The 278,061-nt window shown below is 44.2% G+C and overlaps 3 protein-coding genes across 4 annotated transcripts in view; 1 reads left to right on the top strand and 2 right to left on the bottom strand.

Annotated features, from left to right (window-relative positions):
• Positions 1–34,819: 34,819 nt before the first annotated feature.
• On the bottom strand, positions 34,820–83,474 carry ZNF639 (zinc finger protein 639). The gene is made up of 4 exons (XM_078668009.1): positions 83,292–83,474; positions 68,506–68,574; positions 68,158–68,265; positions 34,820–38,681 (listed from the first exon to the last, which is right to left on the bottom strand). Exons 2-4 carry the CDS (start codon positions 68,561–68,563, stop codon positions 37,555–37,557), a joined length of 1,293 nt encoding a protein of 430 aa, XP_078524135.1. The 5' UTR covers positions 68,564–68,574; positions 83,292–83,474; the 3' UTR covers positions 34,820–37,554.
• On the top strand, positions 75,662–207,857 carry KCNMB3 (potassium calcium-activated channel subfamily M regulatory beta subunit 3). 2 transcript variants are annotated; one of them, XM_078668011.1, is made up of 4 exons: positions 75,662–75,757; positions 150,915–151,112; positions 200,131–200,329; positions 206,950–207,857. In XM_078668011.1, the coding sequence occupies exons 1-4, from the start codon at positions 75,687–75,689 to the stop codon at positions 207,343–207,345; spliced, it is 864 nt and encodes a 287-aa protein (XP_078524137.1). In that variant the 5' UTR covers positions 75,662–75,686; the 3' UTR covers positions 207,346–207,857. The 2 variants fall into 2 exon arrangements, with proteins under 2 accessions (XP_078524137.1, XP_078524136.1); XM_078668010.1 differs by lacking the exon at positions 75,662–75,757 and adding an exon at positions 121,579–121,769.
• A 68,479-nt stretch (positions 207,858–276,336) lies between these two features.
• Positions 276,337–278,061, bottom strand: part of PIK3CA (phosphatidylinositol-4,5-bisphosphate 3-kinase catalytic subunit alpha) — a 339,084-nt gene continuing 337,359 nt past the window's right edge. The window contains exon 20 of the mRNA XM_078665664.1: positions 276,337–276,636. Coding sequence (XP_078521790.1) covers positions 276,567–276,636 — 70 coding nt within the window. The 3' untranslated portion in view covers positions 276,337–276,566. The remainder of the gene's footprint in view (positions 276,637–278,061) is intronic.

Genomic DNA, 278,061 nt, shown 5'->3' with positions numbered 1-278,061 from the left:
TTAAAAATAGATTTCCACCTAAAAAATGTGCATTCATAATTATTAAAAGCGATTTATAGAATACATTAAAATTAATGTACTTATTAATTTTTAATACAATTTATTGTTACATTATTGTTTTGAAATAAAATAGACTACAGTATTTTATAATTAAATAAGAACTATGTACCATTTTTATAAATGATGTTTACCATACATTTATATTGAAATTTTTGACTATGTTAAATAATTTCATTCAATTTAACATTAATTCCTATTTGGTTTCATTTTAGGTCCTACCTCCATTATTTCTAAGAGGGGATGTTGCAGTATCATTGGTTGGCCGTTTGTATTGCTTGACATACTACTATTTTATTTTTAGTAGTACCTTTTCTCACAGAGTCTGATTCACAAACATAACTCACACTTTTGAGTAAGTTTACACTTTTGGGTAAGTTTACTACTTTTCAGTAGTCACAAACACTAAGTGTAAGTTACTTCTAAAAAAAACAGTAGTATGCCCAGCCCTACACATGGCCAGTCACTGGTACTGCAACACGAGGGCCAGAAGTCTGGTTGACGCAGACCAGGGCTGCAAGTAGGCCGGCCAATGATGTGGAAAAGGAAAAGGTTGACAGACTATAGACAAGACTAGATTCTACCTCCCTCAGTAGAGCACTGGACTTTTGAGAGATTGCTAGCAGTGAAAAGCTATGAGCCATCTAGTGTTTTTTTTGTCAATCTGTAGGTGCCCAGCAGCCCACTTCCAGACCAGATTACTGGTTCCTGAAGAATTTGTACAAAGACCATACATGAGGGGAGATCACCTCTTTAAATCTCTTTCCAGGGGGCATGTCCAAGAGGGTAGCCTGCTAGGAGCTCTTCGACGAGGGTCCCCAGTCCAGATACGCCCGCGGCCGGCACCGTTGTGCCCTGCTGAGAAGTGAGGATGGAAGCAGCCCTTTGAAAGAGCTCGGGCCTTCCCTGGAGCTCCTGGGAACGGTCCGAGATCCCTGGGCCTCATCCCGTCATGGATCGGTCAGTCTACATCCCTCAGCCCAAGACGGCTCTGCCATTTTGATAAGCGCAGGACCCGGGAGAGCAGCAGCATGCTGTGATGGGCCGAAGGAAACCGCAGCATCAATGCTGACTGGGCCCCCATCTACTCTAACAAGCTTGTGTGGTGAGCATCCGAGGGCCTGGGTAGACGGGAGCTGGACGGTGGGGTCTTGGCTAATGTGGCCCTCTTTACATCGCTGGGCACATGGAGGAGACTGGGGCCTAGGGCTTCTGGGGCATAGTGGAGGCCCCGCCATCCCCCACCTGGGCTGTAACAAAGGCCCCCGCAACCCCGTAGTTCGGGGGGCCCGAGCACCAAGGGGCCCCCTTAACAAAGTCTGCTGGCCAGATAGCTCCTGAGTAAGCGGACGGGGGCCCCTCCATGTACTTTGCAGGGGGCCCCCTCGAGTTTCGTTACCCCACTGCTCCCCACCGGAGCAGCTACAGTGTGCTGGGGGATAGCGTTACTGGGGGGCACTGTGGAGGCCTGGTATGATCTGCTAATATGCGGAACTGGACTACCTGTACGCCTGCAAGCCAGTGTAACTGAGGACTCCTCCAACGCCCTATAGTAGGCGCACACACCTTCACTCGCCCTACTGGAGGGGGGATTCTTCTGGTGATCCACAGCTGACCATAACACATCTGTTTGCCATATGTTCCTATCTCTGAGGATACCTGTGGCGCCACGCTGTTGAGGTCTGCAGTGGCCGACTTGGAACTCTGTGGTGTACAAAAAAGACTCCTGCAGAAGGTCAGGCCCCTAGGTGAGTGGGGAAACTTTTTAACACCTGTGGCCGCTGACGAGCCCACTTAGCACCCTGGCAGAGCTAGCCTTTACCCCACACGGGACACCCAGGTGCATTGTGCTCCCCCAAAACAGTATGGCAGCCCACAGAGCAAAGAAGGACCCCACGCTGAAAGAGTTGCTCACCAAGGCGCCTGCAAAAGAAGATAGACTCCTCTAAGAGTGCTGCCACCACCAAATACCAGACTACGGAGGAGGCGGTGGCTGGCATGGAGGACCTCCTGGCTCATGTCAATAGACCTATCATGGAGGCCCTCTTTGAAAAGAACTGAAAGGATATAGATACACTCTGGTATGGTGTGACTACAGACATCAAGGAGATTAAAAGGTAGGTGGTGGAATCAGGACAAGAAGTGGTGAATCTGTAAACAGGTTGAGAAACCCAGGAGGAAAACAAAGAGAATCATAGACAAGAACTGATGGACCTATATGAACAGAATATGGACCTGCAACTCCATGTAGAAAACCTTGAGAACCCATCGCACTGCTCCAGCATCCGCATCAAAGGGGCCCCTGTGCTAGCTGATGCAGGTGACTTGGAAGGCTATCTCATCTGATTATTCCGCCACGTGCTTCGGAACTGGCCAAGAAAGAGATTCTGCTGATCATACTCTTGTATATTTGACATTTTTAATGGGGATCCAACCGGAACAATAAAGCACTGACTTTTTGATTGCATTTGAACCATGCTCATAACTTGGAAACTGCACATCCAATCTTTATTGTTCTAACTTTGTTTGCTTCAGCGCAAAGAGTATTATATTTAAACACTTATAGCTGAAGAAACATATATTGTATTTTTATTGTTTTAGTCTTGTTTTGTCCAGTATATAATAAGCTACATTTCAAAACCAGTGTGGAGTCTTTTATGGTGTATTCATTGTGTTTCTGTGTGTGTGTGTGTTACACAAATACTTAACACATTGACTTTTGAGATAAGCCTGCCTGCTCTGTGGCAAGCTACCAGAGGGTGAGCACAGGTAAATCCTAGTAGTGTATCTAGCTTACCCTGACAAGAGTGGTGGGTTCTGCCTACCTTGGGTGTATGCCTTAGCCAACCAGAAACCCCGTTTCTAAAACTTTGTGGCTAGGGACCAGGGCCCATGCTGCTCAAGGGGGCCAAAGTGTGGCTGTATTAGGATCTCTCACCCATCACCTTACAATAACGCCACCTCTTCATGCCAGTTACCGCTTTTCTTCAGGAGCTGCAATAAAATAGAAATTGGGTCACCCTTTCAGACTGATCTTCGAGTGGGACAAAGAAATGCATGTGGTTCACACAGTGGATGGGGCCAATGCAGTCATTTGGCTGAAAGCACCTCCGGGAGACCCGGTCCCGGGGGAATGACGACAAACCCAGCCGAAACACAAAACGTCTAACAGAAGACAATGGCACCACGCTCCGCGGGACACCCTTATGGCTATGTTAGACAAAAGCGGATGAAGAGGCCGCCGTGTGCTCACCTGGCGTCTTGAGGACACCGCCCTGGACTCCACATCGACTGACTCTCGCAGACTGACTCCCAACCTATAAAAGTATCAAGCCCCCCAGGAATGCAGGGCCGGAACATGTGGGCGGGCTGGCCAACGCTGCAACCATAGCCATTTGTGATATAGAACCGGGCTGGTGGAGCTCCGACCATATCTGGATCGATTACACACTTTATAGCAGCCGTCACCGCAAGTCAGAATCACAAACTTTTGGAACTCCCATGAAGGGAGTGGTAGTTGTTCTCGTTGTTCTACCCATGTTTGTCCTTCTCTTTGATCAGGAGGTCCCACTGACTGATACTGCTGCCGCCTCAGGGAGGTCAGCCAACCGCTACTATCCAGATGAGTGGCCTGCTTCTGGGGTTACCAAAAGTCAAGGCCCTTTTCCTCCCACAGATGATTAAGATAATCTTCAATGTCAGAGTTTGTGCCTGCTTTCTGTCTTTTGTCTATTTTCCTGTAATTATGAGCCTCTGTTTATTTTGCCTGTTTTTATTTTGCTTTCTGTTTGTGCCCTTGTCTGTGTCCTCCATGCCCGTTTTTGCCGACCTCTTCCCCGCCGCTACTGCCCCCGTGGCCAGGGCCGGGCTGGGAACCAAAACCGTCCCCGGCAGGGAGGAGGTTGGGGGTGCGAGCGAGCTCTTTGCCGGGGACGGTTTTCGGCCGATTTTGTTACAGGGCTGATTTTGCAGCAATGCTGCATAAATGGCCCTGTAACAAAACCGGCCCCCACACTTGCGGCGCACCGGGGGATTGCCCGTTGCCCGCAACGGTCAGTCCCGGCCTGCCCGTGGCCCTTCCCCCCTGCCGGTTCCCGCTCCTGTCTCCCAGCTGAGTTTCCCTCCCCCTTCCCTATTTAATGGCGGCCGCTGCTCGGGTGTCTGAGCAAGACCTCTGACCTCCAGGTCAGAGACCTGCTCTCTCCCCCAGCAGCTACACTGTTGTGCCACTGCCCTGTGCAGGTAGGTGTTTGAGGCCCTCCTCCACCCGCAGGATCCTGCCTGCGCCTCATCCCTTGTGATCCAGTAGGAGAGCCTTGCTCTTCGTCTGGTCCGCTGCTGTCTGTCTTGTGTTTGTGCCTGTTTTCTGTCTTTTGTCTGTCTTTTTCCTGTAATTTTGTGCTTCTGTGTATTTTGCCTGTTGTTTTTGCCCTTGTCTGTGGCCTCCGTGCATGTTTTCGCAGTCCTCTTCACAACCGCTGCTGTCCCTTAGGCCCTTCCCCTCTGCCGGATCCCACTCCCGCTTCCCAGCTGCACTTCCCTCCCCTTCCCTATTGGCGGCCGTGCACCAAAGGCACTCCAAAGGCATGCCTGTCTGCTCCCCTCCTTGACCTGAAAGCGACCAGCACCAGGGACACTGGCTCTCTGACCATCTACCACTACAACTCTGCTGCCCTCCATGCACTCAACCCCGGAAGGAACAAGAACTGCCAGCTGTCTACACCGGCCACCACTCACGGCCAGTTCTCCTGCCAACACTGCCGACAAACATTCACCACCCTCCGCACCGCCACAGCCTCATGCCATAAGCCAGCAGTCCGAAGCCCTGAGATGCATCCTCGTCAACGTGCGCTCCCTGCACAGACACGTAGTAGAGATCTGGGACCTCCTCAACACCCTCTCGCCAGACATCGCCTTCTTCAAGGAAACATGGACCAACCCCACCTCCGCCCCCAACATCGCCACCGCAATCCCCGACGGATACATGATCCAGAGATAGGACCGCCCAACTGCCCAGGAGGAGGACTCACCATCACACACAAGAGCTTCCTCCGACTCACCACCTCTAGCACGAGCGACTCCCCGTCCACCACCGAACACCTCCATTTCCAGACAAGCCCCAGAATGACCTTACGAGGCACCCTCGCCTACAGACCTCCCAGATCTAGAACTACGTTCACCACTAGCATCGCGGACCTCATCGCGCCCCATGCCATCATCTCCATGGACTACATACACATTGGAGACCTCAACTTCCACCTCGACAACCTCAACAACCCCTAATCGGCCACCCTCCTGGACAACCTCGCCAACCTCGAACTGCAACAACTCATCACCACCCCTACCCACAAGGCAGGACACACCCTCGAACCCGGCTTCATAGGAGACAACAATGTCCACTTCAGCCACACCATGCAACCCATCTGGACGGACCACTACTGCGTTCACTTTCACATCGAAAAACCCACCGCACCCAAACCGGCACCCCGTCCACCACTAAGGAACTTGAGCAAGATCACCGAGGCGCACCTCAACTCCACCCTAAATCATGAAGCCCCCCCACCACGACCAACGCCAACTCTGTAGCCAAAGAACTTCACAGATGGATCACTAACTGCGCAGACGAGCTAGCCCCTCTCCGCAACCCTGACACACAGTGACCCAGGAAGGCCTCCTGGTTCACCACCGACCTCCAAGAAGCCAGACGCACCTGCAGATGTCTCGAGAAGAACTGGAGGAACAGCTAAACTTTGGAAGACCACTCCACTTACAAGAAAACCATGACAGAATACCACCAACTCATCAGATCCACAAAGAAGACCTTCATCCGTAACAAAATCCACGCCAACACCAGCAACTCCAAGGAACTCTTCAACATCATCCTTAATTCACTAATCCGCCCAGCATTGCCACGGACGTAACACCCTCCCAGAACCTCTGCAACAAACTCGCCTCTTACTTCTACCTGAAAATAAGATCCCTCTACGACAACTTCGACAAACAGACACAGGACACCGAACTCACTCCGCCCCCAGCAATGAAAATCAGCGTACCATCTCCTCCTGGATCCCAGTCACCACCGAAGACACTGCATCGACCATGAAAGGCATTCACTCAGGAGCCCCTACGGACCCCTGCCCTCCGCAAATCTTCCACAGAGCTGCTGCCACAATCGCACCAGAGCTACGATGCACCATCAAAGCAACCCTCAAAGCCAGCACATTCCCGGATGACTCGAGAAGCCCTCAGCAGATCCAACAGACTTCAAGAATTACCGACCCATCTCTCTGCTCCCCTTCTTGGGCAAAGTCACCGAAAAGATCGTCAATGTCCAACTAACTAAATTCATAGAAGAGATCTCCATCCTCGAACCCTCCCAATCCGGATTCCGCAACAACCACAGAACCGAGACCGCCCTACTCGCCGCCACAGATGATATTTGCACGCTCCTCGACCAAGGACACACTGGGCCCTGATCCTGCTCAATCTCACTGCAGCCTTCTACAGCGTCTCTCACCGCCAGACTCAACGACGCCAGCATACAGGGGACCGCCCTAGACTGGCTCCGCTCCTTCCTCACCGGCAAAACCCAAAGAATCAAACTTTCTCCCTTTCTCTCCGAACCCACAGAGATCAGCTGTGGAGTATTCCAAGGATCATCGCTCAGCCCCATGCTCTTTAACATCTACATGGCCCCCCTTGCCTCCATCGTCAGACAGCATGGAGTAAGCATAGTATCCTAGGCCGACGACACCCAGATCATCCTCTCCCTCACCAAGGACCCCCTCACCACCAGACTCAGCTTCCAGGAAGGAATGAAGGACGTTGTAACCTGGATGAGCAGCAGCTGCCTGAAGCTCAGCTTGGAGAACAAGAAGTCCTCATCCTCGGACCCGCCCCTTCTGCATGGGACAACACCTAGTGGCCCACCGCCCTCAGCAGCCCTCCCACACCCCCGGGCCATGCCCGGAACCTCTGCATCATACTCAAATCATCCCTCTCCATGACCCAACAGATCAACGTTGTCGCCTCCACCTGCTTCAACACCCTCTACATCCTTCGCAAGCCCTTCAAATGGATCCCCCCCTAGTCAAGAACAGCCGTCAACCACACACTCATAACCAGCAGATTAGACTATAAAAATGTCCTCTACGCCGGGATCAACAAATCTCTGCTCCACAAGCTCCAGACCATACAGAACATCGCACCAAGATTCGTCCTCAGCGTCCCCCGACACAAACACATCACCCCACACCTGCTAGACCTCCACTGGCTCCCCATCGAGAAGAGAATAGCTTTCAAGATACTCACCCACTCATACAAATGCATCCACAACAGTGGACCCCAATATCTCAACGAAAGAATCGCCTTCCACTTACCCAAGAGAAGCCTCCAATCTGCCTACCTCGCCTTCGCCGAAACCCCATGCATACGTAGAGCCAGAACAGGTAGAAGAGCCTTCTCCTACATCGCAGCAAAAACCTGGAATGAGGTCCCGATCAACATCAGACACGCACCCATTCAGCACATCTTCAGGAAGACCCTCAAGACCTGGCTCTTCGATTAACCGGAACTGCCACATCCCCCAGCACCTTGAGAGTGAGTAGTGCGCTTCCCAATTCGCTGATTGATTGATTGAGAGGCTGTAACTCTCCCGCCTTACGACAGGCTCTCCTGGCTTAATTAAAGTACTCCCAATGTGATATCGCTCTCCTTAAAGAGACACGCCTCATTAAACAGGACTGGGGAAGACTACGCTCCCACTGGTTTGATCAACAATACTTCTCCTCAGGCCCCAGCAAGAAGGCGGAAGTTGCAATACTCACACACAAGTAGAAATTCCAGAGAGGCTCCTTTTTGTTCATGTCACTGTGAACACCTATAAATCCCTCTTGATACACTGGACGACCCCAATGACCAAAGATCCTGGGCCTTGCCACAGCCACTGCCGACTCCAACATGGTGGTGGGGTGTGACTTCAATCTCATCCATGACAACTCCCTCGATAGATCGATGCAGAGAGTGGGTCAGTCGGGGGCTTTCAGAGGCAGTGGGCTGCAGTGGCTCGCTGATGTAGGCATAGAGGGTGCCTAGAGCACCAAGCATCTCATCTATAGGGGTTACACCTGCTTCTTAGTCACTCACCACACCTATACTCTAATCGACTATTTCCTAGTGCCCCCACGTGTACTTGCAGCCATGGAACAGACCAACGTTGAAGAGGCAGCCTTTTACGACCACTCCCCGATCACCCTAATGTTTATATACAGAGCTAAGCAAAAATTGGGTTTTGTAGGATACTTCATTAACAGACAATGCACAGATAGACAGTAGTTGTAACAGCGCAAACTTCCCTTAAATGCACTGAATAGGTACTCATAGCTAGAAAGTGTCTTTCTGTCATGTGTGACCCACTTCTGTCAGTCCTTCATTTGCAACCTACAGGTAATTGCATTCTAGGACTTGTAGTTTGTGTTTTTCCACTGAACAATGGTTTCACAACTTGATGTAGGCAAAGTGCTTTCTGCTCCAATCCCAGCACTGTTTGAGGGTGGCACACATGACATGGAGTCCCTTGACAGCTACAGGTGCCCTATGGACATCAGCATATGCTCGGTCCAATTTAGGTGTCTTCTGCAAAACGAAACATATTTGATCCATTTCCAAAGGATCCTTTGCACGTATGTATGTATGTATCGCTCAAATGACCATGGTATTTATGATTTTTCCAGTCAGGAGTCATATATTTTATCTGCACACACACGTGTAATTTTTTTCATATCTGCCAAAAGGGCAAGCTAGTCGGTCATTTGTGACACTAGGGACAGTAGACACAGCTGTTCTCCTTAGTGAGTCGTGACGGCGCGGGATTACCAGCTCAGTTTACCATACTCACCTGGGCCCATAACATACACACAATGAACCGGTAATCCTGCTTTACCTTCTGCCTATCAGAATTTTATTCACTTTAGGACTCATACCTGTACACCATGACTTACCAATTTCTTGTCACTCGTGCTCTAAGTCCTAAGGATCAAGGGAGTTAGAATAATAGGTAGAATATAACCGTTACCTTCATAAATAACCACAGACTCTGGAAAGTTTTAAACACTTTATCTATACAAAGTCTTATGAGTCAGATTCCATACAAGTGCAGTTAAAGCCTTTTCAAGTAAGAAAATAATAATCAAAGCAACGATTTTTGAGAATATTACGTGATTTCTTTTAGACATTGGTACATGGGAAGGGTGAGAAAAGGAAACAGTACAAAGACATACCACACCAATTATAATTACCTAGAATGGTGTGTTGACCAACCCTGACCACGGGCTGGGGCAAAGACAGGGCTCCTGACTAATCTGGTGCCAACGAGACAGGACAGGTGCAGATCAGGACAGGTGCAGATCAGGACAGGACAGGTGCAAATCAGGGCAGGTATCCTCAGCTAAGTGCAACGCCAGTGTCACACCCCTCTCTCTCTGCAGCTAACACTTGGACCCCGACTGGTTCATCGAATATTCTCCCTCAACAAATTCTTGATTCTTCTGACAGAGTGCTCGACCAGCACCCTGCTCTCGATTCTCCTTCAGAATACGTTGGGTCAGTGACAGGTCTGTGACAAGTCGGACAATCTAACTGACTAAGCCTACCTTAGTTATACCATTTCCAGGGTAGTGTACCACACCCCAGTGTTGCAAATTTGTGTATTCCCTTCATTTGATTGGTCAGAAAGGCGAGGAGAGGTCATCACACCATACCAGTACGAGATCATTTCCATTCAATAAATTTGATCAATGTTCCCGCCCATAATTTATTTTCCCATTAATTTTATTCCACCCAGCAATATTAGTTTCAATTTATACAATGTTATACTTAAAATTGCAAGTTGTCTTCCTCTTTGCAGGTCATAGGGGCGATTTCCCAGGCGCATCGCAGGCAAGACTGTTGTTGCCATTGGTTCAATGTCACTGCTCGAGGACTCTCAGCACTTTTGGTTCATGCGCAGTGCGGTTTCAATATGGCGTTACAAGTCACCCTTCAGGCCCAAATACGAGCTAATAATAAAGTCAAAGAGAGACACATTAGAATGCGGAAATAAATGAATGCACTGTATACCACTTATTTCTATTCTATCCCCATTACTTTATTTTAACTATAGCATTAATAGTTAAGCAAAACTAACAAAGTTTAGTTCAAGCAGTAGCAGGTGCATTAGTATGTGAGACATGAAGCGGCCATCTTTAATACTAGTGAGCAGCTGCAAAGATTTCCCACCAAAAGCAGATGTGGCAGACGCATGCGCAGAATAGTTCCCGTGTTTTCGGCGGCCATTTTAATGCATTTGAGTTACTATCAGTAAAAGCACATAGAAAAGCTTCCCCTAGATACTAGAAATGTTGTGTAATGCGATTGTTAATAATACAAAACATGTTGATTAATAAATTACATGTTATTTCGAGAGGATTGAATCCAAGCCATTTTCTTTACATATGAAACCTTGCTCCATCAGTCATAGGGAACTACTTTTGTGTCCCTTTAACTTTCCTGCAGACAATTGTGTTTTCATACATTGCTTTGCAATCCTCATCAGTTTGGGGCTGTCACACGGTAGAAGACACGAGGTACAACCTGGCTGGGCTCCTGATACAGTTACATTCTTTATTGGGACCCAGTGGTTTCAGAACATGGACGAACAACGGTTTTGAAGGGACTGTTAACAGTTGCTGAAGTTAATGTGTGTGTCAAAAGGACATGCACAATCCGCATAACAGCTAAAGCCCCCGCTACCCTCAGTTGGCTAGGTAACTAGGACTATCTCCCAGGGAGATAAAATCATCAAATTACATTGTTTGTTTTTATTTAATATATGAAAGTAATACTCTATAAAGTAAAGCTTTGACAATCAGTTTAGCCACGCGAATGAATAATTTTTTTCGTAATGTATTGTTTGCACTACCGACAAGCGAAACATGATATTTGGGTATTTTGCACCGTGGAGCACTTGAAATGCATTAGAGCGCTGTACACAAGCTAAAGATTGTTTTACATACTTTTGTTTAGACACAGGGGGGGGGGGCGGCATTTTTACAAGCCCCTTGCGACGATAGTGCGACACTTTTAATATGGGAAAAAGTGACGTGCCGGTGATGCAAGGGGTCTTGTTAATAAGTCCCAGGGAGATTAACAGCCTGATTCATCAAACCGAATTGCGCTCGCAAAGGGCCAGAATCTGAGAATCTGGCCCTTTGCGAGCGCAATTTTTGCATTTGGGATTCATCATCCCAAATGCAAAAATCAGTAATTGCTAATTCGCTAAATTGCGAGGAATTACATTTAAGGAATCTCTATTTGAGATTCCTTAAATGCAATTCATCAACCATTTTTAAATTGCGAAAATGCAATTTTGGGCCGCTATTTACCGAGAGGTCAGACCTCTCGGTAAATAGCAAAAATGTAGAAAAATGCTTTTAAAAGCATTTTTCTAAGTTGCATGTTGCACACACACATTTCCTTTGGACATGTGTGTGCGCAACACCTGTTTCAATTTGCATTTAAGGGGTGCTACAGGGTGTCCTTTGGACACCCCTGGCACCCTTTAAATCGCTATCTTATTTGCGATTAGCTAATTGCTAATCGCAAATAAGGAATACTCCCCATTCATTCCTATGGGCGTTTTGGCCCATAGGAATGAATGGGGAGTTTTTCCTTATTTGCGATTAGCAATTTGCTACTCGCAAATAAGGAATGTGTAGGAATCGCTATTTATTTAGCAATTCCTACATGAATACCGTTTTGCGAGTCCTTAATAGCGATTCGCTATGATTCGCTATTAGGGGCTCGCAAAACGGCCCCTTGATGAATCAGGCTGTAAGTGATTTGCCCAGAAATGAGAAGAACCTGCGACTTGAGCCTTGTTCCGCAATTCCAAAGTCTACCGCTCAGGCCGTTAGGCCACGTCTCCTTCATAACTTTTCAAGCGTTGTAATTACTCGTAATTCACGCCTAGTCTCTTGAGAGACTCTCTATACTGTTCTGCAGCTTGCAAATATCATTAAATGTACTAGGAAGACAGCTAAAGTTTTACCGCGCAGTGTAACAGAGAGTAAGGCTACTAGACTACTGCACTGTTTAACTGTATTTCATCAATGAAACAGGAGGTGGCGCTCAAGCATTGCAAGCTGTCCACAAAGGTATGCAAATTCTATTTACCGTTATTTACGCTTATTATTCATTCCGAGACATAGCTCTGTCACATAAATTTGACGCAAGCACCTTACCTGGCTGGCCTTTTTATGAAACAGCGCGAGAGTTGGTCGTATAAGGAGGGTCTTATTATAGGAAATGAGCATGGCTGTAGCAAGCCATCACATAAAGTGAAATACGACCCCCTGTGCAGCGTGTTCTGAAGCTTCTAGACAGACAATAATGCTAGCTAGGCCACGTGTGCAACTGAGCCTTTGTACGTAGAAGCTGCAAATAAGCCATTTGGCAATTAAATAACAAATCGAAAGATTTTCTTTCTACCCGAAATGAAGTACTGTGGAAGCATACATATTTAGTCAAAGTAAAAAGTTGTACGCAGGTGAACAAACATGTAGGCGGAGCCACACTCTCTTTGAAGGACACCGAAAAGCTCCTTTTCAGGCTGATCACAAAAGGTCCATTTATAGTTGTGCGATCAAGCCAGACCCAAAAAAAAAAACGTTAAAAAAAATACCAATAAGATTAGCAGGGGATCGCTCGATTCGATCAATATATGCGAGCTTGGTAAAAGAGAAACCCGACGACCTAGGAAAATATAGTAATAAATGGGAGGTATTACTACAGGGAGAAAGTGGCTGGTTTCAGGAGTCACTGGATCTAGGTCGGTCAATATTGTGTGCATCCTCCCTGCAATCCCAACACTATAAAACGATCTACTCACTGTATATTACACCTGCCAGGATTGCACAATGGGGAGATACTGAGGGAACGTCCTGTTCGAGATGTAATGCTGCAGAGGCAGATAGTTTACACATATTTGCTACATGTCCGCAACTCCACACGCTCCTTAAAGATATAGAAAGGTTTATGGATAACACAATAGGGATCCGGATAAAACTTACCCCATCCTGGATCTTACTAGGAGTAGGCAGGGCCGACGATGGGACACAGCAGGAATTTTTTTTGTGGCGATGGCGGTGTACAGATTAATGATAGCTAGGGCCTGGTTAGATAAGAACCCACCAACGCTACAGTGTTGGCTGGCCAACTTATTAGCAGCCTACAATATAGAGAAAAATATCTATGCCCGTAAAGGAAAAAGAGGGAGACTGATGGGTTTGAGGATTTGGGACCCTATCCTAAGATGGAAGGAGGGAATAGGTTGATGTAATAATTTGTCTGATATGTTGGGTTAGTATACTTATGCTTTACATTTGATATAAGATATTATTTGATTGTGAAACAATGTATAATGTGCAACGTACAACGTATAAAGTGTGATTAACTTTTGAAAAATAAAAAAATAAAAAAAATAAAAATAAAAAAAATACCAATTGACCGATTCACAGGACTGCAACGACAGTGAGTGTCTTTAAGCTGTGGTTGGCCGTTCTCTGTGAAACGGGACGGTGCCTTGTAATTGAAAAAATATTTTCCCAGGCATTGTTAATCGATACTTGGCCCAGTTAGCATGGGTGGAAACATCTATACTCGTTGCACCTGTTTTAGGTACATATGCAAACAATGCATTAAAGTACTTTGATCAACACCTTTCCGTCTTTGATGTTTGAAGGTATCTAATTTTCATTTAAGGTTCCAGCTTAGCTGTCGTGACAGTGATGGCGGATAGACCCTTATACACGTATTTTTCCTTCTTTCCATTCAATCAATCAATCAATCAATCATAGCATTTGTGAAGCGCCTACCTGTGAGCAGGGCCGGACTGGCTACCGGGCAGTTAGGAATGCTGCTGAGCTGGGGGCTCATTTCGTTAATGGGGACCTGCGTGAGCTAAACGAAATTCGTTTTGCTTTCTGTATTTCGAAGCTCACGCAGGTCTCCATGGACGAAATCAGACCCCAGTGTAGTAAAATCAGGCAGCAGCTCGGCAGCATTCCTAACAGCCCGGTAGCCAGTCCGGCCCTGCCTGTGAGGGTCTCAAGGCGCTAGGGGGTGCTGCTACTGTTCGAAGAGCCAGGTCTTGAGGAGTCTCCTGAAGGTTATGAGGTCTTCGGTCGGCCGTAGGCGGATGGGAAGGGTGTTCCACGTCTTGGCGGCGAGGTGGGAGAATGATCTGCCGCCGACGGTCGCTCTTCGGATGCGGGGGACGGTGGCGAGGGCGCGTTCTGCGGAGCGGAGCTGGCCATTGCCTTCCACCTCCTGGAACCGGAAACCATTTGAAACAAATCCACAGGGTGAATCAAAAGAGTGTTTTAGGAGACAGCCCTCCTACTCCAAAGGAGGAAGTAAACAAAGAGGTCAGATTGACACATTCTTTTTAGGAAAAGGCCTGATTCATTCAAAAAAATTGAATAGGCAACCATAGGTTTTCTCCCTTGTCTGGGTGCAGGCATCGGATTTTTTAAATTCACAAAGATTTCCAAGAGGACTCATGAAATCTGCACCAGTCATGTGTTCAAGGAAGACAGTTCTGTATGTGTAACTATACCCAATGCACAATTGTGAACACATAATTCTGCATTAGAGCAATTGCACCGTTTTTTTTCTTCATGGAGAAAAAGCTCTTCCATGCATCCCATTTTGTTTGTGCAGAGTCTCCACCCTTGGGCATCAAAAACATAGGTAGCATGAATCATGACATCACAGGGATGACATCACACAACCGCTGGACCAGATAACCTCCTCCTACTGCTCCCAAAATAAACACTTTCTAGACTTTTCCCTTTTCTATCCCTCCACTATCCTTTCCAATCCAGCTAACAGACTAACATGTCTCCCACTCAAATTAATTTCATATTTCCCTACACTAATTCCCCACTAATCTTGTTTGGATTCCAGAGTATCGCGCTACCCACAGAAAAGCGCTTCAACACCTCATCAGGGGTAGCAAGCGCTATATAAATGCAAACCCTTTCCTTCTGTTATACCTCTACTATCCTTTTTTCAATCCAAATAACAAACTCACATATCCACAGCTTAAATTAATTTCAAATTTCCCTATAGTAAGCAAGTAAAAATGTATTCGATCAATTATATGACCATAGCAAGATAAAAATCAATGAAAACATCACAGTTGCAGGGTATACTCAATTTCATCATACAAAGAGGAATAAAAAGGGGAAAAAGGCAATATATACATTTAAAACCTGTTAAAACACAGTCCCTATGATGTATTTACAAGCAGAGATGCATTAGTTACCATATTAATGATTACAATGAGATGCCTTTTTATAAGTACCTAAGGGGCCACAATTCATTATCACAATTTGTCAGCTCAACAGTTTTTCATAGCCTTTGCTCTCCTCCACCATGCATGTAGCAGGAATCTCGAAAGTGCAAAGACAAGCCATCTGGTCGACTCTGTATTTAAAATTCTCATTGCATCTCCCTATACTAATTCACCACTAATTTTTGGGTATCGGAGTAGCGTGCTACTCGCCAAAACAGTGCTCAACGCCTTGTTAGTGGTAGTAAGCGCTATATAAATACAATTACAATGTAATAGATACAAGTGAAAATCTGTTTGGGAAAATGTATTGCTCACAATCAGACACAGTCAGTCCGAGGTTAGGTAGTCTATTGTCCCATAGTGCCTTTAGGCAGCCACACTGAACACAGTTTGTTTGCCATGAGGTGCTCTTTCTTTCTGCTTGTAAACAGTTACAGGTGTGATATGGCCTTTTTCCTACAGAAACCCTTCTCCTGTTTTCACTCTACCTTAACCGTTCCACTCCCCTCTTCCTGTAAGCAGTCAGTCCTGCTGTACCTTTTCTTTCCCCTAAGATTTTCCTCTAGCCTTATTAACCTCCCTTCAGCCATCCACCCATTTGCCCCTTCACTCTTCTTCAGCCATTCCCACTTCTTAGGTCCGAGTCTTTCTTGCAAGCCCGTAGTTCAAGTCCCGGCATGGCCGATTCAGTTAATCTTACTGTTGATACTGATATGGTAAGGCGGAGGGTCGTCGCCCCACTGCTCTCAGAGCAGGGGAATAATAAAATTATATTAACATTATAATTTCATTTTTCATAGCTAGGCTAGGCTAGGGCGGGGCGGGGCTGGGTCACAGGGGGAGGAGTAGTTTGCACACTCCAGAGACGCATGGTTTGTCTGACCGTCTTGGGCCGGCCGAATAGTCATGCACACTTAGCATGTTCCCCACCAGGCTGTAATGCACAGCCTGGAGGGGAAAATGCACAGGCTCATAGTCCCCGTCTGAGCGCCGAACCATCATGCTGCTGTCATGGTGAAAGCAGCGTCGTGATTGGCTTAGGGGAGCCTGTGTGCTTCCTGCTTCTGGACTCGGAGTCAGGAAGAGTACTGGAGAGACGCTGGTGAAGAGACGGCAGAGGAGGTAAGTGTTTTTTTTTAATACTTTTGTTGTTTTCAAACCTCCCCCCGGCCTGCCCCACCACCCAGTTCCCTACCAGCTGCCACTGCATCAAGCACCTTCAACTTGAGTTAGAGTATTACCTGGGTTGCAGTGCTTTGAAACTGTAAAGCTATCATAGTAAGCACTACATAAAAACACGGTTTTACCAATCCCATGACCAAGTCATCCATCAACCGACATGGGGTCACGGTCTCGGGGTCTGTTATTTGTGGCACACTACCTGTGCTTCTGGGCTCAAGCAAATCTGGCCCCCTTGATTGCCAAATACCTGACAAGGTAGGAAATTGTATTTGGAGATCATTGAGCCACATGTTCCAGTGTCCCCTGTACTCCCATCTCCATCCAGAGGTCTTCCATTAACGCGCGTCCCTACTGAGAAGCTCCACTTTAGAGCACTTTGTGTTCTAAGTGTATTATTATGTGCCCTTGGTTGTAGACGGTCTCCAGAGTCCTAGGGAGTGGGGTGGACTTCACGTTTCCTGCATGCGCTCCCCTCCCACACTATAGGTGCTTTAGAAGATAAAGAAGGGATGGTGCATATTCTGTTGGTGGCTTCTTTTGTTCCTTGGTAGCCCTAGTTTTCCTGGTTGCCCCGGTTGCTCATTCTTTTTCCTGCATGCTTCACACATAGCATTGCTCTTCCTGCGGCTATTTTCTCCTCCAGTGGAACATAACCACTTTTGTTGGCTGGCCTAGAAGTTCAGCAGTTAGCCCTCCAGCAGATGGGTTGTTCCACAGAGGTGGCAGCTTGCACCTAGCAGATTCTATGGCCATTAACCCAGGTTTTCTTTGGGCGTCATTGGCAGCATTTCCCAGGAGATGCATATGTGAGGGGCAGTATATAGACAGCTATGATCCCTTTTTGGTCATGAAAGGTTCATTAATGCATATCCTTTACTTATCAGGGTGACTGCTCAAAGTAAAATGCACTTATCTGTCAGCCCAGCTTGTAATACTGGCAGTGGTTTCAGTACAACAAGGTGTACTTGTTTCCAAAACATAACAATTTCAGTTACAGATTATATGCAAATGCACGCAGAATCCTGAGAGCAAGATTGGTGATGGGTCACTTTCAGAATAAAATATAAACTAAAACATTTGCAATGTGAATTAAACATTTGGCCAAACAATTGTGCAACTTCAGTTACCATTTCTTTGAGGCATTATTTAGTAAAGCATTTTTGATTTAAATCACTATTTAAAAAATAAATAAAAAGGGTGTTAAAAGCGAGTTCCGGTCATGGGCAACATCAACGTAAACAAGGGGAAAAAACTTATAGAAAGCCACAAAAGTGCACCTGTAGCAGTACATCATAACAACGGTGCAGATTTACAACTTTCAGGAATTCAAAAGAGTTTACAGATATATGCCTGGAAACTTACTTCAGAAAATCTCCTAGCAAAACTCTTGTGAATTCAATTTTTGCAAGAGAAAATATACACGTTTATTTGCTCATGCAAACATCTGCTGAGTTCTTTCGGATTTACTTTCCTTACACTCACCTTTCCACAACCTGGAAAGTGTTTTTTCTGCCTTTGTCTGAACTGGGGTGGCGGAGTGAGCTAAAGAATGATGATAGATTAAACCCAGATCAGTTGACTGGGGGTGAGTGCTTCCAATGTTCAACACTCCGTCCATCATCCCCTTTGGTTTTGCTTTTTTTCTGCCTTTGTCAGGGTTACATTTCCAGCTTATTCCAATGTGGAAAGACACTGGAAAAGAGATGGTGAATAACCTCGAAAATATATAATTTTGCGGATGTGTACAGACTCACTGAGTACTCAAACGCGCGAACTATCCTCCCCACTTACTTTCAGCTCCTCCTTGTAGACATGTGGAAATGTGTCTGTCAGACTCCCTGCCATGGTGAAAGGGTGCAACCTACTACGGCGGTGCAAATTGGGCTATGTATAACCCTTCCACACTTGACTCTCAGGGCAGTGAGTGTGAGCAGTCAGAGGCTTCTCAGGGAGGGCAAGAGGTCTCAAATCAACAAACAACCAACAGGCACGTAAACATAATGCCCAATCCAGTGCTTAACTTTGAGAAAAAGCAAGTATTTTAGTCACACAACAAAACAGAGCTGATTCTAGTTTATGTTAATCGAACAAGGTTGTATCCCCAACTGTGTTGTACACCCTCCTTCTCCAGTTCTTTGTCCACTGAGGTTTTCCTAGGAACTACAATCCCTGTAGCTGGTGACAGAGGAATTAATTAAAGTAAACAAAATACAAATAAATGGAATGTTTGAATTAATCTAAGCCATTGGTAATTACTTGGGGTCACATCTCTGTTTATAGTTTGTTTTGCCACAAGGTTACCTGAGTTTAGTCCTAGTCATATGAAAATCAACCCTGACCCTGCTCCAATGGGAACTGCTATACCAGATCCTTTTGAATGAGAACACAAGAAACCCAAGACTGGTTTAGAATATTTGGGGCTCTGCAGTTGGGCGCAGCTTGGTTCCGGTGGCAGAGTGAGCACCGAACCCACTTCCAGGCATACCTGTCGCACGTAGGGCATCGCACTGCAATAAACAAACAAGCATTGGCATAGCCAATAGGTCTCGCTTGTGGGACCTTAAGTATTTTGTTTTGCAGCACAATATCCTTGTAACTAAATACTTATAAGGTCCCACAAGCAAGACCTATTGGCTATGCCAATGCTTGTGCTTTTTCTGTTGGGATGTAAATCTTGGCCATCTAAATACTCCAAATACTTCTCAAACTCTTCAGTTTCTATTGGTGGGTTGGTTGGATGTGCTAGAAGTATTGGTGGTAGAATTATAGCTGAACATACGTACATGAGCGTACAAACCATGTTAAATATTACATATTTATTTTAAGGTCCTGGGGTCATTGAACAATAGTGTGTTTTGACGAGTTAAGTACAAAATGCGTAAAGAAAGCGGTTTCTCTAGGAAATCTTTTGCTGTTGCAGGCTGTTTCTAACGTTCCTCTTAACCTTCAGAGAAAATGCAGAGTCCTTTGATGTGCATGCGTGCTCTATGGCGCTTTCGACTTCAGACCAGATAAAGAACAGATTAATAGACAAGTGTTGCTGTCGGGGCTTGCATGAATGTAGAAATACTTGTGGCGAGTTTGTTTATACATTTTTAACATTTCTTTATAAATAAGTTCCTCAAATGGATATTGCAAGCAGGTGATTGCCACATTATAATTCCAATGATACTCATAGCTATGCTTGTAGCAGTAGTTTTGTCACGTTGTGTATAGATAAAAAAAATTGGATGAGGTGGAACTCGACACGGATAGCAGCATCATCATAATCTAGTGGAGACAGCCTTGTTGAGGCGTTCTAACGGCGCTGCATGAGGTTAAGAGCCTCGCTGTAGTCTTGTTGAAATTGTTGCAGTGAGGGTTAAAGATGTGTGCCTAGACCATGCATGTGCATTAAAATGCAATATGGAATGGTCAATGTACGCGTGCAGTACTTCTTAAACAATAACAGTAACAATTTAGAGTGGCCTTGAGTGGCAGACTCTGTGACGTGCATGTCTTGTAGAGGGGGAGGAGGGAGGAGAAATGCTTGTAAAAAAAAAAAAAAATGTGTGCGCTGGGATAGGAAGGCAGAGAAGGGGAGGGGGGAGGAGAAATGCGAGACGGCGGGCAGGGGAGCGGCGAAAATGACTAGTTAGGGGAGGAGAAGCCGCAGAGCGCACGCTGGGCGAAGCCCTTTGATGTGCTGTGCGGTAAATGGAGGGAGGCTGATGCGCGTTCATGTTTGAGCACGTGGTTCACATAAACTGCATGAAAACGCCATGAAAACGCCATGAAAACGCCAGCAAAAAGCTGGTGGTTTCATGATGTTTTCGCCGCTTGAATTCTCGCTCCGCTCGATGCGCATGCGCGCATCGATAGGTCGCGAGACCTAAAAAGTGATGAGTGGGATGCTCGAATTAATATCAGCCACCATAATTACTAGGGATTGCATCCCAGGCATACCCACAATCAATGTTCCCTCTAACTTTTTTCCTCTGTGTGCGGCTGTGGAGGATCTCTGTGCGCTGCAACCATGGTTATGTGCGCCAGGAACCAAACCACGCGTGTCTGCGGAGCCAAATGGCACTCAAAACGTTTATTTCAAAAAGTGAAAAGATGGTGCATTTTCACACATACAGCGCCACAATAAGGGTCTTAAGGGTCTCTGTGTCATTCGTTTTTTGTGCCCGTCTGCCCTCTGTGCCACTCGTATTTGTGCCCCTTTTGCCTTCTGTTCCACTCGCTTTTTGTGCCTTTCTGCCCTCTGTTCCACTCGTTTTTTGTGCCTTTCTGCCCTCTGTTCCACTCGTTTTTTGTGCCCTTCTGCCCTCTGTTCCGCTCGTTTTCTGTGACTTTCTGCCCTCTGTTCCACTCGTTTTTTGTTCCTTTCTGCTCTCTGTGCCACTCGGTTTTTGTTCCTTTCAGCCCTCTGTACCACTCGTTTTTTGTGCCCTTCTGCCCTCTGTTCCACTCGTTTTTGTTTTGTGCCTTTCTGCCCTCTGTGGTACAAAAGGGGGTGGTGATGGACGGAGCATCTGAACCAATCAAACACTCCCACCCAGTCAAAAGATCTGGGTTTGATCCATCACCGTTCTTTAGCCCACTCTGCCACCCCAGTTCAGACATGGCTATATGCAAATCAGTCTGACCCTGTGCCTCATGGGAACAGTCCAGCCCGAACTGCCAAGCCATGCCTTCCCTGGACCGGAAACAAGCTTCCGAGGACCGGTTTCTAGCATTCCAGCCGTCTTCAGCCTGGCTTGCTTGAATCCAGTGGCAAAGTGAGCAAGGGACTCACGTCTGAGCATACCCTGCCATACTTATGGCAGCCAAAAGCAGTACAAAAGGGGGTGGTGATGGACGGAGCATCTGAACCAATCAAACACTCACACCCAGTCAAAAGATCTGGGTTTGATCCATCACCGTTCTTTAGCCCACTCTGCCACCCCAGTTCAGACATGGCTATATGCAAATCAGTCTGACCCTGTGCCTCATGGGAACAGTCCAGCCCGAACTGCCAAGCCATGCCTTCCCTGGACCGGAAACAAGCTTCCGAGGACCAGTTTCTGGCATTCCAGCCGTCTTCAGCCCGGCTTGCTTGAATCCAGTGGCAAAGTGAGCAAGGGACTCACGTCTGAGCATACCCTGCCACACTTATGGCGGCCAAAAGCGGTACAAAAGGGGGTGGTGATGGACGGAGCATCTGAACCAACCAAACACTCACACCCAGTCAAAAGATCTGGGTTTGATCCATCACCGTTCTTTAGCCCACTCTGCCACCCCAGTTCAGAAATGGCTATATGCAAATCAGTCTGACCCTGTGCCTCATAGGAACAGTCCAGCCCGAACTGCCAAGCCATGCCTTCCCTGGACCGGAAACAAGCTTTTGAGGACCGGTTTCTCGCATTCCAGCCGCCTTCAGCCCGGCTTGCTTGATTCCAGTGGCAAAGTGAGCAAGGGACTCATGTCTGAGCATACCCTGCCACACTTATGGCGGCCAAAAGCGGTACAAAAGGGGGTGGTGATGGACGGAGCATCTGAACCAATCAAACACTCACCCAGTCAAAAGATCTGGGTTTGATCCATCACCGTTCTTTAGCCCACTCTGCCACCTCAGTTCAGACATGGCTATATGCAAATCAGTCTGACCTTGTGCCTCATGGGAACAGTCCAGCCCGAACTGCCAAGCCATGCCTTCCCTGGACCGGAAACAAGATTCCGAAGACCGGTTTCTGGCATTCCAGCCGTCTTCAGCCCGGCTTGCTTGAATCCAGTGGCAAAGTGAGCAAGGGACTCACGTCTGAGCATACCCTGCCATACTTATGGCGGCCAAAAGCAGTACAAAAGGGGGTGGTGATGGGCGGAGCATCTGAACCAATCAAACACCCACACCCAGTCAAAAGATCTGGGTTTGATCCATCACCGTTCTTTAGCCCACTCTGCCACCCCAGTTCAGACATGGCTATATGCAAATCAGTCTGACCCTGTGCCTCATGGGAACAGTCCAGCCCGAACTGCCAAGCCATGCCTTCCCTGGACCAGAAACAAGCTTCCGAGAACCGGTTTCTCGCATTCCAGCCGCCTTCAGCCCGGCTTGCTTGATTCCAGTGGCAAAGTGAGCAAGGGACTCACGTCTGAGCATACCCTGCCACACTTATGGCGGCCAAAAGCGGTACAAAAGGGGGTGGTGATGGAAGGAGCATCTGAACCAATCAAACACTCACACCCAGTCAAAAGATCTGGGTTTGATCCATCACCGTTCTTTATCCCACTCTGCCACTTCAGTTCAGACATGGCTATATGCAAATCAGTCTGACCCTGGTGCTCATGGGAACAGTCCAGCCCGAACTGCCAAGCCATGCCTTCCCTGGACCGGAAACAAGCTTCCGAGGACCGGTTTCTGGCATTCCAGCCGTCTTCAGCCCGGCTTGCTGGAATCCAGTGGCAAAGTGAGTAAGGGACTCACGTCTGAGCATACCCTGCCACACTTATTGTTGCTATCTTTGGGGTAGTTCTCAGGTATAAACTGCAGAGAGAGCGGGGGACCCACTCAAGATACGGATCACTCCTGGCTTTCTTCTCTGATATCTTCCACTTTCTTTGAGTGCTCCACACATCTGTCAGAATGTAATCCACTAACTTGTTAATCTTGATACTAGGAGGAGTGACAAGGAATCTCAGTAAATCTCTGCTCGACAATAACGTTCCTTGGAACTCAAGCCAAATGCTGATTGTAATTCATTTATATAGCGCTTACTACCCCTGACGAGGCGTCAACGTGATTTTTTAGCAAGTAGCACACTATTCCTAACCCAAAAAGGATTAGTGGTGAGTTAGTATAGGGAAATATGAAATTAATTTGAGCGGTGGACATGTTAGTCTGTTATTTCGATATTGCAGAACAGGGGCAGAGAATTGACATGAAAGAAAAACACAGATTGCAACGGCTCTAAGATGGATGTATGATGTTACCACGCGATCAAAATGATCGCGGTACATCACAACGCAGCTTTTACAACGCAAGTCGTTACCACGACTTGCGCTGTAGGGTGCTGGACTTAGGAATAGTATAATTTACTATTCCAATTCCAGCCTACGTACAGTAGGGAAGGTGTTGGAATAGTAAATCTACTATTCCTTAGTCTAGAGCGCCCTCCAATGCAAGTCGTGGTAACGACTTGCGTTTTAAAATCTGTGTTGTGATGGCACTGCGGTGTTTTGACCGCGTTGTAAAGGTTGTTTACCCTCTATGATAGTCTTTCTCAGGAGATGGTCATCCAAGGCCCTCAAAGTCACCTGCTTGGAGAATGGTACAGTAATTAAACACAGCTCTATTCTGAAGTTCACAATTTTCTACAATATTGCAACCTTGGCCTATATCTCATACCTGCAGTTATCTCTACTATTAGCCCAGTGAAGCCGCCGGTTTGCTTAGATGTTTTGGTTCCCTCTGTGATTACAGTTTCATAAATAGATTACCTTACCCTGTTCTGAAAGCAGATTTAAGAAGATAAAGTTAAATAATTTCTGAACATGTAATTTTAACATCTTCATAAACAACCTTTACAATGGAAGTCCCTGTTTCTTTTAAAATGTGCAACTTTTCCTTTCTAATTATTAACCCATATACATTTTTCTTGGGTTGCTTTCTCCAGTTTATAATTCTTGACCTGAACAGTCTTATCTCTGATTAGAGGTTGGTAATTAGTGCTTTATCCTGTTTTTCACATTCTTTCTTTTACTGTATAGGTTCCTTGTCCCTTCTACAGAAAGCCAAGAACAACTTGAACTGTTAACAAGCTTCAATCCTCACAGAATCAGGCACAGATACTTTTGTCTTTTATTTCCATAGTTACAAATGTATTCTTTCCTGAATGTCGATTTTTTTTTATCCCAGCACGGGTACCTGGGTCTTTTCTCCTGGAAGGCTCAAGGAGGACCGAAGAACAGATGCCAACTGGAATGCAACAACTCTCAGGTAAGTGTTATGAGTAGGGATTTCTGTCTTACAGGTGTTCCGGGTCAGGAGTCAAAGGCGCAGTGTTGATTTTCGAAGAACTGATATTTGGCTGTGGTTTGGGCATGGCCTTCATACAAAGCTGTGCCTAACATGGCATCCAAGACCTATGCCAAAATCTCTGCATGCATGTGCATCATGCACATTGATTTAAAAGGTGTGCTTTTGATGTGTGGCCTCATGTGTGGATGGTGGGTGTATGACTAGAGGAGCCCAGTGCAGGTACACCAAGAACATGCTAAGTTTCTCCTTGACAGTCTCTCATCCAGGGCCAGCCACCACTTCACTGTCTGAGCACGAATGCAGGTTTCTAAGCATGAGGCACAGCCAAAGCTACTGCAGCAGAAATTGCAGACATCAGGTGATATATCCAAACCTTTGGGTTGGTCCTCCGTAGCCTCCTCTCCAGACACAGCCTTTGTGTGAAGTTAGTTTTTTTACAGTGGGTGGAAGGGGCTGTCTGCAAGCAGGAACACCCATAATATGGGCATAATGGAGTTTGAGTTATCTGCATCTGCCTTTTTTTTTTACTAGGCAGGATGCATGTCCCTATCAGGTTAGTTCCAACCCCTAAGGTGGGCTACCTGATGTGAACACAAAACTTAGAATGCCACCATCTTGGTTTTGGTGGAAGTAGACTAAACTTTTTGGAGGAAAAAAAACAACATCATTTCCATTTCATTAACTGGTATTGTTTTAGCACTTTGCCCACCTGGTATCCTAATAAAGGTCCATCACAAGACAAAGGTGTACATTAGGCAACAATCCGTCCTCTGAGACTCAAAGTAATAATTGTTAATAGTGTACTCCAAATCTCTTTTCACCATGGACACACTCAAGAACTATGAATATATTTTCATAAGTATTAAAACTAACGCTAGTGCACATAATATATATAGTGGTTACTATGAAAACAAATAACATGGTGGCAATACTTCGGCTAACAAACAGAAAAGTGAAAACTATGGCAACATTATAACAAAAACTCAGAATTTCTCTGCATCAGTACTCCAACCCCTCCCTTCCTCCCTATAAGCACCAAAAAGAGTCTGCGCGAGTTCCTTAAATGGCCTTGCTCTCACGCACTTACCTTACTGGAAAACAGAAGTATTGTTCCATGAGAAGAGTCTCTAATACAATTTACCCTCTGAAACAGATGACTATATGAGGTCTCTCACTGCTGGGTGGGAGGAGACTGCTGGAAAGTCCCCTTCTGTCTTGTAAGGCTTTCTTGGAGAAACCATCAAACATTTTCCTACTCGCCTCCTATAAAGGGATTTTGGTGTTAAGGAATAGTTTATTTTTAGTTCAGGTTTTTGTTAAACCGCTCTATAACCCAGTCTACTTGTGCTCTACTGTAGTAGGAAAGATCAACAAAGGGAGCCTCCCCCGCAAAAAGGGAAAAGATATGGACCTTATGGGAAAAATATTGAAATTAACAATGTAGAGAAGGAGAAGAGCAAGTGGTACCAGAATGGGAGATGGTAGTTCAGGTGATTGCAAATGTAAATGATATGCCATCCTCCTCCGCTCAAAGCCGCCTGATGTTGCCCTGTATCTGCATCACTGTAAAGATGTATCAGTGATTGTTTAATAAAAAAAGTTAAAAAAAACAAAGAGCCCCTCAGATAAATGTAAAAAAAAAAAAAAAGAGCTAGGTACCAAGAGATATGGCCAAACCAGTAGCTTTTTTACTTTCTCCAGAAATTCGTCCACTTATGGACCCTAAAAGGCATATTAAGCAAATACAGATCCACACAGCCAGGTAAGTGTGTTAGAATACTGGCGTTGAACTGCCTACAGACATTCTCTGCTACACTGAAGGTGCAGCATATGCCCACAATGGAAAGAACCATTGCACCTCCTTTCTGTACATGCCTGGTAAGTAGTTCCACCTCCTCCCATTGGAATAGGTCAGACTAGCAAAGCAGGGAGTTGCCAAATCTCAGTTCATTGCTACTCTTTCCTGCAGGATCAATCCTCTTGCTTTCCTTATACTAAGGTGGTTCCCACAGATACAGCTTTTAGAGGCTCCTTTGTGTGTTCAGTAAACTATCATGGACGGGATGTTACCCGTTTTAGATTTTATTTTTACCCTGGGAGAGAAAGTTCCTGGCTTTACAGAGGTTTTAATGTTCTCACAAGTATTTTTTAGGTCGAGCCTTGGCAGCACATGCGCTGCTCTGCGAGGAATCCTGTATTGAGATAGGGCCTTGAAGCCCCACCCACATTTTTTATTGGCTTGCGTCATTGTCCACTGTAAACTGTGGCTGTTCATTGGTCAATAGGCTTAGTAGTCCCTCCTTAGTACTGCCTTGTCTCATTTTGAAACCTCCCCATGGCGACACCCCCCGTTATGTGTGTTGTTACTCAGAAAGCTTTAATTGCAGCCTCCGAGCACAAATAGAGTTGTCCTGCTTGCTGTTGCAGGCAGGACATGCTCTCTCCTAACGCTTTTTTTATTTTATAGCACACATTTGCAATGCAATAGGTCTTGTAATTGCAAGAGTTTAAGCTTTTGGCATTGTAAATGGCAATGCCTTTTATTTATCTGTTCTAAAAACACATAAATACAAGGCATTGTCATTTACAATGCCAATAGATCAAACTCTCATAAATGTGAGATCTATTGTATTGCAAATGCTGGTTAGTATAGTGATCACATAGTAAGATACGGCTTTCTGAAACACAAAGTGGTGTGTAAATATTTCTTCACACACCCCTTTATTTGATATTGCTTCAATTGTTTCACATGATCCAACTCCTTCATGTAGCTGTGCCCTGCATCATGTACCCCATGCAGTTGATGTTCGCGTTAACTCCTCAAACGAGGTAAAAACAGAGAACGGTGTTGAGTTTGCACCTGTAGTGTAATCTCTAATTTAACCTTCGTAGAACTGCCTTAGGACTAACTCCTCAGAAACAATTCCTTTTAAAACATTCTTCCTATTTTTAGACTTGTGTAAATTTTGTCCAGGAGTCTTGCCTGCCAAGAAAGATCTCTCTGATTTTCTTGTGACTGTAGTGTAAAAATTATAATGAGCAGAGTTGTGCAGATCTAAATCTCATTCTGCATATAATCACATGTTTCATTTAATGAGGGCAGAGCCAAATTCTTTGATTTTTCTCAGCTTCAAGACTCATCTGACACCGATACCTCTTTCGATTGAGAGTAGAATCTAGACTTAATGAGATACGCGTTCGATGATTACCCTGTATTCTAGGTTATTCTTTCACAGATATTGCAGTTACTTTTCGATGTCGTTCTTGTATTCAAACAACTGTGTGAAGATGTCAAATGTTCAGGAGTCAATGCTCTTTTAGAAGTCAAGTATATCCCCAGCTATATCTTGATATTGCTGCAAGCCGTTCTTAACAGACGCCAGTACCAACAGTGACTGAACTAGCGAGAGGAGATAGGGCCGTTATCCGCCAAAATTATGCTAGTGGATGATGTAGGTTTGATTGCTGAAACCAAATGCAGAAACGTTTCCATTACGGGTAAGTCTTTAGCATGTCTTCCGCCTTGACTTGGTGAGAATACACCTGCAGTCCGGAGGAATATTGAGATCTTTGAATTGAGGAACCAAGGCACAGTTAATGGGCCAACTGTCAAAAGTTATTCCCCCATGATCCTGGATGTGGATGCCAACTTGCATAGAACTGGCATTTGCAGTTTTCATTTGTTGCTAAGAGATCTAGAACCAGTTTGCCCCAGCACAAAAAGATCATATTAAGTGCTGAATGATCAAACTCCCATTCGTGGAGGTGGTTTCCAGTTCTGCTTAGCACAGTGGTTCTCCAAGTGCGGCCCATCACACCTTGTCTTGTGGCCCGCAGGTCTTCCTCAGACCACCCAGTAAGCAGAGATTTGCAACAGAAGAAGTTGCTGCTTGAGTGCCATTTTCTTTGTTGCCGTTGTTAGCCAAGCAACATCCTTTTGCAATTCTGCAAGCTGAAGTGACTGTAGAAACAAAGTCCAGAAACAAAAAAACGATGTTGTAAGGATATGTTTTGTGCTATTTTGATCATGGGCTTTGCAAGGTAGCCCTGCTTAAATCTGAAAAGTGCTTAAGAAAGCATGGGAACGGTCATTGTGAGTATGAATGCCAGGGACAGTGAGTGAGTTGGGTTGGTAGCGGAAGTCAGTCAGGTAGCTAAAAATAACAAAATAAGCTGTCGCTAAAATGAGGTCTTAAAGCTACATGTAACTGTATATAAAATGTAACATAGGCACCTTAACAAGCATTGACAAAGCCAATAGGTCTCATTTAAGAGCCATATTGGTGTTGACAATGATTTTTAGCCATCGTGCATAAGCAGTATGGCTGAAAATGTTTTAAAAAAGGTACTATGACAAGGCAGTCACATCAATTTGTAGGCACATGCTAACATAGATGCTTTGTTCACCCTAAGTTGGCAGGGTATGCCCAGACGTGGGTCCCTTGCTCACTTTGCCACTGGATTCCAGGGAAGACTAGATTTGCAGTTCAGGCTGGACTGCTCCCATGAGGCACAGGGTCAGACTGATTTGCATATGGTCATGCCTGAACTGGGGTGGCGGAGTGAGCTAAAGAATGATGATGGATTAAACCCAGATCAGTTGACTGGGGGTGAGTGCTTGCAATGTTCAACACTCAGTCCATCATCCCCTTTGGTTTTGCTTTCTGTCTTCCGGCAGACATTCTATGTATGTGGCGATGTCTGACCACATATGGCGGTCCTTCCCGCCTCATATTGGCAGTGAATTGGCAGCCCGTACAATAGCATTAGCCACGAGTGACTGGTTGTCCATGACTAATTCCTCCCAGATAGAACAACTGGAATAGGTCTCAAGGCTTCTATTTAAAATCATAAAGAAAACCAACGGATTGCTTGTTTGCTATTGGAAGTTTAAAGAGTTTACCCACCTGATCCCTAAGGGTGTGAAAACCACCAGAAATCTTCTGGTGGGGAATCCAACTGTGATGTGGACCTTCTCTGTCATCACCTGAGGAGAACGAGTCGTTTCCGGGCAGCATGACACTTGGGACTTTCTTGGAGTGGCAGGAGCATTGCAGGAGGCCGACATATCAGACACGATTTTTACCTTGCAGATCCAAGAAAGTGTAGTAATCCTGTAACATGCCCCATAGGTCTAGTACTAGTGCTACATCGACATGACCCATGCTCTTAGGTTGGAGGCAGAGCGAAGTGGTGAAATTGCTCCACATATTGCTGACTGTTGTAAACATGCTCATATTAATCCATTTCATTCCTGAAGTTAAGTTATGCTTGATTGTCCGTCTTTGGTTCTTGTTGACGACTCTGGTGCTTTAGTCATCATTTGTATGGTCATCAAGATAGTTAACAAGGAGGACGTAGGCAACTAGAATGAAGTCGACAATGTGTCATCATCGAGGCCTTCGTAAACGCACTTGTAGACTAGGCTGTTGAAGGCTTGGTTATGGTAGACAATGCCGTCTTAGAGGAGGCTGTTGTATATGACCATCATAGACTGTTGTCATTTAGGCCATTATAGACGACTGGCGGAGACTAAATAGCTGTGGCCACTGTAGACAATGCAATTGTAAGTAAGGCCATTTGCGTTGGTGAGGCCCCTTGTAAATAAGGTCATCACAGATGAGGCAGCTGTAGAAGCAAAACAGTCAACATGGTTGTAGTAGTCGACGTCGTCCTCGTGATTGCGGTTAACCATTTTGACTGCATTAATGATGCTTCATTGGCAGGTTATGAGAATTTCGCCAATTTAGGGCTGAAGAGGGAGTTGTAGGGTCTGTCTCCGAGAAAGTTTTTTGCAATTTGCTCTCTGTGAGAAGGGCCTTATGAAGAGACTTGGTAAGTCGTTTATGCACGCCACGAGGAGACCCTTGGCGCGACCTCTCCCACGGACCTCTCCTGTGAGGTGAAAAAATCCTCACTGTCCTTATCAGAAATGATAGATTAAAGTTCCTGTAGCCACAATAGCCTCCTCTCTCTAAAAGTGAGAGTTTTTGAGTAAAAGTTTAGGCATATGTTGTAGACCTTTACCTTGTTTTCGGCTACTTGGACATATTAGGGTCAGAGACATGAACTATCTTGGATGATCCAAAAAGAATAGCTGGAAAAAATTAGCAGAGCTCGGAGAATCCCTTCACACAGCGTGCAGTAAAACATCTGAGGGACTTAGCCGCTGTTGGGAGTATATTTGAGGGTGCAGACACCTGACTGGTTATTTTTTTAAAAAGGACATAGATATGGTATTTAACTGACTTTTTCAATCTGTCATGATGGCCTAAGATTGTGATACATACTGGTTTATTATGGACGACGGGAAATGATTCAAGCGTGGGAATCTATGAAAGATCCAATACTGGAGAAAAAGGCATGCTTTCATCACCCATATCTGAAGAGGTCCATCTCATTTTCCTGAGCATTGGATTTCACTCCAGTGTAAAAAAAAAAAAATATATATATATGGGACAGGGAGCGCCATATATATATATATATATATATATATATATATATATATATATTCTCCAGTTGGAGCGCCAATCATATCCCGATTCTGCTAAAATGATAGCGTTTGACGAAGTGAATTCCAAATGGGACAGTTTTTTCAGGTAACACAAACTTGGATGTGAACTTGATAGTTTGGAGGTGGGAAAAAAATCAAGGAGGAGTCTATCCTGGTGCAAGGAGGAGTCTATCCTGGTGCATGGGGGAATCAGGAAGCCTGATCATTAGTTCTTCTTTACACACAGGAAGCTGACACACGCATTAGCATAGCCAATCGGTCTCTGCAACAGGAGTACTTAATTACAGAGAAGGCGAAAGGGACGTTGTGGCAGGGAAATCACCCAATTAGCCTGCAAGCTGCGAACAAAGGCTAGCAAATACTTTACAATAATTAAAATAATTTTGCATGCCATAACTGAGTATTTATTTTGGGACCACTATTAAATTATATTAAACTATGAATTTTTTTTTAGCTGGAAGTGTAAACAAAAAGCAGGAATAAAAACGCCCATGGGAGAGAGGAGGGAGCCATGGGGAGAAGGGAGGTGGGAGAAAAACTAACCACAGCGAAGGGAAACCCAAGCACCCTTCCCATTGGTAGGACAGAAAAGTTTTGAAACTGCTTTTCCCAACCACACAGATGTACAACTGACAAAACCACACCCGACATGCTTCGAACGCCAGCCAAGGAGGGACGGAAAACGGACGGAAAACAGACGGAAACAAAACACACACACACACACACACACACACACACACACACACACACACACACAACACAAACAGGCATAACTCAGAATCCAGGGGAGGGGTGTAGAATGGAAAGGTGAAGAAAGATGTACGCATTTTTGTTATACCATCCCTTCGTATCCCTGATCACCCTCACCTCTTAAAGTCTACAAATATCCGTACACAGTTTATTAGATTTTACCTAAACAGTACCTTTTGAAAAGCTTTTGGTTATACTTTTTTTGGCCTCACCTTAGCTGTTGTGGAAAACTTCCCCTTTTTTCCTACGCACACCAAAATAAACTTGGCTGTGAATAGGTCGTGCTGTACTGTGTTCGACTGCTAGTTTGTGAGAGCAGAGTGCTGTTGGTAGTATGAAACAACTACTCTGTGAGGGGATTGAGTAGTGAAGTAATGTGCGAGTGCTAGGGTGACTACCTCACTCCATGTCATTACAGAGCTGTTTTATAGTACTGGGGTTCACCAGCAAATAACTGTCAGCTGTGTTAGTTTTATTAGGTTCAGTGGTGCAAATCCAGATCATAACACCAAGAATGTAATAGGTTATCACACAAAAGAACGAGGCAGGAAACTGTGTCCCTATTGACATGAAGTGAGGTGGCCAGCCCAGTAGGTGCTACTAGTTGATGGTTGCTAGTGTTGTCCGAACTAAACCTCCCTTAACCAGAGCACACACATTTTACAATTGAAATGCATTTTAGAAACAACTCCGCTCTTGTTTTGGTTTATCAGCATGTATTTGTTTTTTTAAGCATTCCATGGATGAAAGTGACACAGCCATCTTCAGAGTAGTAAGTAGGCACTAGACGTGTACTTTGGCAGCGCAACCTTTCTTTCAATGGAAAGTAAAAACATATGATTGTGGTTTTAATTGATAGTCTATCAGTTTCACACTCTACAGATTCCAGTCTTTTAAAGAGAAAGTAGACCATCTGATAACTCTCAGCTCTACAAATGGCTCATAGGAAGAAAGCATCTTGTTAAATGAGGTCTGATGCAATCATGTATAGTATGAGCAATGTATTATTGAGGTTGATTCAAGTTGTTCATTCAACAGCTTAGAAGTGCCATGATATATAAAATTGAGGTGGAAATGCTAACCTCTATACTTAGGATGCCAGCATCATGTATTTTACACGCGGTTTTATTTTTACCCCATACATATAATTAGAACTGAAATCTGCATTCCCAGAATGCACTGTGCTTTGGTAGGAAAGAGTGGGACAGGCAGAAGAGGTCACTGTGACTTGAACGTATTTAGCTACTCTTTTGGCAATTTTAAGTGGCCGAGTATAGTGTGTTCTCTATTTTTTAAGACGACAAGCTGGATTATAAAACATTGAGGGAAACAAAAGTTAACCGACAAAGATTTATTTTCACAGCAAGTTATTTATTTTTTAATTAATTGATGTGTGGAAAGACTGGAAAATATTGTGATTTGCAGAACAAGATGAGCCTTACATTTGCTCGCAGGGCTTTTGTTTTAAGCAAGGAGATCTATAACCATGCCATATTGTTAACAAACAGGCAGTGCAGACCCATTTAGTGCTGTGAAGCTAAGCACGGACATGTGGAACGAAGGACGGACATTTAATGCGGCTTGGTAGATGGGGGCGGGTCAGTGTCGCTAAACACACAAACCATGGGCACAGAGACAGCGCCCTCTGTGAGGTCAGAGCACCTCCAAGGATTTGAACATGGGGTGTCCTGCTGCTCCACCTCCCACTAGAGTGCCTCTGATACCCATGAGGGGCTGAGAGCCCACCATTAAACCACACAGCCTGGAAGCAGGGCTTTCACTTTGTCAAGATTGCAGAGCCCTCATTGTTTAATAAACTGGATACTCTGCTGGCAAATTTCCCTGCCTCTTAGCAACAAATGCAGTAACAGCAGCGCTCCTGAGGAGGGCTTGTAAACCAAGAAAATAAAGGGGAATTGATACAGTGCTCAGAGAAAATAAAAAGCGGGACAGGTATAAGAAGAAAGAAACGGAACTCTGAACGAATGAAGACAACAATGCTCTGGAGGAGAACTCGTAAACCAAGAAAAAAGTTCCTAAATTGGTCATAAAATGAGGGATAGTGTACTTAACCCCTGCTCTCGGAGAGGGATAAACACAGGAAAAGGCATGAGCAATGCATGCCACGGACAAATGGTGAGAAAGAACAGGAGAGAAACGATGGACTAAGCCAATGGGAAACTGACCTAGAAAGGCTAACAAAATAACGTAGCAGTACTTCAAACCCAACACTAGACGGCACAAGAGCATTGAGCGCATGATCTCCACTACATGCTGTAAACCAAAGGTTTCCTTTTTCTACCCAATCTTCATTCTTACATTTGTTCTGTTAGAATAACAGGCTTCCTCCTCAAAACCTCAGATTTTGTTACACTAGTGCCAATGAATGGAATTTCACTGCGAGCTAGCTTTAATGGCCCAAGTACTAGCAAAATGGGATTGCCTTCATCAGAATTGCTTGAAGTCTGGACTTTACAATTATATATCCTACCTAATACACATTAGCTTACCAATGGCATTGAGAACCAATAACTTTTTCTTTGAATCTACTTCTCCTCCCTCCTGATGTCTGCAAATACGATAGACAATGACTGACGCATGGGACAGATTACGGTCAGGACTAGGAGTGGTTAGCCATTTTTTTGTGCACTTAGTACAATCTAGCAACAATAACAAATAATAGCGTATGCACAATGTTGTTTTAGGAGCACAGAAACCATGAATTTAATATTAAATACGTTCGACTTGCTTTTCATAAGAATTGTTTTTACATTTGAATACACTGTAGATAAACTACATAATTTATCTGTACTGAAGAATATTTCACTTCTGTACAACACAAAGCTATTTCTATTCCAAAAATGTCATACATATAAAACAGCTATTTTAAACTACAGCAACAAAGAAGTTAATTTGCAGATAAAATCCAAAGCCTGGGACTTTAATAGAGCATATGCAGTACATCAATTAAATAACACATTTCACAATATAAATTGAAAGCACATCTAAAGTCAGCTTTACACTTTGAGAATGTACATCGCAACATTTTTACAATGCAAGATAAGTATATTTGTTATATAGTGTCCATACACAAAGTAAAATGTCAGTTTTACATTTGGTAAAGCAATATACTATCTTCAGTCACTGCTATTGATCTGTACATAAAGAACGCCTTCTGGACACTTAGCATTTAATTTGGTTGTAATGTGAATGTGCCGTTAAATGATAATAAAATATTGGGTGGGGTGGGGGGGGCAAGACACTAGTCTTGAAAATGGGGCTAAGCAAGGATGGCTTGATATATGAAAAAGAATGACAATTAAAATAACGTGTGTTCATAGGTCCTGCAAACACAGTACAACTGATTGATTCTTCCCTTTTCTATTTAAGACTTTGGAAATCAGTTGTTTGAACATTTTTGAGAAGAATGTGTTTTTCCATTTGAAATCTGTGTGTGTATTTAAAACCACTACTACCTACAGTGTTCACCTATTGTCAGGCTGTGAGAAAACTTGCAGTGAATGCAGAATCGGGAGTAGGTTAAATGGAGAGAAACAACGTGGAAGCTGATGCCTCTTGTGTACCCAAGTGTCTCCTTTCATAAAGTTCTAAACTACAACAGAAACGTGACATATCAGCAAGACGTTGGTACAAAAAATAAAAATTAGATATGAAATTAAGTTGTCCCTGACTTAAGACACAAACAGGAGAAGAGCACAGTGCCTATACCTGGCAAATACATTTACACAAGAAATGTTTAAGCTCTTAAAAAAAAAAAAAAACATTGAGAAAAAAATAGTCTCAAATTTTGGAGTTACACAATGAAGAGTGGCAAGGTCATTTTACAATCTAGTTTCCAAAATCAGAATAAAATTAGCATAGCAGAAACTGAAGCAGCAGACTGTAAGAAGTGACAACTGCCAGTCCTGAAAGATGTTGGTTCATCATGCTTTAAATTGTCAAAAACATGGAGAACAACATGCTCGATAAAGAGTTGAACAGTAAGCATAATAGTCTTATTTGATCTCATCTGTTTAACACGGAAACCAATGTAATGCTGCCATTGGCCAGATGTATCTTACATGTGAAATTCCTCTGAAGGAAATTTGATCTTGATGGCACTTTGGGGATTAAAAAAAGGCACAAGCCTTCCATGGAGCACTGCCCAAACCACACACAATGCCCTTTAATGTTACCTCTTGTCAAGCTGAAGATTTTCCCCATTACAGAAGCAAAAAACACCTGCCACTACAACAAAAAAAATGTTGAAATCAGGATTTTGGTCTACATTGTCCATGACTAAATGAAACCTGAAACACTGATCAAAAGTGCACGCCAACCTAGTAATATTTCTAATTTTCAGTAGCAAGAAAAGTGACATTTGTGACACAGATGGTCTAATCATTTTTGGAGGCTACCAATAATGCAAAGTTTAGGGGATGATGTACTGTGTCTTGTTGCTTACCTTTATATTGTTAAAGAATTCCGATATACTTTTCATCCACAAATATTCATATTCTAATAAGAATTCCCCATTGCCCAAAGACTTGAACACTCTAGGAATATGTTGCTAATATAGGGCATTTACATTCAACTGTCAGCCTTTTTAAAATCTTTTACCTTCTAGAAAGACCCAGATTAAAAGATAATTCTGCCCAGGATAGGAGTGCTAATGATTTTGTTCACAGGAGTGTGTAGCTTGTTTACTGTCTATTTTCATCATAGTTGTTTAATAGGAGCCTATCCAATCACTAAATGCAAATGTTTTACTCGCACTACTCATTTTACCAACCCATGCAGTCTTGCTGAACGAAAAAACAACCTCTAATTTTCATCAGTTTTAGAAGTTTGCTTGTCCACATTAGATGCACTTTCATTATGGCAACTACGTAGAAATGAGGACAGACATCTATTAATTGATAAGGTAAACCAAACATGGCTAGCAATTAAGCACTGAAAAATCTTTTTCTTGATGATACTGAAATGGACTAAATAGTACACATGGCAGCTTAGTGGATGCACCACGCACAAAGCTTTCATAATTCTTCAACTTCCTCATCTGAGCTTTTCTTCAATACAGTATTATTAGCTACACATTCAATATACTCAAGCAAAATGGTCTGAGCAGAAACCTTGAATTACTACTGATTTTACAAATCATCAGTCTTTAAAAATAAAATCTTGCCTAGCATAACCCCTATTGACAGACAACACTTTTCTACGACAAGTACCAAAGTTAGCCATTTTTAGATGCATTATTAAAGCAGGCACGTTACTAAGAATTTATTCTTAAACAATATAGGCACAAAATGCAAGAGGAGTCATAAGTTCTGGATATTGTGGCTTGCCATGTGATTTCAGACAGTACAGCATGACAAGAAAAGTTTTGTTTTTAGTTGGAAGCTTAATGCCAACACATGCCACTTTGAGGAGGAAAAGTGTATATATATATATATATATATATATATATATATATATATATATATATATATACATACACATATATATATATATATACACATACATACATACATATATACATACACATATATATATATATATATATATACACACACATACATACATACATATATACATACATATACACACACACACATACATACATACACACACCAGTATATACTTAAAACTCTTTCAGGGCTTCTCATGAGTCTGAAGGTGGCTTTTCAATTCATCGTCCGAGTTAAATCTCAATAAGCATTCGTTACATTTGTAAGGTAAATTTGCGGCATGCCTGAAATCTAAATGAGTTTTCAGATCCTCGATCTGTCCAGTAGAGTACTCGCAGTACTGGCATAAAAAGACCCCTTCAGACAGATGAAGATTCAAATGCTTGGTGTACTCCAGCATGCCCGAGAAACCTTTACCACAATCATCGCAAACATGGGGAAAAAAACGTGTATGCTCAATGGCAACATGTCTGTTAACATTAGCATGAAGTCTGCTTCTAAAGCCACACACTTGGCAGACAAAAAAGTTATTGGATTTATCAAAGGTGATCTTATTCAAGAGGCTAAACTGTCCATTCTCTGAATTATTGTAGGTATCGCTTAGCTCTATTAATTTACAAGCATGCTCGTTAACCACGTGGCTGTGCAAGTCTTCTGGGTCATTGGTTTCATGCTCACAAAACTGACACAAGTACTGTTCGTCGCAGCTGTGCTCCTGGAAATGTAGATACAATTCACTGCTTGTGCAGAATTGTAGATCACACTGCTCACACCAGTAAAGAAAGTCATTGAAATGAACGTCTGCCACATGTTGACTCAGATTCTCAAAGACTGAAGTCTTGAAGTCACAATATTTGCAGCTGTAAGGATCTTCCTCATGTACTTTTGTGTGTTCAAGGAGTAAATCATCAGTGGAAAAGCTTTGTTTGCACACTTTGCAAACATTGGACTCTTCACACTTGTGCTTCAGGATCATGTGCTGCTTTAAGTCAGAAAAGTACTTGCTGTTAAACTCACACTGTTCACATTTGAACATGCCAAAGTTGTTGGCCCTCAACAGAGGCCATTTTTGTGGTAGAGTAATGTTGGAGGTCTGACTTTTCTCAACAATATTGTCACAGCTGCTATTTGGAGAGGTTTGGTCATCATCATCTTCTACCAAGTCTTCGTCATCATCTTCTTGAATGGGAGATGCAACGTCTTCATCTTCTCCAATCGTAACTTCAGCTGGCATCATCTCTGGACTAAGTGGATTGTCGAAAGTAACAGAGTCGCACAGCTCTTCACCGGGTCCATTACTGCATGGTTCATCTAAAAAAGAAAAAGGTTTAAAGAACAAATAAGGATTGATCCTTTGTACCTCCCAGAAACAAATTTATTTTGCTGTAGGACACTGATCCTCAGGAAGGTACATTAAATGTGTGTGTATATATATATATATATATATATATATATATATATATATATATATATATATATATATATATATATATCTTTAGTTTTCCATAATATATTTAGGTATTATACATTCACTTGTAAAACCACTTGAAAGTGTGAAAAGCGCTACTAGCGCAAGTCAAGATATGAAATGAAACAGGTATCAGATATCCAGTTATCAAAACTTTTATTGCACTTTAATTTAACATATGCTATTAAGTGCCAGAAGATAATAAATCAATTGCTACTTTAAAGTCTCATACGCGAGGACATAGCTACCATTTAACAAAATGTATTAAACATGCTGATGCAATAAAAATCCCATACATACATATACAAACACACACACACACACACACAGCACACATACAAATAAAGAGTTCATTGGGATGGCAAGAAGAGTAATGTAAAGAGACATCAACTTGAGAACTTAGAATTAACTGCAATGATGCATGTAAAATACTGGCAATGGTAGATCTTGTAGTATATAGTTTAGAATCAACTACGAGTACACAAGATAGTCAGATTAAGCCAGGAAAATGCTGACTGTGTAGAGGGGTATCCTATGTATACTGAGATAGTTTACTCTTTGCCAATTAATTAGTCAATCAGGTTTACGAGAATATTAACAGCATATTTCAAAAGGCAGGCGAGGTAGTAGGCTGGAGCCACCATGCTGCATCTGCTGGAGCAACACTTGGCTATCAACAACGGTGTAGGAAACTGGGTTTTTGTTACAGTAACCCCTCCCCCCCAATACACACTTTTAGACTGTATTTAATGCAACTTTGACTTAAGTGTACTGGGTTCCTGCTAACCAGACCCCCAGTACCAGTGTACTTTCCCAAAACTGTACAACTGTTATCCCAATTGGCAACGGATTCAGCACCCTCTAAAAGTCCCTCGTACATGGTACACCCGGTACCTAGGGTGCTGAATCCATTGCCAATTGAGATAACTGTTGTACAGGTCTGGTTTTGCCAATCATTACTGCAAGAAGTCTTTCAATGAACAAGTCACCCGTGGTAATCCTACTACACAGTTCTGATTTCCCATGACTCACTGCATTATCCATTGCAATTGGGTTGACAGACCAATACTGTTTGAAATTTGAAGCACTGATGCTACCCTCCTACTGGAAGTTTAAACTGGGAAAGCGCTACCCACCATCTGCTTCTCCCCTGATCGATCAAGATAATAGGGACCCGCTATGGTATACTAGCGAAGTAATGTAGGAGGCGGGAGTGACTGTGGTGGGGGTGGATAACTATTTTGGGAGGTAAGATTGTACCCATGACCGAGGTAGAGACTGTGTTCCAGACTTCTACACAACCCTTAGTGGACTGAAGTGCTGTTCCCAAATTCCCAAGTATCAAATCATGTTCTGAAGGATACATTTATATAACAGATATGGACTTGGTTTCCATGCTATACCCTTATTCAACATGCTTCGGTGAGTGATCAGTATTGGGTGGTGCAAGTTGGAAGCTACATGTTTTTCCAAATAGATTTGAGCCAAGTATACAAACTGAGTTTGTTAAGAATATTGGTTATTTGTGGTAGGTCTGTGCCACGGTTTTTGGCGTGGAGCAGGAAATCAGCAGCATAGAAGGAGATTTCATTTTTCACTGTCTACCTGTGTGATTCATATAAATGTAGCCATTTTGAGAGGTGTGGATGTCTTTATCTGTTGTGGTTATCCAATATTCATATAATTTGAGTGATACTCTCAAATGGAGTGATTATATTGTTTTGAATATTTAATAATCCTTCACGTTATTTTCTGATCTGCATGACAGGTGTGCTCCTTTGTTCAGGATAATGAACAATGCTAGAAGGCAACGAGTTACATCCACCTCTGTACGAGTGCGTGTTCGGTATTCAATGTGCTTAAGGCATCTTATAATCTACAATAATGTGGCATATCTTTCTTTGTCCTCCAATAGTCGGTTGATGTTTGTGGACATTTGCATCAAGTCTTGTTCTAAGTTGTGAATTATGGAAGCCAAAGTGTTTAATTCAGGTTCCATAGTTCTTCTAACTCCCACCACTGCTCTGATACAGTGACCTATAACTATATTGAAAGCTCCCCATTTTCCTAGCGCACTAGAAGCTGTGCCTTTGTTTTGAGAGAAAATTATTTTGCGTTAAGTGTCTAGATCCTCTCTGAATGCTCCATCTTTTCTCAAAGAAAATTACAAGCACCAAGTTGGTGTAGAATTGTATTGAAGGTTGCAACACAAGATCGTTAATATGGGGTTATGATCAGAAATAGTTCTACCCAGGTATTCAGAGTGTGTGATTTAGGTCTGAATTGAGGTGGGTCACAGCAACCTATCTAGTCCGACATGTCCGTTGTGAACTGGGAAGTAGTGCGCGCAATCTTGGGTTGTCAGGTGCAGGAGCCTCCAGGCATCTTTTAGATTCCAGTTTTTTGTGATCACTGTTCACGTCTGCGATAATTTTGTCCTGGTATCCCGGTCAATGATGCAGACATCAAGGATGTAGTCACAATCAACACCAATTATTAGTGGCACGTCTGGCAATCGCACTAGGTACAATATGTTTGACAAATATTGGCTTGTCTGTACTTGAGACCCCTGTTTGCATTTTAGAGTATAAATAACACATGGGTGGTGCAGCTAGAGTAGATCGGTTGGAACCTTACACTGCTATTCGCAAGGCTTACATTTAGTACAAGAAGTTGTCTATCCATATATTCCAGTTAGCAACCTTCAATGCTTTTGTTGTATTCAAGGATTGTTCTGCATAGTCAAATATGACATTTGTTCAGTTTGAGCAGTCTGGTAGGCAGCCTTGTTTTAATGGAACAGGCAAGTGCTCCTAGAGTTGGAGGATACAGCTAGATTGAAAGATCGCCACTTTCCTGAATACATTCCTTCGATGCCCAAAAAAAAAGACTTTCCCAATAGGAGATGTCGAGTCTGTAACCGAAGAGGTGTGCGGAAGGAGAATCGCACATACTTCCCAGAGTGTCCTTCTAAATGTGGGCTGCTCGTGCCCACATTTTAAATTGTACCACATGCAACGGAGTTAATGGGAGCCAACGTGAGCGTAAAAAATAAAACTGACTGGTCTGCTTCATTTGATATTTTTGGTTCAGATGTCACGGTTGACAATGTGATGCATTTAGTTAGAGCGCTTTTGTTTGTAATTATAGTTTTGTATCTAGTGCAAATTGGTTTGGGTTTTCTTTTTTAGTAAAAAAAAAATTTATGCGGTGTGCGTGAGATGGCGTTTGGCTGACAGTGTGCGTGAGCTGGTGCTTGGATGGCAGTGTGCAAGTAGTGACTTGCTGCTGGTCACTACACACACTGCTAGCCAAACGGTAGTCCACACACTGTCAGCCGGTGCAATTGCTGTCTCAGTAATGTGAGCATATGAAAGTGATTGGCCTTTGAATGGCGCGGTCTGTTGATGCGAGTGTTGTAATGTGCTGGGCCCGCAGCTGGCTGTGTGAATGGCCTTGTGTGCGTCACGTATGAAAGGTGTGTGAATGGCCTGTAAAGCGACTGGTGTCTTGTCACAGCTTTACAGCTCACGATCTGCAAGGCATTGGTTCAGGTTTTTGACCTTTCAATTATTAACAGTGCATTTCATGTTTGTGAAACCGTGATATTTACCAGCAGGCCATTTACAAAATGCATTAACCATTTAATGCCAGAGATTCTCCCCCCCCCCCCCCCCCCCCCCCATCACTGATGCCTTTGATCAGTTGACTCTAATGACACGCTGCGGTGGGGACTGAGATCATGCATAAACAGGAGAAGATGTGGCGTTACAGCCAAGAGCTGAAGTCTTTGGAATTGGGGAACCACGTTCTGGTCTCTGCGTCGGATCAACATCCTGTGATTCTTAGAAAACGACTTAATTAAGTCCCAAAAAACAAATATGAATGTAAACCCGTGAAATGTACCTGGTGCTCACATAAAAGTCCTTGAGTTTAGCTTGAGCTATATAAAACTGAAAAAATAAACAGAGTGGGAGAAAACATGGAACAAAACTTGAACAGAGGTTTGGCAAGGGCTGGAGGATAAAAAAAACTAGCAAAAAAACTGTGAAATCCTTGTACGCCCCGCCACCTTTGTAGTGGCCTCTAGTAGAGAAGCTGCTGTCCCTTTGGGTTGAGATGCCTACTGCTCTTTCCATTGTGGGAGGGGACTGGAATGATGTGATGGATGTTTTGTGTGATAGATGGTGCAGCGCTACTAGCATTCAGGAGGCGGCGGGGAGGGAAGGACCAGCCACTAGGTTGCGAGCCCTGGTCACGGGACTCGATTGGGTGGACACTTGTAGTTACAAGCATGGGGCGCGTAGGGACTTCACCTACCTTTCCACAGCGTGGGACTCCTTCTCTAGATTGGATTATATATTTGTTCCAAGAGTGATGGTGCATAGAGTGTTGACCGCGGAGATCCTGCCACGGGCGCTGTCTGACAATTCGCCGATTTATGTTGTGCTTGGCACTGGCTGCGCTCGGCAGCCGTTTCGGTGGCGCCCGTCGCCCTGGCAGTTGCTGCAGGACACCTACCGTGCCCACATGACCTGCGAAATTGACCATTTTTTATCTGCCAACGTGGGTTCGGTGGAGTCCCCGGCGACGCTTTGGGAGGCGATGAAGCCCAGAGACCTAGTGTGGCGCGAGGCGGAGCTGGAGGCTTTAGAGCGCAGGGGTCGGGAGGAGGATGGCAGGCCGGCAAGGCGGCAGCTGGCACTGGCACAACAACAATATGCTGCAGTGCTGCTCGATGAAGCCCGACAGGCTTGGCTGGCGACACGAAGTCTTATATACCAATGGAGCGACAAGTCCTGCAAAATGCTCCACCGCCTGTGTCAGGGCATCATGCATGCCCAGCCACTGCCTCGGATAGTGAGCCCGGATGGGGAGCCTATCCTTGAACCTATTGCGCTTGCTGGTAGCTTCGCTGTGTACTATGAGGCGCTATACGCGCCTCGGGAGTGCCTAGAGGCAGAGATCGTACAACGATTTATTGATGACCTCCCGCCAAAGACCATCTCAGATGAGGCTCGTGAGGTATTAGACCGCCCTCTGACGGACGATGAGCTGGCCACTGCGCTGGGCGAATTGAACCCGGGTAAGGCGCTGGGACCCAACGGGTTCCCAAGTGAATTTTTTTCAGTGCTTTGCGACGCAGCTGAGTCCACATCTCCGCCCGGTTATAGAAGAAGCGCGTGAGAGTGGTGCACTGCCCCCGGATTGGCGGCACGCAGAAGTAGTGGTGTTCTTGAAGCCAGGGCAACCTCCGGAGAGTCACGCGTCCTACCGCCCGATCTCGATGCTGAATACTGAGGCCAAGATACTGGCTAAGGCCCTTGTCAATAGACGTAAACCATACATCACGGATCTGGTTCATCCGGACCAGGTGGGCTTTATGCCACAGCGTGCTACTAGTCATAATATTAGACGTGCCCAGGTCGCGATATCAGCGTGGCGACGATTGGGGGAACAGGCGGCGCTGTTTTTAGCGGACATGGACAGGGCGTTCGACTCCTTGAGCTGGACATACTTGTTTGCCCTACTGGGACGCCTGAACCTAGGCCCTCGCTTTCAGGCGTATGTGCAGCTCCTCTACACAGGCCTCACGGCCGCGGTGCAGGTTGGGGGGGGTATCCCGTTCCTTCCAGATCGGGCGTGGGACAAGGCAGGGCTGCCCCCTCTCCCCATATCTTTTTGCGCTTGCAATGGAACCCCTCGCGGCCTGGGTGCGCATCGACGCCCAGCTCGAGGGCTTCCGATGGTCGGCGGACCTCACTGATAGAATAGCCCTCTACGCCGATGATGTGCTGTTTTTCCTCACGGACCTGGGGCGATCGGGACCCCGTCTCTCACGGATTTTACAAATATTTGGCGAAACCTCGGGTCTCTTTATGAATCCCGGGAAATCTACGCTCTGGATATTGGGAGGCCCGCAGCCAGTGGGGGATTGGGCGCGGGGGCTCCAGTTGGCCACGGACGGACTGAAGTACCTGGCAGTGTTCCTCTCTGAGGACGCGACCGTCGCCCGGGAGCGTAACATCGCACCGGTCTGGGAGCGCACTCGTGAAGACGTGGTCTAGGATGCCGCTCTCCATACAGGGCCGATCAACCATTTTTAAAATGGTGGTGCTTCCACGCCTGATTTACCAACTGCAAAACCATCCAGTTTTGGTCTCACTTGCCTGGTTCCGGCGCCTCAACTCGGCGCTGAGCGGGTTCTTGTGGGAGGGGGGTGTCGCACGGGTTGCCCTGCGGACTTGCTTCCGCTCGACCTACACTGGGGGCTTGGCTACCTCCGATGTCCTGTCGTACTATCAGGCATCCCATCTTATAGTGTTAAATGACTGGTGGTATGCGGACAGGAGCAACCCGGCATATGCGGTAGAAAGGGCCCTGATGGGCACTGCGTCCGTCCACACACTGTTCTACTCAGCACCTCTCAGGAAGTCTCTGCCTTCCATCACACAGGTGGTCTTGCTGGTATGGAGACAGGCTTTACGTAGGATGGGCTGGTGGGGTGTCCTCACCCAGGAAACCCCGTTGTGGCGCAATGGTCGGCTGCCCCAGATGGACAAGTTAACAGGCTTTCGGGGCTGGGATGCGATTGGCGTCTCTACCCTAGGGGATGTTATGTCCGGGTGCGTGCTTAAGTCCTTTGATGACATGCGGGAGGAATTCGGGATGCCACGTACCCAATTCTATAAATATCTCCAACTCCGGCACGCCCTAACGCCATACATTGCGGGATTGGAGAGCCTCCCGGAGTTCAGCCCGCTGGAGGCTAAAGTTTTTATGGGGGAGCTGCCCGACAAGAAACTGTCTCGCATATACCAAACCCTTGTACGACACTGCTCCACAGACCTACAACGCCTCAAGACCACATGGGAGCAGGATGTGGGGGAATTGGATGAGGAAGATTGGGTGGAGGCGCTGGAGGGCCCCAGGGGTGCTGCGATATCCACGCGCTTGCGGCTTGTCCAATTCCGCTACCTGCAACGCACATATTATACCAGACAGCGCTTGTGGAGGGCGGGCTTGGTGGCGTCTCCTGATTGTCTTAGGTGTGGATCGGAGGAGGGAACGTTGATGCATACAGTTTGGGACTGCGGGGCGCTACAGATATTCTGGAAGGGAGTGTTCCAATGTCTGGGTGAGGCTCTGGCCTGGGTGCTTCAGAGGGATCCTAAGCTGGCCCTGCTGCATGTCATGGCCGGAGTTGGGGGCAACAGATATAAGCGCCATCTACTGTTACTGGGTCTAACGCTAGCAAAGAGAGACATTGCACGATCACGGAAGGAGCCCCGGGCTCCGTCGCTTGTGGCCTGGAAAAATGGGAGGGACTTTTGCATGGGGCTAGAACAACCCATATATGTGGCATGGGGCTGCCCTCGGAAACATTTCAAAATCTGGAAGCGGTGGGCAGATTATCGTGGCTTGGAGCTGGATCCGCCACCTGAGGACGGTGCTAACCAGCCCTTCTGACAGCTTGTCAGGAATGACTATAATACTGGCACGCAGGTGCACTAGACACCAATTCTACTGTTTGTACATGATAGTGGTGGAGCAGGCAGCGGCGCGCGGGGTGGTTCTGCGGGTAAGGGGGGGGGGGGGGTTCCTGGATACACCCTCTGTTTGTATGTTCAGACTTAATATAAGAAATGACTGCATTTATGATTGTTACATTGATGATGGTGATTGTCTCTGGATTACAGAGGCATTGCGTAATATGTGTTTACTATGCAATCAATAAAATCTGTTTTAAAAAAAAAAAAAAAAAAACTGAAATCCTGCAACCACAATAAAAATAGGGAATAACAGGGAAGAAACAAATAAAAAGTACCTCAGTGCGAGCGGCAGAAGGATACTAATAAACCAAGCAATCAGTAACTGGTCCATGCGCCATTAAAGTTTCAAACTCACTAGAGAAAGTGAAACTGCACGTTGCGACCTTGAAGCAAGGAAATTAGAGTGACGAAGCCAACAAATGATAAATAATGTGTAAACTTTTTTTTTAAAGCCCCTTTTAGACCTTTTTGTGGAAGACAAAAAAAAAGTGTAGCACGCAACAGGTCAGGTGCGTTGTCTCAGAAGAGACCCGCTGAAGGGGATAAACAGAAGTCAGACTGGGAAGGATATGCAAAAATCATTCTAGTGAACATAAGATGGGTCTATAGTAGAACAAGGCAAAGGTTTATGGGGCAGAGTAGCCAGGGGGACAGTGATGCAAGGACAAAGACCACTCTAAACTGAAATAAAATAATAATCCAAAACATGAGGAGAAAGCAGGCAATTAAAAAGTAAATGGCCCTACTCTATCATAGCGATTGACCCACAGTGCGGCATCTACAGGAGCGGCATTTACAGCATGGCATAGGATTCCACCAAGGTCCAATGCTTCGCATATTATATGCAGACGACATCCTTTTGTTTTTCCGTGAGCCCGCTTCAAATCTTCCTCCCATTAGGAGATGTGGTGCGTTTTGGCGTCTTTTCTGGCCTAGTCATTTATTGGAAAAAATCAGAAATATTTCCCCTGACAGACGCCACTGTACCATTCACACTTGAGTTCCCACTGCGCCGGTACGACGAGCCACGCAGGTATCTCGAAATAATTATCCACCGCAGGGCCTCGGAGGTAGTGCGGCTCAACTATGGGCCGGCCATTGAGCGACTATCTGGACAAATAGATCGATGGATCGTGCTGCCCTTGTCAATAGCATGGTGCATTGCGATCATTAAAATGGTCGTGCTGCCCAGGTTTCTATACCTGGTTTTAAAACCTTAAGAGGGATGCTGACTCGACTAGTCTGGGCGAGGGACAGGTGGGTTGGAAAACTTACTCAACCCTTTTGGAGTCGGTACCCGACTTCTACCTGTATTATTTAGTTGCGCAGGCATATTATGACTACCTCTGGTACCATCCTGACGCACGCTTGCAGTTCCTGTGAGCACACACAGGCCCGCCCTTACCCACTATCCTTCCAAACGGGCTGAAGAGAACGCCGACTGGGATACATACCTTACAAACAACAGCATGGGCGTGGAAGCGCTTGCGCCGATATCTGGGGGCTGAGCGATTGCATTCCCCACATTTACCGATTCTCAATAATCCCTGGCTAGCACCCAGGACTAAAATACTGACACAGAGCGCTCACCCGCTGTCAAATACACAACCTGGGCGGCATGTTCAGAGTTGGTCAGCTACCTACACTGGCAGACTGGACAACAGACCAGGACATTTAACATGTTGGACCGCTTCCTTGTACATAGAACGAGAGTGGCTTTGGTGCCTGCGCTGCGCCCTGAGACAGAGGAACCTACAGACCCCTCCCCTATTCCACCACGAACAATGATTACTACGGCACCCGATGGCGCTCATTTAGTTTCTCGATTGTATCGCCAGGTGCAGGTACTCCGACCAATGATGGGTGGTGGAGCATGTGCGGTATGGGAGAGGGATCTAGCACAGCCTAAGACAGAGAAGATGTGGGCCTACTGTTACGAACAGACACGCTTAGTGTCCAATAATTATAAACAAACTCCTGCACTTCAAATACCTACACAGAATCTATGTCACCCGGTGTTGCTTGAAAAGATGGATCCTACAAAGACAGGCTGCTGTCAGAGATGTGCGATGGCGCATGCAGACTTCATGTCAAATGAATTAACTGCCCTGCGGTGCTGGCCTACTGGGAAGTGGTGTTTGGGCATTTTGAACAAATGGTTGAGGTTACACTCCCGCACACCTTCACTGTTGGCCCTGCTGGGGTACTTACTCCCGCTAGGCAAGGGGGAGAAGACGCTTCACCGCTATTTAGTTAGTGCTGGCTAAAAGGCAGGTGTTCCTGTCCTGGGGTGGAACAGTGGCGCCGCAAGCTGGGGCATGGCTCAGAGATTTGTTGTATTGTACCAGTGATGTGTATGCGTCCCTACTTCCGCCCAAAAAGTATTTGGCAGCCGCTCCGCTCCTATCTATTGCCCATCCAGAACTTACAGGTTGAACTGTATCAGATGATGAGGTGCTTGCTGGATTGGCTGACCGACCACACAGATCGGGAGGCCTAAAATATGTTTGTTACATGAGCCTGTATTGTTGTTCAGAATCACTGAGCACTGGATGCTATGTGTGGCCAGATGGTCTTGTCAACATTATTTGCCAAAAGGTGCTTCGAGTGAGTCACACAACGATAACGATGTAATTTTCTTTCTTAGTGTGATTTTTATGAAAATTTCAATAAAAACAAGTTACAAAAAAAAAAGTACGTGGTCGGTGGGGGGGGGGGGGGGGGGGGGGGGGGAGACATGTACCGGCAGCAAAATAAGAGAAACTGGAACAAGCTGCATAATACAATAATGAAAAAGTTTTTGACCCAAAAGTTTTTGACCCCAGTTGGGGGCTAGTTGATCATGTAAACGTCATTCATATTGAACAGTTCAATGAAATAGTTAGATTAAAGGATTATAACAGATTCTGCTGGGTCTGGTTTTTGCTGGGTTTCACCAAAATCGTAAACGACTGTATAACCGTTTAGTAATTGCAGTCAGACTATAAGCTGAAATGGTTTCAAGTAAAAAAAAGTAGGCGAGAACCTTAACAGTGGGCTCCGATTAGACCGGCCTATTGCAAGGTGTCTGTGTCAACAGCTAGATATTGGAGAGAAGCGAACACAAGCTACCCTCTAGCTCTAAGTTTACCAAAGGGGTCAAGTCAGTTTAGAATCACAATTTAGATCAGATGAGAGTGAAATAGGGAAGTAGATTCAATCCAAAAAATAAAAGCAGGTTTGGGTGGGTTGGGGAGGAGGAGGGGCTGTAAAGAGGGCGTTTCAGTACTACGGCTGCTCAAATTTAGCATCACAATGGAGGTAAAGATGCCCCTCAGACAAGAGCAGGCACAGGGCCACAGGACCTATCGCCATCTCTTCTTACCTCCAATAGACAGAAAATACCAATGGGTTGCTGTTAGACCTGTCTGGATTTTTTGCGCAGTCCCTCCTCATTATCCTTTATTTTGTCCCCTTTTTGCTCCTCATCCCCTTAGTATTTTTGTGTCTGCTACTTTTTATAGGTGTTGGCCATGGGGATAGGTGTTCTTTTTCCCCTCATGGTTTTTTTTCCCTCAGGCCCAGAGGCCTATTCTGTCAGGCTATGGCAGTAATTCACAAAATGGAGGGCTCTAACTGTTTTCAACTGCCACATTCTAGACTGCCCCATAGGATAACAATAGGCTTTCCAGAACGTTCTGGACCCTACTAGACCCTGGGTGGATTGTCTATAAAAGGGCAGGGGTCAGGAGGCCATTTTGTGCTGACCCAAGAGTGGAGGAGTGAGGCAGTGGTGAGAGGAGGTGGACGCACTGAGAGCAGCTAGTTTGTCTTGAAGGCCGACAGTCACTTCAGAGAGACGTTCCCCCTTCAGCCTCTGACCAATCCCTCCCCATACATCAATTGCTGAAAAGTAAAGCTACCAGCGTGTGAAGGAAGACCTTTTCAAGTCTGCACCCCAGTGAAAGCTGACAGGACACTCTTACTGAAGATCTCCCTAACTTCCCATGCCCAGCGCTGCACCTACCAGTGTGAAAGAACAGCTGTGAACCCCGTGACGTGGCTGGAGTTCCTTGTCGTGCCCGGGGGAAGTCGTGGGACTGTGGAGCCTTAGATGTCCTGAGGAGCGAAGGCGCTGCTTGCGCACAACCTTCCTGTGAAGCCGGTGAGGGAAGTGACTGTCTGTGGGACCCCGGGGGCACCAGCCGCGTTGATTGAAGTAAGAAAGCGCTTCCGCGCATGTCCCCAGCGAGATCACTACTGGAGGCAGGAGGGGCCTAGGTTCGGGCAGGCCCAGAAAAGCAGCGACTCCGAGGTGAGCAGCGACCTTCCTGTGAGCGGCCGCTAGAGGAGGCGGGAGAAGAGCGAGCGCTTCCGCGCATGCCCGGTGGGGAAGTGTATCGCCGGAGAAGAGCCGGCCGCGTCACCGGAGGAGCGCCGCGACGGAGCTCCAGTCAGCAGACCTCTCAAAGGAGGCAGAAGCGCCGCGACAGAGCTCCAGTCAGCAGACCCCTCAAAGGAGGCAGAAGCGCCGCAACGGTCGTTTTGGTGGGGAGCCTTGGGCTGGGATAGCCTTTCCTGTCTTCTCCCGCCCGCCCCGACTGCTACAAGACTCCATCAACACCGCGCGAAGAGGGAAAACACCCGCTAACTCACCTTCTATCTAAAAAGTAAGCCGGGTAGAGAGGGAGCGGGAGGCGGCAGCACCGGTTGTCTAGAAACACCGGAACAGCGGGACTAAGACCCAAATGATTAACTGACAAGTCCCAGAAAGCATAACACGTGGAATTGGGCTAGTGATCCGCCCAGCCCACGTGAAACTAACTGATAATTGACTCAGAGGAGAAAGGTGTGCAGGGGACAACAGGGTTCCCGAATAAAAACCCTTACAGCTTATTATTAATTGAGAAAGTAGATCCTCCACCAGAAAGGTGTAGCCTGTAAGTTAACCAGAGGGGGAGCCTTGTTAATTCTACTGTGTCTTCCCTTTTAGCCACATAACTGGTGGGTTATGCTGAGAAGATCTACATCCGGTAGAGGTCTGTTGAGTTGAGCAGATACCTAAGAGCTGTGGGGTAATGTACTTGCCTAGGAGTTGTTTAATGACATATTGAAACTGTAGACTGCACCTTCCTTTCTGTAACCATATAGTGGAGAAGTGTATTGTAACATGGACAACAACTGATCACAAATGTACCCTTGATTCTTATATTCTGACCGGGAAAAGTATTGAGTGTGATTTGAAAGCCATGAGCACTGTGTAAATTAATTGTGTATTGCTCCTATCTAAAAGCAGATTAAGAAAAGAACATTATTTTTATAAACAGTACGTATTTTCCCACAATTTTTAGTGTAGTGTTTTCTTTTGTGTGCTATTGCGTAGTTTTACTTTTGGGTGGTCTGCAACCTTAACACTGTGCCTCTGAAGTATATGTCTTGCCCTAGGCCAGGCTACCCCAGTTCCAACATTTGGTGCCTAGCGGTGGGATAACTGACTTGGTTGCAGCTACTCACTAGTAATTCAACGCAATACACTAAACCTACACCAGGAGTTTTCTCCTTGCGGCCCTCCTGATTTACATTTTTGTTTTTTCTAAATTTATTTCTGGTGGTGGGTGGAGGTTGACCCTAGGACACTTCCGGTTTCCTCCTGTGTGAAAAGTTTATACTCAAAAATGGAGATAAATGTGGAAGAGCTGGATAACTATACTGTGACCCAACTAAAGGACTGGTGTCAGCAGCAAGGTGTGTTTTTCAACAAGGGTGCCAAGAAAGGCGAGCTGCAGACCAGCATACGGGCATGGGTGGAGGCTCATTCCGGGGAGGTACCAGTGTCAGAAGGGAGTGACAGGGACACTGTCGTTGAGACTGCAATGCTGTACCAAGGGGAGGGGGGAAATCTACTGACAGGTTCCAAGACACCTCCCAGGGCGGGCAGCAGCGTCTCGGAGAAGGGTTTAACTGAAGCCGAGCTAGAAGATAGGAGGGAGGAGAGGAGAATGAGGCTGGAGTTAGCTAGGATGGATATGCAAAGGGAGGAAAGGAGGTTAGCTCATGAGCGAACCCTCAAAGAGATGGACCTACAGGTCCTAATACGAAGGCCTCCCACTCCAGACAATGGTGGCAGCGAAAAGAAAGTAGACACCAGGGAATCCAGACCCTACTTACCTAAAGATGTCATCGCTAGTTACACCTCAGGTGATGACATTGCCAAATGGTTAGCCGCCTATGAAGTTTCTTTAAGGGCTCACGGGATCCTAGAAACTCACTGGGGAGGTGGGCTGTACAAATACATGCCACCCGCTGGCAGAGACACTTTGCTGGCTCTGGAGCAGGATGAGCAAACCCACTACCCTGCCATGAAGGTGGCACTGGTGAAAAAGTTTGGACTTACCCCTGAAAGGTACAGACAAAAATTCAGGGGAAGTCACAAAATGAGTAACCAGAATTGGGTAGACTTTCTAGACTACGCCAAGAAAGCTTTAGAGGGTTGGGTCAAGGGCAGCGAGGTAAAAGATTATGAGGGGCTGTACAATCTATTTTTAAAAGAACACCTCCTCGAGAAATGTTTTCCCGAGTTGCGCCAACACCTGGTGGACAGCAAGCTGACCGATCCCCGGAAGCTTGCAGAGGAGGCAGACACTTGGGCAAGTACCCGGGTGTCCTCCAAGGGGACTGGAGGGGATTCTCAAAAAGCCGGACAGGGCGCCCCCCAGAAGAAAGAGGGAGGAGATAAAAAGAAGGAGTTCTCCAAAGGTCCCCAAAATAATTTCCAAGGTAAGGGAGCAGGTTTCACCCCTAGGGCAAACCCGCCCAGAAACCCTAATCCTGGCCAAAGCCAGCAGCCAAGGGTTCTCCACTGTTTTTAATGCGGTGGTGTTGGACATTATAAGGGAGATGTCAAATGCCCAAAGAGACCACCCCCTCCCACCGGAGGAAAGTCACCGGGAGTAGCTAGCGTAGCGCTCGGGGAGGAGTTGCCCTTAGATAAGGGGGGTGAGTGGGCGGGCGTCACCTTAGTGTCCCTGGGAGAGCGGGAGATGGTGCCAAAGATCCAGGTGCCCCCAAATACTATCAAGTATGGGCAATGGGTTACCATCAATGGCCAAAGAGGGGAGGCTCTGAGAGATACAGGAGCCAGTATGACTATGGTGAGAAGTCAACTGGTGTCTCCAGAGCAGGTTGTTCCTAATGTACTCCACCCCACCGCGATGGCTGACGGCAGAATGGGCCACTATCCAGTGGCTGAGGTTCCCTTTGAGTGGGAAGGGGTTGCAGGTTCACTGCGAGTTGCCGTAAGCCCTGCCGTGCCAGTTGATTGTCTGTTGGGGAATGACATGGAGCACAACACTTGGAGAGAGGTGGAATACCGGACGCATTCTGCGATGCTGGGTACACCTGACTGGGCCTGTGTAAGCACACGGTCTGCGACTGCCCGGAGAGGGAGTTCGCCTGGGTTGGAGCCTGGAACAATGGCCCAACCCGCTGCCAAAAAGGGTCAGAAACGGAGACAGGGACAGCCTGCTTCGGCTTCCACGCCCCATGAGACAGATCGGCCACCTGCAGTGGTAGGCCAGGAGTCCGTGGAGGGGGGAGTAGACTCTCTGGAGGATTTACCCATCCCTGCTGAATGGCATGTGGAGGGAGGTCCTACCAGAGAGGAATTCTGTAAGGGGCAGAGAGAGTGCCCTACCCTTGAGGGACTGAGGCGTCAGGCTGAAGCCCAGGCAGTAGGTGATGCTACGGGGCACTACCATATTTACTGGGAGGATGGCCTCCTCTACAGTGAACCAAAGGTACCTCTACCTGGCTCATCAAGGGCCTTGGTGGTCCCGCAGCAATACCGAGCCTTTCTGCTGGAATTGGCTCATGCGATACCACTGGCAGGACACTTAGGCCAGGACAAGACCTTTGCACGGCTTGTCCTCCACTTTTACTGGCCTCAGATGAAAGTGGCGTCCAACACATACTGTAGGACATGTGTATCCTGCCAGGCCAGTGGGAAGACAGGGGTGAAGCTAAAGGCTCCCCTGGAACCACTTCCTGTCGTTAGCACCCCCTTTGAAAGGGTGGGCATCGACATTGTAGGGCCATTGGATCCACCAACAACAGCTGGTCACAGGTTCATCCTGGTTCTGGTGGATCATGCCACACGGTACCCAGAGGCCATCCCTCTGAGGACTGTTACTGCACCTGTGGTAGCTAGGGCCCTGATGGGAATCTTTACTAGGGTAGGATTCCCGAAGGAGGTTGTGTCTGACAGGGGGACTAACTTCCTGTCTGCTTACATGCGGACCATGTGGAAGGAGTGTGGGGTGACCTACCGGTTCACCACTCCTTATCACCCCCAGTCCAATGGACTGGTTGAGAGATTCAATAAGACCCTGAAGGGCATGATAAGAAGTCTGCCAGAGAGCTTACGGAGGAAGTGGGACGTCCTCCTACCTTGCTTACTGTTTTCCTACAGAGAGGTGCCACAGAAAGGAGTGGGCTTCAGCCCGTTCGAATTGTTGTATGGGCACCCAGTGCGTGGGCCTCTCAGCCTGGTGAAGGAAGGATGGGAGAAGTCTCCCAGAAAACCTCCCCAGGATGTGGTGAGCTACATGTTGGCCTTCAGAAGCCAGATGGCCAAGTTGTGGAAGCAGGCTGCTGACAACTTGGAGGCCAGTCAGGCAGTCATGAAGGAATGGTATGATCAGAATGCTCACCCGGTGGAGTTGGAGCCTGGCCAGAAAGTCTGGGTGATGGAACCTGGAGAGCTAAGTGCCCTTCAGGATCGGTGGACAGGCCCCTTTGAGGTGTTGGAGAAAAAGGGTAAGGCCACTTACTTGGTGGATCTTAAGACCCCGAGGCAGCCCCTACGGGTGCTGCATGCCAATCGCCTCAAACCCCACCATGAGAGGCCAGAGGTCATCCTGATGATGGTGACTGATGGTGCTGAGGAAACAGACAGCGAGCCTCTCCCAGACCTCTTTTCATGTCAAGAGAAGGATGGGTCGGTGGAGGGAGTGATTCTCTCCCCGTCTCTCACTCCTGAGCAACGAGAGGACTGCCGACAGGTGTTGGGGCAGTACTCTTCACTGTTTTCCCTTGTTCCAGGAAGAACCCACCTGTGTACCCATGATGTGGACACAGGAGACAGCCCCCCAGTGAAATCCAAGACCTATAGGCTGTCGGACAAGGTGAAGGCTAGCATCCATGGCGAAGTTGCCAAGATGCTGGAGCTAGGAGTGATAGAACCGTCCAGCAGCCCTTGGTCCAGTCCGGTGGTGCTAGTCCCAAAAGCCGCCCCACCGGGCACCACACCCGAACTGAGGTTCTGTGTGGATTACCGAGGACTGAACTCAGTTACCAAAACTGATGCCCATCCCATCCCCAGGGCGGATGAGTTAATTGACCGACTAGGAGCTGCTCAATACCTCAGTACCTTTGACCTCACTTCAGGGTACTGGCAGATCTCCTTGACAGATGGAGCAAGGGAAAGGTCAGCCTTTTCCACGCCCGAGGGACACTTCCAGTTCTGTGTGATGCCCTTTGGTCTCAAGAACGCCCCTGCCACATTTCAGCGACTGGTGAACCAGGTCCTCTCTGGAATGGAGGGTTTCTCGGCTGCTTACCTGGATGACATTGCTGTCTTCAGTAGCAGTTGGGAGGACCACTTGCAACATTTGCAAGCAGTTCTCCAGGCGCTGAAACAAGCTGGATTGACCATCAAAGCCAGCAAATGCCAGATTGGGCAGGGGTCGGTTGTGTACCTTGGACACTTGGTGGGTAGGGGGTCAGTGCAGCCCCTGCAGGCAAAGATTGAGGCAATCATGGCCTGGGAACCCCCCAAGACACAGACTGAGGTCCGAGCTTTCCTGGGCCTCACAGGTTACTACCGTCGCTTTGTGAAGGGGTATGGCACTATTGTAGCGCCCCTCACAGAGCTCACCTCTAGGAAACAACCTCGACGGGTAGTTTGGACAAAGGCTTGTCAGCAAGCCTTTGAAAAGTTGAAGCAGGCAATGTGTGAAGCACCGGTCCTGAAGGCTCCCAATTTCTCCAAGGAGTTCATTGTGCAAACAGATGCATCCGAACATGGCATTGGGGCAGTGTTATCGCAACTAAATGAAGAGGGCCTGGATCAGCCTGTAGTCTTTCTATCCAGGAGACTGCTTCCCCGGGAACAGAAGTGGAGTGCAATTGAGAGGGAAGCTTTTGCGGTGGTGTGGGCTCTGAAGAAGCTGCGGCCATACCTCTTTGGCTCGCACTTTCTGGTTCAGACTGACCACCGCCCCCTTCGTTGGCTGATGCAAATGAAGGGGGAAAATCCCAAGCTGTTGAGGTGGTCCATCTCCCTACAGGGAATGGACTTCCGGGTGGAACATCGGCCTGGAGTGGACCACGCCAATGCAGACGGTCTCTCCAGGTATTTCCGCCTTAGTGAAGAGGACTCCCAAGGGGTTGGGTAGCTCTCCCCACTTTCAGCTGGGGGGGACGCGTGTTAGACCTGTCTGGATTTTTTGCGCAGTCCCTCCTCATTATCCTTTATTTTGTCCCCTTTTTGCTCCTCATCCCCTTAGTATTTTTGTGTCTGCTACTTTTTATAGGTGTTGGCCATGGGGATAGGTGTTCTTTTTCCCCTCATGGTTTTTTTCCCTCAGGCCCAGAGGCCTATTCTGTCAGGCTATGGCAGTAATTCACAAAATGGAGGGCTCTAACTGTTTTCAACTGCCACATTCTAGACTGCCCCATAGGATAACAATAGGCTTTCCAGAACGTTCTGGACCCTACTAGACCCTGGGTGGATTGTCTATAAAAGGGCAGGGGTCAGGAGGCCATTTTGTGCTGACCCAAGAGTGGAGGAGTGAGGCAGTGGTGAGAGGAGGTGGACGCACTGAGAGCAGCTAGTTTGTCTTGAAGGCCGACAGTCACTTCAGAGAGACGTTCCCCCTTCAGCCTCTGACCAATCCCTCCCCATACATCAATTGCTGAAAAGTAAAGCTACCAGCGTGTGAAGGAAGACCTTTTCAAGTCTGCACCCCAGTGAAAGCTGACAGGACACTCTTACTGAAGATCTCCCTAACTTCCCATGCCCAGCGCTGCACCTACCAGTGTGAAAGAACAGCTGTGAACCCCGTGACGTGGCTGGAGTTCCTTGTCGTGCCCGGGGGAAGTCGTGGGACTGTGGAGCCTTAGATGTCCTGAGGAGCGAAGGCGCTGCTTGCGCACAACCTTCCTGTGAAGCCGGTGAGGGAAGTGACTGTCTGTGGGACCCCGGGGGCACCAGCCGCGTTGATTGAAGTAAGAAAGCGCTTCCGCGCATGTCCCCAGCGAGATCACTACTGGAGGCAGGAGGGGCCTAGGTTCAGGCAGGCCCAGAAGAGCAGCGACTCCGAGGTGAGCAGCGACCTTCCTGTGAGCGGCCGCTAGAGGAGGCGGGAGAAGAGCGAGCGCTTCCGCGCATGCCCGGTGGGGAAGTGTATCGCCGGAGAAGAGCCGGCCGCGTCACCGGAGGAGCGCCGCGACGGAGCTCCAGTCAGCAGACCTCTCAAAGGAGGCAGAAGCGCCGCAACGGTCGTTTTGGTGGGGAGCCTTGGGCTGGGATAGCCTTTCCTGTCTTCTCCCGCCCGCCCCGACTGCTACAAGACTCCATCAACACCGCGCGAAGAGGGAAAACACCCGCTAACTCACCTTCTATCTGGGGGGCGCTAGAGGGCGCACAGGCGGAATGGCTGCCTAGGCTGGTAGCTCCCGTGCCTCGACGAGTGATCCTACACATATCCTGCGCCACAAGGTGTTGTTCCAAACTCAGAAGCCAGCAAAAGGTGCAGGAAGGCGACCTTTACACTCGACCCGAGTTTGACGCTGCTGAGACCCGTGGAGCCGGAGATATCGCCGCGTCTATCTGCACCGGAGATTGCATGGTCCTTGAGGGCGCCTGGACCCGGCTGCTGTGCACTACGACACACCGCGGCTGACCACGAGGGGCTGGGTCGCGTCCTCCGTCATCCGCCCGGAGCTGCGACTGTGCCTGGAGGAGGGGCCGGCGATTGGGGACAAGGTGCGGAGGTCTCTTCCTCCCGCACCCTTCTGCCGTCGAGGACTGCTGCCTCCGGCGCCTGGACCGCGGGTAAGCCGGCTCTCCCGCCGAGAGCGGGTTGAGCGCTGCAGCGCTTCTCGCGTGTCTGGGGGACGGGCGGATTTCTGGGCCTCACAGCGAGGGAGCGGAGGCCGCACAGAGACTTGACGCGGTGGTGGGACTCCTCACCCTTGCTCCCCGGGCAGAAGGCACCGCGAAGCCCAGATTGACCGGGAGACGCCCGGACTTCACCGGCTGCACCCGCTGTTACTACACGACCACTGGCCCGCCTCCTAGCTGCATGGAGGTTCGACCCAGCTCCCTCGTGGCTGCAGTTCACTGGGCACTCTGACCTCCACTGATCGCTGCACCCCACCATTGCAGAGAGGACACTGGGGGACCGGAGAAGGGCTAGAACACTGCGCCCCTCCCCCGACAACGGCTGCAACCTCTCCTTGAGGATCCTTCATAACTCTCAGTGTCTGGCAGAACTACCGGCTGACAATCTACTCACCGGCCTATACACCCTGCTCTTATACCCTACTGAAGGCGATAACATCAACTGGACACCACGACCATCATGGGGCGCCCGGATAACCGCCAAGCAAAATTGAGTTTTGACGGCGCCAAAAAAGGCGCCAAATCAGTGCCCGCTGGTCCCGGTCCTAGCGGAGCCCCCTCGAGGGCTGTTACACCCCCTTCAACTGACTTGGACCTTCACAGCCTATTTCAGGAGATGCGGCAAGGATTCGCTACTGTGGTTGAAAAGGTGGACGGGGTCACTGCACGACTGGACGCGCTGGTCCACAAAGTGGATCGCCATGAGGAGCGACTGACGGCCGTGGAACAACGTGTCTCTGATGGAGCGGATGTTTCCGCGACACACACGACGCAACTAGCCCGGATGGACAATCTGCTTCGCATTATAGCGGCTAAAAATGAGGACTTAGAAGCACGCAGCCGCCGGAGCAACATACGCATCACGAATGTGCCGGAATCCACGGATACAGGCAGAATGGAGCTGTACGTCGAGAAGATGCTAAAGGGATCAATCGGTGACGAAGCCTTTTCACCTCAATTCATTGTTGAACGAGCGCACCGGTCTTTAGCGCCTATGCCAAAACCTGGCCTGCCACCCCGGCCCATCATAGCTAAACTACTGAACTATCGAGACCGGGACACTGCATTGAGAGCAGCCCGCACTCAGCGCTCGCTGAATTACAATGGTATTGCGTTTTCCATCTATCCGGACTTTACCCCGATGGTGCAGGAGGAACGACGCAAATTTCTCCCAGTGAAAAAGAAGTTGCGTGAAGCACAGGTAGATTATGCCCTCCTGTATCCTGCAAAGCTACGGATCACGCATCAGGGCACACAGCGCTTCTTCACGAACCCGCAGAAGGCTGAGGACTTCTTAAAATCACTCAGGAGAGCACGCAGAGAAGAACGAGAAGTTGAGGCGGAGGTTTCTGACGAGGACTTGCCGCCGGCACAGAATGCTCCTTGAATACCCGTGCGGACTGTGTTGGTTCTTTTCTCTCAACTTACTGCGTGACGCCCATCCTCCTACCTGCGGACGCTGCGTTGAATACCTGCTTCGAACCTGCGAGGATGAAACACACCTGTGGTAATGTACATCGAGGCCCACTCTCTAGGCCCTATGCTCCGCCGAGGGTGGTACAGATGGGAGCTATGGGCCGAGAGGGTGCTGTGCACACTCTATGCCTAACCCCTACAGGGTGTTCCCCCTGAGACTGCTACTGTTTTTATTGTTGTTGTTGCAGAGACTAGGAGGGGATGGTTGGGGGGGGGAAGGTGGGGGGGGGTTCATCGGCTACCGGCATGATTGGGATGCTGGGGTGGGAGGGGGGGTTGGCAGTTTTAAGACGAGGCAACTATCACTGGGACTGGGTATGCAGATTGTGCGCCACATTATATTTCTAACTTGGCGGAATGCTTTTGAACTGCACCTATTGCATTGGTTGGTACTGTCGTTTTTGCTATTGAACTACTTATGGCTACTCTAAATGTTAACTCTCAATTGACGGCTATGTCTTGGAATGTTCGTGGTCTAAATAATGCCAAGAAGTGTCGTAGTGTACTAGCCTATCTGGATAGACATCATGTACAGGTTGCCATGATACAGGAAACCCACTTGCCGCCACGTACTAACCCTACTTTTGCGAGTAGATGGGCTGGAGACCGAGTTTTCTCCTCGTACTCCACTTATGCGAGAGGGGTAGCTATTATTGTAGCCCGCAATGTTCCGTTTTGTAAATGTGGGGAACTGATGGATGGGGAGGGGCGGTATGCATTAATGTGGGGCAGGCTGGGGAGGGATACTGTCACGTTTGCTGTTGCATATGCACCGAATACGGATGATCCTACCTTCTTCTCTGCACTCTGGGGCAAGATCATGGCTGTGGGATCGCGTCATGTCATCTGGGGAGGTGATTTCAACCTGGCGATAGTGCCTCACCTAGATAGGGCGGATGGGCTATGCACTTACAAACCTAGAGCACGCGAGGCGCTGGAGGGGGTGCTTACAGAGGGCGAGCTGCTTGATGCTTGGAGACACTTGCACCCATTCCAGAGGGAAGGCACACACTTCACGTCTCACACGGGAACGTGGGCACGCCTGGATTATATTCTTGTCACCAAAGAGATAGCATCAACATTAACAGGGGGGAGGCACTTACCCAGGACATACTCTGACCACAGTCCTGTCATGCTTCAACTCCACATGCCGGGATGGGATAACCCTAGACCACACTGGAGACTTCGCCCTAACATATTGCTTGACACTGTCTTCCGAACTGAACTAGCTGAAGAGATAGCCGATTTTTTCCCTAGAAATAGGGGCTCTGTAGATTCGGTGGAACATATATGGGAGGCCTTTAAGGTCACCATTAGGGGATACTGTATCTCTAAGAGTTGCGGAGTCTTGCGCGACATACTCCGCACCATTGGCACATTGGAGGGAGAGCTGAAGGACCTGGAATGCCGGATGGTGGAGGACGCCAACCCTACACTGCATGCACTTTTCAGGGAGACACTTTCTAGGTACGAGGAGGAGGTCTCCAGGGAAACCAATTTTCGTGGTAAACACTGGCAGGCCAGGAAATACTGCGAAGGGGATCGTCCTGGGAAGGTACTAGCAATGCTCACTCAGGCTCCTAAGGGTCGCAATGTTATCGTCGAACTCGAGGATGCATCCGGCACCACCATTAGGGACTCGGATGACATCCTCAACACGTTCACTGCACACTATCACGCATTATACACCTCTATCTCGAGCTCTGAAGCGTCCTATACCAGTTATTTAAAAGATGTTGCGCTCTGCTGGCTAAGCGATGGAGATAGAGCATTCCTGGCGGCACCTTTCGAAATTGACGAGATCCGTGATGCCATTATGTCCCTTCAGAATGGTAAAGCCCCTGGGCTGGATGGCATCCCTGCCGAGTTTTACAAAGCCTATATTGATATAATGGCTCCAGTGTTACGTGAGGTATACTCGGAATCCCTTAGTGATGGCATTCTTCCTGGCTCCATGCGTGAAGTGGTTATCACTTCTCTTCTGAAACCCGGTAAGGACCCCTGCTCCTGCGACTCTTATCGCCCCCTTTCTCTCTTGAACTGTGATGTAAAAATTCTTGCTAAGGTTCTGGCTACCCGGTTGTCCTTACTGATGACTCGAATCGTACTACCGGATCAATCTGGCTTCGTGGCTGGCCGGTCTACTTCACACAATCTCCGTACCCTGTTCTCTCTCCTGCGCACGGTTCATCCTGACATACCTATCGCAGCCGTCTTCCTGGATGCGACTAAAGCTTTCGACTCTGTCGAATGGTCCTACTTATTCTCGGTGTTGGCTAGTATGGGATTTCCGCCTTTGTTTCTATCTTGGGTTTGTCTGCTTTACACTCATCCCACGGCGAGAATATTGATCAACGGTCGCCTGTCGCAACCTATTGACATCACCAGAGGCACGCGCCAGGGCTGTCCACTTTCTCCCTTACTATTTGCCATAGCGGTTGAGCCTCTCGCCTGTCGCTTGCGTCAACTACATCGAGACGGGGCGATACAGTGCTTACAGCGACAAATCGACGTATCCCTTTATGCTGACGACATTACCATATATGTTAAACACCCCGAGATACACCTGAATCCCTTACTCAGGGAATTCATCTTGTTCGGCGGGATGTCAGGGGTGCACATTAACTGGTCTAAATCCCAACTCTTCCCCTTGACGGCTGCGGTGGAGGACTTTCCTCTTGACTACCCATTGGAGTGGTGCCGGACGGATCTCAGATACCTGGGAATCCGTATATCCCGGGATAGGGAGGAGACATTGCGATCTAATTATGGAGTGGCTATCACCAAGCTGACCTCCACTGTGGATCGTTGGATCACCCTGCCGCTTTCCATGGCTGGCAGAGCATCCCTTATCAAAATGGTTATTCTCCCCCGTTTTCTCTACCTCTTCCTTAACATTCCCTACTACCCGGGCGCCTTTTTCTTTAAGACACTGAAAATGGAGGTGTGTAGGCTTTTCTGGGGAGGCAAGCACCCCCGGCTTAAATGGTCCACGCTTACTCTACCCTATGATAAAGGGGGCTTTGACATCCCTGATTTTCTGGAGTATTATCTATGTGCGCAGGCGCACTACGCTTACCACTGGATGGCTCCCACGCCATTTATGCCACATATAGCGGTAGAAGACTGGATAGTACACCCCCTTCCACTAAGTGGACTACTCCATTGTCCGGAATCGTCCATCACCACGCCGAACACCTCGGTATCATGCACAATGGATGCATGGCGCCGGATAGCGAAACGTTTGTCCTGCCCCCTACCCTACTCGCCAAAACTGCCGCTTACCTACCACCCTAATCTCACCCTACTGTGGGAACGGGGTTTTCGTAACCTCTGTGCAAAGATCAATGTCTCCTGCTGGGGCGACTTATTTACCGACGGGAGCTTCAAGACGGCAGACCTTTTCTTCGCGGCACATGCCCGCACTCCCTTAGACTTGTTTTATTATGTGCGACTACGTGCGGGGTTGAGGGACATCTTACCTTCTTTTCCTAATGAACCAGAGGCTCTACCTCCCCTTCATTTCTTGCTATGTTCCCAAAACGGAACACATTTGGTCTCTGGCCTCTATCGCCAACTCAGGAGCGCGGCCGTGATGCCGGACTCTAGTGCACGGACGCGCTGGTCCGCTGAGCTGGCCACTGACATCACGGACGAACAATGGTTATACTGTTGTGCGCTCACCTCCCGTATATCTGCCAGCAGCAGATTGAAAATCATACATTACAAATTCCTACAGCGGATGTACTACACGCCAGTAAAAAAGCATAGATTTGGTCTGGCAGAGGATGATCGCTGCACGCGTTGTCATGCAGCTCATGCGGATATGTTGCATCTTGCCTGGGAGTGCCCTCAGGTGTCGCTGTACTGGCAGCAGGTGTCGGGTGCCCTCGAAGACATGACTGGTAACAGGGTGCCCATGGACCCATTGGTGACAATTCTCGGACATACGCCACAGGTCCCTAGTACATGCCGAAAATTCATTGACACTGCACTGCTACTGGCCAAACGGCGTGTGGCCTGTCGGTGGGGCCGGGGCAGGGCGCCCAAGTTCAAGGAATGGCTGGCGGATTTGACCCATTGTCAGGACCAATACACCACGTTTACTGAGCTGTTACCTATGTCCAGCCGACCTAAAAATATATGGGGTCCACTGGTGACATATCTTCTGACACGATCCACTGAGAGTGGCGCCTCTGACGATGCCCCTGGAGTCGACCGATAATGTGTCCTCCGGCCCTCACATCGCCCACTGATCCTGACCCCCTACATACTACTCATGTTGGGCAGTGTTAACCAGGACCTACTATCTTCGTGTTGGGATACACTGTTCAACATTTGGTACACCACTTGGCCCTGGGTGCTGGATCCCCTCTTCCTACAGGTGGCTGTCCCCCTTTTTTCCCTTTCACCGCTGGCCAGGCCGCCCTCCCTCTGACATCTTAACAGACACACCCACACCACTTTACCCTTCTGTACAACACTTACATTCCACGTCACTGCGCTTATCACTGTTGGAGGCTTCATAGGCCCGAGAATTGACTGTACCACAATGCTGCTGTTCTGTCATGAGAGTTTCTGATTTTTGATGATGCTTTATTGATTTCATGCCCACAGATTTCCGTAGATGATTGAATTGCCTCTGAGTTTCTTTATGGTTGGGGAGTTCTATTTGTTTTTTAATGTTACAATACTGACTGTTGCTTCTGAAACCACTGTTCTACTGCGGCCCATCCTTCAAGTGCCGAACAACACTGACTGTGCTGTACTCCTTGTTCATACGTACGCTACGCCTCCGGGCCTCAGGGATGCCGGCTACAAGGCTGTGTATTGTCACGTAATCTGCGCTGCCGGCCTCCGGGTTGTAGGCACGAACAGCTGTGTATTCTTTACCATCATACCCAATAAAGCAGTGTTGAACTCAAAAAAAAAAAAAAAAAAAAAAAACTCACCTTTTATCTAAAAAGTAAGCCGGGTAGAGAGGGAGCGGGAGGCGGCAGCACCGGTTGTCTAGAAACACCGGAACAGCGGGACTAAGACCCAAATGATTAACTGACAAGTCCCAGAAAGCATAACACGTGGAATTGGGCTAGTGATCCGCCCAGCCCACGTGAAACTAACTGCTAATTGACTCAGAGGAGAGAGGAGAAAGGTGTGCAGGGGACAACAGGGTTCCCGAATAAAAACCCTTACAGCTTATTATTAATTGAGAAAGTAGATCCTCCACCAGAAAGGTGTAGCCTGTAAGTTAACCAGAGGGGGAGCCTTGTTAATTCTACTGTGTCTTCCCTTTTAGCCACATAACTGGTGGGTTATGCTGAGAAGATCTACATCCGGTAGAGGTCTGTTGAGTTGAGCAGATACCTAAGAGCTGTGGGGTAATGTACTTGCCTATGAGTTGTTTAATGACATATTGAAACTGTAGACTGCACCTTCCTTTCTGTAACCATATAGTGGAGAAGTGTATTGTAACATGGACAACAACTGATCACAAATGTACCCTTGATTCTTATATTCTGACCGGGAAAAGTATTGAGTGTGATTTGAAAGCCATGAGCACTGTGTAAATTAATTGTGTATTGCTCCTATCTAAAAGCAGATTAAGAAAAGAACATTATTTTTATAAACAGTACGTATTTTCCCACAATTTTTAGTGTAGTGTTTTCTTTTGTGTGCTATTGCGTAGTTTTACTTTTGGGTGGTCTGCAACCTTAACACTGTGCCTCTGAAGTATATGTCTTGCCCTAGGCCAGGCTACCCCAGTTCCAACAGTTGCTATACAGCCCAAGTAATTACTAGTGGCTGAGATTAATTCAAGCATTCGATCCATCACTTTTTTGTATGTCGCCCTAGGTGAGACAAGTATGCAGACGTGGGTGACGTGCACACTGTATAACTGGAACCAGCCTACAGCTGGTTGATAAGCCCTAGGACCCGGTCCCAAGTGCTTGCATTCCGGTTCATGGCAGACCTGACCTGACAGTTCGGGCTGGACTGTTCCCATTGGAGCAGGGTCAAGACAGATTTGTACATGCCTGTGTCGAAACTGAAGTGGCATTGTGTGCAAAAAAACGATGGACTGGGATGTGGCCAGAGTCATTATCAGAGGGGGAACAGCCATTACAACGCGGTTTTTACCACGCATTGCCATTACATCCATGTGTTACAACGCATGCGATGTAATGTGTATTGACGGTGCCGGGTAGTGTAAAAGTAGTGTTGTAATGTATGTGTTTTATAACGTTTGTGTTTTTTTTGCAGTGTAGTGTAGTTTAGTAGTGTTTGTTTAGTGTAGTGTATTAGGGTAGTGTAGTAGTGTTTATGTAGTGTAGTGTTTTAGGGTAGTGTAGTAGTGTTTGTGTAGTGTAGTGTTTTAGGGTAGTGGTGTAGTGTTTTAGGGGTTACTGTAGTGTAGGGGTTTAGGGTAGTGTAGTAATGTTTGTGTAGTGTTTTAGGGTTTAGGGTAGTGTAGTATTGTAGTGTTAGTGTAGTGTTTATGGGGTTAGTTTAGTGTTTTGGGTAGTGTTTGTGTAGTATTATTGAGTTTAGGATAGTGTAGTGTTTTATGATTTAGGGTAGTGTAGTAGTGTTTGTAAAGTGTAGTGTTTTAGGGTTCTTTTGTTGAACTCTCTCCCTTCGGATTGAACCTAATTACCTAAAGTTCCGTAGGGATTTAAAAACTTGGTTATTCAATCAATAAACTATTTCGGCAGGCTCACCTCCCTTGTTGGTTTAGCGCCGGGAAACCTCCAGGTAGCTGCACGCTCAATAGAATTAAATATAATAATAATAATTTGTGTAGTGTACTGTTTTAGGGTTTAGGCTAATGTTGTAGTATTTGAGTAGTGTAGGGAATTAGGGTAGTGTTTCAGTGAGGTGTTGTGGGGTCGTGCAGGGTACTGTAGTGTTTTTGTAGGGAGAGGATGGGGCGGGGGAGGGTTGTGTAGGGGTAGGGTAGTCACTTACCTTGCACACTTTCACCACGAGTATAGTTTTACCACGCATGCCTTTGCGTTGCAATGGCATGCGTGGTAAAGGCATAGTTGTGGTAAAAATCTGCGCTGTATTGGCATGTCGTCTGACATCGCGCAGTAATACCCGGGGTGTAATGGCATGCGTGGTATTAGTATGCGAAGTAATGACATACATCCTTATCAGAGGCAGAGATTCATTCAAGTTGCAATAACCATCCCTTTGTTTAGTATACTTGTGTGTCATTTCTATTAAGTACACACCTAAAAGAGGCAACCAATGTTATCTTTTCATTTAGTGTATACTTGCAAACAATGTGGCCAAGTAGGGCTACTTCATTTAAAAAAAAAAAAATTTAAATCACTGGCTAGCAATTTTGTAACTGATCTCGTTTCACATTTTAAGCTAGCAAGTCATAAAGCATTTCAAATTCTCAAGAATTAGGAAATGAGAATATCTGTGCTATAATGATTTGTTCTTTTGGAGCAAGGTTGTGTTTTTGAGTACGCATAATAACGAACATCATTCAGTCGTGTTTTATCAACGTTTTGAAACAATTTTTCTGCAGCAAAAATACCACCCACACCCAACCATAAAAAAGCACGCCATCCACCACCCAACCAAGGCAACCGTATGAATGAACTGGACTGCAATTTTAAAGCAAAAACGTTTTAACAAAGAAAATCGACTAGGTTGTAGTTCGGAAACCTGGATTTTAGAACTAAATAATATTGCCAAGGCCAATTTATGGATGACTTTACAACAGAAATAGGTCTTGACATTTTGTGGAACCCAACGCAAGTGGAATGTTTTTCGGAATACTTCGGTTTTAAGAAGGTAAAAGGTACTGTGTCAGTTGTCCAATCCATGCATTATTAACGTCCAACCATACACAAGACATTTGAAGTCAGCAAGAACCAAGACCTCCTCAGTACTGCCCAGCTCTCCTTAGGGGTGCCATTGTTATTGAAATCTGTGTGCTGTACTCTGGGTCTGGGCAAATGTCACACACACTAATTATATTACAGAGAGGAACAAAAAAGGTGGCAATATTTCATTTTCGTTTCACAGAACCACAACTTTGTTCTTAAAATACTTTTTAGGTTAACCCACTTTCGACCCCATTAATATGTCCGTATGCAACACACTCCTTACCGTCACTTTCAGATATTTTGGGATCATTTTGCATTGAAGAGCACACGCTGTAACAGTGATCAAAGAAAATCCCATTGTTCTCAACATGCCTATTCACTGCCGAAGAACCTATAAAAATAGCACAAATGAAAGATTGATGACGACAGCTAGAAGTCAAACGATTTTTTTTTTTTTAAAAGGGAGGCAAGCGCTTATCAGATGAAAGTGAACAGTTTTATTTATTCATGATCAAGCTGAGGCATATTTCCGGTATTTAAATGCCACCTAGGGCTATAACAGGCAGAAACGAACACAGACATTTTAATTATCCCACATCTGCAAATGAACACCATCTCTCATCACACGGACCTGAGTAGCGCGATGGATAGGAAGTCTTCCTTTTCCTCTTCTTGGGATGTTCGCTCATGTCGCTGCAGCCTAAAGTGACAAAAGGTAGATATCAAGATCCCACGTTCGGTGAAACAAGGACAGATTTTCAGCTGTGCAACTTGCAGCTCTAGCAACTAAACAAGAACATCTCCCCCAGTACATGACAGTTTCAGCAATATTGGGCGAAACCTATCCCGACTGCAATTATAAAGTTATAATACAAGCTTTGTGGCTTTTGTACAGTGAAAACATCGAGCTTCATGGTTAACAGAATAGGTACAGGCTTCCTTTCTATCGAGCCCAAATGCATAATTGTAATCGTTTTTATTAAGTTTAATTAATATTGATACAGTTAAAAGAAAACAAAAGTAAGGAATCAACAGTATGCCCACATGGCCTTGAAAGAAGAGTCCTTTAAAATATCATGTATACATAGCACACAGTTTTTTATACCATTTATACAATTAGTTTTATCTATACACATTTTCATTCCTGCTATTTGTACTCCGCTCTAGGATTTTAATAACCTCTGAGAAAAAAAATCTCTATACAACTATATCTATAACCAGTTTTCTCTCATTCCCATGAGAACTGTCTGAAGTCAGCAGTTAGATCATTTTATTGGGTTATAAAGATGTTCCTATAAAGCCATAGCGGAATAATCTGACTAGGGTGTAATAGTATCTAGTATCTCTAAATATACTCAAAATACATCACCTTCTGTCTACGGTTCAAGGAAATTGTCTTTATGATCGAAGAGCAATACTGCCACTGGTTATCCGTTATGTCATATTGCCAATCTTAGCGAGGTTTAGTGTTTTCATTCTTTGGTGTATTGTATGTAAACAGGAGATGTGCTTGGGATCCGCCCTGGAATCAGGTACATCGTCATGTTAAAAAGACAGGTTCATGGGGGCCGTCAATAATACGCCGAAAGGCGCAGCGAACCCTCCAACAGAAAAATATATAGCTTTATGGGAGAGTCATAGCATGTTCACTTAGCTAGACCAATACTATCATCATGTTGTCTCTGAACATGCAAAAGTCAACTATCCTGCAGCTGTTGAGTCCCCAAAGCACGAAAGATCTGCAAACACTTCACCCAGCAACCAAGACATCCTCAGAAGAGGCAGATCCGCTTTCCTACAACCTGTAGGCATTTATTTAGAAAGTTTTATAGAGCGCGAACCAGACCCTTGCGGATATCAGAGCGCTTTACAAGCAGTGATGATAAATTATACAACAAAATAGAGACAATATCAAAGTCTCATGGAAGGACTCCATGACCGCAGAAACCCAACACTTAAAACCTCTGCACCAGTCGCCTCTGGGCTGTGGAGAAGAGGGGCAATGGTGTCCCTACATCTCCGAGCATTGGGAGGCCTGAGCTGACTATTGTGTGCATTTCCAGAGGTCTTGCACTCCTCTGTGAAAAGCCCATGGCTGCTCGACGACATTACCGTCTAGTAAAGCACCTTGGGGTTGCCATAGCAATCCCCTTGGCACTTATACGGGAACGCCTCCACTCTTTACACAATTAGATCTCTTTTTGATATTCATATAAAGAACCAGCTTCCTACACTGCCCACCTCATAACCAAGCTTAATTTGCCTCTAAATAACTGGACAGATCATAAAGTAAAAATGATTGATCCGCTCTTGCTTATTGCTAAGCAGACCTGATCATTTGCTATCATGAGAGTCTGCAGAGTGAAAATATAACAAGGGGAGCCTCTAAAAACTGTCACCTGCATCTATCTCCACTAATTCAGGAAAAGGACCGAATCTATTGCGAAAATGTATTTGTGTGGAAAACAGTGGGTGAATTGTAAACTGGAATTGACAATATACCCATCATTGTACCTAACTAAGGCAATGAGAGCATGAACGGTTGCTGCTAGGTTAACCCCTTCGTTTGACTAGATGAAGATTCAAGTTTGCCTTTTATGGACAACGCAGTGCATGCTGCATGTGGTTCTCTGGTTCAGACAGCTGTTAACACTTACCTCGTGCGAGTTGCAACTCAAGAATTGCTATTTCATTATGAAAACATTCTGAGAAACACTAAATTCAACCACTATCAGCACAGACTCCAAATATCTTAAATTCTAGAGCAGGAACATACTTAAAACAAGTTGGTCTATATACAAAATATTTCCTCATGGAATAAGAAGACGTGGTCAACTGTCGATAAATGTGCACATGATCTTCAGTTATTATAAATTTAAGAGAGTGCTTTGCTGCGGCACCCCGCGTTAGGTCTAAAAGCCAACTCACTTTGGTGACAATTAAAATACTCCATAAATTGAAGCTCAATTTACAGTCATGTAACAATGAGCAACTAAAAAGGTTTCTAGACGGGACTAGTAATTTCCAGTTCTCAACCCTTTTTGGTATTCAAAGCATTTAAGTGCAAATCATTAAGACTGAAATTAGCATCAGCAAAAAGAGAAAGAACCTATTCCATCCCATTTGTTGAGATACTGTAAAAATTGTGTAATAAAGGAGTCTGCAATCCTCGCATAAAAGTCAGTCGCTAAATTCTTTATTAATGGTGACATCCCTAGCTGACTTTAATAAAGAAAGGACGTAGCCACATTACTTATTATAAGTTGAGTTCGGATGTTATAATGCCCGATGCTAGAGCCAGCAGCAGAAGAAAGGCAGGACAGGACACAAAGCAAAATTAAAACTACTTAAAAAAAAAATTACAACGAAATGTGGCTTTTCCTTCTTCCGATTTGTTTTTTTCTAGATTAACATTGATATGCAGAAAGGAAATATTCATGGCAACATGTTTATTTTTCCACCCTCACTCCTTACGCGAGTCCCTTCTGGTTTCCATCCCAAAACCAGTCAGGGACCCCGCACGACTTGCCTCATAAATGTCAATCGTCATTCTTGGAGCGGACTTTAAAATAACGGGCAAGACCCTTGCAGCTCGATACGGCCAGCTGCTTCCAGGGCTGGTCCACTCTGACCAGAACAGATTTGTTTCTTGCCTCAGTACTTCGCAGTAACTGCCACGTCTCTTTCATATACAAGACCAGGTGCGTGGTAAGTTCTCCCAGGTGGCATGCCTTATCTTAGACTTGGAGAAGGCGTTTGATACCCTGTCCTGGTGTGATCTTTTTGCTGTGCTGGCTTGCCTAGGGATAGGGCCTCGGCTCCTGACCTGCACCAAACTATTATACTCCAATTTGGTCTACCGGGTGCGCCTATGTAGCGTGATATCTGCCCGGTTCTCGATTCATTGGGGGACACGACAGGGGTGTCCCCTATCCCCGTTTATTTGCGCTCGCAAAGGACCTAATCGCTGTGCACCTTCACAGAGAGGGCCAGGAATAGGGCATCCCTTTAACTGGAAGAACCCATGCAACATCACTATATGCTGACAACTTACCCCTCTATGTACACGACATCGCAGCTGATCTGACGCCCATCTCGAATTCACTCTTCGAGTTTGCTGCTGTGGCAGGGCTTTGTGTTAACTGGGAGAAATTTGTCATTTACCCGCTCCACCCTGGGCGGATCCTGCAAGAGGAATATCTTGGCACCTCTTGCCTTCATTGTCAGACTCAGGCCCTCCGTTACCAGGGGATCCTTTTCCACCACTCAACAGCCCACCTGTATGAGGGGAACCTCCGTAAAGCTCTAGGGAGCATCAGAGTCCAGATGCGCTTCTGGAGCACCCTACCTCTGGCTCATATAGGTAAGATAGCCCTGGTGAAAATGGTGGCCATTCCTTGCCTCCTCTACCACTTCACGAACATCCCGGTGGTGCCCCCCCCCCCCCCCCCAACTCCTTATTTAGAGAGCTGGAGACCCTTATCAGCCTAGTCTGGGGGTCGGGCAGCCGACGGGAGGCTCTATCCAAATTGCAGCTGCCGACCGACCCGGGAGGCCTCAGGAGCCATCCATTGAAGCGTACTTTGCGGGCCAATTACAGTGGCTGTCTTGTTGGACAGCAGGGCGCTATTTGGGGGAAGCCTATACAGAGAGAGGCCCCCAACCATTCCAGCTATTAGACGATAGTGCCTTCCGGGCTCTCACCCCGCATCTGCATGGATGCTACGGGTAGCAATGGTGCGGACGTACATGCCCAGGACCCACTGTCTCCTTCTGTACTCTGAGCTTCCTCTGGTCGACCTCCTTTGGGGTGAGACAATTATACTACGGGTTTGGGCTGCACACTCTCTCGTCGGTGTGGGCAATCTCGTGAAGAAGCGAGAGACTCTCCCCTTTGCCCAGCTGGTTGAAGAGAGGGGGCTGCCGCAGTGACAGTTCCTACTTCATCGACATCTTCTCGACCTCACTGAAGGGGAGCCCGAGACGCACCCAAACTTGCAAGCCATCCTAACAGTGGGACTAGGACACCACCTCATCAGCTGGCTGTACAAGGCCACACGAGTCTTGGCAGCTACCTCCTTTCTACCCATCAAATGGAAGGAGGAATTCGGACAAGCCCTGAACGAGAAAGAGTTCAGGGCCAGATGTGGTCTCCAGAAATGCATGCTTTAAAAACATACAATTCTTCATATTGCACAGGGCATACCCGAATACACCGCCATTTCCCAGACACACAGTTCGAATGTCCCCGCTGCCACACTATTGAGGCCACAATTATGCACATGTTGTGGTCATGCTCGACCCTACAGGCTTACTGGCGCGTAGTACATGACACTCCACGAGGTCACCGGGCTAACATATCTCTTCCTGGGAGGCATGCTCCCTTGGAATCCTTAGGAGACAGAAAATCCACAAAGTACAGTTGCAATTCGATGCCCAGGCGCTGGTGTTAGCAAAACGCACCAGAACAGTACACTGGCGCTCGCCACTGCCCCCAATTGAGGCCTGGAGGGGAGCCCTGCGCAAGTGGGGTGCAGCAGAAGATGCGCTCTGTTCAAAGGAGGTATGGCATCTCCGCCACAGACCACTCTCCCTGCAATGGGCTGGTCTTCTCCTATGCTCTCGACAGTTGGGAGAGGGAACCGCCTACGGTTCCCCTGGTCCCGCACAGGGAACCCAGATGACACCCCCCCACTTCCCCGTGAGTGGGCCCCAAACGCTGCGATGACGCCAACACCAGGTGCACCTGAGCATTCCCCTACAAATGAACTAGGCCACCCTACCACCATTAACACGCAGACCCGCCGCTCAGTCTCTTAACCCTATGAAAAATGACAATTCACCAGCTCACCACCATGCCCCCCTCTAACCTTTCGCTCTGTCGCCTCAGTTCATGTCCCCTGCATAGCTCCGACCATTGCAGAGACACAGCTCATGCACTGCACCCCAGTCAAACTATGCACATGAAGCCTTACACCGTGTTGACACCTCAGCTAGGTAGGACACCCATGGGTTAAGTTTGTACTTGTTTGACTAATGTTTCAAAAACTAATGTAATGCTATTTAACTGAACCCAATTGTCTGGCACGGCTGGTTTATTAACTTGTTAAATGCAAATAAACACTACTTAAAAAAAATATGTTTATTCCAAGCTCTACATAATTATAGGAAAGAAAGAATCTATTCATGTTCAACACATTCTAATGTACAGCTTTTATTTGGGTTTTTTAATCTGGCTTTAATTAAACTGCTTTTAATATATTTTTGAAGCAAATATCTGCTTTTTGTTGCGTTTATTTTTGTACAGAGATTCTAATTTTATTCTTGATATTTAAAAACAGCCACATTTCTTTCATATGAAAGAGCACCACACCAAGTGAGATGGGTTATGGTGTGACCAGCTATTTTAAGAAATATAGTACCCTTGCTGTGCATTATAAGGCTACTGCCAGTCACCTCAGAGTTCCTTGAACTTATAAAGGAACTCTGCTTTTGGCCTTGTTCCTGTTACAGCACTCCTCTGACTTGAAATATCTTTCTAATTTATGGCAAGGGTTACCTTATCCCATATATTAGCCCTAGGTTTAATTAGATTGTAAATGTATTAGTATTTTAGATTTATAAAGCACATAAAGCCACCAGGCATCAAAGCGATAACACCGGTCAAAAGCAAACAGAGGGAAGTGGCATCAAAAAGAATGAGAAAATAACCATGTTTTGAGATGCTTACAAAACAAAATAAGAATTCACACAACATATACACACACATATACACACACACACACACACACACACACACACACACACACACACACACACACACTTCCATTACCTAGCCACAGAAAATGCACGGCCTCCCCTTCTAACCTTCCAAAACCTGGGGTTGATCAACCTGCTGTGGATCTAAGCTGTTTATTTGGCAAATACCAGTTAAAGGTGGCTCTCAAATACCAAGAGCCCTGCTGGTGGAGAGTCTTGTGGACCATACATAGTACCGTGAAAGTCACCCACTTCCTAACTGGGAGCCAATGGAGTGACCGCAACCACTCATTGACCGAATGATGTTTTGGAACTTTCAGAATCAGTTGGAAGGCCCCATTTTGGATGATCTGAGGTTTATTAAAAAGGGAAAAGTGGTAGAAATGTAGGATTCTGGATACAATGGCTATCATATAATTTAGAGCCAATGATGAAGAACTGAAAGTTATATTTTTTCCAAAAAATTATGCGTTTGCAATAAAGCACAAGAAATGTCAGTGGATACATTTTGTTTCTTTCACAGTCGTTTGTGAGGCTGCATAGGAGCCAATTTTCCAACTGATATAAAAGAAAACATGAGTGAGTGAGGCAGTTTTCTCAAGCAGAGATACGATTCTGTATTTTGAAAGAACAATGACCGTAGAACAATCTTTATTTCGACACTTTTCTCAGTGAGGTTCAAGGACAGGGGTAGGAAAGAATAGGTGAAGCAGAGATCAGCTATTTACTGCACTGAATCTGCTCATAAGTTCCCTAAAGTAGGACTTCACATTTGACAGTTTCAATTGCAGCTTGCATAATCAAAACCAGATGGCACTATATTAAATATGTATGAATGAGTGAGTAGCCGAAGCATCTTTGCTCTTCCACACAAAAACATGATTATGCACAGTTTTAGCCTTTTTAGTCAGGGACAACAAAAAAATTCATCAATTATTTACAGATTTGATGGTCTGCTGTGAACCCCCTCCTGGCAAGCCTTCTTTTGCACATATTCAAAAGCTTCCGTTATATGCGCGTGCTAGGCAAACGTGAACTGGTCAATGAAGGTGCATGAGGGAAAACAAGCATGCCGCGGCTCTCAAGTCAGAGAGACAAGGAAGGGTCGTTGGTCTTACTGCCGGGTAAAGTATACAGAATTTGCCAATCACGATCATTTATGTGCATTTTTTTTTGTATGGGCTAAACGAAGAGAGATATAAATGCAATCGAACTATAAACTGCAATCTACAATTACTGTATGAGTCTTAGGCTCTAGCAACTTACATTATACCATTCACACCATCACTTGAAACATAGGAAGGTCAGGTCCGTAGGCCCCACATCTTTAAGGCATTTATTTTTGTTTGAACTGTGAGAAAATGTTTAATGTAATTAACATGTTTTAAGGTTTGTGATGTTTTTTCTATTATGCTGCAAAACTTAAAACATAACTTGTTAGCCTTAGATATGAAAATATGATACCACTTACCTGTGATATGCTGTACCTTTGAAATAGCTTGTATATTGGTATGAAAGTCATGGACATTTTGTGACACTGCTATCACCAGATGCAATATTCAAAGATCACACTTCACAGTCAACAATAACTAAATCCTTCAGTAGTACTTCTGAGAAAAATAGAATTCTTGGATGACACTAGAACAAACCATCAATACGGCCAATCTTAAAAGGACGAGGGTCTCCAATGATTACATTAAAATTTAATGAGCAGGTTTGGCTATTTGATCGACATTTTGCTTATTTTATAGACTAATTGATAAAAACACTTCTGCAGACATACTCCTATTTCTGGAACCTGGAGAGGTGGAAAGAGTCCTTACAACCAGACCCCACCTGCAGGATCAGCAGAATATGAGATCATGTAATCAATTAATTTGTTTGCTGCCCAAAATGCATGTGTTTCAATTTAAAAAATCTAATCAACTCGACTGTGTAGAACTTACTGTAGAGAAAAGATTCTTATAAAATTATGCAACAAGGTGGTATCCTTGCTTGGACGGACTGTATATGACTTTTACACGTACAACAATTGAAGTTTTTTTCAATTTTGCATTCAGAGCAATTTTAAGGCTGAAACAGAAAGGTGTCCTTTGATATTTATTAATCTGCGGCAGATGTTTGATTTGTGCATTATGTATTGTTCCATTTTCAATTTTCAAGAGCATTTCAATAAGTAGTGACCTCTGTGCCACTCTAAAGTGGGCATTTCGAATAATGAGCTTAAAAATGTCACTGCCCAATTATTTAGATTTCACCGATTTGGACTTTTAAAGGGAAATTATATTTAATGCAACCAAGTTTTGATAGATATAATAGCTCATTACAAAGATTGCATTCATTAATAGTTTTGACAAAAACTTTCGGAGGGATTACTGGCCAAGTGACTAAATATTCACAAAACAAAAATAATCAGGTACAGACCACTACCCAATAACAGTTTTCTGTTCGGTCCTTCAGTTTAACTGTGTTATTACTCTATTTATCTAAAAATATAAAAGGATATTAAAGGAAATCAAACCTTTCCTTTGAAGAATGCACCATCTAACAGCAGGCCCACGTCAGTGTTTGAAAACTACTATTGCCAAACATCACACCCACAAATATTACACTTACACTTAGGCACACGGTCATAATCCACCCATAAAAACAGGAAAGGGTATTCAAATCCTTTCATTTGCAAATCAACATCGCTTCAAAATGCAACTCGCGGGGGAAATGGAAAGGTGGTGGTCTTACCTCGTCTCCAGAACAGGAAGAACGAGGTACACACGATTTCCAAAACCCGCAGCACTTGGGTACGGTCAGATCCAGAACTAGCACATAGGGAGAACAGTGGGAGGTAAGGGGTTAGGGAGGGAGAATGGTAGGAGGTAAGGGAGCACAATGGGCAACCCAGATTTACCTTTCACAGTCTCAAAACCAAAAAGCTTTTTTTTTCATAATCCCAATACAATCTTATCAGAAGACTATGAGCAAAGGAATAATCTCTTTCAGGGACAAAGGGTGCAAGAGGTTCTGTGTTCCAACTTAATTTAGGTGCATTAATACAGCACGGACCTAGCTTTAGAGGCAGCAGAAATGCCTTGTTACATTGTGCACGTAACCATGTTGTTCATTTACAGAAGAACTAGGGAGATGATCATTTTTATAATAAAAGTTTGCAAGAGTGAGATTATATCCGGGTAACAGGGATTTCGAATTTCAAAAGCTTTAAATTGGTCGTGGTTTGTAGGGAAACACCATGCATGCGTTACGCCATGATCACTAATCTGAATGACAGGGTGAAATAAAAAAGGGCCATGAGGGCGGTGATACTTTCAGAAAAGGGTCAATATCCGTCTTAAATGCCTGAAGGTGGCATTCACAGGTCAAGTTCCAGAGCGAGGGGAGATAAGAAAGATTGGTACCTTGTTTTTTTGTTGCTGTTTTTGCGCATTTACAGAAGTAGTTGGTGCTAAGATTACAACCAGGAAAGGAGAGTTTTTGGGTAGAATATATTTGTACGTCAACAGATTTGTAAAGAAGGTTAGGTAGTTGAATCCGAAGTGAGGTGGATGGACGAGTAAACGTAGGTCACTGTATGCGCTGGAAAATATAGTAGTTAGTGTTTTTTTTCTCCATTACTTAGGAGATGAGCTGCAAAGAAGGCCACAAAGGGGAAAACAGTCCAGGTAGATGCCATTTGGTTGTAGCGTGTTTAGCAATTTCGCCACGTGTAGTTTGCCACTGTTACCAAGTAAGAATGTTTTTATTTTTTAGATCTAGTGTGCTGTGGAGAGACCTTAAACATTCACCGTTGAATGGAGCATAAACACTGGTACAGACATTTGACATAAGTTGCAGAGGTAGGACTATTAGTCATCCACACCATGGTGGATGTGAAGTCTTGAATGGCATGCAACACTAATTTAAGCTCTATATGTAGGTTTAACATCACATGACCAATAATACAAATTTGAAGAACTCTGTCCTGTACTTTACCAAGAACAGGGAACATTTGAAGGAATACGGTTCTACATTCTTAAGTATGCTGAACAGCAATGTAACAAACTGAGGATGGTGATGATGGAGAAGCCCATTGAGGAGGAGAGATTGTTTGACATCTGGGGCTACGAAGAGTACTGATGCAGCCTGTGACATTCATACATGGCATTGTGTACTAGTTGTAGTTGTGCAATCTAGTCACCACAATGGGGTAGAAGACCAAATAGCAGGCTTGAAGCGGAATGTAATGGTTATATTTCTGACACTCTAGTAGGAGTGCTTTTTATAGGACCTCACCCAGAAAAAGCAGACAGCTCAATTTGCAAGGCCATTCTCTACATTAGTTTTCTTCAGCAGGAAGCGAGGTGGCAAGTATGCAGCAGATATTCGGCAAGAGTGCCAGGGTCGAGTACAGAGGTAAATGTTTACAATGTCTAGATACAGGGATCCATGGTAAAATCACTTGACTGCACATATTTGAATATACTCAGTGGTCAAAACGCGGACTTTTGTTTGGAATGTTACAGCATGGACCATTTGTGACAAACAGAACACTTTAATTAAAGAGGGACTTCCTTACCTTATCTTGTATACAGAGTCCAAAACTGTTACCTGCACTGGAAGTGTTGTACTGCAGGTTGTTACACATTTGCTTCACTTTTTTTTTTTTTTAACAATACAGCTGTGTGCATTTACTCATCGTATAAATTGTGGTTTTTTTTCATTTAGATTTTTTTTAATCGATAGTTTACTTTATTTTTACATTTTAAATTTAAACTTTCAGCAGTTCAAATATTTTGCATGCTGGTGTATAGAGAAAGTAGGTTTAAACTGAATTAAATATTAAATAGTTTCTACATCTCATTGTACAAACAATGTGCTTTATACCTTTCACCCAAGTTCCATAGAGATACAGGTTTGCCTTGTTTTTATCTAGGTATGGAGGGCCAGCAGCATGGTATAGGTATGTGATCAACAAATAATGCTATGATGCCATTGTCAAGGACGCTGCTCTGTGAAGCCCGAGAAAACTAATAAAGTTGCTGCTAGTAATAAGGAGAAAGAAGTGCCAGAGGGTGTAACTCAGGGTGTGGGGGTCTTGGCTTATAGTATGAGCTTTTAAAATTAACCTTGTTGAGAATGGCTTCAAGGGTGCCAGTGATTAAGATGAGCAATGCTAATGACCTTCTTGACAGATAGGAAAGGGCAGGTGGTGGGAGGAGGCTGGCGCCATTAGAATGCCTTGAATTGCTTGTTGCTTTAATTGAACGGTTTGGCGATTGTTTCAGTCCATTGTGACAATGTTTTTGGGATTTTCTTAACCGCTTCCGCGCTACCGCGTTTTCCCGCTGGGCGCTGGAATTTCAAAAATGCGCGGTTTGTGACAAAGCCAGCTCGTCATCCGCGTAGCGCAGGTAACGCCCATGACAAGCTGGCTTTGTCATCCGCATCGAAGGGGTTAAGCACTACTAACCATCTCGTTTAGTGGTTTCTAAGCCCTATGGTAGGGACCAGTTCAACCCAATCTATATACTGTCTAATAGTCCTACTACAGAATTAACAGATGACAGAACCTTGGGTAGTAGGTTTGAACACCTCTTGAAAGGAACAGCCCGCCCAGTCAGACTTCTGTAGATCACACTGACACTACTACAACAACATATCTACCCAAATATCAGTGCATCTTCAAGTATTTTCTGAATTTGCTATGGTTGTTTTAACTCTCAGCTGGGTGGGAAAATAATTCCAGAGGGAGAAGCTCTGCTGTGGAAGAAAGTGGTGCCAAAACTTTTAAAGCTGACTCAATGGTGAACTAGCAATCCTCGCTTAGTTGACCCGAGGTCTTGAGTGGGGGACAGTACGGAGCAAATAATCTTGAAATGTATTTCGGTTGTCACAGGACCCCAGAGCGGGGAAAGGTGTTTTTGGGACACTAAGACCATTTCTTTGAAGATTCAGAAACGATCCTTAGTAGGATTAGAAGACGCGGTGATTCAGGACTGGGAGTAGGAGGTTGCTCTTAGACTTGCACACAACCTGGTAATACTTCTGCTTGACAAAGTCAGAATTGGCCATATCCGAATATCTCAGCACCCTGTACTCAGTCATGGTTCTATACATATACCAAACACATGCCTGTGTAACTAATATGCCCATGTGAGTCAAATATCTCCTTATAACCCAACACCTACATACTTTACTGTACGGTTCCATTTAGAGGAGTGGCTACATGCAGTTTCTCGTCTTCTGTATTTCTAGATGGTTATCCTCAGTTTACACTGGAAAAGGACCTGCATGTATCTGTATCCTCGCATACAGACTACATATACTATTGCAATCTACAGAGTTTCACTGCTTCTTAGGCTTGTTTCACCATCTGTAAATACCCCCAATTAAAAACACAAATGTATGTTCGCTGCATAGCTTTTATTTCATTTACAGTGCAATTAATATCACAATCAAATGCCACACCAATGTAATCTCACTCATCACCATAGTCCACCAAGTCTGTGGTTCTTAACTTTTTGACTTCTGTGAACCCCCCACCCACCAATTGGAACACGTACCTAAGCATTTCCAATGATTTGTACCGCAAAACAAAAAATACGAAAACAATCAAACAAATGAAGCAGCATGCTACTTCATAAAGAAATATGAATAACAAAATTAATGGGATGGCCACTTATCATCCATGCAGTATTCTGTTTCATGCAATTACACTGCTCCCATGAATCAGGCAGAAGATACCCAACTTAATTGCAAGCCTCTACGTCCAAAGTACTTCAGATTTACAGAACGTTTTATAAACTTAACATTTTACATTCTTCTTCTTCATTTATATACACTTCATTAATCTGTTAATATTTAATTTTCCAAACATTTGCGGGCCACCCGAGTAGGCTTTGCAGACCCTCTGAACCACAGGTTAAGAAACACTACACTTAGCTATTTCACTGGATTGATTTGCTCACCTTTAAATGTAATACTTAAATTTGCATATGTCCCTGCAAAAGTGATAAACTTTCATCTCTGCACAATAGCCTTACAGTATAGTTAATAATGCACTTAGTCCACGGGTCAGTGCAGAAAGCACTTAACCAAGGGGCCACTGCTAAACACACAGTCCTCTGTTTATTGTACAAGCACTAGTTCACAGGGCATTACTGCATTATCCAATTATACCAAAAATGGATGCGATGTTAAGAAAATATTTTTTTTTCTAGGCGATTCCTAGGCCAAGCTCATTAATATCACAACTACTAATAACTTTTACACTATGTAGTATTCGCTGCCAGGATTCAGCTAAGAACAATAGATTATTATTCATAGTGTTCTAGGTACACATGAAAAAAGGGTATCCCGACAGGAGCTGCAATATCACCCTAACCAGCCTTCCTCAGTTTATTCCCTGTCTGAACTAGGGGTACTCTCCAATACATCTACAGTCCACACACACGTATCCGTCATCAAGGGTGACCAATCGTGCCGCATTTGAAGGTTTGACCTGAAATTGTGGCTCCTAACCAACTGTTTGCAGAGAGGCACTGCAAAATTACAGTTGTCACGTATTTTGGCTCCCTGCTTTTTAGCCCCCTGAAAGTACAAGAATCAAATGTGGTACCTATCGACGGCTGGGAAAAATATACTGTAGCATAGGGGGTTTTGCATAAAGCAGTTTAAGGAGCACGTTCAGCTATTGAGTTGCAAATCCACCTACCTGGTCATTAACAGACCTGTATGTGTAAAAGAAAACTATGCTAGGAGCATTCACCGGGGTGAAATCCAGTCCGTTTATAATAACACAATTACTAACAGCTTTTACTTTGATTTGAAATACTCCCAATCTTGATAAAAAGGCAACAGATGATTACGTTCAAAACGTTACTGCACAAGAGCACACCATTTTCCAACATGAGATGACGAGATTAAGAACTGTCTCCTAGTTCCTTATTTCCAACCAGTCCACTAGACCCCAACTGGGGTGGCAGCCGAGTGCAGCATGCTACTTCATAAAGAAATATAAATAACAAAATGAATGGGATTAACTTAAGTGTTACTTTACCCCCTCCATGAGGAGGGGGTAAAGTAACACTTAATCTCCAGTCATGTTGGAAGAGGGTTTCAAATGAAACCCCTAATGCACCTCCTGCCTCAAAGTCTACTGCTTCTCAACAAATGTATTTTGATGTCTTCGCACACAGTGTATACCCCCTACTGTGCAAACTATCTCCCCAGGTGCAAACTGTCCAGCAATGGATAATGGAAAGTTGGTCATCCTCCCTTCATCACGCCTAACCAAGATAAACTTGCAAAGCAGTCATATATTTTGTGAGACTGACTCGTTTTAGCCAATCCTGGATTTTTTTGCTAAGAACAGTTTTCAAGATCGGCTTTATTTGGACAAAATTACGATAATATCACATTGCACAAAAAGATGTTTTAAAAACATGCATCTGATTAGCTGGATATAAATACAGTGTTCAACTGACAAGTGTCTCACACATCATGCATCAAAATGTCACACATTAGCAACCTGAAAGCGTGCCACTTTGCGTTAATCAATCCATCACAATACCTGATATAGGCGACGACATAGCCAACGGCTCGAGGGGAGACACCGTAGCGATGACTCCTTACCGACCACCCTCACCACCGCGGTCCCCTACTTACCGAAAGACAGGAGGTATCACAAGGTCACCGCCGAGGCCGATACTGACAACAAAATGGACGGCACAGCACGAGAGCCAGCTACGCGCGAAAGCCGTAGAGGGGCACAGAAGTGAACGGGAGACCAAAAGCAGCGTCGCGAGATTGACCCGGAAGCTTTTCTATAAAGCTACCCAGCAGCATCTCGCGGAAGCCATTTTGGGTGTGAAAGTTCCTTCCCCGCAGAGCGATGCTCTCGTTTGTCAACCTCAAACAGCCGCACCAGTCTCCCAACGTCCTGCGCGCGCCCCGCTTACGTACTGACATCACTGTGCAAGTGTGTTATTAGCGCGTCGAAGACAGTGCGGATGGATGGAGTTTGGACCAGCAGTTTCTCAAAGTGCCGCTGTTTTCTTACCTCACCAGGTGTTGCAGTGTTTGGTATACCAGAAATAACGTGTTATTCCCTATTACTGGATTACCTTCGGTGTTCGGTCCTCGGCGTGCTTCAATGTAGCCCTGCCTCGGCTTCCACAAACACACGCAGGAGAGCTGGGTTTATGTTGTAAACAGACACCATGACCTTCCAGAACGAGTCACAAAGCAGAGGCACCCCCCCCCCCTCATGGTCGCACCACCCGAATCCTAATAACTTCAGACCACACAAGTTTCTGTTTTATGGAAGAATTGAGGCCGCAGTTTATTAGGCATTTCCAACTTACAAGCGATCCTTTACACACAATTATTTTTGTCTGGCGTGCCTGTGTCCTTACCCCATCAACTCTGCACTGTGCCCTACATCCAGTGCAGCTATGTTCGCCAAGGTGACCTATCACCGTCCTTAACCCCATTTGCTTTGCACTGTGCCCTACATTCAGTGCAGCTATCTTTGCCCGGGTAACCCATCACCTGGGGACGCACCCTTTCCTTTCACTCCGGGCAAGCTTCTGCTTCCAGCCCGACCGGGTGACCTTTTATCTCCGGTTGACACGCACTCCTTGGGTAAGCGTCTGCTTTAACCCAACCTGATGGTTCTTTTGCTTCTGGTGTCCACTCACTCCCAGGTAACCATCGGGTTCCCACCCGGCCGGGTGACCTTTCACTTCTGGTGTCCACACATTTCCTTCCGGGTAAGCGTTTGTTCCCACCCCAGCCCGGTGCCTCTTCACTTCCGGTGTGTACCCTCTTTGTTACCTGGGCAAGGCGATGTGCTTCCCGCCCGCCAAACCTGGTTGACTGTTCCCCCCACCCATCTCTGCGAGGTGACCCGGTAACCGGTATACCAACTTCCTCCATGCCACAGGCTCTGCCCTCTGTTGCGTAATTAATTGTTTACTTCCAGGTTCACCTGAACCAGGGGGCTCGGGGAGCTTGCCAGTGACCCCCTGGGTCCTGACTGCCCCGTTTGCGGTCTGTGCCCGCTTCGCAACCTGCTTTTGTATTCCTCTTGGATCGCTTTGTACGTACCGCCTGCTGTCCCTTCTTCCGAACCAAAGGACCTCTTGCAAGTACACTATGCCTCTGCGACAAAACTAGCCACCTTGTCCAGCCCCCCCCCTGAAATCTTATTCCTCCGTGGGTGGGTGGGTGGGTCTTCTCCTGACAAAATTCCACGGAGAAAGAGGGCCTTGTGCCCGGTACCCACCTTTAAATATCCCTAACTCCCTGCCACATTCCTAACCCTAGATTTACAGCTGAGCTGGCCCAGCCCTATTATCTGGTAGGCCCGCTCTTTCTCCTTCCTTGTCTCCCTTCCTTATCTCCAGCCAATCCTCTATTGGTGCTCGGGCTCCGCTTCCTGGGGGCGGCCTCCACTAAGACCCCCGGTCCAGCCACTATCCCCCTCCCCCTGGAGAGTGGGGGGTGAACCAAGGGGCAAAGCCAGGGTTTAAGCATTCACTGGGTTGTTTGATGTCAGCTGACCACTTGTACTAAAAGCTTCAAAACAGAGTCATGTAAATATAATTAGGTCTAAATAAAACCAGGAAAGTTAACTGAGACCTTGAGTGTGAAACAAAAGTATGGGTACGGAAAGAAATTAACACGCGGGGAAGATAATGAAATGGAGAAACACAACGGCAGGGTCGGAAAAAAACAAGCGTTTGGCAATGCTAATTAGTGCTTAATTTGTGCAGGTTTAGCACTTTTTTGTTGACAGCGGCACTTGTTTCTGACAGTCACCACATGGGGGCGCTTTCTATTTTCAGAAGAGCACATCAGTCGGTCATTTGGAGTTTCAATATACTCTAGTTGTCAGCATTAGTAGTGTGTGCAAGCTGCAGTGACCTCCCTTGAATTAACTTGGGCCCATGCACTTCTTGTTTTTTTACAAATTAAACACTGGTGCGAATAGGTCCCGTGTAATATAGATAATCCAGGTCTTCAGTAAAGGTTGTAAGAATCTTCTTTATTGAAGGTAAAGAACTACAACATAAAACGTCCTATCCACAAGGCACCAAAAGTAAATGACTCTCTAGTGTTCTATCGCCACTACCAAGCAACATGAACACTCATGAACACTCTGGAACACATCTCACATTCTGAATACAAGATGAGATACATAACACGTTGGTTATTACAGTCTCGCTTTTGGGACCTATTGCTTTTGCAGGTGTTCTTAGCCATGCTGTGCAGCATGGGAAAAAAAGAACCCTTGAAGGCGCACACCACACATATGTGAGTCAACAAAATGATGTGGGTGCTTTTCTCCTTTTTAATTATCCGAGTTGGATCAGTAAATAAGAAAGAGGAAGTATTGGCATGTAACAGTTGATGTTGTTGCACCAAGGATACTGTGTTGGATAACTAAACACTTATAAGGTCCCAAAGGCGAGACCTATTGGCTATGCCAATGCTTGTTACTATTGACGTGCAATGCACACTTCCACCGCTAAATAAAAGCCATCATTCCCTTAGCGCCCCTCCCCCCCCCCCCCCCCCCCCCCCAAACTGAATTATCCTTTGCTGCTAAATAAATGCTGATTGTTACTGGGGGCGAGGGAATTCGTGAAACTTCATCTACTTCCCTCAAAACCTTATTAAAACAAAAAAAAACGGAGTGAGTTTTGAAAAGTTTATAAAACAAACGTGAGTGAAAAACTTTTATGGTAAAGAAGTTTTGAGGGAAAAACAGAGGGTCAAGTCTACGTTCAACAGCTATTCCAACATAAAAAGCCATTGAGGGAAAAGTTTCCCAGAGAAAGCTTTTTTACATGTCATAATTGCTATTTATGCAAAGTTGTGCTACATAGAGAAGGCCCTGATTAATGTGAGGCAAGAAAAGGGCATCATAAGCAGCACAGGGATTAGAGTTTATTGGGAGTGGTAAACATCACAAACTATGATTACCACACTGCTCACAATTATGAAGCATGCAGTTATGTAGGAATATAATATGGGAAAATATATTTACCGGGACATGGGACATGAAGATTTTGGTGCAGTGAAAATACATATGTTATCTGCTAAATGTGTGGTAACTATTGCACCCCATATATGGACATCACATGTTGGGTTTTACAATGTGCGTTAATTATGGCATCCAACAAAGGGTGCTCGCAATGAGGCCCTTAGAAGTGGGTGCTCCTCTGTGAATATGCGCACACTAACAGCTCTCACACGTGCCTTCAGTCTGATTTCTGAGGTGATAATCTATGAGAAATAGTACATTTTGTATTCTGCTGTGCAACAGAAAAGAAATAAACTGCAGCCAGACCGTCTACCCGCAAACAGCAGGGAATTACTGGCAGAATGGAGTGTTCGAGCGGCGCCTCGTGAACTTGAGAGAGAGAGCGAGAAAAAGAGAGAGACAAGCTCCGGAGAACGCTGCCTATAAAGAAAGATTGTAAAATTCAGCTTCCATTTTCGACAGAAATCCATTACGTTTCTTTTTCTTTTTCCCTGGATGACAAATAATTGCCGTCTCTTTCTTCCGGCAGATCGGAATACGTGCCAAACATAAGTTATTAAAAGAAGGCGAGAAAAATATATGTATTTTAGAAAAAAACTAAATGCTGCTGCAAACCTATTTGTATGGCCGGTGCTTATGGCGTACTTTGCGTCTCTAACTCTGGGAGATTATCGCGTCGGTGCCAAGATGAACGGGCCATAGATCGAGAAATGCATCTTTTAGAGCACCCACTGCAAGCCATCATCGGTACTGCCACAAGGGTACCTTACTGGTATTAAACATACTTTGCCGTGGCGTACGCAGAGCTTCACATGCCAGAAAAAACAAGCTTAAATCAAAGCAAGCAAGACGCCAGGCTGCGAGACGCACTCTGTGGTGGGGGAGGGGGAGGAGCGTTGAAGCGTGTGCTTGGGAGAGCAAGCGCGAGGAAAGCCAGATGGCGCCTGATCTAGCGATGCAAGGAATGCACGTTACTGTGCGCGTAACCGCACGCTCTAGGTCACACAAAAGCTGTGGTCGGCTTTTTAAAGCCCACCCACTAAATGTCTCGCCAGTGTAGCGCATGCAAGACCTAAAAACGTGCAAAAGCGTTTTTTTCTTAAAGCGGGTTGTGGCATGGACAAGAGAGACGACAAGATAAAGCGTAGGGCAGAACAGCAAACCAAAGAGAGCAACGTGCAGCAGTGGGGGCAGTGCTTTAAATAGGGGAAAAATAAGTGCAGGTAGTCACTGTACTAAGCTGTTGAATGGGGGCAGGTCTAAGGGCTGATATAGGGGCGGGCTAGGAGGCATGCTTTTTAGGTCTTGCCTAGGAAGCGCATGCACTGTCTGCGAGACATGCTGTATCTGATACATGGGCTGGAAGAACCTCCCATGTTTTCAGTTGGCTCCTGTTAATGCCCTTTGGAAATGGCTGCTTTGCATTGGCAAATGCAGTTAATTTGTCCCACCTTTTGCTGTTCCAGACCCTCCCAGAAGACTGAAGCTCTTACATGAGTTCTTCCTTGTTTTTTTTACGTTTGTTTGTGGCACTATTTACTTTTTGATCAACAGGGCGCTCGCCGCCTTTCATCTGTTAACATGCCAGATGCGATCTCCATGGCTCTTCGCAGCACATGAGGGGGTTTCTGCTCTTCACCCTGTGAGAAAGTGTAAATGTAAATGTATGTAAATGTATAGGCATTTATATAGCGCACTACCGCTGCGAAACCCTTCCTGGCTTCCCTGAGAGATGGTCCCTTAATGGGTATCTCCAGGGTGAGACCAGGCATCCCCGGCGGTCTGGTGGGGCCGTTAGTGAAGATGAGGCAAGCTAATGCCCAGAGTTGCCGAGTGTGAACGCTGATCAGAGTGGGCACCGAGGCGAGAGAATTATCGAGTCCGCTGACCCTGGTCCAGAAACCTGCCGCGCCGGGAATCGAACCCTGGTCCCGGGCCGTCCTCTGCTCTCGGGTCTGCCGCCTCTAACCAGTGGCTCTAAAAGTGGCTCTATATATACTGGGCCAGAATAAGGTACAGTGTGTATAGAGTCCACAATCCCCAGAGGTATAATAGAGGTTAAAGCCAGGTGTGACCTTACTCTCTAAATTGGTAGCTTGGTCGAGCAGTAAGGCAGTACCAGAGGCCAGTGTAAAGCATTTGTTGTACACACTCAGTCAGCAAAAGGTTTCACACACTCAAAGACTGAACAACAGGCCAATTGTTTTTATATCAAAGATATAGATGTTTTATTTTCTAGAACCAGGTATCGAAATATACTGTTCTCAATATGAGAGGTCTCATATGAGTACTTTGCAGAAAGGCAATAAACTTTGTAAACACAATGGGTACAGGGGTTGCAGTAGGCAACACAATTCTACACACAATTTAGCATTGAGCTGAATGGGTTTTCCTATAGTAACACAGGTGATTACTTTGTGGATTACTTTGGTAGTTCCAGGAATGGATCCTAGATTCAGTTCTGGGATCTAAGCTGAAAACAATTTAGTAAAAACGTTACAGTTATTGCAGTGATTTTTCAGGAATATAAAGCTATTTTAAAAGTTCACACTTAAAAACTTTTCATCAGAAATATGGTAATTTTATCCAATGGGGGAAAAATCAGGTTGCAGGTAAAGTACGATCTCGTTACTTTTGTAATCCAGTACTGGGCTCCTGGTTCCAGCACTGGGGTCTCAACTTAAAAGAGGTAAGTAATTACGTTTCAGTATTTCGTATGATTTTTAAAGAATATTTCTAGTTTTCAAAAGTAGACAGACGAAATTTCATAGAAGAGCAGACAATGGGTTCCTATGGAGAAAATCCAGGTTACTAGTAAACCCGATAAGGATTTCTTTTGCGGTTCAGTACTGGGCTTCTAAGTACAGTACTGGCTTCCCTCCTGATCACAGGTGAGTACTTTGGAATTCGGTTGATTTTATATGAATATTTTAAGTTTTCAAAAGTCGACACTTAAGAAGATTTTTCGAGTCAAACCAGTCAATGTTATCCAATGGCAGGTAAGTGAGTTATTGGTTTCCAGGTGAGTGCTCGGTTGGTGAAGTTAAGGTTCTAGGCATAGACTCAGGGGTCCCCCAGGATCAGGTAGGTACAGTTGGTTCACCCTCAGCGGTACGGGGGCGGCCGGTTGCAGAGGTAGTTGGGCCCAATGTTATCCAATGAGGGGCAGGGGGCCTTCGGTTGGTGGCTGCTGGCTAGCAGGCCACACAGCTGTGGGAGCTGGGCTCCTGGTCACTTACGCAGGGCAAAGGAGGAAGTAGGTTAAGACAAAGGTGGCACAGCCAGCGGCACTCGGGCGGCTGGGTGCAGGGTGCTTTCGAGCCGTCGGGCGCTCAATGTTACTCAATGGGAAAGGTAAAAGATGAACAAAGGCTTCAGGCTCGGGGACGGAGACTCTTCAGGGGCGACCACCCCTTCGAGGGGTAAGTTGGGATCTTGGAGCACAGGTAGGTACCCCAAAGGAAGGCGCAGGGGGTTGCAGGGCGCCAGGTGCAGGGGTGCCTTTGGGTGTCGGAAAAGCTTACCCTCAGCTGGTCGCGGTTGGGGGGGCCCTGGTTCTGAGTCTACAGGCGTCATCTGGTTCATCGAGGAGGGTCATTGGGCACTGGACTCCGGGTCCCAGTCGCCGGGGGGACGTCCTCGTGGTCTTGGATCAGTCGGGCAAGGGCCGGGCTCGGCGGGTGCAGTGTGGGCTGGTCCGGAGCTTCCTGGCTGGCACCAGGGGGGGTCGTTGCAGCAGAGCCTCTGCTGATGGGAGACCCAATCTTCGAGAGAGTCAAGGAAGGCAGGTCCTCTGGGTGTCCCAAGGTGGCTGTCCGCAGGAGTCGCCGGGATTTAGGCAGGAGCAGGTTCCAGGATCGACAGGCCGGTAGGGCTGGGGCCAAGTCAGTTGTTGTCGTCCTGTTGTTAGCAGCTGCACGGCGGGTCTTCTTCTTATTGATCTTCTTTCTTCTTTTCTTCTCAGGATCTGAGGAAGGAAGGTTCAGGGAGCCCCTAAACACTGAATTTAGGGGTGTTACAGGTAGGGCAATGGCAGGGACCAATAGGTCCCTGTCCTGGGGTGGGTATACCCCCTAGCCTGCTCCTCTCCTATGGGAGGGGGGCAGGAGCCTAGCTGTGATTGGGCAGGGCTCCCCATCTTCAAGATGGCCGGAGCCCGGGGTCGTGCTTCACCTAGTCTCCCCCACCTGAGGGGTGGGGTTGGCACAGGCTGGCACATCCCCCTTCCTGATGTAGTTTTTCCCGCCAGTCTTCCTGCCAGAGTGGGGGTCAGGACTGGTGGGGACCAGTTGCTGGGTGCAGCAAATGGTCTGGAGAAGCTCACAGAGGCGGCAGGCCTTTGAAGCTTCCCCTTCCCTTCCTGGGGGAGGAGACCTAGCACCTCGCCCAGGATGTGCATTGTTGCTGGCCCATGAGAGCGGGGGGCTCTCCTCTGAAGGGTCCAGCAACATGTCTGCTGTGTGGCAGCCTCTCAGTCCAGACGTGGATTGTGGTTAGGTTCCCTGTGGTGCATTTTTCATTAAATCCCACAGTGGCATCAGTGTGGAATTAACGTGCTGAGAAGTTTGATACCAAACTTGTCAGTCTTCATTGTAGCCATTATGGTGTTGTGGAGTTCGTAATGTCGACCTCCCAGCACCATATACTCTTAATGGCGTCACTGCACTTACAGTGCCCAAGAATGGCCCTGGGTACTGTAGGGGCACAGGGCTCATGCACCTGTGCCCACACCACTGGCATAGGGCACCCAGCTAGAGGGGTGACTGATATATGCCAGGGCAGTGGGTTTGTGGGCATGGCACACAGGGATGTGTGCCATGTCGACTCTTTGCTTAGTTCTGTACTTAGGCACTCAGCCTGCAAAGGCAGTGTGTGGGTGCCAGGGTACAGGGCCCCTAAGGGTGGCACAATAAGTGCTGCAGTCCTTAGGGGTCTTCTCTGGTCACCATGCCCTGGGTACCCAGGGTACCGTTTACTAGGGGCTGACAGGTGGCCAGAGATGCCAATTGGGTTTTAGTTTCAACACAGTTTTAGCGAAGGAACACAGGCCCTGGGTACCTGGTTGGCAGGAGGCCAGGGCACACTCAGTCAAAGCACATCAGCAGTCAGAAAAAAGTGGGGGCATACCAATGCAAGAAAGATGGCACTTTCTCACACATCCTCCTAGCTGCCTAATGCGGCACCGCAGCTCCTCTGCCCCATTTGCATTTTTTACGTTTCTTGCTGTTTCTCCTGTCCAGCCTGTGAGGCACACATTTCTTTTTCGAACAGCTGCTTTTTAGGTATGTGTCAATAAAAGTTCTCACAACCATAGAAGGCGAGAGACTCTGGCAGCTGCTTTCTCCTCTTGGAGGTGCACTTTACATATTTTTGCCCTTTGGTGCTCTGCTACCTTTCATTCTTTCATACGACAGAGCGCAAACTCACGTCTATGACCAGAGGATTTACAGCCCAGCCCCTGCCACCATTCATCTGCCAAGGAGAACCTTGCAACAAAAAAACAGGCCCAGTCTGTTTCTCCTGTATACTGAAATACCAGTTTCAGCTGAGCCATATTCAATTCTGATTGCTTTGGCCAAACAAGAACGTGACTCTCTCAAAGAATCACTTCTTCCCAATCCTTACACAAAACCTTGTTCCCTGTGTTCCTTCTTCCAGTATCAAAGCCAACCTGAAGCTGCTACAGAGGCAAATGGTGAGAGGGGCTGGGCATGCATTGACAGTGCTAGAGAGATCTGTAACTCGATCTCCAGGAGAATGCATATAGTCTTTTGAATTAGCAAAGAGAGGTGCTGACCGCCAGCGCACTGGAATGCGGTCCGCAGCTCTAGCAGGAGTCTATGTGGCTCAGAGTCAAAGACCTGAATTCATCCACCTCAATACCATTACTTATAAAGACCACAAGCATTCATTACACATAATTAAACACAAAACCACACAATTAAATCCCACGCAATTCCACAACACACATATGCACACCATATATTTCCACTGCACAAACTATTTCAAAATCTCATAAATCTGCAACACACAGTTCAACTCTACAGTATTCCACTACATGCTACATAATGACAATACATCAAATTAAACTCCTTAAATATCCACTCCGCCCTATGCCACATAATTCCACTTCACATAATGCCACTCCATGCAACGTAATTTCATTTCACTCCACGCAACACAATTCAACTCCAGATAATTCCACTACACATATTTCCACTCCAAACTACCTATTTACACTTCACACTACAGTTACACTTCGCGCCACATATTTACACTCCACATATATCCACTCACCTCCAAAACACATACTTACACTCAACAAAATTCAACTCCCCAACGTCCCCCATATTTACACTCCACATATTTTCACACCATGCAACACAATTCCACTCAATTCAACATCACACAGTTCCATACCACACACCATAATTACACTCCACTCTATATTACATAATTACACTACACATACATCTACTCCATGGCACATAACACTCCACACCATAGCACATCATGGGTGATAAATATGCGCTCTGTTTTATCACAGTTACCCCTGAGGAAGGGCAGTTGATGCCCGACATGCATTGGGTTAAAAAATATCCCGTCGCGCTATGAGGAATGGTGAATCCACAAATGTTTTGAGTGAAAGCCTGGACAGGCACATCAAAAAAGTGCATGAAATTCGGAGCCTGAAATGTTTATACCATAATGGATAATGGACTAAAGTGGAAGAAATAAACAAGGAATACTAATGGAAGAAACCGTTGGAACTTTATTGATTGTTTGTGAATGTTTTTCATTTTAATGCAGTGCATCCTGATTTGGGACCAAGTGAGGTTCCACATTTTTTTTAAATTATTTGTTGGGTGCATGGGCAGAACACGCACTTGGGGTTACACGCTACAGCTCTGAGCTTTATAAATAAATTCCACAAATTAGGTGTGCATGCTACCAACTAGGCAGTAGTCAGCAGTAAGACATTCCAGATTCACCAGGTCCATCAACAAGAAATTACTTACGTAGCCGTTTTTTTGGTACATTAAAAATGTTTTTTTCTATGGAGCTAAACAATCTTCTGTGCTTATTGTGCAAACACCCTGATAATATTTAACAACAGCAGTGTGTGTGTGCGTTCGTGTGTGTTTCTGACAGCATTTACATTTGTGAATCCATTTGGTAATCACTAACACTTCGTCCTTCAGAAAGAAGTCACCTGGCAAAAGAGCCAGAGCGTTCCCGTACTGGTAACTGCCCCACCCCTCCTCAGCTCACAGTCACAGGAAGACATCTCTTTTTCCACCATCAGCTAGGTCCAGACAGGAAAAACAACGTGAAAGTCCTGGCCTGACCACTGACTCCAGAACTAAATTATTGGTGGGACATTATTACCTGCATTATAACATGGCACCCATGGCTGTGATTTGCTCACCCCTGTATTGAAGTTACTGGAGGTGGACATCTTTGGCGGAGAGATTGTGTTGCGGTCTTTCGAGACAGTTGCCTCCTTTATAGGGCGATGGTGATTCCATAGAAGTGGAGACCCTTCATCAAGGATGATTCAATGCATGTGTTAACCGTTTCTGGAATCCCTACCCTGATGTTGGTGTCCAAGCTATTTAGTTAAGTTTATCAAATAATAAAAATACAAAATCAGTTTGGATGCAAGTGTTGCAATCTTTTGTTGTTCAAAAATGCAAAAAGCAGTCACTGCAGTCCAGGTATACTTTTGGATTTTGTTCTGTAATTTCCACAGACAAAGCTGTTTGGAGGCAGGTTATTGCTTTCATGCTGCTCATGAATTTTTGTAAACAGAACAAAATGCCAGTACTGCACCATTATTTAGTCAATCACAGGAGCAATGATTAAAACAATTGTTCTTTCAAAAACCATATTTCAGTTTGAAATAAATCTAAAGAGATTTTATTTTATTTTTCGACAGAATTTATTCTTTTTCTTTTATTTTGAACCATTTATACAATCTTTTATTTTGAACCATTTATACAATTTTTCAAAGTCTCAAATAAATATAAATATAATTAACTCGACTCTTTCTTATTTTTATAATGGAGCCCCTTTTGAAATCAGAGTTCACACTCATACTCTAAAAAAAACTCTCTGTTAAACATATACACCGTGATACAATCGTACACCTATTCCCCTAATTCACACATCCATCCATACTCTCATCATACATACACAACAGTGCACGCCCCCGGAATGTTTTGTTAAACCCTAATTATGGTGCGGCACTATAATTTTGTAATATCAAAAAGCAAAGAGATTTATAACAGTAAGGCCATCCAACAACATAAGCCAATTCCAATTTTTGCATTCAAAATGGACAAACAGATTGGCCTAAAAAATGAAGGTTAAATTGTAATCCTGGAATGGGTTTTCAAGCAGGCCCTGAATTCTATTTAGCAAACAAATAGTGACTGGAAGCAAAACAGAAATGAATGCACACGCTCCTCCTTCCTTTGATGTCCCCCTTTGACCACTCTGTTAATCCAGTGTGGGCCTCATGAAGCCTAGTCATTTCTCTTCGCTACCCCTTCTCACCCTGTGATGTCGTTTCCACTTTTACAGTGAATGAAGATGTCAATGTAAGGAGGTTTATTGCATGAAGACCGCATTTTTCCCCACCTGTCCTATTTGTTCTCCTGTGCTTCTATGATTCTTTCATGCTGTGAGCCACACCAAACTGGCTAAGAATCAACCCAGCACGTGTGTAATTAAATTAGAAAGACACAGATTAGCAAACACGAAAATGGAAAAAATGGTCCATCAAATCCAATTTCAAATGTATGTAACGTCTGAAATTTGCCTCAACTACTATATAAATACGCAGCAAATAGCATTGTTTTGTGAGCAATGTTGAGACATCTTCTGTTGTTTATTTGTAGCAGCCCATAGTCTAGTCAATTTATTTAATATATTGGACTGTATAAACTTTGTTTCAAACATTTTTTTACAATCTGTAATTGATGATGGAGGACATTTTCATTATCAATATTGCTTGTTTTGTTAGTACTTTGTTGGTGATTGAGTGGCACTTGGTGAAAAGCACATATGGAAAAATCTTTTTAGTCCATCATTTTTAATATCTCTGATAATATATTTACTTGAAGGTGGCAATGTTTTATATGTATGCCATATATCTTCTTTATGGGCTTTTCTTAATGGGAAATAGCAGACAATAACTGACCCCAAATCATATTTATGCAGAAATACACTGTGTTTTCATTCTTTCCCAGTGGCATGTAAGTAAGTGTCTTGTGCACGTTTACATTTAAGTTTTTGTTGTGGGCTAGACATCTGGCTACATAATTTGCATATCTCTGTACAATGTGCTATCTTTGTGGATAGGTGCTAAGGCGCCCCACGTGAGGGTAGTAAGCGCTATACAAATGCTGCAGTACAACATGTTTTCTCACATGTAACAAATGTTGTTTCTTTCTACAGTGTTACATCCGGAGATTGTATAAATGTTGGTTACAACAACGAACACCAACACCAGCATCATATTTTCATGAATGCACAAAACCTATCACAGTTATAACACATTCTCATTCACCATCTGCATTTACTATTAAAATAAAAACCTTGCATAACACACACAGATTTATATTTTATATATATATGTATGTGTGTGTATATATATATATATATGTATATGTATATAGATATATATATATATATATATGTGCTCATTACCATCAAACATTACACAGCCTCAAAACTCTAAAATATCCTAGGTACTCTTCAACACTACAATTCCTTAATAAAATAACCCTTTACCGCCCCTCAGCACTACCAATTCCTTCACCCTAAATACCTCTTACTATCACAAAATTCTACCCTTCCTTGAACCTGTAAAATTCCTTGCTACCCTTTAACGCTACCAATCCCTGAACCCTAAAAACACCTTACTACACAATCTACATACATGTGGAAATTTAACTATGTTGAATGGCTCTTGTTTGTAGGCTAAGTTACCAACAACAAAATAGTGTTTGGGGTATAGCTACATTGACAGTCACGCACTACTATACTAACGTTGTTTTTGAAAAAGAGGCAAGGGAAAAAAGGGAAGCCTAGGCCACCCTGTAATAAGTAAAAGGAAATGAAAGACATTAAGCTTATGTGTGAGGATATTCAGTATGTCTACTTAAGAATCTTCTGAAGACATTTCAACAGCTTCATTGATTACACCATGTACATGCCTCATTTCTACACCATTGGAAATACCTCAATTTAGGTAACATGTTAAGTTATTTATTGGGAAACAAATTCTCCCTGTCATGTAAAAACATATGTTAAGACTATTCATGACATACGTTTTTAATCAGGAGAAATCAATACTTTTCAAAGGTGAACAGCTGAACTTTAATGCAAAGGAGTGATGTGATTTGTTATCTCTATGGGTGCTGTCAACATAAGGCCATTTCAAATTGTATGACAGCGAGTGTTAAGCCTAGGAAATTAGGGAATATCAAATATCATATAATACATGGACCATTACACTTGGTACCCTTCTTAAAACAGGATGTGAAAGCTCATTGAATGGCAGTTCAGACCCAGCATTAAGCACTGGCCAGTGGCTTCAAGCTAGCCTGGCTGAGGAGGAGTGTTACCCCCAAACTGGTCCCAGGATGCTTGTTTCCGGTCCAGGAAAGACCTGGCTTAGTAGTTTGGGCTGGACTGTCCCCATGAGGCACAGGGTCAAGACTGATTTGCATATAGCTGGGTCTTAACTGGGGTGGCGAAGTGAGCTAAAGAACGATGATGGGTTCAACCCAGATCTGTGACTGGAGATGAGTGTCTGAAAAGTTTCAGCGCCCCGTCCATCATCTCCTTGGGTTTGCTTTGTTCGCCCTAAGTTGGCAGGGTATGCCCAGACGTGGGTCCCTTGCTCACTTTGCCACCGGATGCAAGCTAGCCTGGCTGATGAGGGGTGTTACCCCGAAACTGGTCCTCAGATACTTCCGATCAGGGGAAGACCTGGCTTGTCAGTTCGGGCCGAACTATTCCCATGAGGAATAGGGTCAAGACTGATTTGTATATGGTTGGGTCTGAACTGGGGTGGTGTAGTAAGCTGAAGAACGATGATGGATTCAACCCAGATCTGTGATAGGGGGTGAGTGTCTGAAAAGATTCAGCGATCTGTCCCTCATCTCCTTGAGTTTACCAGTTTAGAGTACAACAGTATGGGTCTGTGCTTGTTTTGTTAGTACTTTGTTGGTGATTGAGTGGCACTTGGTGAAAAGCACATATGGAAAAATCTTTTAGTCCATCATTTTTAATATCTCTGATAATATATTTACTTGAAGGTGGCAATGTTTTATATGTATGCCATTTATATTCTTTATGGGCTTTTCTTAATGGGAAATAGCAGACAATAACTGACCCCAAATCATATTTATGCAGAAATACACTGTTTTCATTCTTTCCCAGGGGCATGTAAGTAAGTGTCTTGTGCACGTTTATATTTAAGTTTTTGTTGTGGGCTAGACATCTGGCTACATAATTTGCATATCTCTGTACACTGTGCTATCTTTGTGGATAGGTGCTAAGGCGCCCCACGTGAGGGTAGTAAGCGCTATACAAATGCTGCAGTACAACGTGTTTTCTCACATGTAACAAATGTTGTTTCTTTCTACAGTGTTACATCCGGAGATTGTATAAATGTTGGTTACAACAACGAACACCAACACCAAGCATCATATTTTCATGAATGCACAAAACCTATCACAGTTATAACACATTCTCATTCACCATCTGCATTTACTATTAAAATAAAAACCTTGCATTTTTTCACAACCCATTATAAGATATGATAACACACACAGATTTATATTTTATATATATATGTATGTGTGTGTATATATATATAGAGAGCACAAGAAACTTTTCCAGTACCTACCCCACAAGAAGAAGTGCATTCTGGAAGTTGTATACTAAGGTCGGACAGGTGACCGTAATCACATCGAATTTGGAGGCACAGACGCCATTGGTGCAAATACTAAACCCGTGATCAAGGCCAAAGGTTGGCCCAAACTAGTTGGGACATTTAAAGCTGTGCTTCAAGCTCCATTAAACGCTTATTGTTCGCTGAAGTGGGCCTCTTGTCTGGTGTGTTCGTTTTGGAAATTGCCAGGTTTCTCTGTACCTGGTGTAAAGAGGCCGCCCTGAAGAGTCGGGGTCTCCCCTTTCGGAGGTTTTCTTTCCTGGATATTACAAGAGGGGGCATGACTCACACGCTGCCAACAGTCCTACGTAGGAAACGCCAATTAGGTGAAATTGCAGGCAGCGCTGGAAGGGATTTGTCCGGGGATGACTCCTCTGCCAATCGTTCAGCTGACAGAAGCGTGAAGTGCGAGCAAGATGTACATTCCAGCATTGTGCTTGACAAGGAACCCTGCCCGAGCACCACTGAGACTATATTTTCACTATTAAGAAAGCACAAGGGGCATGAACAGCGCATCTTGCTGACAGAGAGCACAAGAAACTTTTTTAGTACCTACCCCACAAGAAGAAGTGCATTCTGGAAGTTGTATACTAAGGTCGGACAGGTGACCGTAATCACATCGAATTTGGAGGCACAGACGCCATTGGTGCAAATACTAAACCCGTGATCAAGGCCAAAGGTTGGCTGAAACTAGTTGGGACATTTAAAGCTGTGCTTCAAGCTCCATTAAACGCTTATTGTTCGCTGAAGTGGGCCTCTTGTCTGTTGTGTTCGTTTTGGAAATTGCCAGGTTTCTCCGTACCTGGTGTAAAGAGGCCGCCCTGAAGAGTCGGGGGCTCCCCTTTCGGAGGTTTTCTTTCCTGGATATATATATATATATATATATATATATAGATATAGATATAGATATATATATATAAGTGCGCATTACCATCAAACATTACACAGCCTCAAAACTCTAAAATATCCTAGGTACTCTTCAACACTACAATTCCTTAATCAAATAACCCTTTACCGCCCCTCAGCACTACCAATTCCGTCACCCTAAATACCGCTTACTGTCACAGAATTCTACCCTTCCTTGAACCTGTAAAATTCCTTGCTACCCTTTAACGCTACCAATCCCTGAACCCTAAAAACACCTTACTACACAATCTACATACATGTGGAAATTTAACTATGTGAATGGCTCTTGTTTGTAGGCTAAGTTACCAACAACAAAATAGTGTTTGGGGTATAGCTACATTGACAGTCACGCACTACTATGCTAACGTTGTTTTTGAAAAAGAGGCAAGGGAAAAAAGGGAAGCCTAGGTCACCCTGTAATAAGTAAAAGGAAATGAAAGACATTAAGCTTATGTGTGAGGATATTCAGTATGTCTACTTAAGAATCTTCTGAAGACATTTCAACAGCTTCATTGATTACACCATGTACATGCCTCATTTCTACACCATTGGAAATACCTCAATTTAGGTAACATGTTCTTAAGTTATTTATTGGGAAACAAATTCTCCCTGTCATGTAAAAACATATGTTAAGACTATTCATGACATACGTTTTTAATCAGGAGAAATCAATACTTTTCAAAGGTGAACAGCTGAACTTTAATGCAAAGGAGTGATGTGTTTTGTTATCTCTCTGGGTGCTGTCAACATAAGGCCATTTCAAATTGTATGACAGCGAGTGTTAAGCCTAGGAAATTAGGGAATATCAAATATCATATAATACATGGACCATTACACTTGGTACCCTTCTTAAAACAGGATGTGAAAGCTCATTGAATGGCAGTTCAGACCCAGCCATAAGCACTGGCCAGTGGCTTCAAGCTAGCCTGGCTGAGGAGGGGTGTTACCCCAAAATTGGTCCCAGGATGCTTGTTTCCGGTCCAGGAAAGACCTGGCTTAGTAGTTTGGGCTGGACTGTCCCCATGAGGCACAGGGTCAAGACTGATTTGCATATAGCTGGGTCTTAACTGGGGTGGCGAAAAGTTTCAGCGCCCTGTCCATCATCTCCTTGGGTTTGCTTTGTTCGCCCTAAGTTGGCAGGGTATGCCCAGATGTGGGTCCCTTGCTCACTTTGCCACCGGATGCAAGCTAGCCTGGCTGATGAGGGGTGTTACCCCGAAACCGGTCCTCAGATACTTCCGATCAGGGGAAGACCTGGCTTGTCAGTTCAGGCCGAACTATTCCCATGAGGAATAGGGTCAAGACGGATTTGTATATGGTTGGGTCTGAACTGGGGTGGTGTAGTAAGCTGAAGAACGATGATGGATTCAACCCAGATCTGTGATAGGGGGTGAGTGTCTGAAAAGATTCAGCGATCTGTCCCTCATCTCCTTGAGTTTACCAGTTTAGAGTACAACAGTATGGGTCTGTGCAAGAGGATTGCCTGTAACTAATGCAAGATTTGTATCCATATATATACATTGTTTAACCTTGTATATATGGTTCATTCATGTAAAACCATTACTAATAGGGATAGTGGCCCAAGGAAATGCAGCAAGCTGTGATCTCAGTTAACATTACTGACAGTGGTTCCAGTGTATAAATGTGCATACATATTTGCAAAAAGTAACAATTTGAAGTAACATAATGCTCCCAAAATGCTTCCTAATTATCTACAAATACTGGCAGAAGCTGGAAGCTAGACTGGTGATTGTTTGCTTTCATTATAAAATGTACTCAAGAAATGCAACGTGGAAAAACATCTGCTAAACTATTGAGGCATATTTTAGTAAAACATGTTTAATGCATCCCTAGCACCTTTGTTATTTCTTTTTTGCATAAACGCCCTTGATTACTTTCTAACAAACTGCACACCTGATGTCCCGATAATTGGTTTGCATCTAGTCCCTTTTTACTATACACGGAGGATGCCGTCTTCCTGGCCCACACTGCTAATGGTCCGCAAGCAGTTTTAGATGGGTTTTATAGTTTTATGCTGGGGCTGAACCTTAAGGTAAATAATGACAACAAATCCTATATTGTAACATGTGGGCAAAAGACCACACGCTCAAGGAAGTCTTTTAGTGGACATACTTCGATAAAGAAAACAATGAATTTTAACTACTTGGGCATTCTATTTAGTCCCAATCTGAGATTGGACCGCTCAATTATGCAAAAGTCTATGGGCCCGATTCACAAAAGTAATATGAGACAAAATCCTAACTTTACGACTTTCGGTATTTACAAAAGGCATTTAGTAGTAGTAAAGTTAGGATTCCTAACTTTACTACTATTAAACTGAGACAAAATCCTAACTTTACGACTTTGGGTATTCACAAAAGGCATTTAGTAGTAGTAAAGTTAGGATTCCTAACTTTACTACTGCTAAACTGAGAAAAATCCTAACTTTACGACTTTCAGTATTCACAAAAGGCATTTAGTAGTAATAAAGTTAGGATTCTAGACATGGTAACTGTCCAAGGATATATTCCATTGTCAACCTGTGAAGGCATGGAGTCCTACCGATCATGGATAAAGGCACCAGAACACAGATTTTTACTTAACTAGCATTTGAGTATATATGATTCCTTTCTTGGTGGCTTTCCCCCTTACTGGGACATGGTTTGCATCATTACCCTGCTGCCCACATGATAAGAGTGTCCATACAGTCCACCAAGAACTTTATATTCTGCTTTTAGAACCAGGTTTTTATGCCCAATGTTAGTTGGGAAACGTTTTAAAACACATCAAGAAGGTTTATTACAACGCTGTGTGTCCCCTGCAATCTGCTATGCAGTGTTGAATTATTTTTTACTCAGGTGAGGAATTTAAGGAAAAAATATGCTGCATGAACCAGCTATGATGATATGAAAGTGCAATGATAATGTATATTTTAGTAATTGATTTTTGTGATACCAAATTGTGTGATCTGTCTGTACTTGTTTTTAACATGTGCTTTTATGGTCTTGTTGTTGACCGAATAAAGATCACTTTGAGATTGTTTGAGCATGCCAATATTTAAAAAAGAATAATAATGGTGAGTCAGTTTAAACCATTATTGGCAACCTTATGAAAATAAATTGTCACCCCAAATTTCTAAAGAAAGTCACTAAACTGCAACCACCAGTATACATATGTCTGTCCTAGTTCCAGCCTCCCGGACCCTGATGGCGCCTTGGAGACCAAACGTCTGGGATTGCTGCAAGATTTCAGGGACGCCGCAGACAGGGAATTGCACTACTTGCATACACAACATGCAGCTAGACAGCACGGGGAGGGTGACAGACCTGGCAGGCTCCTAGCACAGCTACTACGCCCCCCCCGGCAGGCCTCCTATATTACCGACTTGCTTGGTGACTCTGGCGTTCGCCACCAGACCACCCCTTCCATATGCGCTACTTTCCTGTCCTACTATAAAACGTTGTACACCTCCTCCTTGCCTGATGACCGTCGTGATCCTGGCCCATACATTGATGAGATCGCCATGGTGTTTTTGGAGAAGGGCATGCAGGATTTCCTTGCCGATCCCATCACGCCCGAGTACATTATTGAGGCTATCGACGCCTTGAAGGGCTCCTCGGCTCCTGGGCTAGACGGCTTTTCGGCTGACTTCTATAAGGAGTTCAAAGACGAGCTGGTGCCCCACCTTGTGGAGATGTACTCAGAGGCATTGGAAACCGGCGTCTTGCCTCCCACACTTCGAGAGGCGGTGATCGTGCTGCTGCCCAAGCCTGGTCGTGACCCGTCCCTCTGTGGCTCTTACAGGCCCCTATCGCTGCTCAACCTTGACTACAAGATCTTGGCCAAGGTTCTCGCAATTCGCTTGTCGCTCCTGATGGAACAGATTATTTCCCCTGCCCAATCCGGGTTCGTCCCCCACCGCTCCACCTCCCTTAACCTTAGAACTCTTTTTTCTGTCCTACACAGAATAGACCCGGACACCCCGGCGGCGGCGGTATTTTTGGACGCCGAGAAGGCCTTTGACTCCCTGGAGTGGCCTTTCTTTCTGTCCGTCATGCGGCGGATGGGCATGCCCGCGATGTTCATTGCCACTGTAGAACTGCTCTACACCGCCCCTCGGGCGAGACTACGCCTTAATGGCACTATCTCTGATAGCTTCCCCCTCTCGAGGGGCACCCGACAGGGCTGCCCTCTCTCCCCGCTGTTGTATATCCTAGCCATGGACCCTTTGGTCCGACACCTTCAGGAGCGGCATTTGCATCGTGGCCTCCAGTTTCGTACTGGTCCACTCCTCGTCTCTTTATATGCGGACGATACCATACTTTATGTCCGGTTTCCTGAGACGAACCTGGAACCCCTTCTCCTCGAGATAACCCGGTTTGGGGAGTACTCTGGCCTCCGTATCAACTGGCGCAAGTCTGATATCTTCCCCCTTATGCCCGCCACAGTTCGTTGGGACAGTCCATTCCCACTCGACTGGAACACGGACTCGGTGAAGTATCTCGGTATCCACATACACCTGGATACAGTCTCCATGGTCCGCCTGAACTACGGTCGGGCCTTGGACTTTCTGGAAGATAGCCTCGCCCACTGGCTTCGCCTTCCTCTTTCCATGGCAGGACGCATAGCTATCATTAAGATGGTGGTGCTTCCCCGTTTCCTATACCTGTTCCACAACTTGCCGATCCCACTGACCAAGGTTTTCTTCACCCAGCTGCGCTCGTTGTTGCTGCGGCTGGTTTGGGGAGACAAGAACCCGAGAGTCTCCTGGCGAACCCTGACTCTGCCCTATGAACGGGGCGGTTTTGGAGTACCGGACTTTCACCTTTACTATCTTATTGCCCAGTGCGCTTACGCACACCCCTGGTTTCACCCGGATGCCCGGATACCCCATTTGCGGCCGGAGGCGGACATGGCGTGGCCTGTTGCCCTCGGGATGCTACTGCCCAAGGGCCTGCCCCGTGACCCTCGGGATATCCAGACTGCCTCCACTACTTCCTGGGCTTGGATACAGCTGCGTCGCCTGCTCCGGAAGGAGGTGTTATACTCACCAGCCCTCCCACTCCCGAACCCCCACTGGCTCCCTATCACTTCTGAAGCGGTGGTCTGTCGTACTCTTTCCAAGTACCAGCTTAATACCGTAGGAGATTTGTTCCCGGAGGGACACGTCTTTTCGGTCTCGGAGGACCACCGTTTTACCGATCGGACGTTCATGGACTCGTTCGTTCTTACCCGGTTGAGGTCCATGCTCAGAACACAGTTTCCTTCTTTCCCGCTCCCTCCCGACGACTTGGAGGCCCTGACCTTCTTGATACAGTCCCCCAGTAGTGCGCATGTTGTGTCAAAACTGTACAAAATATGTGTGGCTGCACTTCCTGCCTCAGACACACGGGTACGTGCAGCGTGGGAGGCGGATCTAGGCGGACCCATTACTGACGACCAATGGTCCGCTTGCTGCCGGGCCACCAAAGACGTCTCCATCAACACCAGACACAAACTGATTCACTTCAAGTTCTTGCGGAGGCTGTACTTCACACCTGCCTTGGCTCACAGACTTGACCCGTCAAGGCCGCATCACTGTCCCAAATGCAATGCCCCACACGCTGACTTTGCCCACCTTGCATGGACGTGTCCCAAACTGCAGGACTACTGGTGGCAGGTACACCACATACTGGGTAACATTTTAGATTGTGTCCTGAGTCCCCTGCCCGAGATTGCATTGATGGGGTATGTTGTTGTATTTCCCAGCGCCACGAGGAGACTGGCTGCCATTGGTTTTCTGTTCGCAAACAGGGAAATTGCTATGCTCTGGGGTTCTAAGCGCATTCCCACCTCGAAGACATGGCTCCGCAGTCTGGCCCAGTGTAACATAAACAATGTGGAATACTCCGCACAGCTCCCAACCGCCTCGCGCCCAGTCGACATCTGGGGCCCCTACAGACAGTACATTAGCAAGCTAACACAGGCGGCACAGTCCCGGGCGGCGAGCTCTCTGGTGCCGGAGGGGGTGGGTTAGTTGTTCTTCCCCCGGCTGGTCTGCATTGTCTACTGTGCTGAAATTGGCTACTGTTTGCCGTGCCTGTTCTGCTCACACTCACTTCTTGGTTACCCCGACATCCTATGGTCACCCATGCAGCCGTTATTACCACCTTGTCATGATCGATGTGTTGTTGTCCGCTCTCTCTCCCTTGTAGACATCTCTCTAGTTGATGTTTTTTTTGCATTTTATTTATCTCTTTACATCGCCTGCGTACTTGTACGTATTATTGTCAAACTAGAAAACGGAAAAATTGAGTTTCTAGAATGTGTTGCTCCGCTCATCATATTGTTGGTCACATCTAACCATGTTTCATTTTGCATTTGTGTTAATACTGTCGCTGATTTTCTCTGCACGCTAAGTGACTGTTCACTCCTATGTACCAACCTGATGCGAATAAAGAGATTTAAAAAAAAAAAAAAACATATGTCTGTCCTTTGGGGTAGATTTATGACTTAAAAAAATTCTGAAGAGATTACATAAGTAGGCCTGGATACTATGCTCCTAGCAAACTTTTGTGAATTCCATTTTTGCAAAAGTAAATATGCCACCGTAGATTTGCTCATGCAAAATCTGGTGGGCAATTGCAAATTCAGTTATCCTTCACCCCTTTTTCACCACCCACCCTGTAAAAGGTTTTACTCCTTCCCTTGTCAGGAGTGAATGTTCGAATGTTTTCAGCATGGCAAGATATTGGAGAAGAGTTGGTGAATACCATTAAACGTGGTATGTTTGTGGTGTGACAGGACATTCTGATACTGGACGTACTACTTCCGGCATCTGTATATAGATTTGCAAAACACTGGCGAAATCAGAGTCTTTCTAGAATGTAAATCCAGATGTAATGTGAGCCCTGGCATAATGGGAGGCTATTATCTGAGCTTGAATATAATTAGAATGCTGCCATAATTTGGCACCAAAAAAGACAAGTGGATTTTTTTGATAGGGGAAGTAGATTTCTGAAGCATCCTGTCCCTTGGGCAAGTAGATATTTTATAAAATTCCACACCCCTTAGCCTTTATATTTGGTATCCCCCACAAAAACATATGTCAAAGCTCATGGATTAGTAAAATAAATATATTAACTTATTGTAATCACCTGTTGAATAAAAGGCAGTTTCAGCAGGTGTGTCTGTAATAGGTAACCCTAGAAACTTAGTGGATGTGAGATATTATAATAGCATATGAGTCAGCCAAATTGATATTGGAAAACACAAGGAAGGGAAAAATTAGTTAGAATAATACTCTATTCATCTAGCCAATATAAGACAATGTCAAATGATATACCGTTAGTGTTAACCTTTGAAAACTAGGGTATACAAAATATTATAGCAACATATTCAGGGCCGGACTGGCTACTGTGCTTTTCAGTTTGCTGGCAGCATGAAGCCAGTTTCACTGCTAGGGACCTGCTAGCCACGTTCCCACTTGCAGTACTTCTAAATAAACACTGCAAATAGTTCTAAAGAGTGCTTAAAGCATAGTTTAAATCAATTTCGTTGTTTATTTAAAATAAAACATGCGGTAGCCACTCCAGCTTTGACCACATGCGCCGTATATATTTGGTATATCCCTCAAAAACAGAGTGTGAAAACTTGCACATTAGTAACCAAAGCACTTAAACATAAGGTAGTCTCCTAACGAATAAAAGACATAGTCAGTTGGTGTTAGAAATGGGGGTCTCTAGTTGGCAGTGGCTGGCCACAGTCCAAGTAGGGACCCTTCTTCCTAAGTCAGAGTAAGGGGCCTACACCCTTTGATAACCCCTGCTCAACCCTGTGGTAATGTAGCAAGAACAGCTAGGCTTATCTCAGAGGCAGTGTGTAAAGCATTTATGATCATACACAGTAACACAGTCAAGGACACTACAAAGGGACACCACACAAGTAGTTATAAAAAATAAGTATCTTTATATATAGACTTAACACAAGACCAATAACGGTAAAAAGCCACCATACTGAAAAGGGGGTACTCTTGAAAAGTTGGAAAAAGAGTTCAAAATGTTCAAATAGGGGTTCAGTTCAAAGCAGGGGTCTCTGCGACCCTTTTACTTACAAAGTACCTGGATTTCGTAGCAAAACAAGCAAAATGTCGCAAACGAGCTGTAGCGATGATTTTCCCCACGCTAGGCCGGCGATGCGTTGAATCCTTGCCGCAAGGGAGGATGATGCGCCGGTCTGCGGGTGCGTGCGGGACAAAGCAACAGACTTCTTCACGCTAGGCCATCGATGCGTTGAATCCTTGCCGCGAGGGAGGATGATGCGCTGATCCTGCTGCGAGTGCGATCTGGTTACGACGAAAGAAAATGGCGCCCCGCGAGGGAGCGACGATCCGGGTGCAATGCGAGGAAAATGGCGGACGCTCGGCGGCCGGTCTGCGATGTCAGGATGCGACGATCTCGATGCGATGATCCAGGGTTAGCGAGCCTTCGAAAAGCCCGCAGACATGCGATGCGATGAGCTCTGGGGTTAGTGAGCCTTCGAAAAGCCTACAGACGTGCCATGCGATGATCTCTGTTTTGCGAGCGCTCAGCGGCAGCAGCGCGATGATTTTTCTTACGCTCTTCAGCTGCGGTGGCTCGCAAACGGCGTTAGCGACGATTTTCAGCACTCTCTTCTCTGTAGTAGAACTAGAGACCCTGGAACTCACAGGGGCCTCACCTGCAGATAGAAATCCTCGCTGGGAGGAATCAGGAGGCTGGTGGGGGAGTCAGATGTGCTTGTGACCCCAGCAGGAGGCTAGCTCTCTTCTAGCCCTTGGGTGATTGCTTAGCAAAATAAAAAGTCTCTCAAAAGTCCTTTTCCCTCTTCTTCCAAGCCCAAGGGGAACTTCTGCAGGCCAATCCAAGAAACAGCACACAAGCACAAGGACAGTCCTCTCCTGCAAATTCCTTCAGTAACAAGGTTCTTCTTGACATCCAGGAGCAATACAAAAATCAGGGTTTTGGGCACAGATATTTATACCCCAAAAGTCTTTGTTCTCAAAAGACTCTAGTCACTGAACCCAGCCAGAACTAGTTCTGCTCAGGCCTGGAGCACTTTGTTTACCAGGCTGCATCCTTCCTTTCAGAAAGAGGGGGTCTGCCATCAGACGCACAGTAGGAGGTGGAGCCAGCATTCAACTTGCAAGGCACAGCCCTATTCCGGTCAAGGAGCTACCCCTCCCCAGTACTCAATGCAGATTTCTCTATTCAACCTGGGTCTGACTCAGCTTGCCTTGCCCCTCTAAACCCAGACAGTCAATACACATAACAGCAGAGCACACTGGAAGGCTTAGGCAAGAAAATACCTACCTTCTAAAAGTGGTATTTTCAAACACAGAATATTAAAACCAGCTTTGCTAAAATATGTATTTTATTATTCTGAGCTGAGGCATACCAAACTCGAATTTCTGCCATGTTCCCTGGGACAGTTAGGACTATAAGATGTTATAGCCAGTCTGTCCATTCTAGCCTATGCCTATGGAGAACAGGTAGCCTTGCAGCAGTGAAAAACACAATGGAGGGTAATTCACTACCAGGACATGCTACACATATCAAGCCATGTCCTACCTTACACACACAATGCACCTACCATAGGGGTGACTGACATGAGCAAGCAACAGTGCACAGAGGTTAAGTGTGACCCACACTTAAGATAAGTTTTTCAGTGCAGGCACGGTTAGGACAAACGTGTCACCTCGGTTGCACGCTTTTGTTAAATAGTGTAACATTCTAATTATTGTTTGTTCAAAACACATAAAACTGGAGTGCTTCTCTCAGCTATTAACACATTTTGTGACTGACATGATGCCACGGGAAGGTTCAGGGGCTGGGAAGTGTGGGCACTTCACAGCCAAGATGGCAGTTCTGGACTGCACGCCAACACTGTAGTGGCAAACCAGCGCTGCAGGCCCACCAGCAGCATTTGGGTTACCAGCCCTGGGCACACACAGGCCACACTACTAGGGACTAACAGGTAAACCAAATAAGCCAATCAGGGATATACCAATTCACAGTCATATTTACACAGGGAGACCATATGCACTTTAGCAATGATCAGCAGTGGGAAAGTGCCCGGAGTCATAAAACCAACAAAAATAGGTCAGGAAAAAAACCCAGGAGGAAGGCCAAAGGTTTAGGGGTGACCCTGCAAAAGGGCCATTTCCAACAGTTGGTTTATTAATTATTATTAAAATGCTTATATTCGAGAAGTAGAGGATTTTATTGCAATATATATCTGCCATTATATTTGGTACACCACACAAACAGATGGTGAAACCACAAAGAAGGGGTGTAACTAGGGAAATAAATACTCTGTTTACCTGGCGAATACAGGACAATGTCAAAATGTATACCAGTAATTGTTAAGCCTTGAAATCCAAGGCAGCAGTTAATAACGTTTTCACTTCTTTGGAACCCCACTGAATCATTACTGGAAGCCATGGGCTCCAGCCTAAGCAATTCCCATGATTTGGACCTCAACAAAATGAAGGATTAAAGAAATAAGTATACATTAAACACATACACATATTATGAAATATTTTATTTGTTCCAAAAACTAAAATATACAAAAATTTACATTTTAATTTCAATGGGAAGGTTGGAGCGTCTCAATATTTTGTTTTATTTTTAAGCAGAGAAGTGATATGCTAGACTATAGCATACCACTTTGGGCATAATTACTATGTCGGTTGGAAAGCCTCTGATCGCTGGTCGGATGCTTTCCGACAACCATGGTGGGTTTAAAGTCGGACTGCCGTATTATGATGACAGAGGTCGGAGTTTAAACTGCTGGGGGAATCCAACGCGGTTCCAACGGGCTCAAGGAGCCCGCCAGGCAGCCGGAAAGCGATCATAATCCCTTAAGGACGGCGTTTACGCCCACAGGATAATGATGTTGGTTTCTGACAGCCAATCCATGTCGGCCTTTCCAACATGGATTTGCTGTCAAAAACTGAAATTGGGGGCCCTAGCAGGCTACCTTTCCTCCCCTGGCCCTCCGCATTTGGGCCTGGGGGGCACCTATGGTGCTCCCCTAAACATCCCTGCACCGTGTGGCAGGCACTGTGAGTTGCCTTCCACACGGTGGAGGGATGTTAACAAACTTCAATTTTTCAATGGGAGCTTGTGCTGTGGGCATTTTCAGCCCGCCGCACAAGCTCCTATTAAAACATGGAAGGGTGCGGTCGCATCCTAATGAGGTTGTCAGAACTGTTGACCTATGGTCGGGTGGCTCCTTCCCTGAAACGGTCTTGATCAGAGACAACTCCGACCGTCGTCGTATATAGGCCCTTAGTCTTTTTTGGTCCTAATGCATGCTCTCATTTTGTCAGTGCCTGCCAGTGCTTCAATTGAGGCCACCAGGCATTCATATTAGATTTTGTTTGCTGTACTTGCGATGCTCCTACAAGTCAAATTAAGGAAACAAACTTATTTTTAGGCTCCAATTTTAAATTCCTTTACATTTACAGAGCTTTTGACAATTGTCAATTTTGCTATCTTAGGTATATAATTTCAACTGGTCTAACAGAAAATACAATGTTAGAAAATTAGTGGATGCAAGATAATAAAGCAATATAGTATCAGTAATGGTTGGTAGATCTGCACACAAATATATTAGAAAACCCAAAGAAGGGTGACATTTATAAAATGTTGCCTTAATGCATCAATGTATATATACGAGTATGGATTTAACTACCCTTTGTGAAGCCATCTGGGATTATAAAAACTTGTTGGACAGTTAGACCAACCATATTTCGCATATTCCAAAATAGTCTGTTTAAAAAAAAACCATATATATATATATATATATATATTTTTTTTTTTTTTTTTAAAGAAAGGCAGACTACATCTGAATATGAAAATAGCATAAAAATATGCATATGCAGTCAACAGTGAAGGAGGAAAGAGATAATAATAATAATCAATAAATAATGTTTGTCTAGCAACACAAACGTTTTGCACTAAGAACGAAAACACTGCATTTTACACAGAACCACATTTTTCTAACATTGGTCAAACAAGGCATAAACTAGGCCCGACTCCATGTTGTAGTTCTACATGACCATGTTTTTATTTCTTCCTGTCTCCACACACAGCAAAATGTTTAAAAATAAAATGCTTTGTTTATGTGCTGTTCTTGATTAACTCTAGAGAAAGGCTTCCACCAAAATGTAACTGTTCAAGCTGCCTCCCTCTCCTCAGTGGATTCATTAATTTCACGAGTCTTTCATTTGTTTGAGTGTAATTAGATTTGGACTATCACATCCGATGACATTAGTTCAAAAGGGGACTCATTATTATTCATTGGGGGATGTGTTTAGAATTGTGTTAGGTGGTGTTGCATTATATTCTTTACTGTAAGTCGTTGAGCCTGTGTATCATTTTACTCACCTCATGCTGGCTATGAGATTTTTACAGTGATTTTCCTATGAAACTGGTTTATTTGGGAGGTAAATAAGACTTAGTGAAATTTACTTGTTGGACTAGACTTGCTAGGCAAGAGCTGCTTTTTCCGACTGTTTGAAAGCAGACCCATGTTAATCTGTCTCATGCTTAGGACTTTGGATTATTTTGAAAGTCTTTCTGAGGTTTGATTCTATGTCAGACCTCCTGCTGTATTTGACTGGGCTTAATGCTAATTCCCTGTTTCGCATTTTCACTGAATTTGGGCCTAATCATATTTTGCCTTCTGTAGTGAACTTACAATCTTTTAATAAACAGACTTGTTTTAAACGTATACTCGTCTCAAGAAATCTTATTTGATTGTTTATGCTATCTGTCATTCTAATCTTTAAGGGGCGCATTTGCTCAAATGATATTTGGCAACACCGCTCCCGATCCTCGAAAAACGTTTTATGTTATATCTTATCAGATTATCAAAGATAGCATCTACAACAGCATGCTATTACTGTTAACCCCTTCGCCGTGGGGGTAATTCCCCCTCTGTGCTGGGGGGAGGAGGGGCTCGCGCAGTTCCCCCGGTGCTCATGACGAGCTCTTCTCGTCATGCAGCACGGTGGCGCTGTGCTCATGACGACCCGTTTTCGTGGATCGTTCAGCACAGCAGGGGAATTATCCCCGCGTGTGAGCGCCACGGCGGTCCTGAAGAGCTCAGCTCATCATGAGTTTGAGTTTGAGTTTTAAATTATTTATAAAGCGCGCGTACACCAGACGGTTCCATGGCGCTACAGTATGCTGAGTCCTTGAGAAGCGAGAATCACGGGGGGGAATTGGTGAGAAATTATAGGGGGAAGGCTTTTAAGAATAGAAAGGTTTTTAAAGCCTTTCTGAAAAGCAAGTATTGGGTAGAACATCTAAGTTGGATAGGAAGAGAGTTCCAAAAGATGGGGGCAAGAGTAGAGAATTTCGAGCCTCCCCATTTTTTTCGGCGAAACCGGGGAACAGTCAACAAGTGTTGAGAAGAGGAGCGAAGTTCCCTAGAGGGGGCATAAGGTTTGATCTCCGAAGAGATGAAAGCGGGAGATGAGCCTAGCTGGGCCTGAAAGGTGAGGCAGCCCACCTTGAATTGGGAGCGTTCACAAATGGGGAGCCAGTGCAAGGATTTTAAGAGGGGAGTGACGTGGTGGAATTTTGTAAGGTTGTAAACCAAACGAGCCGCTTGGTTCTGGACCAGCTGAAGTCGTCGTACACTGTAAGCCGGCATGCCGTGGTAAAGGGCATTGGCATAATCCAAGCGGGAAACGACCATGGCAAGTACGATAAGTTTCAGGGCCGTGAAGGAAAAGAAGCGGGAAACCTTGCGGATAGTGCGGAGGGATAAAAAAGAAGAGGAAACCACCGAACTCACCTGGGAGTGCAGAGTGAGTTGGTCATTAATTTTGATGCCGAGGGTTTTAACAGAAGAGGAGGGGGTGGGGGAGGTCCAAGGGAAGAAGGCCAGAAGAGGGGGGACCAGGGACTGGAGCAACCACCTGTCAAAACCAGCTCAGTTTTATCTGGGTTTAGTTTCAGGTGGTTGTGATTCATCCAGTCCCGGATGAATAGCATTGTAGATTGGAAATTGGATTTAGAGTCAGGGGAGTGAGAAAGAGAAAATATAAGCTGGAGGTCATCCGCATAGTTATATACGGAGACCTCCATTTGTTGAAGAGCAGAGATGAGGGGGGCTATGTACAAGTTGAAAAGTAGAGGGGAGAGAGAGGAGCCTTGGGGGACCCCACATACCACCTTCCGAGGTTCAGCCGAGAAATCGCCCAGGCGGACTGCTTGGGTGCGATCGTTTAGAAAGGAGGACAGCCAGACCAAGGCAGAGCCGCCGATCCCTGCCGCCCCGACACGGGAGAGTAAGATGGAATGGTCCACCGTGTCAAAGGCGGCGGAGAGATCGAGTAATACCAAGGCCTGGGGAATGTTAGTGTCCATTCCCTCTCTAAGGTTGTCGAGTACTGAAAGCACAACCGACTCGGTGGAATGAGCCGGGCGAAAGCCGGCTTGGCGGGGAGCCAGGACTCGGTTTGCTTCCACGTAGGTGGTGAGTACTTTAGTGACATGTCGCTCCAGGACTTTCGCATGAGCACAGCGCAACCGTGGCTCATGACGAGCTGAGCGCGTCATGAGCATGGGAGGGGTTAAATGGAGAAGCAAATCACTTCATAAAGACCACAGGTGTGCAGGTACATTCATACATTGAACAACACAGTTCTTACAGGATCACACCCAAATGATTCACATAATTAGGCAATAGATCCTCCCTGAGTACTCAGTCTCTTCTCCTTCACCATGCAGCAAAGCCAATATCTCTTGCCAGTCTTGAAGGTTGAAAGGGCTTTTCTTATAAAAAACAAATATTTGCATCACTACAACAGTAACACATAGACACGCAATTGCTATTTGTAAAAGAGAATCCATGTTTATTTACCTTTAAATTGGCTATAGCTAATGTATGCCTGACTTTTGAAAAGGCTAATGTTGGTTGCCATCTTTGCTTTGTGACACGTGAACATTTTATTTCTAGGTGAAGCTGGAGTTCTTATTAACAAATATGATGTTCTTTTTCCTTCTGTCCATGTGAAGAAATGTTTTCTTTTCTTTGTGACAATCATTGACTGTCTTCATAAATAGCACGTTCAAGAAGACACCTGCAGTGTGTACCACGGTTATGTACTTTATCTAGCTAAAGATAGTGTACGATTTAACCCCTTCCATAATCATGACGAGCTCAGCTCGTCATGCAGTACAGTGCTCCTGTGCTCATGACGAGCTGAGCTCGTCATGCCCACACCCGTTTTTATTGCTGTCCAGCACAGCAAGGGAATCGCTCTAGCAGCGATGCTGTTAAGGATGCAGAGAGAAGCTTGTTAGTGAGAAAGTCTCAGAACCTGAGGAGTATGTAATTGTATCATCTTGCTTTAACCTGACAGGATAGACTTATGAGAACTGCGTGTAAGTGTGTACAAAGTTAGAATTGTGTGTTTTATGTTAGGGAAATATAGATTAGAGTCAATCCGATGCAGCATAGAGCAGAGGAAGAGACCTTAGAGTGCTCTCTCAGAACTGACGTTCGTTTGTCCTTTCTTCTTTGAGGCGACCCTATACTGGTTCCTCCTCTGATTCATATGACTTTGATACTTTTAACTGCATATAATTGAAGAATACGGCATTTGATTATTAATTGATGCTCATCTGATTTATCTTCTGTAAAGCAAACACAAGGAGATGATGGATGGAGCGCTGAAACTTTCAGACATTCACCCCAGTCACAGATCCTAGGACTGGTGCTAGTGTGTCATCCTTGTGTTTGCTTTATTTGCCCTAAATTGGCAGGGTATGCCCAAATGTGGGTCCCTTGCTCACTTTGCTACTGGATTCAAGCTAGCCTGGCTGATGAGGGGTGTTACCCAGAAACCGGTCCCAGGATGCTTGTTTCCGGTCCAGGAAAGAACTGGCTTGGCAGTTCGGGCTGGACTATTCTCATGAGGAATAGGGTCAAGATTGATTTGCAGATGGCTGGGTCTGAACTGGGGTGATGACGTGAGCTAAAGAACAATGATGGAGTCAACCCAGATCTGTGACTGGGGGTGAGTGTCTTAAAAGTTTCAGCGCTCCGTCCATCATCTCCTTGTGTTTGCTTTGCTTTCTGTAAACCATTAACCTTTAATAAACTTTCATGGTTTGAAAACTAAATCATTCTGTCTTCAGCTAAAGTACTTCTCTTTAATTGAATGCATTGTCTTGTTGATCAGGCCCAATTGTGAAATTCGGTCTGACCGAGACAGCTGTATGGTCACTGAAATTAACACATAGGAAAGCTTTAACAAGGTCATCTGACAGCTCATCATTGGCCTTTACTTTAGACATACAGATCTCTTCCGCCACTCTCTTGCATCTTGTTTTCTTATGAACTGGAAGAATTAGACGGCCTTAGCCAGTGTATCATCATACGCCTATTGGACAACAACGCCAAGTCTACAGCAAGTATTCCTCTTTTCATGTCTATTTAGGGTTTAAGGGAGTGGTAACTATAACCTCCACTGCACTCCTCATGGCACCTGTCTCATTTCTAGTTCACTTCCACCACTGGATATGTTCATATTAGTAATATGGTGTTATTTACCACTTCTGTAGAGGAGATTTGGCAATCTAGTCACCTAGTGGAATAAATGTTACCTAGTGTTAAAGGGGTAAAGGAAGCCCCATGTGGTACCTTGACCTGAGTAAAGAGGAATCTTGTATTACTTGCTGCCTTTTCTATTTTATTTACATATTTTTTGCCAGGATTTTATTCCATTCAGTGTCTGTTAGTTGCATTGCGATGCCCAGCTCTCATTTCACATGCTTAACATAATCAATTCTTTTAACAAACCTTATTAAAAGGCTGTGTGCCCGTGAGGGCCCCGCGCTCCTGGAGGGTGCAAACTACAGGGACCACTTATTGACCCAACACATATTGAGACAAATTCTTTAACTTTTAAAAGAAAGTCGAATTTTGAATCACCTTCAAGGCTCCGACTTTAATCAAAAATAGCAACCACTGCCTCAGTTCTCCAACTACTGGCTTGCACCCTTGTTCGGCGACCCTATGTTCTTTTATACTCAATCAGGAGGAATACACCACAAACGAATAGAGGTAGGCAAGCCAATAAAGGCACAAGTCTGGCTCTGCTTTGGTCTGATGTCCTTCTGGAGCCTGGGGGGCCAGAAACAAGCCGAGCCTTTGTCTTACTTCTGCACCCCTTTCGTGTGCTATCACAGCTTTCTCCTGTGAGTAGCGGAGATGGATTGGCCAGTACCAGAGAAGCTGCTTTCTATACTTACATCATCAAACAAAACACTGCTTATCAGTGTGCAGGATCTGGGACATTTGCAGTGCGACTGGCCGTGAGGTTGCCCTTATTGGGGAAAAAGGGGAGCAGTACAGACCACATACTCACTTTCTTTGTGTGTGAAAAAAGCTGCTTTATTGAAGACAGGTTCACATTACAACAATAAACCTAGGCCTTTGCCTTATAAAACTAGACCTCACTATACAACAAATCACCTACGTCACTACCCCCACTCCTAATGATCCTGCCCCCCTTACATCTTTATCTTGCAACTTTGTTACTCCTACCCTGCTATTGACCTTTATTTACTCTACTAACACTTTAACCTACTTTTATTAACATTTAACTATCTAAGTATCCTAAATCGTAACTTTTAATTATCTGCTTCAAATGCTCAATGTGCACCGGCCACGGTGTCACTTTCGCAAAATCGTAGCTGGAGCAGCGAAATCGATGGTTATATCTTGGGCTACCAGCCCAACAAACCAGCCCAAAATGTGTCCACGTGTAGCCCGGGCTGTCCCATTTGCCAATATCCCAAGGGGGCACACCTCCAGAGGTTGTCTGCCCCCAAAAGCCCAGTATGCCGGTGCAAGCAACTTCTGTATTTGAGGGAAACTTCTTGCACTACTGCCAGCATTATCTACTGGCTCGTCCGTGTGGGTGATGGAACCAAAAACTGCTACCTCTCTCTTGTGTACTGGAGAGTGGCAAGCGTTGGCTAGGACAGGGCTGGGCAAGACTAGTGGGACAAGGTGGTCTCAAGCAACGTGATCAGGACAAGTGGGAAGAACAACCACCAATCAAAGGTGAGTGATACATGATGTCCAATCCGCTCTGCCTCCCTCCCACATGCTCAGATCAGAAAGCTTAGCTCATGAGTTGGAGCACATACTAAGCCACTCTGCACAGCCCAAGGACTGGAGCTATCCAAACAGCCTTTGGGTTTCCAGAGCTTACAAGCCAGATCTCTACTGGTGTGAAGGAAAACCGGCCAAGCTGCTGGAGGTGCTCTTGCGACGTGAGTGTGTGAAAGAAAAGTTTGCCATTCTGCTGGCAGTATTTCAGCTGTTCAAAGTGAGGAGGAACGTGGCCTGTACCTTTTTTGCACTGATTACCTCCTCGACCAGGAAGGTATGGGAGGGTGAGGGAAGGAGGTAGGGAAAGGGTAAGAAAACTGGCCTGAGCTACCATCTACCTCCCTTTTTTAACCATTATGGGCACATTTCTTGGTTTTAACCCACAATAAAGTGTATATTCTAAACATTGTTTTATGCACCACATTAATCAGCTTTGAAAAAGTCCTTCAAGGATGAAACAAGTGTCGGCTGAGATCATCTAGGAGAAAGGGGAGAGGATGTAGACTTACGGCTAGAGCGGTCGACCTCGAAGCTGGGGAATTGGTTAGAGTCTGGGCAGGGACGCTCACCATCCTGTGATTCTGGGCAAATCACTTAATCTCCCCGTGCCTAACAAAAAATTCATGTATTCATCTGTAACTAAACTGGTGCTCATGTTAAGCGCTCTGATACCTGATATCTTCGGGTCAAGTTTGCGGTATATAAAACTCTACAAAAAAAAAAGGCGTGACCAAATATCAAATGGGATTTGCAATGCTGGCCACCCTTCCCAAATCCTCCTTTTTCCATGAAGTCTCCTTTTTCATAAAATGTTTGCTCTTTCAAATGGTGTTGTTTATTTCATCCTTGCTAAAGTACTCCATGCCTTCAATTTCACTGATGGTTCTATGTTTTATTCCCACTCTTGCTCTCAGTGCCCAGTCTGATTTCCACGTTTCCCCTGTCTGTTCCCATATAGCACTTTGAAGTGGCATTAGGCACTATAGAAGCTACAACCTTACATAAAACAATTTCTCTTCTTCCCTCATTACTATACCTTACATCCCTTTATTTTCTCTGATGGCTTTCTCTCTATTACCCTCTTCCATTCTATTTCCATGGCTGCTGCCAGGTTATGGAACACTTTGTCTTCCCACATCTCTAAGCTCGGCTCTGCACTGGCTTCCTACAAAAAATAGACCTCTATTTAAGAACCTTGTCTTGGTCCACAGGGCCCTTAACCAGATGAGCGCTGGATATCTCAGGGTGAGGATGAGTTTCTATGTTCCCTCCAGATCCCTTCATTTTGCCAGTGCTTTTTTGGCCAAAATTCCTAGGATTCGGCACGCTAGAGCCAGAGGCAGATCCTTTTCCTTTCTGGGTCCATCTGCTTGGAAAAACTAAAAATATTATATGGCTTTTTAATCAGGTATACACTGCCTATGTCCCCTGTGCAATGATGTCAGAAGTGCAGAGCACCAGGACTCTCTTGGGAGTAATAGTGCACTATACAAATGCCTTTTCATTCATTTATTTCTCTTGTTTAAAAAATCTTTGAAAACCTGGCTATTTTCATCTTAGTTCTTCCTGGCAATGTAGTCGTTGGATTTTGCATCTTTGGTATAGCACTTAGATTCCTTCAGGTTTAATGCACTCTATAAACTCCAAATTTAATTTGATTTCATGTGTCTGCCAAGCGCTGCCAGAAAGAATAAGGGCAGCAAATGTGCTATGGAAACAACAAATAGTGTCTCAGACCCTTAATGAGACAAGCAGTCAAGATAGAATATTTTCATTTTGGCAAACAAAACTTTTTTCCTAACTAGAGTGGAATGCACATTACAACTGAATAAGGACAGAAGCTTGTTACTTTGGGAAGCCAATTTTATATGTCTGACTCTAGGCACAAGGTACATGAACGTGGTGCCACAGGAAGGCGATGTGAAACTTGCAAACAAGCTGGTCTAATTTCCCTCATCCCCAACACTACCTTCTAGAGTTAGGTATCGCTGCTGTATTGATCAAGAGAGAGCCCTTGGCTCCATTACTTTTTAATAGCGTCACATGAATTAAAAGCAGAGTGTTCAGATATTCAGACCATGCACCTTCAGACAGCACACACACAGCAGCAGGTGCTCAACCTGCTCGGTTATTTCTCTGGCTCAAACCAGTGACGTTGTGCACCCAGTTATCCAGCACAGTGGGGCTGATAACCAGAGGGAGTGAAAGTGAGAGAGAAATAGAGGCAGACAGATGAAGAAATAAAGGGGCAGATTTACAAGCCCCTTGCGTGACTTTTGCGCCGCCGTTGTGTCACTTTTGTGACGCTGCCGCATCGTAAATGTTGCGGCCCATTTACAACATAATGCATCTAGGGAGATGCATTACGTTGTAAAGCCCTGCGTCACATTATACCTGTGTCATGTATAATATATACAAGGTAGGCTATCCCGCGCAAAAAGCCATGAGGTACTGACGCAGTGAAATCTACAAGATTTCACTGCGTCTCTCTACGCCTTCACTGCGTCAAAATCCCTAAGCCTGTTCAGACCAGGCGTAAGGAATGAAGCATGGCTATTTGTGTGGGACTCCCCTATCTGCTGTGGCATATTGCTGGAGTTGCGTCACTTTCATGGGCAACTCCAGCAATGCGTCACTTTTGCGTCAACAGATGCGTCAGAATTTCTGATGCATCTGTTAATCCTTGCGCCATGGAGTACTGTATTGTAAATACAGTGCATCCATAGTGGCGCAAGGATATTCAGCGCTGACGCAAGGAAAATGACGCATCTTTGCAGATGCGTCAGTGTAGTAAATGTAAAACAAAGAAATCCAAACGTGGTAATCCAATATTCAAATAAGTTTATTTGAAGAACAGGACCCACGACCTCCTGCTTACAGCTTCACTTCTACAATGAGCCATTTACCAACATTCTAATAATAGGAATTCTACATTCAACATTCCTTAAAGTAAAACACATAAATACACTACCACATATTACAGTCAGTTCCTTGTAAACCTGCCCCAAAGTGAGAGTAAGAAAGATAGAATAAGAAAGATCATGAGAAACATGTTGCAAGAGCGAAAGTAAGCAAGGGAGAGAAAGATGGAGGAAGGAAAAAGAGGGAACAAATAGAAAACAATGGAGACACAGATGAGCGAGTGAAACAGAGAGAGAAACAGAGAGGAAGAGAGGTAGGAAGAGAGGTAGCAAGAGAAGGAAAGAGGAAGAAAGATGAGGGAAATAGGATATGTGGGAGAATGTGCCAGATAAACATAATTATTTTTCTCGGCTCGGTTTATGGTTTGGCTCCCAGAGTTAGGCTCGTACATCTATACAAAACACACCTTTACCTTGTCAGAGTAGACGACCATAATTACGAGGATGCAAACAAAAAGTTGTTTTGTTGGAAGAAAACATTTTAATGCACAAGATATTTCCTGTTGCAAGCACATTCGCAAACTTTTCACTGAAGGTGGAAGTACTTAAGGCGTCCAGGGGCAAACACCTGGCTCCTGTCCCACCACCAACAGCAGCAAACCCAGTATTAAATGTAGGAAGGAAGACACTCTGAGCAGAACATATCCTCCACAGATTACAACCCAGCCCTCGAGAAACCATAACTTTCCACAAGAGATTACGTTTCTATAGAAACGTGTCAGTTGCTGAAGCAGAAACACAGGTGATAAAAAATAACACGGAGCTTTAATTAGGAGGGCAGTAATTGGCGGCCTAAAACCAAGCCGGGAGATTATCTCCTTCCTGGTGGCTGGAGGCCTGGTTGCACCGAGGAGAGCCCCGGGGTTCACGCGCCCTTTCCGCGGAGCGCGTGGCGTCACTGAGCCCGGGCGCGCGACTGAGCCCTTTCTCTCGCTCCCTCCCTCCAGGCCCAGGTGATGATCTGATGGATGCGAGCGGCGGTGCCCCAGGGGAACCCGGCGCGTGGCCCCGCCCTCGCCCCGTAGTCGGAGGCTTCAGGCCAAGGGAGACATGCTCCTGCAACCTGTAGGCCACAGGCAGTCCTTCAGCGTGCCCATTCAGATCACCCTTCATGGTAGCCGGAGACGACAGATGAGGTAAGACAGGTGTGGAAACTTTCACCTGCTGCCTGGTGGGTGCTTGTGAGTTGTCACTGCTGAACGCTTTTGTTTGCAACAGGTCCCGCTGCTTATTTATTTTGGAAAGAAGATCAGTGCAGGGGCCCAAAGTTTTCCTAAGGAACCCATTGCCTGCGTTGCTGAATGGTGGAGTGTGGGGTGCTTGTAAGTTGTCACAGCTGAACGCTGTTTTGTTTGCAACAGGTGCCACTGCTTATTTATAGAAACAAATATATATATTATATATATACACATATATATATATATATATATATATATATATATATATATATATATATATATATATATGTGTGTATATATACATACATATATATATGTATATATATATATATACATATATATATATATATATATATATACACATACATACATACATATATACATACATACATATACATACACACACATACATGCACATACATACATACACACACATATAGATACACATATAGATACATTAGGTAGGTATATATAGTTAGGATTTTTTCTCTATGGGATTTTTGAAAATTCTATGTCTAATAACTTTGGCGTTTGTGGACGGAATTGGCTGAAATTTTCAGGAAAATGGCACATTTTGTTTCTGAGCAGCCCTTGAAAATTTGGGGGGGGTTAGTCAAGGGGGGGCCGAGAAAAAAGGGGGGTCCCAAAACGTGTTTTTAACATTGAGTTTTCCATAGGGCGGTTGGCCTCACTTTTAGCCCGAACGGCTGAATGGATTTGCACGAAACTTGGCAAAATTGTAGGGACTGGTAGCCCGATGTGCCTTTGCTAGGTCTCAATATATGTGCTTCAGTGGATTTTGAGAAATTAACGTTCAAAAAAAGATATATATCTGTAACAGCGGACCGGGCAGCGCTCCGGTTCGCGGACTTTACGCGGTACGGAGCTTTGTGAAGCGAAACTGATTGGTTCTCCGGCGTCTGTGAACATTCCAAACAGTCCGTAGCGGCCACCATCTTGTCTCTCGGTAGGATCGAGAGACAAGAGGAGGCCAAAGCGAAGGGGCAAATGACCATAAGGGGGCATAGTAGATCCTCGGTGACCCCCTAGGTTTGATGTGGAGGTTTTAAAAGGGCCCCGCGGGGCAAAAAATAAATAAAATAATAATAATCGAACGGCTGAATGGATTTGCACGAAACTTGGTAAAATATTAGGGACTGGTAGCCCGATGTGCCTTTGCTAGGTCTCAATATATGTGCTCCAGTGGATTTTGAGAAATTAACGTTCAAAAAAAGATATATATCTGTAACAGCGCTCCGCTTCGCGTAACGGAGGTTTGCGAAGCTGATTGGTTCTCCGGCGTCTGTAAACATTGCAAACAGTCCGTAGCGGCTGCCATCTTGTCTCTCGGTAGGATCGAGAGACAAGAGGAGGCCAAAGCGAAGGGGCAAATGACCATAAGGGGGCATAGTAGATCCTCCTTGACCTCTTAGGTTTGATGTGGAGGTTTTAAAAGGGCCCCGAGGGGCAAAAATAATAATAATAATCGAACGGCTGAATGGATTTGCACGAAACTTGGCAAAATTGTAGGGACTGGTAGCTCGATGTGCCTTTGCTAGGTCTCAATATATGTGCTTCAGTGGATTTTGAGAAATTAACGTTCAAAAACAAGATATATATCTGTAACAGCGCTCCGCTTCGCGGAGATAAAATTATCTCTGTATTACCTAGCTGTTGCTAACACCAGTTAGCGACAGCTAGTAGGAGATAGCGACCATCTTGGGCCCCGCTTTACATGTCAGTGATATTTATCACTAATGACATGCAAAGTGGGCATGCCAAGATGTTAGCGACTGGAAACAGTCGCTAACATCGCTATCTCCTATTACCAACTTTTGGAAATATTCGCGATAAGCGCGAATATCTCCAAAAGCTACCACCTGCCCTGAGCAGTTCTTAGCCATGTTATCCAATGGGAGGTGGATAACATGGCTAAGAGCATTAGCTCGGTAATGCATGAATATCGCTGAGTTTTCAGCGATATTAATGCATTGCGGTCGTTTTTTATCGTATTTGCGATAAACCTTGATAATAGCAAGGTTTATCTGCGATAATTTCTGAAGATGCTTAGCGGTAAAAAATTCGTTGCTAAGCATCGTTAGGGATAAATATCGCTTAACTTTGGTAATATGCCCCAACGTCTGTTAACGTTCGATTCGAAGGAAATCAGGAAGTGTTGAAAAACATTGTCTGCGCCATCTTGCCTTTTTTCAAATGCCACACTTTTGTCGTGCACGGCAGTCATTTTAGATGCCTTGACCAGACCCACTCTCTGCACGCTGTCGATCCTTAGCATGGCTCCCCACCCTCGCAAGCATCTCCCCCAGGCAGTGGTCACCCCCGCTCTCTGTCTTATGCATGGGTAATAAACCACCCCCCATCTGCGCTGCTCTTCACTGAGAATCACACCCTGTGCCCGCCCGACACCTCCCTTTCGCCCTATTCACTACCGCACCCTCTGACACTCCTTTTCCTCTGTGTCCGATTGTCCAGGCCGGTCCTAGGGTATCATCTAGCCCTGCAGATGTAGTTTATGGCCCCAGCTGTAAAGAATCACCCCTCTTCAAAGGAGTTATAGTAGATCAAGGCCCACACTCGATGAGATCCGTCACAGCAGACGCGTTCCTATTATCTGAAAACCATCCTGTATTGTGATTGGGGAGGGGACCGAGCCTGAAGCGGAAGATTCCAGGGATGACTCTTTGTACATCAAAGTTTTTACAATTATGTGTCACATTAAAAATATATAGCACTCCAACAAAGTAGTAAGATTATAAAACTTTAATAACTTATAAATATATACAAGAAAACAAAAACAGTAATAACATATAAACATTTTTAGGGAAAAACAACGAAGTAGCGGTCGGCTGTGCGAATAGTCCCAACGCAGCACAACGTCCAGATTTCACTGATTTCGGCATCCGGCGTGGGGCGTCGCGGAGGTGGGTCATCAGTAGCAAACTGTTGTGCGAATAGTTCCAAGGCAGCAGAACGATGGGACCAAGGTGATGTCCAGTAAGTTGCCGCACTGGTTTTGGTATCCTACAATGCTGCTCCGAATAACGGCGTGGGGCGCCCCGGGGGAGGCGGCGTGAACGGGCCTCTCCAGGTGGAGTCTCGTCTGTTGTAGTGGGGCGCCCCTTTACCGTTTCAGTTGCCATTCCGTCCGCTTTTGGTCCACTGTGTCAAAAGCCGCAATTCAGCTGAGTTGCGCCCACTCTTGCGGTGCAGCGATAGGCGGCTGTCACAGGACTCTCAAAATGGCGGCAGGCTGTTTCCTTTTTGGGCCTGGTCCACTGAAATGGCCCTGGGACACCTTGGAAATCGGACGCTTGTCTGCTAGGTCTTGGACCCCATTCTCGAAAGCGTCCCCTCCGCCTTGAGGATTCATCAAAAGTTTTGGGGGCCCCCGACTCCTGCAGGCTTCTGGTGGGGAGCGGCTGCCATGATTGGTCGCGGAATGACTACGACGGAGCCACGAGATGGTGGTGCTTTCATGGTGACACCAGCTTCAGTCTGAAACATCCAGACACAAGGTGGGGCTTTCATCGTTTGGGGAAAAAAAAAAGTTTTCATCCAATGAAAAGTGTTGTTTTTAGGTCATATGATCAAGCCTTCCATCATTAGGAAACCAAAAGTAAAATGAACCAATGAAAAGTTTTATAAACAAGTCACATGACCTGTTATGCGGCATAGGGTATAAAATGCGGAGAAAATACGTTGGCACGTGAGGCGGCGTCAGTAGCGGACCGATGTGCGAATAGGCCGAAGGCAACACAACGCGCCAAGATCCGGATGGCACCGAGGTGGTGTCCAGCAAGTTGCAGCACTGGTGTGGCCATCCTACAATGCTGAAAGTCGGCGTGGGGCGCCCTGTTGGCCTGTGAGTTCGCGTCAGTAGCGGACCGATGTGCGAATAGGCCGAAGGCAGCACAACGCGCCAAGATCCGGATGGCACCGAGGTGGTGTCTAGTAAGGTGCACTGGTGTGGCCATCCTACAATGTTGAAAGTCGGCGTGGGGCGCCCCGTTGGCCTGTGAGATGGTGTCAGTAGCGGACCGATGTGCGAATGGGGCCAAAGGCAGCGCAACAATATTTTCTGAATAGAAGACACCACAAGGCGCTGAGATGCCAAAATCCGGATGGCACCGAGGTGGTGTCTAGCAAGTTGTGTCACTGGTGTGGCCATCCTACAATGGTAAAAGTCGGCGTGGGGCGCCCTGTTGGCCTGTGAGATGGTGTCAGTAGCGGACCGATGTGCGAATGGGGCCAAAGGCAGCGCAACAATATTTTCTGTATGGAAGATACCACTAGGCGTTGAGATGCGAAGATCCGGATGGCACCGAGGTGATGTCTAGCAAGTTGCTGTACTGGTGTGGTCATCCTACAATGCTGAAACTCGGCGTGGGGCGCCCCATTAGCCTGTGAGATGGCGTCAGTAGCGGACCGATGTGTGAATAGGCCGGAACCAGCACAAGGCGCCAAGATCCGGATGGCACCGTGGTGGTTTCATAGTTGAGAGGCACTTCATCTGCAGTGGGGCGCCGAGATCCGGATGGCACCGAGGTGATGTCTAGCAAGTTGCTGTACTGGTGTGGCCATCCTACAATGCTGAAAGTCGGCGTGGGGCGCCCCATTAGCCTGTGAGATGGCGTCAGTAGCGGACCGATGTGCGAATGGGGCCAAAGGCAGCGCAACAATGTTTTCTGAATAGAAGACACCACAAGGCGCTGAGATTCGGTTGGCACCGAGGTGATGTCTAGCAAGTTGCCGCACTGGTGTGGCCATCCTACAATGCTGCTCCGAATAACGGCGTGGGGTGCCCGAAGGGGGGGGGGGGAGGCGGCATGAACGGGCCTTCCTAGGTGGAGGCTCGTCTGCTGTAGTGGGGTGCCCCTTTACCGTTTCAGTTGCCATTCAGCTGAGTTTCGGCTGCTCTTGATGCTACAGCGACAGGCGGCTGCAACAGGACTCTCAAAATGGCGGCTTGTTCTTTGGATTTGGGCCTGGTCTACTAAAATGGCCCTGGGACACTTTAGAACTCGGACGCTCGATTTTTTTTTTCCTTTCCTGTACATGCAAAAAAAGGTAAATTCCCGGTACGTTACACGCTTCATCTGCCACGATGTACTCTCCAGAGGAACCGAAAAAATATATAGTTATGGTAACTATACCATGCATCGTCATATGGAGAGGTGGCACCAATTAATTATAGTGCTGCATAAAAGAGAGATTTGGAGGAGAACCCCCGACCTGCCAGTACATTCATCAAAGAAGTGGCACTGACAGCATCAGAGGCAAGGGAAATGGTCCCAAATATTTAGAACTTTGGAAAGATTAAAATGACATGTTTAGATTGTGGCAAATTAATTTCATGTGGACAGATGAGTGTTACTCTAATAAATACAGCATATGAACATCATCATAGTCGATGGTTGGTAGAGACATTTTGACTATATCCTGGACCTGCCCGTCCTCGCCCAAAATGGCGCCGGAATAAATGGGACTCGTAACTCCTTGTTGTGTACTGGTTGCAGAACCTTGAAATCACGAGATACGTATGCAGTTTTGAAGCATATGGCGGGCGGGGACGAGAATTGATTGAATATTTCGACATCCCCATTGATATTAAGTTCTGATGTGTTATTGATTACTGTACTATTGAAAGTTCGAATTAACGTCACCCATGGTACTTGCCCGCAAATGTATATCTAGATAATTTTATTGTAACTGGCCCTGTCGTATTTTAATTATAAAATGTACGTCCACCGATTCCGCAACTGTTAGACACCTTAGTTCTTGCAACCTAATGGCCCGCCCGTTACGTTCCTCTACAGTGTAAATGTCTACTCATCATATACGATTACAGTTTGCTCCGTGGCCGGCCCACGTGGTTATAGGCTCGTATTTGTATAATGAAATTTTCACAATAAAGGTTTTTAAAAGAAAACATGGTAGTAGTATATACATTGGTAAAGTTTTTAATAATAGTCACTGTTTTAGAATCATTAAAAGGCAAGTGAAATAAAGCAGACCAATTACATGAAGGGTAAAAGGTATAATACGCAGGAACGCAGTAAAGATAAATGGTCAAGGGCTGTTGTGTTTTCTACTCCTGCAACATAAAGTGATCGATAAGAATCTCATATTCAGGCGTATCGGCGACTAAGACAGCAGGTCGACCCTCTTTTGCTCAACGGCTCCGTCATGGGACGAAGAAACGCTCTTTTTCTCGAAAAAAGAATATATTTTACTTGCAGGACAGTTGTAAATTTTCCGGGAAAGTACATTAGCCTGGAACATTATAACATATATTTAAGAAAAAATAATGTTCGGAAGTAATAAAAAGCGTAATTTTTAGGTCATATGACCAAGCCTTTCATCATTAGAATAAGAAAAGTAAAATGAACCAATGAAAAGTTTTATTAACAAGTCACATGACTTGTTATGCTTACGTTACGCACTGCTCGTCGCGCCCCGGATGACTTCCGGATGCGCTAACGCGGCGCGTCATATGACGCATTACGCGACAACGCAGGTCCAGAATATAGTCAAAATGTCTCCACCAACCAGCGGTCGGAACACAACCCCTTTCAGCAGGCTAAATAGTTCTGTTAAATGACAACAGAAGGGACAGGCAACAAGAACCATCAGTCAAAGAGGGGAGGGCTAGTTCTTCTCTACCGGGTTACATTGGGGCGCTACCGGAACTGATCGAATTGGTAGTCTACAGTGTTTCTGGATGTTTCAGACTGAAGCTGGGGTTAGCATGAGAGCACCACTATTTTGTAGCTCCGTCGTGGCCATTCCGCAACCAATCATGGCAGCCACTCTTTATCGTTATTTTGGGCGGGGTGGGTGGCGGAGCCGAGCTGTTTTGCAGCCATCATTGTGTGGAGTTAAGTTCATCTCACTAGTTTCGTATTTGTCATGAGGGGTTGTTCCTAATGTTTCTATTTTAGCGAGGTCAAAAAGAGATCCCATTAGTGGCCTACTGATTTTGCTGGATTCCTATTCTTTTTTTTTTACACGATTTTTCATTATCTGCAAAGACTAAACAGAGTATTGCGACTCTGTGTTTGTTTGTAAATAGAGAATGAACCAAAGAGAACCAATTCTAAAACAGTAAATGCTTGGATAACAATCAATCAAATGGAGAGAGAAGCAGGCACGACGTATTACAACGGGGGCAAAGGCCTGCGTTAACTACCTTTCACTATCTGCAAAGAGAGAGTACTCCTAATAGAAATGAGGGGGGGGGGCACCATTCAAAGCAGATCAGTGTGCATAAACACGAAAATGTTTTCACTTACCACGTACTTGACATTCGACAGCTTATGATATTTGCTATTAAAAAACCATTGAAATTCACTGAAAAAACCATAGGTTATAGACCATATATAGTTAGGAATTAGCATTTACAAAACCTTGAAAATTCACTGAAAAAACCATAGGTTATAGACCATATATAGTTAGGAATTAGCATTTAAAAAACCTTATTTTACTCACACAAAACCATTGAAATTCCATATATAGTTAGTTGCACTAACTATATATCGCGCACCCGCAATCCACTGCTGATGATGTCACATATTACATCATTCATGACATGGTCAGTGACATCACTGATGACATCACTGATGACATCTCAAATGACATCACTGATGACATCACTGATGACATCTCATTTGAAATCAATGACCACATCACTGATGATATCATTCATGTGACAATACAATGCATCTCCTCACATTTTAATATAACCTCTGTTTCACCCAGTGTTAAATACAGAGTATAATTTTTGAAACCATTGACACACCAATACTAGTTACTACATACGCACTCACTGATTCCTACGTCTACACACACATTCACTCATTCACCCATACAATCATTCATACATACAATCACTCATCTTTACAACACTATCATATGCACTCATACACCTATACAGACACTCACACTCTGCCACTCATCCATGGAGTTACTCACACACCTAGTCAGTCCTGTAAAGAATCAATCACACTTCCATTTTCTTGTCTATACAGTTAAACATAGAGCACCTTACATTTTCAAACATATACTAACACATACTTACTTTGTTATACAATCATTGATACAAGTACACATTGATCTGCATAGAGTCACACACCTCCTAGCCAGCCACACACACACTCAGTCTCCCATACAAATACTTGGACAATCAATCAATAACCCATATAGTTAATCATATAGCTACTGATCAACACATGCAGCAGTTTACAGAACAACAGACATAATGATGCACAAATTAAGACAGTTTAGTCACTAACCCATGCACTCAGTGAGACACATTTAATCACTCACTCATACATTCAGTCACGCACCTACTAAATCCTTCGTCCAGACACTTATACATCTACTCATTCTTCAATATGTAAAACATATTTAAACTTTACAGAAACACACAGTCACTGGATGATGTCATCAGTGATGTCATCAGTGATGTCATTTGAGATGTCATCAGTGATGTCATCAGTGATGTCACTGACCATGTCATGAATGATGTAATATGTGACATCATCAGCAGTGGATTGCGGGTGCGCGATATATAGTTAGTGCAACTAACTATATATGGAATTTCAATGGTTTTGTGTGAGTAAAATAAGGTTTTTTAAATGCTAATTCCTAACTATATATGGTCTATAACCTATGGTTTTTTCAGTGAATATATATATATATATATATATATATGGATCAGTACAGGGGCCCAAAGTTTTCCTAAGGAACCCATTGCCCGCGTTGCTGAATGGTGGAGTGTGGGGTGCTTGTAAGTTGTCACTGCTGAACGCTGTTTTGTTTGCAACAGGTTCCACTGCTTTTTTTTTTTTTAAATATATATATGGATCAGTGCAGGGGCCCAAAGTTTTCCTAAGGAACCCACTCCACTGCCCATGTTGCTGAATGCTGGGCTGAGTTGCTGAACACAAAGACTCCCTAGTTTGGATTCCACCTCCTGCCTCCTTCTTCCAGCACTGTAAAGTTCCTGTCTCTATTTTTATTATTGCATGTTGTTTTTCATCCCTGCTTTCCCATAGTGTACCTCTCTTCTGCTTACTCCATCTTTCTCCCTCTCTGCCTTTCTGTTTCGTGTTCCGGGACCAGGGTCCTGCTTGTAGTATGATGGACAAGTGGTGACGGAGAGATCCCGTTCGCCTTATTACATGTGCATTATATCCTAATTATTATAATAAGCCTTTTGCCCGAAAATAAATGCCTGAGTCCATAGTAGACTCACTGGCACAATTTGAGCACAAGCTCATACTTTGAAGCACGTTAAATGCACAGTTGCTTCTATGCTGCCCAACACTGACGGAAAACATATTTTGTGCAGACAACTATTTTTTTGATCATTTTTCTTTATTCAGACCTAAACAGAAACACTTTACAGCCTCATTGGTTTCGAAACGCTGAAGTCATTAACATGCACAGCCCGTGGACAATTATTGAGGTGTGATGGGCCCATTGGCCAGCGTGCCACTGTATCTACTCCACTAATGACAACTACCTCTTTGTCCATGCACCTGTGAACCTCTGCTTTAATCAATCTTCTTTTCTCTGAGTAAAAACAGCCACAATTTCCCTTCAGATTTTCAACACTGACACACTATTGGCCACTTGCAAAGTGAAGGTGTCACTTTGACCATGAAATACAGCCTTGCCACTGTTTTTTCAGAGGAGTTCAGATCCTAGGCCTGGGTCCCATATGATGCCTCTTCTGTGGCCACTGAAAGCCATAATTTGTGCAGTGGTTACCAGTGGTGGGCCCTGGTACATTTTTTGGGGGACCAGGACTTATATTTCATAATTTTTTTTAACCATGAGCAAAAGAGAGAAAGGCAGAAAAGGGAGATCGAAATAGTGGCGAAGGCAATATAAGATCAAAAAGAACCTGCACGAGTGAGATAAAAAGACAGAATGGGAGAAAGGGGTGTGAGGTGGAGCGAAGACTAGACAGCCTTGGCATTCAGCAACCCCGGCATTTAGCAGTGCCAGAAGTGGGCAGTTGAGAAAAACTTTTGGCCTCTTCAGGTATTTTTTTTACAAGTTAAGCATTGAGACACCGGACCCAAACAAAAGGTAATTTCTAGCCAAGCCAGAGAGACTGCTCTTCCTAATAAGAGATGACCCATGAACATTATGTTAAAAAAAAAAGAATGGTGTCTAGCATCAGCAATAACTTAGGGGAGTGTGAAGTTGCAAAGGTTTTCTTTTTATCCTTCACAAAGATCTGTGGATAACTTTGCCTAATTTGAAAACCATTTAATATGGCCATAGTGGTGTGAAATTTTAGCCATTTGCAACATTTTTATGTCTTTTGTATCCATCTTTTACCCTAAAAAATGGTCTTACATAAGATACGTTACACAGAAAACGGTAATGGCCCAATTCACAAACTGCGCTTGAAATGAGATTTACGAGTGCAGATGACAGTGTTTACGGCAGCAAGGGGTTCACAAAAGGTACCTGCAACTATCAATTAAATAGGATTTCTAAAGCACTGCTTATCATCTCTGGGGGTGTCCTGGCGATGGGGGAGGGCGGATTGGGAGGGGGGGGGGGTGAGGATGCTGCTGCTGAGATGAGTTAGTTGAAGTTGAACTATAAATCCTTTACTCATACCTAATAGTGCCACAACAGGTAAAATTACGTGGGCTTAAATCCCACACAAGGGGGTGAGTGGGTGTTTCAAAGCATGCTCAGTGTAGAAAGCTTTGGCCACTATCAAAGTTATCTTGGACCTATCTACAGCCTGGGAATGTTCAAGTTCAAGTTCAGAGATTTATATAGCGCACTACTCACCCAGAGGGTCTCAAGGCGCTTGGGGGAGGGGGGTGCTTTTACTTATCGAATTTCCAAGTTTTTAGTTGCTTTCTGAAGGAGAGGTGGTTCTGATTAAGGCGGAGGTGGGTGGGGAGAGAGTTTCAGGTCTTGGCCGCTCAAATCCTTGTTCAGTCTCTCCTGTAAGGAAACAGATTTTATCTGTGGATGATTGGGGGGGGGGGGGCTGTGCCAGTGCACAAATGTGTTGATATTCCTGCTAGCTTATTTGTACAGTGAGTGCAATTACGCTGACTGAAATAATAATGCACAGGTGCAAATATGAATTTGCAAATCTTTTCCCGAAGTACATTTGGAGACCTGCAATTGGCGCAACGTTCAAGACAATCGGCTGGAAAGTTCTGTAAAATGATACATTTATCAGTCAATTCTAACCACACCCACAGAGAGGCGTAAGTAACTCTGCAGGTGCAGGTTTACAACTGTTTTTGGAAATCCGGCCTCAAGTATTGTTCTCCTGCACACTGCCACTAAACTAGGAAATGCTGTGCAAAATCTGACATTGGAGATACAAATTTGCCATACATTTTGCTGTTTTGCTTGGTCTGATTAGATTGTAAATGATTTTGTTTTGCAGGAACAATTACCTTGCTACACCGGCTAGAACATTTTGCAAGGGCAAAGGTTAAACAGGAAAGCTTGCAGAGGACAAAACATTAGGAACTTCACAAACTGGCCAGAGCAAACAAAAATAAAAACTTTACATACATCCGCGAAAACTACAAAATACACACGGCCCAGTGTAGATTGCGTCTTTTCCAAACCTTTTTAGGTGAGACAGGAACTATTTGCTATACTGATTAAATATCTATTTAGAAGCCTCACCCCTGGAGTGCTCATTTCCCCCTTCCCACAATTGTTCCACTGGTGGTCCCAGGGGAGGGACCCGCACGTGTGTACACAGACGTGTTTGTGTGCCTGTTTACGCAGCTGAGCTATCAACGTCAGAAGTAGCAAAGTAACCGTGAATTACATTCCCAGTGCAAAACCAAAAGCAACCCACCGTAGGTTCATAAAGAAACACAACAGCAACAAAGAATGCATTCCCCAGGCAATTGGCAAACGATTTGCAAGCAAGTTTCTAGGAAGAAACCGCTTTTTGTGAATTACAATAAAAACAATGACATTAGAAGTGTCTCGCGAACTCATAGACTGCCTTACGAAGTCTCTTTAGTCGGGTGTGTGGCAGAGCGCTCACATGTTGGCATATGCATCTTCAAAGCGCTAGACATGCAAGGCCGCTAAAATAAAGCGGTATCCAGCTGCTTACAGTGAGCGGGAGGAGTATTGTGTATTAAAGGTGTGTGGCACCGAGGTGATGCTGTTTCTCCCGAGCAGTAATTAATTTGTGCCGGTGGTTGCAGGTGGGGCCCAATCGTCACACATGTTTGGGGACAGAGACTGTTTGGACCCCAACACTTTTTTTTTTTTTTTACAAATTACGCTCTGGTAAGGGCCTTTGCAGGGATGGAAGCTGAAAGTCAACAAGAATGGGTCATCCTGGCAGTAAATGTCGGTCTCTTTGTCTACAGAGAAGGAGATGTGACAGAGGAAAGAGAGATTCCCTCAGAATTCCTCACTGTGCAGGCCAGAATACCAGTTATCAAATCCTGGATTCCATTTTGCATTTCTTGCTCGTGCATTTGCCGCGCGCCCGGAAGTATGAGAATACAGCAGCACGAGGCGATCATGAAGGACGAATGCATTGGTAAACAGTGGCACTCTGTGCAGAAGGCAATGCTGCGTTGGGAAGCCGGTGCGCTGAGGTGGGCGAAGCCTGGCGCAGCAGTCAGGCACTTGAGCAAGGGATTCTGGGAAAGCTGCCTCGCTGCTGAACAATTTATTTATTTAGGTTTATTTATAGCGCAAACTTGACCCGAGGGCATCAGAGCGCTTTACAATGTTTGAACACATCATTTCAAAAGGAATACATAATAAAAAAAATAGTACCATGTCTATATTCTGACTAATAGAAGTTTTGTAAATGTCACTGGAAGAACACAATTAAACTGTTCAGCCTGGTGTACGTACAGACTAAAAACGAGCACACGATTCTTTGACAATATTTGTTTATTTCAAGTTCCAAATGAAGATTTCGAGAGTTTCTTCATCGCATAATGTGGACTTCATATTATGACTTTTTCGAAAGAACGTCATGTCTCTGTTACGAATTATTTTCCGACGTCCCTTGCCATGCCACGCATGACAAGAGATGTCCTCACGAGTAATTACGTGTAACTGTGTTGTTGATGCTCATGGCTCTATTGCATATTTAAAATATAGGCATTCGAAGGGACGACATATTGTAGTGTTTTTGTTCACATTACAGCAGATAATGTTTCTGGTTTATCATTTCTTTCCATCAACCTGCTGGCCTCCCCGCCTTTCATGTCTCAATAACTTTTGTGCAATGAAGCAGTGGTAGGCCACAGAAATGTAGAAAATAATTGGGGGGCACTACCAACCAGAATATAAGATCCTTAAGTATTTGCCCGGCGGTGTCGCCTCTCGAACCCACAAAGAAGTTAAACTATTGAAGAGGCAGGCGCTGGAGACTGGAAGGCAGGAAACAAGGTTTTTTTATTCTCTCCGGAGGAGAACACAACGAAACGGACAGAAGGTATCGTTCTGAGGTGCTCTAACTGCATCCCTGAGGCCTGGCCTCTTATACACAAGTTTATCTTTTTATTGCATGTAACACATTCTCGTCGATACTTTGATGCACGGAAAGACATCCTCCGAATCCCCCCTTCCCAGCCCGTTCCCACGCAAGGTTACAGTGGGAGTCCCCGCCCCGTTCACAACAGGTGATGATCATCGCGCAGCTGGATATTCCGCCGATTCACGGAGTGTGTGGGGTTTGATCGGATCTCGTAGGGCGGGGGGCTTTGATCAACCCGGGGATCCCTTGCTGGGGGGAAACTTTCTATTGCACGGGGAGGGGCAAGGAACAGTATCGGCAGAGCTGGGTGTCGGTCTGGGAACGAGGAAGACAAACGGGCACACGGGGAAAAGGGGTTTGCATCAAAGGGCCGGGGATCATAAATGGGAAGAAGGGAGGTGTCGCGCTGGGAACAGGACGAGGGCCTGGCGCAGAGCAGCGCTGAAGAGAGGTTTTATGATTCGCGGCAGGTGCAGGCAGGGGGGTTGTCAGTATGCGGGGGATGCCGGCGAAGCTAGGAGTGGGAGAGAGGCGCGCTGGCTCTCGGCGGGAGCAGGGAAGCCATGGTGTTCAAAATGGCGGCTGTTTTACGCGCACAAAAAGGTTAAGGAGAGCAAGAGGGCGCCGATAATGTTGACGGTCTCAGTCCAACTTTCAACAGTCCCCCCTTTTCAACATATCTAGCCACCTTGCTTTACTCAATGTCAATTTTCATCAAATTTCTAACTTCGGTATCATACAATGCTCTCATATGTTCGCTTCCAATGTCCACAGTTTTGGGAAAAATGCAACTCGCACATAGAGAACACATAGGTGGTAGACATTGAATTCCTAAGCATAGGCCACATATTACAACTACGGGAATCATGATAATGGTGAGTAGTCTCCAGCCCCAGCTTTTGACGGTGTCCCAGAACCAACCACCAAGCGACCATTCTTCTTGCTCTTGGTGTACTTCCGAAGAGAGTCTGTGAAGATGTTCGATGGCTTTGTACACTGAGGGTGAGTTGTCCGGTATGTACGTACAACAGCTGGACCCAATAATGCGGCATGCTCCTCCACGGTCCGCCAGAACCACATCTAGAACGAGGCGGTTCTGAAGAGCCACCAAACGGACCGCTTGGAGTTCGGCAGTGTTGTTGGCAAAGATGCCCGCTGTGATGTTCATGGTTGTCTCGACTGCCTGAGTCAAATGTCGGATGGCACGGCTGTTTGCCATCGGGCCCCAGAGGGGGACGAGTCCTTTCATAGCATCGAGGAACTGCGCCCCTGTTGAGTCGGCTTGCTCAACGTCTTTGGCTCGTTTTTGCCTGTGGTGATTCGCTGGGGCCACATAAGTTGGAGGAAGGACGAAGGAGATGTAGCAAGTGCCCCCCCAGCCTTTGGGGAGCCAGGTGTAGGCCTTCGTGCCGCAGATGAAATACATGTTTGGGGATGACACAAAGGAAGGTGGATCCGTGGAATCCAGAGTTCTGGTAAAGCGGCAAGCGCTGCGACCCACCAGCTGTGTCCCAAGTCCTTCTACACACATGTGGCCTGTGACGTTGATGACCGTCAGGGCCACAGTCAGAGTGGCAGCCGTTCGTTTCCGCAGATAGGAGAAGGTGGGTCTGGTTGGATTGTTGAACACCTGCATTTCGATCCGTTCTTTAGCCGGGATGTCCATTTGGATCGAGTCGCTGGGGGTCAGCGGGCAGAAGTGTGTCTTTGTCTTGTTTCGCCCGGCCCCATGAGAAGGATGTGCTGCAGTTCTGCTGGAGGTGGCATTGCCCGTATAGCTCTCTTGCAGGAGGATCAGCCAGGCAAGGCAGGAGCCGTGGACAGAGAAGGGTGAAGGGATGAATGGTATTGAATGTCCAGTGGCATGGGGTAGTAACCCACAGATCCAGCAGTTGGTGGTATTGGTGGCAAGATTGTGCTGGTGAAGTAGCTGCACGAAAGAGTTGTTCCAAAACTCCTTTCGCCTCTCTCTTAGTTGAGGGGAGAGCGAAATTAGATAATGTTCCTTCATGGTGGTAGGCTGAGCAGTGGTTAGGAATGTTTCGTGAGCAGGTGCGTGTTCTTCCATAATCCAGAGCGTAGTCATGAGGAGAAAACAGAGGAGGATTACGATGAAGAGTGCAATTGTCTTTGAGCTATGGAGTCTGTCTATTCTCGGATTTCTGTAGTGGGTATTTCCTGCTGTCTCCGTCGGCTTCTTATTTGGCGCTTCCATCATCTTCTTATCTGGCGCTTCCATCATCTTCGTCTTCAAGGTGCTCGGTAGTGGGCAGGACCACAGACTTAGTTTTAGCTTCTCTCCAGGTAACCCTTGGTAGTTTGGGTCACCGTTCTGAGATCCTTTAACCTAGTCTGTGGCCTACTTAGCCGAAGCTCCCTCCTTTCGACGCAGGAAATACCCTTCTCGAGATGGCACAGTGGGGTCAGGATGTTTTGAAAGTTCAAGTGTCTCAGGGTCAGGGTAGCAGTTCAACGATGGTCGGTCCTGGTTCAGGAGCTCTTCTTGGGTGTTGACGGTGTCTGTCGTGGCCAGGGCTGGAGAGACCTTTTTGCAGTGATGAGCGTGCAGCCAGTGTTTCTTCCCCTCCACTCGAAGTGCGGTCCGAGTGGTGATCAGCACTTGCCAGGGGCCCGTCCACCGGGGTTCCAAACTCTTTGATCGCTGAAAATTTCGGATCAGCACGAAGTCCCCCGGCTGGATGGCGTGACCCGGACCCCTGGAAGCATCGGGGATGGCCTGCTGCACCTGCTGATGAAGGACAGACAAAGTTTCAGTCAATTTGTACAGATAATCAGACATTAGGACATCCGGAACGTCATGAATGGAAGTTGGTTTCGGGGCAGACCAGACGCTCATGGGTCGACCGAAGACAACTTCGTAAGGGGTTAAGTGATGTCGGGTGGGGGTAGAGCGCATCGATAGCAATGCCAATGGGAGGGCGTCTGGCCATTTCAGGCCCGTCGTAGCCACTATTTTGGCCAGTTTAAGCTTTAGTGTGGCATTGTGTCGTTCGACAAGCCCAGCAGATTGAGGGTGGAAGACTGCGTGGAATTTCTGTTTAATACCCAGCCCATTTAGGATGAGCTGGATAACTTTGGCTATAAAGTGGGGGCCATTATCACTCCATAAAACACGACAGAGGCCATAACGGGGGAAAAACTCCTTTAACAGAACCTTTGCAGTGGCCATAGTGGTGTTGTCACGGGTTGGATATGCTTCCACCCACTTGCTAAATGCGCACACCACGACGAGTACATATTTCAGGCCTTGGCATCTGTCTAGCTGGATGTAGTCCATCTGCAGGACTTCAAATGGGTGGTTTGGGACCCCAAATCCCCCCCGTGGTACTACAGTTCCTTTCCCGGGGTTGTGTTGTAGGCATATTAAGCATTGTTGGACCAGGCGTTTGGCGGAATCTGGGATCTTGTCATTGTGCCAAACCCTGGAGACAAGTTCGATCATGGGGGCTGATCCTATGTGGGCAGGGGAGTGTGCCATGGTTAATATGGGAATCAAGTACGAATCAGGTAGCAACCATCTGTTCGTGTCTTTTGTCCGCCAGCAGCCTTCATCGTCTTTCAATCCCACCCGCGTCCATTCAGTCAATTCGTGTTGTGTGCTAGTCGTTTGTATGTCTCTAATTGTGTCCTTGGCGTCAGTCCAGTTTTCTGCTTGTGACCTGGTCACGTACATATGTGTTGTCGTTCTATTTTCAGCTGTCGTTCGGGCGGTGATGTCGGCTAGTGCATTTCCCTGTCCAATAATGTCTGTCACTTTCTTGTGTGCCTGGCATTTGATAACGGCAAGTTTGTCGGGGAGGAGGACAGCTTCAATTAAGGCGGAGACTAGATCCCCGTGCAAAATGGGTGTGCCGTGTGAGGTCAAGAATCCTCTCTCCCTCCAGAGGAGCCCAAAATGGTGAACCACCCCGAAGGCATACTGGCTGTCGGTGTAAATGTTCGCTGTGGTTCCTGTTGCCAGGATGCAGGCTCGCGTCAAGGCAATCAGTTCCGCTGCCTGGGCAGATCGCTGGGCGATGCGGGCTGTTTCTACTACAGTTCGAGCCGTGGTGACTGCATAGGCAGCGGAAGTGGTACCATCGGGGAGTTTGATGCAAGAACCGTCCACCCACAGCTCCCCGTCGGGTTCAGGGAAAGCCGTGTCTCTGAGATCGACCCTACTCCTGGTCTGTTCGTCCGTAAGAGTCACGCAGTCATGTACGGGGTGCACGTTGGGATCGTTCTCTGGCAAGGGTAACAGAGTTGCTGGGTTCAGTGTGGTGCATCTTTTCAGGGTGATATGGGGGGCAAGCAAGGTCAGTTCGTATCCAGTCAGTCGTGCACTCGTCAGATGTTGCGTCTTGGTTTGGTTCAGGAGGGTGTCGACTGCATGGGGTACCAGTACCGTGAGGGAATTCGAGAGTACAATCCCCTCACTCTGTCGGATAGAGATTGCAGCAGCAGCTACAGCTCGAAGGCAGGCAGGCAAGGCTCTGGCGACAGGGTCAAGAGTGGCAGAGAAGTAAGCGCACGGTCGTTGCTTAGGGCCGATGGCCTGGGTCAGGACAGATAAAGCGCACCCCTCCCTTTCGTGAGTGTAAAGGGAGAAGGGCTTTTTGTAATCAGGGGTACCCAGGACAGGGGCTGAGCAAAGGGCATCTCGCAGTTCTGTGAAGGAAGTTTGACACTCGGGAGTCCAAGGGAGTGGGAAAGGGACGTCTTTGTTTAGCAGAGAAAGCAGTGGTTTTACAATGAGGCTGAAGTTTGGTAACCATTGTCGGCAGAAGGAGGTGAGGCCTAATAGGGAGCGAACCTGCTTCTGGGTTTTAGGGACAGGGGTATCTAGAATGGTTTGGATTCGATCAGGGGTGAGTTTTCTTCCATCTTTGGACAAAAGGTGGCCTAGGTAAGTGACCTGGGGTAGGCAGAATTGCAACTTCTTCTTGGAGACCTTGTGGCCATTTTCCGCAAGGAAGTGCAAGAGTTGAATGGTGGCGGTAACCGCTAGAGGGGTGGTGTCGGCTGCCAAAAGGATGTCATCGACATATTGTACCAACACCACCCCGTCGGGTAACTGGACTTGGTCTAGTTGTCTTTTGAGGGCCTGGCTGTAGATGCTAGGGCTTTCCGTGTAGCCTTGAGGCGCTCGGCAAAACCTATATGAGCGGGCTTTTAGGGTAAAGCCGAAGAGATATCGGCTGTCTGGGTGGATGGGGATGGAGAAGAATGCGTTCTTGAGGTCGATGACGGAAAAGGTGGTGGCAGTGGATGGAATCAAGGTCAGGATGGTGGTGATGTCTGAGACCACAGGGTACTGGGGTACCACCACTTTATTGATCTCTCGGAGGTCGATGATGAAACGGTATGCTTTCTCATCTCCCTCTCCCTGCTTCTTGATAATGGGCAAGATAGGGCTGTTGCAAACGTTGCTAACCACTTCCTCTACCACTCCTGCGTCTATCAGTGACTGGATAATCATTACCAATGCCTTCTCGCCCTCTGGCGATATCCGATATTGTGGGAGTTTTGGGAGTGTTGCGTCTGGTCGGACAGTAATGTGCACTGGGTCAATTAACATACGCCCTACGTCCGAATCCGCTTTGGCCCACAGATACGGAGGTAGAGTGTCAAGCAGGGATGCGTCAACGTCGGTGATGGAAAACATGTGTCGGGGAGAGCAATGTCTAAGCAGAACGGGGTTGTCGTAGAGAAACACTCGAACTCCATCTTGAGAACACCTAATCGTCGCTCGGAAGTGTTTCAGTAAGTCAAGTCCCATAATGGCGTCAGGGCTATTGGAGGAAAGCAAGAACGTGGTGTCGGTGGTGTTGTTTTCTACGTCAAAGAGAATCGGGGCAGACAAAGGGTTGGTGGAGGGCGTTCCATCTAAACCTGTCGATGTTATGAGTGAGCCAGACAAGGGTGCCCTTGGAATCAGTCGTTTTGATAACGCACTACGTGTTGCGCCAGTGTCCACCAGAAATGGAGACTTGGTACCCAGGACCTTAGCAGTGACATAAGGGCCCTGCTGGTCAACATAGAGCTCGACTGGATCCCTCCCTCGCCCTTGGCTGTCCTATGCGAAGGTGTGAGCGTCGTCATAGTCAGATTGTTGATATTGGTTCTGTCGGGGTCGATCGAACGTATTTGGTCTGCTTGATCTGTCGTTAGTCGCGTCATTTGGGGGCCCTCGTTGTTGTCCCTTAGGTCTCGGTCCGTTTGCTACATCCCTGGGGTCTTTGTTTCTGATCATTTCCAGAAGAACTGGGCACTGGGATTTCCAATGGCCAGTCCCTTTGCAGAAAGCGCACTGGTCTTCTCTAAGGTCTGTGCGTCCACTGTATGAAGTCACAGTGCGGTCCTGGGGAAATGTAGTCTTAGGGACGTTTGTCTGGTAGTTTCCCCGGTATTGGTCTCGTCCTATAGTCACCCCTTGCAATTTGGCAATCATCACCCTCTCTTTTAAGTCCTTCTTCTTTTTCTCTGTCGCCCTATCGTTTTCATTTTTCTGATGCTCATAATATTGGGCCATTTGGAGAATCGCTGTAGGTTTGGAGGCTGCCCAACTACTCTCGCTGGCCTGTAGTTTCTGGGAGATTTCCGATGATAGGCCCTTAACATAATTCTGGACAAACAGATGGTGTCCGGTTGCAGTGGTCATGTCCTGGCCGCTGTAATCGGAGAACACCGTTTCAATCCGGGAGAAGTATTCCGATACATCCTCCTGGGGTTTTTGGCGACAGGCTGTTACTATCGACCAGTCCACTTTCTTTTCTGGGATTAGGGTTTTTAATTTCTCTACGATTTTATCTGGGAGGTCTAGAATGGATTTCAACGGCTTTTGTCCTGGTCCCCGTTGTTTGTCCAGGTCATCGAGTTGTGACCAGGTATGTCCAAACAGCTCAAGGTGGTCGACTTTCCGGATTTGCTTCCACACATCAGCTGGTAGACATAACCCGAAGAACAAGTCGATGTCAGCCAGGGTCATGATCGTTGAACCCAGGGCTGTACCCAATTCAGTATAGAAGGCAGTGGGGTTTTTACGTAGGTCGGGTAGAGATTTCCGGAATGTCAGTATCTCTTGCCGGTCCCATGGCTGGTAGACCCAGTTGTACACTACCCTTCCCTTCGCATCTTGGTTGTTTGCATCATCGTGAGTCCCCGTACCCCGAGGAGGAACCCAGTAAGGGGCAGCCTCACGTATCGGCATCATGGTGTTAGATTGCTCGGTTGGTGGTTCGGTCACTACGGGGGCTGCGGATTTAGCTCCCGGCTTTTGTTCAGTGAGGTGGCGGAAAACCTCAAGCGTACGCGTAAGGAGGTCCGACACATCACACTCGCCCTCATCCCCGATATCGACCTTCCGGTACAGAGTCCTTAGGCTCTCGGGACCTTTGTCTCGATATCGGTCCTCGTATGCATTCAAGACATGATAACACAGTCGTACGGTAAAATGTCGTCTGTGACTCCCTGTATACGAGCTGAACATATCTGTGATGTACTCTTCATCATCCTTCCTTTCTACCAGTGTCCTTGCTATTTTGTCGATCCCCGCTCGCTCATCTTTGTCTAGTCTGTTTGTTCTTGCAGGGCCAGTCCCTCGAGTCTCATGGTCGTCTAACGTCGTTGTTGATGCGGGTTTTAATACAAGGGGTTCGGCTGGCACAGAGGCCATTGGGGCCGACGCTGTGGCGGTACCTTCGTTTGTACCTGGGGGTGGCGCGTGCTGCGCCACGGGTTGAGAAGGGGCATATGGAGGGGGCATGTAGATGATAGGAGGACCTAACAGCAGGTCCTCATTGGCTTGTCGTTTCGAGGGTAAATCAGGGTAGAGCGTGGAGGGGGTTCTAACCGGACACTGGCTTGGCGTTTCCATTTCTAGTTTCTGTTTAGCTTTCTCTCTTTCTTTTATCTCTTTTTCTAGTTTCTGAGCAGCTAGGTGGGCTGCTTTTCGCAGCTCTTTTTCCAACCTACTCTCAGTTTTCTTTTTACGTTGTTCAGTTTCTTTTCGCCACATGCCGAAGCTGTCAAGCATAGTAGGTGTTGTCTTGTTTTTACCCAGGGCAGTTTCTAGCGTTTTTATTTTATCATCATCGAAGGATCCTATCAGGGGCCATTGACTTTCTTGACCCTTTTTTGTATATTTATGCCATAGTTTACTATAGGCTATAGCGGTCAATCCATGCTTCATGAACATGTCCTTATTAGGGGTGCCTTCCAGTGGGGCTGGATGGTCCATCTCTAATAGGCGGTCCGGGCTAAACAGGCTACTAATCAGTGGGGAGAAGACAGACATGACGGCTCGTAACGAGGGACTAAAAAGTCAGCACTGCCTATCTTATCACTAGGTGCAAAGACTGGACAGAATATTTCTATTCTACGTTGTTTGCAGGCAGTGAATACCTCATGGATCAAAATAACAAAAGACCAATAAATAACAATGGGGAGAATGAGTAGGTCCGCAAAGATCTGCGTTACCTACCCTTTTCACTATCTGCAAAAAGGGTGGTCTCTTCCCTGTTTGCAGACAGGGAATCTCCAGGAAACAAAAGTTTTGCGAACAACAGTTCAGTTTCAAGTGATTATTGAGTGGGGGAGAAAAAAATAAGCGCGGCTGCTGCCCTACCTATCCTCCACTGCTTGCAAAGAGAGAGCCCGTTGTTTCTCCGTTTGCAGACAGTGAATCTCCAAATAAATAAAAAAGAGCAATACTAGTATTTTTAAACAAACAAGCAATCAAGCAATTATTTCGCGACTTGTCGTGGTTACACGACCTTACCCGGACCGCATGGACAGTTTCCTGTCTTCCGAATCCAGCGCCCGATCGTCCTCTCTTCTCCGTTATCCTCGCGGCACTCCTGATGGTTCCCAGTCAGGACCGTAGATCACTCGAGAGAGGTCTGTTCGGAACCAGTGAAGTTCGGATGATCGGCTGTCAGACGAGGGTCTATCGGACAGACGCGTTCCCGATCGTTGCAGTCGTTCACTTTGTCGTCAGGACCTCTCCCACTGGATCCATGGGTCGCTGATGGGCCCCACGCTTGGGACGCCAATTGTAGAAAATAATTGGGGGGCACTACCAACCAGAATATAAGATCCTTAAGTATTTGCCCGGCGGTGTCGCCTCTCGAACCCACAAAGAAGTTAAACTATTGAAGAGGCAGGCGCTGGAGACTGGAAGGCAGGAAACAAGGTTTTTTTATTCTCTCCGGAGGAGAACACAACGAAACGGACAGAAGGTATCGTTCTGAGGTGCTCTAACTGCATCCCTGAGGCCTGGCCTCTTATACACAAGTTTATCTTTTTATTGCATGTAACACATTCTCGTCGATACTTTGATGCACGGAAAGACATCCTCCGAATCCCCCCTTCCCAGCCCGTTCCCACGCAAGGTTACAGTGGGAGTCCCCGCCCCGTTCACAACAGGTGATGATCATCGCGCAGCTGGATATTCCGCCGATTCACGGAGTGTGTGGGGTTTGATCGGATCTCGTAGGGCGGGGGGCTTTGATCAACCCGGGGATCCCTTGCTGGGGGGAAACTTTCTATTGCACGGGGAGGGGCAAGGAACAGTATCGGCAGAGCTGGGTGTCGGTCTGGGAACGAGGAAGACAAACGGGCACACGGGGAAAAGGGGTTTGCATCAAAGGGCCGGGGATCATAAATGGGAAGAAGGGAGGTGTCGCGCTGGGAACAGGACGAGGGCCTGGCGCAGAGCAGCGCTGAAGAGAGGTTTTATGATTCGCGGCAGGTGCAGGCAGGGGGGTTGTCAGTATGCGGGGGATGCCGGCGAAGCTAGGAGTGGGAGAGAGGCGCGCTGGCTCTCGGCGGGAGCAGGGAAGCCATGGTGTTCAAAATGGCGGCTGTTTTACGCGCACAAAAAGGTTAAGGAGAGCAAGAGGGCGCCGATAATGTTGACGGTCTCAGTCCAACTTTCAACAGAAAGCAGACTTAAATTTCAGAGCAAGTGCTTGAAATGAGCAAAACCAATCTCTACCAGAGATTTCTGTATTCCTCCACTTCAGAAATTGGTGAAAAAAGGAAGCCGCATTATACATTTTATGGCACAATCTTTAAATACAGGCAGTTCTAGGGACAGTTGTTAACTATTCTAATGGTGTGCAAAACAAGTCCAATCCTCCCAGGGGTGTCTTGTGAGCAAAGAGTCTCTCCAAGTACAAATTCGGACAGACTGTGCATTCTTCAGATCAGTGTCCCTGAACAAGTATAAAAAAAGTCCTAGGTTTTTTTTTTATTTTTTTTTTATTTCAAAATATTTTTATTGAAAATAAATTTTACATATCCATAGAAAAGACATTCTTAATACTTGTACTGGTCTTGCAGTCTGATAGGTTGGGGAATGCAATTTGACATTGTGAGAAATTGGGGTAGTTGAGAGGGGTGTGAGAGGGGTGTGAAGCCAAATATGGAAATAAATTCCATAGATAATAAGAAATGTACTATTCTGTGTTCAATCACCAAGGAGAGGGACTAAAGGGCTTTTAATAGAGGTCCAATATACATGCTCTGTCAAGTACTAGCACCTAAAGGTATGCAGTTCCTCAATTATTCGGGCCAGTGAGACACTTGCGACACTGCGGGAAACCTTGCTCGTAGTGCCGATACGTGGTAGGTAGAATTCACACCCACCATTTTGAGTAGATAGTTCACTTACTAGGTCCTGAAGAATTGCCACAGATCATACTGAAGAGCAGGCATGAAACATGTTGATCTCTAGAGTTGAGCATAGCTACACTGAACCATCACGTCAGATAGCTGCCACTCTTCTTGCTGTCTACTCTTCAGTGTTAGTGTACCCCTATCAGAGACTGCCCTGCGAGACAAGTGCCTGTGACTGCTGCCGATGCTTTTGGGAGAGCACTATGTATGGGTCGGTAGAGAGCTCTAGCTGCAGAACTCTGCCCATCTCAGAATGGAGTTTATAAACAAGACGCCCCTTGACCAACCCAGCCGTGCCCGAGCTTACCTGAAGACGTGACTGCTTCCTAAGACCGACAGCACACAGTGTGAGTGGCCTCCAGGTCATGCCAGGTCTATGACACCCACAGGACCATGGAACAGCAGCAACATCCTTCCCGGTGCGCTCCTTACGTCGCTACCTCTGCACGTCATTCACCCTGCGGCTGCCACAACATGGAATACAAGCACCGCCATTGCCGCTCTGCAGTGTGAGCTCAGAACAAACCCCAACACCTTTCAAAAGAGGCCTGAACAGAACTGGCGGCAATACAAAGATGTAGATAGGTTAATGAAGTTACTTTCTCACATGGAGGACAAACAAGCTACCGAAACAAAGATGGCGTGGGCCAGTCTCCATGGGCCAACCCCAAATGCGAAAGGGCGGTAACAACAAAGCCCGATATCCAATCAGGCGCCACTGTTTACCATAACGGATGACACAAGCCAATCAGAAAGAGGGGAGGGGATTCAGGTCCCTTTCTAAATCTTGTTTACTATAGCTCTCGAAGGCAAGGAGCGCATGCGCACTCCAACGCCAGGGCAGACCTAAAAAAGAAATGTTTCTTGTGTGGCTGGGCCTATTACGTGTGATGGAAAGCCCCCAAATTGCAATATTAAGACATCTAAATCTTACCATACAAGTTTACCCTCCCTGGTGATGTGGGTAGCGATGGTATTTGGGGCAGGGCTTGGCCGACGCCCAGGGAAATGTAGTAAACCCAAGTATTTAAAAAAAAAAACTAGACATACAGAGGAATGCTGTGTGATTTGCTTAAATACCACATCATTTTCTTATCCACCAGCCCCTGAAACGTCAAACTTTGGCTTATATCATTAATTTCCCTTTTATTTCTGTGAAGAACAATACGAGAATTCACAAAATTCCCACCAAAACAGCCTTCCCACACTTCTTTTGATGAAAAGGATAATGTGTGGCTAAGACTGCGGGAAACACCCCCAAATTGCAACATGAAAAAATCTAAATAATTTTCCCTTGCAAATAGACCCACTCTGGCAATGTGTGTAGGTGCTGTTTTTGTGCCCGGACCAAACTAGTACCCAGGGAAACCTTCCAAACTGAGAAATGTTTGAATACTGGAAACCCAGAGCAGTCTATGTTGGTGCGACTTGCGTTGATTCCCCTACATTTTTTTTTTTACATAGAATACCCTTCAAATGTTAAGCTTTGGTTAAAATCGCACATTTTCCTCACATTTCTTTAAGGGTAAGTTCTGGAATCTGCAGACAGCCACAACATTTCTACTACATTGCTGCTCAGGAGTCTGAGATATGCCCTTTGCACAGTGATAAAAGTTGGCACCTAATGAAGTCCAACTGCTTTTATTTTCTTTGTGTGACATAAGCATGCTGTGTGCATCATAATGGAATGAAAAAACAGAAACTTGGGACACAAGGGAATCACTTACCTGGTTTGCTGACTATGGGCCAGATGTAGGTAGAACTTATTTACCGATTCTTAATTACCGAATTTTACCGATTCGGTAATTAAGAATCGGTAAATAAGAAGGGGGGTATGTAGGAACATCCAGATGTTCCATTTACCGAATCGGTAAATATCTGTATTTTCCGATTCGGTAAATACCGATTTTGACAAGGGTGCAGGGGGTGTCACTTTGACACCCTCTAGCACCCCCAAAAAAGGTTCGGGCCATGTGGCAGGCATACCTGCCCTAAGGGCAGGTCTGCCTGTCATATGGCACAGGTGTGCATGCACACATGTGCATGCACACCTGAATCGGTATTTTACCATCAAATTGAATTTGATGGTAAAATACCGAATTTGTAGGGCTTGTGGGACTCAGAAGAGTCCCACCTACATCTCAATTTTACCGATTCTGTAAAAATACCGGTCGGTAAATTTACCGACCGGTATATTTACCGAATCGGTAAAATTACCGAAATGCCCTGTTGCAATCCCCCTACATGTCGAAAGCCAAATACCGGTCGGTAACGGCCGAATTCGGCCGTTACCGACCGGTATTTGGCTACCTACATCTGGCCCTTAATATTTTACACCAAAAATGTTAAGATCCGGCATGTCACTTGGTTCAAAGAGGATCTTGAATCATAATTTAATATTTCCACGCCATGTAGAGCCTGAGACCTATCTTAATCATAAATACTTTTTGCTAGGGCTGCAGATGAGGTAATGATTCCAGTAATCAAACTATATGGGTGTTCTGTCTCACTATGGTTTTGGAGAATGTTAAGCTAAGATATTTATATATATATATTCTCTTTATCATTTTCTTCCAGTAAGTTACTATGTCAAATGTATGTGTTTTTCCCCTAATACCAGAATTTTTGTTTTATTCACATTTTTATTGTTAAATGATTTGCCATTTAGTAATCTTCAAGAGTCCATAGTTTCCCCTGTATGCCGAGTGCAGTGTTGACCATACACACTAGATCAGTGGTTCCCAAACTTTTGACTCTTGAGGACCCCATTGAGTCACTATTGGAAACGGGGCCCCAAGCATTTGTGCTTTTTCGATGTCAAAGATTAAAATAGCAATTCACAATAAATACACAAACAAGTGCACAACAAACATATACTCTAATTACTAAAGATTTTATTTTATATTGAAAAAATGTACAAAAATTGGAACATTTTAATGGGAAGGTTGGTGCTGCATCTCAGCTTCTAACTTTTCAATGCTTGGCTGTATTTTGTGGTACCAGGCTCTTGCTCCTGCCAGGGCCATACTGGAAACCCAAAGCAGCCCTGGCAAATGTTGTCATACCAGTCCCCGTACGGTGCACACCAAGTGCAGTGAGTGAGCCTAACCACTACCAAGGGGTGTTGGGGTGCACCCCCTCCCCCCCAAAAAATGAGGTGAAAAATAGTGCATTCTACAACACAATTTTCATTATATATTGAATTGTACTAGCTTTTAAAGCATAGTACATGATGACCGTACTGTGCACCAGGATACGACAATTGCTGTTGGGGCTCTTCAATGGTTCCAACATGACCTCTTATCTTTCCATAGCCCCTCTGTCACATGTATTTCATTTGTTTTATAGCACCTCTCATACCAGTGTTGGGTGTAAGAGCACTTTACATCACACACATACAGAGCCAATGAATCACAGGTGTATAAATCAAGGGGACTACAAGGTGTAGGATTCACGTCATCCATAATGCTAGGCATTTTTTAAGAGTGTTTGATCTGGAGAAGAACACACTCTGGATTCAGAATATAACACAGTGGTTAGCGTTGACTTTAATAATAAGAATTTATTTCTACCCAAACAAACCTTTTTTAGCAACACCAGATTAAGGAAAAACGGGGGGAAACATAACTTACTAACATGTACCATGCAATTTTCAGGCAGCTGTTTGATGGCAGTTCATAGCTTACTGTGCTAGATTATGATTATAACTTATGAACTGCACAGTAACAACAGAATTTCTGTGACAAGAGCAGAAACCCACCGAGCTATGCACATAAAATACTGTTTTTTGAAATGCATGGTACATATTCTTTGCAGCAGTTATATTAACCCTTTGCACTACCATAGTGAATTAGTGAAAGCTGTCACTGGACAGAACTCCCATCTCTCTCCAGCAGGTACATTAAACACAAGAGATACCTTGACACTTTTATCGTTGGCCCAAAACTGCTACTTATGCAAGGAACTTTGCAGTGCTTTAAAAATTGCTGCCTGCGGAACCCCAGGGAATGTGTCAAGGACCTCTGGTGGTCCACGGACCACAGAGTGGGAACCACTGCACTAGATAGTCTGCAAATATGAGAAGCAGCATAAGAGACAGGACAAGAGTTCCATTGATCATGGAGGGGAACAAAGGATCTTCTTTCATAAGTTGTGAGAGGAAATCAGACAGATATAAACTAAATAAAATAGGGGTCAAAACACATCCCTGTCGCAGACTATTATTGATACATACACTTCATAAGTGACCAGAGGTGTCTTGATCTATCTGCGCCTATTTGAATCATGAAGTACTGGTAATAAGAGTGAATCATATTCAGTTCAGTCCATTTACAAGCTAATGCCCAGAGTCCAAACCAGTGATCGGCAGTGCAATAAAGTTATTAAATTCACCTTGCTCAATGTTGAATAAAAACAGTATAAAATCCAATCTTACAGATATTGTAATTTATTTTTTTAATATACTTTGGACATGAAATATGCTAGGGTAATTAGACTATAATTTGTTGTATGGTTGGCATCATCTTTTCTAAAGATTGGCTTTATAACACTGTCCTTCAGTGTATATGGAAAATGACCTGGTTTAGAAATGGAATAACTAGAAGATGACTCACTATGCACCAATCTCCAGGGAATCACTTTGGAAACCTTAATGCACCAGGTTCTGGAACTCCTGTGTATGGAAAGTGTAAAGTGATAGAAGAGTATCAGAGACACTGTTGCGAGTATTTCTCCCTAAAATTACTCATGCGGTATGATGTTGAATATGTTCAGAATCTATAGTCTATGTGTAGTCTACACAGAATAATCATGATCATTTGTACAGCGCAAGTTGAGATTAACAACATTTTGTATTTGTATGTTCTGTGTATTTTCTGAAGGGAAGCCTTTGCTACCGCACCTTGTAAGGCTAAAAAAAAGGATGGGTATGATGGAGTCAAGGGAGCTGATAAAACCAAGAAGCAGGTATCAAATGCTGGGGAAGACAGAGCAATACTGCTTGGATTTACAATGATGGGTCTATCTGTTCTCATGTTTTTCCTGCTTGGAATCACAATACTAAAACCATACATGCTTAGGTAAGTTGTGTTTTTTTATTTGGAAGATAACTAACAATTTTTTCAGACATGTTTTAATTATAAAAACCTTTTAGGCATTTAAAGATTAACCTTTCAGGCATTTTAAGATTAACCTTTCAAACGTTGCGTTCTCTTGTTTGAAAATTTGTATAAAACATTGGAAGTACTATTAAAACTTTTTGAATTGAGATAAAAGCGAGCCTCAATCCAATCATTTGAAAAATTACGTTTTGTGTTAAAGTGTTATTATGCTGTATTCGTTTTAGGGTTGGAATAAACATTATGGGGTTGGAATAAACATTATGGTATGCCAATACAGTAATTTCAGTCAATCGTTGTAGTGAGGTTTGAAAATCGTATATTCGATTGTAATGACCAAATGGTACAGTCATGTATTGAGCTCAGTTATTTAAATATTCAATTGTAGTAGATATTAAAACCAATATTCATGCATAAATTATATAAATAAACAAATAAGTCTGCAGTTTATCCTTCTTTGTGGCGCAGGAAAAATAAAATACAAGTATTTTGGGTAAAGAGTTAACAATGTGGTAAAATGTAGGACAAGTTATAATAGAACTGCCTCAGAGAGACACATCATAAACATAAAAGGGGCAGTCCCAAACTAACATCTGTTTGATTAAGTTCTGTATATTCCAATTTGTGACACATCTGTCTGCATGCTTCCCAAAATGGATTCTTAAACTACTCACTCTGTTATCTCAGTGAATTATTTTTTATCATCTGACTCATACCAAAGTACAGATAACCTAATCCGTAGTATGAAATTTATTTTCCAGAAGCAATAACATGATGCTGTTCTATACAGACATTACCCACTGCATCATCTAAAACATTTGCAGAATCACTGACACTTAATGATAAAGACACCACCCACGAAACATTAGGATTAATATTAAGAAGGTTAATAACCAGCGACAGCTAGTTATAGTCTCTTTGGATCTCTGCTCTGCTCCATGCCTTGGATCATTCCACGCTGCATTACTTAGGCGCCTCCAACAAGTAACAAGAGTTTAGGGAGCTGCAACCAAGTGGTCCTCAACTTGTGTGAGCCAGCATGCCTCTACCATACACATTGGCTCTTTTTTCTATTCACCAATTGCATTCATTTGCAGGGTTCCGTAAGGCTCACCGCTCTCATCTTGTTTATTCAACATTTACATCAGACACTTTAGATCCTAATTGTGGAGTAGAGACTGATATACTAATTTAATTTATTTGTAATGCGCACTGTTGCAAATGGGTTCCGCTCATTTAGTCACCCGGTTGAGTTTCACTCACGGTAATTTCATGGTAATTGGACTGAATGTGTTTACCACCAGTGTCTATCTATTAAGAAATAAGGTAAGGGGCACTGGGCTGGTTACACTTCTGCTGCCCGTGAGAGACTGTGTGAAGCCTAGTAACTGCACACAGGTAACATGCCTGTGGCAGTTTTAGACTGTGAATTCCACCTTTCAAAATAACCCCTTTTGACAAACCTAAATCCTCCTATTAAATGTTAATAAGTCACCCCCTAAGGAGGCCTTCTTGCCATAAAGTCAGTGTGCACAGTATTTCAAGGTACAACATGTGAAAGTTAATGTTGAACGTGTCCTTACAGTGAAATATTCCAAAAAGCTATTTTCACTGTAGTAAGGTTGGCTGCTTCCATAGGAAAATATTTGGCTACACTGTTACATTTAATAAATGTTAAATACGGATTTGAAACAGCTAGAGAAATAATTGAAAGACTCATTTTTATAGTTATCTGAAACTCAATTTCATGGTGAAATTGAATTTGTTTACCTGTGGTGCAAAACACACTTTAAAAAAGTTACAATTTTCCTGCTTAGAGCAGGTAAGTATTCAACTGTCACCTAGTAGTTGATGGCTTCCCTGTAGTGAAACGTGTATTGCTTTTAAACAGTGGACAAAGGGCCTTGGGTAGGGAGTTTCCCCTCCTTTCTTAACAGGATAATCTGGAGGCTGTGCCCATTAAATAGGTTAACTTCAAAGGGGCCTTACCTGTCACAGGTTACAGAAAGATGTAGCTAACACCTGGGCCTGCCCCTATATTGTCAGGCCGGCCCAGATGGGGGCTGCCCCAGAACTGGTTTAAAGTGACCGCAAAGGAGGTTTTGTGAAAGCCATACCTCAGAGCGGACACAGGGAGGTCTGACCAGGGGAAGAAGGGTTCTGCCATATAGGATTATCCTAGAATGCATTGCAGGAGTGTTGGGACACGGGTGGATGGATCATGTGGTGTCCTATGATTGGTCAAGGATGCCTGACATCTAGAACCTTCCACCCACATTTATAAACTTATATATACACATTTATAATTTCTCAACTGCAGCAAGCAGACTCTGGAACTCCCTTCCACGAAGTCTTTGAACTGTTCCTCAGCTGATGTCCTTCAAGAAGGCACTCAAGACCTGGTTGTACTCCCTTTAGGCTACTCTCCTGATCATCCATCGGCGCAGCAGGGTTTCTCCAAATGGTGGTTTACAGCGCCTTGATGCCTATGGGTAAGCGTTGCACTTTACAAATATAAATCAAATAAACTCCTGCGCAAGGAAGAGATAGTAAGTAAGACCCTTAATGGCGAAAACACCAGAATCCTGGACCACCTGATGCCCATGATGGACTAAGTAAGGGTTTTGTCTTCAGCCGACCTTCAGGACTAGATGGTCTCTCCAGAGCTAGGGGCACTGGCCCCCTTATGCCTTCTTAGGACCGGTTGCGGGGGAGACTTGGGCTCCATTGCCACCCAGGCGTCCTGTAAAATGGCCAAGAGGCCATAGGGCCTGTGGAGAGCAAACCAGAGGAGAAGGCTGGTGCAGGGAGCCAGTGAAACTAGCTCCCTGCATAGGGCAACCCATAAGAGGCCGTTTGAGGCTAGAGCTTGCCACCAGGAGCATAATGAGCACAGTATCAAGAAAATCAGCCCAACAAGGCCAGAGTAATGGATCCTGGAAGATTTTCCCATTTAAACATTTCTACAACTAGCGGCAGATTGCTAGGGGCTCTGCCGTGACTCCCTTTAATTACCTCTGGGGAAGGCCAGAGCCCGGTGGTCGGTGCTGCAATATTTATTTTGTAGGGGGAGCCGGTTGGCATTGGGCCACCCCCCCTGAATCCTGGTGGCTCCTGGGGCATCTCATCTCCCTGGTGGCAGCACAATGGAAATGCCCTGCCAGGCCAGTACATTACAGGCAGCTTCTGAGACCCTCCCATCTCCAAAGCAACCAGAAATGAAAGCGGGGCGCTGCTATGCCCAACTGCATTGTACTATGTGGCCCCAGCTCTCCATCCGTGAGCCTTGTGGGGGAGCTGAGCACCCACCGCAGTACATGCGTCCTACCTGCAGGGGCGCAAGCAGGAGAAAACACCTGCCTGCACCCAAGGAGGTGTTGACAAGGTGGGGAGTCAGCTGAGCATCGCAGGAGTGGGTTTCCCACGCTGCCGTCACCCACAAAAAAAAGAGATTAAAATTGTGGTGCGAGACCACAACCACAAAAACATGCTGCACAAGAACAGAAGTGGATGAAGGCACTCATTATCTTTGTTTTTTTCAAGTTAGAGAGACCATAATGTCCCGCGAGTGGGCTCAATTTGCATAATTCTTGTTTTGTTGTGCTCCACAAGTGGGTGGGTGCACCACCAACGGAATGCAAAAGTCTTTTGGGGGTGGCTAGGGTTACAGTAGCGCCAGACCGCCCCCACCCCATGATTTAAAAAACAAAATTACACTAAGTTGCTGGAGCCCTTCACTTTACAACCCCCCAAGACATGTGTGCATTATTTCAAAGCACTCCTTGGGCTACAGTTTTGGCCTCTACAGCTCCACAAAGTAGGGAGCTCTAGTGTATGGTCATTTGCCTGCATAATATGTGGCCTGAAAAGTGTAAAAAAAAAAAGACTGACATTTTATTTTGATTTGCAATGTTGTACAATGCTATATTAAAAGTACTGCATTGATAATGATTATTGAGAAACATTGCAATGCTTTTTTAACAAGAATGAGTGATTGCCTTTGAACATGGTTACCCGATCCATTTATATGATGGTGACTTTTAACATTTGGTTATTGGTCTTGTAATGTCTTGTAATTGCGATTAGGAGGGTCTTGATTCACTAGGGTCAAATATACTTTGAGAATGTTACCATCTAATTAATATATATATATATATATATATATATATATATATATATATATATATATATATATATATTCACTGAAAAAACCATAGGTTATAGACCATATATAGTTAGGAATTAGCATTTACAAAACCTTATTTTACTCACACAAAACCATTGAAATTCCATATATATTTAGTTGTACTAACTATATATCGCGCACCCGCAATCCACTGCTGATCATGTCACATATTACATCATTCATGACATGGTCAGTGACATCACTGATGACATCACTGATGACATCTCAAATGACATCACTGATGACATCACTGATGACATCTCAAATGACATCACTGATGACAACATCCAGTGACTGTATGTTTATGTAAAGTTAAAATATGTCTTACATATTGAAAAATGAGTGGATGTATAAGTGTCTGGATGAAGGATTTAGTAGGTGCATGACTGACTGTATGAGTGAGTGAATAAATGTGTGTCACTGAGTGCATGGGTTAGTGACTAAACTGTCTTAATTTGTGCATCATTATGTCTGTTGTTCTGTAAACTGCTGCATGTGTTGATCAGTAGCTATATGAGTAAGTATATGGGTTATTGATTGGTTGCCCAAGTATTTGTATGGGAGACTGAATGTGTGTGTGTGGGTGGCTGGGAGCTCTGTGCATAGATGTGTGAGCAGTTGATTCACTAGATGTATGGGTTCAAAAGTGCATGTAGAAACACCTGTATGGGCGGTTGACTGAGTGCATTGGTGAGTGAATGGATATCTCAGTGCTACATGTCAAAGTAAGTACATATGTAAAACACAGTACATGTGAGAGTTGACATATATAAATAACTATGCATAAGAGCCAGTGAATGTGTGAGTGGCTGTATGGATCATTGTGAACTTGTATCAGGGATTGTATAAGAGAGTAAATATGTGTTAGTATATGTTTCAATAAGTAAGGTGTGTATAACTGTATAGTTGAGGAAATGGAGGTGTGATTGATTCTTTGCATGACTGACTAGGTGTGTGAGTAACTCCATGGATGAGTGACAGTCTGTGAGTGTCTGTTTACACTGAGTGTATCTAAGTTTTTATTACAGTCTGAAGAGATTCATCGTATTATCACATGAATAATGTCATCAGTGATGTCATCAGTGATGTCTTTTGAGATGTGATCAGTGATGTCATTTGAGATGTCATCAATGATGTCATCAGTGATGTCATCAGTGATATCATCAGTGATATCATCAATGATGTCATTTGAGATGTCATCAGTGATGTCATCAGGGATGTCATTTGAGATGTCATCAGTGATGTCATCAGTGATGTCATCAGTGATGTCACTGACCATGTCATGAATGATGTAATATGTGACATGATCAGCAGTGGATTGCGGGTGCGCGATATATAGTTAGTACAACTAACTATATATGGAATTTCAATGGTTTTGTGTGAGTAAAATAAGGTTTTGTAAATGCTAATTCCTAACTATATATGGTCTATAACCTATGGTTTTTTCAGTGAATTTCAATGGTTTTTTAATAGCAAATATCAAAACCTTTAAAATGTATTCTTCTTTAAATCGAAAAATATATTTTACATGTTTTAATACAATTTATTTTTTTTTAAATTATTTTTTTTGTTTCGCTCCCGGTCCGCGAACCGGTTAGCTTCCCGTTAGCTTAATTTGGTGCCGCGACCCGGTCCGCGAACCGGTAAACGTTCCGTTTCCGCAACTGCCGCGTTAGAAAACAACATCGTGACGCGTCGCGTCAGCGTGACGTATCGCGTTGTCGCGTGATACGTCATATGACGTGCCGCGTTAGCGTACCCGGAAGCGAACCGGTACGCGAAGCGAGACGCGAAGCGCAGCTTCCCGGAAGCGATCCGGGACGCGGCGCAAAGCACGTAACGTAAACACAACAGGTCATGTGACTTGTTAATAACACTTTTCATTGGTTCATTTCACTTTTGGTTTCCTAATGATGTAAGACTAGGTCATGTGACCTAAAAGTAACACTTTTCATTGGTTTAGAAGTATTGTTTTTCCCAAATGATGAAAACCCCTCCTTCTTTCCTCACTCTGACTTTCATCTTTGTGAGAGGAAGACCCTTTGTGATCACTGAGCAATGGCTTCATTAGTAGCTTCAGCTGGTGCACCCCCACCACCTCCACCACCTTCAAGGAAGAGAGGACCACCTGCTGAAGTTATCATTCAGCAAGAGGAGGAAGAAGAGGAAGAAGAGGAACAGCAGGAAGAGAGGCATTTTTTGCCTGAGGAGCCCAGGAGGTCTCATCTGAAAGAAAACTTTATTTGGCAATTTTTTAAATATCCTCGGGGCCAAAAAAAAGTCAATGCACGGTACGTAACTTGCCTGATCTGTAAGAAGGATTTGTCCAGAGGGACAGATAAGAAGTACAGTTACGGGAATTATACTATGCATCGCCATATGGATAGGTGGCATCCTATCAACTACAGTGCTGCACAGTTACGTGACCAGCAAGATAATTCCCCTTCTATGGCCAGAAGATCAGTTGTACAGGAAGTGACGGGACCAGAGGCGAGGGAGATGGTCCCAAATATACAGATGAGGTTCGGGGAAGTGAAACAAGTGTGCGTGCGTTGCAACCAATTCATTTGCTACAGAGAAAGTAGCATCACTCTGATCAACAGAGCTATCGACAATCATGATTGTCCGAAACGCCCCAGAGAATAAATTCTTTTTTTTTTGTTGCTCCTGTTGAGCCCTTTATAATGAATCGTTTTCGTTTCCCCCCCCCAAAAAAACCCCAAACAAATATAAAACCGTTCAAAAAATACAAAAAAAGTAAAAAAATGTTCAGAAAAATAATAAAAAAAATATAAAACAACAAAAACAATAAAAAAAAGTTCTTATCAGAACTACCTCCCCTTTATAAAAAAATTGGTAGAATATTTAGCAATCTGCCAACATCTATTTCTTTTGGTTCGCTTCCCGGTTCGCTCCCCGGTACGCGAACCGGGAGCGAACCAAAAAATGTTTTTTTTTTAAAAGAAGAGTAAGTATAAGGGAAGGAAACAGAGAGTAATGTTAAAAGAAAGACAGCTATAGGGACTAAACCAAAGATACTGTTTAATAGATCTATTTACCGAAGAAAAGATGGGAGAGGGTATAATTGAGAAAAACAAAATAGATAAGGAAGTGAAAGAAAAAAAGGAGAGTAGAGAATGTGACTGAATGATTAAATTAAGATTAAAACATTGGAATAACAGAGAGAAAAAACACAATGCAGAAAAGAAGAAGTAACAGAAAAGGAATGATTGAAACAGCAAAGAAATATAAATAACATAGGGGCATATTATCAACATAGGCGATAAAAGTTTTGCTGCTTTTATCGGCAGAAATCTGACGCTAAAGACGCTTTTGCGGCAGTTTTCTGCCGATAATGACTGCTTTTATTGGCAGAAAACTGCTGCTAAAGCCGCTTTTGCGGAAGAAAACTGCCGCTAAAGCTACTTTTGCGGCAGTTTTCTGCTGATAAAAGCAGCGATAATTTTATTGCCTGTGTTGATAATATGCCCCTTAGTGTGCTTGAACTACAGAGAGAAAGCATAATGAACAAGTAGTGAAAGAGTGATCAGTCAGAGACAGTGAGAGTAATAGAGACGGAGTGAGTGAACAAGAGTGAGGAAGTATGAGAAGAGACGGACTGAGAAAAATAGTGGAAGGAGTAGAGTAAGTAAGTAATAGAGAAAGGAATGAGGGAAGTAGCAAAGGCAGGAAAGTGAGGGTTAAAGAAATGAAGTAGTGAAACTAATAGAAGTTAAATGTGATAGAAATGTAACGAAAAGAGTACAAAACATTTACCTTATAATTGTCGTTAACTTAGTCACTTGTTATTTTTATACTTTCAATCTGTGAAAAAGAGAACAAACATTTGAAAAATATTAAAACATGTATTTAAAAATTAGAAAAGACAAGGGAAAAGATTGAAGGACAAACAGTTTTTGAACAACTTTGACACTTACAGAAGCCTCTGCTTCTCCATGCCCCTACACAGTCCTAAAAATATACATTTTAAACTAACACTATCTTGATGCAGATGAAGTGAGGCCTATCTTGCAACATGGTGCATCTTTTGCACTGCTGCTGTCTCACAAAAGTGATGCAACGGCAGCGCAAAAGAGGTGCACAGCCATCATAAAACTGTCCCTAACATTTTAAATGATTGTTTCAGAATGCCAATAAGGTGTGTCCTATCCAGAGGTTTGTTTGAGGTGAGGCCTACTTAGGGTTGCAGATGAAATTTAGGCTTGTTGAAGAGTACAGAGAAGATAATACATGTCCATGCCTACCAATGAAGTGATTCATGTCCACTTCACTCTTGAACAAAGGCCAGACCTCCTCTGTTTCCTTGGACAGGCCTAAACTTGATCTGCACAATGTGATGTGTAATGTTAGGAAACACAGGTGATGTAATTGAAAAACATGCAATTTTTTTTGCTCATTTCACAATCACATCAATTGTGTTTCCTTTGCTTAGGTATCTCATTGTGCAGATGTAGTCTAGCATATGAAAGAGTACCCAGAAGTGCAGCACTGCATGCAACAACTTTGACACTTACTGAAGCCTCAGCTTCTGCATGCCCCCTACACAGTCCTAATTATATACATTTTAAACTGACGGTATCTTGCTGGAGATGAACTGAGGCCTATCCTGCAACATGGTGCATCTTTTACACTGCTGCTGCATCACAAAAGTGACGGAACAGCAGCGCAAAAGAGGCGTATGGCCATCATAAATCTGCACTTAACATTTTAAATGATTGTTTCTAGATGCTGATAAGGTGTGGCCTATTCAGAGATTTGTTTTAGGTAAGTCCTACTCAGGGTTGCAGATGAAATTTAGGCTTGTTGAAGAGTATAGAGGAGATAATACATGTGCAGGCCTACCAACGAAGTGAGTCATGTCCACTGCACTCTTGAACAAATGTGAGACCTCCTCTGTCTCCTGGAACAGGCCTAAACCTCATCTACACAATGTGATGTGTAATGTTAGGAAACACAGGTAATTTAATTGAAAAACGTGCAATTTTTTTTGCTCATTCCACAATCACATCACCTGTAATTCCTTTGCTTACGTATCTCATTGTGCAGATGTAGTCTATCATATGAAAGACTACGTAGAATGTGAGCACTGTATGCAACAACTTTGACACTTATAGAAGCCTCAGCTTCTCCATGCCTACTACACAGTTCTAAATGTATATCATAAATACAAAAAGTACAGAATTAATTATACATGTTAAATGGTTTATTTTTGCTGTTCTCAGAATTTATCAAATTTCACTAAAAATAGTGACTTGAAGGTATTCATCATATAACAGCGGGGAAAAAAAACCACAATCAAAATGATTGTGTTTAAAAAACCCATATAACATAACCAATCAGAAATCAGAACTCCTGAAAAGGAACTTACTTTCCATGACGTCGAAGGATATCCTATGAACAGCTTACACTCTGTTGTGCTGCTATTATTTTCAGCCCGCCACTTTCTGAAAGAAATCCTCCATCGTTTTGAAAAATATGTTACATACAATAAATGACTTCTCGCTCTCTACCACACGTTTCCACAAGGCCAAATCATGTAAGAGCCATTTATAACTCTTGGAATTCTTGTAAGCAAATCCCGTCATTTTGTATTTCCGCAACTTTCAGAAAGAAAACGTTCAAGATCACTTTCACAATCCTGGACTAGTAATATCTTACCCTTCTTGCTCACTCATGTTCTACATTTCCTATGACACTGATACTGCTTACTATGAAGCAGACTTACACTACCTCTATGACTACTACAATTATTTAATTCTCTACATCACTTTTAATCACAAAGCAATATAAAACAGTAGATAAAATTATATCAACCCCTAGAATCATTATACGCCAGTTACCTACCCTAAATTCTCTTTTCTGAAAACAGAAAGTAAGAATATTTTTAAATAAAAAGGCAACATTGTATCGTAGTCAAATGGGAATAATTTCCGAAACGGCAAATTTTTTTACATTTTCAATAAGCTGTGTAATAAGCGGATCTTGTCAAATGACCATCATGCCATATAATAGCTGCAGTTACAAATGTTCTTCCTAAAATCAACGACTGTGTAGCCACAACATTTGTAATTAAAGTTGAAGACTTACTTTCATCAGGTTTATATAGTTGGATTTTTAAAATGACATTATAATCAAAAGTTTGGACCAATAATCTAGACAGCATTGCAGACTTACATTCCCTCTACTCCATGTTTTGATTGGCTGCTTGAATTAGCTTATAAAAAGAAACAGTTTTTCTGAACTCATACAAAGTGCAGTTATTTTTCCATGACGTCAAGTGTTATGGTAAGAACACCGTTTGCTTTGGGAAATACTCTGTTGTCCTTCAACTAATCTCTGCCCACCACTTTCTGTAAGAAAATCTTCTTTTTTTCCAGGAACTATTTAAAACTCAAAAATAACTTTTGACTCTGTACTACACTTATCCTCAAGGCCAAATCGTGTAGGAGCCATTAGAACCTCTTGAAATTCCTCAGAGCAAATCCTGAGATTCCTTCCCTAAAATTTTGGTTTTAAAAACACCAGGTAAGAATTTTTAAGGTCAAAAGGCAATTTATTTTTGAAAGTTAAAACAGAATCATTGCAGAATGACCAGCCATTTCTAGACTTTAAATAAGCTGTGTAATGTCCTGATGTTATTGAAAGACCGTCATGATATATAATTGCTGCAGTTACAAAAGTCCTTCCTGATATTGACAACTGTGAAGCCACAACATTTTTAATTAAAGTTGTCAATTTTGTTCCATCAGGCCTACATCGTTGGAACATTAAAATGACATACTGGCCATATGTTCGTATAAATAATGTTGACAACATTTCAGACTTACATTGGCTACACTCCATGTTGTGATCAGCTGCTTTTACTAGCTTATTAAAGGACACTGATTTACTGTCTGGCAAAGTTAAATATATAAATCTTTCTGAGTCTACACTAGTAGTACTTGATACCCTACAGTTCTCGCAGTCATGCTGCCATTGATAAGAAAGCCCAAACAGGTGATCTACATCTACACCTTCAGCATGCAATACATCAAGCATTTACATTAAAAACTCCTGACAATCTTGCTGAATATTTTGAGAGAATTGTGTTTGACCTGAACATCTGTCTAACAGATTTCGAATTTCAGACACACTTTCTATTTTTGTTCTATCAGTGCTACATTTCTCTAACACAGAATTTAACAAACTGCTAAATCTTTGATCAGAATTGACCACAATCTCTTCTTTTACATTTTCTAGAGAAAACAAAACATTAACCACTACATTAGCATAGCAGTTGACACCAGAACTGTTTTTAAATTGAAAACCAACAACATCTTCAACAAAATCCTTTTTCTTTCTGCTTATAATTTCAGGTTCATCGACTTTTCGTCTTTTTGCTACAACCTCCCTACTATTGGTCACATTTCTTCGTTTCCGGCCTACCACACGTTTCTCAAACAAAGGATATTGAGGCAAATGTGGCGCATACTCTCTTCTTAACCTATTGTATTCCTTAACACAATCTAGATCCGCACAAATGTTTGTGACATCACACTCAATCAAGTACAATCCCGATAAAGTTCTAACTCGTGACAATGCCACATATGCCATACCCTCCTTGAACACAGAACTGCCAATATTCACCAATGCACTGTCTACACTTAAACCTTGCGATTTATGGATTGTCACCGCATATGCCAAGCAAACAGGAAACTGCTTACGGCGAACATATACGTCTTTTACAAGCAAAAACCTAGCAGAGCAATGACCAATTAGCTGTACTTCCTCAATGCCATCAAATTTAATTTTTAAAAATTCAATTCCATCTCTATTTCTGTATTTCACAAAATCAACAACATTACCCATTGATCCATTTACCAGACCTCTTTCAACATGTAAATTCCTTCTTAAAATTATACGGCAGTTTAAGCACACATTCAGAGTCTTTTCAAAACCTGCAGTTTTAGATATAGTCTTCTCTAATGAATCCAATTTTGTTTTCAAATTCTCAGACAACATAATTGTTGATCCCATATGCTCTACTCTGTCAATAGCTTCCAGTTTCACAATCTCTTGGTTTTCTAAATGCAACAGTTTGTTATTGAAGATGGCACATTCTGCAAGAGTTGGCATCAAACATATTCCAGATTTCTTCTCAGTAATTTTCTGAAAAATATTCTCAGGCACAACGTCTTGTTCTGGATATAAATTTGACAGTAATCGTGCATGTAAAGCTTCTTTCCCATGCTCGGTCACTTTTCCAATTCTAACATCTTGTAGAATATTCTTGTAATCTTCATCCTTCGCCTGACGCATATTTTCATGCAGTTCAGCATAATTGAAGTTTAACCATATATTGACGTTGCCAATGCTCCCTAGGCACTTCCTGGTATCTTCATGCGTGAGCATTTTGAACACAGGTTGTCCTTTCACTGGTGTCAGCTGCAGAAGATCTCCGAAAACAATGATGTGTTTGCCACCAAATAACACATCATACTCTGTTTTAAGAACTTCTTGCATTCTCAAATGGACAAAGGCAAGCATGACATTAGAAACCATGCTTACTTTGTCAATGATAAGAAGTTTCATTTTCCTCAAGACTCTTGAAACTTCACAACAAGCATCTCCAGATAACTTGTGGTATTGTAATTTGTTATCATGCTATACTGGCAGCATCAGTAGACGATGCAAAGTAATACCTTTAATGTTATGTGCTGCCAGTCCAGTTGGAGCGGTGACAACACAAGACAGCGATGACTCAGTCCTTTCCTGCAAATAACATGAAATTGCTTTAATGAGGAAACTTTTTCCAGTTCCCGCTTCTCCACTCACGTACAGTCGGACAGGCTTCAACGACGTACATGAGCACTCTTTCTTCTCATGACTTAATCCATGATCAATGTGCTTGGTAACTTCGTCATATATTTTCCTCTGCTCAACGTTGAGTTGTCTTTCCAAGTCTTCTAAGTTAACCACATCCTCCTGAGCATGTGCCATGGCTCTTTCCACTTCCTTCATGGCAGTGGCAGCTTCATTTTCGATAACAGGTCCTCCTAGTGGATCCTGACTCAATGAAACAGAACTCTGACTGTCCTGAGAACTGTCTCTGGCAATCTCGGCTGCAATCGTTGCTTCCTGCTCGATTTCCGCATTCAACATTTCTAGATATTTGGGAAAAGCAGGACATTCTATGGTCTCCTTGGCGGCAGTGAAAGAGTCTTCGTAACAGAGGAAATCTCCAAGCAGTTCCTCTTCTGCACGCCAAGGCTTGAAAAGTTGCAAAAGTGCTAAATAGAAAAACTCCTTTTTTTCAGGAGATTCGCCACTCAATTTTCGATGGTTTACCAAGTGGCATTTTCTTTGCTTGACCAGACATCCCTCACTTCCAATTACAGCATACACTCCTTTATCAATATCTTCTTTGATGTTCCTCTTGAATATGTAATTTTGTAGAACCTCATACAGACAAACATTCTCGAGGTGACTGCTTCGATTTGGATAATATGTATCCAACATGTTGGTCTTCAAAATATCGGTACTGTTTGGCTCCTTTTCCGCCAAATACTCAATTTCCCGCACAGGTTTCAGAACTCGATTACGCGTTGCAAGACCAAGACTCGCCCAAACGATACTCCTGGATTTGGCATAGAGACTTGCTGAAGACAACCGGTCAGAACATTCGTAAGCTCCGATTTCTCGATGTGACAACATCTTCAGACTGAAACTGTACAACTTCTTACTGAGGCTCTTTTCATGGGAAATGTCCTCCCACATATCCTTCAATTCTGTCTTTTCTTTTTTGGTGATGTAAGATGTCACATACCGAGCCACAGCCATACAGTTATCAGCCACGAACTGTATATCCATGTTAGCATTCCACATGGACAAAATCACTGGATTGTAGTCGTTGATATACTTGGACTCTTCGTTCCTTTTCAAATTGTATGTGTTTTTAGGTGATTTCTTCATCACATTATGTCGCAGCGAAGACATCAAACTATTCACTCTTCCTTTAGAAATCACCGGTCGTGGAAAGGCGAAACGACATTTGGTGTAGAACTTGTCCTTGTTTCTGAATTTACGACAACAGTACTTTCCGCAACGATGGCTTTGGAAGCGTAGAACTTGTTCTCTTAGGCTTTTGTCCTCCTTTGCGTTTGGAACAGCACATGTAGAATACTGTTCTATGAAACTCATCACTAAGTCTTCTGGATCTGTTCCAAATGTAGGTGCATCCTTGATCCACAGCAGCATATGTATATGAGGAGCACCTCTTGCTTGGTACTCCTTTCTCCAGAAGAAATCCAACACCTCTCCAAGAGGTGGATCTCTCTTGTTCATGATGAAAGACATCATAGCTTCAAATCTATGATTGAAGTACCTGCATACATTCACTGGATCCAAAGAGCACAGTTCTCCGGGTGTCTTGAATTCGATATTTTCAATGTTGCCATTTGCCTCTCGTAGAAATTCAAGTAAGTCTTCCCAGCCATACTCGGCACAGCTTAGAGTGAGGAACCATGTGGGAGTTCCTAAGTTCCTCAACATACATTTTAAATCACCATGACGACGGTACCAGTACTCATTAGTACCACGCTGACACGCCATGAGATTAATCAGGTGAGAATCCAAAATACTGTCTTGGACATTGACTTTATCCATAAAGTCACTTGCCCAGATGTTTTGCATCTGTATACCACTTTTCAAGATGTGGTTCACTGCATATGACAGTCCAGACAGATCGCTTTCAAACAGGAGATGAAACAAATAGGAAATGCATTGTTGAAACCTAGCATCTTCTGCATACAATCGTAAAGTCCGGTATTCAGAAGCAGGAATTTGATGAGGTCGCTCATCATATCTTCCTCCTTGACCTGTTGGAAATAGCTGTGGGAAACACCGAGCTTCCAAACTTTCCTCCCAAACACTAATGGGACTCCCTTTGGCTTGTTTCATTTGAAACAACTCAATAGCATTCCCCATGACTTCCTTGGAATGCAAAGGATGAACACTATAATGTTCATATATTTCTTCACTTTTAGAGGGTTCTACTTTCTCAATTTGACCAGCACACAAATCACTATCCCCTTCCTCACTTACTTCCTCTTTTTTCAAATACAATGTTGCCTTTTTGACTTTCCTAACATCCACTAAATCTTGCCATATTTTCTTATTCTTTGTCGGAACCCCATTAACTAAGATAACCAGAGGTTCCTCTTCCACTTTTTCTACTCCAATTGTGTTAATGTTTTTCTTCAAATCTAGAGGCAAATAAACAACTCTTCCCTTTAATCCTCTCTGTAAATCTGATGGAGGCAATTTCCCTGTCTTTGGCTCCATTCTTACAATAGCCTGAAAGGGATGGATACTTTGAATCAAAATACATTCATAAGTATTTAAATCCTTCAATTCAGAAGGAATCTCAACCAATTCCAGATTATTATGAACCGCTCTAGCAGGCATCTGGTTCTGATTTAATTTGTTACAACAATAAGTACACACACGTTGATCCGATCCCAAATCAAAACAATTTTCTACCATCAAGTATGTTGCAAAATCCTTCCATTCACTATTATTTTCCCTTTCACTTTTTGCATATAAATCCACTAACTTAGTCTGATTCTTATAATAAGTGCGTCGACAACACACACAAGTGAAATTAGGCCTCTCACTTGATTTCACCTGAAACGTGGCAATTTCCTTCTGAAAATTATCTGTACTAGAAACCTGTACACTATCTTTCACATTACCCTCTTCTTCTGGGTCAATTTCAACATTCTCCTCTTTACTTCCAAAGTAACGAAACTCAATTTCTTCACAAATATTTTTCACATCTATTTCAGAACCATGCAAAAGAGCAGCGCATAATTGTTTAAGCATAATTGCTGGACTCTTAGCATAATACAACATTCTAACTAATTTCCTCACTTTATTATGATGCACTGCTAGCATCCTGAAATGATGAAAAACACTCTGGCATACTCTCCTGGAAAGACAAGCCAGTGAATGACCATGCAAACCTGTCACTTCTCTCACTCTGCAAGGATCTAATTCTTGCAACAACATCATTTTCTGCTTCAAACTTTTCTTATTAAATGCCCGTACAAAATCACAAAGCAAATTGATGGAATCCTGTCGCACACTGCAAATACTACTACGCTTCCAGGTGTACACAGGACCCTTAGGACGTCTTCCTAAAACCTCATTACCTAACACCTCTTCTGTCTCTGTTGTCACAAGTTTTTCTTTTTCAACTGGACAACCATCTTTCACCTCATAAGCTCAACCACTGGTGTCAACTGCATGCACCAAATCATTATCCTGGAAATAACTCTCCTCATTAAAAAATGCCTCACAACTTGAACTATGCATCCATTCTCCTGAAAAAACTTCACAAAAATTACTACGATTAACTATTCTCTTCCATCTACTATTTCTTTTGAAATCATAAATTGCCTTGTTTAGCTTCCTAATTCTATTGATTATCAAAATAAATAACTTTCGTTTAATTTCAAATGCCTGATCAATAACTTTCTCAACTTTTTTTTTCTCTTATAAAAAACCACTTTCTGCTGACCTTTCTTAATATTTTTTAACAAATTGCCAATTATCCTGTTGCGGAACATTCGTTTACGAATGTCCCTAAACTGTTGTTTTCTTCTACTATCATGCACAGAGTTATCTCTTGCTCTAGCAGTAACATTTTTGATTGGCCTTTCCTTTCCGTTTAAATTGCTTCTCTTTTTCTGGACTAAAACATTTTCTGTAGTACTACTTTTTTTTTTACAAATGTTTCTTATGAATGATTTCGTGGTCTTACCCGGTGCTTTCTTGGTGACTTGACGATTTTTTATTGTAGAGGACTGCTGCAATAATTGATGAACCTGCTGTCTTTGACGTTTTGTAGCCTTTCTGATTCTATCCTTAGACGGCATTCTCAAAATTTGAAATGATCTGCAGTTGAATCTGTGGTAAAATATAATAAAAAATGTTATTAACCACTATTACCAAACAGTAAATCAATAACAGTCATCAAAAACTTAACACACTACTTGTCATTTTTACATAGAATAATTTTTAGTGCTTTGGCAAATTTAGAATACACAAATAGCAGAAAAGAAATTGAATGCTTCTACATTTTACCTGTGCTGTTTTATATGTGAATCTGATCTAATTTTATGAGCATATTTTAACATTTTATTGAAGACACTACACATAACCTGTTTTTGAAGGTGTGTTTAATTTTAAATGAAACAGTTTACATTTTTACTTTTCATTTATTGTAAATTTTAAAAATAAATGTTTATAGTTCCATAGGCTCAAGCAGGTCAGCTTCCCACCCTATGTCATACAATTCTGACAAATCGGCATCCTCATCATGTTCTTCATCATCCTCAGGATTTAAATCATCCAAGGGATCTACTTCCACTGACGTTTCAATGACAAGTTCAATGATAAGATCGAGATCAACTGATTGCTCATTATCACTCATGCTTGATGTTGTCGTTATCTTTAAAAAAAGAGAACAACAATGAGATGTTGCAGAGTAAGGCACAAATCTCAGAGACTATAATAGTAAAATTGTTTAACAAGAGTAACATTTTGCAGCTATTATTTAGCCATGTCCAGCAATGCTGAAGAGGTGAGGCCTATGTCCAAGTTTTCAGTAAACAGGACTCATCTCTTCTTAACCTTGGATAAACCTCACCGACTCTGTGTCCCCTGCACATACTTAAATGTAAAGGAGCAGATTTATGTTAACTGGCACATCCCCAGGGATGCACCAGTTAACGTGCACCGCTGCTCTACCACCCATGGTGTGCCGCATTTACAATGTGGAGCACCATTGAGTAAAAACAGCACAGATGCGTCACGCATCTGTGCCGCAAAAGCAGCACATTGCACGAATCACATCGTAAACACGACATGTCTACTGCAATGCACAGGAGGAAGCCACACATTGCATGGTGCTTCACTCCTTATGCCTGTTTCCAACAGCCATAAGGATTTGATTCAGCAATGCTATAAAGCTGACTCAGTGAAATCTTCTAAATTTCACTGTGTTAGTTTTACAGGGCATTCATGCAAATGAATGCCCACCCTGCAACAAAACACCTATATGAAACCTGATGCAGGTTTCATGTGGCACAGGACTTTACAGCATAACACATCTGCCTAGATGCATCAAGTTGTAAATATGTCGCCACATAGCAAATCTTTTGCACCGCCACTGCGTCACAAAAGTGACGCACAGTGACGCAAAAGAGGCATACACCTATCATAAATCTGTCCCTAACATTTTAAATGATTGATTCAGGATGACGATAAAGTGTGGCCTATCCAGAGGTTTGTTTGAGGTGAGGCCTACTCAGGGTTGCAGATGAAATTTACGCTTGTTGAAGAGTACAGAGGAGATAATACATGTGAAGGCCTACCAATGAAGTAAATTATATCCACTTCACTCTTGAACAAAGGCCAGACCTTTTCTGTGTCCGTGGACAGACCTAAACCTCATCTGCACAATGTCATTCGTAAACTTAGGAAACACAGGTGATGTAATTGAAAAATGTGGAGTTTCTTTTCCTCATTTCACAATCACATCACGTGTGTTTCCTTTGCTTAGGTATCTCATAGTGCAGATGGAGTCTAGCATATCAAAGACTACGCAGAAGGTTATAACTGTATGGAACATGGCTATGTAAGTCAAATAATCAAAATCTAAATTTGCCACGCACACATGGGGGCGTATTTACAAGGACCTTGCACCACAGGGAAAGGTCTTAAATTAAAATGGGAAAAATAACATCAGAGAGACACAAAAGCCTTATAAATATGCCCCAAGCAACCTATGAAGCTCTAGCAGTACATATCAAGAAACCTAATTGTTTTCATAAATCGTTTTTAAATGTGGAGTTTCTTTTCCTCATTTCACAATCACATCACCTGTGTTTCCTTTGCTTAGGTATCTCATAGTGCAGATGGACTCTAGCATATCAAAGAGTACACATAAGTTGAGCAGTGTATACAACAATTTTGACATTTACAGAAGATTCAGCTTCTTATCTTGTTGGAGATGAAATGAGGCCTGTCTTGCAACATGGTGCATCTTTTGCATCACTGCTGCATCGGTTTCATGTGGCATGGGACTTTACAGCATGACACATCTGCCTAGATACATCAAGTTGTAAATATGTCGCCACATAGCAAATCTTTTGCACCGCCGCTGCGTCACAAAAGTGACGCACAGTGACGCAAAAGAGTCATACACCTATCATAAATCTGTCCCTAACATTTTAAATGATTGATTCAGGATGACGATAAGGTGTGGCCTATCCAGAGGTTTGTTTAAGGTGAGGCCTACTCAGGGTTGCAGATGAAATTTACGCTTGTTGAAGAGTACAGAGGAGATAATACATGTGAAAGCCTACCAATGAAGTAAGTCATGTCCACTTCACTCTTGAACAAAGGCCAGACCTCTTCTGTGTCCGTGGACAGGCCTAAACCTCATCTGCACAATGTCATTCGTAAACTTAGGAAACACAGGTGATGTAATTGAAAAATGTGGAGTTTCTTTTCCTCATTTCACAATCACATCACCTGTGTTTCCTTTGCTTAGGTATCTCATAGTGCAGATGGACTCTAGCATATCAAAGAGTACACATAAGTTGAGCAGTGTATACAACAATTTTGACATTTACAGAAGATTCAGCTTCTTATCTTGTTGGAGATGAAATGAGGCCTGTCTTGCAACATGGTGCATCTTTTGCATCACTGCTGCATCGGTTTCATGTGGCATGGGACTTTACAGCATGACACATCTGCCTAAATACATCAAGTTGTAAATATGTCGCCACATAGCAAATCTTTTGCACCGCCGCTGCGTCACAAAAGTGACGCACAGTGACGCAAAAGAGTCATACACCTATCATAAATCTGTCCCTAACATTTTAAATGATTGATTCAGGATGACGATAAGGTGTGGCCTATCCAGAGGTTTGTTTAAGGTGAGGCCTACTCAGGGTTGCAGATGAAATTTACGCTTGTTGAAGAGTACAGAGGAGATAATACATGTGAAAGCCTACCAATGAAGTAAGGCATGTCCACTTCACTCTTGAACAAAGGCCAGACCTCTTCTGTGTCCGTGGACAGACCTAAACCTCATCTGCACAATGTCATTCGTAAACTTAGGAAACACAGGTGATGTAATTGAAAAATGTGGAGTTTCTTTTCCTCATTTCACAATCACATCACGTGTGTTTCCTTTGCTTAGGTATCTCATAGTGCAGATGGAGTCTAGCATATCAAAGACTACGCAGAAGGTTAGAACTGTATGGAACATGGCTATGTAAGTCAAATAATCAAAATCTAAATTTGCCAAGCACACATGGGGGCGTATTTACACGGACTTTGCACCACAGGGAAAGGTCTTAAATTAAAATGGGAAAAATAACATCAGAGAGACACAAAGGCCTTATAAATATGCCCCAAGCAACCTATGAAGCTCTAGCAGTACATATCAAGAAACCTAATTGTTTTCATAAATCGTTTTTAAACACATCATCTAAATTAATTATATACCTACATTCAAGGGGAAATGACTTAAAATGGCCTAAGACACATGAAAGCGTTTTTTTTAAGGCCCTTGCAACATTTTTGGGTCACTTTTAACATGGCTATGTTAGTCAAAGAATCAAAATCTAAATTTGCCAAGCACAGATGGGGGCATATTTACAAGGACCTTGCACCACAGGGAAAGGTCTTAAATTAAAATGGGAAAAATAACATCAGAGAGACTCAAAGGCCTTATAAATATGCCCCAAGCAACCTATGAATCTCTAGCAGTACATATCCAGAAACCTAATTGTTTTCCTAAATCGTTTTTAAACACATCATCTAAATCAATTATATACCTACATTCAAGGGGAAATTACTTAAAATGGCCGAAGACACATGAAAGCGTTTTTTTTAAGGCCCTTGCAACATTTTTGGGTCACTTTTAACATGGCTATGTTAGTCAAAGAATTAAAATCTAAATTTGCCAAGCACAGATGGGGGCATATTTACAAGGACCTTGCACCACGGGGAAAGGTCTTAAATTAAAATGAGAAAAATTACATCAAAGGAACTCAAAAGCCTTGTAAATATGCCCCAAGCAACCTATGAAACTCTAGCAGTACATATCAAGAAACCTAATTGATATCAAAAAACGTTTTTAAACACATCTTGTAAAGCAATTATATTCATACATTCATGGGGAAGTGAGTTAAAATACCCTAAGACACATGAAAGCATTTTTGTAAGACCCTTGCACTTTTTTTGCGTCACTTTTAACATGGCTATGTAACACAAAGAAACAAAATCTATTTGTAAAACACTTGACACAAAGCAACATTTTAAATACACAACTTTCTTCATAATGTTCTCCCTAAACCATACTATTCTCTATCTAAATTAAATGAATCTTTTCTCACCTTAGCAAATACTTTATGAGTTTCAAAACAGTCTCAGAAACACACCAAATTGTCTTTAGCAGAGCAAAAGGTATGCACTCCAGAGTCTGCAGCTATAAAAAGCACAGAAAAGCTGTAATTCATCACACATATCTCTCATGTCACCCAATCAAAACTCTTCCCTCACTTTTTTCAAATCAACACCCTTCCCCCCTCTGCCCTTTCTGCCTTTTTTGCATAGCAACCACCTCCTGAAAGACCTCTCATGTTTGCAAGTTCACACAACAATGTTTCAATTGAACTCTGAACTCTCAGTACACCTGCGTATCCAGTGCAATCTTTCATTAAATGATTTTTTCTTGACCATTCAAATTACATCTTTCAAAGAACTCATCCATGCACCCTAACTTTCTGTTTTCAGCAATCAAAATCCACCAATCACTGCTACTGCTTCATTAACACAGAAACTCCACAGTTTTTTTCATTTTAAACTCTTATTTTTTCAACTGCCATTTCATTGCCACACTTCATCTGACTGCAGCAGAACCTTCTCTCACCATGTTTTCTGTCTGGATTGTTGGACATAGTTACATCTACTGGGCTCAGAGGTATGCTGATAACAGAAATTTACCTAACCTCAATTTACAAGATGTGGAAATTAAGTGGTTTGGCCACAGAGGATTAAAATGTCACCAATTGATACCATTGGTGAAAAACTTTATGCATTTGCCTAAACCTGACCTGTTAATTGTGCACTGTGGAGGAAATGACTTGGGCACTTTGACTGGGGTAGGTCTGGAAATGCTTTTAAAGGACACCTTTGAGCAATTGATGGCACTTTTTCCTCAAACTGCCTTGGTATATTCAAATATATGCCAAAGACAGAAATGGAGGTGGTCGAACCAATTTTGTCCACAAATTGAGAAATCGAGGAAGCATGTAAACAAATCTGTTTCAGCTTACATGAGAGACCATGGAATGGGCTCCATCTGCAACAATAACTTACGTTACTACATGCAAGATATCTACAGAGGAGATGGAGTTCACTTCTCAGATGAAGGGAACAGAGTTTTCATTCTGAATTTAAAACTGTGCATTGGTACCTACTTATGAGTACCTAAATGTACCATAAACCCAAAAGCTCTTCTCAGAGCTACCCTACATCTGATCACTCACAATTATTATTTTACTCTAACTTTTTTCACTAATTTTCAACAAAGTACGCTTCCCGAAGCGCTACCCGGTACGCAAACCGGAACCTAACCGCGCGAATTTTTAAAAAAAAATTGTTTTTTTTCGCACATATGGGCCTCCTCAGCCACCCTCAGAAAACCTAGGGGGTCAAAATACGTCTACCGTGCCCCCTTCTACCCATTCTGAACATTATTTGCCCTCCATCTTGTATCTTAATTCGACCGAAACACAAAATGGTGGACTCCCGTAACGCTGCCGGTTCGCGTACCGGGGCGCTCACCGGGAAGCGCTCCATTAAAAAAGGTGGGAAAGTAATTTACAGAAGAAACCCTGGAGACACTTTCACCAAATATAGATTAGCTCATACTACATACCAATCCCTACCATTTTCACAAATTTGATTGGAATTCCATTTAGCCATTTAGCCTGTAGACCTCCCTAAATAACCTGAGGTAAATTACTTCACAAAACACATCTGAAGTGTTGGAATTGACAACCAATTAAAATGTTACTTTCATTTTCTACTTTTTTTACCTGACATTTGATTGGTTATGTACCTGAATATATATAAAAAAAGAGAGAGAAACACAGCCATTTTGACTACTACTTCCTGAACTACATTGCAAGATCATTTTCACTCACAACTTAAACTTGTTTTTAAAAGGTAAGATATTATTTTATAAATTTGATAACATTTTCAGATAGTTATATACTATCCCTCTGTAAGAGTTAGACATTAAGAAAGGCTTGTTTATTATAATTATGGATTGATTTAGGTTTCTGTGGTATTATTATGAATTTACATAGGCTTTCTCACAGGCACTTTTTAATAGTACTAGTTCATGCCTCAAAAGTACCTGTCTGAACTTAAACCCAACAGTGCCCTATCTCTACTGATATATTTATTTTTTATTCAAATTTCAGCACAAAAATGCAAGGAGAACAGAACGTTTCCTTTGAAATTGTCCTAGACATGAATAATGAGGAAATAATTGAACCCATTGACTTGGAATTCATGGATGAATCACGAGACCATGGATTATTTACTTCATTATGATGACGGTCAAATGTGGGAAGTTATGTTCATAAACAGAAAGATTAAGGGTGGATGCACAGCTCTTTAATCCTAAGTTAATCTTTTTAGGTTCTCCGTGGGTGGCGTTACTGCCTCCTAAAACGCCCTTTAATACAGATCAAAATGTGATGCCAGTGGGTCACTGGGACCATCCCCTAAAGTTATGTTCACTCAACCAGAGGACATATCGGACAGTCAAATGTTAGACGTTCTTTTAAATTTTGAAAAAGAATCAGAAAAATAAAATTATATTTAATATTAAAAAATTGTTTGAGTCTTTAATCATTTTTATATGTAATTCATAAACTAGTACCAAATTGATTATAATGTAAAGTCAGACTTATAGTATACTGTGCACAATTCCAAAAATACATTTATATTTAATAATCATTAATACTGCTACTTAAATAAAAAAATAAAAAAAACAACAAAAAGAACAATCAATAAACATACAATATTTCTAATTATCATAGTCTATCATTCTTTTTTCCTTATAGTACGCTCCCCGGACCGCTTCCCGGTGCGCGTACCTGGCGCTACCCACGCAAAAAAAAACAAATTTTTTAAAAAAAAATTTTTGCCCCGCGGGGCCCTTTTAAAGCCTCCACATCAAACCTAAGGGGGCAGGGAGGATCTACTATGCCCCCTTATGGTCATTTCCCCCTTTGTTTTGGCCTCCTATTGTCTCTCGATCCTACCGAGAGACAAGATGGCGGCCGCTTCGGACTGTTTAGAATGTTGACAGACACCGGAGAGCCAATCAGCTTCGCGAAGTTCCGTTACGCGTCAAGTACGCGAACCGGGGCGCTGCCCGGAGCGCGCTTACAGATATATATATTTTTTTGAACGTTAATTTCTCAAAATCCACTGGAGCACATATATTGAGACCTAGCAAAGGCACATCGGGCTAACAGTCCCTACAATTTTGCCAAGTTTCGTGCAAATCCATCCAGCCGTTCGGGCTAAAAATGAGGCCAACCGCCCTATGGAAATTAACATGGGAAAAATGCGTTTTGGGACCCCCCTTTTTTCTCAGCCCCCCCTTGACGAACCCCCCCCAAATTTTCAGTGGCTGCTCAGAAACAAAATGTTCCATTTTCCTGAAAATTGCAGCCAATTCCGTCCACAAACGACAAAGTTATTAGACATAGAATTTTCAAAAATCCCATAGAGAAAAAATCCTAACTATATATACCTACTGGCGACCGCCAGTAGGTAATATATATATATATATATATTTGTGTATATATACATATAAGTGTAAATAAATGTGCTGTATTTAGTAGTTGTGTATGAGTGTGTTTGTAATAAAAGTACTTTTCCTTTTTAAAAGCAAGAGCACTGTGTTGACAATAAATGATTGAATGTTGTTGTGTGCCAGTGAATCGAAATTATATTAGCCCACACCACCTCTCCGGAGGCCCTGAACTGCTCTGCTTCCCTACCCTGAGAGAGTCAAGTGCTGTACTGGGGTACCTGATTCCCATTAAGGAGACAATTGTGGACACATTATTTTTGGAGGTCTCATACCCCGCACAACTATCAACCCAATTTCTTACACACACTCTGCAAAATAAATTCCTTGTAGGTGCAGGCAGATTAATAAATGAAACATTTTTTGCCTAACCGCACAGCAGATGAAGCATCTGGACTCTTACAAGGGACAGTCAAGAAAACAGAAGTGTTTTGACTCCTTCACTGAATCGTGGAAGTGCAGATTTCAATCCGATTCCTGATTACATAGTTATCTATGACCCGAGCCTAGGTCCTGGAATATTCAATGGCCCCTCCATTAAAACCATCAATTTGGGACTATCCGTAGCCTCTTCTTCTTTTACCTCAATGACCTTGTTGGAATTTAAAGAGGGATTTCCACCTGAAAAATAATGCGAAAAATCCATGTACATATCTAAATGTCAAACACAACAGTCTAAAATGCTCATATACTTTTCATTTGTCAACCTTTGCAAAGATCTAAGTCCCACTGACATGCTTTCAAACTTTCCTTCCTTGAGCTCTAGACATGCCGTAAGACAGAGAGGTTTTTGTAGCTGGGAAGTTTGATACTGTGGTAGTGCTCCTAACAGGTCATTTACATAATGTAGTTTTAAGTTCATAAATGTACCCATAATACTGTAATCATTTTGAAATTATTTGGTTTCCCCACATGGGCTCCAGTTGGTCTTTAGGGCCTATCTCGTTTGGGCAATCAGTTACAGGGATGGGATGGTAAAACAGCTTAGGATGATTCTGGACATACATTCAACCACAGGCAACCAGGTCAAACATGTGCCAAAAAGACCATCCATCAGCTTTTTGTATCAAGAAAGCTGCCCATCTCAACCTTCTGTTTCTTAAAAAGATTTTAGACACCTTACATTTTGACAAATAACTAATATGTCAAGTAGCAGACAATAATGCAGTTAAGCTGATAGAACAATAATGCAGTTAAGCTGATAGAACAATAATGCAGTTAAGCTGATAGAAGAGTTCAGACAATTTGGCGAGGTTTCCCAAGGCGGTAAAATCTTGTACTGGTTAAAGGTAAAGGACGAATTACATTCAATTATCTCTGCTTCATGCACGTCATTCTTTCACAACCATATACCATATCCATTGTCTTCAAGTCAACTAACAAAGACCTTCCCGCTCAGTTGAGATTTCATTAGACAAGACTTAAAGGGAATGTTGTTTCTATCTTTGGAGCAACCGTTCTGTCAATACATATCTGGCTGACCTTCTCTCATCAGAGTCCTATACTATGTTGAAAAGACTCTTTTGTTGAAATTGTCATTTGTTAGGCCCGATGGAATCTTGGCCTATTAGTGCCTAAAGACCTTCATCATATAGTACGATATACAAACCTAATAACCAGCCTGCTATCAATAAATCATGTAATGGCCTTAAAAACCTTACCACTTACCCCCAACAGGCAGTACACTTTTCCACCCATGCAATAAAGAGAAGCAGAGGAGGACCAGAAAAATAATTCCACTTCTTCATATTGCTTCCAACTTCTGCCATTTCTTCCTGCCTCTTTTATACAGTGGCAGGTAAAGATGGATTTCAGCAGGGGAGGGCTCAACAGTGCATGCATGGTGTCCTAGAGTCTTCAGGAGACCACCTGGCATGTCCCTTAGGAAAACAGCAATGGAGAGATGACCAGGCAAAGACTAGTCTACCCTGGCCTGTTTTACTTGTTTCTGAGGATTTTATGATGCGAATTCAAGTAGAACTCATAAAGGCAAGAGATGGGACTGCTCTGGTATCAGACATATCACTGAACAGCACCATTCCATCTGCAGAGTTATAAGTAAATGCTCCCTGAGAGCAGTAGGTAAAGTTTCTCCTATTGGGAGTCCACCTCCCAATTCCTAATGAAGCCTTACATTTGCTAGAATCTTATTTTTCAAACAAAACTTTTTTTTAAAAGCAACCCCTGTTTCCTTTAAGAAAATCGAACAGCTTAAATAAAAAGTTTCCTTTTCAAAAGCAATGACACAGATAGTGGTCTGCTAACCATTGCAGGCCACCATCCCTGTGAATTTGGCCACCCCGAGTGAGTTGCAATCTGCAAAACCAACTTAATATTTATTAGGTAGGTCGGACTGTGACCCATTCTGATTTTCTTATTTTAAAAACTAATCAATTAATACATAGGTCGGTGCACAAAAGATTGTAGTTGCAAAAAGACTGGTAGCAAACTGCAACCTCTTTTTGCGATGAAGTTTATAGTACAACTCCATTTCTTCTTGGGCTGCCATGATTAGGAACCCAATAAAAAGCAAGAACTAGTAAAGGTAGGGGGGTCAAAAGAAAAGGGATGAGGTGCATTCAACCTAGGTAGCCTTGGTATTCAGGAACCCTAGCATTTGACAGCCTCCACAGCCAGCTCAAAAGAAGAGCTTTGAGCCTCTGCACTTCTCAAACTGTGTGCGTCATATTGAGTGGAATGCGTGGGAATTCGGTATTGCTGCAACCGCTGTTGTTACTTCAAAAGATGGGTCTTCAGTTCCTCCTAAAAGTGAAACAGTGAGGGAGTCCCTCAAATCGGAGCACAGAAAGAGTTCTGGTACCCCGGTGAGCAGCAGGAGTAGGCCTGCTGTCTTGTCTTCTTTTTTTAGGTAGAGCCTGGGCAGCGCATGCCGCATTGAAGTATGTACTTGAAGCCCCACCCACTCTCCGCTCATATTTGTCATTGTCCATCTTAAATGTTGGCATCTGATTTGTTATTAGGCTTTTTAGTCCCTCCTTAGTACAGCCCTGTCTTCATTTGTAACCTCTCATGAGGACTCTCCCTTTTACTTAGGTTGTTACACAGTACATCTTTTTTAGTCTTTAAGCACTATATGCCCAAAACCTTAAGATTCTATACAAGAGATCCATTAGACTATCATGATGAAATCAAGCAAGACCAGGCTAATCACTACGAGGAGAGACTTAAGATGGCATCCAACTCTCCCAAGAAACTAATTAAAATCATTAAATCACTGACAATGATAGAGCAAGGCATCCCCCCATCAATCCTCGAAGGAGAGATGTAATGAGCTAGCCACTTTCCATAAAAATAAAGTAGATAACATATACAACTCATTGCAAGGTAGCCCCACAGGTGGACCCGAGACGCAGCAGGGTAACCCTTGTAGGTCAGACCAGTAGTCAGGAACAGACCAATCGGGTCTGCCAGTAGATCCGGAATTAAACAACTTTATGGCCTTGAATAAAGAAAACACTGGTCACCTCCTGAGGAACATCAAATCCGGCTCACCTCTAGATCCCGCACCTCAAGTTCTACTCCAGGGCGGGGACCCCATCCTTTCCGCTATTGCAGAGCTTCTCTCTCCATCGCTTAGCACCAGGATAGTTCCTAAAATGTGGAAAGATGCCATTGTTAAACTTCTGCTTAAGAAGCCCCACTTAGATCCCACGGTTCTGGGGAACTTTTGCCCCATATCATTAATACCTACCCTGGGAAAAATGGTGGGAAAACACGTTAATCATACTATTGCACTGTTCCTGGAGAAGAACAACATCCTACATAAGACTCAGATGGGCTTCCGTCCGGAAAACAATACGGAGTCTGCCCTCCTCGTGGTCACTGAGAAGCTTAAAGAGATGCTTGACCAAGGGGGCTCCGCCGCAATTCTGCTCCTGGATCTAAGCGCTGCTTTTGATACCGTGGACCACTGCACCCTAATATGCAGACTGAGGGAGATCGGCATCCAGGATAAAGCCCTTCAGTGGCTTGTTTCCTCCTTAAGCAATAGATTTTTTCAGTAAATGGAATCCACTAGCCTAGTAGCCGCCTCAAGGGTGAAAGCTGTCTGCCTAGATTCGCCTTAAAGCAAATGTTTTACCATTTATACTCATCTTTGAATTTAATACTTTTTTAACTGTCTGTAATATTTTTAATTGTTTGTTCGTATTTATTGCTTTTTAAGAAAGAGGAAGAAAAACTTTGTATGAAATGTTTTTAATTTTTTCCCCTCTTTGTATGGCTTTTAAATAAGTCGAATAAAGATATTCTGACTGACTGACACTAGCCTATCAGACATGCCATCGGTGCCTCGCGTTGATTAATTGATAAATATGTACATTTTAATAATTTATTTTCTGTAGCGGGTTGTGGGTTTATAGGGGAATAGGGTGGGAAGTAATTTAATTATAATTAATTAAATATGTTATTTTATTTATTGGTATTTATTTAGAATGAATTGTTAATTAATTATTAATTGGTAATTAATTAAAATATAATTGGTAATTAATTATAATTGATTAATTGATAAATATGTTAATTTTAGTATTTTATTTTCTGTAGTGGGTTGTGGGTTTATAGGGGGATAGGGTGGGAAGTAATTTAATTATAATTAATTCAATACGTTATTTTATTTATTGGTATTTATGTAGAAATAATTGTTAATTAATTATTAATTGGTAATTAATTAAAATATTATTCATTAATTGATAATTATGTTACTTTTATTAAATCATTTTCTGTAGTGTGTTGTGGGTTTATAGGGGAACAGCTTTGAAAGTAATTTAATAGTAAGTAATTACATTTTTAAATATTTTATTTTGTGTCTAATTAAAAAAAAATTACATTGTAAATTAATTTATGGTTAATTGATAAATAATTAGTATTAGGTTATTTTTTATTATTAATTGATTTTAATTTTTAATTTTTATTGATTAATATATTTTATAGAATTGTAAAATATTTTAATTAATTTGTAATTGGTATTAATATTTATGTTATTTATATTTATATATGAAGTATTTACTTTCCCTACTATTGCACTCACTGGAGTGGGAATATTAATTATTACCCCTACGCTATCCAACGCTTTCCCTACTGTTGCACTCTCTGGAGTGGGAATAGTAGTTTTTACCCCTACGCTATCCAACGCTTTCCCTACTGTTGCCCTCTCTGGAGTGGGAATAGTAATTTTTACCCTCCCACTATCCAAAGCTTTCCCTACTGTTGCACTCTCTGGAGTTGGAATAGTAATTTTTACCCCTACGCTATCCAACGTTTTCCCTACTGTTGCACTCTCTGGAGTGGGAATAGTAATTTTTACCCTCCCTCTATCCAACGCTTTCCTTACTGTTGCACTCTCTGGAGTTGGAATAGTAATTTTTACCCCTACGCTATCCAACGCTTTCCCTACTGTTGCACTCACTGGAGTGGGAATAGTAATTTTTACCCCTACGCTATCCAACGTTTTCCCTACTGTTTCACTCTCTGGAGTGGGAATAGTAATTTTTAATCCTACGCTATCCAACGCTTTCTCTACTGTTGCACTCTCTGGAGTGGGAATAGTAATTTTTACCCTCCCACTATCCAACGCTTTACCTACTGTTGCACTCTCTGGAGTGGGAATAGTAATTTTTTACCCCTACGCTATCCAACGCTTTCCCTACTGTTGCGCTCTCTGGAGTGGGAATAGTAATTTTTACCCTCCCACTATCCAACGCTTTCCCTACTGTTGCACTCTCTGGAGTGGGAATAGTAATTTTTACCCCTACGCTATCCAACGCTTTCCCTACTGTTGCGCTCTCTGGAGTGTGAATAGTAATTTTTACCCTCCCACTATCCAACGCTTTCCCTACTGATGTACTCCCTGGAGTTGGAATAGTAATTTTTACCCCTACTCTATCCAACGCTTTCGCTACTGTTGCACTCACTGGAGTGGGAATAGTAATTTTTACCTCTACGCTATCCAACGCTTTCCTTACTGTTGCACTCACTGGAGTGGGAATAGTCATTTTTACCTCTACGATATCCAACGCTTTCCTTACTGTTGCACTCTTTGGAGTGGGAATAGTAGTTTTTACCCCTACGCTATCCAATGTTTTCCCTACTGTTGCGCTCTCTGGAGTTGAAATAGTAATTTTTACCTCTACGCTATCCAATGTTTTCTTTACTGTTGCACTTACTGGAGTGGTTGTATTAAATGTAACCCTCTCGCTATCCTACGGTAAAAATATTGTATATGTTTTGTTAATAATATGTATATATATATATATATATATATTCACTCCCAAATTGCACTGTGCTTTAGAGGAGCTCACACGATGTTGGGCTATCCAGCCTATTTTGATGCAGCCAGTCTTTTCCGGTATGCGTAATTTTCCACTGCCTACGCTTTTCGGGGTCTCACGCCCCTTCTTCCTGGGCAAGAAAACGACACACCTGAGCCAGTACACGTTTGTTCTTACGGCTTCAAACTGTTGGGATAAGCGTTGAGTCCCAAAGGCCGTGGGAGGAGGCTCCGTCAACTGACTGGGACTCAACGCTTATCCCAACAGTTTGAAGCCGTAAGAACTGAACTAATCAGAGCTGTCATCGGCACGATGCTGTTATATGCAAATTGAGCCGGAATTGAAGGTCGCGGCTCACTTAGAGTATAAATAGAAGATTAATCACGAACGAACACCAGAACTTACTTATAGTAATATGAACTTACCAGTGCAGAGGACTGCATGTCCCAGGATTCATCTGGGGCGGTGGAAAAGAATACACGCCCATAGAGGGAGGGCATGCTGAATAAAAACCAGAGAACAAACGTGTACTGGCTCAGGTGTGTCGTTTTCTTGCCCAGGAAGAAGGGGCGTGAGACCCCGAAACGCGTAGGCAGTGGAAAATTACGCATACCGGAAAAGACTGGCTGTATCAAAATAGGCTGATTAGCCCAACATCGTGTGAGCTCCTCTAAAGCACAGTGCAATTTGGGAGTGAATTTTACAACGCGGCGGCCTGGCCGTGGGAGGAGGCTCCGTCAACTGACTGGGACTCAACGCTTATCCCAACAGTTTGAAGCCGTAAGAACTGAACTAATCAGAGCTGTCATCGGCACGATGCTGTTATATGCAAATTGAGCCGGAATTGAAGGTCGCGGCTCACTTAGAGTATAAATAGAAGATTAATCACGAACGAACACCAGAACTTACTTATAGTAATATGAACTTACCAGTGCAGAGGACTGCATGTCCCAGGATTCATCTGGGGCGGTGGAAAAGAATACACGCCCATAGAGGGAGGGCATGCTGAATAAAAACCAGAGAACAAACGTGTACTGGCTCAGGTGTGTCGTTTTCTTGCCCAGGAAGAAGGGGCGTGAGACCCCGAAACGCGTAGGCAGTGGAAAATTACGCATACCGGAAAAGACTGGCTGCATCAAAATAGGCTGGATAGCCCAACATCGTGTGAGCTCCTCTAAAGCACAGTGCAATTTGGGAGTGAATTTTACAACGCGGCGGCCTGGCCGTGGGAGGAGGCTCCGTCAACTGACTGGGACTCAACGCTTATCCCAACAGTTTGAAGCCGTAAGAACTGAACTAATCAGAGCTGTCATCGGCACGATGCTGTTATATGCAAATTGAGCCGGAATTGAAGGTCGCGGCTCACTTAGAGTATAAATAGAAGATTAATCACGAACGAACACCAGAACTTACTTATAGTAATATGAACTTACCAGTGCAGAGGACTGCATGTCCCAGGATTCATCTGGGGCGGTGGAAAAGAATACACGCCCATAGAGGGAGGGCATGCTGAATAAAAACCAGAGAACAAACGTGTACTGGCTCAGGTGTGTCGTTTTCTTGCCCAGGAAGAAGGGGCGTGAGACCCCGAAACGCGTAGGCAGTGGAAAATTACGCATACCGGAAAAGACTGGCTGCATCAAAATAGGCTGGATAGCCCAACATCGTGTGAGCTCCTCTAAAGCACAGTGCAATTTGGGAGTGAATATATATATATATATATATATATATATATATATCGTGCACACCGCTGTCTCGCCTAGCTCTGGAGTAGCACCCAGCCAAGGTAAGGACCACTCGGACACGGACCAATACATTTTCTTTTTCTTTTAAATTTATTTAGTGCAGAAAATGTCCATGACGTTTCGGCTCCACGAGCCTTGTTCACATGACAATGTTTGTTTGTCGGTGTCCACCTTTTAAAGTGCCAGTGATACTTACATTGATTACACGTGTAAGTGTTTTGGGCATGGACATAGAAAACATACTTCGTTGGAGTTTTCAACCAATATATCAAACAGATAACTTATTTCATATCAGTAAAATACCAATAATGCTTATAGTACAAAGGACAAATAAATGTAAGTGAATAGATAATAAATGACTAAAAAGATAAGGGGTTCAATTCATAACATTTAACATCCGTATATATATATACATAATAGTACAGACAAATGGATTAATTCATCCTGCCCTATTCAGGTCTTGGTTTCTGGGTAAAATACAAGTATTTGCTCAAGATTGCAGACACAAATTTTAAGTCATTTTAAAGTTACATTTCCAATGTACCATAAACTCCATTGTAAAGTGTAGAATACACATGGTCATGTTGGATACACAATACCGTTGTTAATGTCAATGATAAGATAAAGTGCAAATGCTTATTATGGTATAATGCCAAATTGTGCAAATATGCTCATTAATTTTAGAAATTTCAAACATGTGCAAAATAGCAAATAAATGTGCAAAAACCGCAATGTGTGCAAAATGCACAAAATTCAACTATCATCCAGTTGTATTGACCAAGTATCTACACTGATATTATTTACAAAGGAAATCCCTATATAAGGCATCAAAATACTAAAATAAACAACTGTATATGTAAAAAGTTCAATCGGGTCGGGGACAATCGATATTTGCCCGGCGGTATTGCCTCTGTGACCCTCTAGTTATTTAAATCAATGAAGAGGCAGGCGCTGGAGACTGGAAAGCAGGAAACAAGGTTTTTTTATTCTCTCCGGAGGAGAACACAACGAAACGGACAGAAGGTATCGTTCTGAGGTGCTCTAACTGTATTTCTCAGGCCTGGCCTCTTATACCCACATTTATGACTTTATTGTAGATTACACATACATGTAAAAGCTTTGATGTACGGAAAAGACATTCTCGGAACTCCCCTTTGGGCCCGTTCCCACACACATTTACAGTTGAAGTCCCCACCCTAGTCACAACAGGTGATGAGCATCGCGCAGCTGGATAATCCGCCGATTCACGGAATGTGGGGAGTTTGATTGGATCTCATGGGGTGGGGGGCTTTGATCAACCCGGGGATTCTTTGATGGGGGAAGCTTTCTATTGTACGGGGAGGGGCAAGGATGGTATCGGCAGAGCTGGGTGTCGGCTTGGGAACGGGGAGGAAAAAACGGGCACACGGGGAAAAAGGGGGTTTGCATCTAAGGGCCGGAGATCATGAAAGGAAAGCAGGGAGGTGTCGCGCTGGGAACAGGATGAGGGCCTGGGGCAGAGCAGCGCCGAAGAGGGGTTTATGACTCAAGGCAGGTGCAAGCAGGGGGTGGTCAGCGTGCAGGCTTAGCGAAGGCAAAGGGCTATGTCAGGGGCCAGCGGCATGCAAAAGGGTTTGTTCTGATCGGGGCATCTTAAAATGGCGGGCGCGCACGACAAAAGTGTGGCATCAGGGGAAGAGGCAAGATGGCGCAGATAATGTTCACCAAAACGCACTAATTTTCCACAGTCCTCCCTTTAACATATTCAAGACATCTTGCTGGTTCATTTTCTATTCAGTTCTACTGTGGTGAGCATGAGAAAGAAAACGGTAGGAACCCTAGATGAAAAAGAGTTGTAAACAATACATTTTGAGGTTTCTAGTTTTTTTAGGAGGTGCACCTATTTGATAAACTTTGATAAATTTGTTCAGCAGGAAAGTCATAGGAATGAAATACAAAAACGGCGAGCAGCAAGTACATATCATAACGTGAACTGGCAGGTTAATACATATTTCGGATTCGGATTGGAGCAGGATCAATACAATGGCGGCTGGGAGAGAAATGAGGCATAAAAAACGGTGATTGAGGATGTCAAATGTTCGAAGTTTACGAGTTCTCATTGTTCTTTGTGGTCTTTCGTTGGCGCTGTTGAGCACCGGCGGTGGAGCTACGAGTCCAGCTCTGTTCTAAGTTCTGCGTTGCAGGGCACGACCCTTTCCTCGCGTTTCTGGTCGGAAAGGTCCTTTTCGCCCTGTGTCCTTTGAGGTGATTGTCAGAAAGTTCCGATGGAAGAAGAGCGTTCAAAACAGTCCATAGGGTAGGTCAGAGGAAAAAGGGGGATGGAGCAAGGCCAAATTAGGAACAAACTAGGAGAACGAGAGACTTCAAATAGGCGAGCATGTGACCGAATTCAGAGAGCGGGGACTTGTCGACAAGTACTGGACATCGAGCAGGGGCATCAGGTCGACCCTTTCTTCTCATGTTGTCAGAAACAGTGCCTCGTCCTGCAGCTCTTTTCAGTCGTGGTCTCGCCTTGGCTAATGTCGCAGGTGTTCCTTAGTCTGCAGTCAGGCCTCGTGCTCCCACATCCGGTCCTTCTCTCCTCCAACAGCAGTACCCTTAAACAAGTTTGAAAAGACAGTCTTTAGAAAATTTGTAGATGGAGATAATCAAAAAGTCTATTTCCCTCCCAGCTCCAGGCAAAGAATGAAAATGTCCGTTATATTTAATGTTCACAACTGGCATATGAATGACCGGTGGCGGACCTGTTGGATTTACTATGACTTTCCTTCATAATTATTTATTACAGGCATGACAGTTCATCTGATGGTAACCCACCTTCGGGAGACAAATCTGGCAAAGATATGCCGTTCTCTAGAGTTTCACATTTACAAAAGGGTACAGTGAGTCGTCAACATGGTACTACACAGGTATTTTGCTGAGAGACGAACATGGCTAAACATTTCCTTTCTATCGGTGCATCCTGTTTTTCAACTACTGCGGGGTTCATTTTGATGATTTCTTTTTACCTTGGTCTAGTCTGTTAACCTTGTAAAACATCATTCTGGGCCCTACGTAACCTTTTACAGCCCGGTTACTTAACTAGGAAGGACAGGGGTTTTATGGGAAACAACCAGGGACATAGACAGGGGAGGTAACGGGGGTGGTCACTTTTCCGGTTTGGGTATTGCGACAATTCGGGGAGGGGAGGGTCGCGTATTCTGAGGTCCTTGTTTTATACTGTAGGAGCCGTTGACATGTAGTTCCCTTATTTCGGGTCAGATTAGGGAACCTCTGTCGTCTTACCTGTCCTTTCCCTTACGGCCCAACCTGGGTTCATTGACTTCTAGCGAAAAAGGAGAGGTAATGACGCGGCTTCAGGGTGATTGTATTAAAGACAAGTTTTTGTGCAAATACTGACGGTATTTGAAGCCAATTAGGTGGTGTGCTAGGGGTGGCAATCTGCCAATTTCGGGGCTAACCACTCGGAAGAGTGGTAGTGAAAAAATAGAGAGAGAGAGAGAGAGAGAGAGAGAGAGAGAGAGAGAGAGAGAGAGAGAGAGAGAGAGAGAGAGAGAGAGAGAGAGAGAGAGAGAGAGAGAGAGAGAGAGAGTGCAACGGCAGGCTAAATAGTACACGTGCAACAGAGAGGGTGGCAGTGTATTCAAGAAAGGCTATTTAGGGCATTTCACAGTAAAGGGTATTCACGAGTCCGCGTTAGAATCTTGTAATCATGCAGTTTGAGCATTAGACAGGGTAGAGGGGACGTGCTTTGAGAAAAGGAAAGAAGGAAAAAAGGGAGGTACCATTTCGTCGCACTTTCTCGCATTCTCGGTCCTTTGACCAGTTGGGTCAACGCCTCAGTCACACACACACACATTCCCTCACAGTTTCGCATCATACGTGACATGGGTTCATTCGTCCGGTCTGGTTTAAGGGTGATCACTTTCTATCAAGTTGTGCTAATTTTCCGGGTCTGTTCGATACGTGAGTAGTTTGCAGGCGTGCTTAGACACCACCCTGCGGCGCTAGTCCGTTTCGTGTATTTAGACATGGCAAGGTCTCAGATCTTCGCCACACCTTGGCTGTAATCTCTGATGTAACCTGCAGAGGGAGGAAAAAAAGGGGGGTGGGGGAGACAGCATTCGCGCGCATTCAAATACATGGGTTCATAAGTCCTTTACTTACCTCTTACTCGTCTTTCCTCCTTGGGGCAGGGTCCCCGGGGATATGGTTTCCGGAGTCGAGGGGGGGGGGGGTAGTGCGTTCATGTAGGGCGTGTGCGGGGAAACATAAAAAGGAAACCAGAGGTGCCTAGTGCGAGGTATCTAGTCAAAGGATATATCTCACTATCGGGATCCTTAAACCTCTTTCAACGCCGTGGCGTTCTAAAGTTCTTCAGTTCTTGGGTCCCTGCTACTTTGGAACGTTGTACTTTATAATATTTACATTATTTCATTTCACCCTCCTTTTACATTCCCTCATTTACACCATTCGTTTTACCCATCCTTGGAAGTCAAGGTCTTCCTCTACGCGAGAGTCCATGAGTCAGTCGCGTACTTTGAAGGCGGAGTGTCGTGTTGTCGATCCGATCCGTCCTCCAGGGCTGGGCAACCATCTTCTTTTAACCTTAAAGAGAGAGCAGAGTAGGGTGCACAGAAAAGAACTTTCCCACCCATCCCATATTGTTTTAAAAAAAAGCATGCAATACCCGTCCATAGTTTCAAAGACTTTATTTTGCAAAATCATTTCAGCATATGGATTATGAGGGTGCGGTCGTATTTGGTCGGTCGTGGCAATGGCTAAAGTGCGTACAGTGGGGGGTGTCGTTTGCAGCAATAAAAACATCGGAAAGTTTTACTCATTCATTTGTAAGAGACTAAAACGTCTATTAATTGGCTGGGGGTTCGGGGGCATATATTTTCATAATTTAGAAGCATAATCATAACAGTTGTAATCAGATTTCCTATATGCATACCGTACGTGTGCGTCGTAAATGGGGTTTACATCAGTTATAAAAATATAATACATTGTACATTCGTAATCAACATTTGTAACGGGGATCTTTTCACACTATTCGTCGAGTGAGTTCTCTTCGTCTTTTCTAGCCAAGTGTACAAAGGATCATATAAAATCTCAGAACATCAAGTTTATATTAGTGCGAAGGAACACCACGAGGTGTTCGTAAGTTCCGATTGATACCAGCGCCATTTTGGGCGGGGCCGGCACAGTCCGGAAGCAGCATCAGGGGGAAATGTTTCCATTACTGGCAGTTTGGACCAGAGTCCTTTTCGGCAGTTCTAGAATTCACGCTAACAGAAGGTGTGGCAATGTCATGTTTGTTTCGTTGGCGATCGAGGCAGCCGTCCCTTACCGGAAACCTGCAAAGGCCGAAGGTTCCGCCGGGGACCTTTGTATGATCTTCAAGGCTGCGGAGATGCTGTCGGAGATGGGGGCTCGTGCTCCATGGGACAAATGTTCGAGTTATACGGCTGGCCAAAGTTACTCTAGTGGCCGGGGCCCGCCTTCCAGCGGATCCAGACGCCATTTTGAGGCCCTACAGGGGCCACTCTCGTCGAGTTTGCAAGAATGGAAGAGACCCTTCGGAGTGAAAGGAAGAGGTCCCTGTTTTGTGAGAGCGGGACGTTCAGCTGGGGTGCAGCTGTGATGCCCCCACCTGGGGGGGCGAGGGAGACTCGTTCACATCGTCTCCTTCTCCCGGTGCACTCCATGCCGCTCCTTTTCATCGCCCCGCATGAAGGCCTCTCCACATCCGGTGTTCCCCAAGTGCCACCATTGTACGTTCGGTGCTGCGCAAATACTGGGGTGCCACCATTGTGTGTCCGGTGCTGTGGAAGTATGGGCACCATCGCCTGACTGGGGGTGTTCGGCGTCGGGCTGGGGGCTGGGAAACCTCCTACCGGTGGAGGTGGGAGAGGCTCGTCCGCGTCGCCTCTCCCTCCCAGCCCAACTTGGACAAATTGTTGTGGAGGTACGTGCAGGACATCCCGCCGTCCAGGACTGCTGCGGCTGTGACGGAAGAGAAAAGGAAGAGGTGCCTCGTTCTCCTCTTGACATGTGGCGGGACTACCTTAGTCTTTCCAGGCCCGTTGCGGCCGGCCAAGGAGACATGTGGCGGGACTACCTGCAAATGCCCAGGCTGCGGGCTCCTGCCTCTCCTCCGGCTCCCCCATACGTTAAGATTTCCTGACCAAGAGTTGGCGGCGGGGCTCGCCTTATATGGGTTGCCGTTGGTTGGGCGTAGCCGTAACCCTGCCCTACTTTGGAAGGTTCCAGAATGGGGGGGGGCGAATGTTCTGTTTGACTTTCATTTTCTACAGTTTATCGTTATTATTCCTTGTTTGTTGTGTTAAATTAAAAGTTCAAGTTTATTAATGGTCTACGGATTTTGTTTTATCATTTCTTTCTTTCCAGGTTGCTTTTATGCTAAGTTTCTGCTAACAGGGGTCGAGTAACACGGAAACACGTGTAGAGGGATGACGCAGATTTGCACATTACATACACACAAACTCAGACGGGGGACAGTACAAGTACGACATACAAAGACCCAAGACAAATATAAAAACAGTTATTGGTCATAATTATCTCTTTCCGTCTGTGAATTTTAAACGAGGCTGGGTTCCCGTCTTGACATTGCCCGACCTAGGAGAACTTGAGCATGCCGCTGAGATTTTCCTGGCGAAATCTGTGCCATCGGGCATAATCAAACGTGGTGGTTCTGTCTGGTCTGTCTATGTAAGTCGGGTTCTTCTCTGTCTCGCGCCTTTTCTCGTACTGTCGGTCTGTCGTTCTTGTCGGCCCTTTGCCTTTACTCACGCTCAGTAGAGTCGGGCATTGGGCTTTCCAGTGTCCGACATACCTACAAAAAGCGCATTGGTCTGACCCTAAGTCTGGTCGTCCTTTGCATAGTGTCGGGGGATAAGTTGTGGGTAGCGGTGTCCTGGGGTTGTCCTGTCGGTATATTTCCCTACTTGGTTTATCCTCGTCTTTTCTCTGTCGTTTCGTAGCCTCTCTGCGCCACATACCGAGACTGTCGAGCATAATTGGCGTCGTTTTATTATTTCGAAGGGCTATTTCTAACGTTTCTATTTTATCAAGGTCAAAGGATCCTGCCAGTGGCCACTGTTTGTCTTGGCTATCTTCGGTATACCTGTGCCATAATTTATTATAAGCTATGGTGACTAACCCATAGTTTATGAACATGTCCTTATTAGGGGTGCCTTCTAGTGGAGCCATATGGTCCACCTCTAACACCCGGTCCGGGCTAAACAGGCTATTTATCAGTGGGGAGAAGACAGACATGACGGCTCGTTACGAGGGACTAAAAAGTCAGCACTGCCTATCTTATCACTAGGTGCAAAGACTAGACAGAATATTTCTATTCTACGTTGTTTGCAGGTAGTGAATACCTCATGGATCAAAAAAAAATATAAAACCAAACGACCAATAAATAACAATGGGGAGAATGAGTAGGTCCGCAAAGATCTGCGTTACCTACCCTTTTCACTATCTGCAAAAAGGGTGGTCTCTTCCCTGCTTGCAGACAGGGAATCTCCAGGAAACAATAGTTTGTGAACAACAGTTCAGTTTCAAGCAATTATTGAGTGGGGGAGAAAAAGAACAAGCACGGCTGCTACCCTACCTATCCTCCACTGCTTGCAAAGGGAGAGGGAGCCTGTTGTTTCTCCGTTTGCAGACAGTGAATCTCCAAATAAAAATAAACAGAGCAATACTAGTATTTTGAACAATCAAGCAATCAAAACAAATTTCGCAACTTGTCGTGGCAACACGACCTTACCCGGACCATGTGGACAGTTTCTTGTCTTCCGAATCCAGCGCCCGATCGTCCTCTTTTTCTCGTATTTCTCACGGCACTCCTGATGGTTCCCAGTCAGGACCGTAGATCACTCGAGAGAGGTCTGTTCGGAACTAGTGAAGTTCGGATGATCGGCTGCCAGACGAGGGTCTATTGGGCAAGAGCTCTCCCGATCGTTGCAGTCGTTCACTCTGTCGTCGGGACCTCTCCCACTGGATCCACGAGTCGCTGATGGGCCCCACGCTTGGGACGCCAATTGTAAAAAGTTCAATCGGGTCGGGGACAATCGATATTTGCCCGGCGGTATTGCCTCTGTGACCCTCTAGTTATTTAAATCAATGAAGAGGCAGGCGCTGGAGACTGGAAAGCAGGAAACAAGGTTTTTTTATTCTCTCCGAGGAGAACACAACGAAACGGACAGAAGGTATCGTTCTGAGGTGCTCTAACTGTATTTCTCAGGCCTGGCCTCTTATACCCACATTTATGACTTTATTGTAGATTACACATACATGTAAAAGCTTTGATGTACGGAAAAGACATTCTCGGAACTCCCCTTTGGGCCCGTTCCCACACACATTTACAGTTGAAGTCCCCACCCTAGTCACAACAGGTGATGAGCATCGCGCAGCTGGATAATCCGCCGATTCACGGAATGTGGGGAGTTTGATTGGATCTCATGGGGTGGGGGGCTTTGATCAACCCGGGGATTCTTTGATGGGGGAAGCTTTCTATTGTACGGGGAGGGGCAAGGATGGTATCGGCAGAGCTGGGTGTCGGCTTGGGAACGGGGAGGAAAAAACGGGCACACGGGGAAAAAGGGGGTTTGCATCTAAGGGCCGGAGATCATGAAAGGAAAGCAGGGAGGTGTCGCGCTGGGAACAGGATGAGGGCCTGGGGCAGAGCAGCGCCGAAGAGGGGTTTATGACTCAAGGCAGGTGCAAGCAGGGGGTGGTCAGCGTGCAGGCTTAGCGAAGGCAAAGGGCTATGTCAGGGGCCAGCGGCATGCAAAAGGGTTTGTTCTGATCGGGGCATCTTAAAATGGCGGGCGCGCACGACAAAAGTGTGGCATCAGGGGAAGAGGCAAGATGGCGCAGATAATGTTCACCAAAACGCACTAATTTTCCACATATATCCATAGTATTAATGTTGTATTGGTTGAGTAAATAATCCGGGGTAAAGCTTAGAGTACAGCCTGCCACCCTGTACCCTGTTAGTTATATCCCCATTTTCCAAATAAAGAGATATGTTATTTTCCTTAGTCCTGCTCAATGATCATAAGTGAATAAAATACTGTGTCTAATATTAACAGACTGACTGGGAATAAAGACCCACCACAGTCCAAATATTAACTATAAATGCCACCACCTAATCAAATAATTTCACCTATCTAACAGCTACTGCAATTTATTAGTACTTCATCTAACCTCCACATGGTTCTTCCACAGAATCCCCCAGCCGGGTGATTCTTATAAAAGAAATCCAATATGGAGAGTCCCTGCTAGTTCTAACGGCAATTACATTCTTTATTTTGTATTGCATCAAGGCAAACATGTATATAAGTCCTCCGTTACGTTAAGGCCCATAGGTGACTTGGTGTTAAGAAGTAGAATGTATTTAGTCTCCAGTTTCCTCAATTTAGCATTCCTGTCACCCCCTCTCCTGCTGCTCATGATTGAATCAATCACCCAGTATCTAAGCTGAGTGCTGTCACTGCGATGGTACTCTCTAAAATGTCGGGCCACTGGATAGGTGTTATCACTGTTGTTAATGGCCCGCAGATGTTGGAGAATACGTATGTGAACAGCATTCTTCGTACTGCCCACATATTTAAGTAAGCAGGGGCATTCCAATATATACACCGCATATTCGGTTTTGCATGTTAATACCTGGGTGATAGAATGTTGGATATTGGTGAACCCGTCCCTGTAGGTTTTCGTGTTTTGTCCATGGATGCAAGCTTTGCAGGTTTTGCATCTATAAAAACCTTTATTGTCCTCCCACCAGGAAGATTTAATATAGGGTTCTGGATTAGTAACCACTACATGATCTCGCAGTGACGGAGCCCTGCTGAATGTGAGGGAGACTAGCTTCGGGAGACTATTGCCTATAATAGAGTCGTGGGTAACCAAAGGCCAGTGTTTGTTGAGTATTTTCCGAATCTGTTGATGTTGTCTATTAAATCCAATAATCACTCGAAAACAATTTTTGTCACCAGGAGTCTCAGCTGCTATATTGTCTAATTTCCCCTCATGCCTGCTGCTATTCCCGGTCAGTAGTACCTCCCGAGATACAGCCATAGATTTGTCTTTGGCTCTCTGAATCAAATGATTCGAGTAACCTCGCTCCAAAAAACGAGTGGTACTCTGGTCCTGTGCTCTCTTTAAGTCAATAGGATTGCTACATATGCGTCTTAATCGCAACATCTCACCATAGGGGATACTTGATATCAAATATGGTGGGTGTGCACTGGCCGCATGTAGTGTGCTGTTGCCAGCAGTCGCTTTTCGGAAAATTCTAGATTCCAACCGGCCATCCTTTATATAAAATTCAGTGTGAAGAAACGTCACACTATCCGGACTTAGTGTCGCTGTAAATCTCAAATTCAGTTCATTATTATTGATATCATCAATAAATTTGAGTGCATCAACCTTACTGCCCCGCCAGATTACCAAAAGATCGTCTATGAATCGAAACCACGCAACTAAATTGTTGCGAATGTTGTGGCGGTACTCATGGCCCAGGACCAGCTCCTCCCAAGCTCCCATGTGTAAACATGCAAAGCTTGGGGAGAAGCTGGCCCCCATTGCCACGCCCTGTAGTTGGCGATACAATTGTTGGTTAAAAAGGAAAACATTGTTGACAAGGAAACATTTTAACATCTCTAATAGCATCACATTATGGTCATGTTCATTAGTATCCCTTCTGGACAAATAATGTTCGACTGCATTAATGCCATCATCATGCGAAATGCTCGTATAGAGCGAGGATACATCCAAGGCTATCAGCCAATCACCACTAACCCATTCAACATCCTTGATTTTTGACAAAAAATCCCCGGTGTCACGAACATAGGAGCCTAATTGTTGCACATACCCCTGTAAATAATAATCTATATAAACAGAAGTGTGTTCTAATAGGCTGCCCCTGGCTGAAATAATCGGTCTGCCTGGTGGATGTAAGGGGTCCTTATGAATCTTGGGGATAAAATATAAAATGGGTGTGATTGGGTTGTCATTTTTTAAGTACTTGAATTCAGGTTCAGTTAATAGTTTGGATGATTTCCATCTTGAGAGTTTCCGATGATAATCTGCTTTAATAGTTGCTAATGTATTGATCTGTATGCGTTCGTAGCATGTACGATCATTCAGCTGGGCATAGGCTTCCTTATCATATTCAGCTTTAGACATCAGCACAACATTTCCTCCCTTGTCACTGTTTCTCACAATTAGTTCTTTTTCCTTATTTAGTTTGGCAATAAGTGTTTTATATTGTTGCAGCTCTTTGTCACATTTCCTTTTGATTTTTCCAGTCCGGATCTGTAGTTCCTTTAGGTCAGCCACCACATTTTCATGAAATATGTCCAAATTATCACGAGGTAACACTGGACAAAAGGTTGAGGGTGGCCTGAATTGTGTTTCACTTGAAATTCTGTTGCCCCAATGATCAAACTTGTCGGGGTTGTTGATCACCACAGTCGGATCATCATAACCTGCCCCTTCAGTTAGCCAAAGTTCTGTTATAGTTCGAGTACCTTGTGACATTTCAGTCGGCTCATTCTCAAATTCCGCGGCCTGAGTTCGAGAATAACTAGACTTGTCCTTCAAAGCGTAGAACTTACGGAGTTTTAGTTTTCTCACCGCTTTGTATATATCACATCTTGTATTTGGATAGTTGAAATCGCAAGGTGCAGCATACGTCAGTCCCAATCTGAGGATTTTCTCTTCTTTGGTGGATAAAACCAGCGTTGTTAGATTCACAACAGTCCGATTATTTGCTTCATTTGTTATTCCGGGGCTACAGGCCCCTGCCCCTTTCCACCTCTTTTCCACTTCCTTTGAAAGCCTCCTCTTTGACGCCCGCCGCCTCTGGCGCCTCTGAAAGTTGTTGTGTTTTCTCCCTTTCCAGGTCGTGTGTGAGATCTCAAAGTTTTTAGCCTTTCTTGACATAAAAAATCAATTTCTTGGCCTGGAGTAGGTTTAATAAGACCGACTGCCTGTTCCGATCTATGGCGGTCTGAGTCAGACTCAGTTTCAGGCTCAGAACTGAGCGTTGTGATCGAGGAATCACTTAGTGTAGTGTTATTCTTTCGTTGCTGGATATTCTTTGCTTTGGGAGGAGGTTTGGTAGCACCTTTACGTGCTGCATCATATTTACGTGAGAAGGTGAAAATCTGTCCCATCTCGTAATCATTACGATCCCTTTGGAATTTATAAGATTTTCTATCCACAATTTTTGTTTCTTCTTTTTTAAGGCGCTCATTCATTGCCTTGAATAGTTTTTCCTTCTCATCATCGTCCCCCACAGTTTTCAGCTCCTCATGAATTGCTGCTATTTCTACTAGCAAACTTGCTTTGTCAATGTCAGCATATTTGATAAGGACTTGAACTTGTCGACGTGAGGCATCAAGATTAATTTCAGCCCACTCTTTCATCAGATTGGGGTTGGGCTCATCATATGTTGGGGCTGTCAAGATCCGTAGCCCACGGGGTATACGGTTCACCTCAATGTACCGTTGCAGGGACTTCGATTCCCACCAATTTTATATATATATTAAATTTTTTATTTTTTTATTTTAAAGTTACATTAATTATTTATTAATTTAACATTTATTCAATTATTTTAAGTATGTTTAAATTAATTATATTTATCATTATATTAGTTTTAAATTAATTTTAAGACATTTAAAAAATTCGATATTTTGACAGTCTATATTTTTTACAATCGATATTTTGGAGTCGATATTTTTGTACTTACCTGTTTGCAGATAGGCAGTCGATATTCTGGCATTCTATATTTTTACCTCGATATTTTTGTAGGTCGGAATTGTGTCTGTCAATATTCTGTCAGTGATCCGACGTTTTTCGTCACCACCTCTGCCTCTTCTCCTCAGTGTTGGGAAGCCCCTGAGCAGCCATGCGCTTTACAAATATCCCAAAGATGAACATAAACTTTGGTTGTTACACGGTACGTCTTCTTTATTCTGTAAGCACTATTTTCTTTGATGAGTTTCTCTTACTGCAGGAGGGTCTCTGGTGTGCAGTTGTGACCACCGACTTGTTTATTTAACTCATAGCAAACAGGGAGCTCTTCAGGCGCCATGGGACACAGAAGGGGGCACCTCAGCGATGCCTTCAAGCATTTGCAATGCAATAGATCTCACATTTGCGAGAGTTTAAGCTATTGGCATTGCAAATGACAATGCCTTTTGTTTATGTTTAAAAAACCAAAACATAAAAAAAGGCATTGTCATTTACAATGCCAATAGCTCAAACCCGCGTAAATGTGAGACCTATTGCATTGCAGATGCTTATTTTTTTATGGCGCTGTCTGACCTCAATGTCTCTGGTGATGTAACTGCTACATCTGTAGTGTGGTCCAGGCTTTTTGCTATGACCATTATTTGATAATGGGGTGCGGCGGTTTAGTGGAGTCGGCGGGGCCATGGCGGCCAACGGACGTGCGCAGCACTACGAAGGTAGTGCTTGCGAGGGCCGTTGGTCGACGAACACAGCGAAGGGATTAGATAACATACTGCATGGACTTTACATACACACCCAGCAACCATTACGCTACTGGAAGTGGGATCACTGCAGGCAACGTAATCGCTTTGGCCTTGGCTCTAGACTTTCCTGCTAACTTCTTGATTAGAGATCCGCTTCTGTGCGATCTCTTCAGCCACAGTGGATCCCCCAAGGATCTGCAAAAACAGGACACTTGCTGCAATCACATTGTGCATGCATTACATTCACTCCACAAACTCAGTTTTGCACAGGAAACACAGGGTGGATCTGTCCTTTCACTTCATGAAGCAGGGCCCAAGGATGGTAAAGTTGACCGTTCTTGTTACCTCTAATATTTTGGAAGATTCCTAGTGGTGACCGAGTGTAAGACAAAAAAAACAAGAATTTATTGAACCTAAGAAGATCTTGATCATAATGAGAAAATCTATCCTTCAATTTCCCTAAATATAGAAATTTAATTGGTTGGGAGCTTAATCGATATTATTGCTATTCTCACTATACAAAATACTTTCTTGTGCGAGTAATTGAACTTCTTTACTTCAAACTGTAGTTTTTACGTACCCATTTGTTCCCTACTTTATCTGTAAATGAGAACATGCTCTTCCGTAGCTGAAATGCTAAATTATCTCATATGTACTCCTGTCAATCAAATGCATTAAACATTCCCCAAAACACAGTCTCTCCATCTTTGGCCTCAAATCAATGCAATTTAAATAAAGGATACGCTAATATTTGGGGACTCACAACAACCTGGTGTAAGAAGTTTCATGAAGTTTTGCTCAATGTTATTTTACCAGTATGCTTTAAAATGCTTAGTTTGCCACAATGTTTCTATCCATCCATAGGGTGAGGCTACTCTCTCTTTCAAGTTCTTTTTACAACTACTAAACGCAGGCTGGGTAGTGGTTGGCAGCAAAGTTCACTCCCAGTCGGTTTTGGTACTGTAGCTTTACAAGTTAAATCATGGAGACCAATATGGCACTACCATATTGTACCTGGACTCAGATGTATTTTTAAGATGACCCCAGTTTCTTTGGGGTCCCTGTAATGCTGATGCAGTGATAGCCCCACAAGTTACAGATATGTGAGCATTTTACTTGGCACATCACTAACAATAAAAATAAGTTTTGGTTGTTCAGCACAAAGTACACTACTGTGTGCCTGTCCTGGCCTAGAGATGGATGTTGGCATAGGAATGCTCAAAAGAGTGTTGCAACAGACTTGTCGATTAAACTTCCCTTGTGGGTGTCACAAGTAAGTTCCATACATTTAATAAATACTCCAGTAAAGTCTCCCAGATATTATGTTTGAGATCGAAGGGCTGCTCTGCATTTTGGGTTTCCTATTAAGCACTATGCAGGAGGAGCGGGGAAAAAAATCACATTTTAAAGCCTTCCAAAGGAAGAAGGATCTTGTGTATTCTGGATGCAGGCTGGTAGAGAATTCTTTGGTTTTATTGTATTGACTGAGACAGAGATCCTTCCAGGTGTTATTTATGTATTTAGGTGTAACTCAGACTTCAATATCTCTCTTGAGTTCACGGAGATATAAATTATCCCAGTTCCTTCCACCCAAAGGTAAGATACGAAAGTGGTGGCACATTACTCAAGCCTCATATTCTCTCATGTATTATGTAAATGGGTTTAGGGTACCACCAGGTGGGTAACTAAAATTGTTACTGGACTGTCCCCTACCATCCATTACACAATATAAGGCTGATTACTCAATGGCAAAGCACAGAACCCATCCCAGACGGGGCTGAGCCACATGTCCATGACATGTCTACCCTCAGCAATGGAACCTTCCCTGTCCACAACCTACAATTACAGTGCAGGAAGATGGTAGGCAAAAGGTGCACGGTAAAGCTTTCCAGTTTTTTTTCAGGATACTGGCTGTGCTCTCAAGTCTCTCCAAGATGTGAAGGGACCAATAGGAACCAATCCATTCTTCACACAGTCTGGAGAGAACATGGCACAGTGCCCTCTGTCAGGGACATCCATTTCCAACTAAATGCAGTACAGTTTAGAGAATGAGGGCCCATGTGGTTTTGTTCAATTCTGAATTAAGGATGGAAACATTCCACTCTATTGTGTCTCTGCTTTGTTATCTAGTGTTTGCAAAGACCACAGAAAGATGTCTTTTGCAATTTGATGTGTAGGTAATGAAAAATACATCATGTACAGTGAACAAAATAAATCGTGATTTTTTATTTTTATTTTGTTTCAAGTGCCTGGAAAGAAGAATCTAATTGCACCACTCTCCAAACTGATATAATGGACGACTGGGTTGACTGCTCTTTTACCTGTGGAGTTGACTGTCACGTGCAGTCCAAATATCCATGCCTTCAGATACTTGTCAACCTCTCCCATTCTGGTCAGAAAGCTATCTTACATTATAATGAAGAAGCTGCTCAGAAAACCCCAAAAGTAAGAAAAACATACTATATATTTATTACAATATGTTGTAGTTGGCCTGGGCACCTTTTAATGGATTAGGAATTATGCATACCTAGAAAATATTGTGGCTGCTAATATTTCTGAAATGACTGATGATTAAGGTGAACTACCGAATGTCTCTTTAAGCACCTAAGCAACAAGTTATTTACCTTTGGCAATGATCTTTCTGATGGATACTCAACCTATGTGTAGATTTCTCACCTTTTTAACTCCTTAACCGCGGCGCAAATCCCGCTGCGGTGCGAGAGTTCTATTGAGTGGGTGGGGCTGCGTCGGCAAACGGACGTGAGCAGCACTACCGAGGTAGTGCTTGCGACGGCCGTTGGCCGACGCGCGCATGCAATGGGTTAATATCCTTCAGGCATCATACTGAATCTAGACAGTTGAATTAGCCGATAAGTACATCGCGGCTCCTTCTCAGCTGTAGGAACCCCTCCCGCAAATGGCATCATAGAGTCATATAAAATACTTCCTCAGCACTATGGCATCAGTTTCCTGTCTCTTTTCCATGCGCTCCGTAACGGAGATGAAGCTGAAGAGATTGACAGAAATTGCAGTGCACCAAAACTAACTTGGGACCTTATAAATCATATACAACCCCTCAGAACAGGGAGGTGGGCAGCATCAGTAAGGGAGATAACATATACATCAGAAACACTGTAGTTAAGTGATAGTGGTGGAGCGGTCTAGTTGTAGATTCCCCTTCTCTTGAATCAATACCTCCAAGATGGCAGGTCTGAGGCGATGGTCAGATGAAGAACTCCTGCAATACATCTGGCAAAATGGGCAATCCAATGGATTTCAGTGCTGAGAAAATATTGCCTAGTGGGGGTGTGGACTGGAGCCCTTATAACAGGCCAGCAGATACCCCAGACAGGAACACTTCTGGAAAATGCCAAAGTAGAGGTCTTCATTCTGATGGAATAGTCCCGATGCCCTCAGGAAAAGGGTCCTTGGCAAGAGGGTAGCAGATCTTGATACACAGCGGGGAATGGTTTGTCTTTGAATCACTTTGCCTTATTTGGAAAATCATATTCCAATAAAAAGCTGATCATCAATCTGGGACTTGTTGGTCTTGTCAGTGTAAAAACCGAGGGTCCTGTAAGGATCCTAGTAGTGCAGCCTCTTCTTCTCTTTGGTGGGGTGAGGTGTTAGAATGTTGGTAGAATAATACACTGAGTCACGTGGAACAAAGTGCCTGAGAACCAGTCAAAAAGGTACCACTGAGACACAGAGAGAAAGGGAAACAAAAGGTCCTACCACTTCATAAATGCATAACTATACAAGACTTTAAACCATGGCTGGTCTGGCAAAAAAAGAAAAGCCAAAATATCTGACAAATAGTCCTTAACAGTGCCCAAGGTAAAGCTTTGCCGGGCCAAGGAAAGGAAAAAGCACAACATATTAGGTAAGCATGCCCTGGCACACCTGTAGGGTTACAGCGCGCTTTATAAGTGCAAAATACATACATAAATACATACACACCAAACGAGAAAATGGCACAGATGCCCAGAATAAACTGGTTTGGTAGCTGGGTGACAGGCAGATATGACCTCAGCAGGCAGATCAAAGCAATTCAAATTGTACACCTAAATCTCCAGGCATAAATTTGGAGTCTCATGAGGAAACAAACCACGCCACCATGCATGTGTCATACTACATCATAGTTGTATTGTACGTCAGGACATGGAATGATCGACTATGAAGGCAAAGGCAGGAATACCATGGGAGCCAGGTTGGTCACCTGCAGCTAAAAGCAGGTTGTGATCTCTGCTTCACCTGGTACCACATACCTCCAATCTCCAAGGCATCGACATACATTCTGCAAGTGAGAAAGAACAGTGATGCAGCTCTGGACAGCCTGAGGAGCCATGTGCCACTTGTAGCTCCAATAGAATTTGCCAAGCTATTGCACTGGCTGCGACGATTGTTTCCGCCAAATGGACAGGACTCAAGCATATTCTTGTTTTTTCATGGCTTGTGAAAAGGACAAGCATGAGAAGCCCGGGACAGTGACCGATCTGTGGCCCTTGCTTGAAGCGCCCTACTACTGACGTGGCATTCTATTCAAAGGGGGAGCGCTTTATCAAAGGGCATAAGGTCTGCCAAGACATTGCCCCCAAAAAGCCAGTGGAGCACAGTAAGGCATGGTGGTGGAAAAGCCCAGAGGCCAAATCCCTAGATCCACCATATCCAGGCCAGAGCAAAAGATCTGCTTGGCTACCTTTTGCCATCTATGCACAGCTTCTGCAAAGTGGTCCCGGAGATGGTTGGGGAGATATGGAACGACCATTTGCATCATCTCAAAAAGGACATGGGGCTAACAGGCCAAAAGGCAAGTTGTGTTCATGAAGTAAAGGGCAAGGATGCCTAAAGAGATGTTTTTTATTCCCATAGCATTAATCCTTTTCGATTTCCTATCAGTGGGAGTTGAATGAAAGAAGAAGACTACACTACTCTCTGGGGTTGGATGAACCATCAAACATTTTGGGGCCCCAGGAGCCAGACAATGATGGACAGCCTGATAGTTCTCCAGAGGAGCAGATACTAGTTTGCTCCACATGACCAAAAATAGGGCCCAACAACACCTCGTTGAGGTTCAACATAGGAGGTTTCTAGGTGCAGAAATTGTTTGAGGAGGTTTAGCTGCCACAGGCTTCAGAGCCAAAGGTAGTTCAAGGACATCTGTGGCCTTGCAAAGAATATCCATAAGTAAGGCAACTTTTTCAGTGGGAGACCCTAGGGGCAGTCCAGCCGCACCTCTAGGGAAGTATACAGGCCCCTGACATTTGCATTGGAGCGAAGAAGGATGACCATCTCACCACTATCATCGTGTATGTGGTACACAGCGTCCAGCATCTGAAGGAGGTATGAGTCGGAGCCAAATAGCCCTATCAGGCTGCAAGGGTATTCATCATGTGGCAAGGACCTGTAAAGGGATCCCTCCTCAAACAGCTGTTTTCTGTCTTCTGCATCAGGATCTGACCAAAATTCACTTGGTAAAATTTGCTGTCAATAGTGTCATGGGCAGCACAGGCGCCAGTGGTGGACCAACTAGCAAGGCCTTTGGTGGAGGAGGATTGTGCAACACCAGAGAAACATCAGGATGACAATGCACAGGGTGGCCCGCACCAGTGATAAAGCAGCTTGTGGAGTTAGTCTTTCAGGCCCTAATAGCTTCTTGGTGCCTGTGAGCTCACCAGAGGGAGTTAGATGGCATGGACGAGGGCCAGCAAGTGAAAACCACAAATAGTGCAGGGTCAGCGGCTTGAAACTCCATGAGAGGAGCAGGAGTCTGTGATTCAATGACCACGGCTGAATGTGGCACTATGTCCATCTCCATCAAAATAGGCTACACAAATGATGTTGAGGCTTGGTTGGAGGAATGACATCACTAAGACTCACCCCTCAAGTAGGATAGATGTTGAGAACCCTCTTCTTGATTTTTCTTCCTGGAGGGCCTGTCCTTGTAAGCTGCCCATTTTAGAGACTTGCTGGTTGAAGATGAGCCAGTGTAGGATATGGAGGAAGCAAAAGGGTTGGGAGAGGCACCATTCATCCTGAGCCCATGCCATGAAGAGTTTGGACTCACTCACCTTGATGGCTGTGGCATGCTTGTACCTTAGGCACCAGAGACAGAAGTAATGTAGATCTGAGAGGGATATTCTGTACTGGCAAGAGCAACAAGTTGCAAACCCAGAACTTGGGGGGGTCACCCCTGAAAACACTGCAAGTAGTAACATTTTAGAAAGCAAATCCAGAGGTGCAGCAAAGGGTGCTGAAAAAAGGAACTGACATCAGTCAATCTGGGTATACGCCGCTGAGATGGCGTATCAAGGGCTGAATCCTGGATTCAAGACGGAGCCAAAGTCCAGCTATCAGCGTAGGAGAGCTATGTAAGATTTCCAGATCCAGTCTGGCACCTGGAAAAGATTCAAGAGCTGAGGAATCCATTTGAATGCAGAAGTTCTTAAAATAGAAAAAAGTCTTATGTTACTAGTATGATGCTTTGATGTTTGATTACCAAAACCATCCCCAGGACAAAAGAAGCCTTTCTTATTAAACACCGATTAAACATTGTTTTGTATGCTGTCTATAACTGTTCTGAAAAACAATTCTTGATCTGAAAAGGTAAGAGGTTTGCTTGAGTAAACGGCTGATTGTGAAGTAAAATAATAGTTTTTTATAGTACTGGATTCCTGAATATCTCTACATGATCATATAAAATCTATTTATCTGAAGAGCAGAGAGGTTTTTAAAATATCAAAAAATTCTAATCATTAGAATCAGAAATATATAAATTGTTCTCTGTCTAATGTTCTGTAATTTCCTTTTAACAGTCAGCCTCGGGGATGGTAGTGATTCACTGGATCTTCTGCATTGGTCACCAGGTCTTGGGAAACCCTGTTGATGTGCCTTGCACAGTCAGCAAAACGGTGTAATTTTGTGGTGTGTTTACACTACCGGCACCAACATAATGGGTATTTGGATTTAGTGTGCAGCAATGTCAAGCAATTCGCCACCTTTGCATGGGGCATGCTATCCTGTATAGGCGGTCCTACCCAATACTGCTGGCAGTGAATGTAAAGGATTCCCGACTGCAAACGCAACCATCTCAGAATACATAATTGGAGTAAATTCTAGCAGCCAAAAGCGCTTTCTTAGGCAGGCATAAGCTACTTTCAGTACTTATAATAGAACCCATGCCTTTATGACAAATGTTGGATTTCTGAATTCACCGTGTGCTTAATGAGTAAAGTGCTCTCTCATACCTGGAACTAAAGTACAGTACATGCAACTATGAAAGAAATATTATTTTTCATAATGTATCTTGCTTGAACATCTAAAATTATATTTCTTGCATTCCTTCACTTCCATTTCAAGGGACTTTTTATTCATATGCAGGCTGAGTTACATTAGAATGGCAGCAGACATTTGAGCATGAAACAGCTGGTCACAGTGCAAGAGCATGCAACTACCTAGATTTGAGGGGTACCACTGAAAGAAGGGAAGGACTATAGAAATATGTTCAGGAACTCTGCTACGCCCTGTTGGAAAACCCTCATGCATGCCTAATAAAAGTAGAAAAAGTGCTCAGGGTGGCACCTATAAACACCAAAAGGAACATTGTGGCCAGGATTCACAACTTTGAGAATAAAGAGAGACTAATGGTCAGCATGAAAGCAGATGAACCAGTAATATAAAAAAACAACAGATTTTCCAAAACGTATTTGTGATCATATCAGAAAAGAGGAAGCAGTTGAAGCGGGTGATAGATGTCTTACATAAAGAAAGAACAAAGCATAGATTGGGTTATCTATTTCACATCTTTAACTAGTAAGTCAAACCAAGGTTGATCAGATTTATTTTATTTATAAAGTTCTATATTTTAGTGAGGTCTGTGAGATTCTGGAGGAGCTCCTTAATTTCACCCCAGTGGACACGGTTGTACCGAGAAAAGGACCAGCTGTTGAAAGGGGTCAAAATATTTATTACAATCAGACGCGGGTACTTTTGAACATCCTGCTGTTAAGCTTAAGATATTCCTATATTACTTTGTAAAACACAGATCCAATGAGGGTTTGCATAGACAGGGCAAGTATTAACTAGTGCTTCCATAGTCCACAGGGGCAATGTAAGCTTGGCAAATGCCAAGATAAATTCAACTTTCTGCTTATACTGAGTATTATTGCACATTATATTTCAGACTGTAAGCTGTATAGAAGATCTGCTGTCCACAAACAGCTGGCATTAATGGTTTATAAAGTACTTTTGGGAAAGGATACTGAGGAATTAGAGGGGCAGATGCATATAGATTAAAATAGTGCCAGGAAATACGAGTGCAGCTAGAGAAATCATTGTGGGATATGATTTTAATGGTTTTGCAGAATGAACATTAGATCCTTATTTGAGCTTAGTTAAAAAATTGTGTTATATAGAAAGTACTGGACCTCCCCTGATAAGGTACATGTAATCCACTATTCTTCCAGTCTATGATGGGCATTTAAAAGTCTTTCAACTACTGTAAACTAACATTTTTGGACTGTTTGAGATTTTTGACCTCATAGATATTGTTCTTGGCTGGAGAATTGACCTCTTTTGGAACTCCAGGTTTTAAGGGGAACACATGATCTTTATGTAACTAAAAATGTGTGACGTCTCTCACAATGTATCTTAATGGCAAAAAGCAGGTCCTGAAATTCTGGATATCTTGCTGTAATCTGGTGACAGAGGACTAAAACATTACTGTCATAGCCGTAGCTAAGTGTGATAAAGATATGTATAGCAGAATAAAGTAACAGGAAAGGTATTATAATTTAAGGCCAACTTTCAATAAATCACATGCTTTATTTTGGATTATTTGTTAATTGTTGGGGGAGGGAAATGGAGAACTCGCATTGATTCCAGCTGGCCTGTCACCTAGAGTAGGCACCTAATGCAGCATATAGACACTTGGGGCTTCAAGAATAACATTTAAGGAACTAATCTTTGATCTGGTTTTGAAAATATTGCATCTTTGTACCAAGTTGTCAGAGTTCCATTATTGTTGAGTTTAGTCCAAGTCTAATTGTGGTTTACTTTTCCTACAGTGTTTTTACATTCCGAAGTGCCAGCGTAACAAGAATGATTTGCTCAACATTGTCCTAGACATAAAAGATTTCTTCGACAACAAAAATGACACTCCATTTTCCTGCTACTACAGCCCAGACAGCAACTCTGAGGATGTGATCTTGATTAAGAAATTTGACAGAATGATTGTCTTCCACTGCCTCTTTTGGCCCTCTTTGATGCTGATTGGTGGTGCACTGATTGTTGGGATGGTGAAGCTTACACAGCATTTGTCTGTGCTTTGCGAGGAGTACTGCAGTTCAACTAAAGATGATCATGCCAATGTTGGATCAGTACCCGAAGGTCCAGAGAGCAGACCGCTGACAACAAGATGGAGGCCAAATTTAAGAAGTATGCACCACTCTCCACTTCGGTGAATGAGAAACACGAACGAATAGAGGCAAACATTTTAATGTTAGGCCCAGGCAGTGAATTATGTTCCAGAAAATCTCAAAATCCTAACCGACATCGTCAAACATAGCAATTTTCTAGAACGGCTACTGGTGATAGTTGGAGATGTACGCAGTGAGAAGAGAATTGGTGTTGCTCTCTACCCTAGATTATAAAACCACATGGATCTTACAATTATCCGTAGTACTACTGTCTTTTGAATGTCATGCAATAGACTCTCGCACTCTGACTTTTTTAAAGGTTTGTTGAATTGTCAACCTTTCACAAGATGTTGCTTGGAATTAAGCACCAATATTGTTCTTGGACACGTTACTTGTGTTTGGAAATCTAGGTTATTTCTCTTTCTTATTACCAACAACAGTCGCAGCTTTTAAATATCAGTTTTTGAAATGGATAGACATTTTTTGTCTGGTCTTTGTATATTTCATAATTAAACTCTTTGTTGAGGACTATAGTGTTTCTTAAAAATCATCATTCAGATAATAAATTGCAACAAAACAATTTTTTTGTTGTTTTGTTTTTACAATTGTGTTTAGTGAGCATGTTGCTTTTCTTACAAAATACAAATGAAACAGCAATGTACTTTGAAATAGTTCAACACCAGCACCTCTAAATATTTACACCTTTAACAGGAAATTGGAGGTGACTTTAACTCTAACAACCATACAGTGCTTTCTAACATATGTAGGACCTTACATACAGGGCCTAGATCTTTAACACTGACAGCCGAACCTAAGCAACATAAAATAAGTAACAGGTAACCAATAGCAATATATCAATTTCAATTTCAAAAGCTTTATTCGACAGTATGTCATAAAAGCAGGCACACTACATATATCACAAAACAGAATAAATAGTACATAACCATACACAAGATAAAAAGTTATTCAATTCCAATGATTACTGTCGATAAAAATCAAGTTAAAATATATATAGGATCCAATAAAAATTATTCATAATAAAGGAACAGCATTAATAGCATCATTCATCGTACTAACAAACAACGTGTACGAATAATCCAGGCCCACCTTAAAAATTTTGCTACAGCAACAACTTTGCAAGGGGTACAGTCTGACTCTAATATCCTTAAGGCTTCTATATGCCGCCGGGTGCCCAGGTTTAAGCAGGTGGGTTTCAGCCATTTACGTCGTGGACCGACATAAAGGGGGCATACAAAGAAAAGGTGGGCTGTTGTCTCAACCATGTCTAAACACTTATGACATTTGTCATCAGGGGGATGCGCCCATTTGTAAGTAAAAGCTTTAACTGGAAGTGATCCTACCCTAAACTGAAAAAACAGTTTACGATCTAATGGACTCTCGATAATATCCCAATAAGCTTCACAAAAAGGCCATGATTTATAATTTAGAAAACGGCCAGTTAAGTTAGTGTTCATGCAAGCTCTATGGGATGAAGTCAGGGCCATTTCCCAGTATATGACTTTCAATTGATCTTTTGAGGGGAAGGTTGATATGTCCGGTTCATCCCATAAACGGGTTAGATCTAGCTTTATCAAAAGCTTCCTGAGCTCTTTGAGCCAGTGGATTTTGTGGAAACGATCTACCGAGATCACATCCTTCAGGGCCTGGACATAGTGTGTGAGTTCAGGGGTGGTCCAGATTCGCCTCCAGTACAAATATATACCTACCAAGGCCTCAATGCATCCGGTAATGACATTAGCTACATCAGGTTTAAGTCTTCTGAAGTGATCATTACCCCATTGTTCGCAGCCATATTTTACTCTTTAGTTGAACTAGTAATGAACCCTCCAGACAGGATGTTGCTTCCTATAAATAAGTACTCAATCGATCTCATTAGGTCCTCTGCTGGGATGGAATATGGCTAGCTAATCCTTCGCTCAAGAGAATACATGAAATCAAAGAGCTTATTTGGAAATATGTAGTAGTTTTGGTTGTCTCTTGCGTCATGAAGATTCAGTTGCCTCTTTACTCTGCTCCAGGGACTAAGCAGGACTCTGAGTTGTACTGTGATTATTTTGATATAATGTAGCCTTCCTTCTAGCGTCCTTAACTTGCTTGGCCTCAGAATTACACACCTTTTTAGAAAGCCACTCCAACGATTCCATTAGCCCCTTTACACCTCTAGATACATTCACAATCCATCTCACCATTAGCGCCATTTCCTCCAGTAACTTCTTCAGGAGTTGGAGGCTAGAAACATTTCTTAGTTTTCTTTTGTTTTCTCCGCTGATGCACTGAAAGGGCCACCTTTCTGGAGTTGTACATATCCCAGATGACTTCCTGACTGTATGTTATCACCACCATCTGTCCAAACACAAAAATATCTGTGTCCCGTAATCTAGAGTCCCAGATAGCCCGACCTGATCAATTGGCCAGTGGGGAGAGAGAGAGGCTCCATTCTGCTGTGTGTGTGTGAGGTAATGGGGTAGGTGGAAGACCTCAGGCATCTTTGCCTCAGCCCGTGCTCCCCTCATTGAGTTATACTACACCCCCTGCCTCTAGTTGGCCAGTAAGCGCCTCAGCAATTTAGTACCGCCACCCTGATACCAAAGTTCTTTATGCCCCACAGCCTCTCACACTCAGCAGGACAAGGCTCCAAAGAGGTGCACAGCTGTCAATTGAACATTACAAAAGCAGAAGATTGATATGTCCAACTCGCTTGCCATTCCGTTAAATTCCCCACCACTAATACACGGGCTGCATTAGAAGAGAAGGCCCACCGAGAGGGGAAAATACAGAACACAAGAACAGGAACTGCCATGAGTCAATGTCTGAAAGTGAACTGAGGATACATATTGTGAGTAGGAGATCCATCATCTTGGCTTGATGGTGGTTACCGACTGAGGGACATCAAGAAAACAAGAGAGTAAACAAACTTGCAGCTCAGATTATTAAGGAGTTAACTTGAGAAAAAAAAAATTTCTTGGAATTTCATAAATCCTTTCTGTTGTCTTGCACCATAGAAATGATGCAGAATCAGTTCAACAGTGCTCGCCTATTACAGGAATCCAAAGTTACTTGAATTCTTAACAATATTTCTGGAAGATACTTTATCCCCAGCAGATTCCTCCCCTTTGACTATCCCAGCTGCCAGGCTAGAGCGAGAAGCTTCTGCCATAGCTCTCTGGTGCCTTTAAGGGGTGCTGGCACCGATTTGACGCCAGAAACACAATTGTGATTATGTAACTGGAGCCATTTAGAGCATACCCTGGTGCCCTGACGTCTGTTCTCGTGTTTTACAACCATGTCTCTCAAGATGGCGATGAGACTAGCATCTAGAATGAACACCGGTGCAGTGCAAAATAATTAAGTTGCCATCTTTTCATAAGGCCTTTTAAAACATGTTTTTGTATCAGAGGTCAAGATTAAAAGTGAAACACACCGCAAAGAGCAACATTTTTTACAATTGAGGTCAGGTCAAAATAGCTTTATTCGATTTTGCATACAAAATCATAAAAGCACAAAATTACATTCCAATTAAAACATTGTTAAAAGCAGTAGATAAAACCTTTAAAAAAAATTCATTATTACAGTGGTTAAAATGGCAGATATGTCCTAGCTCAATTTCATTTGAAAATAAAAACATGAGTACAAAGATTCATTAAACGTTACATGGACTTTCTGAGGGCTATGATAGTCTTCAAATAGGATGCCACTGCCTTTATCTCAAACACAGTCGCTAGTAATTTCAGTTTGCAGTAGGCATCGCACCTTCCTCTGATACCCCATTTAGTAAATATAGGTTTTAAAAACTGTTTCCTAGGGGCCAAATAAAAATGACAAAAAAGGATAGAGTGAATATTTGATTGATTCGAAGACCCATCACAGGGACACTTTTCCAACTGTGTAGCCCAATCGTTACAATTAGGGAATGTTATCAAACGGAAAAATGTATCAGCCCGAAACCTGGTGAGTAACATTCTGGAATAAGGACTGCTCTCCATAGTTAAGTAGAGTTTCATTCCTTTCTGTTGAGTGATTACTCCGTTTAATTTGTTGATATTTTTTCCTTTCGCACTCAACCAACTTTAATTGGCCAGATGTTCCATTATGGTCTTTTTCAAGATGCGCTTAGAGATGATTTCCAGGCACAGCGGGTCTTTAAAATATTCTTCGTGGCCAATGTTTATAGCCATGTTTCTCACATGGTGCAACCATTTGATATTTCGCACCCCCTCTAGCTTTAGGCAGTCCAAAACAATTTCCCTGTTCAGTGATGTTTCCGGGGTAGTCCACATTTTATGCCACAAGAGAAGGGGACTGGCTTTAATAGTGCCCTCAACGTAGGAAAGCCCCAATTCTCTATGACTAAAAAAAATGGATAATGATTTTGGCGTGGCAAGCAGATACCGTATAAAGTTATTTTCAGCCAGTTGTGTCTGCTTGGTATTTGTAAAACCCCAGATTCCGGCGCCGTATGTACCAGTAGAGACACACCTAGCCTTGTAAATTTGTGTAAGTTCTTTGACCAGGCGGCCACCAAGTTTCCTTGAAAAGTTTTGTAGCGCTCCGGTGGCTCTACTGAATGCCAGGTTTCTAGCATGAACCGCCTTAGCCCAATTTCCCTTATTGTCAAAATTTACTCCCAGATAGCAGAAAGTGGCAGTGTTTTGTATCTTTTTCTGATTTAAAAAGATTAATTTGGGGGATTTTCTAGAAGGGCCACATCTCATGGAGTAAGTCTTCGTTACATTGATTGTTAACCCACGAGTATTCATGTAATTGGAAAATTCCACCACCGCCCTCTGCATGCCGATGGAAGTCCGCGATATTATGGCGGCATCATCCGCATATAAGAGGATTGGTATGGTAGTCCCTCCCACTTGTGGATAATCAAACCGAAACTTCCTCATGTGCTCCACCACTGTGTTTATATATAATATGAAAAGGAAGGGTGCAAGGATGCACCCTTGCCTCACACCTCTATTAATGTGAAACCTTCCTGAGCATTGGCCGTCTCTGCCATACCGGACTCTTGCCCCTGCGTTTCTGTACAGCTCCTTAATAAATGCAATGATCTTATTATCTATGCCTAAACTCTTCAGCGTGTCCCAAAGCTTTATGTGGTCCACACAGTCGAAGGCAGAGGTCAAGTCTACAAATGTTATGTGTAGACTTTCATGCTTTGCCTCTGTGTATTTAGCGACCAACAGAGCCAGGTTTAAACTCTGCTCTATTGTGCCCTTCCCTTGGCGGAAGCCATACTGGAGAGGGGTTATAAAGTTGTTTTCTTCCGACCAATCTTGGAGCCTGTTTAGGATGATCCTGCTTGCTACCTTCATCAAAGCGTCCAGAAGTGAAATTGGGCGGTAGCAGGCAGGATCATTTCTATTGCCCTTTTTAAAAATTGGCACCACAATTGCCTCGGGCCATGTAGAAATAAAACCTACGGTGTTAATGCTGTTCAAAACGTTGGTTAGGAGGGGAGCCCAAAGTTTTAACTCACTTTTATATATATCGATGGGAACCCCATCGGGTCCAGGTGCTTTGCCCGATGCACTATCACTAATGGCCTTTAAAACTTCCTTATAGTCAAAAGTGATTCCCAGCGGAAACTGAGCGAGGGGCTCTTTAGTTGATGTTGAACTTAAACTTCCTCTATGATTAGGGTTATTATACAAACAGGAAAAATGCTCAACTCACACCTCCCCTGGCACTACGATATCTATTACGTCATTGTCTCTGTTTTGGAAAAAAGGTGCGTTAACTGCCTTCCAAAAGGCGATGTTGTCATTTTTCTGACAGGCTAGGTGTAAATTTTCCCATAGATCCCGCTTTAATTCCTTCCTCCTTGTGTCTAGGGCAGTTCTATAAAGCGTACGTGCCTCTGACATGTACCACAGATCTTGGTGCTTCATGCAAAGCTGCTATTAAGTATGTGTGCGCTGTAGAACATTCCTTATTGAACCAACCCTTTTTTTTACTGGGATGTTTTTTAAGTGGTTTCAGTAAAAGGTTTTTTATCTCCTTAGTAATTTCAATAAAGGAGTCTAAGGTTACTTGTGGTCGTTCAAAGTCCCTCAGGCAGATTAACACATGGTCCGAAGCTCTAGACAGTAGGTTTATTAGGAATTTTTCGGGGTCCACCTTGTCCCACTTAAGGGAATACCCATTTATTTTCCCCAGAGTTATGGGTATCGGGTACTCTTTTTTTTTTACTTGAGGCCGCTCCCTTTACTTTCAACTCCATAGAAACCGGATAATGATCCCCAAAAGCGAGTTTTAATGTTTCCCAGGATAAGGCTAACCCTCGATATCGATGCGATAAAAGTGAGAAGTCAATTACCGAGTTTACACCTCTTCCTGTAAAAGTTGGGAAAAAGACTTTCCTTGTTGCACAGATTTTGTTCATAAAGGCCAGGTCTAGCTCATAGATCACTTCGTTGAGTTTATTCCCTATACCGCAGTGAATGAAATGGCTCGAGTCACCAATGTCATTTCCCTTCAGGGGGCAGATGCCCAAATCATTACTAGTACAGATAGTGCAATTAAAATCCCCTATCCAAAGGAGTGCCATATCTCCCGTCCCTACCTTTTCTAGTACCCCTATGCACTTCCTTAACCTGGAGAAAATATTATCCCATAAACTACAGTGGGCATTGTTGTAAAAATTGATTATGGCAAGTTTGTTCACTCCTGGCCAACTTACCAATAGGACTTGGAAAAAATCATCTGAAATATTTCTAATGACTTTGATACCAGCGGTATTCAAAATATAGGTGCATAATCCACCTTTATTTCTACCTCGGGTGCTTGGCTTCCCAGGGGTGTTAAACGTTTGGTATCCTAATAAATTAATTTCATTAGTCAGCCATGTTTCCTGTATACACAGGATACTATATTTCTGAATTACTTTTAGCCATTCAGGGTTATTCATTTTGGTTTTCAATCCTGCCAGGTTCCATGATAATACAAATTGACTAACTTGGATGTTCATATCGCTGTCGGGATTATCCTCACCTGTTGACTCGTCTCTTATTAACTGTATTTCTTGGACCTGGCTGGTACCCTTTACTTGTATGTCCATTGATATGACCTCTGCAACTTTCAAAACATCATCCCTGATCTGTACAAAGCCCTGTGCCGTCCCTACATCTCCTTCTTTGTTAGTTTCTCCACCCTCCCCGTGTGTTTGTACCTGATGTTCCTCGTTATTCCTTCTGCTATCTTCTAATGGTGGCAATGAGGTATTAACCACCCCTGAAGGGTCAGCCTCTTTAGTGTGAATAAGTCAGTCAACCCCCTCCAAACCCATGAGTGGGGCAAATTGGTTTATAATTGGTATGTTAAAGACTGAAGACATCCCCGGTGTATTATGTCGGTTTGAAATTCCGGGCGGTTCCCCCACCAAGGCTTTCGGGTAGAAATAGTTAAGTTCTCTAACCCTCATACTACCTTCATACTCACCCGGGTACCAGTCTTTGATGAAAGTGACTGCCCTATGGTCTCTAAAGTTTATAATGACTATGTCACCAGGGATTGTTTTAGGTCTCTTTCCCAACCATTCCGCTCGTCGGACATGTAAAATTTCTCAATTTAGATTAGCAGGTAGAATTCTGTATGTTCCCATCCAAAGCATAGTCTTATTCTTTAGAATTTGATGGCTTTCGAACCTACCATCAGATATTTCAGGGACCCCTGTTAACACAATGACGTAAGGCTCGGACTCAGGGGGGAGATTAATTTGCCTACGTCTATCTGAGGTGGTGTGTATCACTTACAACGCAACTTTTACGTCGTAATGCTGTTACAACGCAGCTATTACAACGCAGGATCCATTACATCGGATGCCATTACAACGCATGGCATTACATAGCAAATGGTATTACAACGCATACCATTACATCGTAAGTATTGGTAAGTATATAATTTTTTTTATTTTATTTAATATTATATAATTGATTTAATTATTATTAATTATAAATAAAAATAAATAAAAATATTTATTTATGTTTTTAAATATGATAAATTAAATTTATTAATTTAAGTAATTTTTTAAATAAGTATGAGTATAGGAGTATATGTTTTGGGGTACTGAGGTATATGTTTTGGGGTGTTTGGGTATTTTTAGGTTTTAGGGCAGGGTTTGGGTTTTGGGGTACAGGGGTGTTTTTAGGTTTTAGGGTTTTGGGGTACAGGGGTGTTTTTAGGTTTCAGGGTAGGGTTTGGGTTTTGGGGTACAGGGGTGTTTTTAGGTGTCAGGGTAGGGTTTGGGTTTTGGGGTACAGGGGTGTTTTTAGGTGTCAGGGTAGGGTTTGGGTTTTGGGGTACAGGGGTGTTTTTAGGTTTCAGGGTAGGGTTTGGGTTTTGGGGTACAAGGGTGTTTTTAGGTTTCAGGGTAGGGTTTGGGTTTTGGGGTACAGGGGTGTTTTTAGGTTTCAGGGTAGGGTTTGGGTTTTGGGGTACAGGGGTGTTTTTAGGTTTCAGGGTAGGGTTTGGGTTTTGGGGTACAGGGGTGTTTTTAGGTTTCAGGGTAGGGTTTGGGTTTTGGGGTACAGGGGTGTTTTTAGGTTTCAGGGTAGGGTTTGGGTTTTGGGATACAGGGGTGTTTTTAGGTTTCAGGGTAGGGTTTGGTTTTTGGGGTACAGGGGTGTTTTTAGGTTTCAGGGTAGGGTTTGGTTTTTGGGGTACAGGGGTGTTTTTAGGTTTCAGGGCAGGGTTTGGGTTTTGGGGTACAGGGGTGTTTTTAGGTTAAATTAAATTAATTATATTATATTAATTACATTTCTTAATTAAAATAATTAAAATAAATACATTATTTTAAATAATTTAATTTAATTACAATTGGGTTTTGGGATACAGGGGTGTTTTTAGGTTTCAGGGTAGGGTTTGGGTTTTGGGGTACAGGGGTGTTTTTAGGTTTCAGGGTAGGGTTTGGGTTTTGGGGTACAGGGGTGTTTTTAGGTTTCAGGGTAGGGTTTGGTTTTTGGGGTACAGGGGTGTTTTTAGGTTTCAGGGTAGGGTTTGGGTTTTGGGGTACAGGGGTGTTTTTAGGTTTCAGGGTAGGGTTTGGGTTTTGGAGTACAGGGGTGTTTTTAGGTTTCAGGGCAGGGTTTGGGTTTTGGGGTACAGGGGTGTTTTTAGGTTAAATTAAATTAATTATATTATATTAATTACATTTCTTAATTAAAATAATTAAAATAAATACATTATTTTAAATAATTTAATTTAATTACAATCAAAAAAATATTTAAATAAAATTAATTTAATTATATTAATTAAATAAAATTAATTACAATTTTTATTAAAATTAATTTAAATAAATAGATTTAAATTTATTAAATAAAATTAATTACTATTTTAAAATGTATTTTAATTAAATTAATTAAATTAAATTAATTAAATTAACTTAATTACATTTTTTTTAAAAAGGTATACTTACCTATACTTACGATGTAATGCCATGCGTTGTAATAGCATCTGCTATGTAATGCCATGCGTTGTAATGGCATCCGATGTAATGGATCCTGCGTTGTAAAAATTCCGATGTAACGGAATGCGTTGTTATAAACCGCGTTGTAGTGACACCAATCCATCTGAGGTATATCTTGTCACCGAGGGAGGGGGAATAGAGCTATTGGCAGATGGTTGGGTACCGGCTGCAACCATTCTATCATTTGCACTCCCAAAAGATTTTGGTTTTCCCCCGCCCTGAGCCTCTTTAGCTGTACTTTTTGCATATTCCCCTGTTGATTTGGGAAGTAGTGGGTGTAGGGGGTTGAGGTTATGCTGAGTGATATGTTTTACTGCTTTTTGGGCTGTGACGGTCGGGGGTAATACGGAAATTGAGGGCATTGCGGTTGGCTTTGGTGGGTCTTTAGTTACAAGTTTATTCTCCGCTATTGCCTGTTCTATAGTCCCCAATTGCTTTGCTATTCTATTAAGCCTCTCTACTACCGGGAATATTAATGATTTAATTAACTGCTCCAAGCTACCCATTATATCAGCACTAAATAGATCTTTTGTTGGAAAAGTTGGTGGTATAACTATTTCAGGAGTTGTGCTTACGTTAGACACAGAGCTTTTTTTCTTCCCAAAATTAAGGTGAGTACTCTTATTCTTATTATTCTGTATACCACTCCCCTTTTTCCTCCGTTTTTTCGGTGGCTGGCCTTGGATTCGGGATGTGTTTGATGGTGCCTTTGTTTTTTTAACAGACTCGACTTGTAGTAATGATATGTCTAGGAGTACATCTAATCTTGAATTTTGGGCAGACTCGGCTTGCGGAGGTGAAATGTCCAGGAGTATCTCTACATCTGGATTAGGATTACCGGAGGAAACTGAGACATTTATGGTTGGGTCATTGATTTCAGCCAATGGGGAAGTTCTATCTTGGAAAAGTAGTGGAAGGCTATCATTACGGGGCGCCTCATATCCCTCGCTCTCATGAATCAAAACAGGTGGAGGTGAAACGGCATGCTGTATACGACCCAAGGATGACCGCTTATTTTTAATTAATTCAACAGAGCGATGTCTCTCAGCTCGCCGCTCTGCGAATGCAATTTCCCTGTCAGTTACAGATGTGGCCCGGATAATATAGTTATCAAGCGTACCTTGCTTATCGCCTCCTGCCAATAGAGGTTTGTCCTTAGGGAGAGACATCGCCATATAAAGATAAAGATCCCTGTTCCCTGTAGGGGGTCTATTTAACCAACAATGGAGGAAGTAATGTCAGGACGGATCAATCACTCAACATAGAGGTCAAAGAGCCACAAATAAATACACTTGGCAAGCCTGCTTACTGAAATGTCAGAGGAATCCTCAGTGTAAGTACGTCAGTGGAAGAGGGGGGGGGGGCCAGCCCAGCCTCCTCCGGACTCTGAGGGCCTAAGAGGGCCCGCCCTTTGCCCGGGCTTAGACCGGCTTCCCGCTCGCGTCCCACGACGCGGGGTCTCTGCCTGATTTATGCGCCACCAGGCGCGATGATGGTGACGTCTGGCCGCCACGGGCAATGCCGGGAAATGTAGTCCGATGTCTCCCTCCGCTCGGCGGCCGCGGGAGATGTCAGCTGCGGCGGCGGGAGGGAGAGTGTTCCGGGGGAAAGCGATGCCCAACAGGTCTTTCTCTCTTGCTTCATTCTCCTAATCCACTCTCCAATAGAAGGTATTGATTGTGATTTCATCATTACAGTAACAGCACTCTGGCCACCAACATTGACATATAAATCAGTTTTTGATACTTTGGGGTCAGTTATAATATGGGGGCGTATCCCAAAAGAGGCACTGGGTACAAGCTGTTTTTACATCCTCAACTTCAGATAATGAAAAATTGCGTCCCAAAAATCTGGAAGAACTGCACAGTGCCACATTACATGGGATCACTGTGCTACTTCAGTTGATTCACATCTGAAACACTGGCCCAACAAACCTGGATTGATCTTATGAATTGTGGGATTCGATAAATCAACCACTTCGCAAAGATCTGCATTCACCGCCTATTAGCGCCTCTAAGCACCAAGAAATTCAATTTATTAACTGTACCTCAAACTTCTCTTGACAATACAAAGCATTCATATTTTCCCCACTTATGGCTTTTTGATAATCATCTCCCCTTTTACTTTGAGCAAGACATTTTTTCCTAGTGTCTGGTCGCTTTGGTTTCAATTGGATTGACAACCGGGTTTTTCCTTTTTCGTAACTCATTTTTATCAATTGCTTTTAATCTAGGAAGTACTATACTATATAAACACTGCAACCGTTATTTTTCCCCTACATGCGCATTTATTTTGAGCCAGGTTTTCCACCTGTCCCTTCCAATAAAGGCTATTAATATAGAAAAAGCTTTTGCCCTCAATTTTGATAAAGTGCTTAGATTAATTATTTCCCTTTAACCTCACACCAAATTAGACAAATGTGTGGCTGCATTTATATAGGGAATCGAGTAGTTCTTATAAAGTGCATCTGTTTTAAAAAAAAAACTATGTAAAATCTTACATTGAGCTTTCTTGGGGGATTTAGTCAATCTTAAAATGTCAGTTATCTTCTTCTAAAATCAAATTCTTCAGGTCATTCTTAAAAATCGAATATAGTTCAGGTGTTGCTCGAAATCTAAACATGTATTGTACAAAATGGGCGTAATAGTATTCTCTCAGATTAGAAAGGGCTAACCCACCTTCTTCCACACTTCTATATAAAGTGCTAGGTGTTTATCTGGGGCTTGTATTCTGCCAAATAAAAGATGAAAACATAAATTCTATTTCCTTAAAAGAATGGCCATCTTTATTAATACAACTCTACGCAATAGAGTAAGGGGGGGGGGCCTCACACATCACCTGGGTTGGCTCCTAATAAAACATCTGCTCCAATATTGGCCACAATAGTTTCAGGATTTGTTTTGTTAATTCTGTAGCTTTCTAATGCTTGAAATATGGTAACATGGTAAAGATCTCAAACACTGTAAGAAACTGGGTTATTAGTTGAGAGGGGTGAAACCCTACTCAAGCTGCAACCATAATCCTCGTCAGCGTGAAGTCACACACATACCTCAAATTAACCTTTGCTCAGCCCTCTGGTAGCACGGTACAGAACAGTCAGGCTTAACTTAGAGGCATTGTGTAAAGTATTTCTGTAGCAATTCACTCAATAATAAACACAACACAAGAAAAATCCTACACCAATTTGAAAAACTAGAGTAAATTAAAAAAATAATCGAAGACCATAACTACAAAAATCCAATCAAGAGAAAATAGCGCCAAAAAGCACCAACTGTGGTTATCTGGTCACTCTAGACTGCGACAAAATCACAAGTTCAGGACAACCCGATAAAGCATAGGCTGCTGCTGAGATCCAGTTTGGCCTGCTGAACAATGCATCTTAATTCCTGGTTGAGGGGAGATGTGGAACCCCACATCGAGGATGCGCCGCGCAGCAGAAGCAATGTGACGTCCTTGTGTGGAGATTCGTTGCACAGCGGTGATTCTGGGTAGCTACAATGTGAGGTCATCATCGCAGATGCAGTTGACGAGGGACTTTGGATGCAAAGTCCTGCACCAGGGAAGCGCTGCTCAGTGTCAGTACTGCTGGGACCACAGCAAGGTTACCAGAGCACCTTCAGGCATACTTCCAATGGTATAGTAATGGGGTGGCATCACTTGAGTGGCAGGACTCGCAGCTGGCAGAATCCAGATTCTTGATTCAAGGTTCTTGAAGTCTGTTCTGTCCCTGAGGCTGAGGCTCTGATCAGGAGGCAAGACTGCTGACCTTGGGAGACACTGTGGTACCCTGGGTTCAAGATGCAGTCAAATAAAAATAGAGTTAAAAAAGCTCACTGATACTCAAAAAGAGTGGTGAGGCGTTGCAAATATGTAGATCTCTGAGCCTACATGTATAAATGAAGGGACTCAAACTAAATGGCTTTGTAGTAAACGATATCCAAGCATAAGAAGTGGTTTCTACAGGTTTCTTTATTCAAGTAGGAAACAGCATAGGAGCAGACCATCCACAGCAGCATAAAACAGTCAACTGCCAGTGTATGGAACTTACAAGGGGAAAGCAGAAGTGGAACATGGAATAAAACAGTCAACTGCCAGTGTATGGAACTTACAAGGGGAAAGCAGAAGTGGAACATGGAATATAGAACATTACAGTAATAATTCTTAATAAAGACTAGACTAACAACCTGTATGTACTACAGGCTTCATTAAAAACCCAGGCTTTCAGAATAAGTTTAAAAGAGCCAGCATCCTTAATAGCACACAAATATCAGACGAGAGCATTCCAGTAGCAGCGGCTAGCGCAGAAAAGAAGGATCCTCTTATTTCTCCCTCCTTGTCTTAGACACCACAACCAGCAGTGTGTATGCTGTAGGGTTCTGGAGGCTCAGCCTTACTGATTGGAGTCCACACCCTTTCTTGTTTTTGGTAGGGTTCTGGAGGGCAAGTAGTGAGAGAGTCACTTAGATGAATATCTAGGGCCTAGTCCATAAAAAGCTCTGTGGGGCATGCACCAGTCCCTTAAACCTTACTCATGCCCGAATAGGCAGCCAATGTAACTCCTTAAGATGGAACTGAACTGAAACGTTCCTCAGGATGTTAAACAGGAGCCTAGCTGCAGCATTGTACAGCAGCTGGGGCCTCTCACGCAGATACAAATGGAGGCCCCAGTAGAGTGCATCGGCGTAGTCCAGCAGAGATGTTATGAGGGCATGGACTGAAAAGGATAACGTAGCAGCGTTTGCACTCAGTGAACTACTTCAATTAATTATGACAGGTTATTCTGTGCGTGATGACTTAACAGTTGCGTGCAACAGTCTAAGGGGTTCTGCTAGGACCCTAAATTAATTAATATCAATGAAGTTCCTGGAGTTAGTCCAGGCTACTGTTGCACTGCTATGATCACTCAAAACGAGTGTAATTCCAAAATTTCAAAAAAGTTTCCAAACTGTTTCATATACATTCATTACTAGTACACATTGTATTCATGCATAAGTTCACAATTTAACTCATTTTCATTTTATTCCATTAGTAGTTTCATATGTATATTTACAAGAGAGAACAATATGTAACGTTGTTGCGAATTCACAAACATCTACATATAACCAACAAATTGATTATGCGCATCCCAATGCATTTCGGGCAGATACCAATGCCCTTCTTCAGGGGAATCTGTGAAATGATATAGCGTAATGTAAGTATCTGTAGGCGGCAGTATATACAAGGAGACATCAAAATCAATTTTCTGTACCAAAGTGACTGAACCAATGTACCAAGCATAAACAAACGAAATGTGGTTTGACACGTGCCTTATGTAGATAGTAATTTCATCAATGCGAGAGCTTAGTGACTGTCATCAATAATTATTGTTTGTCAATACTATTTCATGCTTCGAGTGACTCAAGTTTAGTGACATGTGAATATAGACTTTACAAAACGGTGTTAAGCAACAGTGTTAAGCAGTTGTAATAGCCCAAAGTGAGCATGCAAACGGTGTGACTTGAACGCTTATATTAAACCTTACTTCAGTGCGCTAATTCGGGGTCCGGATATCGGTAGATATCCTTCTGCGATTCCAGCTCTAATGGAGAAAGAAACCCGGCGAGTATTATCTAATTGCCTTAAAATGTGTTCCCGTGATACAAAACAAACAAGCAAGCCAGCGCATTTACCGTTAAGATGAAAGTTCTCGATCCTCTGTAAACAGAACGAACAAGACGAATCAGTTAGTTACCGTGTGCTACTGGAACAGTGCTCGACATATGCCGTATGCCATTGTGAAGCTTACCGTTAATGTTAACCGCGGGTGCTCATCAGTGTAAACGCCGGTGCCGGTATAGTAAAAAATACTGACAGGAAGTGCCTATTTGAGTAGTGTATCATAGAAATGGATGACGGACAATGGTGACGCCATGTTGAGAGAATGAATGAACCTGCGATGTTTAACATGTGAATTGTGCGAAGTATAGGAGCCCGATAATACACACTATTTTGATCAATGTCCACCTCGTTAAACTAAGCCCTACGAATAATATCTGCCACTCAAGCGTGTGCACAATCTACTTCACTAAGTTGGATACTGGGCTATCTGTCATGCGCAGGTAAACACTAAAGACAGACTATTGAAAATTAAACGAAGCATCATATTACTATTGAGAAAAAGAAAAAAGGAGAAAATTAAGAGAGAAATTGGTCAGCCATTTCAGTAGTACAGAGTCTAAAGGAATAAATAAGGTAAAGAAGTCACAGCAGAAAACACGAGATTACTAGTATGCCACTAAACAGTGTTAGTGTGTCAACATGAATCTACAAGGTTTGACATTTCAGGAAAAATACATACAAGCCACTTTCTGATTAAATATGAAAGAAACTGCCACTGTTGGTGTGCACAGTCTAAATATTAGAATACAATAGCATGTGCTTATGGTTACATAAAACACGACAATTCAAACTTGTCATTAAGCCCTGTCGGTGTCAATGTTTGTAAAAACCATATCCAGTGTGTTTCGCGTTGCGACAATAATTTCGCTCTGTCATGCTCTGGACTAGATTCAATGGTTTGAAGGACCCCGAATCTAAGTTGAGATATGTTGTGTTTAGCTGTAACCCAATGCATAGCCAGAGGGGAAGTGATGTTCTGAGTGCGTATGCGGCTTTTGTGCTCAGTGATTCTTATTCGCACACTTCGTTCTGTTTTGCCAACATAATATAAGTCGCACGGACATTTGATATAGTACACTACGAAGTCACTATTACAGTTTGTTGTATGTGAAAACGTAATGGTTTTGCCCGATCTTGGGTGGTTCATGGACTTGCCAGTCACTGCATTATTACAATTAGAACAATTGTAACATTTATTGAACCCTCTGTGCGCAACTTTAGTTTGAGGTTGTTTTTTATTCAAAATCTCCTTCAGATTGCTTGCCCTTTTATACGCAAATAATGGAGGAGTATTGAATAATCCAGCAAAATCAGGTTCCGATTGCATCAAACTCCATCGATTAAGAATAATCGTTTTGACTTGTCGTGATTGGGTTGAGTATGTGGATACAAAAACTTCTCTAGATGAAGTTTTAATCATTCGTTGCTTTTCAAGAAGTGACTCCCGGGTCACTGTTGCTATTCTGTCAGTGGCTTGTGCTAAAACAGGATCAGGGTAACCTCTCTGCCTGTATTTGCTTTTGGCGACTTCAACCATCTGCAAGCCCTCACTATTTTCTGAGTGGATCCTTTTGATTCGGAGAAACTGAGAATACGGCAGATGTTTTTTCAAAGGCCAAGGGTGAAAGCTATGGTACTGTAAAGCATTATTCCTGTCAGTAGGTTTAGTATAAACAGAAGTGATTACCTTGGAGTCTGATAGTTTAACCAATACATCTAGGAATGCTATTCGTTCATTGGAAATATGGTGGGTGAACTGGATACGAGGGTTGATGCTGTTGAGGTGCAAAATATTTTGTTCCAACTCATTTTTGGTGCCTTGCCACATGATGAAGATGTCATCAATGTAGCGCTTATAAATAAGCAAATTGGTGTTCCACTGTGGTCGAGAGAGAATATTCTCCGACTCGTACTTCATCATGAAGATATTAGCGTAGCTGGGAGCTCCAGAAAACCCCATTGAGGTGCCATTAGACTGGAGGAAATAACATTCCTTCCATTTGAAATAACTATGAAACAAACAGAACTGTAAGATTTCCATCAAAAAAATTTTGTTTGCTTTCAAAGCGTCTGTTTTCAAAAGTGCCCATTCTACCGCCTCCATACCCTCTAGATGTGGGATGGAGGTGTAGAGGGCGACAACATCAATAGTGCACAAGAGGATATTTCTGTGATCAGTGATGTCAATGTTTTTCAGGATATTCAAAAAATGAGTTGTGTCCTGTATGTACGTGTCTCCTGCTTGGACAATGGGTTGTAAAAACGTATCCAAGTACCGTCCCAATGAGTCATGGATCGAACCGCACCCTGAGACAATGGGTCTCAGAGGGGGGTCCTGTAAAGATTTGTGAATCTTTGGCACCATATACAGCCTTGGCCGTCGTGGAAATGTGGTGTGTAAATACTCCTTGGTCTTAGGACTTATCCACTCCATTTCTAATGCATGCTCTAAAATGGTATTCAGAACAATCTGAAATTCATGGGTAGGATCTTTGGTTAATGGTAAATATGTGTTGGTGTCAGCTATCATGGTCTCAACTTTGGTTTCATATCTGTCTTTGTCCATAATTACAAGTGCCCCTCCTTTATCTGCCTTGGTGAAATGTAAAGTATGGTTGTTCTGTAGTGAGCGTAAAGCTGACTTTTCACCTAAGGTCATGTTAGGTGGAGATTTAGTTTGTTTAGGTAATTTAGTGATGTCTTGTTTAACAAGAGACTCAAACATATCAATGGTCTTATGTGAAATGGGGGAGATAAACGTGCTTTTAGGTTTGAATTCTTGGTATTCTGTCACTTTATCACTAACATTGGTAGTGTCAATGGTAGAGAAGAAATGTCTTAATCTCAGTTTTCTAGTGAATTTAAACACATCTATCTGTGCCTCCAAACTCTTTGCTTGATTTGTGGGTACAAATGAACAGCCTTTTTCTAACACCTGTATTTGGAGTGGTGTGAGTGGTTTAGACGAGATGTTTACTACTAACGATTCTTTTTTCTGCTGGGCTTTCCTGAACCTACCGCCTCTCCTTGTTTGGTGTTTGGCCCTTGTGGTGGTTCGTTTGAGGCTGGGCTTTTCGACAAAAAAGCCGGTTGGGCTGTAGTTGAGGTTGTCGGAGGATCCTTAGTTACGTTAGGTCCTACTTTGGGTGGTGGACGTGTCATGCGGGTGTCGCTATCTGATGCTACACTTTCCTCTGATGAAGTTTTTTCCGGTTGATTCCAAGTTCTTTTTTGTGCGTAGACCTCAGCCCACGAGTATACCTCGTCCAACTTATAGTCGATGGTATCTCGACGAAATTTTCGGACTTTACGTTCGTGGATATCTTTAGCGTACCCGTCTAACCTATTGTTAATCTCTTCTAGTGTGGTTTTTAAATCATCACTTTCCATGCGCTGTGAGATTGTGTTTTGTAAATCACTAATTTCAGTCTCTAATCCTGCTAATACTTGGGATAACTCCTCAACTATTAAAAGGATAAGGTCAAGTGAACACTTGTTCAAAATGGCGTACCATTTATCCATGAATTTCTTGTTCATTTTGAACAGCATAGGCTTAATGGCCAGGCGTAATCCTCTGGGGATGCGACTGGCTCGGTGATATTGAATTAATGTGGTGGCGTGCAGACGTTGGTTGATTTCGCGTCTCATAAGATATTCCAGTTGTTTTAACTGTTGTTGAATTGGACCTGCTGTGACATCAAATTTCCTGACCTCTTTGATGAGACCATATATATCTGTCGCCTCTTCTGATGAGTAAACTTTAGTTTGTGCTTTATTTTCTGTGAGATGTAAAATATCCTCAAAAGTGGCCATGTTAAAACTCTATGTGGGGTGGTGCAGATGCTGTCTACTAGGCAGTGTACGTGAAACTGAAAAGGATAACGTAGCAGCGTTTGCACTCAGTGAACTACTTCAATTAATTATGACAGGTTATTCTGTGCGTGATGACTTAACAGTTGCGTGCAACAGTCTAAGGGGTTCTGCTAGGACCCTAAATTAATTAATATCAATGAAGTTCCTGGAGTTAGTCCAGGCTACTGTTGCACTGCTATGATCACTCAAAACGAGTGTAATTCCAAAATTTCAAAAAAGTTTCCAAACTGTTTCATATACATTCATTACTAGTACACATTGTATTCATGCATAAGTTCACAATTTAACTCATTTTCATTTTATTCCATTAGTAGTTTCATATGTATATTTACAAGAGAGAACAATATGTAACGTTGTTGCGAATTCACAAACATCTACATATAACCAACAAATTGATTATGCGCATCCCAATGCATTTCGGGCAGATACCAATGCCCTTCTTCAGGGGAATCTGTGAAATGATATAGCGTAATGTAAGTATCTGTAGGCGGCAGTATATACAAGGAGACATCAAAATCAATTTTCTGTACCAAAGTGACTGAACCAATGTACCAAGCATAAACAAACGAAATGTGGTTTGACACGTGCCTTATGTAGATAGTAATTTCATCAATGCGAGAGCTTAGTGACTGTCATCAATAATTATTGTTTGTCAATACTAATTCATGCTTCGAGTGACTCAAGTTTAGTGACATGTGAATATAGACTTTACAAAACGGTGTTAAGCAACAGTGTTAAGCAGTTGTAATAGCCCAAAGTGAGCATGCAAACGGTGTGACTTGAACGCTTATATTAAACCTTACTTCAGTGCGCTAATTCGGGGTCCGGATATCGGTAGATATCCTTCTGCGATTCCAGCTCTAATGGAGAAAGAAACCCGGCGAGTATTATCTAATTGCCTTAAAATGTGTTCCCGTGATACAAAACAAACAAGCAAGCCAGCGCATTTACCGTTAAGATGAAAGTTCTCGATCCTCTGGATGCGCTGGCTTGCTTGTTTGCGAATTAGCGCACTGAAGTAAGGTTTAATATAAGCGTTCAAGTCACACCGTTTGCATGCTCACTTTGGGCTATTACAACTGCTTAACACTGTTGCTTAACACCGTTTTGTAAAGTCTATATTCACATGTCACTAAACTTGAGTCACTCGAAGCATGAAATAGTATTGACAAACAATAATTATTGATGACAGTCACTAAGCTCTCGCATTGATGAAATTACTATCTACATAAGGCACGTGTCAAACCACATTTCGTTTGTTTATGCTTGGTACATTGGTTCAGTCACTTTGGTACAGAAAATTGATTTTGATGTCTCCTTGTATATACTGCCGCCTACAGATACTTACATTACGCTATATCATTTCACAGATTCCCCTGAAGAAGGGCATTGGTATCTGCCCGAAATGCATTGGGATGCGCATAATCAATTTGTTGGTTATATGTAGATGTTTGTGAATTCGCAACAACGTTACATATTGTTCTCTCTTGTAAATATACATATGAAACTACTAATGGAATAAAATGAAAATGAGTTAAATTGTGAACTTATGCATGAATACAATGTGTACTAGTAATGAATGTATATGAAACAGTTTGGAAACTTTTTTGAAATTTTGGAATTACACTCGTTTTGAGTGATCATAGCAGTGCAACAGTAGCCTGGACTAACTCCAGGAACTTCATTGATATTAATTAATTTAGGGTCCTAGCAGAACCCCTTAGACTGTTGCACGCAACTGTTAAGTCATCACGCACAGAATAACCTGTCATAATTAATTGAAGTAGTTCACTGAGTGCAAACGCTGCTACGTTATCCTTTTCAGTTTCACGTACACTGCCTAGTAGACAGCATCTGCACCACCCCACATAGAGTTTTAACATGGCCACTTTTGAGGATATTTTACATCTCACAGAAAATAAAGCACAAACTAAAGTTTACTCATCAGAAGAGGCGACAGATATATATGGTCTCATCAAAGAGGTCAGGAAATTTGATGTCACAGCAGGTCCAATTCAACAACAGTTAAAACAACTGGAATATCTTATGAGACGCGAAATCAACCAACGTCTGCACGCCACCACATTAATTCAATATCACCGAGCCAGTCGCATCCCCAGAGGATTACGCCTGGCCATTAAGCCTATGCTGTTCAAAATGAACAAGAAATTCATGGATAAATGGTACGCCATTTTGAACAAGTGTTCACTTGACCTTATCCTTTTAATAGTTGAGGAGTTATCCCAAGTATTAGCAGGATTAGAGACTGAAATTAGTGATTTACAAAACACAATCTCACAGCGCATGGAAAGTGATGATTTAAAAACCACACTAGAAGAGATTAACAATAGGTTAGACGGGTACGCTAAAGATATCCACGAACGTAAAGTCCGAAAATTTCGTCGAGATACCATCGACTATAAGTTGGACGAGGTATACTCGTGGGCTGAGGTCTACGCACAAAAAAGAACTTGGAATCAACCGGAAAAAACTTCATCAGAGGAAAGTGTAGCATCAGATAGCGACACCCGCATGACACGTCCACCACCCAAAGTAGGACCTAACGTAACTAAGGATCCTCCGACAACCTCAACTACAGCCCAACCGGCTTTTTTGTCGAAAAGCCCAGCCTCAAACGAACCACCACAAGGGCCAAACACCAAACAAGGAGAGGCGGTAGGTTCAGGAAAGCCCAGCAGAAAAAAGAATCGTTAGTAGTAAACATCTCGTCTAAACCACTCACACCACTCCAAATACAGGTGTTAGAAAAAGGCTGTTCATTTGTACCCACAAATCAAGCAAAGAGTTTGGAGGCACAGATAGATGTGTTTAAATTCACTAGAAAACTGAGATTAAGACATTTCTTCTCTACCATTGACACTACCAATGTTAGTGATAAAGTGACAGAATACCAAGAATTCAAACCTAAAAGCACGTTTATCTCCCCCATTTCACATAAGACCATTGATATGTTTGAGTCTCTTGTTAAACAAGACATCACTAAATTACCTAAACAAACTAAATCTCCACCTAACATGACCTTAGGTGAAAAGTCAGCTTTACGCTCACTACAGAACAACCATACTTTACATTTCACCAAGGCAGATAAAGGAGGGGCACTTGTAATTATGGACAAAGACAGATATGAAACCAAAGTTGAGACCATGATAGCTGACACCAACACATATTTACCATTAACCAAAGATCCTACCCATGAATTTCAGATTGTTCTGAATACCATTTTAGAGCATGCATTAGAAATGGAGTGGATAAGTCCTAAGACCAAGGAGTATTTACACACCACATTTCCACGACGGCCAAGGCTGTATATGGTGCCAAAGATTCACAAATCTTTACAGGACCCCCCTCTGAGACCCATTGTCTCAGGGTGCGGTTCGATCCATGACTCATTGGGACGGTACTTGGATACGTTTTTACAACCCATTGTCCAAGCAGGAGACACGTACATACAGGACACAACTCATTTTTTGAATATCCTGAAAAACATTGACATCACTGATCACAGAAATATCCTCTTGTGCACTATTGATGTTGTCGCCCTCTACACCTCCATCCCACATCTAGAGGGTATGGAGGCGGTAGAATGGGCACTTTTGAAAACAGACGCTTTGAAAGCAAACAAAATTTTTTTGATGGAAATCTTACAGTTCTGTTTGTTTCATAGTTATTTCAAATGGAAGGAATGTTATTTCCTCCAGTCTAATGGCACCTCAATGGGGTTTTCTGGAGCTCCCAGCTACGCTAATATCTTCATGATGAAGTACGAGTCGGAGAATATTCTCTCTCGACCACAGTGGAACACCAATTTGCTTATTTATAAGCGCTACATTGATGACATCTTCATCATGTGGCAAGGCACCAAAAATGAGTTGGAACAAAATATTTTGCACCTCAACAGCATCAACCCTCGTATCCAGTTCACCCACCATATTTCCAATGAACGAATAGCATTCCTAGATGTATTGGTTAAACTATCAGACTCCAAGGTAATCACTTCTGTTTATACTAAACCTACTGACAGGAATAATGCTTTACAGTACCATAGCTTTCACCCTTGGCCTTTGAAAAAACATCTGCCGTATTCTCAGTTTCTCCGAATCAAAAGGATCCACTCAGAAAATAGTGAGGGCTTGCAGATGGTTGAAGTCGCCAAAAGCAAATACAGGCAGAGAGGTTACCCTGATCCTGTTTTAGCACAAGCCACTGACAGAATAGCAACAGTGACCCGGGAGTCACTTCTTGAAAACTTCATCTAGAGAAGTTTTTGTATCCACATACTCAACCCAATCACGACAAGTCAAAACGATTATTCTTAATCGATGGAGTTTGATGCAATCGGAACCTGATTTTGCTGGATTATTCAATACTCCTCCATTATTTGCGTATAAAAGGGCAAGCAATCTGAAGGAGATTTTGAATAAAAAACAACCTCAAACTAAAGTTGCGCACAGAGGGTTCAATAAATGTTACAATTGTTCTAATTGTAATAATGCAGTGACTGGCAAGTCCATGAACCACCCAAGATCGGGCAAAACCATTACGTTTTCACATACAACAAACTGTAATAGTGACTTCGTAGTGTACTATATCAAATGTCCGTGCGACTTATATTATGTTGGCAAAACAGAACGAAGTGTGCGAATAAGAATCACTGAGCACAAAAGCCGCATACGCACTCAGAACATCACTTCCCCTCTGGCTATGCATTGGGTTACAGCTAAACACAACATATCTCAACTTAGATTCGGGGTCCTTCAAACCATTGAATCTAGTCCAGAGCATGACAGAGCGAAATTATTGTCGCAACGCGAAACACACTGGATATGGTTTTTACAAACATTGACACCGACAGGGCTTAATGACAAGTTTGAATTGTCGTGTTTTATGTAACCATAAGCACATGCTATTGTATTCTAATATTTAGACTGTGCACACCAACAGTGGCAGTTTCTTTCATATTTAATCAGAAAGTGGCTTGTATGTATTTTTCCTGAAATGTCAAACCTTGTAGATTCATGTTGACACACTAACACTGTTTAGTGGCATACTAGTAATCTCGTGTTTTCTGCTGTGACTTCTTTACCTTATTTATTCCTTTAGACTCTGTACTACTGAAATGGCTGACCAATTTCTCTCTTAATTTTCTCCTTTTTTCTTTTTCTCAATAGTAATATGATGCTTCGTTTAATTTTCAATAGTCTGTCTTTAGTGTTTACCTGCGCATGACAGATAGCCCAGTATCCAACTTAGTGAAGTAGATTGTGCACACGCTTGAGTGGCAGATATTATTCGTAGGGCTTAGTTTAACGAGGTGGACATTGATCAAAATAGTGTGTATTATCGGGCTCCTATACTTCGCACAATTCACATGTTAAACATCGCAGTTTCATTCATTCTCTCAACATGGGGTCACCATTGTCCGTCATCCATTTCTATGATACACTACTCAAATAGGCACTTCCTGTCAGTATTTTTTACTATACCGGCACCGGCGTTTACACTGATGAGCACCCGCGGTTAACATTAACGGTAAGCTTCACAATGGCATACGGCATATGTCGAGCACTGTTCCAGTAGCACACGGTAACTAACTGATTCGTCTTGTTCGTTCTGTTTACAGAGGATCGAGAACTTTCATCTTAACGGTAAATGCGCTGGCTTGCTTGTTTGTTTTGTATCACGGGAACACATTTTAAGGCAATTAGATAATACTCGCCGGGTTTCTTTCTCCATTAGAGCTGGAATCGCAGAAGGATATCTACCGATATCCGGACCCCGAATTAGCGCACTGAAGTAAGGTTTAATATAAGCGTTCAAGTCACACCGTTTGCATGCTCACTTTGGGCTATTACAACTGCTTAACACTGTTGCTTAACACCGTTTTGTAAAGTCTATATTCACATGTCACTAAACTTGAGTCACTCGAAGCATGAAATAGTATTGACAAACAATAATTATTGATGACAGTCACTAAGCTCTCGCATTGATGAAATTACTATCTACATAAGGCACGTGTCAAACCACATTTCGTTTGTTTATGCTTGGTACATTGGTTCAGTCACTTTGGTACAGAAAATTGATTTTGATGTCTCCTTGTATATACTGCCGCCTACAGATACTTACATTACGCTATATCATTTCACAGATTCCCCTGAAGAAGGGCATTGGTATCTGCCCGAAATGCATTGGGATGCGCATAATCAATTTGTTGGTTATATGTAGATGTTTGTGAATTCGCAACAACGTTACATATTGTTCTCTCTTGTAAATATACATATGAAACTACTAATGGAATAAAATGAAAATGAGTTAAATTGTGAACTTATGCATGAATACAATGTGTACTAGTAATGAATGTATATGAAACAGTTTGGAAACTTTTTTGAAATTTTGGAATTACACTCGTTTTGAGTGATCATAGCAGTGCAACAGTAGCCTGGACTAACTCCAGGAACTTCATTGATATGAGGGCATGGACTGCCATCTTCTGGCAAGAGGCCAGAAGAAGGAACAGAAGCTTCCTCAGGAATCGCAGGAGGCCAAAACAAGTCCCAACTGTGCTCTCCAAAATGAGGTTTGAAGGACAAATTACTATCAAACTTCACTCCAAGCTTCTTCACTACCACTGCAGGGGTCGGAGGAGATGAAGTAGAACTTGGCCAAATCTCAGCTCCCACAAAGGAGGGGGGAGATCCAAAGACAAATACCTCTGTCTTGCTTGTATGACACTAGAGGTTGCTCTAGCACGTCCACTGAAACACTGCTGACAGACAGGCTTCAAATCTGCGGTTGGCACTAGAGATGTTCTTGTCCCAAGTTAGAATAATCTGCATGTTGTCAGCATAAGAGATGATCTGCACTCTAAAGGATTCCACTGGGGTTGCCAAAGGAGGCATATAGACATTGAAAAATGTCAGACTCAAGGCAGAGCCTTGGGAAACCCCAAGTCCTTCACTCAGGCAGCAGGGTAACAGAGTAGCAGTCCATCTTGCAGAGCAGTATGGCAGTCCTTCTGAGTATTGTACAGGTCCAGAGGGGTGCTGATGAGTTGGGTCGGAGGGTCCAATATGTATACCTGGTGCCCACTTTGAAGTAGAGAAGGTTCTGGTGGTTTCCACCCCTGAGGTATTTGCAATTTCCTGCCTCCCCTGTTCTGTCCCAGAATGTGTGGGTCACAATACACTAGAATCAAACCCTTTGTGAGTGCTCGGGCAGAGCCTTTGTGATGTGCAAGAGTGGTTGGCGACAGCTCCTTCCCCTCAACCCATGGGCATGTTGCAGGCACCAAATGGTTAGGGCAAGAAAATGACAACATTCTAAAAGTGGGCTTTTCAGAATGGGGACTTCAAATCTGACTACACCGTTAAAGAGGGCTTTAAATTACAATTCTTTTGACACGAAACACGACTTGCCTACCTGCTCCCAATTGAAAGCTATCTCGTATTAAATGTAGTTAGTTATCATATGGAAAAGGTAGGCCTTGCAGTAGTGAAAACAACGTTTAAGACTTTTTCACTACCAGTACATGTCCAGCATTTTAAGCACACTGTACCCTGCCCTCTGCATGGCTTGAAAAATCATAAAAATGTTACTAGACCTGCAGGTCTAGTAACTTGAAAAATCTACCCGACCTAACTTGTATGTACTTGACCTCTGTCTCTAAAAGCCGAGCAAATGTGATATGCTAACAAGATTTAAAGGCATTGTTATTGCTTATTTACTTTGTGAGCAATAAAGACACCGTACAATCTTGTTATCTTGTCATATTTGCTCCGCTTTCAGAGACAGAGGTCAAAAGTTCTTCCCTCTGGCCAGAAAGGGCGAGTAGGCCCTAAAAATAGCTTGTTCTGATTACATCTAGCTTGCCCTAGCGAGCGGGCGAGTGGATTCTTCGAGCCCTACTCTGTCTTGTTTAGGGTATAACCTAGGAGTGACCTATATGTTTTAAAAAGGAAGGGTTAGGCCTGGCAAAAATGTTTATTTTGCCAGGTCCATATGACAGTTTAAACTGAACACACAGGCTGCAATGGCAGGCCTGAGACATGTTTAAAAGGCTACTTGAGCAGGTGGCACAATCAATGATGAAGGGCAACTAGTAGCATTTCATTTACAGGCCCTGGGAACATGCAGTAGGGACTTATAAGTAAATGAAATGTGCCTATTGGGTGTAATCCAATTCTACCGTGCTTAAAGGAGAGAGAGCATACGCCCTTTAGCTCTGGTCAGCAGTTCTTTAAGTGTGCATAGTCCCAAAAGCCAACAAAAATGGGTTCAGATAACAGGAGGGTGAAGGCAAAAAGTCTGTGGATGATTCTGCAGAAAGGGTTAAATCCAACAAAGACTCTCTTGTATTGGCTTCCTAGAATCTAAAATTCAGCATTATATCATCTGCACAAAGTTTTATCTTATTCATCTGTGGTATAGGTGGTGGAATCTCCCCATCTTTTCATATTGCATTGCCAACGTTTAAAAAAAAAAAAGACAATGAGGAACTGAGACGGGGCAGCCCTCTCTGGTCCCTCCCCAAACTTTTAACGTGCCTGCTTCTAGTGCATTAATAATTTTGTTTTTTACAAGGCCTTTGAATTTCCTTTAGAAAGGGGAAAATCAGTGAGGAATTTGCACGTAAATGGAGGATCCAGCAGAAAGATTGTTACAGAAGGTAAAAAAACATTTTCTTCTGATGGATGCTTCAACCTGCAGATTCCTCACTTTCAATAGAATCCCAAGCAATACTCCCTGAAGGGGGTTGGTCCCAAAAAAAATATTTAAACAAGGACAACTTGTAGGACTGAGTGAAGAACGTGGCCATCACTCCCTATTTCCAAATCCAGATTACAGTGTTTTGCGAATGTGTAGATGAAAGTCCACATCGCCACTTTACAAATGTTTACCACCAGAACATCTCTAGCCAAGGCCAAAGTGGAATACTTTGCCCGGGTGGAATGTGTCAGAATGTCCACAAGTGCTTATTTCTTTACCAATGTGTAACAGATCTTTATACAGAGTATAAACTTTAATTTAATTTAAACAACATTTATAGAGCACATAGCTACACTAAGGCATCCCAGCACTAGCAGAAAAGACATGGGGGAGACTTGAAAGCTCACAGGGTGGCATTATGAAACAGCCAGGTTTTAAGAAGCTTTCAAAAGGGAAGATGGTGAGTCTCTGAGCGAAGGTGCAGGGGGAGGGAGGTCCAACGTCTAGCTATATTGTAAGAAAAGGAACTGCCTCCACTCCTTACCCTTCTGATTTTAGGAGCTACAGCTGAATTCAAATTAGCAGAGCGAAAACCAGCAGGAAAGTGTTCTCTTTTGTGCTGCCTTGTATTTCTTGCTGCCTGTGTATCCGAAAAAGAGCCGGTTGACGACCTGATCTTCTTTGATCATTTAATAAAGTAGTTTACTGCATGCCTATAGTCCTGCCTATGCAACCACTCATCCTATTTTTGGTAAAGTTGGCGGCAGATATAAAGTGGGCAACGTGACAGTGCGCAGGGTGGAACGGACACCTCCTTTGATAGGAAAGCGGTTTTAGTTTGTAGTACAAGCTTATCTGGAAAGAACCAGGTGAAAGACTGAACACTCATAGCCTGAAGCTTGCTAACATAAATAGCTGAGGTCACCGCAGCTAAAACATAGTCTTTAACATACTTAGCCTCAACTGGCAACTATGTAATGAATCCAACAGAGCACCTATTAACAATGTCAACACTAAATACAGGTCCCATTGCTGCATGACATAAGGGACTGGTTTAAATAAGTTTGTCAAACTGTTCAAAAATCTGGCAACCACCAGCGGATTGAATAATAAAGGTTGGTCTGGGAAACATAAAACTGCTGATAAGGCCACAACATATACCTTCACTGTGCGAACTGGACAACCCTGTTAAGGATAACATGAAGTGGAGGATGTTAGCCAAAGTCGTTTTCAATGGGTCGGGCATCTACCCGTGCACCATGCTATAAACGTATTCCATCTCTGGTAATAGAATGACATAGACGAAGAGTGACAGGCTGACAAAATCAAATCAACCACCTCCGGTGGAAACTGTAAGGAAGGAGTAGTTTCTGTCCTGTAACTCCAGTTCTGTAGTAGGGGTATCTCTGTTATAGTCATAATCTAGTGAATAGTCCCGCCCATGTGCGTGGACCCCGGAGCAATCAAAAATAATCTCTTACAGTGTCGACAAAATGCAGAAATGCACAGACACTTAAGAGAGAATTTAAAGACAGATAATGCAGCCTAAAAAAGGCTACACTGTCCAGTACTTCAACTAGAAATTCCACCATAAAATCCACAAAAACAGCAAAGCCTGTACAGATGTCCCTTGCTTTAACAGCAAAATCCCTCAGGAATGATAGATAGAAGGACCTGGACAGACAAGCCCCATAGGCTGCCATTATGTGGCTCAGAACAGGATACTGTGCCTTTAAGAGAACTTTCCAGAACTTCACAGTATCCCAGATTGCCCTGCAGGTCCCAGTTACTTTCAGTTCTTTTTGAAGGCGTAACACGCCAGACCTGTATCATTCCGTACATGAATATCTCTCTCCACCGGGGAGGAGGGCGGCCGCTTATGACTATAACAGAGATACCCCTGCTACAGAACTGGAGTTACAGGACAGAAACTACTCCTTCTGTAGTAGGGGATCTCTGTGTATAGTCATAATCTAGTGAATAGAATGGCAAGCCCATCCCCACACCAAGCGGCAGTGGAGAACAAAGAAATTACGCCACTATTGTGCGAACAGATTCCGCAGCGAAGCCTGCCCAACCTGAGCGTCTGCCCTGGCATCAGCGTCCAGGCAGTAATGCTTAGCAAAGGTATGGACCGACTTCCAAGTGGCCGCCTTGCAGATCTCTGCAATGGGAACATTACGGAGCAACGCCGTCGTGACAGCTTTGCCCCTGGTGGAATGAGCCTTAGGTTTGCCCCCTAAGGTCTTATTAGCTTTGTAGTAACACAATTGTATGCAGGACACAATCCACCTCGAGATGGACTGCTTAGAGGTAGCAAGACCCGTCCTGACAGATCCGTAATTGATGAACAATTGGTCAGACCTACGAATATCTTTAGTTTTATCCAGATAAAATTTCAGCACCCTCCTAACATCCAAGGAATGCAAAGACCTTTCCGCTGGAGAGGAAGGATTCTGAAAGAACGTAGGTAAAGTTATAGTCTGGTTGATATGAAAATCAGAAACAACCTTGGAAAGAAACTTAGGGTGAGTACGCATAACAACCTTAGCAGCATGAAATACAGTATAAGGTTCTTGGCAACACAACGCCTGAATTTCACTCACCCTGCTGGCCGATGTAATGGCCACGAGGAATGCCGCCTTCCGGGACAGGTGCTGCAACGAAGCCTTATGAATAGGTTCAAAAGGCTCCTTCATCAACCTGGACAGCACCACATTCAAGTCCCATGAAGGTGAAGGAAGCCTGACAGGAGGGAACACTTTCTTCAAGCCTTCCAAAAAGTCCTTGATCACAGGGATCTGAAAGAAGGAAGTCTGTGAAGGGCATTTCCTGTAGGCAGTCAAAGCAGCCAGATGAACCTTAATGGAATGAACATTAAGGCCAGACTGCGCCAGATGCAGTAGATTTGGAAGGATGACATCCTCCTTGCATGTCGTAGGGTCATAGTTCTTGGACTTGCACCAGATGCAAAACCTCTTCCACTTGTAAGCATAAGAAGTCCTAGTGGAAGGTCGCTTAGCCTCCTTCAGTATGTCCATACAATCCTCTGAGAGATTCAGATGGCCATATTGCACTATTTCAGGAGCCATGCCGCCAAACTCAAAGACGAGAGGTTGGGGTGCACCATCCGCCCCACGAACTTCGTGAGAAGGTCCGGCCTGCACGGCAGCTTCATGTGAGGAAGGAGAGACCGGTGAAGCAGGTCCGTGAACCACCACTGTCTGGGCCATTCCGGGGCAATCAGTATCATCCGCACCCTGGACTGGGACAGCTTGATGAGAACCGTCGGAATCAGGGGAATGGGCGGAAAAGCGTACAGAAAGCTGTTCGACCAGTCGATCCATAACGCGTTCCCCAGCGTCCCTGGCTGGTAGTACCTGGAGGCGAAGTCTCGGCATTTGCTGTTTTCGGCGGTGGCGAACAGATCTACGTCTGGAGTTCCCCACCTTGCGAAGACTTCTCCTAGTACTTCATCGTTTATGACCCATTCATGGTTTTCCTGAATCAGTCTGCTCAGTTCGTCTGCCTGAACATTCTGCACACCTGGCAGATGTGTGGCCGTTATCGACATTCCTCGGGCCAGAAGCCAGTGCCAGATCGCCTGCGCCTCCTGTGACAGAATGCGGGATCTCGAGCCCCCCTGCTTGTTGAGGTAATACATCGTTGTCGTGTTGTCCGTCTGTACAAGCAGAGAGTTGGTCTGAAAGGACGGATGAAAGGCCTTCAGTGAACAGCTCTGAGTTCCAGGAAATTGATGTGGTACGTGGACTCCGTCGGGGACCACGTCCCTTGAATCTGTAGGTCTACGGAGTGCGCTCCCCAGCCCTGGAGAGAAGCATCCGTCACGATAGTCTGAGTGGGAATGTCCTTGTGGAAGGGAACCCCTTTGAGGAGATTCTCCGCTGAACACCACCACTTCAGAGACTGAAGAGCATGTAGAGACAGTCGTATCTTGTCGTCCCAAGATCCTCTCCTCTGGTCCCACTGATCCTCCAAGCACTCCTGCAGCGGTCTCATGTGCAGCCGCGCATGTGGCGTCAGGAAGATACAAGAGGCCATCGATCCCAGTAGAGAAGACACCGTCCTCACTGTCGTAGATGGAGCGGACATGAGAGCCTGAGCCTTCCGAAGGAGTGATAACCGTCGCTCCTCCGAAGGAGACACGCTTGCTGACAGCGTATTGATGGAGGCTCCCAAGTACTGGATGCACTGGACCGGAGTCGGGACAGACTTGGACATGTTGATGTGCAACCCCAGCTTGTTCAAGAGAACGCACGTCTTCTGGAAGTGTGCTTGAGCTTCCGAGAAGGAGGAGGCCTTGATCAACCAATCGTCCAGGTACGGGTAGACAAACACCTTGTTCTTCCGTAGGTGTGCCGCTACCACAGCCATATTTACAACAAGGGGTGGTGATGGACAGAGTCTCTGAATTAAGCAGAATACTCTCACCCAGTCAAGAGATCAGGGCTAGATCCAACACCTTTTTTTAGCTCATTGCACCATCCCAGTTTCAGAACCTGGCTGTATGCAAATTAGTCTGTCCCTGGCCCAGTGCATCATGGGAACAGGGCAGACCAGACTACAAAAGCCAATTCTTACACTGGGAAGGAAACAAGCTTCCGGGGACCGGTTTCTGGCATTTCAGCCGTCTTCGGCCCGGCTTGCTTGAATCCTGATGGTGCAATGAGCAAGGGACTCACATCTGAGTATACCCTACCACGCTTTTAGTGGACAAAAATATTTACAACAAGGGGTGGTGATGGACAGAGTCTCTGAATTAAGCAGAATACTCTCACCCAGTCAAGAGATCAGGGCTAGATCCAACACCTTTTTTTAGCTCATTGCACCATCCCAGTTTCAGAACCTGGCTGTATGCAAATTAGTCTGTCCCTGGCCCAGTGCATCATGGGAACAGGGCAGACCAGACTACAAAAGCCAATTCTTACACTGGGAAGGAAACAAGCTTCCGGGGACCGGTTTCTGGCATTTCAGCCGTCTTCGGCCCGGCTTGCTTGAATCCTGATGGTGCAATGAGCAAGGGACTCACATCTGAGTATACCCTACCACAGCCATGCACTTCGAGAACGTCCTGGGCACAGACTTCAGCCCGAACGGAAGTACCGTGTACTGATAGTGATTGGCGCCGACTTGAAATCGCATGAACTTCCTGTGTTTGTGTGCAATGGGCACATGGAAGTATGCATCCTGTAGGTCGATGGCGCAAAGCCAGTCCCCCTGTTGCAGCTGAGGATAAATCTGATGCAACTACAGCATGCAAAACTTTTCCCTGCGAATCCACTTGTTTGCCTGCCGCAAGTCCAGAATGAGCCTGAACTCGTTCTTGTCCTTCTTGCGGACCAGAAAGAACCAGGAGTACAGACCTCTTCCTCTTTGAGACAGAGGTACATCTTCTATCGGCCTTTTCCTTAACAGGATATCGGCCTCCGCCTGGAGCTCGCGCAGCTGATACTGCGAGCTGACCGGAGGGATCGATGGAGGAGGGCTGATGAACCGAATACTGTATCCATTGCAAACAATATTCAGCACCCACTTGTCCTGAGTAATTTTTCTCCACTCTGCCAGAAAAAATTGAACGCTTCCCCCCACCGGAGCGGGTAACAGATGAAGGGGAAGTAACCACTCAGGGTCGAATCCCAGCCGGGCCTTTGGTCGCGGTAGAGGACTGCTGTCCACCTCTACCCCTCTGGCGTTTTTGGAAGGGTCTTCGGAACTGCTGCTGTTGTTGCTGCTGCTGTTGTCCAGAAGACTGTCCTCTTCCTTTCCCCTGCGAGCCAAACCGCCGTTGGAACTGGCGGTAGGGTTTCTTGTCTTTGGGCTTCTCCAAGCCCACAGCCGTCAGGGTTTCCGCCTCGGCCTTCATCCGGGCCATTTCGTCGTCTGCGTGTTTCCCGAAAAGTGTCTCACCGGAAAACGGCAGATTGGCCACTCGCTGTTGCGCCTCAGGCTTGAGTGACGTAAGCCTGAGCTACGCATGGCGGCGTTGGTTGATACCATGGCAGTAGCCATGCGCGGCCAACAGGGAGATATCCGCCGCGGCGCTTATGGCCTGGTTCGAGACCAGCATCCCTTCCTTGACGATTTCCATGAAGTCCTCCTTCCTGTCACGCGGGACAAGGTCCGCGAACTGTTCCATGGAATCCCACAGCGCACGGTCGTACCGTCCTAGTAACGCCGAGTCGCTGGAAGCCTTCATAGTAGTGGAAGAAGTCCCACACGCCTTCCTTCCAGCCGAATCAATCCAGCGGCTCTCCTTAGCCGGAGGCACGGTGGATGACGGGGAGGTAGAATGTAATATCCTGGCCGCCGTCACTATCACTGAATCCGGCACTGGGTCCATCCTTAGGAAGGCCGGGTCCAAGTCAGGCGCCCTGTACTTCTTCAGAAGTCTGAATGGAGCTGCCTTCACCACCGCTGGCGTAAGAAAAAGCTCTTCCGCAGGTTCGACCAGTCCTGGCACCAACGGAAGAAGAGGGCGAGAGAGGCGCTTCTTGCGCAAAGTCTCAAATATTACGGACGTCGTAGGTTTAGGAGCCGGATACCCAACTTCGCAGCCCCTCTCAGGAGAACCTCCTGGAATGTACCGATGTCGTCGATCGGAGACACCCTAGTCTCCGGGGAATCCGACAAAGTCGGCGAATAGGAACGGGTCCTAGAGGTAGTACGGGACCTGGACCTATGCCTCCTATGGCGATGTCTAGATCTCGTGGAGGACCTGTGTCTACTCCTCGATCTGTCTCTCCGCCGGGAGCGCGACCTCGATCGTCTAGGTCTGGGACGTTCAGCCGGTTTCTCCGGGGCGGACGTCTTAGGCTTGGGTGGTTCCTTAGACTGAGGAGTCTTCTTAGGAGGAGTCGGAAGCCTGGGCAACGAGACCGACCTCGGTGGAACCGGAGGCGGCTTGTCTGGCACAGGGGTCCTAGGTCCTGTTGGAAGCGGAGGAGGGCTTGGAGCCCTCGGAGGAGGACCTCTTGGCAACGGAGGAGGAGGCGGAACAGTCTTCTTCGGGGTATACACCTCCGAGTACACCGATCCTGGTGACCCGCCATCCTTTCCGGACTGAGTAGAGCCCCCCACAGTCCTAGGCCTGCCTGCGCGACTCCTCGACGTCGAAGAATGGTGTTCAGGCGTCGAACGTAGATCCCTCGACGTCGAGCGCCCCTTCGGCGTCGACCGTCTTCCGTGCTTCGGCGTCGAACGGCTTCGATGCCTCGACGTCGACCCCGACCATCTCGACGACGATCCTTTATGTCTCGACGGCGATCTTTTGCGCCTCGACGGCGACCTCTTGGAGCGTCTCGACGGCGACCTCGACCGCCTCGACGGCGACCTCAACCGCCTCGACGGCGACTTCTTCCTCGCCGGAGATCTCTTCCGCCTCGACGGCGATCTCTTCCGCTTCGACGGCGGCCTCGACGCCGAGGATCCCCTCGACGACGACGATGTCCTGTTCGTCGACGGCGATCGGCGGTGTCGCCTCGACGGCGAGCGCCGCGCCGGGCCCGTCGACGCCGATCACTCGACGTCGAAGACGACGACAATGAAAACGTCACTGGGTTCGACGGCGGCCTGTGTAAGTCCCTCGACGTTGACGGTGACGTTTTCTCGACCCAGAGCCCTGGGGAGACTGGGAACCGGCCGTGGACCTCCCTCTCGACGTCGTGGTCAGGGCTACCGACCCAGACGCAGACTGGGGATGTTTGCTGGACTTCCTGCCCCTGGGGAGCCCCCCAGAGGCCTCAGCATGGGCAGATGAAGCCCCTCCAGACCCACCTTGAGCCTTCAGCCTTCTTTCCTTGAGGCCCTGAAGTCTAATCTTCATTCTGTCTTTCAAGGTCCTGCCAGAGAAGCCTTTACAGATCTCACACTCCTCTGGAACATGGGAAGAGGGCAGGCAGAGGATACACACATCATGAGGGTCTGACTTCGCCATCTTCCTGGAGCACTCCGGGCATTTGTCAAATAAGGAAGGCATATTTGACAAAAAAAGAGTGCAAAACACCAAGAAGAAAAGCCCATAAGTACTTAGAAAGCACTTAAATCGATTTTTCAGTGAAAAAACACCACTAAACCCTTGAAAAGGGAGAGCTCAATGCTCCAGGGTCCTGCTTGCAGGAGCCGGAAAAAAGAACTGAAAGTAACTGGGACCTGCAGGGCATTCTGGGATACTGTGAAGTTCTGGAAAGTTCTCTTAAAGGCACAGTATCCTGTTCTGAGCCAAATAATGGCAGCCTATGGGGCTTGTCTGTCCAGGTCCTTCTCTCTATCATTCCTGAGGGATTTTGCTGTTAAAGCAAGGGAAATATGTACAGGCTTTGCTGTTTTTGTGGATTTTATGGTGGAATTTCTAGTTGAAGTACTGGACAGTGTAGCCTTTTTTAGGCTGCATTATCTGTCTTTAAATTCTCTCTTAAGTGTCTGTGCATTTCTGCATTTTGTCGACACTGTAAGAGATTATTTTTGATTGCTCCGGGGTCCACGCACATGGGCGGGACTATTCACTAGATTATGACTATACACAGAGATCCCCTACTACAGAACTCGGGTTGCCCCACTCAATCTCCATGCATGAAGGTGTAAACCTTGGAAATTGGATTGCAGGAACTGATCCCCCCCCACTCCCCTTTGACTGAGAAGGTCTACTCAGAGCAGGAGACAAAAGGGAGCACGCAAGGAAAGTGAAGGAGGTCTGTGCACCACACTCTTCTTGTCAATTGCGGGGAATGACAAAAGCTTGGGCAGGATCAATCAAATCGAGAAAAAAAGGGTATGAGAGGAGCCGCACAGTAGAGTAGAAACTTTCACTGCAACTGAAACACGTCCCTCAATGCTTCCTGCAACAGATGCTGGAGGACACAGAATGTGGGGCCCTTGGCACTGCTGTTAGTGGCAGCCATGACCATCTGAAGTATGCTCCACAGGGCAAAGATGTCCCAAACCACCTCTGGATGGAGATGCCCCCCATTATGTCTTTCCAAGATCATGGAGTTTTGGCACCACTGTCTATGAAGGCAGCACTGGAGGGCCAGCATCCGTGTGTGACCAAAAAGATGCAAGAAGCCAACAGACTGAGTAGGTGCACATTTTCAGGACTGGAAAAAAGTGGTTCTCAACCTTTTGACTTCTGGGGACTCCTACTGATTCATTACTGGAAGCTGGGGACCCCAGCCTAAGCACAGCCAATGATTTGAACCACAAAACAATACAGAAAAATGCAGAAAAAAACATTCTTCATACAAATACACAAATGACATTTTATTTAATTTGCAAATACATGAACAAAATCATCAGCATTTTAATTTTAATAGAAAGGTATGAGCCACTCATCGACCATACTATATATTCTGTTTGAGGTACCTGCACTGCTCCCAGAAATCAATCTGAGGATACAAATTACATTTTTAGCCTCCAATGTCAAATTCCCTAACATTTACAGTACTTGTACATATAGACTCTTTATTCATATACACTTTATTAATCTGTGAATATTATTTAATTTTCTAGGTAGCCATGGACCCTCTGATGAAGCTTTGCAGACCCTCAGTAGTCCCCTGACCACAGGTTGGGAACAGCTGGCATACTGAGTGTCATGGATCTTCTGAGGAGGGAGGGAAAGCAAGGAGTAAGGTTGTAACCAGCACTATGAAAAGTAAGTGCTGGGAGGGGTCTTGGTGTGGCTTGGTTACATTGATCTAGAACCCCCAAATGGAACAGCAGTAAAGCAGTCATCTGCAAGTGGTGCAGTACCATCTGTGGCAAACTGTCTTAGTATGGGAACACCACCATCCCCAAACTCCTGGTATGGACCATGACCACCTCAATTACCTGGGAGAAAATTCGAGCAGCTGAAGTGAATCCAAATGGAAGGATTGCAAATTGGTAATGAGTAGAACCAACCATATATATGTACGTGTCCTGCAGGTTTTGGGACCCCATCCAGTTTTCCAATCCAACACTAACAAAACCTGAGCCAGGGACAGCCTCCTGAGTTTCCCCTTCTGCAAGTACAAGTTCAGGATCCCAAGGTCTTGGGGATCAGGAAGTACCGAGAGTAGCATTTCCTGCTCTTGCACTAACTCCACTGCTCCCTTCTGCAGGAGGGCCATTACCTTATGTTGCAGAATCTGTAGATGGTATCCGAAAGACAAGGAGTATTGGAGGCTTGGTACTGGAAGGGTAGGGTAGGGTGTACCCCTTTTCTACTATTTGTAGGACCCATGGATCCGAAGTAATGGCCTACCATGCTCATGGGAAAGATGCTATCCTTCTACCCACCAGCATCATGTGCTCATTCACAAAGGAACTACTGATGTTTACCGGGGGAGGAAGGAGGAAGAAGAGGAGGGAGGAGGTTGGACCTGTTAGTAGCATCTCTTGCCCCTACCACTATTGATAGAAGAGGGGGTTCTGGTGCGGTTGACTGGATGGTGAAGAATAGCTCCATCTGTACTGAAAACCTCTGGGAAAGACATTAGGTCTCCAACAGCAGCAAAAATACCCAGAGATATCACTGTGGATCTGCCTTTCTTGAAACATTCAAGCACTGAGTCTTTTGAACAAAAAGATGATCAACATCCGTCAAATGACATTTCCATAAAAGTATTCTGCACATCTGCCAAGAAACCAGAAGAGCAAGACCAGGCATGCCTTCTCAGGCTAACAGATAAGCTCCTGGTCCTGGCAACATAGTCCACTGTGTCCAAGGCTGCCATGATATGACAGGAAGCATATTGTCCATCACAGACTACTTCTCCAAAAGGCCTCATAGGTGTTCCAGTAGGGTATGGACCACCAGTGCTGTCACAAGAGCATGGGAGGAATGTCTAAACCGTGAGCTGCTTTCTTAAGCACAGCATAGAAAGAAGCCACCTCTGCAGGTGCTGGACCAGGACTGGGTCAAACTCAACGTCAGGTGACATAACCTGCCCACTGGCGTTCTTATCTGAAGCGTCAGAGGAGGGCAAGGGGTCAGTGTCATCTGTGTCTCCTCATACAACGGGTAATGTTGGTATCAGTCTGATCCACAGAGATCATGTATAGCTTCCCAATATTGCATTTGGACACTAGCTGCGCCTCTTCCTCTGTTCCTTCTCTAAAAGGCGTTGCACCTCTGTTCTAGACCTCATACTGCTGCCAGGGTGTACACATTGTCCATGAAGAGGTTGGTGGTGGAGGACCAAGGCGTGCTACAGACAGTGCCAGCAGCGTAGAGGGAATTAGGGGAAGTTTTAGGATCTGTGCCGGCACATCATGGGAGAGGGCTGAAGCCATGTGGCACCAGAGAAACCATACAGTGCCGGAGGCCGGAGCACCAAAGGGTCCCATGGGGCTGACAGGCGTACCAGGTGGGGCAGCTGATCTACTGAATATGTCAAATATCGCAGGGAGAAAGCAGTCTGGATCTGTACCTGGCACAGGGAATTCTGGGTACACCGGCATCAACCCCGGTACTGGAAGAAGCAGCGTCCATGCTGGGTCTGGTGGCACGTTTGAAGCCTGAGGATGCAACACCACTAAAATTCCAACTCTGGAGAGGAAGGTTCTGGGGTCGAGGTCAGAAGGCGCGACTAGCCCTTAGAATTTGACCTCCTGGGTGAAGAGGCATACTGGTTTTTTTTCTTATGGAATATCCTCTTTTTTCTTGGAGATTTGGAAGAAGGCATGCTCATGTCTACTACATAGGAAGGGCACTGGGTTATTTCAAAGATTGGCTATGCATTAGGAAAGTAGTTTGTGGTCATTCAAACTATTGTTGGTGCAGAATAATTAGACTATGAAATTCGTTGTCATTGGCACAGATCACTTCTTCCACTTTGTATTTATGTGGCAGGTTCATGCTCCTCTAAGACTGATAAATTGGGCTAAAATAAATAAGCTCTGTAAGGACTGGCGTGTGACTCTACTGATCATCCTCTCCAGGACCTTGGAAAATGGAAAATAGAGTTAACTAAAAATAGACATGTGAGTGATCAATGGCCCTCTTCATACAGAGCAGATGAAATGCAAGTAGGTTTAATTATTTTTAGCTGCAGTCACAGAAAAAAAAACTAAAATCAAAGTTTATGGTATTGGTCTTCTGCATTTGTAGCAACCATTAGTACATAGCTTTTAAAGTATTCTATGGTCTATAAAAAGCAAATTTGGCCATCATGAAATCATGGTGGCATGATGGATTGTCTGATGAACAAAAACAAGAGACTTAACAGGATGTTTTCTTTGACGGGCAGCAATACAAAGAATACAATATCAGGGTGATGATGCAGTGCGCTTTGGCTCATTCAGAATATTCAAATTGCATGTGCTGTGTTACTTGTAGCTAGTGGAGGAGACCCAGTGTAAGGGGGCTGTGCTCAGTTTTTGTATATTTAGAATAAGAAGAGAACATTGACTATGAGCAATTGGTTTTGACTGACAGACTAGAGTTTATGGTGTTGTAACAAGTACAATGCGCTCGTGAGAATACTCTGGGTAGGAAAGCCATGTGTGTCAAGGATGAAAAAAACCATTCTACCACATTGTTGACTTAAGTGGTAGAAGACGTGTTGGGATTGAAATTGACACAAGCTTTTGCAGTTTCATGGCTATTGTGTCTAGAGAAAGGTCTGCCAGTTCACTGGGAAAGCAGGACTGCTTGGGCCTATCAGCAGGTTCACAGACTAGGATGTGTTGAGGCAGATTACATTTTGATTCATCCAGTCCTGATTTTTTTTTGGTCAGGAACCTGCTGTTGGTTACATGGCTGTCATTTAGTTCCAAATGTAGGTGAGTGCACATGTGGAATCCCCAGCTGTGAGATTCAAGGATCTGGGCCAGTGGTGCCATCGGAATACTGAATATTTGAGGGGAGTGGGTGATTCCTGTAGCATCCCACAAGTGATGCAAACAGTTATGTAATTTTCCGATAACAATGCCAACAAATTGAGAAGAGGCCCTCCAGTTCAGGTGTGTGGGCTGCTTCCAAAGCACCATGTGGTAAAAACTATAAAAGGCTGTTAACAGGTCGGTTAATTGTAATACACAAGGAAGGCACATACCCATAGATACCAGTAGTTCTTCTCAAATATTAATTAGGGCGGCCTCTGTTCTGAAGATTTTTCTTAGCAGTACCCCTGTGCGCTGTAAGGTGGCGTTGGTCGACTCCGTGTGATGTCGTATAGCGTAGAGTACATCATTGTGGTGTCCGCGTCATCTATATAGGCGCCACCTCGATGTACTGACATCAGTACTTTTCACGACTTTCCATGCCAGAAGCATGGAGCCATGCAGTTAACTGACAGTGGTGTGTTTAAACTAGGGCCTTGAGGGAGAACAGCCCTGGCATGAACTGATCTGCAGTGCGGGGAGGATTTGTGGGTCGGAATGGCATCTGCAACTAGATCATGTCTCTACCAGATAAGGCATTACCAAAGGTAAGTAACTTGTTCATCTCATGGAGACATCTAGCCGCAGATTCCTTACCTGTATACAGGTACCCAAGCAGTACCATCCCAGGAGGAGGGACTGCAGAAAAGTTTAAACCAGAAAGGCCCGAAGGACCGAGTGGCCAAAGAGGTCCTCCCCACGGACCTGATTGTCCAGTCAACAAGGCTTGGCAAACGTTTGCAGGGATGCCCATGTAGACGCCTGACAGATGTCAAGAACCGGGAAACCACGCTGAAGAGGCGTGGTGGCTGCCTTAGCTCTGTTGGAATGAGCTCTGAGGCCTTCAGAATTTTTTTATTTTTTTGCCACACCGTAACAAATCTTAATGTAGAGAATAGCTCATCATGGTATGGTCCTCTTCTGTACAACGCGTCCCTTTGAAGCTCCAACATACCCCACAAAGAGTTGGACGTCCACCTGAAACTCTTGAGTGCAGTCAAGGTAGAACAATAACGCTCTTTTTTGGTCCAGGCGTTGGAGACGTTCTTCTTCCTTAGAAGGATGCGAAGGAGCATAGAAGGTGGGCAAAGTGACAGATTGCCCTAGATTGAAATGTGTCACAACTTTAGGCAAAAAAAGAAGCCCTAGTGCTGAACACTACCAGGGAAGCAAAGATGGTCAGGTAAGGAGGCAGACAGGAGAACGCCAGCAGCTTGCTCACCCTCCTGGCACAATGTATTGCCACTAAAAAAGCTGTCTTGATGGTGAGCAGCTGAAGGGGGCAATTATGCAGCGGCTCACATTAGCTAAGTGAAGATTAAGTTAAGGTCCTACCGAGGAATGATGAAAGGTGAAGGGGAAAACAAATGTGTAAGCCACCAGAGATCTACGTACAATAAAAGACTTGAATAGTGACAGTTGGTCTGGCAACCACAGAAAAGCAGAAAGGCCCAAAAGATAGGCCTTTTGAGTGCCCAAAGAAGAGACAGGATGAAAAGGAGAATGTCAGACAGGGAGGCAGGAAAAGTGTCAATAGACGGTTATGTATAGTATTTACAAAAATTTTACCATCAGCAGGCATATATCGACTTAGTGGAGGAACGCCTGGCAGCCAGAACAACATCACAAACTTCGCAAGGAAGGTCAAATGCTATCAACTGCTGCTGCTAAATTTCCATGCAAGGAGGCGGAGGGTTGATAGGTTCAGTTGGAGCACCCACCCCTGCTGCTGCGATAGATGATCCTCCCGAAGGGGCAACCTGATAGGAGGATCGATGCTCATTTTCAAAAGCTCGGGATACATAACTCTCCGTGCCCAGTCTGGAGCCACAATAATGACTTGTGCCCAGACACTCCTGATCTTGGGCACTCTGGACAGGAGTGGTACAGTGGAAAGGAGGCCAGAGCTCCACTCGAGACAAAAGTGGCGCAGAGAAAATACGCCTTGGAAACTCCAACACACAAAACTGCTGACTTTGCATGTTCTTGACAGAAGCAAACAGATCTAACCAAGGCTCTCCCCACCGCTGAAAGAGTCCTTGCACCACCTCCGGATGAAGATGCCACTCCAGATCCGCTAGGTACCGACAGATGAGTTTGTCCACCCTGGCGAACAGGGAACTGGCCAGGTATTGAACCACCAGGGATCTGCCGTTGTTCCAGCCAAGTTCAGAGACACAGGGCCTCCTGACAGAGGGACCACACCCCCACCCTGTCTTGCTTATTGCAGTACCACATGGCGGTGATGTTGTCCGAGATTACCTGAACCAGCCTTCCCTTGAGGGATGGTAAGCGCCAATCCGATCGAAGAAGCTCCAACAAGTTGTTCTGGAGCCTGGCTTCCTCCGGAGGCCAGAGTCCTCTGATCTCCACCTCTCCCAAACGGCCACCCCTTCGGAATAGTGATGCATCTGTCACTACTGTGAGATGTGGTTGGGGAAGGTGGAGGGGTCTGTCTCCGACCTAATCGCCGTTTGCCTACCACCACTGCAGATCTTTTGCAGGTCCCTCCGAAATCTTGACCAGGTCGGTGAGATTTCCCTGATGCTGCACCCATTAGAACTTCAGATCGTACTGTAGAGCCCGCATGTGACATCTAGCATGATTTACCAACAGGATGCAGGAGGTCAACCTCAGAGTCAGTCTAACTGAAATCCAGGATAGAGGCTGAAACATTAATATCATAGACTGAATAACCAGGACTCAATGCTCGGGAGGAAAGGCCCAAAGCTGCACCGTGTCTAGAATCACTCAGATGAAAGGGAGCATCTGAGAGGGAGTCGGATGTGTCTTCGGCACATTGATGTGACCGCTGTAAATACAGGAGGTTCGCCATAGTCTGGAGGCAGGAAACGACTGCCTAGAGCGAGCCTGCCTTCAAAAACCGTTGAAATAGGGAAAGATTGGAACCCCTGATGAGCGCAGATGAGCCGTAACCACCGCATCACGTTGGTTAACACCCGAGGGGAACCGGTGAAGTTATAGAGGAGCATGGCAAACAAAGTGCTTGGGACCACCATAAACCGTAGGTAGCGGTGATGGGAAGGCAGGACGGGGATCTGGAAATAGGCGTCCTGCAAGTCCAATGCTACCATCTAGTCTCCCAAGTCCAAGGCCGAGAGTAACTGAGCAAGAGTGAGCATCTTAAACATCTCCTTTTTGAGGAAGTAGTTGAGGGCCCTGAGGTCGATGATACAGAACCAGAAAATGTTATGTTTTGTTATGTTATTAAATTATTTATTGAGCACACTATCACTGATTAGTTTCTTGGCGCTTAGATCAACAGTGGCACAGTCAGGGTGAGAAGTGGAGAGAAATTAAAATGCTTGTCTGAATAACCAAGTCTTCAGCGCTTTCTGAAAAGATAAATGATCTTGACAGTAACGGATCTCCAGTGGAAAGGTATTCCATAAACAAGGGGCAAGTGTTGCAAACCTGCGTCCACCAGCCCGTTTAAGTTTGAAAGGGGGGATCTGAAGAAGGCCTTGATGGAGTGAACGAAGGTTGGGAGAAGGGACGTATCTAGTGATTAGTTGGTTGATGAATTTAGGGCTGTTACCATGCAGCGACTTAAAGATCACGCAGCCTGCCTTGAAGGCACAACGTTGCGTGACCGGAAGCCAGTGTAGTTTGGTGAGTAGGGGAGTAGCTGCATGCCACCTTGGTTGCTTTAAAATCAGCCTAGCGGCATAGTTCTGTACCATCTGGAGACGCTTGAGTAAATAATTCGGAAGACCCAAATAGATGGCATTCGCGTAATCCACATGAGACAGAACCGTGGCAATCACAACCTGGGTGGTTGCTTCTGGCGTTAATAGTCGCCGGACCTTCCTAATTTTTTTTAACTGGAAACAGCACTTGGAAACCACCTGGCCCACTTGTGCTTTTAGTGAGAGTTCACTGTCCACGATGACTCCAAGCGTTTTGGCCGATGGTGATGGTAGCGGAGCTTGACCCAGATCTAATGGTCAGTAGTGAGGGCCCCAATGTTTAGCACTGTCCCCAGTCAATACCAGTTCGGTTTTACCTGGATTTAATTTCAGCTGGTTTTGGTCCATCCAGGATTTGATAAACCTCATGGTTGACTGGAAATGGCTAATAGATTTTTCAGAATTGTCAATGGTAAAAAGAAGCTGCAAGTCGTCAGCATAGTTGAAAACTCTCACCTGTTTGTCTCTAAGGGTTTGTATGAGAGGGAGTATATATATATTAAAAAGGTGAGGTGACAAAGAGGAGCCCTGTGGCACTCCACATAAGATGGACTGTTTGACACCGGTTAGGTCTCCCAGGCGCACTGCTTGGGAGCGGTCCTCCAATCCTCCAAGAAGGACCTCAGCCAGCGTGCAGCCGTGTCCCGTATGCCGGCCTGTCCGACACGGTCGACCAAGATGTTGTGGTCGACCGTGTCGAACGCGGCCGACAAATCTAGGAGCACCAGGGCCTGGGGGGAGGGTCTGTCTGCACAGTCACGATCTGTGTCCAAAACTGCGGTGACCACTCCCTCTGTTGAATGTGCTGGCCGGAATCCGGCCTGATGGGGGTCAAAACAGGATGATTCCTCCAGAAAATTAGAGAGGCTTTTCGCCACATGTGCCTCCAGGACTTTTGCTAAGTAAGGCAGCAGGGAGATGGGCCGGTAATTAGCCTTACAAGCAGGATCAGCCCCTGATTTTTTTAATAGAGGTATAACCGTGGCCTCTTTAAAAGCAGATGGGACTATGCCAGAGGTAAGGGAATCGTTTAAGAGTGCGAGAGCAGGGGTTGGATAAGTAGAGAAGCACTCTTTTAAGATACGAGGGGGGCAAATGTCCAATGGGGAACCGGATTTGACTCTTGTCATTAGTTCCATGAGCTGGACCTGGTGTATGGGCTGAAAGTTGGAGAGGATGGCCGTACTGGTTTTAATTGCCATACCGGTTGTGATTGGAGTCGTGGATTGGGGAATGCTAGTTTTTATATCTGCAATTTTATCACTAAAGTAGGAATTAAGTGAGTCACACAAGCACTGGGTAGGAATTACTTTAGGGCGGACATTCTCCAGGTTCGTCAGTTCATTAAAAATAGAAAAAATATCCTTAGATTTGTTCGAGGAATCTAGGATTCGAGAAGAAAAGTACTCCGCTTTTGCTGCGGAGATGGCATTCATATAATCCTTTCTCGCCCTGATATATTTAGTTTTTTCCTCAGGATCATATTCGCGGCGCCAACGGCGTTCAAGATGCCGGAGGGCCAGTTTCCTAATTTTCAAGTCGGGTGAAAACCTTCTGTTGGCATCCGTGCGGCGTGCCAGTCTAATTCTTTTGTACGGGGCATGAAGATTACTAGCTGCTTGTAGCCAGCCAGTGAGGGTGGATACGGACAGGTTTATATCGTTGTCCAGAGGGGGAATAGAGTCAGCTAGTGACTGTAAAAAAGCAGTTTTGTCCATTGCATTCCAGTTTCTGGCTAACCTGCCAGTGACTGGCACAGTGGTCAAAGTGGGGGTAAAACAGACCTTAAATTTAAGAATAAGATGGTCTGACCAGAGGCATGGCAAGGTTATCGGAGTGGTTATGCCTGTGGTATTGGACCACACCTGGTCTAGTATATGGCCTTTACAGTGGGTAGGGGAGAGCACTAGTTGGTTAAAATTTAGATTGGACAGAAGATCAGTCAGTTCTGCCGAATGAGGGCCCTCTGAGGGGTCTTTATACCAGTAGTTAAAGTCCCCTACTAAAAGGATCCTAGCATGATCGAGTGCCAGGTTAGCAACTTGATCACTTAGGGCCATGGGAAACAATGGCATCGAGGTGGGCGGTCTGTACAGAAGGACGCATGCTATAGTCATGTGGGGAGTAGCAATTTTTAGCACTAGGTTATCTGTATTGGCTAGCGTTAAGCAGGTAAGGGTGGTAACATTTAGATCAGAGTGGATAATTGCGGCGACTCCGCCTCCTCCTTTCCCAGTGGTTCGATCTGCCTGAATGATATAGTAGTTGGGTGGCAGAGCTGCTATTATGTCGGGTGCGGAGGTAGGAGTTAGCCACGTTTCTGCCAGTAGGAGAATATGTTTGTTATGTTATGTTAAATGATTCTTATTAAGCGCACTAACACCCGGAGGTTTCATGGCGCTGGCTGAAGGGACATGTAAATGAGCGGAAAAAAAGTTTATTCAGAAAGGGTAAATAAAAAAGTCTTGAGAAGTTTCCTGAACTGAAGAAGGGATTTACTGGATTTGATAATCAGAGGGAGGGAGTTCCAAAATTTGGGGGCAAGAAGAGCAAAACGACGGCCGCCAAATTTATGAAGTTTAAACTTGGGAGTGACAACCAAGTGATGGGAAGCTGAGCGAAGAGAGCGAGCGGGTTGATACAGGGTAATCAGAGATTTCAGAAAAGCAGGACAAGAGCAGTGAAGGGATTTGAATACCAAGCAGCCCATCTTAAAGGCTGCTCTCTCCTTCACTGATAACCAATGAAGCCTGCGGAGCAGAGGCCTCGCCGATTGCCACTTAGGGATCTTGAATATGAGGCGGGCTGCCTGGTTTTGTACAACCTGGAGGCGGTGTGAAAGAAATCGCGGGAGTGCATGATAGAGGGAATTAGAAAAATCAAGGCGCGATATGACAAGGGACATGACGACCTGACACAAGGCCGCATGTGGAAGTAGGTGCCTGATCTTCCGGATTTTTCGGAGTTGGAACATACACAAAGAAATCGTGGCACCCACTTGGGCCTTGAGTGACAATTCAGCGTTGATCGTCACCCCCAGACTCCTAACGGCCTTGAGCGGTGTCGGAGGGGAACCCAAGTCGGGAGGCCAAAACTGCGGACCCCAAAAAGCGACACTGGAACCAGGAAGAAGTAGCTCAGTCTTTCCAGGATTGAGTTTTAATTGATTCTGATTCATCCATTGATGGATATGGGTCATAACGGCGTGAAAGTTGTTAGTCGCCTGAGGAGAATCAAGTGGAAAGACGAGCTGCAAATCGTCAGCATAATTGAAGACGCTGACGTCCCAGTTGTGAAGGGAAAGAATTAGAGGGCGCAGGTAAAGATTAAATAATAACGGGGAAAGTGAAGAACCCTGGGGAACACCACAAGTGATAGGGGATTTAGGTGCGGTGAAGGGACCAAGGCGCACGGCTTGTGATCTTCCCGTCAGGAATGACTCCCCCCACTTGAGGGCAGTGCCCCGGATGCCGGCTTGTTCGACACGGTGGAGAAGGATGTCGTGATCCACCGTGTCGAACGCGGCAAACAGATCCAAAAGAACCAGAGCCTGTGGTCTCTTGGCATCTGCGTTCTTTCTCAGGGTATCCATGACTGCCAAGATGACCGCTTTCGTGGAGTGGGCCGGCCTAAAGCCGGCCTGGTTGGACTCAAGGAAGCACGAGCTCTCGATGAAATTAGAGAGGCACCAGGTGACATGGGCTTCAAGGAGTTTTGACAAGTAAGGCAGCAAAGATATTGGGCGATAGTTGGAAGGTTCAGCCGTATCAGCCCCTGGCTTCTTCAGGAGAGGCAAAAGAATGGCCTCCTTGAAGGTTCCAGGGACTGTGCCAGAGATGAGGGAAGCATTCAGAAAGGGAAGTATACACTCCCGTAGTTTAAGACAGACCTCCCGCAATACCGCGGGAGGGCAATGGTCCTCTGGCGAGCCCGATTTTACACGATTGGCTAACTTCGCCAGGGAGGGAGGATCCAGAATGGGAAATGAAGTAAAAGAAGATAGATTGCCCGGAAAAGTGTCCAGAGATGGTGACGGCTGAGGAGTAGGGGTGATAGAATTTTTTATTTTAATAATTTTTTCAATAAAAAAGAGATTGAGAGCCTCACAGGTCTCTTTGGACGGAGTTTGAACTGGGAGAGTCCTGTCGTCCGTGGTAAGTTCATTCATAATCCTGAACACCTCGCGAGATTTGTTAGTGGCAGAGAAGATTCTATCTGGTTTCTCCGTATCTAGTAGCAGAAAGATGTCCATCTGATGTTTGACAAGAGAACGGGTGTTTAAGTATACAATAGTAAGCGACTGGGCAGGTAAATCAGGCAGTTCCTGATTGTCTGCATGGGTGGTCAAATGGCAGCCCTGACTCAGTATACCATACTTGCAAAGCCGGTGGAGTGTGTCCTTTGGCAGGTATAAATGGGCTTTGTTATTATTACACTCCAAGAGGTCGGCCCTGGAGTAGTGAATGGGTCGAGCAGCATGGCATGCCCCTGGTCCCGGCCGGTCGCGGACGGGCTCGTCTTTGGCGCGTCTTCGGCGCGCCGTCAACGCGCCCGCTGCGCCCGTCCACTGCGCTTCCGGGGAGGGGGTTTCATTTTATGCCCGTAAAGGTGGGAGGGGCCGAGCACTGTGCCGCTCGCCTGCTCCTCACCTAAGACGGAGTCTTGCACTCTGACCTCAGCAGCGCCTAATCGGCTGCAATGAGGCGAGCAAGATTAGTGGGCGGAGACAAAGGCAGATAGAGTATGTGCCCAGAGAGTGAGCGATCGGTAAGTGGAGCGAAAATAAACTTTTAAAACGTAGTCTTTCAAAAGTTATACAGGGTACACAGTTTACACAATAAAATAATTTCCAGCAGCAATTTTTAAAAACAGTTAGTCCGCTCTCACACGCACGGTCCCGGCTTCCGCCTCAAGACCCAACACCCGCGAGTACACTGACAATCAATGAGCGCGATGATGGTTACTGTTTTTAAATGGTTAGAGGTGGGAGGGGCCGAGCACTGTGCCGCTCGCCTGCTCCTCACCTAAGATGGTGTCTTGCACTCTGACCTCAGCAGCACCTAATCGGCTGCAATGAGGCGAGCAAGATTAGTGGGCGGATACAAAGGCAGATAGAGTATGTGCCCAGAGAGTGAGCGATCGGTAAGTGGAGTGAAAATAAACTTTTAAAACGTTGTCTTTCAAAAGTTATACAGGGTACACAGTTTACACAATAAAATAATTTCCAGCAGCAATTTTTAAAAAGTTAGTCCGCTCTCACACGCACGGTCCCGGCTTCCGCCTCAAGACCCAACACCCGCGAGCACACTGACAATCCCGCGGTAATAACAACCACAACCTATTTCTGGCCCGGGAACTCTCTCTATAGCTCCTTTGGCCAAGAGAGTCTTGACGTCCTCTCGAAGCAAAGCAAGGTGATCTTCCATCAGAAGATCATATGTTGGAGGCATGGAGGAAGGGTCTCAATACCGTAGGGACACAGAATGAGGATTATAAGATCTACTCAATTTGAGAAGAGGAAACACTCATACGATTAAACAGATAACTGATGAGCCTTGAAGAAGTACTTAAATAGGACGAAACGCGTTGGCTACTTTGAAGAGAAGAAAATAAAGATTAAAAGAATAAAGAACTGTGTGAACTACTTTGCTTGGTGGAACGGATTTCTTGTCTTTAATGAGTGCGGATCAAATTATCGATGCAAATGTCTGTGGTGGAAAGCTTTTTCACACCATAGGAGACTAAAAGGGTCTGGTTTCCTTTGATCATCGCACCATATGCTAACAAAATTCCCATAATATAAATAAGTGTGGTGTTATATCCTAGACTCTTTCCTGTAAATCACATGGAGGAAAGGGTAGTCTCGAAGGTGAGGGAGTAAAAGATATAACTGCCACCAAATGGACACCCATGATCTGGGAGGATCAGTCTAGGAAGGTTTGGAGTCAGAGAGTCAGAAGATTGCGGCCTTACTACTGGCCGTCTGACCCATGGGGTCAGGGCGAACAACCACGCCCACAGCTATGCAGAGGTTCTGAAACTAGCCGGTCCTCTGGCTAGGGTAGGGCTGGCGCAGTTGGAAGCCGCTTTCATGGCCATGAAAGGAGCAAAAGGCGGACGGGAGGATACTGAGAGGCCCAAGGACTTGGCAATAGCCCACGACTCCTCAAAGCACAGAAGTCCTGCGTCCGCCCTGTCTCCGAAAAGACACGAGTCATCAAAGGGCAACCCCTGAGAATCCAGCTCGTTCTCAGGCAGGCGTGGCGTCTAACTGCCATTGTCAAGGAAACCGCTGTGCCTAGCGAGTCTATTGTGTCAAGGCCACAGCGGATAGAAAACTTTGCTGCATCACTCCCATCTACAACAGCTTGCTAGAGGACAGCCCAGGCCTCTTGGATTCCCTCCTGGGGGCGAGTAAGTTGAACGCGCCACAGGAAATAGAGGCTTGGACCAGTAAGCTCTCTGGGTTGGGTGAAAAGTGAGGAAAGCTGGATGACCCAGTGCACAGTTGTGGCGTTGGTAATTGTTCTATTTACTAGAGCCCCTGTGCAGGCTTTGGATTAGGTCCCCAGAAGAACATCCGTTAAGACCTCATTAAATGGCAGCATGGGTTAGGTGGTGGAGACACTAGGCTGCAGGACCTGTGTCAAGACACTGGTCTTGACTGCCACAGTAGGAAGCTGCAGGTCCAAGACCTTCACAGCCCTATGCACCTCCATGGAGAAGGACGATCCCTCCTCCGCAGCCAGGTTAAGAGGGGAAAGCATGCCAGGCTCTGGAGAGGTATCCAAGCCACTGGCATCACCCAGATCCTCATACCAGTCCATGCCTCATGTCATGTGGGACTAAGTGGCCCTGCACCCCCTCCCAATCTTCCTCCAGTCCTAGCTCTTCTGAAGAAGGCCGAGGATACAACATAGATCCCATAGCTGGTGCTGGTTTCTGCGTCGCTGGATGTGGCGCCAATGAAGGTTGAGTGGGTGCGACTGACGCCGGTCCGGATCTGGGAATGGATCCATGAGCCTTGGGTGGCTGGGCCAAAGCTGATGGCGCGAAACCCAGAGGAGTTCCTTCTGCGAAGCCTGTGGGACCGGAAGGGTCAGGCTGCCCAAATATGGAGCACATGGAGTCATAAAACTCTTAAATGGGTGGAAGTCGCTCCTGTCCCAGAAAGGGAGGGAAATGCGGTGTAGTGTAGTTCCTATAGTCCCAATAGGCTCTGCGCATTGGAATAATATATTCAGCAGTGTAGACGTAGGACTGAGGTCGACTAGGTCTTTACTGACTATATTAGACTTAAGTTTTTGCCAGCTAGCTCAGAGGTCACTAGAAACGTTCTCGAATAAACAAGGAGGAGTTTAACCTCCCTGGATAGACAAGAAGGGATTAGCTTCTGACAACCATAAAACATGACAACTTTGCTCTCTCAGAATAAGAGTGTATCTCTAGAGTCGTGTGAAAACAATAGACAGCTATTTCGCTCAGTCAAGTGTGCATACTTAGTTTCACCAGAGTGCAGAGAAAAGAGACGGCGTTTTCAATAAAAGGTTTGTTATTTATTGAGCAGTCTTCTTCCTCATACAAGAGAAATGAATTGCTACAATTGCAATACTCATAGTAAAGTGCGTACAGTAAAAGGAGGATTAAGAAATAATACTGTAAAAGCATTGATATGGTTTCTTAGCCATAAAATACTTTAAAATAGATAAAATTTATATACATACTTATATACATTGACTAACGTACTCAACTGGTGCTTCTAAATACGCCTACCCCGGTGTACCTGACCTAAGCCTAATAAGTGGGAAGGAGTAAGTAAGTAGCAGTTTAAGTTAAGTTGGTTTTGCCAAGAATCTGAATCAAGAATTCTCTCCAAGGTTTTAGTCAGTTCCGTACCTGGGTATTAGAAAGCAGGAGATCTGGTATCTCTCTCTCAGGACTCGATATCCCAGTAACCCGCGAAGGTATCTGGAAACACCGGAGCTGGATTTCTCGGCAGGAGAAAAGACAGCGTCTCTCTCAGTGCGTCAAAGAGGAGGGGCAGCGTCCGTGGGCTCTCGCATCAGCTGGGCTCTCCGGCAAGTAGATAGCTGCTCTGCTCCAAAATTACTACCGTGTGTTTGCTTAGGGCAACGTTGGTATATTTATACCTGAAAGGTGCCGGGTTTGACGCAAGGTTGGACTTAAGAAGTCAATAAAGATGTCACTAAGAACTGGCCGTTCTTACAGTGCTTTACAGGAGTTCTAGGATGAAATCAAAACAAAAGCAAGGGGGATTTCCCAGGTTGCTGGAGGTTTGGATTTGTTTAGAGAACTCGTTGTGCTTTCTAGGGGGCCGGGGAAGTAGCCTTGCTTAATGTGACAGCATGTGCTACGACGGAATATGGATATGATTTCTATGCCGTTATAGGGATATTATTGATTATAACCGAACAAGGGCATAAAATAGTAATATCGATTTAGGCTCCTGGATAAAAACACAATACCCACTCCACGATCTAATGTCCATCATTACTAAAACTAAGCAATACTAAACATTTAAATGTGCATGTGTATTCCAACCCACCCCAAAATACATTTTTTTTTGCATTTGAAATGGTGTATGCGAAATACATGAAAATGATTATTGGTACTGTACGTTTTTCAAGCAGTGTAATCATTCAGTTAAAACGAAGCATATATATGATTAGCTGAACGATTTGCGAAATTTACACATGAAATGGCTCTTAATACAGAAAAGAAGGTTGAGACCATTCCATCACATAATAATACAAATTCTGTACCTATGCTAGAGGCTGAGGTAAAATATTGTCTCTATAACTCCTAAAAATAGAAGCTCTGTTCTCTAAGAATAGGTCTACTTTAAGCAGAGTACATGTGCCGGAAAAAGGGTAAATATTTTAGAATCGAAGAAAACAATAATTTTGCTTTCAGTGGGAAAAAATAGTTCCATATTTTCAGTAGCTTTTGTTTATCAAAGCCGAAAGCCGAATTCAGAGTTCAGGGAACGCTGTGTGCTCGTTTGCTTAAAAGTTATTCTTTTTGTTCAGGGGAGAACATCATTTCAGACAGACTCGCAAAAAAGGTGTCTACGGCTTCAGGTGAAAGTTCGATTTAGTTCGAAAATGCCGCAACTGAGCAGTCTCGAGCATGATTGCTATCCTCGATGTCAGGATCAGCAATGCTCACAGAAGGTCGTACCTGGGTGATGTTGCTCTCGTCTCGTGCTTCACTACCACCTAATCGTAGTGGCAAAGTCTCAACGAATGCAGTCATCAGGATGGGTAACCGCTGGGGACAACACGATGCATGAGCCGTTATCGGACTTAGCAAAGTATCTATATCCATTGGTACTGCTGATGGTAGTGTAAGACAAACGTCCAACACGCATTCTTCTCCGCATAGCATACATCGAGGCACAGGTAAGATGCAATTCTGCCAGATGGGTCTGAATGAAAGAAACCAGGTCATATTCAGATCTCTTAGCCGGGCTAATCCAAGGACTTTAGTTATGCGGTCCCGATAGCGTATAGCCAGGAACGTTTCTTCCATTGTTGCTGGAGTCTTGTCTGCGACTTGGCTTGCCATATCGAATCAGAAGTATCAAAAATAAAATGCCGCTATAAGTCCCAACAGAAGTGGTAGGCCGCCAAAGACAGAATGGACAAAATTAGGAAAAATGCCCAGAACTGTTTCGAAGGGTGTTAACAGTCCCGAAAAAATTGTCTTAAATATATGTGGGATACCACTGGTATCAGACATATTTAGAATTTGGCTTAGCATTTCTACGAAATGCGCGGGGCAATTTGTTGATAAAAGGGTATGTATCTCTGCCGTTGTCCTTGCAACTTGCAGATCATACGTTTCTTTTGATGACGTCAAGGGCACAGTTGTCTGTAAAAGAACAGACTTCATTCTGCTTAAAGTATCAATTCGAATAGAAGAGATATTCAAAAAAAGGCCAAATTTTCGCCTCCATGTCTGGAGTGCTGTTTGGATACAATACTTGCATACAGCAAGTGACCATGGAACTAACGCTCACAAGATAAGCTTTTCCTGGCACCATGCCACAACAGCTGTGGTCCACTATTAGAATATAACTCCCGTTAGAAAGTCGTCTAAAGAATGGCTCTATTCGTGTTGCAGGTGTGCCGTGCTGGTGACATGAAAGGTTATTTGAAGTCCCCTCACAGGCCCCATGCAGGTCAATACTTTGACACAGAAGTATACCGCTTAGTGATTGTTTACAATTTTTTCCACTAAGAAATACATTCTGTTTCTTTTCAATATAACGTGTGTGTGTAAGGTAATTTCCATGATAACTTAATGTACCCTTTACCCAACCTTTCATACTGGCCCGCTGGTATATACTCTTGACAGTATTTAAATTGGAAAGTTGTTATCGGAATTGTTATTATTCCATGTATTATCCATTCAATGACCGGTCTTTCTGACATTGTCAATGGTAATCTCTCAAGTTTTTCAATGCTCAGAATCGTATATTCTGCTCCTTTCTGTGCCAAACTGATTTGAGTATCAGTAAGGTTAAAGATAGAGAATAATGACGTTGTGTTGATTAAACGCCAGAGCACGTAGCCTGAACGCAGATTTTGCAACGTCCAGCCAAGCTGTACAATAGAACGTAATTGGGACTGACCGTGTTGTAACATTAGTAAGTCCTGTTCTATTATATCAATAACAGATGATACAATACTGTCCAGTGAATATATTCTGGAGGACAGAGTCATTAACCCATTGTCCACAACAGAAAGTGATTTTTCCAAATGAATACGGTCAATTTCCCATATTTTTTCTGCTGTTTTAATTTGCGTTTCTTTCCAAGCTTCATGTAAGCTGCGTATATACCGGCCGCTATGAAACGTTTTTGACGCTGTTTGCGTGGTCCCATTATGAAATCACGCAAGTCAGCACCGTCTTTAAGTAAAGTCAAGTGTTGCTTAATTTCTGCCAGTGTGGATTTCTGTAACCATTCGATGCAGAGTTTTCCTACACTGTATGTTGTAACTATCCCTGGATGTTGTCTCTGGCAATATCTAGGGTCTGGCCTGGTCAATTTGAACCCCTGTATTTTGTTCAGGAATCTATCTTGACAGTTATTTGTGTCTGTGGGCCAGATCAACCATTTTTTCCAATCAGGATGTGTTCTGTTTTGGTTAAAAATATGTGATACGTCTATCTCAACATCTGTAGTGCTATTACTGTCAGGTGTTGGCTTTGGAATAGATGGTTTGTTTGAGTCTTTAATTTTGGCTAGGCCAAGACAAGTTGTCTGTTGAATGGTGTCATTCAAGAATATAATTTGTTCTGGGACCATGCAGGCTCTAAATAATGCTTCTAGACCTTGTACCTGCCAATCTTTTGTACCCCAGATGGTTTTTGTTTCAATGTTGTTTTTCCAGAAATCAAAACCTAATGTAGTTAATTTTTCAAAAAATGTTTCCGAATAGATCAATTTAGTGTTTGTCAGCATTGTTTTCATCCCTGTCTTATTTAACAGTTTGAAATAAAACGTTTCTGCATCACTTGTGTTAAACCCTGAGAAGTATGGGAATTTGTCATAAAATGTTTTCGAACTACCTTTTGGTGGAGTTGCACAATGTTCCCATTGATTATAATTAAAAACATTTCTAGGTTGAGCAGATTTATGCAAATAATGGTGTGCAAAGTGATTGTTGCAGTACATCTCTTCATAATTTGATGAACCCTGTAAGTAATCATGTTCTGTAAATTTTGCTGACATAACCAAATCTGACATCATATCATTAATACTCTCAAAGTCCCAATCATCAGAGAATGTACTCGGTTTTACAAAGTCACTTAATGAAACCTTAAATTGGTGTGGATATTTCAAGAGCTCGACCGGGCCATAGATTTCGTAATCTGTTTTGTCCCAAGCTACCCCACCGGGTATCGGATTGGCTGTGACATTCACTGATGATAGTTCTCTTTTCTCGATGTGAGATGACTTGTGAGGCTTTAGGACCAAGTTGATGTTCTGACTTGCTGTGTCCATTGTACTGTATTTTCCCTCAATGAATTTTCCCAAACAAAGAACCATGATGAGCCAAAGCAGGAGGAAAAGTACACCTAACACAATCCAAAATTCAATCCATGGATAAATCAGATAGGTTTCTTTGAGCAGATGAACTAGTTCTGTTACTTTGTCTTTAAAAGTTTTTGTTGTTGGCGTTTCTTCAGGTTCGCTTGGATCCTCAGAAAAGTCATCGAAATTGATGAAGTAGCCAGATGCAGTTCTGTCAATTGGAATTGCTTCCGGATTTTTATCTGTTTTTGGAATTTTCTTTTCATTAGCATAGTCTGAGGCTACATCGTTGTAGACAGGTGTTTCTTGACGAACTGTTGCAATTTGGGTTTCAAGAGGCACAAGTTCCATGGCATTGTTGCATAGTCCTTTTTTATTCACTGCAGGTTCATCAAATGTGATTAGTCTCTCAGTTTGAACCTCTTGTATTGTAGCCAGTTTTGGTGCTCTGCTATATCTTGGGAGTCCACTGGGCCTACTACTTATTATTGGCCTCACGATTGTGGTTTTACCAGGTCGATGGATACAACTCGGTTCTCCTTTTTACCAGCAAGGGGCGGTAGTACAACTGATCTTGTTCCGTTGACAGCTTAGACAGGCACTGCTTTTCTGTAAGTAGGCCCAAATTCCTTCTTCACCGCGATCTTCTCTCTGACTAGATCCCCAATTTTTGGAATCCAGACAGGCCTTGCTGGGACAGGTGGTTTATCTTCAGTGGCTGTTGGCTGCTGTTTTAGCTTTACGTTGCTCAGGTCTTTTTCTTGTTTCATTTAAGTCCTGTAAAATAGCCAAACGATCTTTGATATCAAAGCATTTTTCTTCTACCACTGAAGTCTGACTATCTAAGTCCTGAATATGCATTCTAGTCCCGAACAGTAGTTCGTACGGACTGAAACCTTTTAGAGAATTTCTTGGCAGATTATTAAGACTACGTTGGACACTTGTTAAATGTTGGACCCACCCATCACCCGCACCTAATACCCTCGCCGTTATAGATTGCTTTATGTCTCGGTTTTTTCTTTCCACAATCCCATTTCCCTCAGGATGGAAGGGACAAGAGTACCGCAATGCAATGCCCATGCTGGTCATGGCCTCCTTATAAGCACGAGAGCTAAAAGCAGGACCCTGGTCAGAATGTAGCATGCCAATTGCGTATGTGCCGATATAGACTCGCAAATCTTTTATAACAGTTCTGGCGTCAGCCGAGCGCTGGAACCACATTTTAAGTGAATGTAGTCTTAAATAATATACAATGGGACGCATTTTTCCTGTTTGATCATGCGTATAGATCGCCTTATTCTCTCTAATTGGGTTTCTGGCACTACTCTGGCCGGTTCGCCACTGCGATCTCTGTTGCAGTTTTGACAGCTCATTACAAATTTGTAATGTTGCAGGCTCATCCCAGGCCACCAGTATTCTGATTGTAATTCCTTCAGAGATTCCTTGATCTCTCGGTGCCCTAGACCTTCACCCATGTGTGCGTCTGCTATTAACAAGACTCTCCTGTTCGTGTTTGTAATTACTCTATCCCCCACTCCACGGATTTGAGCAAAAGGAACAGAGTTTGCATCTATTATGTATGTATAATTGAGTGGATAGTTCACCGGTAGTGCTGCGCAGTAGCCTTTTGAAGACGTTTTTACCGCCAGCATGGTTTCCCCGTCTATGTATTTTTCTGAACGCTTTTTTGTGGCTACGGAAGCCGGTTGAGTTGCTTCTGCCTTGGCTGTGTTAGCCAATGAATTCCCTGCAGCGTGAACACCATCACGCTGATGACTCAGTGTATGTATCACGTGAGATGATTTTTTTATCGTTCTTTTCGTAAAAGAACTATTTGTTCCCAAAGCGTTTTTTGCTTGATTGTGGCACCTGTGTCATCTTTGTAACCGTTTTGAACCCAGTTTTGCAAGTCATTATTGTAAGACTTGACGCAGGAATGCGAATCGCACACTATTAGTGTCGGGAATTCGCGATCGGCAATATCGAGCGCCATTTTTAAAGCTATTAATTCAGTTTGTTGACCTGAATTGTCTTTTACGGATTGAGACATAGTTACCAGTGGTCTCAATTTGCCTCCGTGCCACCGGCATTTAACAACCTCGCACGTAGCATTGTAGGCTTGCTTTCCCCAAACTGAGGGTTGTGCATATCCGTCTGTATATATTACACAGGCATACTGTTGTAGGGGCAGAATTTCGATTGGCAGAGGATATTCTTTTTCATAGGTTAGATCTTTTAGTTTTTTCATGTTTGGGTCAAAATAGTATTTCACTTTTTCTGTAGCAAGAGAATTTTACCATTGTATCCATTTTGGATCTAATGCCATGGTAGTTAAATTGCGTGGGCTTGTTAATGACTCAAAGGCTGATTCTGCTGTTAAAACAGTTATCCTTTTGCCTTCAGCTTGGGCTCTTTCTTTTGCTACAGCTGTTTGAACTGCATTTATAATATTTTCCGCAAGACTGAATGATTTTTCAGCTTGTGTGTACAAATGTGATTTGTAAGCTATTGGTACCGTTTCTCCCTCATTAGAGGTCAGGTACGTGAATCCGCATCTTCCTGGGATGACTCGGATTACAAGGTTGCGTGTGTTATCGTGAGTTTGCAATTTTGTTTAAGCTAACATTTCTGTTTGCAATGATCTCAAAATGTGTGTGTGTTTTTGAGTCCAATTGATTTGTTTAAAATCAGGTTTTATTAATTCGTAGAGAGGTTTAACCCTCTCCGCATAATTTAGAATGTAAGTTCTTCCGAAATTCAGGAAACCTAGTATTGATTGTAAGTTCTTCAGCGTTTTTGGTGCTTGGAGTACTGCGCATTTCTCTAAGAAAGTGTCTGCTAGGCTTTTGCCTTCACTTGATAATTCATATCCTACAAACAGGACAGTTAGATGGGCAATTCGGGAATTTTTAAAATTGAATTTGTAACCCTCTGCTGCGAAACCAAGTATTATGGTGTTCACTCTTTTCAAGTGAGTATCCAAGTCATCATCTGTTAGATAGAGGTCATCGACATATGATAATGCCTCATCATCATATATTTGTAGTAACTCTGTTACCCTTGCTGAGAATAATCCTGGGCTATTCTTGAATCCCTGTGGGAGTCGACAGAAATTTGCTGTGACCCCATTATTGAGAAAGCGGTCAAGTACCTGCTTTCAGGTGCAATGTTTTGACAAAAGAAACCATTAGAGATGTCTAATGTTGTTTTGTATTTTTTGCGCACGATGTTATTCATTAGTGCTGCACTGTGTGAGTTTTGTACTGCAAATGTCTTGCAACATGAGTTAAGATGTCTGTAGTCCAAAACTAGACGATATGAATCATCTGGCTTGGAAACAGGAAACAAAGGATTGTTCATTTGAGAGGTGCATGTTTCAATCACCCCCTGGTATTCAAGTTGATCTAAGATCTCCCTGCCTTTCTTTTTAGCTTCTTGCTTAATTGGGTACTGCCTTTGTGCAGTTGGTTGACATTTTAACTGGATTTTGTGAGGAGGAGAGTCCTCATCCCATCCTACATGATTTTTATATAATGCTGGAGCTTGGGCTACTGCCCATTTTCTTGCATATGTATATTTTTTATGTATTGGAATATGATTTGAGAAGGCAGGCATAATCATTTCTTCGCCATGAGGGCACTGCCTGACAAACTCTGGTGGCCAGTCTTTTTCAGCCAAAAGGATGTCATAGCCTTTGGAAAGGTTATCCCAAAATAGACCCCTTACTTTCCTAGTCTTATCTCCCTCTATACGTAATGTTATTTCATATTTTATGAGGTTTGCTAACTCTGGTATCTGCAGTTTCCACCTGAATGTATTCATTCGTGTCCACTGTCTCCAGATGGTTCATCAGGATCTTGCGAGCTATGGTCACTTCTGCTGCGCGGTCTAGCATTGTCTGGGCCGACTCTCCGTTTTTCAGTTGTGTCCTCAGTATCCTCGGCATGTTTGATTACTTTAATACTGGCTACCTTCTTTCTTGAAAATTGTAATTTTTTACTTTGTTGAGCAGGTTCCTTCTCTGTGGACTTGACGTGCTCTTCCCTGTGTTCTGACCGTCCTCTTCTTTCCGATTTCTGCGAGTAAGTCTGAAAAGATCGAGAGGGACGTGTATCAATATCTTGATATCTATCAGGTTTCTTCAGATTATCCCTATTTCTAAGGTTATATCTTTTCTCAGAGGGCTCCCTCTGGGGAGACTTGTGTCCTTGGTCCGGAGATCTTTCTCTACGCCGAGGAGACCTTCCTATGGACTGGAATCTTTTTTCTTTGGGAGTGGATTGTTTATTTCCATCCCTGCGCTTTTTTGGAGTGTTTATATTATTTTTAATAAATATTTTTTCAGGATTTTAAGTTAGATGGGGTTTTACTGGTTTTCCACCCAAACTATCTCTCCCTAGTTCTTCATAGGATTTTTTTTGGCAAGTTCAATTGGTTGGTCTGCTATATCTGTTTCTTTCAATTTCTGGCGGATCGCCACAGATGCTGCTTCTCCTTTTATGTTGGCTAATAATATAGCCGAGACCTGCTTGAAGTCTTTCAGTAATTTCATACCCAGAGTTAAAGCAGGTTCTGGACCGTATTCATTTTGAATCTGTCTTAGTACATCTGGTATTACCGCCATGGACGGAACACCATGTGTTTTAGTGTAAATGGAAGCAAAGACTGTGCCCCAAGTGTCACAGTCCTCCACATGTGGTGCGATCCTCATTGGAAGGCAGATAGTCAGAATTCTGTGTTTCTCAGTAGGGGTAGTATCCGGAAATACTGCCTCTATTTGAGTGATTTTTTGTGCTAACCAGAATGGAATTTGTTCCCGTTTTGCGGGTGTTTTACCAAGACAGGATTGTATGTTCTGTGGTGTTATTTTGTTTGTGTTCCATGATGAGGGGTCAGCTGTGGAATGTTAATAGCTGGTTGGGCTGTTGAAGTCCGCATTACATATTGGACTAATTGTCTATGTATTTTAATTAGTTGTTTTAGCTGTGCTAAAAGTTCTGGTACTGACATTTTTTCAATGTCTGGATGTGGTGTGTAGCTGGCTAGAACCGGCCACATTGCTCCTGGTCTACCTAGTGGACCGAGCCTGGTGATGTGATTATTATGTTTTAGGGCGCCTTTAAACCAGAGCAGGTGCTCTTGGTATTTTAATGGGATTTCCACCTCCTCGAAAGGGGTGTACTCATCCGGAGGTTCCTCTATTTTGTAATAGTGGAAGTCGTGTGTGACAGCGTTTGCTGCTGGAAAGTTTATCCATGAATAGAATACCTCTGTCTGCCGATATTCATGGGCCTCAATTACGAATACGACTATTCAACCTCTTGGTGTTAGTCCATTTTCTATAAGTTTAAGAGTTATAGTTCTTCTTATGTTGACCGGAATGAGTATAGCATTCGGGTCATTCTGTTGGAAAGTTGTGTCTTCCAACAACAGTTGAGACGCTGTAGCATCTCTTTCTTCGTCTCCGTCAGGCATTTTACTGACAGAAGGTTTTTTAGTTGCAGATCTGGTTTCAAGGAAACAAAGATTAGGTGCACAATATTTTGGAACACTGTATCCTTCAACGTTGATTATACCAAAAACTATACATAGAAATCTCTTTCTACTAAGTTCCGGCGGATTTTAACCTTTTACCCACTCCAGACGTCTTTTGGAGTATTTACGGGAAAAAAGGGTCTGTGTGAAAAAGCACGACTGAGTTACTCTAACGTCTTGCGTTAGATTTATCGCCTTACCAAACATTGGGCGCCATGTAGTGTAGTTTCTATAGTCCCAATAGGCTCTGCGCATTGGAATAATATATTCAGCAGTGTAGACGTAGGACTGAGGTCGACTAGGTCTTTACTGACTATATTAGACTTAAGTTTTTGCCAGCTAGCTCAGAGGTCACTAGAAACTTTCTCGAATAAACAAGGAGGAGTTTAACCTCCCTGGATAGACAAGAAGGGATTAGCTTCTGACAACCATAAAACATGACAACTTTGCTCTCTCAGAATAAGAGTGTATCTCTAGAGTCGTGTGAAAACAATAGACAGCTATTTCGCTCAGTCAAGTGTGCATACTTAGTTTCACCAGAGTGCAGAGAAAACAGAGACGGGCGTTTTCAATAAAAGGTTTATTTATTGAGCAGTCTTCTTCCTCAAACAAGAGAAATGAATTGCTACAATTGCAATACTCATAGTAAAGTGCGTACAGTAAAAGGAGGATTAAGAAATAATACTGTAAAAGCATTGATATGGTTTCTTAGCCATAAGATACTTTAAAATAGACAAAATATATATACATACTTATATACATTGACTAACGTACTCAACTGGTGCTTCTAAATACGCCTACCCCGGTGTACCTGACCTAAGCCTAATACGTGGGAAGGAGTAAGTAAGTAGCAGTTTAAGTTAAGTTGGTTTTGCCAAGAATCTGAATCAAGAATTCTCCCCAAGGTTTTAGTCAGTTCCGTACCTGGGTATTAGAAAGCAGGAGGTCTGGTATCTCTCTCTCAGGACTCGATATCCCAGTAACCCGCGAAGGTATCTGGAAACACCGGAGCTGGATTTCTCGGCAGGAGAAAAGACAGCGTCTCTCTCAGTGCGTCAAAGAGGAGGGGCAGCGTCCGTGGGCTCTCGCATCAGCTGGGCTCTCAGGCAAGTAGATAGCTGCTCTGCTCCAAAATTACCACTGTGTGTTTGCTTAGGGCAACGTTGGTATATTTATACCTGAAAGGTGCCGGGTTTGATGTAAGGTTGGACTTAAGACGTCAATAAAGATGTCACTAAAAACTGGCCGTTCTTACAGTGCTTTACAGGAGTTCTAGGATGAAATCAAAACAAAAGCAAGGGGGATTTCCCAGGTAGCTGGAGGTTTGGATTTGTTTAGAGAACTCGTTGTACTTTCTAGGGGGCCGGGGAAGTAGCCTTGCTTAATGTGACAGCATGTGCTACGACTGAATATGGATATGATTTCTATGCCGTTATAGGGATATTATTGATTATAACCGAACAAGGGCATAAAATAGTAATATCGATTTAGGCTCCTGGATAAAAACACAATAGCGGAGCCAACCCAGGCACCCGCTTAGCGGACTGGGGCCTCAAACGCAGAGACTCCTCCATCTGGTCAGGCGACAGACGGGGCTAGGTTGAAGCATGCTTCCACTTCTTGGGATTTTTATGGTGCTTCCTACCTGACCCATTCAAAGATTTTGAATGGGAAGATGAAGAACTGGATCCTCCGGAGTGCTGCTCGGACCTTCCTCTCGATCGCGACCAGGAGTTCTTCGAGATCTTCGAGGTGCCGGACGCCGGGCCACAAGCAGCTTTTGGGACCACTCCCTCAAAGTTTTCAGTGCCATATATCGATAGTCGGAGCACGACTTTGGGTCGTGGTCAGTCTCCAGGCACACAAGGTGGAGGTCCGTAACAGACATGGCGCGGTGACAGGAGCCACACGGTTTGAACCCTGAGATCTTTTTGGATATCCTACACACCGAAATTTTTTTGACAAAAAGTCTAAAAAAAAGTTTGTAAAAAAAATGACAGGGGATAGCTCTCCTCGACGGATCTGCGTTGACTGATGCGGAAAGAAAAGAACAGATGTCAGTATGCCGAGGTGGCACCAGTATAGACGACGCAGACGTCACATTGATGTACTCGATGCCATACGACATTACCACGCAGAGTCGAATAATGCTATCTAGCAGCGTGCAGGGATACTTCTAAGAAAAATCATCTGGATCCAGCCTGACGCCTGGAAGTGCACAGGTAAAGAATATGTGGCTCGATGTCTCTGGCTGATAAAAATAATCATATTTACAAGAAGAATTTAGAGCTGGCCCAAGGAATGAGGTTACACAATTCTTATATTTGATTAATGAGCATGAGTGAAGCAGTGAATTATAAATGAACCAAACATGGGTGGGAACTGAAAGAGGGAAAAACAAACCAAAACAAGCATTTGCAATGCAATAGGTCTCGCATTAGGAAAGTTTGAGCTATTGGTATTGTAAATGTCAATTTTTTTATTTATGTGTTGGTTTTGAAAATAGCGAAATTAATAGATTCGTCATTTACAATGCCAATACTTTTAACTTTTGCAAATGTGACACCTATAGCATTTGTAATGCAATATGTGTTGTATTTACGTGACTTAGATGTATTGATATTACAAATAACAATTGCTTTTAATGTTTTAAAATAATTAACTTAAATAAAAGTTATTGTTAAAAGTTATTGTAATTTAGAATGGCAATAGCTTAAACTTTTGTAAATACCTTTTGTGAAGATTATGTTCAGTGAATTTTATTGTGACGAAAATCCAAGAACAGAAGTGAAATATTAACATCTTTTTGTGACATTTGTTATAAAGCTTGAAACATTGAAAGAACATATTTGAACCAGATGTTGAATGGTTGCACAGATTGATGCTGTGGTGGCGCTGAGTGATGTTGTGGTTGCGACGAGTGATACTGTGGCGTTCAGTGATGCTGTGGTAGCGCATAGCGATGTTGTGGTGCCCCTGAGTGATGCTGAGTGATGCTGTGGTGATGTGATAGAGTGTAATTATGTGGCGTGTAACTATGTGGCACTGAGTGGTATTTGGAGTGTATGTTGCATTGAGTGCAGTGTAATTATGTAGCATATACTTATGTGGCACTGAGTGGTATTTGGAGTGTAAGTTGCATTGAGTGCAGTGTAATTATGTGGCGTGCAATAATGTGGCACTGAGTGGTATTTGGAGTGTATGTTGCATTGAGCGCAGTGTAATTATGTAGCATATAATTATGTGGCACTGAGTGGTATTGTGTGGAGTGTATGTTGTATTCAGTAGAGTGTAAATTGTGTGGCGTGTAAATATGTGGCACTGAGTGGTATTGTTTGGAGTGTATGTTGCATTGAGTGCATTGTAATTATGTAGCATATAATTATGTGGCACTGAGTGGAATTTTGTGGAGTGTGTGTAATTATGTGGCACTAGGTGGCTTTTGGAGTGTATGTTGCATTGAGTGTAGTGTAAATATGTGGCATGTAACTATGTGGCACTGAGTGGTATTTGGAGTGTATGTTGCATTGAGTGCAGTGTTATTATGTGGCGTGTAATTATGTGGTACTGAGTGGTATTGTGCGGAGTGTATGTTGCATTGAGTGCAGTGTAATTATGTGGTGTGCAATTATGTGGCACTGAGTGGTATTTGGAGTGTATGTTGCGTTGAGCGCAGAGTAATTACGTTGCGTGTAATTATGTGGCACGGAGTTGTATTTGGAGTGTATGTTGCATTTAGTGCAGTGTAATTATGTGGAGTGTAATTATGTGGCACTGAGTGGTATTTGGAGTATATGTTGCGTTGAGCGCAGTGTAATTTTGTAGCATATAATTATGTGGCACTGAGTGGTATTGTGTGGAGTGTGTGTTGCATTCAGTAGAGTGTAATTATGTGGCACTGAGTGGTATTTGGAGTGTATGTTGTATTGAGTGCAGTGTAATTACGTGGAGTGTAATTATGTGTCAATGAGTGGTATTTGTAGTGTATGTTGCATTGAGCGCAGTGTAATTATGTGGTGTGTAACTATGTGGCACTGAGTGGTATTTGGAGTGTATGTTGCATTGAGTGCAGTGTAATTATGTGGCGTGTAATCATGTGGCACTGAGTGGTATTTGGAGTGTATGTTGCATTGAGCGCAGTGTAATTATGTGACGCGTAATTATGTGGCACTGAGTGGTATTTGGAGTATATGTTGCATTGAGTGCAGTTTAATTATGTGTCATTAAATTATGTGGCACTGAGTGGTATTTGGAGTGTATGTTGCATTGAGTGTAGTGTAATTATGTGGCAATGAGTGGTATTTGGAGTGTATGTTGTATTGAGTGCAGTGTAATTATGTGGAGTGTAATTATGTGTCAATGAGTGGTATTTGTAGTGTATGTTGCATTGAGCGCAGTGTAATTATGTGGTGTGTAACTATGTGGCACTGAGTGGTATTTGGAGTGTATGTTGCATTGAGTGCAGTGTAATTATGTGGCGTGTAATCATGTGGCACTGAGTGGTATTTGGAGTGTATGTTGCATTGAGCGCAGTGTAATTATGTGACGCGTAATTATGTGGCACTGAGTGGTATTTGGAGTATATGTTGCATTGAGTGCAGTTTAATTATGTGTCATTAAATTATGTGGCACTGAGTGGTATTTGGAGTGTATGTTGCATTGAGTGCAGTGTAAATATGCAGCATAAAATTATGTGGAACTGAGTGGTATTGTCTGGAGTGTATGTTGTATGCAGTAGAGTGTAATTATGTGGCATGTAAATATATGGCACTGAGTGGTATTGTGTGGAGTGTATGTTGCATTGAGTGCAGTGTAATTATGTGGCGGGTAATTATGTGGCACAGTGGTATTTGGAGTGTATGTTGCATTGAGTGCAGTGTAATTATGTGGCGTGTAGTGGCACGGAGTGGTATTTGGAGTGCATGTTGCATTGAGTGCAGTGTAATTATGTGGTGTGTAATTATGTGGCACTGAGTGGTATTTGGAGTGTATGTTGCATTGAGTGCAGTGTAATTATGTGGAGTGTAGTGGCACTGAGTGGTATTGTTTGAAGTATGTTGCATTGTAATTATGTAGCATATAATTATGTGGCAGGGAGTGATTTTGGGTGGAGTGTGTTGCATTCAGTAGAGTGTAATTATGTGGTGTGTAATTATGTGGCACTGAGTGGTATTAGGAGTGTATGTTGCATTGAGCGCAGTGTAATTATGTAGCATATAATTATGTGGCACTGAGTGGTATTGTGTGGAGTGTATGTTGTATTCAGTAGAGTGTAATTGTGCGTGAGAGTGCAGAGTGTGTGAGGGTGCAGAGTGTGTGAGGGTGCAGAGTGTGTGAGGGTGCAGAGTGTGTGAGGGTGCAGAGTGTGTGAGGGTGCAGTGTGTGAGGGTGCAGAGTGTGTGAGGGTGCAGTGTGTGAGGGTGCAGAGTGTGTGAGGGTGCAGTCTGAGGGCGCAGTGTGTGTGAGGGCGCAGTGTGTGTGAGGGCGCAGTGTGTGTGAGGGCGCAGAGTGTGTGAGGGCGCAGAGTGTGTGAGGGCGCAGAGTGTGTGAGGGCGCAGAGTGTGTGAGGGCGCAGTGTGTGTGAGGGCGCAGAGTGTGTGAGGGCGCAGAGTGTGTGATGGCGCAGAGTGTGTGAGGGCGCAGAGTGTGTGAGGGCACAGAGTGTGTGAGGGCGCAGAGTGTGTGAGGGCGCAGTGTGTGTGAGGGCGCAGTGTATGTGAGGGCGCAGAGTGTATGAGAGCGCAGAGTGTGTGAGGGCGCAGTGTGTGTGAGGGCGCAGTGTGTGTGAGGGCGCAGTGTGTGTGAGGGCGCAGTGTGTGTGAGGGCGCAGAGTGTATGAGAGCGCAGAGTGTGTGAGAGCGCAGAGTGTGTGAGAGCGCAGAGTGTGTGAGAGCGCAGTGTGTGTGAGAGCGCAGTGTGTGTGAGGGCGCAGTGTGTGGCCTAAAGTAGTGTGAGGGCGCAGTGTTTGTGGCCTAAAGTAGTGTGAGGGCACAGTGTGTGTGGCCTAAAGTAGTGTGAGGGCGGTGTGCGTGTCCTAAAGTAGTGTGAGGGCGCAGTGTGTGTGGACTAAAGTAGTGTCACGCATACACACATTCAAATACACATACAGTGGTGAAGGCTCGCAGACACACAGAAACAATATGTACATGCTCTCAGACATACACATCAGGTGAAACTTCCCCGAGGCAGTCCTTGACATGCCCTTGTGGTGTTTGGCTGCACCTAGTTCCGTGAAGTAGTTGTAGGAGAACAGTGTACAGAATAGGGGCGTTGGGGCAGAATGAAGAGGCAGGACAAAATGGACGGGGTGAAAGTGAAGAGAGGGCAAAGAAGGGAGAATGGATTGAGATGCAGATAGAGAACAGAATAAGGAGGGGGAAAAGGAGAGAAGTAATCTGAATAGGTAGAGGGGAAGAGATAGGATAGGTGGAGGCGATTCAATAGAAAAACCGGGAGAACAAAGAGGGCAGAGTTAGGAGAGAAGGCAACAATGAAACAGAAGAGGACAGGAAGCGTAACCGAATGGGAGAAGAAATAAGGTTACTAAAACTCAAATTATTCCCATTGGGATTTCCAAGATATGTTTCTATCTATCTTTTTAGAATAATAAACAAGAATGCAGTTCACTTGGGAATCTTGATTTTCTTGCAAGCCAGTCGAGCAGCTGGAAAACGACAAAAAAATGGTAGGAAAAGAGTAGTGGGGAAGATGTGTTGTGCCTGCCTACTGTCCATATGGCGTCGCTGGTCTTTCCTGTGAAGCTTTGTGACAACGACTTGCTAATTTATGTTAGTAGGAGCGCCCAAGCGGATTCCTTTGAAGTGTTTGAAGTCTGATGCTGGCTGCAAGCAAACCAAATGGTGTGCGATGTGCACGAGCCCACACACATGCACTGTAGGCAATCTGCCTTTGGGAGCATTTCTGAGACCCCTACTTAATATCATTGCTAAAGCAATGCCTTGGACGAGACCTAGTGAGCAAAAAGCAGTGATGAATGATATAGGGAATCAATACAGTTTCGCTGACATGTTGTATTACAGAGTATCAAAGCCACAAGCAAGAAATGCAAGGTTCTCTATAGAGAAAACTTAATACAGTTTGAATAAAACATTTTTTTATTTCAAAAAAGTGTCAGCTGATAATCCCTGGATCTTCAATGTAAGAAATATCTTAGTTAAAATCAAAATAGTACAGTTATACATTTAATGTTATGAAGGCATGAATACATTTACTTAAAATGTTTAGTTGTTTTGAATAGCATCCACCAATAAAATACATTTGAAAAAACAAATCAATGAAAACTTTCGCTGACCATAGTCGTACAAAACTACAGTCTCTCGGAGTAAGAGAGGTTAGCTCCATCTCCACAAGACAGCCACTGTGAAACAGCATAATATCTAGATGACATAAAAAAACACAACATTTAAGGGTAATACTTATTTGAAGTGCCACTGATTTTCCATGCTTGAATGTGTAAACATTTTTGCTCTTAGGTTTACTTGTTGTGCTTCAACACTGCACCCAAACCAGTGCTTAATTGAGCCGGTAGCTTCCAGGGCTCGGCACCGGCACTTAATTGTCAACACTGGCGCCTGTGACAGTCTGGCTAATTTAGAGATGACCAGGACAGTTAATTATTAGTTCAATATACACTAAAAAGCACTTTTACCTGCCACCCAGGCTATTCTTATAGATTTAGGGGCGTGGACTAGTCTGAATTGGCACACTTGTAAGAATTTGATGGTTAGTAGTTGTGTTGTTACTATCATTGGCATCATGACAGGGGCGATGTGTGGTGCAAGGTGCAGTGGGCTCCTGAGGAGAGCTCCAACACTTATTTCTTTACAAATTAAGCACTGACCCAAACTAAAGCTATTTAACCACAAGTGCTATTGCCCATTAATATTTCATTATCACGGTCATCAAGACATATTACTTTGAAACAGTTTGCAGGTTTATATGAACTTTTAGGAAGTCTCAGCATTTTACAAACCTTTGATGTACAAAAGTCACAAATGGTCGGTAATGACAAAGAATGGAAATCACACTTGCTTGAGGAATCTTGAGGTGCAGATTATCACATATAGTAATGGACACTATCATATCTTAGTAGACAACATCATAGAAACAGATGATTGCTTTTTGGTTACCTGTAGGCTTATTCAAAACAAGGAAATTGCGGAACAGAAACACAATACTATCCTCAAATAGGAACTTCTACCACAATGGTAAAATTATCATTTGTACCATGCCTAGCATAAGACAAAAATAATCTGTAGGACACTAAATAGTTTTCCCAATCACGCAAAGTTATTCATCCCAGATTTTCTTCCGTACATAACACACTGTACAATTGAATATAGAACTGAATACTATGTATTCATGACAAACTGTATGGCGACAATTTATTATAGTAATTTTCAAAACCATCCATTGGTTAGCAGTAGCACAATTTGTTTTATTAAAAGATTATATTTTAGGTTAAAACACAAAGCATGTTTGACAACATTTCAGCATTGGAGTGTGACTCAATGACATTAGGTAACTTAACACCACCAACGCGTGTCAGAGGTAGCATCTTCTTGTGATCCAAGCTAGTGGCGTTAAAAGAAGCTGTTTTTATAACTTTACAATCTTTATAGTTAGAAAAAAAAGTACATGCTGGGCAAGGAGAATGATAAAACACCCAAAATTGTGTGAAGGGCAGTTTTCACATAGGGTAATTACAAAGTGAACACAAGCAAATCCTTGAAACGTTTACTGTGTTTTGAATTTATCATATATGTGCAATATTGCGAGCCAGGTTAACAAGTCTGTTCATT

This window comes from Lissotriton helveticus, chromosome 11 (genome assembly GCF_964261635.1).
Source record: "Lissotriton helveticus chromosome 11, aLisHel1.1, whole genome shotgun sequence".
NCBI classification, from domain to species: domain Eukaryota; kingdom Metazoa; phylum Chordata; class Amphibia; order Caudata; family Salamandridae; genus Lissotriton; species Lissotriton helveticus.
The sequence above is the reverse complement of the archived record's forward strand: the minus strand, read 5'-3'. Positions and strand labels throughout refer to the sequence as shown.

Coding starts and splice junctions, on each gene's coding strand:
- ZNF639 (XM_078668009.1), bottom strand. CDS start 68,563: ATGAGCGAACATCCCAAGAAGAGGAAAAGGAAGACTTCCTATCCATCG. Junction 68,266..68,505: donor CTATCCATCGCGCTACTCAG/GTCCGTGTGATG, acceptor CTATTTTTATAG/GTTCTTCGGCAGTGAATAGG. Junction 38,682..68,157: donor CAAAATATCTGAAAGTGACG/GTAAGGAGTGTG, acceptor TTTCTTTTTTAG/ATGAACCATGCAGTAATGGA.
- KCNMB3 (XM_078668010.1), top strand. CDS start 121,684: ATGCTCCTGCAACCTGTAGGCCACAGGCAGTCCTTCAGCGTGCCCATT. Junction 121,770..150,914: donor AGCCGGAGACGACAGATGAG/GTAAGACAGGTG, acceptor TATTTTCTGAAG/GGAAGCCTTTGCTACCGCAC. Junction 200,330..206,949: donor CTGCTCAGAAAACCCCAAAA/GTAAGAAAAACA, acceptor CTTTTCCTACAG/TGTTTTTACATTCCGAAGTG.